General features: G+C 40.7%; 1 protein-coding gene across 1 annotated transcript; it reads left to right on the top strand.

Annotated features, from left to right (window-relative positions):
- Positions 1-165,815: 165,815 nt before the first annotated feature.
- On the top strand, positions 165,816-286,224 carry ALCAM (activated leukocyte cell adhesion molecule; the record flags this gene model as incomplete). The annotated part of the gene is made up of 17 exons (XM_082305157.1): positions 165,816-165,921; positions 251,554-251,654; positions 254,400-254,619; positions 258,664-258,728; positions 259,159-259,246; positions 260,115-260,297; positions 265,295-265,422; positions 267,185-267,314; positions 272,955-273,067; positions 273,976-274,111; positions 274,187-274,324; positions 275,796-275,924; positions 276,720-276,758; positions 277,070-277,187; positions 279,155-279,211; positions 284,171-284,287; positions 285,992-286,224. 16 exons carry the CDS (start codon positions 165,816-165,818, stop codon positions 284,256-284,258), a joined length of 1,839 nt encoding a protein of 612 aa, XP_082161283.1. The 3' UTR covers positions 284,259-284,287; positions 285,992-286,224.
- Positions 286,225-288,358: the final 2,134 nt, after the last annotated feature.

The following is a 288,358-nucleotide window of genomic DNA, read 5'->3' as shown; positions in this document are numbered from 1 at the left end:
CTGATACGGCATTTGCCTTTTCCACAACAGCATGAAATTACTGGCTTTTGTTGAGCTTGTAATTCTTTAAGATCCCCAGATCTGTTCTGTAGAAATGCAATCTACACAGGTATTTTTGAGTCTGAGTTTATTCATGTTGATGATTCCTGTCTATGTGTCTTCCACTTGGTCCTGGTGAATTACAGTCTCTTTTTATTACTCCAGTTCTAGCACCCATCCAGGTCATTCCAGATTTACCCTGTCTTCTGACACACTTGCAGATTCACTTTGTTTGGTTATCATCTCCAAATTTTAATAAGCATCCTCTTTTTTCCGTCATCGAGGTCATTAATGAAAATATTAATTATCACTGGATCGTGGACAAACACTTGTAAAACTCCAGAATCACCACACAACTGCAACAACAAAAGTCGGGTTTTTTTTTTTTATTATCACACACTGCTCAGCTAATAGTTACCATGATTTTATATGCCATTCAGCAAATGGCTTCACAGCTTGAAGACGTTGAAGACATGAACCACTCATGTCTTCCTTCCAAACACAGCTTTCCAACCAGCTTTATAACTCCCCTGTAATTGTTTCATCCATTCTGTACTCCCCTAGCTTGCTCATGTGGTCTTCCTGTGATACACCACAAAAAAACTTTGTTAAAATTAAGGTATGTGATGTATATACCTTTCCCTAACCACAAAGGGAAACTATGCTATATCATCTTCCCAAAATGAATGAGTTGTTTGATATGGTTTGTCTCTAACAAATCCTCACTGGCTGTTGGCTCATCTTCTTGTTTTCTTTCATGTATTTACAGCTAGGTTGTTGGCTTCTTTCTTCCAGTAATTTGCCTTCCTCCCCTTTTTATAATGACAGACGCTTTGTTTGCCCTTCTCCTGTCATTTACATATGTTGTTTTCTGTGAATCATTCCTTCCTACAATCTCTTTTGTGAGTTCCTTTTATGTACTTTTTGTCAGATGTTGTAATTTGTCGCATCTAGACAAGCAGAGACATTGTATGACTTGGAGCACGTTCTCTGTTGAATCAATTTCTGCATGCTTTTGAATAAGTAACCTTCATGGAGAAGGCATCACAAAGCTGATTTGCCAGGATCATTCTGATTTTCCTGATATTTTTATACACTGGCTGAAAGAGAAGCATTTAAAAAGAATGATCTTTTAAGCCACAAGCATAATACTTCCAGATTATGTTCAAGCATAGCTAAGACTCTTCAAGTATTCTGGTAGACCTTGGTTCTTTCAGTGTCTGAAACAAAGAAGGTAAAGATTGTTTCCAGGAAAATGCAGAAACTACATTAAAGAAAACTTCCTGTGATATTTTTCTTCAAATATGTCATTAATTTCTAGGGAGGAAAAAAAAAATCCAGTAAATTGTAATAAAGCACTGCTCTTTTGACAATGGAAGTTGTCATTTCACCCCCAATGTTACTTTTATAGTTTCAAAACTTGTTCTTGGCCACTTTCCAAATATTTATAGCCCTCATATAATGTCTCTTTATAAGTGCTCTCAAGCAAATAGCCAGTCTTGCAAACCCTTGCACGTGTGCTGAACTCTGCTACGTGAGGTAGTTAAGCATGGGAGTGTTAGCAACAGCAGAGTCCCAACATAAGAAGACTACAACTTAAATCACACTGACAGACCAAAGCACCTGCTGGACGTTTCACACAGATATCTGTGCAGGACTGGAATCTTTACAAGGTGAGAAGAAAGGAAGATAATGCAAGGCAGTGTGGAGGAAGTCCAGTGTAAAGCTGAGAGGCTGGACAGAGTGACTTGGCAAATTAGTTCGTGCAGTCCCCAGTTACATTGCTGTTTCTTTTCTTTTTTTAATGGTCTAAAGGAAGCTTGTCCTCTTTTGGCTTCATGAGGCACTCAGAAAACTGTAAACTCCATTTCTCATAAGCCACTGAGGATTTTGAGAGTGATGTTCGGGATAGTCATATCTGTGAAACTGATAAAAAGAATAAGTAAATTAAATGCATTTTTCTTTCTTATACAGTTGTGACATTTCAAAATTGAAATGTTTTCACCAGTCTTGGTAGCCGAAAAATAGGAGAACAAATGGTGATAATTTGCCTCCTGTTGGTCTGGGGAGGTTTCAAGAAAGGGTAGCTAGCTGCCTCAGCTCCATGGGAAAGTGGGTGCCTGGGCGCTCTCTCTTTCAGAGGACTCAGTGGTGAAGCCACTGCATTAAGCACCGAAGCATCAGGTCAGGACGGCCACTGCTGTCCTCTCCTGGGAGGTACCGCAGCTCAGCCTGAGCATTGTGTGAAGAGTGGACATGTTATCCTGTTTTGGCCTGTGGGTGTCTAAGCAATCAGGCGTAATTCAGTGGTTCGCTTCAGGGCTCCTCAGCTCAGCTACAGGTGAGACCAGTGTACCAGCTTTGGACCTCAGTTTTCCATTCCTTTGCACACCCACACGTGCTCCTATATTTAAATCTGTAATTACAAATCACCTACCCACCTCCTCCTCTGCCACAACTTCCTGCTCATCCCCATGCCCCCTACCCTGCACCTTCCTTCACGTCCTCTCCTGCTGCAGTCCTCTCCCCCTGCCTCCTTGCAGCCGCCTCCCAGCCTCCCCTTCACGGGCTGCCTTGTCTGCGAGCATGGGCGTGCCACGCACCCCAGCTGCAGGCTGGGAAGCAGAGCAGGTATCCCCAGCTAGCGAGGCTGAGCGGGAGAGCCTCCCAGTCAGCCCGAGACGTACCTTCTCCTGACTGCCTGTCAGCCCGTGAGACATGCTGCCACTCAGCTGCTAGCACACCATCTCCAGACCAGATGTTGTGCAGGTCTGGTTTAATTTGGTCTGAGTTGTGGTGCAAGCTTTATTTTTATGTCTGTTTTTCAAATGCTTCCTCGTCTTGCTCTGTGATTTTTATACTTCAGTTTCTATTTTAACGCTTAATCTACTGGTGACTATTCTGCATGTACACGGAAGACTGGTGCAAACACTCTTGCCACACCATTTTCCTGTCTATCAGAAGATCTGCATGCTGCTGCTCCTTTCCGTTAGTTTAATGCCAGTGTATAATGAATTTACAACCTTTACTTTCGAACAGATGTGTCAGAGTAAAAGAAATTCCTGCAAATTTTCAAAGGCACCTTGGTTACATAGAAGACTAAGCCTCCCTTAGATAGCCAGGGACTTGAGGGAATTTAGGGGAGAAAAGGCAGTTAGCTGCTTAAGGCCAAAAATCTTCAAAATGTCTAATTAACTTAAGCTCAGGCTGACAAAGGGTTTTTTAGGTATTTAAAACCCATATCTTGCATCATCTGCAGAAGTTCCAGTGGAATTTTTAAATCTCACTAGGCATTCATTTTCAGGTACCAACCTTTATTTTTAAAGACTTCAGCTGTAAATGATCCCAGGATACTTTTGAAAATGTTTTCCTTACACATTTTTTGCCCAGTGTTTGAGGCATGACAATTTTTTCCCCAGTTTGTGGCCTCCACAGATGTTTAGAGTTTCTTGTAGTGGTAGAAGACTGACAAGCCTGATAACAGCAGGTTCTAACCTAATTATTAAATGTTAACCTCTTGAGGTTAAATAATCTCTTCTGATGTCATTAAAAATGCCCCAGGAGTCCTGATGTACCCTCCTCACATTTGCAACATGTGTTTAAGGAGAAAAACAGTGCAGATCATCCCACTCCAGCCACCCTGTGCAGAGCAGTCAGTCAGACAAGAAGTCTCTGTGCCATTAACTCATTTCTTCTTCCCGTCCTGGCCGTACCCCCGTCAGACAAACTCCCCAAACCACCCGCAGTTCATGGGGAACCGAAGGCATAAGAGTGCGGGAGGGCATATTGTGAAACACAGTAAAGCAACCCCCATTTACCAACACTTACCACAGAAAGTCAGGGCCATTTTCTATCCTCCTGCCAACAATCCCATACCAGGTTGTGCTGCATCCCTGAACAGCTGACCCCCTCCGAGATTTTGGAAGTGCTGCTCCCTGTGATATCAAGAGGCATTACAGGTGCTTGGTCTTTATCAGTGTTGAGCCATTTATTTATGTGCCCATGTTCAGATTTGTGTGTCTCACTTAGGTATGAACATTATAGATTATTACTCACCCCCCCAAATGATACGTCTATAGACTGACATTTAATGGTACATTCACCCAGAAGAACAGATGAGATGTCCGAAGCAGTTAAAGGAGGAGATATTTTCATTTCTAATAGCAGTCAGGATATTGGGAACGGATGACGCATCCATCAGCTAAGTCAAACTGCTGGATTTTCCTGATGCAATACAGACTTCTATTATAGCCTCATTGATAGCGTTCAGTAATCTCTCAATGAAGTGCACCGTATACAGTAATTGACGAGTGACCTTTCTTTAGGGAGAAAATGAAGTTCATGAACAAAAGCTGGCTGTGGTGGGCTGCACACCAAGGTTTGTGGTATAGCTCCACTGTCTCTCATTTCCCCGGTGCATGCAAAGAGGCAATGCCTGTGATTGCTAGGTAGGAAGGTCTTGTGGCTAAGCTGTCCTTTTCAGGAAGGTGAGAAGTAACTCAGTTTAAAAAATTAACTTTCTCCCTTTTGTAAACACTCCTTAATGGATTTGTATCCTGCTGTAGCACTTTGGTTTGCTCTGGGCTGCTTTCCCACCGCACAGTGGAATCGCTGCCCTCCTCCTCCCATCACGTCATCAGGACCAAGGCGATGGAGGAAGGCCACATTTCCCCCTGTCACTGGGCATGGCCGAATGCACGACGGTGTCAGACGAGCCTTTGTGAGCATTTTGTGACTGGCTGGTTTATTCTCATTCACCTTGCTTCTGTACTAAGCGCGTAAAGCATGCATCGCCTACTTCTGAATTGGCAGGGCCTATATTAGCCTTGACATGCTGCAAAGATTGGCTTGAATTCCTTCACTGGGATGTTCTCCTTGTTCCTATTTTTATCGGGGATGGCTCTTGCCTGGTTTTCACTCAAAAAGAATGTTGTAAACTTCAGACATCACAGCTGAGATGAGGACTGTAACAGAAACATGCTTTTCGACCAAATGTTCATGAGATTGTAAGTCAGCGCAAAAAGTACTGCAGAAGTGTTGTTTGGCTGTCTGACAGAGAAACTGATCATTTTTTACTGTTGCAGCAAAATTACCATATAAGGTTACTTTAAAGTTGTGTACTACATCTAACTTTCTATTTAAATAACAAAGAGGTAAGGAGAGGAAAGCCAGAGGGTGAGGACACCGCACCAAGGCTGTCTGTAATAATGTGGTTTATGATATTTATTTTTTGCGTTTGAAAGAGGAATCCAGTACCTTTTTTTTTTTAGAGAGGCAAGAGAATACTTCCTTCTAAAGTACCTGGGGCCAGGGTCAACTTCTGTTCACAGGCATAGACGCACCATTTCCCTTGTCTTCAACGGGAGCTGCTCATGCATCTGAAGATAGCCCCTAGGCTCCCAGCCAAGGAGTGAATGTTTCTCTCCTCTCAGTTTTTGTCATTCACTGACGATCCTCCAGACACATCCTTTGTTAATCTGAAAGCCTTGAGAGAAAACACCCTTCTCCCCGAGCCCCTGCTCATGTGTGTAAAAGGGAGACACGTTTATGATTCTTCCATGTAGAAGATTTTTATAAAGACATAAGACATTTGCTGCCTACAGCTTTATTTGCACACATCGCCTAACCTACCTGAGACGTCCAGAACTGGGGAGTGCACAGCTGTGGTTGCGTTCCTGGGTGGGTCTGTGCGTGGGGACACTGCACAGCAGAGTCCATGCTCAGCTCTGTCACACCTCAGTTTCAAAGAAGCGACCTTTTTTCCCCCCTTGACCTTGTAGCTCTCTGTTACCTAATCTCTGAATAATCACTAGGGACAGCCAGACCCTTGAATTTTCAGTAAGGCAGTGCCAATAGGGTATTTATCTCAGTCGGCAGCTTTAAGACTTCTTTGACATCAGGGTTCACTCTGCCAGGACCAGTCGTGTGAAGTGAAGGGTGGGATCGGCTTAGAGACTGGGGGTCTTCTTTGTCACTGTTGAGGCCTTTGATCAAACCATAAAACTTCAAAATTACCTGACATTAACATGGCACTGGAGTTTTGCCTCTGGCCACAGGTAAAAGTACACCTCTTCTGACAGTGCTGCAGAGTTTGTCACCTACCCTACAGCCGAGCCCTGGTAGATTTACACGTGGGCTGTTCCTCTCTCTAACCTTCCTGCCAGGCTGTAATGTGGGAACTGCTCTTTAAACTCTCAGCATGATAAGTCCTTCACTATAGGCTATAGAGGTCTATCCTCCTTGAATATGGGGGAGGAAAAAAGTGATCTTCACAACTAGGAGTTCAAGAGCTGTGAATCATGAATGAAACCACAACTAAATCTTAGAAAGCTGTAAGATTTAAGATGCACCTTAGCTTTCCCCTATCGTCTTTCTTAAAAGGTTTCCTCTCAATCTTCTGCACGTCTCACACCCTATTCTGAGGCGTGGAATTCTTACTGTGCACATACAAGGTCCCTAGTTTGGACATCATATAGCCCATGGGTGCTGGAGGTGGCTGGAGGTGACTAACAAAAAGGGTGCTGCTTTGCTAAGTCTCTCAACGCAAAATGTTCATTGTCTCATTAATACCGTATACCCTTGTGTCTAGTATGAGTCTGTACAAGTCTTTACTACTGTGGGATTGAAGGCTTAGACTAGTGTTTCAATTTTACTGCAATAATGTGTGTTTCAGTAGGCTTTAATACCTCCAAAAGTTTGCCATCATTTCCTCGCTGGAGGATCTTTTCTGCTTCACTTGCTATCCATACAACAGTAAAATAAATAGTCCGTTGGAAGTACACAAAGGAAATTTTAGACTTAAAATATGGAATGCAGGTTTTTTTCTTTAAGTAACATTTGAATTTTGTCTTAAGAGATGTGAGTTTTTGCCAATTTCTTGTTCATATTCATAAGGTATGAAGTCTGAGTAATACATGAAAAATGTAAGTGTTCACGTAGCTAGAAACTGCAAGCAGACAGTTAAAGATGCAAATATGAACAAGGATCCCAGCAGAGTGTTTCCATGTTGTTTAAACTCTGGTGTTAAGTTACTTCTAGTGGAAGATGCTGCAAGCTGAAGTTTCCCGTTTTTCTGAAGAAACAGACACAACACAGTCCGCGACAAAATAAGCCTCCCACAGATTTTTCTTTCAGGCTGTCTTCACCAGCTGTAAAAAACTAAATAGACATGGAGCTGACAATCTCGTTGGCCCAGCAAGGCCCTCTCCTACCATTTCTGACAGTAGTGTCAATTGTGATTCTGGATTCAAAGAGCTGGAGAAAACATTTCTTGCATATTGGCATATTGACACCTACCATAAACACCTACCAATGGCCCATCTACTGCAGACTCCAGAAAGAGAGCCTGGTCATGCCTACATGGGTTCAATAAATATGCATCAAATCAGACACTTTTTTTTTTCCTAGTGAAAATTTTGTCAAGGGGAATTACAGATCTGCCTCAGACATAAAGGTCTATAGAGTAGGCACTGGAAAGACTCCACTCCAGATATTTTTGTATTTGTTGCAAAGCGATCAGCATTCTTTTGTGGTGCCCAATAGCAAGCATTATCAGAGTCTTCCCTGAAAGCTACAACACTTATAAAAATAGATAAATACACAATCTAATGCCTTTAAGGGAAGTTTCTTTCTAACCCAAGCAAGCGGGAAGTTGCTTAAGGCCTAAATCAGGAATAAGGATTTTCTTTAGAAAGTCATCCCATGAGTAATATGACAGTGGATATTTTTGTTGTTATTAGATAGGACTAATTCCTTTCTGTATCCTTCTTTGCCTCAGTTTTGTTGAGGTCAGCAAATATACCAATTTTGCCTTTTGTCAGTCCGACAGTTATTACCTTTTTTATTTCCTCAGGTATCTCCCTGTTCTTCTATTACAAGAGAGAGCAAAGAAAAAGGAGCTCCTGACCTTTGTGGAATCATTCAATATTTTGTAGGCTCCTATCTGTATGGCTGCAAGGACTAACAAATGCCTATTTAAAAATATTTATTTGTCTTTGTTGTAAAGGCAAATATCAGCCATACTTAATGTGGATATTACGTGGAACAGTGATCGTGGTGGAAGGCGGGTGTCAGCTGGAAGTAGCTCAATGAGTTTCTTGCTCAATATTAACTTATTTGAATGCTGCCTAGAAGAGCATTATCAGTGTCATTTATCTGAACAAGGTCTGTTTAGCTTGCACTTCATTTCTAGAGGTGTAGGAAGGAGTTGTCTCTTTAATTGGTTGGTGTCCAGCCGTGCGTTTCATGCATTGTCAGTGTGTCCTGTTCTGCAAGTACTTTTTTGAACGACACACCCTCAGCAGTTCTGTTTGCCCAATCCTCTGAAGTATGATACTCTTAGAAAAAATATAAAATGGCTTCAAAAATATTAGGGGATCTTTAGCTGGAAAAGATGATAAAAAAGATTCTGTAAAGATAATATATCCCTTCATACTGGCATGGATTGATCCTTGTAAAAGCTAACTATTTTCCTTCTGAGTTTGGGTTTTAAATTTCTCTCAGCTTTCTTGAGAACCATTTACTCATCTATCATCTCTCACAAAAAAAAAATAAAAAAATCATACACTCGGTGCTTACCAATGCCAATGACTTTTAGAAGCAGTCATCTTGTGGGTGCCATGAAATATTCACTAGACAGCTCAAACTATTTTCCAAATATAAATATCTGTCTGTGGATCATTACCAGAGGCAGATGGGGCACAAATCAAAATTCATACGAATCTTATTTAAAAAAAATAGTCTCTATACAGGGCTATAACAAAAGAGCTCATTTGGATGACTTACGTAATAGATCAGGGGAGTTACCACCACATAGGAAGTACCCATCAAACTAAATATTTTTACATTATTAAAAGAAACCCATTTTGCTCTGCTAAGGGAAAAGTTATGTGCTTAGGCACCAATGACATTGATTTATGCATAACTGGATATAAAAGAGCAAAATAACATTGAGCTTTCAAATGGGAAAAAGTATCTTAAGAACAAACTGCAGGTTTCTTGGATGTTTGTACAGATTAACAGTAGACAGAGCCCTTATATTTAATCTAGAGCAACATCTTCAAATCATATCACAGCTTCAGAAATCCAGAAGCATGTCACATAGCCTGCTCTCATCAATGCAAAGATGTGGGCACTTCCAGAGGATAATTATTGCATGTATTTGAGACGCCTGTCACAGAGTGGAAGGAGGCAGATGCCTTTTCTTGAACTCAGGGATGCTGAAAGGTTACGCTGGATGCCTAAGTGGCTGCACTTCTGGTTCGTGATGGAGTAATAGAGAGAGACAGTGCATCAACCAAAACATGGGTAGAGGCTGAGGGTTGGGACAGCTCAGTTTCACTGGACAGGAGGGAGGTGTGAGGATTGGAGAAGGGGAGAAAGGGTGGGACTAGGGCCCTGTGCAGTGGGAAATGGGCATGACGTAGTGGTGTTGGTCTGAGAAGCTAGGAGAGCTTGTGTTATCAAGTAGCTGTTCATAAAGATCTGGTGAAAAGAAGTATTTCCCTCTAGGGAAATCTAAGCTCTGTTTATGGGTATATATGTTGTGTTTAGGGGAACGTGGGTGCCCCAGAGCCATCAAGAACTGCTCTGAATGTTGAGCTGAGAGGACTCGATCTAGGCATGCCCAGCTTGAGATCCCCTGGATCCCCTCTGCTCCACTCTACAACAGAAGGAGAACAGGACAGGCAGACGTCGCGCTGTAGGCAGGGTACCGTGTAGCTAGGACTGCAGAGCTTGCAGTCTTCAATCAAATGAGGACAACCACAAGAATGATGCTGTACATCAGCAGGGACAGAACTGATGTCCTGCTCTCAGCTAGGTAAGAACCATTCTATCATGTTTCACAAATCCAGCCCCTTGAAAGGATATGGATACTAGCTGATAGTGTCTTGGGTACTAGGATAAGGGCACAAGGTGATAGTGGATGGTATCCAGTGTGTAAGGTAAAAAAATCTATCACAGGCATCTTCTTCTTGTTTAAATTTTGAGAGAGAATGCTAAGAATACATCCTCACTTAATTATCCTCTTCACCTTCTTCTCAAAGCTTGCATTATCTGACTTCAGAGCCTTTTTCGTTTGCTTTTTAGTCCATACATGTGTCATGCACATCTTTTGAAAGCAAAATCATCTGGATGGTGCTATAAAAGCAGTTCTTGCCAGTGCAACACAAGAAAGCATCCCTGCTTCTGAGCTGTTGCATCACAGTCGATGGATTTTTGCTGCAGTGGTGAGATAACCATTTTTTTCCCTTTGCCATTGAAATTGTTCGTAGCTCATGCCACCAAACTTTGTCCAGCTGTGCAGCATAAGTGAAGAGCTATACAATGAGCTGGCAAAAAAGAAGGATCTTTACTTACATTGAAAGTCTGGGATTAAAAAAAATGTATAAAAGATCAGAAGCAGAGTTAAACTTCTCTATCTTTTGGGGCCTAGTGGTCCAAGCCTGACTTAGTGGGTGTGTCAAAGCTGAGAGACATGAAGATCTCCTCACCTCCTACCTGCACTATGCATCTCGGCCATATCCTGCCTGCAGGTATGTGGGTATCAGTTTGGTGCGTGCCATACATCTCCTAACTTTTGGTTTCCTGTGGAGGGGAGCTTTGGTGTGTGGACAGTCAGAGAGCCGTGATGCTCACGTCTCCCTGTCTGGATGCCCAGAGAAACCAGACTGTCACAGTGCTGCCAAGCTCACCGACCCTGACCGTCAGGCAGTCATGTGTCTTATGGGTGCATGGGCTGCACTTCCAAATGTCAGCTCCCATTCACTGTTGCTCTGCAGATCCACCACAGGAAATGCATCCACTAGCATCAAGTCAGCAATTATTATTAACACATCTGTAACTCAATGATAAGGCCTCAGTCAGGATCAGTGGCCAGCGCTAGGCATTCTCCAGATACATAAGGAAACCTTTCCCACATGGACACTGAGTAGGCAGCAGGACTTTTCATGTGGGACAGGTAGATATCTGGTTAAGGCTTCTGACTCCAGAGACTGGACATCTTTAGCCTCATCTGTAGCCTCAGTCAAAAGGCAGCTTCATCCGGTTGACAGGGCTCTAGGTGGATACCCGATCGGTGAGTCAAAGTGACTGGTTTTGATGACATCTTTGTTATTTCCTAGCTAGCTAGAGAAGTTGGTTCAACCTAACCCAAAGGTTAAACACAGGTTAAACCCAACTTCCACTGAAAAATCCCTAGAAGATGAAGATCTGCTTATTTTCCTCCTAGTCTTTACATTGATTACAGTGGCCTTTGATTAAGCCCCTGAGTGAATTTTATGCTAACACCCAGTGCATGCTGAGTAAACACTTGTACAGCAGAAGGTTAAGGAGCTCATAACTTGAAAATCTGAAGCTCTTGTTTTTGTCTGACTCAAAAGGAATACCAGCTTCCCCAGGCAGCACTGCTGGATTTGAACTCTGGCTCTGGAGAGTCTGGCTACAGACCACACAAGCCCTCCCCAGGCTGAACTGTACATCGCCTGTCCACCTACAATAAGCTGGTGGAGGTTTTTGTGCTGTTTTTCTTAAGCAGGTCAGTGCTGGCTGTGCCTCTGCCTGCCTACAGGAGCTCGCTGCGGTGGCATATGCCAAGTAACTTTCAAAATGGCTATTTTTGATGCCAGTAGTAGTAGCCTTGCTCATGGTTACCTCAGCTGGCATGAACATCCTTAGCATCCTTGCTTGGCTTTTGCAGCTCATGTTAAGCCCATGGTGCAAAACATTCAGCATTGTCAGCCAGCTCAGGTTAAAGCTACACAAAAGCCACTATTACTGCCAGTTGCAGTGTAGGTATATCCCAAGGTTTCCAAACATATGCTACGCATATTCTTTGTGCTTGTTCCTTGGCAGTATTTCACTGTAGAAGTGCAAGGATTCCTCCCTCCCTTTTCATATAATCTTTTCTTCAGTTGTGTTAATCTCCAAAGACTCTGAATCTAAAGAGCAGCCTCATTGATTTACCAGCTAGATCAAGATAGAGGGGAAAAAAAGGCTGGAAAAAAATGTAGATTGGATTGAACAGCTATGCAAAGGTGCATATATAGTTAACATTAAAATGCAAAGAGCAAGTTAATGGCATAATGTCAGCATCACTGGTGGTACAGCTAGAAAGGTTAAAAATAAATAAATCCTCCTTGAGTATAGTCTACTTCATTTGGGTTTTGCATGAACTGTGAAGCTTGCCTTTTTCAGAGCTTGAAAAACCTCAGACATACCCACAACCATCACGAAGCACAACAGTACTATTCAGGCTGCAGGAGGGACTTGGTATCCCCAAAAGCCTTTCCTGCTCCTCTGATTATTTAGTACCTGCCATCCACTTGCTTAAGCGTTGGTGACTTTAGGATGGATAACCAGAGATGGGCTGTTTATCTGGGGAGACAGGGAGAGAGCAGGAGGGATTTGCCTGCATACAGCATTCCTAACTTGTTTTCCACCATCTCAGCATTTGGGTGATATGGTATTTATAGACAGTGCTTCAACCAAAGGGAATGATAAAAGGAAAATAAAAACATAATTCATGAATCAGAGCTAGCCTACAACCAGCCTGCACAAACATACATCAAAAACTGTGGCTGGGGGAGTACAGATCAACTCCTCAAGCAAAATGGCTCCTGCACCTACCATTCATGGTTAGAAAGCAAAGGACAGAGCAGAGTTCCCCTAAATGGAAATGATAAATGGCTTATTATGCCTCAATATAAGGACTGTTCAGGCCCACACTCACCAAGCCATCAGTCTTTTCCAGCACACAAAATATATTTTTTTTTTTTTCTTGGCTTTGAAAGGGACAATTGCACCAGATTTCATCACAGTCCTTCTGTGGCTTTCTTTGAAGCTGAGCAGATAAACACTGTTATCGAGGTCTACAGGGACTCTGTCTAAACTCTTTACACACATTTGTTCGAAATGAAAATGTGAGCTGGCAGCAAACCAGGCTTCCCCCATCTTCTCCCGCTTGCTTTCTGACCCCCGAGAGACACCATGGATGTGTACACGCTGCACGTGGGCTTTTTCTCCCAGAATTTTGATCACCTCAAGAGCTGGGCTACTGCTAGAGAGAGAGCCTAGGCCTTCAGCTAATCTCAGGATGGTTTTACTTTTTATGGCTACTATATTTATTCAAAATTTACCTTTCCTTTTCTAATTGCATGGCAACATAAGCCCACACGTTCTAGGGGGCGTGCGTACATCGTCTTCAGAGGCAATTTGCACAGCTTCTCTTTCCTGTCATTTGTTTTACCTGTACAGCTAGGTATAAATTCCTGCTGCAGGTACGCACAATTAATGTGGAAGGTTCACTGAGCAGGCGGAGGGAGGAAAAGTAGGCCATCAATAAAAATAATAAAAATTCAGAAGAACTTTTGATGCCCTCTGCAAATCAGTGACATTGTTCGTTTGGATGTCAAACGAAAATGTGTTACCATTTACAAGATAAGCTTAGAGAACAGCTAAAAATCAAACAGAAATTTCTTAACTATCATCTCCTTGTCAGCTAAGAGCATCACCAAACCATTGTTACCAGCATATCTAGTATGCTTGCTGCATGCAAATAGCACTTTATTTCACAAGCTTCCAGATAAACCCAGTGATCATTTGAATTGCCGTTAGCCTGAAACATACTACAGAAGCATGGGGAGTACTCGGGAAACAAAAACTCAGGGAAATATGTGTGAAATGTAATCCTGTTACCATTTGCCACATACTGAACGCATGTGTCATCAGTACAGGAAATGAATAAGCGATAGATCAGGAATATCCCTTGGACCTAGGAGACAAGTTGTAGATGATTTTTCATTGAGCTAACCTCATAATCTAGACAAGCTTTCAAAATGTGTAGACACTGCTCTCCCTAATCTGGCAATGCCGCCCACATTTTTTTCCTTGCTTCATGTTTATTATTGTGCTTAATTGGCCAAAATGATTGGCATGTTTCTGCTTCAATACAAATTCTCCTGGGTCGAGGGCTGGGGCTTAGCAAGGGGATTAGAAATAGGCCTTACTTGATGTTAATGGATTCCTGTCTAGTACAAAGCAAACAAGGATGAAAACAATAATACTACATTTTTTCAATGGAGTCATTCATGTTTCTTGTCCTCAGTCCCCCAAATTAAATATGTTCTTTATATTTCCATTTTCTGTGTGGCATTAAATCATGAGCATTAATATTTGCTGTGATGCAGTTTATAATCAGTTGATTCATTATTTAATGGAGGACTTATTCCTTTTTCCTCCACTCATATCTAGGAAACCATTTTTACATTAAATTGTTACTTTCCGAAGATGCAATTGACACAAGCACATGGAGCGCGGAGCGCGGAGCACAAAACACAAAGCAGATGGGGTTGTCACCTGTGAGGAGATTGAGAACAAGTTTTATTTCCCTCAAGGAATCCTCTATCTGTATGCCACTGTCATGAAAATGTCCGTTTTCTGGCTCAAAGCTTAAGCCAAAGGAGTCTGCTGCCAAGTGATTACCTGCCTGTTTTGGCATTCACTGTTTGCTTTCTGTCTCAGAGCCACACATTCCTGGAGATGGGACAGAAAGTTCACAGGTTGGGATTATCTAGGTGTGGCTGACAAAATCAACACTGTGGTCATTCTTCGTATTGCCATTATTTCTCCCTAGCAATTAGAGGTGTGCCAGTCTCTGAATTCTTAGAGGAAAAACTCCAACGGCACTATGTGGTGTAGTTGCAGTACTAAATACGCAGATGGTAAAAGTCATCCTTGAGCTGAGGGCGGATGAACTACCTGACTCCATGGGGCTTGAAGTGTAGAACTTAAAGCAACCAAAGATATCTGTATCTGCTACAATCATCAGTAAAACCACTGTCCTGGTACTGCTTATGTTTCCTGCACCCGCTACAGGTGTATATCGGTGTATGCGTATGGAGATGAAGGTCTGCTGTTTAAAAAGCTGCCACAAATCTTCTGAAATCTCACAAAGGCTGCAAGCTGTCTGTTTTTCCGTCACTTTGTGAATCTTCCTCTTGCACTTGAAATTCGAGTGAAATTCTCCTTGGCTGCCTTGAGTCTTCACACATCATGTGCCAAACAGTAAGGTGCTCAGGAAAGTTTGCATTTATTTTTGTTTAATGACAAACAGCGCTTTCCTAGCACGGAAAGTTCAAAACACTCAGAAAGGAGTTTGAAGCCTTTAGCCCTTTTTTTCTGAGGTCCAGAGTGGCAAAATCACCTAGTGTGGCAGGGCTCTGCCCCCCGCCCCCTCCCCGTGGTCACCCTTCCTCTGGCTGTCAGAGCTCTCAGACAATGATCAGAACCTCCAGCTGCCTCCCCCTGCAGTCCAGGCTCCCAGCTATGGATAAGAGCTTTGACCTTTGTATTCAGAGCCTGAGGTGGCTATATAGTAATAATAGCTCTTTAGGGAAGATGATAAACTATAGGTAGGCTGATCTCTGTCCCTGCTCCATGGGTGAGCTGCAGCCTGAATGCTCCGTGATATGAGCGTCATCCCTCCTAAAGGAGGAAGATTTGGCTGAAGAAATCCAGAGCATCCCCTCCCCTTGCTGTAGTTTTCTTCTCTGCTTTTTTGTCTGTGTTGTCATGAAAATTGCTCACGGACCTTACATTACTGAGACAGAACACAAGGGCAGCCGGATATTTAATCTGACTCAGGATGGCATATATTTGCACTCTCTTCTTGTTTAAACTCTGCTGCATCGTTTGTGATGAATAGCTCTAATGGCCCATTTTCAAATCTGCAGATAAACTATACCACTGGGTTTTGGTGTTCCAGAAAGGTAGGGTAAAGATTATTGAGGCTTTAGAGAGTTAAAGAGGAGATTAAGTGTAAACCATATTGAAGGTATAGTAAAGAAAGCAGAAACAAATAATAATAATAATAATAATAATAATAATAATAGCTTAGAGGAAACTTATTGGAAAAAAAGGTTTGTTCTTTTTTCATTTTTTGATGCAGGAGGGCTTAAAAAGAATACACCTTAAGATTATAAGTTTTACTTCTCATTGGCAGCAAGACTAGAAACTCTTTGGAAAACTCCTGTGGCCTGAACTGTGCAAAATACACCAATAAATGTTACTAAAAGGCCTCACAGTACTTGATCAATTTAAAATTTGTTTCTTGTGACTGAGATTTTGTGTCATTTGATATGTTACACCTGACATGCATTTCCTTTTGCTGTGGTCCGTATATTAAACATTGAAGTTGCAAGCAGGGGGAATAGAGCTAGAGATGAATGCGAACAGTCAGGAGTCCTAGTCTTTGAAATGACCCTCCCAAGGGCTTTAATTGAAAACATATGTAGATTTTAAAAAAATGTAAATAAATCCTTCGCAATTGTTCTAGAATTCTTACCCTTTTTGTTCAGCTTTGCTTCTAGCCAAGAAACTGTCTACATTCTTAGTCTAAACATATCCCCCTTGTCTTTAATTTTTCGTAATTAAACACACTTTCCATAGTGTGTAATCCAACTGGGGCAGGTCTAGATGATTGCCTTTCCGTGTTGTTATAAATCGAGGCCCTCGCTGCAGAAAGAGGGAAGAAATCTCTGAGTCTGCCCAAGTAAAACATGAAACAAAACAAGACCCAAAACAGAGTCAAATGTCTCCACAGTTTGTCTGGGCCTTCTCTGACTCCACAGCACTTGGCTGACACAATAACCAAAAGTGCAGGCACGTCTGGTGCGTTCGCTGCAGTCCTGCACGTGCCTGGAGGAGGTGCATTGCTTCAAGGTTGTGAGCAGCCCCGCTGTCCTCAGTGCACAGCCCTCTGCGTTTTGAGACAGGTGGGAGTGCTTCCAGAACTTCCCAAATCAGAACCGTGGTTTGCAGATTTACCTTCAGTTCTTCCCATGTGATGTCACCAATGATGCGGCTTTCTTCTATGATGTTTTACTGGCAGCCTGCATATGTCAGAATTTCATAATAGTCTGTGACAGAGGCACCCAAATTACCAAGGCATTTCCCGTAACTCAAGAACAGATGAACAATGATCCTCCCAGTCTGAGGTTAAGGGAGAATAGGATGAGAAATGTTCCTTTGTCTGCTGTAAAGAACTGACTTCGTTCATTGACCATGATCTGAATCTGAATGGAGTTCTGGATAAGATTTGGAAAAGTTGTGCAGCAGAGACTCTTAAAAACTTGCCAGTTTCCCATGATAGCTGCTATTTGCGATTAGATAACTTCAGTGTTTGTAATATCCAAGGAATTTCCTGTAGTAAGCACAGAAAGGTACAAATGATACCGAAAACTCTGAGACAGCTGTATCTGCTTATCTCAGGTAAAACTGAGAAGCTTTCAAAGGCTACTGCTCTTTGTGCCTCTTTACTTCTGGTCACTTAAACACAGAAGTACCAAAATAGAGATCGGCACCGAAAATGAAAAGGGAGGTTTGTGGCATTTCAGGTTTGACTGAAAGCAGGATCGGTTCTGTCATAATATTTTTCACAGAAATTTCAGAAGGATTGAGTATCTATATTAATTTCAAAAGTCCCTCTGGTTCAAAGAGGACCCTTATCTTGGATCTATTTATCTTCAAGTGAACAGATTCTCTGTCTTGCTTTTAGCCCCCTTACTAGCTAGCTCGCTCTGTCTTTAAACTTAATTTCTTTGCTGACATAGAAGATAGCCTTGTGAGACAATGCAAGTGAAGAGGTTTGGGACCCATTCCCAAGTAGTTATTCATTTCAGATGCTCCTTCTTCAAAATCACTAGATGTACAATTTGTAGGTTCATAATCCCCGGAGGAAAACAATGTCAGTCGATGCTCAGTAACCAGAGGCTGCTAGGTAAATGGACAGCATGCTTGGAGGGACGTGACACAAGGAACCAGAGACTCTTCTTTGGAGGGACATACAAGGGACAGATTCAAACTTAGCCAAGCTTGCTTCTTCAACTCCTTCACTTACTTGGGACAACCACAACAGCAGGTCTTCATGTATATTTGCTGTGTGCTCTGAAAGTGCCTGCGAACCCCTGCTGCATGACTGAAGAACGCTGTGACCAATGTCACAGTCACTGAAGCATGTAAGTGCAGATCATGTAAACTTAGACCACTGCCCTTTTGAGATTATTCTGTTATTCATTTCTTATATCTCTTTAACAGCTTGCTCTGTCTCATGATATTTTCTTACTTTGATTCCTGGATTTACATCTGCAGTTTTACAGAGATTCATTTTCCTGCTGCCATTTCTCAGCTATTTGTCTTGTTCCACTCCAACTTCACTATGATTTAGCCCTTCGGTTGTTCTGCTTCTGTGAAAGTTACACGCTATATAGTTACACAGCGTATTTCTAGTATTTACCAGGCATGTCTCCAGAGTAAAGGAATTTACCTTCTAAATTTTGGGTTATTTATATTCTTGCTTGCTTCTCATATGTCTTTTATGGTTTCCTTATGAAAAAGAAAAGGAGAAAAAGCATCCACAATGTACAGTTTGGTACACTGTGGATAAACAACCGGTATAACCAGAGATTAAATGGCGCAATGCTTTAAGTTGGGAAAAAAAAAAGAACTTTTTAACCAGAAAATTTACCGCCCATCATGATGTCTATGCACAACTGCAGACGTTATGTTAGTCCTCTTAGCAACACTAACATCCAGCAAGGTAGAGGTCATCTCTCTCTCACACTTTTCAGACTTAAGACCATATTTGAGCTATAGCTTATATTTGATGCCCCTGTTTGCATTGCGCTTTCAAAATTTTCAGCGTAAACACAAGTTACAATAAACGCCTTTCTCTACACGCAGCTCTCCTTTTCACCCGAACATGCTGCTAGGAAACCAAACAGCCACTCCTTGCCCCATGAAAGGGGAAAATGCTGTTCAAGTAGTCTGTGGTCATGTGAGAGCAAACAGGAATGACTCACCAGCTGGTGTGGGTGTGCTGTGGCGGAGGCGATGTAATCCCACTTTGACACCAGGTGATGGATTTGAGGGAGCAGACCTTTGTAGATCCCCAGGTCATTTTACAAACAAGCAGGGTGGTTTCCACCCCCACCCGTGTAAGCTAAGCATGCACGTAAGTGCGCTGAAACCCAGGGCGCTTTTGCGTAGATCCCAGCACTGATCTGGTTTCCTTTCACCCGCCGCTATTAAACCAAGGGCCGCCTCCACTGCAGGAAGGCCCTAAGCTGCTGAATGCCAGCAAAGGGAAGTGAATGCCAGAGGAAGGAACGCTCTGTTGTGCTCTCCTTCTCATGGCTTCTGATCAAGATGGTCTAACATCAATGACATGATGCAGGGCAGGACCCAGTATGCCATTCCTACAATCCACTAATCAAAACTACATGAATCAGGTGAGTTGCTCAGCTAGAATAGTCCTCTTGGCCACTGTAACTCCAGTTCTACCAGTGTAAGAAGAAAGAGAGTGAAAAATCAGGTCCACTGATCGATATTTAACTTGGTTTGCTGATCCAAAAAGACAATAAGGAAAAACACAGGTAATGAAAGGGTGGAGAACAAACAGAAACTTAGAACAAATGGACATGAATAGAATATTTTCCAGTCCATCTTTCTCTCTGCAGGTGTTGGGTGTTCCCAGTTTTCATTCTGATGTGCAAACAGAGAAGTTACCACCTCCAGCTCCACAGTTACCTGGTGCGCTTTGCAGTGTCCTGGTCCTGTGAAGGCTGAGGTGCTTCAGAACACAAGCTCATGGCTGTTTCAGTGCACCATTGGAGGGGATCACAGGTGGCTTCTCAGAGCAAAGCAATATCATGGGACCATTCTTATAGACACAATGTTCAGGCCAGTGCTAAAGAACCCTTAAAGACAGAGTCTGAGGTCAACATTTGAGAAACTGGCTGATGACGTTGATGGGCAGTACTTGCTGTCTAGCCCAGGAGGAAAGGTGGAAAGATGAGTGAAAAATCAGAGAAATACAGCAGAAAGATATAAAGAGGAAAAAATAAAACAAACCAAACAACCCACCCAACAAACAAACAAAAAACCAAAAGGTGGCCTCTGAAATCTGAAAGGCCCCGAATGTGATCTTGTTAGAATGTCAACTATGATTCTATTTTCTTTAGAAGGGAAATTAAGAAAAATTTCAAAAACTTTTGAAAATTTCCTTCCTTTCAAAAAATGACCCATAAATGCCAAAGGAACACAACATGAGTTTTCTCTCCTTTTCGTTCCATTTGCTAGCCGTAGCTTTCTTTGTCCTTTCATTTACCTAAATCTTGTCTTTTCAGGTCCAATTTACTGGATTAACCTTGTTGCTCAGATAGCAAAGTTTAGCTCCAAGATAAGCCCCACAAGGGGATTTGTGTGAAAAATAACTTTTCTACCTCCAGAGCCTCCCCCAGCTCTGACACAGTCATGGAGAGTCCATACCAGCTGACCTGAAGGCCGTACTGGCTTGGTGCCTAGCTATAACTCACATGCTTCTGAGCAGTGGCCAAAGGAGTCTGTCAGAAAGCAAAACATATGGAAGCCTTTTCTCTCTGAACTGTGAGGCCTGAATACTGAAGCAAAAGGTCCAGCAAACACCAATAAGGTGCATCTTCAAAGCATTGAAGAAAATAAAATAGTCTCTTGTCATGCCTGAGAACTGCTGTGGTAGCAATAATGTAGAGAATGAGCATCAGGAACTTTCACCTATGCAAAAATTTGCTGGTATCAGCCAAGCTGCTGAAATAAAGGTGGCTATGAGTGACTGCAAGCTAATTTGGGTCTCGATTATGCTAGAAACAGAGGTTAGTGTTTCACATTGTGAACTGCAATGGTTTTGCCTAGATCTGTTGTGAGTTCTGGGTGAGTGGCAACCCAAAGCCGTAGCAGAAGCCAAAGTAAAATAAGATGGACATCATTGAAGAAATAGCTCTCACAAAGACCAGCAACGGGAATGCACCAATATGATGGTATATTAATTGCATTTTTCAGCATGTGAAATATCCCTGAACATCCTTGGGTACCAGTGTTCTGTTATGTCATGACACAGCAGCCTACAGATGCTGGTCTTGGAGAACCAGTTTTTACTGGCCTATACTCTGGCTGCAGATGGTCTGATTAAGATGATGTCTGTTTAAAATCGCTAAATTTTGGAATAGGGAAGAGGAACAACAACCTGCAGTTCTGCCCAACGCCAGCATTCAGAAACCCTGAATAACACCTTCCCTTCCTCACACCCTCTCCTTTCCCCAATCAATCACAGGACTGACTTAACACCATGAAAGCAGACAATTTCATTTTACAGTCTTTTTATATGTGTTCTGGTGCTGGAGCATTTAGGACTTTCATTTCCAGGCACTGTGGGCGAGAAACATACTCCTTTAAAAATAAAGTGAGATTTTCAGGCAGTAATCTCTATGCGGCAGCTATGGTTTTCAGAAAAAAAATGTTCAGACTAAAAGTGCAAAGCCTGTGACTGCTCATAGACTCCCTGTCTGCACTGGGCCTTATGCAATAGAGCCCCAGTCTGGCTGAGACCCCAAGACATTCCTGAATTTTAAGTGATAATATGATAAAGATATGATACAATGTTTTTCTGTCCTGTTCAAGATAATCCTGCATAACCATAGTTACCTAGCTAAAGAAATCTGTCTTTAAAAACAACAAGAATAGGCAGTGACTCTCCTGTACACTAGCTGCTAACTGGCATCTTTCCAGGCTCTGTAACTTCACCGGTTAACAGCAGAGCAATAAATGGGAGATATTTAAGATTTTAATTTCTGCTAAAACCTGACCATGTGGGAGATAGTCCTATTTTTTCTGTGATATATTCTTTTTATGTGAGAAAGTAAGATCCAGTTAGTGCTGGAATCTTTGCAAGATGAGTGTTCACTGGTGAGCAATTCATATTTGCAATATCTGCATGATATAAAAATACCATTAAAAATATACCTCCTTAAAAAGAGCAATTGCCAAATGCTGTCTTCCACATTGCCTTTGGGTCCAGCCACTTTATTTAGTTTTTGTAAACGTTATTTAGCAATTGGCCTGCACAGCTGCCACAATTCCATTTGGTTGTCACGGTCACTTTAGGTGATGCTAGCCTGAGTCGTCCCATTGCAGCTACTCTATGGAAGGTGTACCACGGCCCAGTTTTCAAGGGAGAACAGAGCAGATAGCATGATGCAAACTAAGGATTATCCCCAGTACAGGAAGCCAAGCGAAAACTCCTAAAATAAACATTTCCTGATGCCATCTGCAAAGCAATGGTAGCACAAAGGTTTCCTTGCCCTATACAGGAGGAAAAAACAAACCCTTGTTACGTAAAGAGGAAGACCTAGAACCCCCCTCTGGTCTAAACAGCACTTGCTTTTTTACTTTGAACAGGTAAAACAGTATTTAAAGCTCAAGAGGCTACTTCTGGTCAGGGTGTTAATAACAGCATCATCTAGCTATGTGAAAGAGAAAGGCAGTGGGTAGAGAAATACTGACTGGCTGATTGTTCTGCTTTTAGGCTATCATCATTTATAAAATGTTCCGATTTGGTCAAAGTTTTTCATCATTCAAATCTTTGCTAATGAGGGCTGGAAACTAGTGGCCAGCTGGCTTGCTTTCACGCACATGTGCTTCTCAGTGCCTCCCAGTGACAATCAGGGAAAGGGTGAGGGGGAAAGGAAAGAATGACAGTCATTTATTTATTTTTCTATTTGAGACAAAATTAGAATTGATGTGCACTACACATGAACATTGTTTCTCTAGAAGACATGCCTGGACTGCAGGGGTAGTGTGTGTGTGCGTGCTTGCATGGGACAGAGGGAACGACAGCGTTATTTGGTAATGGTTGTTGGTTGGGGTTGAGTGAGAGGTGCTGAGCATTAGTGGATTAGTGGGTTATGTTCAGCATCTTTTTGTGAGAAAAGGAGACAATAGGGGGAGGGAAGGAACAGGTTCAGATGGGAAAATCCCTTTGACATCTTCCTTCATGTTTAATTTTTATTTCCTCTTTTTTATTCTGATTGGGACTGAAAGCTGGAGAAAACAGCAAGCTATAGCCAAAACAAAGCTTTTCACAGAATCACTGAACCACAGAATGGTTGAGGTTGGAAGGGACCTCTGGAGGTCATCTGGTCCAACCCCCCTGCTCAAGCAGGGCCACCTACAGCTGGTTGCTCAGGATCATGTCCAGACAGCTTTTGTATATCTCCTGGGAGGGAGACTCCACAACTTCTCTGGGCAACCTGTGCCAGTGCTCAGTCACCCTCACAGGAAAAAAGTGTTTTCTGATGTTCAGAGGGAACCTCCTGTGTTCCAGTTTGTGCCCGTCTTCTCTTGTCCTGTCACTGGGCACCACTGAGAAGAGCCTGCCTCCGTCCCCTTTACACCCTCCCTTCAGGTGTTTATACACATTGATGAGAGCCATCTCTTCTCTGGGCTGAATGGTCCCAGCTCTTTCAGCCTTTTCTCATATGAGATGCTCTTAATCGTCTTTGTGGCCCTTTGCTGGACCCTCTCCAGCGTGTCCATGTCTGTCTTGTACTGGGGAGCACAGAACTGGACACAGGACTGCAGATGTGGCCTCACCAGTGCTGAGCAGAGGGGAAGGATCATCTCCCTTGACCTGATGGCAATACTTTTCCTCATATAGCCCAGGATACCATTAGACTTCTTTGCTGCAAGGGCACATTGCTGTCTCATGTTCAACTTGGTGTCCCCCAGGACCCACTTTCTGCAAAGCTGGAAATAGTTTGCCATTCCAGAAATGTCAGCTACTGCTCAAAAGAGGGATTTGTGTGGGCATGAATCTTTGCAAAATAAAGGCTGAACCACCATTCTTTGCAAAGAGGCCTTTAACTGTTTTTCTTTTGAACCTGACCCTACTTTACTGTCATGCCATGCAAGGCTACTGTTTTTCTCCCTTGCATTATTGCTGGTATGGAGTCACAAATGGTCCTGAGTTCCACTGGCCAGGAATATTAAAACATAGCCCACAGCACGATGAAGTGGGCAGTGGTCTCGGGGGGCTGAAACCTGTCCTCCTGGGCTCAGCTTCCTCTGGAAAAACTGCAGCCTCACAGAACTGCTCCAGGCACCACACTGGGCTGAGAAAACCTTCAGCAGGCCTTGTGTCACATTTGGGGATCACGGTGGGTCTCAGCCCTGCAGCTTGGCATGTCCCCATTTCTCCCTCTAAGGCTGACACTCCCCCCACCACCCCACTTGCCTCCTGGGGGTCAGGAGAAGGACCATGCCCTGAACTCGGCAAGAAGGAGCTATGCTCACCGCCGCATCCAAGCTGTGCTCAGTGCTGTGCCCCAACTGGGCAGCCACGGCACAGTGCTGCTCAAAATCCTCTTGGCAAAACCAAGCCCACCTTAATGGGAAAGGCAAGAATTCACAGTTGGTTTGATGAAAATCTTAACTGTTGAGAATTAGGAGTGGAATTCGTCTAGCATCGTGACTGGTTGGACATCCAGGTAGTGCCTCCAGAAAAGGCCGGGCTGTGGGCATCTGATCCCTGTGCAGACATCGGGAAACACCGGCGGGAGGGCGATGCTGTGAGCATCCCGGCTCTGGGAGTAGTTTCAGTTAGTGCCTGTGCTGCGGTTATCAGCCACACGACTATTTAAGTCATGGGGGGAAGGCAGGAATACAAAGGTCTTGCAGGTACACACAGGCTCACACACGTATACACGTTCATATATGTTCATTGCAGTTCTGCCTTTGTTTTGTTTTCCTAGTATATCCATCCATGTAAAATACACAGTGCAATTGCTACACAAGCTCTCGGAGTTTGGCGTTCAGCTATTGACGTTAAGAGTCTTGCCTGGTTTTCTGTAGAACTACTGAACTGATAAAGACAGGCTGAAAGGTCTAGCTGCTTCTTCCACGAGTGCATGTGTGTGTGTGTATTTTATGGCCAGCAATTTTCTGCAGTGTCTCTTGTTTACTTTTGTGATGGGCACTAGGCCAGGAAGACTGTCTGCCTCCAACCTAAATGAGCTTATAACTTTATGAAACATTTTTCACTGACGTTTTGGGGATGAGGGAAATGGACAGGCTGTCTGTGCAACTCCAGAGACCTCCAGAGAAGTGACAACTTGGGCACCTCTGAGTGCCTGCATATGCTATCGTGTGTGCCATATATATAGGATTGATTATTGGTTTTTTACTGCATTAAAGCAATGTGACAAACTTATCAGCACAATATTAAGAACATTTGTGTGTTCCTTTGAAAGGGGGAAAGATTGAGTACGACTTAGTTTCTCAGTTTTCCTTCTGTTGCCTGAAGAGCCTGAAGCAACCCTGTGGCCTGTTGCACCAATTCCCCAAATGTAGGTTTTAATTTATGATGTTGTCCACAGGTCCTGACAGCAGGGCTAGTGGACTGCATCACTAAATTAAACAATGCCTTGTTCCCCACCAGGCAAATTGATGAATAGAGAAAAGGGCACAGAAGAGTAAAAGTACACAGGAATCTTGCTGTCTACCCTTTGCTATTTCTTCCATCACAGGTAGGTCCCCTGTACAGCAATTTCATTTTAACAAAGCATCCACTTCAGCTTGACTCTACACCTACCTCATTGACAATTATTTAAGCATCTCCAGAATGAATTCCTTTATCTTCTCATGCAATAAATATAGAAAAAGGACATTTAAGTGGATGTTAAAGGCCTGGTTGAAGTAAAAAAGTAGGGAAATTTGAAGATAATGAGACCAGCCTGTCCTTATTTCACCCAGAGCTCCAGAAGATTGTATAGATCATTTATGGTATCAACTATTGCTGGGTAATGTGCTGCAATAAAAGAGAACACAAGATGCATTGGGTAGTGGCAATGGATTGATTTAATCAAAAAGTCTGAGCATTTACTCTGAATTTCATTCCCTTTGGCAATTTATAGAGAGAACACAGGGCCTCCAGCCAGCTTCCCTCTCTATGCGGTGTGTACATAGTTGAGGCTGTCTCTTGTGTACCATATCTTTTAAACATCAGATGTCTGCCTACCTGTCTGCTCAGGACTGCCAAACCCAAGCGCTCCAAAATAATTTGTGGACCCTTTTGGCTCACCCACTTCCCAGAAAGGCAACCGAGACATTAGGTTAAAGATCACAAGGGTTTTTAAATTATATTTTTAATCTGTCTTCTGTCTCCAGCCAAGAGTGGTGCACCTGCGTCATAGTTTTAGGCTGTTCTCTGAGACCTGAATTACTTGTAACTTGCTTCAAGAAGAAAGGAAAGGGAGCTGAATTTCCCACTCAGGTTGCCTGCTTCCCACAGCTGGAGCCTAAGGAGAACTCCAAACATCACGGGAAGTCTGGTAAGTCATGTTGCGTGCTTCCAGATCTGCAGTGCTGAAAGGAGCCCCGAGACAGAGGATTTCACGGAAGAAGCAAGAGGCATAAATCTATACAGACAACATCTTCTCTCCTTGCCCCCTGTGGAGCTTTCAGTTTTGTTCTTTCATCTACAATAAAAATAAAAATAAAAAAATATCAGGCATATAAAAAGTATGTCCTGCTTTTGTATGTTGAAAGCTTAACAGCAGGCAGAATTATTAGTGTCTGCAAAAAACAATTTGACCACACAAAAAACTCTCATGTGCTTGACAAGAAAAAGGCCTTTGTGGATTTGAATGGGGTGTGGGGAGGGAAGTGAGAGGAAAAGGAAGCTTCAGGTGCAAATGACTGTCATGCTGTTACATTTCCAACCTATTAAAAACAAGACATTTTTCTTTCACTTTAGAAACTCAAAAGAGAGAGAGAGAGCACTAATATAACAGCACTTTTTAACTTAGGGAGTGAAAAATAGGGTCATATTTGATGAAAAGTCACATTTTCAAATCCTTAGCATATTTCTACTAAATTGGAAGCAAGAAGGGAAGCTAACATCTGATTTGGGTTGACAGGTTTGCAGCCAATACTATTTCCCTTCCTGCTACTATTTTCTAACGCATTTTTGTCCCTGAGAGTCTTTCTATAGCAGTATGCTGGCAATGGCAGAACCCAGAAGAAGGAACTTGGCTGTTTGCAGAAAAGGATCATTCTCATTAGAAGATGTCAGCTGCCGGCTGGCTGCTGAGATTTACAAGAGCTGGTTCCAAAACTCAAATGCTAAGTGACTCCTCTCTCCTCCGTGCTACTGCAAACTGGAGCAAGGAAAGTTAAGAATTAAAATGGAGGAAGAAAACTCCTCCAGTATTGATTTGTTGAATAGAGTTGAAAGCCTGAGGATAAACAGACAAGTATGTTTTGCCCTGGCTGGTAGCATCACAGACAATGTCCACTAAACAATATCCTCTTTCATAATGGTCATTACAGATGAGTGCAGTGTCTCCAGCCAAGACTGGTGCACCTGTGTCATAGTTTTAGGCTGTTCTCTGAGACCTGAAGTACTTGTAACTTGCTTTGAGAAAAAAGGAAAGTGAGTTCCTGGGGCCACATCCTACAAAAAAATTATGGATGCTTGTGATCTTATGGACTGTACAAGTCCGGTGTTTTGCCCAGGACTACTCCTTCTATGAACTTACATGGCTTTTTAGGTCATGGAAAGAACAGGGTTTAGATCATTACATTGAATGATAATAACAAAGAAATCATTCCAATGGAATATGGAACCAGAGCCTCAATGATACTTAGGATTTATCCCCAAAATGTCTGCCATTTTTGCTCTCCTGAACCCAAATTATTTTTGAGAATCAGATCTGAATGGCTAAGTGCCACTGGTGCTGCTTTTAAGATATATGCATTGCAGTGTGTCTGTCAGGCTTTCAGGGAGACTGCAGCTCTCTGCCTGGGCATGAGCCAGCGACTATATTCCAGACTTATGCCCTTTGGGGTTTTCCTGGCTCAGAGGCACACACAGTGCATCCTGGGGCTATTTTTAAAATTATTACTTATAATTTCCCTTCCCTCTGGGTCCTGTAATTGGACTGATGCTAGTTAGGTGCCTGGCTTTTCAGGAAGGTACTTTAGAAGAAATAGTCTAACAATATTTTTAGAATGTGTTTTAAATTATTTTTTGTTTTATTACCCCACCACCATGACCCCAATGAAGCAGGGGTTGACTGTATGGCAAGAGGATTTTGTCCTGACTTGGGAATGAGTTTATTACTTGTCAGGTAAAACACAAAGACTGAATTTTTATACAGATCTTTCCAAATGTCAGATCCGCCAACATACGCACACACGGATATATAAACAAACAAGTTTATTTTCTGTTCTGCACATACCATAAGCATGTGTGCCTGCATCTTAAGTCAGACTTTCTGCCTAGCTGATCTGCCTCTACTTCTACTTACAAAGCCTGATGCCTCAAATCTAGTTCAGTGGGCAGCCCCAAAGGCACACAGATTCCCTTTCTGTTCCCCTCCCTAAATGATTTCTGCTAACTTTCGGAAATACACAATAAAACCCTGTAACTAGTTATATAGTATAACCAGTCATCTCTGTACTCAAGTAAGAAAAATCTAAATAAGCCCAGAAGCTGGGGGGCCGTCTAGCCTGGGCTCCCAGGCAGTCTGCTATGGCATTATTTTTTTGTGTGACCCTACATCCATGAGCCGCAAGAGGCATTTTCCCCAAAAACCTTTTAACTGTCATGCTTCCCAGCAGCTGCTGATGGTCCTTTTGAGGGCCAGGTCGCTATGGTGGTGAAGATCCTTCTGTTGGAGATCCCCACAGAGGCTCAGTGTAAAGCTACCTAGATCCCAGTGGTACCAAGGGCTGAAGTTAAGCTCTGTGGCAATGTTTTCCCCTGCCATCCTCCCCTCCTCTTCCTAAACATGCTGGGTGTGGAAGGGGAAGTCTCATCTCATGGGCATCAGCAGAGAAGGACTACTTTGTACAAGAAACTAAAGGACAGCCAGAAATGCTCATCTGGGAGCCCCTGGTTCACCACCTTGGTTCCAGATCTCCTGGATGAGGGAAATGACTAATAAGCCATGAGATGCTAGCTCTTACAAGTACACATCCAATTCCTACAGGTAAGAGGCACAAGACACATACAGCACGCCTTGGTGAACCAAGAGAGGAGGAACTCCAGGAGGAGTACACTGATGTCGCTATCTCCTCAGGACCCCACCCTTCCAACTCAGGACGGAAATGGTTCAAACCCATAGCCCTGAGCACCTGGACAAGCTAGCGATGGTGCCCTTGGAAGCCTCTGATAACTCTTTTCCTCTCACTGCCAGGTATATAGATTAAGCAGCATCCATGATTGGGAGTCCTATGGCTGCATAATATAATGAGGTCAGGCCTAGGACTGCAGTTGAACTGTTAAAGCACTTAAAATTGGTAACCTTTTCCTCCTTCCATCTCTCCCTCTCTGCCTCTGACCCAGCATACAAATGCCTTTGTAAATTTTGGCTCTAGTTGCCCAATCTGTGACAGGGGAATAGTCCTTTATCTCACAGGGTTGTTCTGAGGACCCAAAAGATTGTGAGGCATTCAGATAAGAGCATAATGGCAAGATAAATAACTGGGAATAAACACAAGCACTGCCAAACCCTCATGATACGGTGGAAGCACACAGCTCCCAAGGTCCCCATTTCTCTGTGTGCTGGCTTGAGAAGTATCAAACACTAATTCTGCCACTAATCCCATACCCAACATTGTCTTGAAATTTTGCGGGGAGGAGGGAATATCTGTTCTGGGAAAGAAAGGAAACTCCTCTCTGCTGGATTGCTTGAAAAATGACAGCTGTATGACACTACCAAGATGTCTGGGATGTTTGAGTTGATCAGGGAAGATGAATTAGCGGTTAGGGTTTGATGAGCCAGCCGAGAACATGTGACAGATTTCTGAACGATATGATGAAAAATGTCTACTTTACACATTTTTGCAATGTATATCACTGCTTTTTATACAAATATAAATATATGTGTGTATGTGTGGGCGGTGAGCTTTTGAAAACTACTGTAAAAATTCATCTGCAATGATTAACTATCAGTCCAGTCAAGGACACTGTGATGTGAACCATACAACGCTGCTTGTAATTGGGTTGAACTTAATTAGAGGTGTGCAGCAAAATCTTTCATGCTGCTTTTCCACCGTTGGGGAAATTAAGATCTCTGTAACACAGATGTTAATAATAACAATGTTATAAATAAGTTTACAGTTGAGTCTTTCCAAATTTGCAGCAGCGTTTGTCCTTTAAAAGGTGTCACAATGGATATGGCTCCAAACCCTGATCTATTATAGCACAGGGAATCTGTAGTCTTTAGTTTAGCTCCTTTTATAACTGCAGTTTTTAAAGTTATCACCAGATGTGTGTAATTACTTAGAGTTGCTGTAAAATCAGTCTCTGGGAAAGGAATCTATTATTATGACTGTAGGTTTTTTTTTACAAGATATGGAAGCAAAATTATGCTTATAAGGTTCTGCTCTTTGATTAATCTCAATGCTGACCTGTTAAATAAATTTAACTTTTTTTGTTTACATTAATAGTTCGATTCTGTTTGCTTGAGGCTGGGCCTCAAACACTAGATTTGGCCAGTTTATTCACTTGGATGGTGCTAATATGATTGAGGTCATGATTTTGTTTCCTCACACTCAGCTTACCAGCCCTACTCAGTGATTAAGCTGTTGTATTTTGTCTCAAAAAGCTAACAAAATGAATTCCTTTATAGTGAGTTTGGTAAGGAGCTTGCCTATTTTTAGTCCTCCCTAAAAGTTTTGCAATGAAACCAGTGGGTCTTAATTGTAGAAGACTGGGAAGTCCAAGTTTGAACTTCTTTTATTATCTGAAGTTTTTCTTGATAATACCTGAAGTTATTGCGCATAGAGCTCTGCTCCAAAGCACTTTCCTGGAGCACTTGGAGTGTTTTCAAAGATACTTAGAGTGCAAGGGGATAAGATATTACCAAGAGCTATTAAAAATATCCAGACATGATTATCCAAAGAGCTTCACTTGCATTAAAATGAGATTCTCAGTATGCCTATTCTTCAAGAACAGTCATTCACACACAAGATAAACACTACTGTACACATGTTTTCCCACTTTGCCTGGAAAAGCTCAACATAAAGGCATGACAAACTCTAAAATGCTCCACAGTGTTATTGCTGAGGCTGTATGAAACAATAAAATACCAACAGAACACAAATGCTAAAACTTCTGTATTTTGGTTCTACTTCACAACACTGGCCTTGAACCACAAAAGCCCTGCAAATTGTCACAACTTACTAATCACAAATGGTGTTTCCAGTTTCTCTTTAACTTTCTCCTCCTTTGCTGAGAAGTTCTCAGGAATCTGCATTTCATTACAGCATCCCTATGAGCTTGGCATTAAAATACACAAACTTTTGAATTGTTACACTACACATAAACCAGACAGTATCTCTGCTATAGATCTGAAGAACGTAAACAGCATGTTTTACACATTAAAGATCACTTATCGACTCATACACATTTCCCCTTTCTATTTAACACTCCAGAGTTTAATATATGGCATAAAGGCCAAATGCATTGCTTTCCTTTTCAGATCAGAAAAGATAACACAAAACTTATAAAGAATGCATGAAGCTCTAAATATAGAACTGGATTTCAGCTAGTCTTTATGCTACTTCCTCTGCAACAGAAGTGTGTTTTACCCCTGGTATGCAAAAGCAATATGTACCCAGTTTCGAGATACAGCATTTAAGAGCCAACGACGAAATGCCCGGCACTGGGAAAGCATGACAGCACTTCACAAAGGCTTTAGTTTGGTTGCTAATGGCAGCCTTACTGTCGGCTTTGACCAATATAAAAATAAAGTAGATCTCCATGGAATATTGCAGTCAAGCGTTCAGAATCTGGTGCACTTAGGGACTATTTTAATAAAATGACGACAATAATGAACTGTAGTTTGACACAGTGTAGGCAATAAACTCAATGAAGTCTGAAGCAAGCTTCCAGAAATGAGGCAGCCAGAGCAAAATACGTTGACTAACTATTACATGGCCAAAGCAAAGGAAAGTACCCAGGCAGTAGACTCCAGTGCTCTCAGCAATGGGAATAATCCTAGATAGATAGAAGGGATTCTCTCATTCAAATGTCAGTGAACAGACCCAGGTATCCGCTGCCAATCAGAGCAAAACAGAAGCAAATGTAAACCCATAAATGAAAAGTACACAGAAACAATGTAGAGAACGGAAAGCCAAATGGGAAGAGCTGGACAGTCTGCGGGAAGAATCCGAGCCCAGATTTTCAAGGGCTATTTTTCCCTGGCTTCCCCAGGCTGGCCCATAGACTTGTGGTCAGTGGGTGCAGTTTAAATGAAAACCTGAGAGGCAGAGTAACAGCAGAAAGTGAGGGTGTCAAAACTTAAGACCCATCAAGGTGCTGCCCAATTAACTAACACCAGTTTTCACATTACCTGTGGCATAGGAAAATACATCTCCTACAAAAGCGTGAATTTTTCTTTCCAAAACAAGTTAAGTCTCTAGATAGAAAGTCCACAGAACATGAAAGAATGCGGAGCACAAAATTTCAGATGGCCACTTACAGGGAAAAAAAGAGACTGTGTGGTGCATCGCCATCCCAAGCTAATGAGCTCAGTGTTATCACCCTGATAGACCTTGTCACTTTAATGCAATAACTGGAAACAGAGAAATTGGGGGACTGGACTCTGCACATGGTATTCTGGCAGCTAAATGGATCCATTGTGCTTGGGAAGCCTCAGAGCCGGATTCCTTTTCATATAATTTTGTGAGGACAGGGCAGTGGCTGGATCTTTGCAAACAGAAAAGGACAAAGTTGTACTTTTCATTTAAATCTCACTCTTTGCAGGGAATGATGGCATGCAGCAAAAGCCGAAGAGATACCAAAATGAATCTACTAAGCTCTGTTCTTAACAGGGTTTTGGTTTAGTTCTCTTTTCCTCAACAAGGTCCAGCTCAACTCTTTGAGTTACTGCAGTGTTCCTTTCTTGCTTTTTTCTATTCTTTTAAGGAATTGTCTCCCATGTGAGAATGAACTCCCTGTAAATTGTCACAGCCATCTGATGGCAACAGCCTCTTTCTCTGAAAATACTTCTGTATCTGAATAATTTTATATATGTTGATGCTCAATAGCAATACAACCAAAATCAGCTTAGCCAGGCCTGCGAATGGGTTAGCAAATCTAAGCACAAGGGCAAGAACATTAAAAAAATGACCAGCCAATGAAAAATCTTTACGAAAAACTGAATAGAACAAGGGAGGTAACTGAAAGGGGCTTACACATTTCAGACAGCAGATACCTCATGCAGGTTATCTGGGAGGGTTGGGTGTCTACATAGATAGCTATCTACATAGAAATCGATATTTGTCTTTTACAAAGAGCACCTCTGAGACCTGCTGAGCATAATGAAAGAATTATTTCATGCACCTGAGAATGTTTGCATCTTTGTTTCCCTTTGCATGGGGCCTCCTCATCCTGGTGACAGAGTTATTCGGGAGGCCCAGTGAGCAAAAGCTGCTTGGAAGCATTATTCCACTGTGGCTCAAAACAAGGTAGGATGAAGCTTTCCCTCCTCCTAATCCCACTCTCTTTTTTCAGCCAAGGAGGAAATACGGTTTTGAGTTAAGATGTTGGACATTTCCATTTGGAAAGGGAAGTTTGAAAGCAGAAGAGATGCCAGCAGTGGAGTCCAAAGGAGCCAAACTCCAAGACTCAAGAGCCATACATAATGCAGTGTCTTTCTAGAGCAGCCTGCTGCTTCTGACCCATCAGTAAACATCATTCTAGGACAGAGGCGTGAGCTTTGCAGTACAACAGCTCTCTGGTACAGCAGCAGCAGTTAAGCTCTGCTACTTTGTCTGTAACCAAGAAACAAAATAGTGAACAGATTTTTTCATTTCAGGACTGGACTATTTATACCAAATCCTGGCATTTTTAGATACCCTTTGGGAGACTAAAGGTGCTATTCAAGAAAAAACCTTGTCATACAGATCTCACAGTGGCAGGCATGACATAAAGCACAATGGAGCAGGGAAGAAGCATCTCCTGCTGACCCACTCATCCATCAGTTTCCTGCCCCTCCATATCCCCAGAGGCATGTGTGTTCTTCTACCACACATCATGACCTGGCAGAGATGAGGTTAAACACCAGCTCAGGGTAACCACACACACAAAAGTCTCTCAGATTAGTAAAACCCTGTGGATGAGTGATGATGATGAACCTAATTGGCAGCAGGAACCTGATTTCCTGCAAGCAATGGATATAAGTGAGCAACAGGGAAGGTATTCGAGTCCTGGAGCTGTAAGCTGTTCTTCTGGATCAAGCGAAGGCTATTCTTGGTATAGACTTCAGGATAAGGCAGAAATTGTATCCCACTTTCATCCATGTCCCCAGTCTGTAGATTAGATTTGGCTGTTAGCAGCAATTGAAGGTGGCTTGAGATTTGTAGACTGAAATATTACACTGCTTGTTTAAGGAGAAATAATGGAAGCTGATATTTATTGCCCGCATTCTTTTCCAGACCTCAAAACAAGTGGTTTGGTTCTTATCTCTACACAGTGACACTAACTAAGGAGCAGGACACGATTTCAATTTCATGCTTCATATTTTTTTAGCATAAAATATTTTCAAAAGGTCACTCAGGTATTTTGACACCTCTTTTCCCTGAGCTGGGCCATAATAGAGAGATCTTTCCTATTTTTGCATATTTTGTCAATGTTATTTATTATTTTAATGATAAAGATGTATTTTGGCAATGCTGACTACAAGGCTTTGTTTAAAATAGATTTCATTGGCTTGTGGTTCATTTCTGTACTCAATCATGGAGGTGATAGAGAAAATTTTGGCAGCTCTTTACGCTGAGACAACATTAAGTGCAATCAAGAAGTGTTTGCAGTCTTTTCAGTCACATGAAAAAATTCATCTTCTAGTCCCCTTCCTAAAAACATGAAGCTTTTTGACAGAAATCAGCCCTTTTCATGAATATATAAACTAGCTGAAACCTGTTTTCTGTCATTAAATAAAAGTAACAGAAAACTTTCAAGCAGACCTAAGCTTTCCCTTGTTCTAAGGCGTGCCCGAGAGTTTGTCCTTACCCTTCATGCTCGCCTATCAGTTTCCCCTGTTTTCAAGCAAGTACGTGTGTTTGAGCAGCAGTTTCCCTTCCCACGCCAATGTGATTTCTTTTCTCATGAGTTGTGGCTGCAGACATGATGACCCCCCGTGCCAGCACACAAGGTGTCACGCGGGACCACAGATGCAGGGCTGCTGCCCTGGGACCGCATGACCTCAGCAAATGGTAGGACGAAGCTCAGCAGAAAGCGCATTGCCACTGTCGTCTCTTGTGGACAACCTACTTTTGATTTCTTCAGTCCTCCTTCACTGAGTCCTCTCTCCTTAGGTTATATGCAAAACAGCTGAGCCTTTTCACCTCCCTCTGTACTGTTTTTCAGGAATAGATGCAGGCGGCATGCTCAACTCCTTTCGCTCCTGTCACGCCATTGCATTCCTGTCAAGCTGCTCCTTTGAATTCCTGCTCACTAGTCTTTCATCAGCAGTGACCTCTGCACTGCTTAAGTCAGCTAACACCTCATTTGCTTTCATGTGAAGTACCTCCTGGGTGGAGGATATTGCAAGTGGCAGGTGAGTGAACTACTGTTAGTCAACTGGTGTGCTCAGGCTGTCAGTCTGCCATGCATACCCCCTCCCCACACCCCTTACATCTAACTCAGTTGGCCAGGGTCTGGTCTATGCATGTGAGAAAATGCATCGTAGATTTGTGGGCAATATCATCTTGAGTGGAAAGAAAGTGGTTTTCACACACTGACTTTGAAGAGCTCCTTCAGCTCTGTGTGTCTGGATCTTGTCACTGTGTCTTTTGAGATCCTCAGACTAAGCTATTCTTTTTTTGGCCCTCAGGTCTTTTCTCCCTCCCTTTTTTCCTTGTGTTTCCTCTATTTTTAGATGTGTGCTTTAGTATATAAATGTACAGCATACAAAATGCAGTCATTCCAACCTCATTGAACACATCAACATCTGGAGGGTTTGAATTTTTCCTCTCTTACTTCTGACTTCAGTGAGGTCTGAGTTTAATGGCTCTTTTATATTTTTTTGCCAGATGGAATAGCCTGGTGGTTTGTAGCCTTAGGACAGACATTGGGGAATATCTACCGTATTCACATGGTCTCTAACATCTATATTTTTAAATAACCCCCTAGACCTCACTGAGAGCCTAAAGATGCCTTGAGACAAAGATTTCAATAAGGCTGTGTCTCAAACAAGTTAGAACAGTGCTCTTAAGATGATCTGGGGTATTGCATGAATATATCGTTTGTCTGGGATTGCAACTTGCTTTCTGGAGGTGACTGAACTTTCCATTGCAGTAGACTGGGAAAGTGCATGTAGTCAGCTCTGCTGAGGGAAAACTGAATTTCCAGCTGATAGGGGGCAATGTACTAACTTGATTGGTAGCAGCCAGCTCAGAATATGTTGACTTTCTCTCCTACTGCTTCTGTCTTTGTATTTTCTTCTTTCATTTTAATCAGCACTGTCCCTGAAGCTTGTGAGTGGTGTCCTCTGGAGGGGTGCTTCCTGTGGAATTCAGAATATGCAGCATTTATTTGACCTCTGCGTCCCGTTGTACACAGTCATGCCTTACATTTCTAGTCAGGCTTTCTTTATGGCTAATAAGTTCAAATATTACAGAAAATGATTCTTCCTTTCTGCCAGCTGGTCTTGCTTTCTGCAAAGATGTTTGTGATGCCCCAAGGATTGTGCTTGTATAGATAATCCCTCAGGCTTCTTGCTGATGTTATTCTAAGTATTTTCTAAGCTATAAACAACTGGCCTGCAGTTTAACACCAATCTGGCACTTGTTGAGTGTATTACACACACACACAGACACACACACACAGACACACACGTGCGCAAACACACCCCCTAGTTCCATTTGCTGAGCATTACCGCTATCTAAAATAGTTTCAGTTTGTACTGGGTCTAGGTCAGATTGGTGTCCTGTTCGATATCTGTTCCTCTCCCTGTTGCTTATCCGTTAGGCTGTTCTGAGATACCTGGCCTGATCTTTTTGGTCAAAACCACATAGAGTCATGTTTTTTGGTGGCTCATCTCCAACATTACAAACTCACCTGTCATGTACTTGCCATATAATATCGTTCACAGTGGTCTGATGTAGCACCGTATTTGAGGCAAAGAAAATGCTGTGGTTGACGTCAGTAGAAAATGGATCAGGCAATTTCTTCCTTCACTGCCTGGATGCCTATGGAAGTCTGTACCATAGCAGGTTTTCAAATATTTTTAGTAGGAAATAATAATTGTAAAAAGTAATTAGTTTGTTAATGTATGTCCTCTTGTAAACGTGACAGTCTTTTGCATATACTGGCTATTGAATTTAGTAGATTGTGGAAAAATAAAACCACCGCATGAGCAGCCCAAAGAATAAAACCTGCTTTTCTCTGGCTTTGTTTCTCAGCACAAACTGCACCAGTACAGATTCACTGGCGCCTGGTACAGTTTGTGCTCATACTGCAACAAGAAGACATTAGCAGGGGGCTCTCTTCTCTATCAAACTAATATGCACTAATTGTGTAGCAAGTCAGTGTATCTGAGATCCCTGTCCCTTCATCAAAAATCACCAGTTGATTTACAAGTTAAGGCAAGAGACCAAAAAACAGGTGGATGATCCTAGTGCTTAAACAACATTTCTTTGGGAAATGCAGCTTAAAAACAAGACCAAGAAAAAACATCACTGCTAAATGAAATATTTTACCTGGGGTTAAAAATGTACTTGAAAGTAATATCTTTTGCCAGATATTTTCACACAGCTAGGCTAACTTGTTCTTGAACTCCCCTATACTGTTAACTTTTCTTTCGCTTGTTGTCCAACTCATATTTGACAAATTGTGCAGTCTTTTAGGTAATTGACAATCTGTCTATTTTGTGTCCTGCAAGCATCAAAATGATCAGCTTCCATCTGGTCTGCTTTTAAGAAATGTTTCCCACTTCAAAGTCCACTGGCAGCATTTTCCCCATATTGTCAACAAATTGCTATCTCATTTTACTTCTGACCCTTCCTGTTGCCCTCCAGTGACGTTACAAAAAAAATTTTCCTCCCAAAAAAAATCTTCAGAAAGAGCTTTTTCTCTGACTGCCAGCCTAGAAGTACCCCTATGCCTGGTCTTCCACTTGGCTTCCTGACGTTAGTTCGGGGAGCTGTGTCTAAAATGGGCTGATGTATTCAGCGTGCTGGAGGTAGGCTGCATTAACCTGAGGTGCCACACAGCTGACAGGATGTAAAGGAATGCAGCGTTGCCATCTTACTCCCAGCTGGGCTGAAAGAAAAATCTCAGAAACGCAAAGGCAGTAAAAACTTTCCTTCTCACCATATACCTCAGCATAGCATTACTATCAGCACTCATGTGGACTTGTTAAATGCTAACATTATCAGTAAAGCATAGTCACTCTTATTACTTTTTTTAACCCTTTTAAATACAAGGAATTTTTTTTTAATGTATTAGTGCAATGAGTTCAAATCCAGGGTTGTCAGAAAATGGAAATAAAACCCCTTGATCTTCTCCGTTGCATTTTATATTCTGAGTATAGCTAAATATATTTAAGAGTCTGGCTAGGAAAAAAAATAGACTGGGAACCTGAACCCTTCTGCCATTTACATTTATAAAATCAGTGGAAAGTAATGTTGTTGGGTCTTTTCCTTCCTTCCTTCCTTCCTTCCTTCCTTCCTTCCTTCCTTCCTTCCTTCCTTCCTTCCTTCCTTCCTTCCTTCCTTCCTTTCTTTCTTTCTTTCTTTCTTTCTTTCTTTCTTTCTTTCTTTCTTTCTTTCTTTCTTTCTTTCTTTCTTTCTTTCTTTCTTTCTTTCTTTTCTTCCTTCCTTCCTTCCTTCCTTCCTTCCTTCCTTCCTTCCTTCCTTCCTTCCTTCCTTCCTTCCTTTTCTTTCTTTCTTTCTTTCTTTCTTTCTTTCTTTCTTTCTTTCTTTCTTTCTTTCTTTCTTTCTTCCTTCCTTCCTTTCTTTCTTCCTTCCTTCCTTCCTTCCTTCCTTCCTTCCTTCCTTCCTTCCTTCCTTCCTTCCTTCCTTCCTTCCTTCCTTCCTTTCTTTCTTTTCTTTCTTTCTTTCTTTCTTTTCTTTCTTTCTTTCTTTCTGAAAAAAAAAACACCTTAGAAACACTGAATCTTGCATGAATAATACATCTCTGTCTCAGGACAAGGCATGCAGAGGCAGAAGAGTCTCTTAGGTGCCTAACTCCTATCAACTTTCAGTAGGATTTGGGCATCTCTCTGAAATTTTCTCCCTGAAACTCCTCCCTTACTGCAAATGCTCTGCTGCCCACTGCTAGTAAAGTCTGGTCAACCAAAGGCTCTTGGCTTTGCAATAAGAAGCTTGTACAGTTATACTTACAGCATAAATACCTGTTGTCAGAGAGCAGCTTGCACGCTACAGTTCTGGGGACCACAGGCTGAAAGAAGTTGGCTGGCCAAGGAGTGTGCAAGCAAAGGGGTGAGCCCACTTTCTTCTGGGCATCCCAGCTAGCAGCAACTTCTTCAAGCAGGCCCTGGAGGTGAAGGGAAGAGAAGCAACCTTTGAGAAACACAGACAGAAGTGTGGCTGTCCTCATATTGCAAAGGATGTGATGCATTTGGTTGAGCTTCAGAACATATTTTGTTTCTTCTTGACCTAAACCTGGTGGCTTTGCTGATCAATTTAGTTGACTAGAACACCTAGGAATAACCCTTATTTTTGAAATAAAAGAGGAGAAAACCACCTCTTGCAGCTCGAGAATACGAATTCCTCCCCACATGCCTCTGGAGGACAGATGACTCATTCTTGCAGCTCTCCTGAGCCCACTGCTGCTGCATAACTGTCAAAATCCAGAGCACTTTTAACCTTACCTGAAAGCAGAATGGATAGTCAAAAATCTCCGTGATGGTACTAAATGAGAGAACTGAGGGTATAAATCAAAGGCTTTTGACTCTCATTTTGGTGAAACGGAAAACAGAATTGTCCAGCTTGAAAACAGAGAAAAAGAAGAACAGAGCATTGGGGATAAAGGAAATGGACAATAGATTAGCTTAACGATTTAGAGAATCACCCCAGGAGCTCACACATAAGGCTTTTTAGTACACCTGAGTGTGCTTGGAGGTATATCCAGCTACCTGAGTATCCCCTGCCCCAGATTTCAATAGAGCAAGGGTGAAAATAAAGGGTTCAGATTTGAAGACAAAAAGATCATGCTGAGAGAAACAAATAATGTTCTTTCCCAGTACTAATTTCTCCTTCTGCCTTTCTATCAGTCAAGAAACAGGCACCTTGTGCAGCCTTTATCCTCATTAAAAAACAGTATTGTATGAGGAATATCAAACATGCACTTCACATTTTAAAAAGTGTAAGAACAAAATCTTTCTTTTATATTACATCAATACTGATATTAGCTTTTAAAACCTGCTGAAAAAGCTGAGAAGTTTTACAAAAGCTACTTTATTACAGTTATACTGTAATACACTCATTCGTACATATATAGAAGGAACTATGATAGCTTGATACACCATCAAGATTACAGTAAAGAGGTATTTTTCTTTGGTCCAGCAATAGCATTCTGATGGACTTGTTGTAGATTATAATTAATACATAATAAGTCCTGTCTCCACGTACACACATTTATGACAAGGGCTTTTTTGAATCATTATATTTCTGAACCTCTCAAAGAAGAAAAGACAATAAGGCATGAAGTCTGCCTGTGCCTCCTTTGGCTTCTGAGCTCATGCCTTCATACCAGGTATTTTGAATGTTATAAATCTGCCTGCCAACGGTTGTCTTCATTAACCCTTCATTAACCCTTCAAGATAAGTGAGAATATACATTATTAATTGGTTGTATCAGGTGCATGCATATCAATAGAAATAGCCTGTGTTCTGAAATAAAAAAATAAAAGAACAAGGGGTATGGAATAAAACTCCAATGCATATGGACGTGTATGTGTTAGGCTTTGAAATTAAGTTCAGCTGTCCCCAAAGCCTAGGCATTGATTCCTTATAGACGTTGTGGTAATGGTATTAAAGGAAAAAAGATACAAAAGTGTCTGAACAAACTCAGACTGCATTTCCTTCCCTTCAAGATTTATCTTTCTCAAGCATCACTTATCACTAGTGAAATATTACTTATGACTATTAAATCTGCAGAGTACTTTGAATCTCCCTTGTCAGCATGAGTCATGTTTCATCAGGAAAATAGCTCCATTCTTAATAACTGCTCAATTTGTTCCCTCATTTTTCCTTCCATTTAGAAGTTGTAGTAATACTTCTTATGAAGTCCATGCACTGAGGACACAGAAGGTAGAAGGGTTCCAGTATCATGACTTGAAAATTAATTGCAGGGTTCGTGATAACCTGTTGTTGCAGTCAGAGCACTCTGCCTCACTCACTTGATTCACGGCTTTCCTTAAAAACTTGTGGCCGTCATGCTTGTGAAAAAACTTAGAAGAAATTAATTGTCTACTCTAATTTCTCACAAACTTTAAAAAAAGAAATAAAAATTAAAGCAACAGAAAATGAGGACACAAAATTGCCTGCCTTAAGGAACCTTCATTACATTTTGAAAAAATGAACATTACAGACAGGTTAGCGAGAGCAAGTTTTTAGCTCCATCTGGTACAAGGCAAAGGAGACTGATCTGAACCAGCTTTGGATCTGGCCCATAGTGACACATTAGGATATCGCGAAGGATTTTCAACTGGACATACAAGACCATAACAAAAACAGACTATATTTGAGTACATAAGATTGCTTACAGGTATCAGATTTTCCCTTGTTGAGTATCAATGAACCTAATAAGGGACTTCCTCTCTTGTTAAATTAATGTTTGAGGTGTTTATTGTATGATTTTAATTGTTCTTCTGAAATTAGAAGAGATCCTCAGGACTCTCAGACTGATAAGTAAGAATACTGGACATTTCTAAAATATGTTTGTTTAGCTTTAGGCTTAACTATCACTTGGAGGAAAATAATGCTTCCAGCACATAGCATAATTTTTATGCTGCTTAATATCAGTGTAGTTCTAGGATGACTTTTTTTATTCAATCTCTAAGGAACTTAGCTAGAAGGGTTTTTCTGGCTCACTTGTCAGTATAATGGTGCTCAACCATGCTATAATGCATCTAGGGATTAATTTATTGCTATTAGCAGATCCACCAGGGAAACACAGGTGGCTAGGAAAAAATTTACCTATCAGAAAAGGAGGAATATCAAAACCTTTTCAAGTAATGAAAGAAGAAAACAGATTGTAACTGAAAATGACAATACTGCTAGAGAAGACTCTCTGTTACGGGTGACTGCTGACGAGCAGGAGCATAATCCAGCCAGTGATGAAGCAAAACCAGACAGAGCTGTATCTCTGATTTAAGGGATGAAATCATATCACTATAACACAAGAAACCTCTAGGGAGAGTAAATATGTCTATACTGGAGTGACTTCAACTTGTGTAACCATACGTAAGCTAGATTTAAGCTAACTAGGGCAGGTATTTCTAGTAATGTAACCATGGCAGCATAAAACTCAGCTCAGACTAAAAAAAGCCCCACCTGCTCAAGGAGTTGCATAAATACTTACCATTTGGCCCCACAGAGCCCTGTACTACCATAGTTACACCTCTATTAATATCCAAGTTAGATATGCTGCACATAATAACTACAGTATATATGCTTCTTCAGACTAAAACTCTCTTAAAAGGATCCAAAGCCCTTTGGTGTCCCTAGCAGACTTTCCATTGATTTTGGTGAACTTTGGCTCAGGCCTTTTAACGTTAAAGATGAATGTAACAAATTATAGAACAGACTACTTGGTCTTGATAGGAGCAAATTATTTCTTCAGAGTAATAAAACTGATCCAATTGTAGTGAGACAACTGAGAAAACAGACTCAGGGAAAACTAATTGAAGCATCTTGAGTACTAGAACTAAGTTTCACTCTCCCTGACATAAGAAATTATTTTCAGAACTTTTATAAAACATTTATTCTCATATAAAATAGGTAGTAAAAGTGATATACTGTAGCCTTCTCTCTAACCAAGATCAAACTACCTACCTTCTATGAAAGGGAGCGAATTACCCAGGATGTGCCTCTTGAACACAGAAAAAAATTGTTTGCTATTGAAATGTGAAAGTCTGTTAAGTGCTGGGCTGTGATTGCTTTCCAATTAGCTTTTACAAAGTTCTAAGGAAAAAAAAAGAAAAGGTGGTTCCCCAGCTTGCAAGACGGCTATTAGATTTCTACTCAAACAAGGGTCACCAGAAGATTGTACTTTGTTTCATCATGTAGACATTTCTCTATTAAGGACAAAAGGATTTCTAGGAGAAATCGAAGGGCAAAGCTAGAGAAGGTGAGTTGTTCTTTAATTAGTAAAAGCCATGCTGGCTGTACTAAGGGTCACCTCTCCCCAGCAATGGGTACAGGCTTTTGCAGTAAATCTGTGTGGGTACCAAGAAGGTGTTTGATTGGGTTGAGTGGGGCTGTTCAGATGCAAGGTTGAGAGGGAAGAGTTTGGGCTAGAGAAGATTTTGAGCCTGAACCAGAGCATTGTGCAGCAAGCCAAATGCCAGGGAACATTGAAAGGGAAAAGTAAGTTGTTAACGTGATCACCAGAAACATAAAACAAGGCCCTCCCTTACAGTGACTACTGTGGGTACTTCAAGCTTTGATGCAGAGGAGTTAGATCTAAATAATAATTTACGTTGGTATTTAACTGCAGATACATGAGAAGCCCTGTTGACATCGTCAAGCCAATTTCAAAGCGAAGAACAGATTTAAGTGCTTTGCTGGATGAAGGCCAGAGGCAGCTGAAGTGAGCACTAAGACTACTTTGGAGGCTTCTTTTTATCTCTGAATCCTCAGAGCACCCAGACCTCTTCCTGGATAGTCTTGGGAAGGGTTATCAAGGTAAAGCAGATCTAAAATACTCAGTTTTAAAACCACCTGGAACAGAACTTGAGGCACTAGCTGAACCCCTTTCCATGCACAAGAGGGAAATTTCCTTTAGCCCTTACACAGAAATTTTGTATTAGGTTTTCAAAGAGCTTTAGGGGCTCTTTGTTGATTTAGAGGCTACTTGTTGATTGAGACTTTTAAAACAGAACATCCGGGTCAATTTTTATTTCCTTCATTGGAATTGCTTTATAATCTTCCTGATGTTATTTTTCAGGTCAGAAAAAGGACTGTGTCCAAAAGCATTTGCTCAGAAACCGGATTGTAATAATAAATGTCAGCCAGGTATACCAGATCCCCCCTTTTTTTGGATGCCATCCTACAGTGTTTTCAGGTGGTATTTGAAATCAATTATCACACTGGGCAGGACTGCAAAGTATGTCAGAAGGTGGGCTCCAATTCAACAGAATTGGCTTCAGTGCTTTCTGATCTCTGGATGAGACATTTTCTCCTTAGTTTTATAAAATTTTCTATCAAGCTACTGCTATTTGTTTCTAGTTGGTTTAGACAATCAGGGAAATCCCACTTCAGCCATGGTTGACTACAAAAGTCCTACAGAATTCACAGGAGTCAAGATTTTTTTCCAATAGGGTCATTTCCTAACCCCTGGGTCAAACCAATAGAAAATGATGAATTCCCAAACTCTAAAGTGGTTGGAATTGTTATGGATGAACAGTTGAGAATCAAAGGCCCTATTATCCGTACAGATTTGGAACGATGCACATTTCCAGTCTACTAATTTTTGCAATTTGAGAGTATAATGCAGTGCTAGAACATCTTTGTTACATTGATATTTACTTGAAAGTGTGTCAGGTCTTACTGGGAAGTGAGAATTATATGACTTTTGCTCTTTTTTCTTCCACTTCCTAAAAAGGAGGCTATGCTCCTACTGAAAACGAAGCATTCGATACAGACTTCACAAATCAATTTTTGTTCATGACTTAAAGACAAGCACAGGTTTCCAGAAGATTTCTTCAGTGCCATAATGGAGCACCCTCTGTTTACTCCTACTGTTTATGGAGAGTTCAGGACATGGATGGTGCATATGCTCAAAACAAACTCTTGCACAGAAAAATGCAGTACTCCTGTTCTCCGGTACAGATTTAGAATATATTGAAGACTATCCTCTGTCACTTCTTAGCTGGGACTTTGGGAATCCTTAGCTAATTGATAGTGAAGATTAGAAAGAATAACATTCTTTCATGTTTAGGGAAGCTACAGAAATCCAAGCAGTATGCCTCAGCATTCCTGTGACATCTGTGTGAGTAAACAGGGACAACAGATGAAGTGTGGCGCTGGGGACCTGCTCTGAATATTTTTATTCAGGGGAAAGGTTTCGACTTGGGTTTACCTTTGTGTAAAATGGAAAGCTGAATAATTAGGGTGATATTCTTATTGGGGCATTATTTCTCATTGCTTGTTGCTGCAGTAAGTGTTCAGTGCCCCAGCAGTGGCACAAGGGAGACATCTTTCCGCAGGCATAAAGTTGGGGATCTTCCTCCTCAGTGTGCATTAGCCAGCCTCGATGCCAGGGTCTGCATCTAAGCTAGACCTTCTGTGCACAGCAGAGAGAAACAGACACTCTCAGTACACAATTCATTTGATCAGATGTTGACTTCAAGATGAGACAAACCGTACTATAAAGCTGACTATTTCTCCCCATTGACTATGATAAGAGCATGGAAGTTTTTTCTTTTGGTCGGGTGAATTCCCACAGATATTGAAAAAGGCTATTTAGAAGTACTACCCAGTTTGCCCAGAGATTAAATTAAGATAAATCTGATGATCGCCACATTTGTATTAATGTGGTTTTACATTAACAATTAAGCTATAAAAGGAAGACTTTGCTCTGAGGAGGTGTCCCTCTGGCACACAACAGCTTTGCATCCTGCCAAAGATCTTAGCTGCAGATGCACTGAAACCCATGTTCCTTCCTGACTTAACATCTGAAGTTTGGCTGTGAGTTAGCCCTGACAGACTTGACGCCTGCCAGTGTTTCTCATTGCCTTGCAATTTACAAATGTTTCTGACAAACCTTCTTTCCTCCCTCAGAAATATGTAAACTTTATACTAGACAGGCAGGATATCTTAATTAGTATTTTTCGTGCATTATTTTAATTAATTTGTTGTGTTACTTGGTTAATATTTTCAGTGAATTTCCTTTGAAACTGTTCATTTGCAATATTTTGTTCCTCTGGAGCGGGCTCTTCCCTGCACTCCTGTGCCTCCCAGCTCATGTCTATGGGCAACAGCAGTGGCGTACATCTTCTTAACGCCTTGGGAGACAGGCTTACACAATTGGCTTTCATCACTCAGATCAGTGCTCCAACTGGGGTTTCTAAATCAATTCAATCTCCAAGATTTTCCTTCCTCACAGAGCTTCTCTAGGCCTGGGCCACTTCAGTGTTTATGCTCTTTGAAACAATTAAAGGATAATTTTTTAAAAAGATTTTTTAAAAGATGAAGGTTTTGGTTGAAACTGAGTGGTGTGCTTAGTGCAGAATTTGATTGTTGCAACAATTTTTGTGAGGCGTTACCTTTAAAAACATAAAAAATCTGCTTAATTTTCAAAAGTTCAGGGCACTCCTGGACTCCAGCAGTGTTGATGGGAACGTTGGGTGAGCTCTGGCCTCCAGTGCAGTCAGGAGGACTTTTATCAGAGAGTGAGTTTTGGCCTATACATTTAAGCAGTGCAATCAAATCACTTCCTTTTTGCGCCTAGATAAGGATTTCAGTTCCTCAGTTTAATGCACTCCAGTCTCAAATATTTGTTCTTTGCAACTGTGAAAAAAGGAAATGTTCAGGAAAAAGTTGTACTTTATGCTGAAGTTGAACTTGAAGTGATCTCCCGAGATGTCTTTTATTTGTCTGTTAAGCAGAATGCACATTTATGGTGCTGTATAAATAATAATAATAATGCTATCACCATGCTATCACCTCTCTGTATTCTGTTTATTGTAATCTGTTTATTCTGCAAATCTCAGCAATGAAAGTAAAAATAGCCTCGATATGTGTTTTCAGTGAAGATCCATAGCCATTTTTATTTCATACAAACTTGTTCTCTCTTCCCCAGTTATAAGGCACTTTGTATTTAAAGATATCAAAGGAAAAAAAAAAAACCAAAAAATAGCAAGTCTCAAAAAAAAAATGTTCTGACAACATTAAGTAACTCAACTCCATAAAAGTATGAGGCCATATCATCCAATAATTTTTTTAAGTACTCCCCAATCAAATCAGTGAAGAGTTCTACCTAAAAATCAGTGGTGGTCGATGGTCCAAGGAATTTAAAAAATGCAGTGGAACCATACAACTCGAGGAATTAGCCATAAGACAGTGAGTCTTTTACCTATAAATCTCAGTTTGAAACCATCTCAGTTTCAGTAAGTAGTAACACTAGTTAGGGATTGATGGCCTGTAGAGATCAACATTAAAAGGCAATAGCTACCACATTGTGGTATCCAAGATATTAAAGCTATTTCCCGTACCTAAAAGAGGAAATCAAGAACGTATTCAGATATTAATGTTGGCCAGCATTTGTGAAATGAATAGGCTTGACCTCAGTCCCCCCTCTTTTCTAGCAAAAAGGAGACAATGCAAAAAGTGTCTCCTTATTTGTGACCTTGAAATCACCAGCCCTGTGGATGATTACTTTAGCGAGGAGGGAGAAGGAAGACAAGTGCATTGGTAAAGGGAAGAAACATAGAGGAGTTTTGCAAAACCTGCTGCTCATAACTACCCCCTTTCCATGGATAAATAGTTTTTCAAGCTCTTAGGCTGCCAGTCCTGCTCTTTTATCACCTATAAATATACTTATGGCATATAAAAAAAAGTCCTGAAGTAATTAAGGGAGAAAATATGAACTGACATTCTAAGCATTAATCATGGTATTTTATATTAATCTAGTATGAAAGTCACCACCTTTAGAAACTTTCACATATCATACTTCCCTGTTTAAGCACTTCACAAAGGAATTGCAATAGTTTCCTCATTCCAAGGCTAGGGAGTTACTACAAATGCAATAATCAACATTGGAAACCACCAACAGCACAATTTTAAAAGCAACAACTGTATACTGCTGCATGAGATTTCAGTGTGTTTTAATGCTCGCAGAGACCAGTGGCCAGCCTTTCGCTGAGCAACGCGTGCAAGAGGCAGGGGACAGAATTTTACCCTGGGAAGAGAAGGGGATCACACAAGTGTTTTTAAACCTGGCCATATTGATAATTGTTTTCTTCCAAAATAAAATACGGAAAACAGTGCTACACTGCTTTAACACCTCATTTACACAGGGCTCCTACAGACTGAATGCAAAGAGGATTAGCTGAAGGCATGGCTTTCCCAGCTACAAGCAGAGTTGCTCAATGTAGCAAGAATCCTAACGTCTCCAGGAAAATTAACGTGGTGCCCATCCTTGCAAAGCAAAGACTCTGAGGCACCTCTTGGGGTACTTCAGCTGTGGGCAGAGGACATGGGGCATGGACTGGCCTGGATGTGCATTACCTGGGATGGTGATGGTGGGATGAGACGCTGGCCCATGCTGGGCTACAAGGTTAGCAGCCCCCCTGGGTAGCCTGGCCTCAGTATGGCCCCTCCCAGCTCCAAGAGCTTCATTATTGGTCAGAAATGCTCCTGTGGACACTGCTCAAACGCTGAAACAGAGTTTGTCTGGCATGGAGGCTGTCTGGGTGTCAGAGAGCAGTACATGTGGTGACTTATCTCTCTCAAGCCAATTCCAAGCCCTCATGCCTAACTGGTGCCTAATGAATGGACTTAAAAATAAATTGCATTTCCCTGGGACTGAGGGAGGTGCTGTTCCTCTCCTGCTGTTGCACTTTCCATCCAGCTGCAGCCTCTCCAGGCTGATGGAAGAGGCCAGGTGCCCTGTCCAGGTGGTGGCTCACCAAGGATCAGTCTCATGAGGCACTGGCCCTGCTTAGATGCCACCCATTTTGGGGAGATGATGGGGTGTTGCATGAAGGCTTGCATCTTGCAAGCCCTGCTTGCATGTAATGCAGTTGCTCACCTGCAGCGTCTGTCTTTCCTTCCTTATTTTTCCTCTGTAAGCTAAACATAGCAAGACCACATCCTCCCACGTGACCCGGCTGGTTGCTGCATCTTCTAGCATCTATCCAAATCCAATACCTGCATCACTTCTGGCAGCTTTTGCCACAAAGCCCTCTGATGCCTTTTTGTCCCGTGTAAGACCTGTCAGTTCTTTGCTCCTGTCTAACCCTTCCTGGCCCTGGGTTGAAGTAGCTTATTAAAAATTCCTTGCAGACCTACATTAGTATAAATTAAGAGGTAGAGGACATTATCCTGCATAAAGTGTGAATTTTTATTCAAATAATTCTATTAGCATAATTATCTTTTTGAGAAATTAAATGTACATTATTACACTTGATGTGCTACAAATTATAAAAGCAAAATTTCACTCATAAGGTTGCACAGTTCTCAAGCAATTAGCCATATTGCACCCAGCAAACCAAAATTAAACACATAAATTAAAACAGCAGGGGGGATAACAATGTTAGAAAGGGGGTGTAGACTTTATGCAGTTTGTTGCTTCCGAAGCTCCAACTAAAGATAGTTCTGACAGGAACAGGTCAGACAAGTGGGGTTAACAGGTTTCCCCACATTTTTCTAACTTGCGATGTAAAAAATTTACTTGACAGAACAATTATGTGAACTACTTTCATCAGGGATAATAACATAATCTAAGTAGTCATTTACTTGTGTGCTCTGTATATAATCTTTCAATATGCCCCTGATTTTTACAATACATAGCTGTTATTGGCATCTTATATCAATAGGCACATTTGGTCTGAATTCAGCATTCATACTCTTTTTATGATTATTGAATGCCTGTGGTTGCATCTATATGCAGCTACCTACACAAAAACATATAGCACTTTATAGCACTTTATAGACACACCTTTTATCCAGCAGGCATTAATTATTACAACCACCAAAATTTATCAACACACAAAAATATTTCCAGGATGACTAAAACATTTAGATAACAGCAATAAATTAAATATCATGGAGAAACACAAGAATGCTGCTGAATGGGCTCCAAAGGTGTCTTGCACTCACCAAGCTTGCTGAAATTCTTCTAGACAAGCTTTACTATAGGAAATGTCCCGTGTTTGATAAAATACGCATTTGCCTTGCCATGCAAAGTTGAATTAAGACTGAGGAAATACTGGAAACCAGGAAAGAAATAGCAATGGTTGTCCCAGACCCCTCAGCTGAGGGACCCAGCCTGTCTTGCTGTGCAAGTGCACACCGTAATGATGTGAAGGACCGCTACTCCTTTGCTAGCCAGTATGTCACAGCCAGCAGGGCCCAAGAGCATTTACAGCATGTTCTTCTGTCTGTGTCAGAGAAAATTTTCTTTCAGGCCAAGTCTGTGAGTTGACTATCATCTTCTGCATTTTATACAGCTCTTCCCTGAAAAATGGTAAAAATTCCCTCTTTTTCCTGCTTGTTCCATAGTGCTTCTAAGAGGAAGCGGATGACGTGCTTACCATGAAATGTTCTGGGGTTTGGGTAGTTTTCTAGCATAATTCAGGTTATTTGCTTTGGCCTGAAATATACTGAGTTGTTTGGATGCTGACTGCTTTAGGGAGCATCTGTCTCCTCGTGGTGCTGCAGTACCATGGTGATACAGAAGAGATTTGCCAATTAGGGGAGATTTCAAGAGAGAGGTCTTTGACTTGCTTTTTCCTCACTCCTCCGTCTTTTAGCATGCCAGAGATTTTGTTTGTTCCATTCCTTACGTCACACACTTTCCTTATTTTCTTTTCTCTTTATTGGAGAGCCTGTTCTAATAATGCCCAAGAATGATCGGATTTATAGGGAATCTTTTACACAGGAACATTATGTTGTAAGTATTTGTCTAGTCCATACTAACTGCATGTAATTGTATATGCATCCAGAGAGCAGAAGAGGAGCTTCTGATAAAATGCAAGAAATGCATTTAAAATAACGTAAGTTTTTTTGCTAAGGGAGAAAGGGGGAAAATTAAGGCTTTCCAGTGTCTGTTATGACAAAACTGAGCATAGAAAGAAAGAAAAAAGAAAGGTAATTCAGAATCTCTCTCTAAATTCTTATCAATGAGATTAAATCCAAGATTACACAAAGTAATTGAATCAGATTGATCCAATAACATTTACATTGCTTCTGTTTTCCAGCATAAGAAGGTATGCCTTTCCAGGAAAAGAAACAAATCATTCATTCAGTCATATAGGTATGAAGTTTTCAAGAACTGGGCAAAGAACAGTAAGATTAGTGAGTAGGACCAGCCTGTACCGGGTCGCAGTGCCTATGCAAGAGAAATGTTCAAGGAGCTCAGAATATGCTGTCTTTTCAAATCCCACTGAATCACTATCACCAGTCTGAGCATTTCCTCACTAAAATGCTCTCTTTATTCCCCTCCTCACCCTTTGGCCCTCCATCAGTACTGGCAATCCCCTCTCGCGGTGTATTTCCCTCAGACTCTCCTTTAGGCCAAGGCAGGACATGTTTTTCCAGCACAGACTTCAACTCTCAGAGACTGTAAGATTCAACATCTTTGACCTTTGTAGGTGTTGATAGGCAACAGCTGATTACCCCTTCCAGTCCTGGGGAAACTGGATGTCTTCTACAAGCAATGATGCCCAAATGAGAGGTTTCAAAGTTTATTGAGTTGGTTTCTTAAAACACCTGCGGGGTCCTGTTGTCCTGCAGAGCGTCAATAGGTCCCCGCCAGCACTCTGCACTGGTAAACAGGCTACATCCACACTTCCCAGGGCTGCAGGGATGTGAAGGCATGCCCAAGACACACTACTTCCTCTTCAGGTTTCCCTAGAAAACCCATGTGCCTTTTCAGCAGATGATGTTTGGCCTCTGAGGAAGGGTCTTGGGGTGCCCCAGGTGTCTGATGTCCATCCTGCGGCGCTGTGGGAAGGGCAAGTGAGGCAGGTGGAGGTACTTGGTCGTGCAAAGGCACACAGCCTGGTCACATGGCTAGCAAATGCAGCAAGTGCACTGAGCATTGAGTTTACTCAAAGGTGATTTACTCCTACCTCAGGGGTGTGCCAGCAGGAAGGAGTGTGAGGAGATGGTAAATTTGGCCTGAAAAGGTGCTTTTGTGAAGCCACAAAGAAGCTGTTGAGTCTCATCATTGTAGGTCCAGCAAGGACCTCTTTATTCCTGAAGTGCTATATCAAGGGAACGGCAATAGGGGTGTATTTGGTTGTGACTACTCCAATTTGTCCACATCCCTAGTGCATCAGCTTCCAGAAGAATTAATTTAGTCTTCTTCCCTCCTATTTATGTAGCTTTTTCCATAGTTGTTGTGGCTGCCACAGTTTAGCATCTTGTTCTTCGTCCCTCCATCTGCCAAGTACCAGAGATGGTGACCTATCCACTCACAACATCTATCTCAGTCCCTCTCTTCAGCAATGACACCTATTTTACCTTCTCCCTTCAGCAGCAGTAATACCTCCCTGGACTAATACCTCCCATCAGCCTCCTTCCATGCCTGCCGCATGAAATAGACAATTAAAAAAAAACAACAGAGGAAAGAAGGGGAAAAATTTTCACAACAGAGAGAGGAAAAGGCCTGAGGGATGAGTTGGAAGTTGTCTGGATTGAACTAGAAGGAAGAGACAGGGAAGACAGCAGGGATAGGGAAAGGACAAAATAGCAATCAGGTTATCAAGTGAAGTTGCACCAGGGAGAGTGGGATCTTTTTCGATACTGGATGCAAGAAGGAGCTCTGCAGCTGTCTTGCAAAGAAACAATAGCAGTAATGAGAAATCAGAGGTGGTGTGATTTAGCTAGAGAGTGTCACATACGTCCAGATAAAATAATCAGAAATGCTCACATAAATCAGTACTAAAATCTTCATCTTTCTGCAGTGTTACATGCAGATGAAACTTGCAGACCTTTACACATTTTTGCAAAGAAACCAGTGCAATGCCATGGCTTGATCTATGCAGTGAAGAACATTGGTTTGAATGTTCAAGGGCTCTTACTCCTCTCACTATTTGGAGAAGAGCTCTTCAAAATCAGTCTGAAAGCTATATATAAACTATGCTTTTGATGATTAAAGCATTAACGGGACTAGGTACCATAAATTCAGTACAACGGGATTTCTGTGTTCCTCTAACCTTTTTTATTTATCCAGTACAATAAAGAAAGAAAAACAGATAATGAAGGGTGGTTTTGTTTGGAAAGCATGCAAGGGAGCTCACCAAAACTGTGAGTCCAAGTCACGTAACTAGTATTTAGGAGCTATGACAAGGAAATGGAGAGCTGCAAAATAATGCATACCACATATAGATGTCTCACAACGCCTTGTCAGGTATAAATCCTACATCACACGTAAACAAGCTGTGATACAGAGCTTACATGATTTTCTGAGTGAATTTTTGTCAGACACAGATTTTCCTGGCTTCTATTCTATTGCCTTGACCACTAGACTATGCTAAGTTAAAGATGATCATAGTCTACTGAGATCTAACTGGGCTTTCTCAATCTTTTTTTTTTAAATTATTATTATTTTAAATAAATAAATGGGGTGTATTAGTGATATATTAATGCAATTTTTGCCCAGGGCAGCTAGAACTGGAGCAGGAATCAAGAGAGCCTTTCAGAGTAAATATAGAGGTGAAATGAAAATGAAAAAGATTAAAACCAAAAGCCTTAGATAATCATATCATTTTTAAAATATTAGGAGAGCTGGGGAGAAGAGGGAGTCTTCTAAGAGCTTGTCTCTAGCATGTGACAAAAACATTTAGGGCATTCACCAGGTATGGGAATTGGGAAAAGTCTGCGGGTGGCTGCAAAGACGACCCTTCAAGGTCCCTTTTGATTACGAGCTAGAGGTAAGTAGTAGTAGGAGTGCATTACACTGAGATTAGTATCTTATTTGGAGTGGCTAAAGAGTTTTCAGCCGCTCTACCCAGGTAAAATAGCCCGGGCTTATGGTTCAGATGGACAATATGGGCAAGCAAAAGTAGCAGCTCACAGCAGATTAAAGCAATGATCCCATTGCCCCACTCCCCGTGTCCTTGGAGGGCCGTACTCACCCTGTGTGGTTTTGTGGGATTAGGCTTTTGGTGGTTTAGCTGCCTGTGCCAGCTAGCCACAGTCAGGCAAGTATGGCCTGTGGAGATGCGAAAATGTGGAACTGCTCTTTTTAACCACAAGCAGGGACCTCTACTCCTAGCCTTACAGTCACCCTCTTAGCTGTTGGACAACTCCTAGCTTCTTTCAGACTTGTTTTATCCACCCAGGATATCTAGTGGCTTCAGCACCAAATGCTGTATTATTGTCCTTAGCTTGACCCTGTGGGGTGAGCCAGATGCTCTGGGCTGGACTTGCAAACACATCTTGAGGTGTCACAGTGAGTTAGGTCCCTATTGACACATGCAGATCTGGGCCTTTTCTCTTCATTTTTAGAACTTGAGAACGTGACTGAGCTATGAAGGTTTAACAAGTTGGGGCTGAAGGTCCTGGGAAGGAAGTGCAAATATAAGGAACAAACAGGCAGAATCTTGTTTAAACAAAATGCCTGCACCATGCATTCTCACTCAAGTGCTAATGTGAGGGAGGAGAAATATGAAATCCTATGGTCTTGCATCTGTAATTTCAGAGCAAATTGTGTCTTTATAGGAATGAGATATAATGTCTTTGACATGACATACCCATCTTTCTTTGCCAGTGTTTGGCATCAGTTTAGATTTGTCCAGGGGTGAAGTGATTAAAAGCAGCAAGTTGTCTAATCATCTGTGTGACACTCAGCCTTCTCAAGGCAATTCACTACTAAGGCTACAATTGAAGATATATTCATTAATTTTCAACAGAACCCAGGGCTAAGATGGCAGAAGTGTAAGTTTGGCCAAAAGAGCTAGAAGAGAGTAGAGCACTTCCTGCAACTTGATAAAGTTATTTTAAATGTTATCTTGGGTGTTTTCTCAATATATAGATTCAAGGGAATTTTTAAATTATTGTCTCTAAAACAATGAAAATCAGTATTATATGAATGATGGGACTCCCTTATTAGCTAATTATTGTTCCTATAATTAACTGAGAGCAACTAATCACACTGATACATCTTTTGAATAATTGACTGATTGAGGTAATGACTAGCTTTCAAATGTATTTGTCACTAATTTGTAACTCACATAGGTGAAAATATGCAATAAAGTCAATGGCTGCTTAGAATCTGAAGTGAGAGAACAATCCTCTATTCATGTCCATGTCACACGGCTGTGATGAAGCAGCTTTTTAAGCGCTCCTTGAGGGAGTTTGCACATTTGCCATTTTGTCATTAGTATACTCAACTCTCTTCCCCCAGAGATCGGCAGAATGAGATTGAGGAAGGTGGAGTCAGCATCCTAAAAGGGGGAAGATACTCCTCTGTTTATTTGAAATGTTATTCATATGCTCTCTGAATTACACACTGGTGAAAGATGCCAAGTTAACAGCCTGGGAGACTGGAATTTGTGTTTATCCAAAGACTATGGGAAAAACAGAAGCTATCTGCTTTGATCTATAGCTGGCTTTAACCTTGAATGTTTTTCCAGCAGAATGGTTACTTTGCTAGAAAACACTGTTCCAAGGCAACAAAAAGCTCTTCACAAATTTCATCAAGTACAGCAAATAATTTTAGCCAGAAGAATAGAGGGAAGAGGAAAATGCAGAAAGATTGAAATATTGTATATCAGTATTTCTGAACTACCACAGTTTGCTTTTCCTTTTGACCAAAATGGTAGAAAAGGATGAAAAAAAGGTCAAATAACTGGAATAAAAGTCTTAGAAGCATGGTTTTGGTCAGGTGAATTTGGGGTATTCCAGTGCTGATCAGCACTGAGTGTTCATAAGCCTCAACATAGCTAACACAGAAAGACAACTCCTTCAGGAGGTGACCCAAATTTCAGGTACCCCTGCAAAAGCCTCTCTGCCTCCACTGATTTTTCCAGAGGCCTACGTAGACAGGCCAACCAAATTAGATATCTCTCAGCTGCCTGAAATTCAATGGTGTGACCTTTCAAAACGTGTCACTCTGCTTGAATTAAACATTGTAGGCTGATATGAAAAAAAAAGGGGGTTGTCTCACTGAAATTATAAAAGTACTTCTCTTCAACACATTTTTTTTTTTATTTGACACCAAATTAAAACAAAAAGAAAAAAATACTTACAGCATAGTTCTAATATCCAGTTGTAATTTTAGCACTCAAGGGTAGGTTTTGTCTCCTCACACCTAGGCTGAGACCACTGAATGTTTTACCAAAACCAAATCAGATGATGGCTCCAACATTTTGATTACTGCTGGCTTAGCATGGATATCTTCAGGTCATTAAATCGTATGGATGAAAGAAAATTTGCTTCCTCAAATCATGCAACATGGAGCTTCTCCAACTGCTGCCTGGTGGAGAAAGGATCTGGTCACAGATTTCAGATTTGGATTTGCAACCACAAAGTTAGAGGCTACTCTTCTTTGGGGATAGGGAAAGGAAAAAGTGGGATGGATATGGGGTTATTGCTAATCTAGAAAGAAAAGCAAGCATTAACCAGGAATAACTTAAGAGGTGGTTTCCTCATTTTGATATGTCATACCAAAGGCGAACCCGAATTCACAACAGAAACACCACTTGTAGAGATTCCTTCCAAAGATGGATGAACAAGAAAGGCAAAGAAGTTAGATCTGAGGTCCAGCTAACTCTCACCACTATGCTGACTTGAATCATATGCTCGTGAGTAATACCAGCAACTAAGATTTGGTCTTGAAACAATTTCCATATTTGCACAGAGTACTCTGATTTGGGACTGCAGATACACAACTTGGCCAGATGACAGGCTTGACTGTGTCAGTGCTGATTTCCCCCTTTCCTTTCTGCAGCCGCCAGGATGGTTCCTGTGCACAGGCTCTGGGTCGCCGTCAGCACTGTAATCCCACAGGGCTGCAGACCCAGAGGCTCCTGCTGCTGCTGAAGGCAAAAGCCAACAGCCCAAAGGCTGAGGCATAGCCCTGACCACCACCGGCTGGTGGGTCCTGCAGCCCAGAAACAGGCATCTTTAACTACTCAGTCACCCAGACAGGACATTTTCAGCCCATATCTGGTCTAGACTTTGTATGTTATTTCCCATTCCTCATGGCAAGTGCGGTTTAGCCCTCACTGCTCTTCTGCATTTTGCCTGCCTTTGTGATGCTGGAATAGTGCAACCTCTCTCAAGCCTCCAGTTTGAGCAGTCCTACCGGATGTCAAATCGGTTTTCAAAATATAAGATCCAGCTTACAAGGATCACAGAAAAATAATAAAACCCCACCTGTCTAACCAGGCACCAATCACTTGTTATCTGAGCACCTCACAAATAAAGCATGTCATACAGAACATTTATTGCCATTTATCTCAGGGATGTTGTTTGCATATCAGTCTTTATCTTAGGATTTTGCAAAATACCTAAAGGCATTTGAGTAAAGGCACAGAGAACAAGGTGAGCAGTAATTGCAGTTATTCAGACCTCATGACACTTTCCACAACTGTCAAATAACAAAGTTAACTAATGACATAGTCCATACCTGTGAAAAGATTCATAAAGAAAAAGGACTCTGTTTTCTCTTCCTACACTAACCTTTCAGTTAATTGCTGAAAGGCTCCAGCTGACCATCACAGAAAGTTAATTCTGTGCACGTAAGCGTGCCTAAAGAGAAAAAGCCCAACCTGCCATTAAGGCAATGTATAAGCTTGCAAGGGAGGTTAAGTGCGTGTCTGTGTCTAACCCACCACAGCAGGATTCAAGAACACCAGACCATCCTCAGTCCTGTTACAGCCCTGCACCCAGAGGAGTCTAACTCCACATTTTCCTCTGTTTCTCTACCTTGAAAATGGAGATAACGGCACTCATTTGACTCACTTGGACATTGTGAAGGTTTTTTAAAAATCACTTTCAGAAACTTGACAGAAGACATTTCTGAGTTTTAATTGATCAGAAGCATTTTCTTTCAGATAACAGGACAACGATGATGTAAAAGCAGTAGGTGGCAGAAAATGTTTCAAGCTTGGATTAAAAGTGCGTAGGATGTAGACCACTAGGATGAGCCCTCCTGCGGGAGGTGTTGCAGAAATATTTCCACTTCCAGGGAACATGCTGTACTAGTGCAGAAAATTTCATTCCTTACTCAAACACTGACCCTTTTTTGTCTCTCTCTGACTAAGTTGCACCCCAAGGGGCCAGAAGTCTAAGTGTTTTTTCAAGCAATTATACATAATTACATAGTGATGCAAAGTGCCATGAAATGAATGAGAGAAGACATTTGCAAAGAAGTGCTTGTATAATCCTTGTCATGGTGTACCTGGAACTTGTTATCCACACTCGATCTTTGTATTTCCTAAATTTCCATTATACATCATAGTCATATTATAGGCAATATAATCTATTGAAGTATGCATTAATTAGCTTGGCTTTACTTCTAAACAGAGGTCACACAGTTGATTATTAAGCAGCTGAAGGAGTCAGAGAAGTCCTTTCTTATCATGTTCTGCTCCATAATCTTCACAGTGCAATATCTTCCAGGGAAGGTGCAAGGACTAGTCTTAAAGGAAATTGATAGGTGTATCATTATTCTCCAAAAGTTACCATCTAGGTAGGTCGTACAGCTGTGAGACAAAGAAGTCTACATTAAACAAAGCCTGAATCTGCAGAGAGTCTGAAGCTGTCCCATCTATTCGAATGGGGCAAGTTTCTGTGATAGTGATGATACTTTATATGGTAACATTGCTGAGCTCTGCAAAGCAAGGACAAAGGAGTAGAAGTATCATCATGCGAAGGCGCTGCATTACTTATCCTGTAGGCTTGGCTACTCATACAAGTAGGAAAGATAAGAAAGGAGACTAATTTATAGAGCCTGACCTACCTCGCATTTGCTGTACAGCCACATTTTCTTATTCATGGTAAATGCAAGGTAATCTGTCCCTGCTCATAAATTTATAAATTCACACTCCATCATAACTGATGGAGTCCTGCTTGTAACGATTCCCCAACGTCTCTTCCTCAGAGGAATCCTCTCACCCTACATGGTGAATTGCCAGGGGTTGTGACTCTTTCTGAGGGTTCTTCTATATCCCAAAGACATGTACATTTCAATGTTTTAGAAAAAAACACCCCACTTACAGGCAGAAAATATGTGTTTTGTTCAGAAAATAAAGAGAAACAAAAAAGGACAAATCAACAACTGATTCACTATTTATGACTTGCTAAGTGTTTTGCTTCATAACCACAATCTGTTTACATGAATTGCTTTAGTGTAAGAGTCAGAAAGTTAATTGCTCAGTTGCAGGAACCTTAGATAAAAGCTTGTTCAGTAACTATAATTCACTACAGCCTACCAGAAGTCTGGAAGTAAATAACTTTACACCACAGTAATTCTCCTGCCCTCTGATGATTTGTAAGTAACAGAAGGGGTTTGAACCAAAAGGGAGATTGTCTTATGAGAGGGTGATACTGATTGTAATTTATCCCAGTCCAAGCTCCCAAATAGCATCATTTCTGTGCTCTTTCACATCTCTGCACGTCCATTTCAAGAACATCCTATAAGCTTGGGTCAAGGTTTTCTAAAAATGGTGCTTGTGCTGATCGGCTCCCCACCCATATTCAGCAGTGATATACCTTAAATGCCACAGCCATACTTCTAACAGTGTACATTCTTCTATATTTAGTTGGAGTCCAGGAGCCTTCAAGATCATGTCCAGAAGTGATTACATCATGTCCTTCCTTATGCTTCCCATAAACTGAAATGTCATCTCTATAAACTTCCACTCCCTTTAGGCCCTCTGGGCAGCATCTCACTCACTTTCCTTCAGACCAAGTGTCTGCAGAAGCAGTAATCCTCAAAGGCCCTTTGCACTTCATCAGCTGCTGTTGCCAAGCTGGACAAGGACTTTGGGGAAGCTGTGGGTTGCACCCCACAAGGGCTATATTGACACTTTAGGTAGCACGGAGACAGAGCCTAAGCCCAAGCAAGCAGTCTCGATGCTCAGCTTCCTTTCCTCCCTGTTGTATGGTCAGGCACCTTTTTCTTCTCTGCCCAAGAACAGCCTTTCGTGGGGACCAGTGGGATTGCTGGCTGGGCAGAGTGGGTTTCCACCTTCCACAGCAGCCCCCTTGAAGCACACACTTCTCACAAAACCAAGGCCCAGGGGCTTCCCTGTGCACTTGAAGAGCTGGTGGAGGGGCCTTGGATTACCAGGTTACAAAGATGTCACTCATGTCCTCTTTGCCTTTGTAGCATGTATGGGCTTTGAATGGATCTAGACAACTGATTTGTCACCTTGAGCTGCTGCACTTTTGTCCCTTTACAAATCCCAGTCACCTCTGCCCTGGCATCAATGTGAAATGCAACAACTGTATTGCTGACCTTAAAAATAACAGTCTAGGCTTGTTCATGAATGCCTGTTGTGGACATTGAACTCAGAAAATAGGTAACTCTCACTTGTATTTGCCCTTTCTCCCTGGCTCCTTTGCTTTGACAGACACATTCCCAATATCCTATTATCTTGCATGTTTGTACTACAGTAAGTAGGCATAACTGATTTGCCTTTTCTCTAGCATTCATTGCTTTCTATACTTCCATCCTGCCCCTTCTTATTCATCTTTTCTTCTGAACTGAACAAAGGAGTTTGTTACAAAAAGGAGAACAAGATTACCACTGAAAACTACCGTGAACCTTTCTTCCCTTCACTGCACAGCCTCTGCCTAAAACCTTTCCTCAGCTTTCTATCTCCCATTTAAAGAAACAGCAGGTTCCTAAACAGGGCTTTTTCCTTTTTCTTCCCCAACATTGCCTCTTTTGGAGCACAGAGCCAGATGACTTTCCAGCACCTTCATCTTCACAGTGACATCCCACACCAGCCCTGTCCCTGCTGTAACAGCCTTGGGCCAAGTGGAGCAACAGACAGCATAGCAAAGTTGTACCACATTCACTAAATGTTTTCATCTTTTTAGCGCCCTTTAGCAACCGAAAATCAGGAAAAATATGCATACCAAGTCACCAGGAAGGTCTGCCAAACCATAAGCGTGTCGCACCCAAAATCATAAGCCAGCCATGAGGCCACAGCTTTAGGAAGCCACATGTCAGTGAGGGACTCTCACTATGCACATGATGCTTCCTTCTTGTTATAAAAAGAGATATTTTTCTTTGACTTCTCTAAAGAAGCAAAATTACCAAGTGGGAAGCAAAGAGGGTTAAGAGATAGAGAGCGTTATAATCACAAAATTAGTACCAGCACAGAAGTCTCCATGAGCAACTGCACTTAGGAAAAAATTACTCAATAAACATAGGAATCTCTGCTAACCTAAGAATATGATTCGTTAGGTACCAACTGACTGTCAATGACTACCATTTGTTCTCAATTTTTATTTATTTCTTCTAACTCAGATAAATAAATCTTGTTTCAACCCTAATGCATGACTCAGTGTTCTGTAAAAAAAAAGCAGGTTAGTAGCAGTAGTCGCCTCAGCTGGGAAGTACCAGGCGCCTCTCTCTATCTCTCACCTCTTTTGTAGCAATAACTACTTGGTGTAGCAATGATAAGAGAAGCCCTATTCAAGAGTTCAAATGCTCCCAGTGAAACTAAAAATTAGTGCTGAGAACAGCCCCAAATTGAAGAGCAGATGTCAAAAAGTACCCCTCAAACTGTATGAAGGGCTAGGAAAGAAGCAGAGGAAATGAGAGATAGGAGGATGACCTGCTTTTTCTGTGCTTTTTCACTGAATGATTCCAATAAACCTAAAGCTTTCTCTTTTCGATAGTAAATCAAAAGTTACTTCAATGAAGCCCATCCCCTACAGCCACAGGATTCATTCCCTTAAAGAAAAAAAAAAAGTTACCTCTTCCTTTTGCCAGTCTATAAAGGTGAAGGAAATTAAAGTTACAGGGATTAAGCCTGCTGTGCCATCTATGCATTCATTCACCTCCTGATTGAACTTCAGTCGTGCTGCAGAGCATGGCTCAGCATGAAACTGGGAATCAGGCTGAGAAGGGGGCAAAGTGGTTTCCCAGCTTATTACCTGTGGGCAGCATGGGGCTAGAAAAGGTACCAGCACTGCTCATGGTGACCAGAGATGAAAATGTTAAAACCTGAGGCTGATGGAGAAGATTGTATTGCCCACAACTTGATTGCTTTGGTTGTTTGCTGAGCAGCTGGGGTTTAGTAGCCCCATCTAGATCCCAGCAATCTCATTGGACTCACACGCATGTACACTTTGAGATGGTTGCACCCCATTTGCTCATGCAAAGAATTTTTAATGTTAAGGATGTTTCCTGCTAGAAGGGGGATGCAGCGAGGGTGCAGAGAGGGCATCAGCTTTCCAGCGCTGACACTGGTCCTGCAGACACCTCCACTCTGGAAGTGAGGTACTGCCCAATATGTATTTCAGCGTTGGCCTCAATAAGCATGCAACTAAGGGAATAACTTTTATACCACTGCATCTAGTGAAGGATGCAAAGCTTTCCAGAGTTTAAAATTTAGTTAATGATGCAAATCTGTGTGTATTCCTTAGTTTATTCCTATTAGTGTATTCCTTAGTTTAGTTCAAACTGCTTCTTCATGTATGTTTTTGTGCATGTGTTTGTGTGTATATGTATACATAACTGAAGTAAATTGCTCTCATACAGAAATAATATGTCCTCTTCCCTCACAGAGCTGAAAACTATCCTATTGGTTGAAAGAAAATGAACAGCAAATTGAGAGGGTACAACTTTACACGTTTTCGTATTTTGCAACCTTGAAACTACATCTTCATTGGCAATGCACTTTGAAATTTCTGAAATCCATTTGTAGATGGAAAAGCTCTTGAGGACTTTTCTTATTTTCATGTGATCCACAGTATTGCACACAAGGAAGGAATATGCAGAAATTTATTGAGTGACAAAAGGGACGCGCTTCAGGCTGTGCACCCAAGAGAACCACAGGTGAGGCTGGTATAGATTTGTCGTTCTTTTCTGGCAGTTAGTTTCCTACTTGCTGTATCTTTATCATGGGAAGGTAACATGCAGAAGCATTTCTAGAAAGCCCCTTGTTCTAGGTGATTTGGAGATCATGAACTATTTTAAGGTTCTTCTCCACACCAGACCTTATCTGCATTGCTTACAGCTTTGCAAGACTACAACTATTTAGGTGGAAGTATTCATTGTTCATCTTCTGTTGTTGTTGTTGGTTAGTGGTTTTCTTTATTTTGGGGAAATATAATTACTCTTTATCTGAGAATTAAGTTAGGGGAAAACACAACATTTTCCCTTTTTTCCCTTTCTTTTTTTAGCACTTTCTCCCAACCTCATTTTGAAAAGCACCAGCATCCTCGTATTTCAAAGAAACTGTGGTCCTCATGTCAGGAATGTACTTTTTCCTCTCCCCACGAATAAAACTCCCAAATGTCACCTCATTGTAGTCCACTGGAAGAGAAGAAGAGAATCTCTCAGTTCATGTGCGCTGGGAAAATTTAAGTAAATGCCCAAGTTTCAGCACTTGTTTCTCAGACGCCCGCCCTGCAGCGCATGAGCCAGCCCAGGACTGAGGTGGGTTTCTTGCAATTAAATTTCTGAGAAAGCAGCCTAGTTCAAATGTCAAAAAGACCACAGTCAAATCTTAGATGAGTTGTTGTTTGGGGAAAACACGCTTGTAAAAAAGAGGAGAGATGAAACTGCAGGACCAGAGGATAATTCAGTGGGAAAGAGACCTAGGGAGTTCCCTAGTCCAACCTCCTGCTGAGAGCAGGGTCAGTCAAGAAGTCAGACTTGAAAACCGCCAACGATAGAGCCTGCTCAGCCTCTCAGCAACCAGCTCCACTGCCTGACTGTTCTCACTGGGAAACAGTTTTTCCTTATATCCAGGCTGATCTCTGTCTGCTCTCACTGACTCACCTGCCCCATTCAGCAACGGCCCCACATTTTTCTTGTTCAGCCTTTTACTGCTAACATAGCACAGAAGCTCCTCTTGTTTTCCTTGACATCCCTCACAGGTAGCAACTCCAGCTGAGCTTTGGCTTTCCTAACACCATACCTACCTTCCCAGGCCAAGTTTCTAAATCCCTCCTTTGAACCCCTTTCTGCTGTCCACCCTCTGCATACTGCCTTTTTGCATTGCCCAGCCATCCCGTGGCTGTGCCTCACCCTGGTTCCCCTCACCGGGCCTGAGAGGAGGAGACAGGGCAGCAGTCAGAGATGGGAGAGGGGGTCAGGGAGAAAGAAGAGATCAGACAAGAAGTCGGAAAGAGCAATAAGCAAACTTTGTCTAAGCAGAAAGTAATTCTGCATATTTTATTTTCTGGGTATCTGACTTCATACCCTGGGGCCTGATTTGCTGAAATGCTGAGTATTGCAGCTGCAACTGAGCTCAATAGGACCTGAACTCTGCTTTAAACAGATAAAGCTGAGCACACTGGAAAAATCTGGCTGTAGGTGCCTCAGACTGGAAAACCAAAATTTTGTCTGTGAATCTGTAAAATAGGGCTAATAATATCCCTTATTCTCACAAGGGTCTTGTATAAATAAATGCATTCATTTCAAAGTGCTCAGATACCACAGGGATGAGCTCAATAGAAAAGCCCAGGAGGCAATTGAAAATTCTGTCTTTAGAGAGAGATTTGAATAGTGTGCAGTAAATAAGGCTTGAGGCCTCTCATCTTATAATAAGGAGTAAACAAGTGACTGAATAACTGCTGATTAAGTGAGCAGCGTAAGTCCTGCGTGATGAATGAGGTATGGTCCTTTGGAAAAAAATCTATATGTGACTGTGTCATTAACAACTATATCATAATACATAGACATAATGGAGGGGACAGATTTATCTCCTACATGATTTTAATTCTGACGTTTCCTGTTTTTTTAGTAAAGTGACTCTGCAATCATAAAACTGTTCTTTTAACATCATTTCTGCACATACTTGTATGTATGTTTATTTAAAACAGTATGGTTCAATGCAGCTCCAAAACAGGTCTATTTTTGGCATACAGTCTTATTCCCATAATGTTGATAAAGCAAGAAACACTATCACAGTTTACATTTCCTATTTGTTGTACTAGTTCCTCCTAGTGCACATGAATCTTTCTAGCTTTATCAGCGACTGGGAATTAATTTCTTGTATGGTTTTGTAGTTTCCATATTTAATCCATTCCATCAATAATTGTATTACAAATGTATGTGTTAAATGTGTATCTAGCTTAAAAGAGGCAATCCCATTAGTTAAGGAAGCTGTATTCATGTCTCCATACACAGAAAAATCCTGGATGATGTGTTTGTCATAAACACTTGTAATGAGAAAGGAAAATTGCGTTGTGGGTTGCTAGAAGGAGTTTAAATAAATTGTTTTATTGCTATTGAAAACTTCAAAAAGAAGATGCTTTCTAAAGCAAGGTGCAGCACTGCTCTCAGGAAGTAATTTTTTTTTTCCTTTAAGCCAAAAGAATTTTTTTTTTTTTAATTCCATTCTAGTTTGGTCAGGCAGCTGCATTCAAAATGTGTCCTGCTACAGAAATAGAGGAATTTATGGGTTGCTTGCAGTCTGGCTAGGCTTAATATTAGCTTTTGTTCGAAATGTCACTGTACTATCCTCATACAACTTCGTTCTGTAAAAGGCAACCCACTGCTGGTGATTTACCCATCGGCTCTTGGGCCAGCTTCTCTAAGCACGTTAGCCAGTTTTCAGCAAGACTTTTTCTCCCCTTCCTATTCATAGGTGCCAAAATTAAGCCTTGCTTGCTTTGTCTACCACTTGGGAACAAGGCAAACAGACTGCCAAAACTGCAGGAGAGAATACGGCTGCACCTGAGAACTAGGCATCAGGGTCCACCAAAACCCTTCCAGAAAGAATGCAAAAACCCCAGGCCAAGCCCTAACGTCTGCTGACGTGTGTTAATTACAACATCACTAAAGTAAGTGGCTTTCTACAAGGGAAAGGAAAAGCATGTTTGCATGAAGTTAAAATGTTGGAAGACACAAATAAGTGTCACCTACAAGAAGGGCTTTAAAGTTCATATCTGGTCACGTCTAGCATGAAGAAGAGCAGATGGTATGTCAGCACCAGAAACAGCATCAATATTTTGGGATTAACCTGGCTTTTCTGTAGCCAACGAACTGCAGGGATTATCAGCTTTCAAGATTTTTTTTTCCTCCCTGTGCTTTAAAGTCACACAATTTCACAGCAGCTAAATACGACAGACGATGCTGCTATCCCTCCTTCGGATTTCATACTGGAATGTTATTGGAAAATTCAAGAAAGAGCTGAAGATGGCTTAAGCTTTCAACACCACCCTTGTCATCAGACCAAGAACTTGTGCAGGCACAAGGCGGAAAGAAACATTACAATTATGGGGGAACAAGTATACAAATATTTTGCTGTCCTGTAACTTTTGTTCCTTGGGAGGCTTTAAGGATCTTGCCACACATTTACTGTCAGATTAAAATCCTGCTGCTGAAGTGATCTCTACTCCCTCGTTGCCCTCTCTGTCATCTCCTGAAAGCTGCTGCCCCTGTAGCTGAGGTGGCTGGGTGCCTTTTGAGTCACTTCTTAACCATCACATTTTGCAGGATGGTATATTGCCATGAATCAAAACAGATTAAGATTTAGTTTAATAAGCCTGGCTGTGAACTGCACGGGTTTAGGAGAGGCCCCACAGTCCATACTGCGGGGGCAGAAGTTTCCCAGAAAGGGGCAAGGCAGAAGCTAGAGATGAAAATTGCTTTGCCTGTCACAGTTCAATCTGCTGCTGAATGTACGTCAAAGCCTTCAGCGGAATATGATGAAATCATAAAAAAAAGATGAGGAACCTACCCAGAATAATAAGATTCATGTGGTAACTCAAGACTCATATAACTTAACCTACAAGATCCTATCCCTCCCAAGAATTATGTCACTTTTCCCAGTGACACAGATCACATAAGAAATCATTGCTTTTGTGAACAGAGAAATGTCATTTAAATCTAAACGTTTAGCCTGTTGAGGAGAGCTTCCTAGGGACCGGTTGAAATTAAAAGGAGGAGAAAAGGGTTGAATGATTTTGTTTCATTAAAACGACACGTAATCTTGGATAGTCTACATATTAATTTCCAGTTTGAAAAATAAAAATAAAACAACAAACAAAACACAAAACAAGGAAGCGAACCAACCCCAGGTAACATCTTCTTTACTCCCTCCCTTGTCTTAAGGCTGGATCAACGTGCAGAAAAGAGGGAGAAATGTTTAAGCTAATAGGAGACAATTATAGCAGTCAAGCTTTTTCACACCCACCTTTCATTCTCTCCCTAAAGTGTATTTGCCACCCAGACAATAGCAGGCAAGATATGCCATCCATTGTTTCGGTAATGATACAGGTGGGTGGAACAGGGCTGCTCGCATGATCCCACGACAGAGAAAAATTCCCTGTCACTACAGTGCGCTTGAAACGCTATGTCTGACAACCCTGTCTGGTCCCAGCCCTTCCTGCCTCAGCCTCTCCCTCTCAGGGCTGGGGCACAGAGGTAAGCCACCAGCTCTGCTTGGTCTCCCCTGCCCGGCTCCCAGCGTGGGAAGCGGGCTCCGTGCACCCCGCGGTGCGGCACTCCCGGTGCGGCACTCCCGGTGCGACACCATTGCAATCTGGACGGAGGCAAAGGGGTCGCTCTGCGGTTTGTGGATGAGTCTCTAATGCCAAACCTACCCCCCCGCCAGGCCCAAACTGCCCTTTTCTGTGCTCTCTGAAGCTTTCAGGCATACAAGACTGTCCACTTCCAAACATACCCCAGAGGTGTGAAAATGCTTTAAGCTCTGCAGTCCTTTGCATGCTCAGGGATGCCATAAGCTTAGCTGAATGAGAGGGGTGAGAACCTCCCAACTGGAGCCCGCACATGCTCCAAATGCCACATAGAGTTTGCTCTGACTTATAGTCGTTACTAATGCAGCAATGCAATCATTAAGCCCCGACAACCTTTTTGCTAGCTGTATCCCACAGCCTGGGCTGCGGCAAGGAGAACCTGTTGGAGCTGCAACGACAGCTTTGGAGGTCTGGGGATCCCCAATACACAGCCAGATCCTGTGGCACGAGGGTACCCAGCCATTCGGGGAAGCTTTGCGTTGACCAGGCTGCACCATTGCTGCAAGCAGCCCACCTCCCGGGTGGAACAGTCCTGCATGGCTTAGGAGAGACTATTGAGATATATGCCATGGGAAACCTGTTTGTCTTGTAAGGAAAGGCAGTAAAAATCTGCAGAATAATGAGCAGATGGTTTCAGCTCTGTTTTCTCAAGCTATATATTCTGCCGCTCCATGAACTGCAGGCATTGGAAAGTAAATGGTGACTACTAGATAGCGGTTTTTAAAAAATACTAATACATATACTTTAGAGTAGTCTCAGTACTTCAATTGACATCTTATTCTAACAAACAGCACCCTTTTTCCCTTGCATTGTAGGGGATCTGCACAAGCAGTCCTCTTATCAGATATATTAATCCTAAAATAAGGAATATGTAGAGCCATAGAATTACATAGGGTTATTGGAATGGAAAATGACACTTACTTCTAGAAAATACATATCTTTGTTGTTGCCAGTCTGTAATAGAAAACTGCATCTGGAACCCCTATGTTGTGGCAATGTCTAAAAGGAAGCTTTATTTCTTCCGTAATGAGAGGCAAAACTGCGTAGCTTTCAAGCTGCTGCAGATTTTGCGTGCCTTGTGCAGAGGCTGCTTTTAGAAGGCACGTCACCTATACCGAACGCTGCTACAGGGCAACAGCATAATGGAAATTTCAAGTCCTCTGCCCCTTGCAGGACCTTTCTGGCTGCCCAGCACAGGGTTCAGTAAGCAAAGCTACAAGCCAATAACAAAAGAGAAAATGCTTTTATTTATTTTTCCCTGATCTTTAGAGTTTTGGTGACACTCAGAACATACTTCCCAAATAAATGAATAATTTAAGTCTTTATGGCTCATTGAATTTCAGTTTACACCCTGCATTTTATCCTGCGCAGGCTATGTCAGTATAATGCAAGAGACAGCCATTCAAGATACTGAGTTACTGTTTTCCATACATGTAACGTTGGCCAGTATTCAAGCCCAGAGATATAACACAGGCTTTTGTGCAGATATTTTTGGCTGATATTGCGTACTGCTACAATAAAGAGGGATGGAAGCCATCTGCAGAAAACATACATACACACACACACACACACACAAAAGCAGCTTCACTGGTCAAGGAATCCAGGATCAATGCTACACTTGAGCTCTGGATACTATCAGAGCTATGCAGGAGCCAGAATTTCTGTCTGAGAGACAGCCCAGGATTTTGAATCTTTCCATATTAGATCAGAACAGAATATTCATTTTCAGAATTTTCCCTACAAATGTTTTTAATTAAAATGCTACTTTCTATTTTGACATTTATAATTTATAATTTCTCATTTAAAAGCAAAATTTGCAGTGAAAGCCACTCCAAAATGGAGCCAATGGGTTCCAGTATGATCAGCTTCAGTCTTTTCAAAACATGGCATTACTGAAAGTGAGGAGGTTGCTTCATTACTTTCTATTTTGTTCAAAATGAAATATCATTATAATCAATATTTCCTGCAAAATGTCCCAGTTATAACAAGCTGATACTATCTAACACAAAGCTGCTTCCACCAAACATTTTCAACCATCTCTACGAAGAAGTATTTATCTACACAGGGGGAATTCAGACACTTGATATCCCTTCTGTGCAATCCTTCTTGCTTCTGCCTCCCTCAACCTCATTTCTTATTAAAGCCATAAGAGGAAACAAGCTAGAAAAGCTGGAGGGGAGCGGAAAAAGACCTAGCGGGAGAAGCAACAGCTCATCCAGTAGAAGGAAATACCTTATTCAAGGACACCACTACAGCTAGCTAGCAAGCACCCCCCTGCATGCATATTCCCCACTCCCAAAGGGCTGGGGTAGCAAGCGATGGTTTAAGTGGGGGGGTGAGCTGGGCTGAGCTGAGCTGAGCTGACCCTGTCGTCTCACTCATGCAGGCTGTGTTCAGGGGCTCTGGAGCCCGTCTGACTGAGCCCTGAACTTCGTTCAAATGAAATATTTAGTAGAGAGCCAAGAGGATCATCTCGGCACCAGGCACAGACTCCGGCACTTTGCTCATCCCTGCCCTGGCTGTGCGCTGCCAGAAGAGGAAGCAGAAGCGCTGCGCTGATAACGCACCCCGCAGCACACGTCCAGCCAGGCTCCCCGAGATATGGCAGGGACACCCTTCCCTGCCGAGAGGCATCACCTCAGGTCTCAGCATAACAAGGGCTCAGCTCCTCCACAGTAATTCTGCGTGGGATCAGTCCCTGCTTCTCTCTGCCCAGCGTCACCGGTGGCCGTGCTGAAAGGGTCAGATGTCTAGAAGGTGCTGCTTAAAATTAATTAAGATGCAGGCTCAAGTCCTCACAAGAAGCATGGGAATATTAAGTACTACCAAGTGCCCTGCAAAAAAGGCAACATGTGGAAGTGGTCAACCTACATATTTAGAACTGGAAATTTACTATAGGGAAAAAGAGCAAAACATTAACTTTAGAAACAAAGATAAACGCAGTTATTTATGTCCTAGTAAAGCAAAAGACTTAGCCCACGCACTCTGGGAGGATTTAAGCACAGTTTTCCTCCCGCTGCTGTGTCCCCTGGACACTTGATTTCAACGCCTCTTTCCTGCCCCAGTCTACAGCCCTCTGGGAGCTGCAGGACAAAGCCCAGCAGTCCTTTCCCTGCCCGTGGTGCAAGCTCGGCCTGGCCTCTCTGCCCACCCACGCACACCTGGACGGAGGCTTAAGGCATGGCTGGTTGGCAGCGAGTTTGTGGCTGCTTCCATGCTTCTTCCTTTTTTCCCCTTTCCCCTCCCCTCTTTTCCACCCCCTGCGGGAGGATTGCGTAGTTGCCACCGTAGCGTGGTTCACAGATGCAGTAACAGATAGTTTTACATCAGCTGCAGTGAGGTGGGTGCCAACTCAGTGATGCCTCTCACTGCACCAGTGCTTCTGTTTACCGCAGCGTGGCAGTGACAATTTGATTCAGACCCTTATGGTGTAATTGCTGCTTACGTATTGCATCTCTATGAGTTCATCCTGCTCCGTAGTGATCTCTGAGAAATTCAGGGAAGACTTATAATTTTTCCAACTAGAGATACCACAGTCAGGGTTCCAGCTTTGGCATTGCACTGCACAAGGGCAACCTGACCTTAACTCCCAACTCGTGCCACAAGTATGTCATCCTTTCAAGCTAGGACCTCTCCAGTGTTTATTCAGGACATGTTTAGTGCTTTTTGGTAGGACAAGAAGAGTAAGGCAGCAGCATAATGGATCATCCAGTGCAATATTGTCTTTGGCTTTATGTTTAAGTGGAATATTTCTGCTTCCTTTTAGAACAAAACATGAAGACTGTTTCCTCCCTGTCTGAGGTTTGGTTTGCAATGTTTCAGCAGAGATTGGGACTTGTATGGTGTATTATTAATACAAGTTATTAACAGGAGTTAATAATGGAAGCACAGACACTTTAGGGAATGAGATCATTACAATTAAGAATAAGAGGAGCTTACACAAGAAAATGAAAACTTACATTGCTTAAACAGCTTTAATAATAACCAGTGGGTTTCCACTCATTAAGATTACTTCAAGTATCTGCATCAGAGAGATGGTCAAAGAAAATGTATTCAGAGATAAAGTGAAGACTAAAACAGGGCAATGAATGGAGAATGAGATCACACTTCTTTCTAAATATGCAAATAGATAAACATCAGAACAATAGATTTTCTTCTGTTCCGTTCACAAAGGTGCAGTTTGCTTATCTGAGATCATTGTGAGATCGTAAGAACACAAGGCTTAATACAAAATCTCCCACAGGCAGACAGTTCGGCCAGGCTGGCTTTATTGTAGTAGAACTCTTTACTTATACACACACACACGCATAAGTGTATATGTAAAAGAACCCACACTTACTTTTCCCTTTACCTACTGTTCCCTTTATACAGAAATATGATTCCACAGTTAGAACAGTGGAAACAGGAAAACAGTTTTTTCTTTACTTAATGGGATGTACACAGCCATATAAGGTTTTACAGACCTTCACAGTCTTCAAGTACCTTTCATGTGTCATCTTACCTGTGGTGAAGCTAAGCAAGTCCATATTTCTTTGCAAATCCAACAGTACCTAGTACAGTCAGTAGCTAAACCCTAAATAAAGGGAGCATCCACCTGCTACAGGTTTTATCACACTCATTCCCTGCCCTCCCCCCACTGTATTTCCCTCTCTCACCAGTCCCATACAGAAGAAGTCTACTAGTAGAGAAAGAAATTATATCCTTCAACATGCCGACCATCTACTGCAGTTTGACAAGGAGGCCTGAAACCATTCTTCTGCAGGAGAGCTTTGATGGAAGATTGTGTTCCCAGGCTTTTCTTTTGGCTGATAACGCTTCAAAACCTGAACCGTGAGCTGGCTGGTTGGAGCTCTCCCTTTCCATCTACTCTTCATCTCTGTGGTCCTTTTCTTTCATTCAGAAAGATTTCTGGCTCTGATCACTCCTTGCAAGCTTTGCAAGTCCACAGCTCCCTGCAGCCCAGGAGCTTCTTCCTCTTGGTTTGGGGGGGGGGGGGGGGGGGGGCGCGGATTAGCTCACGTATTGAGCCTGTATGGAAAAAAACTCCAGCAGCATCACATAAAAAAGCGATGTCTGAGGGTTGCTGGTGGTGACAGAAGGCCTTACAGCTAAGGTCTTCCCATGGGAGATCCTGGGTGACCCTGCCAAGTAAGCAGCACCTCCTGCCCTGAGTGAAGACCATGGAATTGGCATAAGCTCAGCACTTTGCACAACTGAACTTTAAGGTGCCTCATATTTCTTACATGCCTCTGAAAATTCAAGTCTTGCCTGTTTCTTCCCATTGTACTCTCTGTCTCCGAGTGCCCGAGCAGAATTGGGGCCTGCTCTGTGCAGCGTGCACTTTGTGGTAGCGTCATTTCATTGCCTCTAAGAGTGAGGGGAAAATGCACACTGGGAACGGCCAGGCCACTCAGACATCCTATCTCCTATTTACGGCTGGTTACCGCTTCTCCCCCATGTGTAATCACCTACAGGACCCATGCAGTGAAGACAAGGTGACATGAGCTTTGCTATGAGCTGGACAAATTTTCCAGGACCCATTTGGTGCCGAGGTCTGGGCTACCACATCTCCACGGCTATTTGCTCCTGCACTAGCTAGACTGAAGTTTGTTCAAGTGCACATGCCCATTCTGGGGTCATCCCTTCAACCACAGCATAAAAAGTACACACAGTTGTGATCCCAATTTTACCACTTGGTTTAATAAGATGGGACAAATGGTCCCTTCATTATACTCCTTCCATGCAAAGGAGTATTCTAAAATACTTGAGAAATTTTTCATAGTACATATCAAGTTCATTTAGAGCCTGCAAAAGCATAACACTACCATACAGCAAACCTGTGGTCCCTTTTTAAAACTATGCTCAAATCCATGCTGCCATCCAGACGCTGAAGGCAGGACTATTATCCACCTTCCTGCCCCCCTCATTGCATTAGCCTCCCCAACAAGAACAGGGAATTGGAGGAAGTTACAATACAAACCAGCATGGGAAGCTTTTCAAAACAGAAAAAAATAAGTTGTCAGGGCTTTCAGATTTTCATTATATTTTACCATCATTAACTAAACCTGTTTCTGGGGCAGGTGTGTTTTATAATCCAGTTTCTTTAATGACGAGTTCAAACCCACAGATTGCGCTAGTGTCAGGGACTGCAATGGGAACTGATGACTCTGTGTCTCTCTGACAAAAGCTAATTCATAGGAGTCATCTGTGTGAAAAATAAACTGCAACAGTATTCATAAAACATATTGTCCATGAACAAACTCATGGCAAATGTAGCCTGAATAAGTTTTCACCACTGCTGTTTCCTTAGAAAGATATGTCATTCCTTGAGAGGTACGCATGGTAAGTGGTGCTGAGAGCGGCAGAGCAAATGCACAGTGACTGGGTGCCAACAGTTCTACCAAAAAAAATTCCCCAGATAAAAGAGAAGTTGTCATCCAGAAACCTGCAGTCAGTACAGATGAAAAGATTGTTTTAACAAGGGAATCAGTGTCAGTAGAAAACAATGATAAAAAATGAGCAAAGATACAAATATAAACGTGGAAAATGTGCATTACATCATTCTGTGTTACTGGAACAATGATATACATAGTCACAGGGGGGAAAAAATGGCCAGAATGACCAAGAGGGGAGAACTTTTCAACTTTAAAATGTCAGTAGTGAAAAAGATGCATAAAAACCTGAGCTTGAAGGGACCTACATAAATGAGTGTCTCTGATATTTCATCCATATGCTTTTTTTTTCTTTTTCTGTAGATATCTCTATCCTTTGCACTAATTAAAAACTTCGTTTACATGTACTTTGTCTCCCTCTTTCTCTTCGCTGCTTCGCTCTGTTCTGTCCTTTTTTTCTCTGTCATCTTTTATCTTTCCAGATACCTTTTTAATTAATTTTTCCCTAAGGTAATTTTTTTCTATCCAGTGCAGAAGTGATTGCCCTTTGTTCTTCTTCTTTCTTTTCCTATCTTACCTTTTTAATTTCTTTCTACCCTGTGTTTTTCAGCACTTCTTCCTTTTAGAGAGCTCTTTTCCTGCTTTTATAATTCCCACTTTGTGGCTCCCTGTGCCCGCTCCCTCTCTGCCCCGCTCCATCTTCTCTCCTGCCCTATCTTCTCTATCACCAAAATTCTCACATAATCCCTTTCCATAGCCACAGAAATGCTGATTCCAGCCTCTCATCAGACACACTCTCCTCTGTTGGCAGCCTTTTCTTCTCTAAACCTCTCCTAAATGCATTACTGCCTTGTTCCAGAATCTACTCACAATTGCAAACTCCCTTTCCACCAAATTTACTTATGTATATACATGACCTGTACATACTCAGGCTCATATTCTTTTCCCCTCTGTCTACAAATAGAAATAGGGATGAACTATCCTGTCCTCTGCTATTGCAATTCCAGACCCAAGTTAGATCCTCAGAATTGGAGATTTCCATTCTGACCATCTGAGCCTCTGCTGCCTGGGCTACAAGCTCCAGATCTGTTAGCCAAGACATGAGGCACATAGGCCTCTGTGTCCTGCTCCTCCCCAGAGCTACATACTGAACAGATGCTAAAGGAACATGCAGATAGATAGGTCTCACCTATGTTGCTATCTATATGAGTCTTACCATCAAAGTTGTTTGAAGACCTCATAATCTTGGATGAATATTTCTTGGCTCAAAAACTCCACAAAATAGGGACATCAGAATTGGGAAAGTAATGAGAAGACTAAACAATGTGCCTTGGGCCATGCCAAGAGCCTATAAGACAGCCAGGAACTCAGCTTATCTCTGCTGCTTGCCCGGCTGTCCTTCCTCAGCCTCCCATCCTAGGTCATGCAAACCTTCTCCAGCTCTCTCCATGCAGCCCTGATTTTTGGACACATATGAGCAGTCTCCTGTCTTTCTCAGGAAGACATGTAGCTCTACGCTCCTCAAACACATATAGACTTCTTTGCTCATTCCTGTATACTCTTCTCTTACCTAAACTCTTCCCTACCTCTTGTCCTTTTCTGTATTCATGTTCCTCCATATTTTTGAGTGCCTTCCCAAACTCAATCCCAATTTCTAGACCGCTTTTCTCACTTGTAGCTTTCTTATACTTCCATTGGCATCCAGTAATAGCTCAGTCTAAATGAAAGTTTTGGGCCAAAAAGAAAAGCATAGATTTTCCTGTTCCTGTAAGCACTGGGACCTCACTAAAGCTGGACAGCTTGCTGGCAACAGCCACCAAAAATAAGGAAAGGTGACCCAAGCTGCATTCAAAGGAAGAAGTGGGATAAGCTCCTCAATGTTTTTTTTTTTTTTCCTACTGACTTGGGTAGAGCTGAAGGCAGCAGTATCACCAGGTTCAGGAAAAACACAAGGAAGACAGGAGCATCACTATGTCAATATTAGCAAATGCTATGTGGGCAGAGACCATGTGCTGAGGTCAGGTCAGCACTCCTTGGCATCAGCATGCTTTCAAAGGCACCTGTATACATATTCTTTTAGCATGGCTTTCTAGGCCATTTAAATATGCATTCATATGCAGCATAAGATGATGTAGTCTGTTTTCAGCCAGCTGTTTTTTAATCTAGAAGCAGCCTATTGACTAGTCAGTGTGAAATATTTTTGCGTCTTTTCATGACACACCTCCGCTCACTCGCTTTACCCAGATATTGGCATGTGCTCGGCAGCTGAAAATGTGTCTGAATACCAAAGAACTGGAAATCCAAGGGAGTGATTAAGAGAATCTGTGACAGTTTCTAACATACCTTTATTACCTCTGTAATGAATTTTGATTGATTTGACGCAACCAGGTCATTATGACTGTTTTTAAATCTATTTACAGCTCAGAAATACTCATGGAGTTGGCACGATGACAGAGCACCAGATAGCCACGTGAGGCAGCGCTGCCTGGCAGCACCACATGGTCATGCTGTAGTCTCACACAGGCCGTACTCATCGGGTGGCGGTTGCTCCCCATCAGCCGGCTGCAGAAACAGCTACATGCAATCAGAAAGACCTAGGTCTATTTTAAATGGGAAACTAATCCTATTCCCACTTTTGTAGTACTGTTAGTTTCAAGCTTCGGGTAGGTGTTCAGATAACGCAGGTGTTTTAACTGGCTAGATAATTTGAACGTTTCTTTTCCTTGTTGCTTTTCTCCCCTTGGTGCTTTCACCTGTAGAGGACTAGTTTGTTCCATTTCAAATACCAGCATTGTTGTTTCTGGCTAATAAAGACTACGGTCTACCAACTGACTTAGTATGTTGTTTCACTTGTCTCTCTTGCGCTCCCTCTCTCTCTTTTTAATATTTTTTTTTCCTTTTTCAGTGAAATATTTGCTTAATTCATGGGCACAAGGTTAATTCCAGCTGCTCAGTTCCTCTATAGAAATCTTCTTCATCTGCAGCAACAGATCTGGAAAGATGAGGGGAAGCAAAAAGAGAGCCCTGGTGCAGGACATGAACCAGGACATTAGCAAACCAGCCAGGGTTGGTTTGTTCTCTCTCGTTAGCATTCTTTCACCACTAGTTTAATAGTGAATTTTAGCTGACTGTTCCTTTTGAGATGAGGCCCCCAACGCCTTCTCTCCTGCCAGTGTCACATTACTTTCCTAGCTTTTTTACCTCTACTTATCTAAGTTACTTTTTAAATGTTTTTGAAGGGATCAGCAACCCCTGAAGTCAGACCTCCCCCACGCACTGTCTTCATGTCCATTCACACCTAAAATTCATCCTTAAGGAGAAGATGAAATATTTGTTAGCTTAGGAAAAACATACATATGTATGAAATCAGTCTAAGTGCTAAAACGAACCTGATCACAGAGGAATTGAAAGTTTGGAGGCACGCTGTTGCTACACTAAAGCTCGTTTCTTTTTTTCTTTTTCCACTTAAGATTATTATTTGTTATTATTCTGTATTTACACTGTGGCAGCATCTAAAACCCAAATCAGGATAGGGGCAACTGCTGTGCCAGACCCTTGCAGTCAAACAACTAGAGCTACTAGAAAATACCCTGAGGGAACATGCCCATCCCTAAGCTTGACAGGTTCGGAAGAACAGCTTTGATTTTGGAAAAAAATCATTTTTTTGGCACAGAAAAAGTAGAAGGTTTCAGTTTTCCCAGGAATAAATATTTTGATGTTCGTTTTCAAAATAAGTTTGTATTCCAAAATATATTACATATTACCATATGTTATAAAAGCGGAACACAAGATAAAATAAAAAGGTCCAAATTCATGCACAGGGCTTCAGTTTTAGCAAAAAGAACAGTGCCAAGCCTAACTTAACAATAAACTTTGTGCAAGTGCCCCTTTTCATTGGGGATTTTGAATTTTCAGCATTTTACTGCAGTTTGGAATAGAATTATAAAAATTCAGGCTTTTGGATGTAGGGATGTAAAGTTTCTATGGTTTAGGAAGTAGAAAATACTTTCTGTTTTTGAGTGACATTTATGGGTCAGGAAAAGAATACTGCAGAGTTATAAAGGAGCCAGTTATGAACTGATTGATGTGCTATCTTGTGTCATATTTGCTGAATTAATATTTTGCTCCGATGCATATGTTTGATTTGAAGAGTTTCCTGCTCTGGAGATTTCATAATTACTCAGATATAAAGATCCAGATTGAAAAAAAATGACATTTCTAAGGCTCAGCCGCGTTCAGCCAGAGCTTGTCACCAGCCACAGGGCACAAGCCTCTAGAAAAGATGACACTATTCAGTAGATAAGAATGGCAACTTGCAATTATTATATTTCCTTTCAAGGTTTTAATTTCTATGCTGTGTTTCAGTGACATTGAGAGTAACACGCAGGACAAACCAAACCTAAGCAACAGCTCCTTGCCATTGCTCTCCAATAAAAGGAAATGTATCACTCTCTATTGCTTTGACCTTTTGCAATGAGATGTAATGAAGTGACATAAAGAGAAGGGGCTATGCAGCTACCAAGTTTACACTTGAAAGACTTTATCGCAATGCTCAATTGATATCTGAAACTTCCTTCTAAACAACATGTTTGCTGAGGTCAATGAAGGATGTTTTCTTGACTTCAATAGGTTCTGGGGAGGCTCTTCAAAATTATTACACTGGCTACCTGAGTACCCGCTGTATCTAACGCTGAATAAATACAGAAAATGGATGAATGCAATAGCTATGTGAAAAAAAGAGTGTGACATCTGCAGAGTTTGAAATAAAAAAGACAGAAGGTTAAAAAAAAAAGCCAAAAAACAGAGACCAGCCCTTTGATATGTATTTTCTTAAATAAAGATTCCTATTTAATCCTACAAAATACTATTGTATTTTAGCTGAGTTAAACAAGCAATGCAATCAAAAAAAATGTTAATCCTGTCTTGTTCATTTTCTCTACTCTTAACACCACCCACAGTCTAGGTCTATTTAACAGCAGACAGAATTATTGATTGGTTCTGTTTTGCATTTAAGAATACCAAAACCACCCATTTTGAGTTCTTTAGCAAAATATCCAACTCTTAATGAGTATACAAAAGGTAAGAAAAAGGAGAGAAAGTGAAAAACTAGTCTAGACATCTTAAAGACACTTTTCTGTCTTTAAACAGCTTTCAGCAATAACAGTTGGCAGATAACTCTTCGAGCTGCTTGTTCTTGCCATTTTGATGACAATTTGTAGTGAATCAAGTTCAAAACCAAAAATTTTCACTTAATAAAATGTTTCATTTTACCCAAGCCAGGATTTTTAACTTCCAATCTCAGAACTTTATAAAAGATTGTTATTCCTTCTATGTAAATCAGAAAAATATTTCTAAATGAAAATTTAATGGAAATTAACATTTTTCTACATTTAAAAAAGGGAAATGCTGATTAAAAAATGTCACAAATAAATGTTTAGATTTTTCCAATATGCTTATTTTCATTATTGAAATGAAAAAAAATTTCCAAACATTTTTGATGTCGTAAAATGAACCTCCCTCACTACAAAAAAAAAAAAAAAAAGGATGGAAAATATTACATACCTCAGCAGAATAGTCAAGTCAGCTTGAGTCAGTTACCAACTGAAAAATGCAGGACAGGCTTTTTGACTGATTCCCTTGAACTAAAAGGCATGGTACTGATGGCTGTCACCTACATCTCTATATGCATACAGGTAGCATGTATGTAGAGGTCATTCATAATTACCTTCTAGGCTGGACTTCCAGTGAGATTCAAGGGAGAAAGCTGCCTTTGACTTCATTATTCCCAGTTCCCAGTTATCTGTTAATTTCCTGTAGAAAGGTTCAGGTGCTGTTAGTAGAGATTACTGCTACTCTTCTCTCTTTACAGTTGAGGTGCCTGGAGTGGCCAGATAACTAAGGGAATGTTGGAAAATAAGTGGAAAAATGATCAAGTACAAAAGTGCATCAACATTATGAAGTCCTTACAGAAAAGTCTTTAAAATTACACCGAAATCCTATAGGATCAGAGGACTTCTACACACTCATTTAGTGTATAGATTCATACAGAGAGGTCTAAGCTTTTTTTTTAAAGGACACATAGTCCGTTCTCTTGCGGAACAGCTGTATAATGGTGTGGACAGTACAGTTTTGGGATACACAGACACTGAAGTTAGGGCACTGGAGGTGCTCAGGCCCTCTAATGACAGGCCCTATAGCAACAGTTTCTCAGACAGGGGAGCTGTGTAACCTTCTGGACCTCACTGTCTCTCTACACTGAATACAGAGAGAACCTACATGGTCCAAATGAGCAAAGGTTGCTGGGATGACTCTGGAGTTGAAGGTCATTACTTCCATGGACTAATGCAAATAAACCAAGGTCATCATCATAATCTAATTCCATAAGATTACCCTAAACGAATTTAAGACAAGGCAGAATAACAGAAAAATGGTACATAGGTGCTCATTTATATAAGCTTCCCTATTTCCCTCCTTTGGGAGGGATGTACAGCTGAATACCTATACAGATGTATCTACTGTGCACTTAATATTCAAATTCTAGGAGATTATCTATAGTGGCTAATATGGCTGTAAAAAATATGTAACTTGGTACCATATAAAAGCATTTTTCACCTGGATTGTTTCTGAGCCTCAGAAATTGCAAATAGGTTCCAGGAAGAGTTTAAAATTATCTCCAAGTTGTATATGTACTGTTTTAATAGGTTTTCAAACAGTCCGAAAAGATGGTAATTTTAAAATAGTTCCTCTGTTCTGGTGTGACTTGGGAAGACTGCAGGAGAGAACTGTCTCGTAAAAGATGGGCCTCCACTCTGGGAAAACTTGAAATAAAAAGGCGGGAAACCATATGTATGCAAACAGCAGATTATTTGCCAGCACTTTGTGTTTTTTCCCTACTGAGGTTGCAGTTTTTAGAATGAAATGAGATTTTCCCAGCTTATGCTTGGAGTGGATTTCTGACTGAAGTCACACTCCAGGGTTTCCAACCACAGAGACCAATAACACAGGATGGATGCCATGAGCCAGATCTCTCTTCCTGCAGAAAAAACCTTGGGAGATAGAGAAGATGTAAAATAATAAATTGAAGAAGATTGAAAGCACTGGGAAGAATAAATAGTCAAGGGCTAATTTCTTTTAACAATGCAGAAGTTGCCACAGCCTTCACAATGTCGCATACAGGCAACCAAAGCTTCTTGGGGAAAAAATGCCTGTTTTCTTTCAAAATCTTCAGTGGAAGGCAGTGTGCATTTGTGCACACTTGAGGATGTGCCATAGGCTCCTACCAGCACCACTAGGATAATATGGAGGATTTCTCTTTGAAGAATAGATTTATTTAAAGCATCCTATGTCTATCTCATCAAAAACTTCTATTGTGGATCATTTTATGTTCACCTTGCCTAAAATAATAATCCCCATTCTTCCGTTGTGTCCTTGGAAAAGGTAACCCTGAACTCTCCCTTTTCTTCCTGCATGCCAGATCAAAATTACAGCAAATTCAGACCTCCAGTGTCCTTTTTTCCCAGCTTTGCAGACCCCTCTCCCTCGCAGACGTCCTGCTTACCGTTCCTCACCAGCCAGAACTGAGCTGCAGCTTTCTAGCGGCTATGGCACACATTTCAAATCGGTGGAGGGTGCTTAGGAAAGCAAAGGAATAGCTTTCAACCTGGGGAAAAGCAGATGTGGTGAAAGCTGAGGTGTTTGTCTGGCCTGGCCCAGCAGTTTATGCAGAACCCATGGATCAAATCAGCCACTGGCATGTGGGGAGGGTGTTTAGACCCAAACACAAGACTGCTCCTTCAGGGAAAAAATAGTGTGTTTAGCTTAGATGAAGAGCACTTTCCCTTTTCTAGAATTCTCTTCCTTTTTTATTTTTCTTTTCTCATTTCCCATGTGTTGCTGGTAGCTAAATTCCCCTAAGCCTTTTGGAGATGGATGGCTTCTCACCTCAGCCACTCACCACTTCAGGAAATTTTGCTCAGGGAAGTGCCTCAGCTCACCTCAGCGTAAGCTGAATCAACATCAGATAGATAAGCTTCGCTGCGTCTTACCTAGGGGTTGCCTTTTGAGGCTGGTAGGCTGGGAGAAAAAAATTAAAATGAAACATTTAATGTTCTCTAAAAAGTCACTAGATCATTGTTTCCACCTTAGTGCTTTGTTAAGGGAAGGCTGCTCCCGTCCATCAGCAGCACCAAGCAGTGCACCACTTAGACACTAATGCTCAGAAATCTCAGGGAAGTGGATAAAAATAGAGGGGGAAAATGCCAGGTGAAAGTGGGTAATTCATAACACTGGCTTTCAATATTAGTTGGTTTAATTAATTGAATGTTCAATTACCCAAACACTTTGCCTTCTGTTCTAATGATGTTTCAAATAATAGGCGAAAAAAAAAATGTCCGGCTAAGGTTAAGAAGCAAACAGAGAAGAAAAATACCCTTTGGGGTAGGAGGTGGAAAAAAATCAGACATTTGTTAAGGAAATATTTCCCCAGGTAACATTCAATTTTGCATATGATTATTCACAGAAGACATAGGGTGGCAGTTCAAACGTACACATTGTTTTTCATCACTGGTTTAGATAAACATGGCGCTGTCATGAAACCGTAATGGACTCTACCTGAGGGCTGTCTCTACATTAAATGCTAGCAAACAATTTCTGTATTTGTCTGCTCCAGTGTTAGGAGGAGATTGTTGACTTTGAACCTTAATACGAGACGCTGCTGGTTAGCATTTTAAAATAACACCCTTTTTATTATTTTTTCCTTAATATTTAAGCAGGTTGAATAATTTTGCAAAGAGAATAATCCTCTAATTTCACTTTAATGAGGGTTTTGTAAAGTCAAACTCTGCAGGGGTTTCAAAACTGTGCCATGAAATAGATAGACATTAAAACCAAAGCCTGGGCATTAAACATGGCAATGATGTGGCTGCCAAAGAACTTTGCTTTCAGTTAACTAAATCATGGACAAGTCACAACAAGAGCTTTAGCGAAACACGATTCCAGAGTCTATGGGACCGACGTAAGGTTAGGCCTAAAGAGTGAAACTACTCAGATCCTAAAGCACTCCTGGCAAAACCAAGAGGAGATCCAGCACTCGCTACAGGACAGCTGGATGGAAGTGTTTCGTCCCAGGGCAGTTCACTGAAGCCAGCGTAACTATTCAAGGAGAGCTGTACTGAGGCTTCTGGTGCCGGTACAAACCGTGTTTAACCATATGCATAGCTGTAAGCATGTGAATTGAGGTCAGTAGACTCCAACTTTACGTTAACATTAAGCACACACCAATGAGTGTACACCAAGGTACTGAATGACTACCTCTAAGCTCATATTCTGTCAGCTGATAAAATAACCAAATATACTTTGAATTTTGGGCCTGGTCATACATAACTTTCCTAAGCACAACCCAAACCAAAAAAATCCCCAAAGCCAACCCGCCCCTCCAACCTACTTTCCCAGGCAGTATAATGCCATGCATTCCAGCATAGTTCTGCAAATCTGTTATGCAAGAACTGTGTTCCCAAAAACAGCCTCTGGCTATAGCGGTGCTGAAAATATGTTGTTGTCATCTTTTTTATCAACAAAAACAAGGGGAAAAAACCCTTATTTGTAAAAATAAATGTCCAGGTTTTCATTTATACAGGAATGACTTTGTTGTGTGGTATGCCCTTCAATAAAATTATAGCTTAGGTCCACGAGTGTGTGCATGTTTTGAGGTCTTATATTCAGTCTTATTCTTTCTTCATTTTAAAGGTATTCAATCCTTTCTTCATTTTAAAGGTATTCAATATCGTTAACAACCAGGAATGTAAATTACACACATACATACTCATGTACATTGCCTACCTAATTTTACAACTCCTATTAAATGCTTTAATTACTCACAATGGGTTATAAATAATAAGCCAGAAATGCATCTAAATATTTTTTACAGCAACACCAGAAGCTATGAAACTCCTCAGAATATGAAAGGTCCTCACTGAAAAATAGCTTTCAAAATTTACAAATGAAAAGTCTTTAAGAATTCAGACCCTTAGGTAGGATTGTATTTTTTTTTTTCCAGATTTTAATCCACTTTACACCACATTAACAGAATTTTAAAAGGCCTATGTTTTAAGGCCCTTGCTGTTACGCTAGTCTGCTCACATATTAAAAACTACAGTAGAAAACCATTTCTTTTACCTAATTATGAAGAGAATGAAATTAATATACTTCCTCATAATAACCCAGCACTTCCCCAAATGCATGTATTTTCATTACTTGATTGTACGTTACTTATTTCTATCCCTTTGACCTTATTTCTTATAAATATGTCCTAAACTTCTTCAAGAGTATGGAAAGAATATTTAATACAAAGCAAAGTAATTATAGTCTGAAGATTCTGAAATATAACTGAAGTGTATCCCTGGGGCTATTTCCTGATAATTAGGTATGACATAAATAATCATGATTAATTATGTTTCTGGATAGTCATCTGCCTCCAATGAAATATTGTTATCCCTGATAATGCTTAACATAAAAAACCCCACAACTAAGTGTGTTTAAACAGAATATTTTCTTAAACCTCATGTGCAACTCAGCCACACAGACTATAAATGGCTTTGATGCTGCTCTGATATATTGTGCCACTGGAATACCAAATCTTCATTTCTGAGCACATTAAATAATATTGTCTGGCAACAAATCAAAATCCAGAAGACCACAATTAGAGCAAATAATTTTATTTGATGAGTTTTTGTTAAATGGGTTTTGAACATGATCTTGATTTTTCTTTTGTCCAGTTTATTAAAGATGTGATAAATTGTTTACCTATTTGTTACATCCCTCTGATTACAGATGTATCAAGAAACAGTACAGGCAGGTACATGGATCAGAGCTTGGGCAACGGAAGATGATTTTAAAAAAAACTTTTGTTGATTTTTTTAACAATGATTTTGTGAGTACCAACTGTGTTTCTGGATCAAGAAATGAACTTTTGTTCTTTGAAAGAATGCCAAGGACTTTCCTGTTTATGTCCAGCACCTTCATGTAGTATTAATAATACACTAAGAGTGCCTTGAGGCTCACCTTAGACTGTGCAAGACAGTGCCCTGCCAAAGGAGTTTGGAAATAAAAATGAAAAGTGAAGAGCACAATTAGCAGCACTTTGCACATGAAAAACCAAGGCGCAGGGGGTGCCTCAGAACTTGACCTTCAGGACTGGACTTCCAGGTGAGTACTGACCCTACCAAGAGCTGCTTGGCCAGACTCGAGCGTGCCCAGCAGCACACCTGGGCTCAGCCCTGGCAGAGCACCAGTGAAGCCAGCCCCCACGAGCTCACTCACAGGCATCCCTGGCTGTCCTCGAAAAGGGAGTGTGGGCAGGAGGCAGACTGTGCCATGCTGCTCAGGGCAGATTCAGAGACCTGTCCTTCGGAGAAGAGTGGCCCCCGCCGGAAAGATGAGCGTGTTTGCTCGGGAGAGCTGGTCACCACCTGAGCTGGGCTTACCCTGGGTTTTCCAAGTGGGTTGTGCTCACAGAAACACAGGTAGACCTCAACAAACCCAGAAACCGAAGCAAGTGTCAATTCTAGACATTGTTGGCCAGTCCTTCTTTCCTTCTTTGTATTGGCTGTTTTAGCCACAACTAAGTTAGAGCCCTCTTTGGCAGGGACAATGGAGGCAGAGTCACCTTCAAGCTGTAAGCAGCGCAGTTGCGATGAGCAAACACGAAGATGACTGCTAATGCAGCAGGGTGATCCCTGGAGATCCATGGCTTCAGCAGGCCTGCCGCTGGATGCACAGATCCCAAAAGTTCAGGCAGAGGAGGTGGGGGAGAAATGAGGAACGCTCAGGTTTAAAGCAGCAGTCTTAACAAGCCACAAGGTGGAAGCAGAAAAGCCAGAGGGGACGGCAGCTGTCAAGATGAGAAATAAAATGACTAAACAGGATGCTCAGTTGCAAGAAAACAGCAGGAAAGAAGGGGACATATTCTTAAAATACTGCCATGGACCTAAAGAGGGGAGACAGGGACTAAAAGTAGGTAAAATAATAAAAAGCTAATAAAACCCCCACCTGCCAAGAGTGTCAATAAAAATGATAGGAGCAAAGGCAAAGGACTTCTTCTTGGCAGCAAGAAGCACAGATGGTCAAATATATAAAACATGAGCCTATATGGGTTTTTCATGTGTTACATTTCCCATGAATCAGTGCTCAGAAAAAATGTGTACCTGGATTATGTTAAGTGTGAGCAAACCATGGATTTGTATTCATGAATATTCTCACCATAAAGCCACGCTAAAGATTTTTAAATCCTGTTCAGTTAGGTCTGATAGAAGTATCATAGAGTAGCAATGCATTTGGTGAGGTGTATTCATGCAAGTTGGGAATGGAAATACGAAGAATTCTGAAGAGATTTATTTTAAACATACTTGCGCTTGCCTCATCTTCATGTCAGGAGTTGGGTAAAATAATACCTAAGATAAGTTTATAGCAAATCACAGAATTAGAAGGCATTACCAGTCACTCTGTCATTTTGCTAGAAGGCATTCCTGTATTTAACATACAAATTTATACTATTGTCAGTGATGTAATCCCTGCTTGTGCAAATATTCAATGAATATGGTATAAAGTTTCTGCCAACATTCAGTTGCCAAGCTGCAGCTGCACTCCGTCCACGTTTTCAGTGACTGAGAGCATGTTATTTCTAATGCTGCTTGAAAAATAATTTACATGGCAGATATAACCAAGCTGTATAATTGTACCTGACTTCTGCAATCCTACCCTTAAAGCCTAGTTACATCATTTGAAGCAGTGTATTTCAATGAGACTATATTCTGAGGATAATGAAATCCCAGCAGAATAAAGACTGTGGAAGGGACCATCTCTGCAGCCTCTAAAAGTCAGGAAGAACTGGGAAGTCTCTGCTGTCTTTGGGAAGTGCAGAAGGGAGCTGCAGAGAAGCTCCCCAGCCCCTGGGTCAACTGGTGAGCCTGGACTTGTGCCCTTACCGACTCTTTAGAAGCAGCCTGGCCAAAAGCCCATCGCATATCTTTATACTGACGCTAAAGCAAGATATCTGTTCAGTTTTACTCACAATCCTTCTCAAGAGGAATGAGCTGTTTTGAGGCTGGGAAGACAACCAGGGGAACCACAGCTCAGGACTGAAGCATGGAGTGAATCAAAGTGACACTGTAAATATGCAAATATGAACCCAAACCAAGGAAAAAAAAAAGAAATATCAAAACCTGTCTCTATTCCAACCTTGATGGGGTCATTAGAAATAAGTTATATGCTTTTTTCAGCCATGGGCCATATTCAGCCTTACAATATGTTTAAGAATTGTGCATTAATTAAAAAAAAAAGTTGTGCAAGTGCACCTATGACTTGAAGTTGTCCCTTGAAGGCAGCCTGAGCTCTCTTTTCAGTGCAGAAGTTTCCCTGGTATTATTTTCCTTTGTTGTGGCTCTGTACTAGTTGGCTTGGTCAGCATATACTTGCTTCCTTCTTTGTCATGTTGTTTTGTAATGAACTCCTATTTCAGCATGGGGCCGCTTCTCATTCTGCCTTATAACACAGGCATGTGGTAAGCGGCTCCAGGAAGGAGCCAAAACATATGTTTCCTTATGGCACTAATTAGTCAGTCATATGCACACTCGATACTTAATTGCTATTGTAGACTCTGGCCTGGGTGACTTCCGTGAAAATGGCTGACTTTACACCTATCTCAATGAGAATCATACACAAAAGTGAAAAGTGCCTGTAGTTTCTATAAGCGAGGGAAGCAAAATTTTACTACTCACACCATTAATTCCTAACACAACATTTACTTTTAAAAAAAAAAAATAAAATCTTCTGCACTGTGCTCAATAGATCTTCTTATGTTACCAAGCCTGGAAGCATAAAGCATCTGTGCTCTACTTAAAACTGCTGATATGACAAAGAAAAACCTCTTCCTCAGGACTACTACTCCTCTCCTGTAGCATAACAAGTGCTAGTCAACCACAAGTGCTCCTAAGAATGGCTACTTTTAGAGCTTCTTACCAACAACAGGCAGAGGTTTTGCCCATTAAGGGTTTTATTTTCCATCTTACAATAGTGACAACCATTTGGAGTTTTGCCCATCCCTCTCTGTGCTGAATTTTTAGGTATTTATAACATTTCTATGGTACTTACTGCCATATTACCAAAGCCCCTCACACTCATTAATCTCCCATATAAATTGTTCCTTTGTTCATTTCTTAGATGACTTAGATCAAGACCACAGCCTCTTAAGCAGATCTAGCAGGAAAAAAGAAATTGAGAGTAAATTAGATATTCTTATTTTCTCATTACTTTTCCACTTTAAGTGTTCCTGAAATAGCCAGAATGATTAAAACAAACAAACAAAAAAGCCACAGGGTAAATTTCACCCTTAAAAATGTATGGGTGACTGTGAATTTGGAGCTACTGGAGAAAGTCCAGCAAAGGGCCATGAAGATGATGAAGGGACTGGAGCATCTCTCCTATGAGGAAAGTCTGAGAGAGCTGCGACTTTTCAGCCTGGAGAAGAGAAGACTCAGGGGGGATCTCATCAATGTGTACAAACACCTGAAGGGAGGGTGCAGAGAGGACAGAGCCAGGCTGTTTTCAGTGGTGCCCAGTGACAAGACCAGGCTCGAGGTGGCCCTGCTTGAGCAGGGGGGTTGGACCAGATGACCTCCAGAGGTCCCTTCCAACCTCAACCATTCTGTGATTTTGTGAACTCCATAGGACCCAGGTCTGAGTGTGGAGACACATTCTTTGGAGACAGAGTGCAGACAATTTTATTTTAAAACCAGGGTAAAACATTGCATGTCATTCAGGCCACTGCACAGGCTTATTCTGAGAAGTGCATGGTTAAAGATAATCATTAGAGAAAAGTTCTGAGAGTTCGTAAGTTATCCAGTGTAATAACTTTACTAATAAACTAGGATTAAACCAAAACTTTGAGATGTACTGGATTTGTGAATGGAAGCCTGGATAAATGGGCAGAATAACTTATGAACTCAAAATATACCTACATGTAGGGATCTGATAAGCAAGCAGGATGGTTTACCAGGAGAGTTGTGGTGCTTGCCATCCTTAGCTGTCTATTTTCTTCTCTGAGGTCCCAGTCCTCCCCATGGCTGCATAAACCTCAGCTGCTCTTGAAGCAGTTGCTGGGTGACCTCAGTTTCTAAGCCAGCATAGTAAACAGGCTCCCACTTTTCTTAATATAGCAAGGTGCTATTTCTATAGCTCAGAAACTGGTAGGCAAGCAAATGAATACCCTTGTAATGAGGGCAGAATGGCCAGCTGAAGTGAAAACTTTTTCATACCAACAATACTAACCTATGCCTGGGAACCTACAGAAGACCGAATCGTTTATAAGCAAAAGAATACGCACAGAGTAGCATGAATTGTTTGCAGCAAAACCTGATATCTCAAAGACAATATTGCCCGATCCAGGGGTTATAAACTCACATCTAAATTCAGGTTTGTTCAGAGTTTGCTACAGCACACAAATATGTAGTGACTGTGGATCAAAGCAAGATTTTATGCTATTCCATACCATTGCACCACTGCACAACATGAAAATTGACAGTTCCCGGTGTTTTCTGAACCTCAAATTGCAAGCATAACTCAATGCCTGAGTAGCTTGAGCCAGACCTAATTCCTGACAATCTCATATCTTGTCATTTACACCTGTGCAATGAGAGGAGCAAATGGAGCACTGAAGGGTGCTATTTTTCTCCCCCTCCTTACAGAGATGTAAATGAGTTCAACAAAGTGAAGGGCAGTGAAGACAGTGGTGCAAACTCAGGAAAAATGAGTCAGGAATATAAACCCCTACATTCCTGCAGAAGGAAAATTATCAAAGAGAAGCAAATCAATAGGCAAGTGTACAGAAGTGGCAGTGGCAAAAGAAGGGAAAGAGGAGGACTGCAATTTGAAAACAACCATAGCAAAAGTTCCTTACGAGTCAGAGGACCAAACGAAGACCAACAACCAGTGAGTGGAACAACCCACTTTCTCTCTGACAACACACGTCACAGCTGCAGCTGCTGGGGTACAACATCTGAAACGAATATAGCCTATAGCATTTTTCCATAGAAAGTTGATTGCAACATTTCTGCTGCTTTGGAAAAAGAAATTGGAAACATATTTTGTGAAAAACCATTGAGATTGCTAATGTCTAAAGAAGACACCTCCCAGAGAAATATGCGTAGGAAACCTGAATATCTAAAGTGATGGAAGGGAGAGAGACTTACCGATAACCTTAAGTGATACCGACTTCATATAAAAATCTTTCATCATCGCGTTGGCCACTCTGCCCCTTTATTGAGCCAAGTAGTAAAATCAAAGTTAAATTTGAGAAGGTGATGTGTCCTAAGAAAGTGAATTGACAAGAACTGAAAAGGCTCTGGTTTCAATACACTGAAAAACCACACTGTCTGGAATTTCATTTTACACCTCTGGCACCAGTGGCCCAATGCATGAGACAATCAGGTTGGTGACTGATGCAAGTCTGGCAACATCAGTGGTGGTATGTCAGTTTATATCATACCGTATAGTATGAGGATTTGAACTGGCACAGACTTTTTTTTTTTTTAAAGTTAATTATAGATCAAGTTTGAAGACCCCTCTGTGCATGCTTGTGTTTTGATTTTTCAGCAGATCTTGAAGTCAATGGATCTACGGTGCCTGAGTAGCTGGGCCTCTGTGTACACTTTTATTGTTCTTATATTGAATGAACCATAATAAGGACACTGGGAGAGATCTGTTATTACCCAAAGGAGAAATTCAGTAGCTAGTTTCAGCTGAAATGGGGGTAACCTCCTATGTGTCTTGGAAAACCTCCCTCCAAAAACGCAGACTACTCCCATGTGCCTACTAATTTCTGTGGAATAGTCAGTTCTCATAGTTCGTTCTGAACTCAACCACTTAGCTTATTGCAGATTCGGGGCTTAAACACCATCCATGCTGCAAGACAACAGCAGAACTCCTATTGGCTTCAAAGGGGCCAAAATTTCATGAACGAGAAATGCACTGCTCTTAACTTGATTGAAAGAACTGCCTTCATGTCAATGACTCTCTCTGTAGGACTATGCCTAGGGTCTGACTCTCCTGTGGGCAGTCTACACAGACTGCTCTCAGAGGATGCCAGCAAAGTGAAATGCCCTCTGGGGGACCACCACCATCTTCCCAAATCTAGGAGTGTTGCTAAATTGGTATGTCCTCAAAGTGCTTCTATTGCAACACTTTCCAAGGGACTAAGGATCTGCTCAGCTTGTGAATGTCTCCTTGAGATGCTCCTTATCCCAATGCAAAATAATCATGCTTTGACAGCATTTCAGCACTAACATGAATATTAAAAATATACGCACATTCACAGAGCAAAAGATTACAGCTACTTATGACTTAAAACTATGATGATTCGGTGCAGAATGAAGAGAGCTAGCCGCCATCCTGAGTTCATTTGCCTTGGGAGCTAATTAGGAGTTCTCAGAAGAGTTAATACATAAGGAGGAACTGATACTGAGTTTAGGGTTAAGAAGATAGAAGCCTGTCTTACACCCTTGCTGCATTTCCTTACTCAGGTATCCATATCAGCACCTAAGTGCTTGGAGGCTACAGGTGATGGATGTTTAATACAGGATTCCTTACTCCGCTGTGGAAGGGACCACAAAGGCCAAAAGTCTGCTCTCTTTTACGCTTATAATTCACTTCACAGAAATTTAGTTCCAAATACTGTGAGGGTAACAGAGGACCAGAAAACAACTGCCTGAAGTCCGCAACGTTTACTGTTTTAGTTCCTCAAACTTTCCAGTTTCGTTAAAATAATACAACGCTGCCTGCTGTTCAGGCAGAACTCTCTCTGTCTCTCTCTTTATTGTTCCCTTGTTGAATCAGTCTCACAATAATTATGTGCAGAGATGCAAAGTGAAATTACTGTAGCAAAGGTGCAAATTCAGCCCAGAATGAAAACGGGCATCAATTTCAAAGTCTGTAACTAGGTACGCTTCAATATCAAATGCTCAGCAGGAGGCCAAGAACTTCAATATTTATTGAGCACATTGTGCTTTCTCATTGCATAAATACAGTCCTGTGCTACAATACAAACATATTGTTTTTACAAAAGACTTCAAATGATAGTATTTGAAATGTTGCATTAACATTCAGTTTAGCTTTAGTAGCCAGAACAAATGTATTAACTCATGAACCCTGAGGTCACAAGTTCTCCTAGAAAACACTTACATTTATTATAGCTGTATATATATATATATAATATTTGTAACAAAAAATAAAATAATTTAAAATTGACATTTCAAGGATGGATAAATCAGCAAAATAAATGTTCCCAGATGATCTGCTAACCTCTGCTGATTGTGCCAATTACCCTTTGCAGAAGTAATTAAAATAATTTGCAACAATGAAGAATAAATATGCAATTCACCTGCATTGCATGGTCATTGTGCAGTGGTAAAGTAGTTGCACGTGAAAAGGATATTCTGAACATGACAAAAGGAAGAATTTTCATCATATGGAGTGATTTAGGTTTTCTGGTATGTTAAGTTGATCAATTAATGTTACATTTAGCATTTTTACACTTGCCCAGACTTGACAAGGAATTTATGGTAAGCTGACACATCATTTGCTTTTGGCAGATGTCAATTGCTCTCATCATTATTTTAAAACAGAAAAGAAATTATAACTGCAAGGAACAAAAAGGAAGATTACATCATTTTCAGTCCAAATCAAAATATATTCTTGATTAGCTTTATGACGCTGTTGGCTGTTTTTCTCATATGTTGTTTACATTATTTATTCAAAAAGTTTTTGTTGCTGTTGTGGCACCTCTCTGGAGGCAAAAAATGCAACAGATATAGATAAAATATGTTCATGTTTCTGACTAAAGGATGCAATGTTTTAATGTACATTTCCCTGACTCCCTGAATATCTGATAGCAAATACTAATAAAACATTCACACTGATTCTAGTAAGCCAGGCCATGATAGTCATAGTGCCAAGTTATACCAACTCAGTAAAGAACTTCAGTGATAACTGTCGGGATTTGTCATATCACTGTGGGCAGACAAATTTCAGCCTTCCCATGAATGGGGATACGAGCCAAGATATGAGCCAGCTCTGAATTAGAAGCCATTTAATTAAAGTTAGCACGGTGCTGAACCCAAATTAGCAAGGTTTACCAGGAGGCAGCATATATTAACTTGAGCTCAGCATGGTGACAGGGCTATGCGCTTCCAGCCAAGTCTGCATAGACAATAATCTCCTAAGGAACAACGCCTTCCAGATGACCCAGTCGGCCAAAGCACGGGCAAGGCTGAAGGAGTCAAAAGGAAGGTTCTACTATCTCTTTCCTTATATATCATCCTTACGGGGGGGGAAGGCAAATAAGGGAAATACAGCCCACTGGTTACATACAGTATTTAGTATCCCAGCCCTGTTACAGTTAGAAATATGATTTTAGTTTTACTGGACATATGTGCAAATGGAGATCAAAGGAGCAGCAGACTCAACGACTTTCTTGTCCGTCCCAGTCTTTACTGGGGATACTGACAATCCTCCTAACGGACTGAATTCACTGACCATCAGGATCTATATCCAGTTGTTACAGAAAGAAAGCAATTTTATGTGAGGATATCTTTACACGCAAAACCTCCCATTATGGCTCCAGGTACCAGCTCTTCTAAGTTTATACAGTCCAAGCAGAGGAAAGGAAAAGGTTTATGGGAAAATGAAGGAAACATCCTTTCTTGTCCTAGATGAAGTATGCAAAAACTGTGGTCTTACAGTGCTTTGATATGCAGGTCTGGGTATTGCCATTAAAATACCACGTATGGCTGAAATACTTAGCATGTAGACAATCCTAATTATCTGTTAAGTGCTGTGTAAACATCAGAAACAGCCATGATATTCCCAATTTACAAAGCAGTAAATCAAGGCAACAAAAGGTTATTGCTACTCTAATACAGCAGGGAACTATTTAGCTTTTAATTGCTCTTCTTGATCATTCTCTTTTGGTTTATTTCTTTTCATCTGCTTTGTAACTTGGTTAGGGAAGAACTATATCTAGATGCCACCTCTAAAGTCCTTTACATTCCATTCAAATCAGCAATCCAAATTTGAAACTTGATCCAAAATTTATAATTGGTGTTTTTCTAAGGGTCCAACTATTTCTCAAATCTAGGTAGCTTCAAACATTGGGACTTCTAGTTGAATACTCCTTTTTTGATATGCTATAGATTCTCCTTGTGATGAAATGGAAGACAATATGAAAATACTATCTATCTGAATGAGAAGATAAGCCCAGATCAAGATGAAGCAGTCCAATAAAAATATTTTTATTTGGAACCATTTGTAGTTGCACTTTTTTTTTAAAAAAAAGGAAAATTAAAATTGTCCTTGGAAAGTTTATGTTAAAAAAATTAATTAAAAACCTAAACTTCCTCTAAAAATTGGATAGTAATTTTTACTATGACCCCTGACTATGTGTAAAGCTAAGTACGTACAGAAGTCTTTTGTAGCAGCAGAAAGGAATTGACCAGTAATCCCAGTAAATGTTTTTCATAAATCATTTTCATTAAAAAAATAATAAATGGTTCAAAATAAAACTCATGCAAATGCTACTACACTTGTGAAACAATGAAGGGGAAGTTTGACAATCAGGGTTTGAAGTACCATATTCAAGTTACATTTGCACAGAGAATGGACTAGCTTAGGGAGTGGACTTCCACGTCCTGCAGCGTGGAAGTCAGCAAGAATGCTTTCACTGACTTCAAACAACATAAGATTAAGCTCCTGGGAGAAGGAGTGGAGAAATGCCTATTTTTAAAATACTTCAACTTCTAAGCATACAGATAAAGCGCACATGGATGTGTTATTTGAGAAGTAATACATGATCACCCAGTTAAAGACTGTAAAATGCATAGGACCAGAGTTATAATTACATGATGTACTTCAGCTTCTGAAATGTTTAACTTCTGAGTGAATAATAGTGAAGCCATAACATATGGTTCTATATTTAATGTTATATTAAAGAATGTGTGTGCACATAAATTGTATATATAGGGAGCATATATACATGGATACCTACCTATATATATGGACACACACACACACATAAAAATTTATATGCAAGTCATGCACAACAGTAAAAAGAATAGGTCAGGCTAGAGAAATACTTCCAAAGCATTTAGCAGGAATGAGCATTTTATCTTCAAGTTTGCTGAAGTATGTTGTCATTCAAATTTCTAAAGTGAAATGGAAAATATGCATCAGACTTGGATCTTTAAAAATAAACTTCCTCACCGAGACTTTCAGCTATGGAATCAAATGTTTGCTACTTGCATTTCCAAAGGGAAAAAAAAAAAAAAAAAAAAAAAAAAAAAAAGCAAGGATTGCACACAGAATTAGTTGCATCAAAGGAGTCTTAAAGGTTTTCATAACAATGACACAAAGGATGCAGTTTTCCTGTTGCAAAGACAACAGAAAGGCACTAAATTAGTAGGAAATTCATAATAGCAGCTTCTTAGAAATGTAGAGTACAACTGAGTATCCAAGACTACAATACATTGGGACTTCTACCTGAGCGAGGTCAACTCTTCAACGTGTGAATTCCACCATTCAGTACTGCAAATGTTATTTTTTTTCCTACAGGACCAGTGATGCACATAAAAAAAAAAAAGGTTGCTAATTATCAGTGGTAATAATTATACATTTAACAAGTTACCATTACACTTCAAAAAGTTCACACTAATGCGTGAATAATTATTGGCCTAATTAAGCATCCGATATTGCATCTACACACAAAAATGAAACATTAGTTAAGAGTGTGACAGTGGTTTTTATGTTAGATAAAAGGAAGAGGTAATTTGGATAACTAATGCCTAGACTGAATTTATTGCACACAGCTCACAAAAAGCAGGTAATTTCTATCCTTCAAAACATTTTAGGAGCATATTTTCCCCCGCCCCTCTCTCTTTTCAGTGTAGCTTTCAGCTGCACATCTTTTTTTTTTTTTCCAGAGGTGAAATCAAAGAAGAAACATCATAACTCCAGCAGCCTGAGGGGGTTGGGGTTTTTTTTGGGGGGGTGGGAGGGTAGCAGGGTCTTGTACAATCCCTCTACACTGAGAATCCATCAGCTTTTGCGTGTTAGAGCACAGGGTGCTTTGTGGTGTTTCAAGCTGTAGGAGCTGATGAAATCATACAGTAAACAAGAGCGTTTCTTACATAGACACAGAGATACATGATTGTAAACATCTAGAGAAAATCAGTTTAGGATGCAGCACTTCACAAAGAATGGCTATTGTTAGAAGGGCTTTCATCAGGTTGCTGCTTCTGTATTAATTTTCCTCCTACCATTGCACAAGGCATATAAAGCCAGGTCCTGTGATAATAGCCATTTATCCACATTGTTATTTGGGCCTCAGCAATGAAGGAGGGTAAATTGCAGGAAGGAAGACAAAGCCTCCCTACTATGCTGCAAATGCCATGATTTCACAGTTTTCCATTTTTATTAACATCTGAATGAATTTCCTGGGCCAAGATTACTACATTTGATCAAACACAGCACTAAGTCATCCTTGCTTGAACATCCCCCTATCACTGGTCAATCACAGAAAATTATACAAGCCTAAGGAGCAGCCTATTTCTGCGATATTTTCCCAATGGAGCTTTCTCCCTCTCTCCCCACTCACGACAGATTTCTCTCCACACCAGGCAGCTGCATAGTCGGTTTGCCCATAGAGCCATGGAGCCTACGGGAAACACGCCGTCCCTTTCACCGTAGCTTTTCAGGAATGCCTAAAGCTTTAGGAGAACTTATTTGAACAGAAATGCAAAATAGTATATAAACCCAGTCCTGAGGCTGCCAAACCCTAGCCAGGCTGCATGGCTTTGTATCAGTCCGTGCATCTCGTACCTGTCTCTGTGTGCAAGATCTTGAGAGAAACATGAGGATTTGCAACATTCCAGTGTGCAACTACTTTAAATGTGCCACTGCTGTTTAACTCCTTGTACTCTGGTCCAAAAAATGTCATCTGTGCCATAGACCTGCATCCCTGCATCTCCTGTTGTTCTCCCCATACCCAGCAACAAGGCATGTGCATATTCAAATGTCTGTTTTAAAGCCTCTTTATAAAGCAGACTGGAAGCTTTATAATGTTTCTGTCTTAGAGTTTGCAGGACCAATACTGAGACCACAGGCAGCCTCAGGTACATTTAATGTATAAAGCCCTAAATACACACATTCCCCTCATACCCTGGGACCAGCATCTAGTAGGAATCTTTTCTCACCTGTTTCTAAAATGAAAGGGCATTGGAAAGACTGAGAGCTATACTCTTCCTTGCACTCATGGCAACTCTGTTATGTGCTGGATAACTGAAATAACATCCTTAACAGCTGAAATGGAATCTTTCCATACTTGTATATACAGATTCTATCAATAAGGAAGTAGACATTTTAAACTAAATTGCTCTTCCTACACCCTCCTTCCATCTCCTGGTTACTCAGTACCTTTCATGGTCCCCAAGGATGCTCTTGAAATTGCTCCCTTAACTCTGCATGCAGAGCTTGCTGGTGGCAGTAGTTAGGGGTGCCTGGAGACAGTCTCCTGAGATGCAGAGAACCTGGAGGGAAAGAAGAGTCTCTATACTATAGAATCAAGAAAGGGGGAAAAACGACAGACACTTCTCCTGCTGGAATATACTTCAAAAACCTTTTCCAATCCCTGTGCAAAATCTAAGGTCAGGTAGGGCAGAGACTGCATTCCCTGTGTTTCTTTCACCTGAACACTACCCCATCCGTTTTAGGGGTACATTAGAGCACTGTGGAATGAACAAACGAATGACCCCATTTTAGCAAATGCTCTAAGTAAGGGTCCAACACACCTCCTCGGTTATCAGCGGGCTTTGCATCAGCCCATATTTGGGGATGGACTAGATGACCTTTAAAGATCCCTTCCATCCCAAAGCATTCTATGATATTTGCTTCATGCTGATCAGTTTGGATGCACCTTTTCTATTCCCATCATTACAACTTGACCACAGCTTTCAAGTTAAGCATAAGCTTAAATGCTTTGCATAGGGACGGGCTTTATTAAACACAGTTTAAATTTAAGCACAGATTCTTAAATGCTTTTTGGAATTATGAAATAAGCAACGCTGGAGACAAATTACCCAACCCACTATGTTTTTTTTGTGCCTACATTTTTATCATGTATTCCTCTGTCTTTTGAACATACCATGTTATGTTTCTATATTTTTAAGCTGGGCTAGGGATAACAATGGAAACACAGGCCAATTGCAATTACACTTTTTATGGCATTCAAAACAGTACCAGAATACACTGTTTTTTCAAGTAAAAGCTGCAGATAGGTATGCCACAAATTACCCACCTGTAGAAGCCACTCCTGGTTAAAGAACTTTTCGTTAGTCTTTCAAAGTTAAACAGAATACTGGAAGAAATATCCTCTCTGAATTGCAGAATGAGTCAGCAATACCTGCAGTTTTTTGGAACTGGGCTTTACAGAGGTTGCTTTTATTTAAGCCATTAGCAACTACTAAATTAATTCTCTTCATTTCACATTGTATACAGCTGATGGAAAATGTGGGGAAAAGGCAGTCTTCAAGGCATTAACCCCTTCACTCCTCAGGATGTTTTTTATGCCTGAAAGGAATTTGATGATTTCAGCTCTCTTTTCCTTCTTAACTTTGCCTCCATTAGGATTGCTTGCATGAATAAAGGGTTGCAGAAACTGGCCCTTATATTGTAATGTAATCACAGATTGATTCAGCTCTGCAATCAGCCACTCATCTGTGATGATCATTTCAGGGTCCTGCCAAGAGTTTCTGGAAGGCTCTGTGCTAGCTCTGTACTGATCACATAAACCACTAAAAAAGTTCTTTATATATTACTTTGCACTAATTCATATATCTTGTTCTGAGGGGAGGGAGGGAGGGAGGAAGGAAGGAATCATAAGGAATCATAAAGAATGCTGTTTCTGAACATTAATAAAATATCCATGCATACCATCCCCAACAAAAACAAACACTAAAAAACTGCAGACACAAATAAAATCTGCTGTTCAGTTAAAAAAAAAAAAAAAAAAGACTGAAAAAATAAGATTTAAAGGAGGGAAATGGTGTGTGGTTTGGAATGTGCATTTGGAGAGAAAAGGGATATCCAAAGATCAGCATCTCTGAGAATAGCCCATTTACCAATGTCTAAACAGCTAATAACTGAATGTAAAAGTGTCTACTCAATCTAATAAAAATGTACTATTATATTATTTACTACAGCATAAACCTTATAACATTAACATGAAGAAGGTAAACAGAAAACTGAATATTTACTGTGTCAAAGACTAACCTTACTTTGTGAAGTTTGAGTCAAATATTGCTACTAATAATACTGACAAGAATATTTCCCCTGGCATGAGTGGAATTACTCTGAGTTAAAGAGAGTATACAGAAGTGCTGAATTTGGCCGTTTGTCTCTTGCTTTGTGACATCCATCTCTGCTGACTCTCTCATGCTTTGGACACCTGGAAAGAGCCATGGACTCTGGTATTAGCTACTGGCTAGGACTCTCAGTTCTGTGTCTGGAGTGCCACAAAATCTTTTTATTTCTGGTAGACCTACCCCCCTGGAAGTGCCACTGCTATCTTCTTGTTCAATGGCTTCTATCTGGTACTTTCAACAAATGTTGCCCTAGCTCTCTATACCCTAAAATGACAAATACATCACCTGGAGGCTGTATCCACCAGTTCCTGCCTAGCACTTCTCTCTTAAAAGGTGACATAACACTTCAGAAGTGGGAAATAAACATCCATAAGGAATTCTGAAGAGGGAAGGACATGTGCAAGTGTAACCATGCGGTGAATCTTTAACCACAAAATGTCAGTGTTGTCTTAAAATACAGATCAACTCTACAACAAGGCACTAGCTAAACAACTAAATATAAACCATACAAAGCCACGAGTGGTAGAAGCTCCTTGTATCTGCTCAATTGTTAGTAGTTTTTCTCCAAAGTGGAGTAGTTTTCCATGGTGCTAATTAGAACTTTTGCTAGCTCGCTGTCCAGATGCTTGCAATTTAGCATCAGTGGAAGTGCCAAAGGCTGCATCCACACTGCTGAAGGTACCCACCTCAGACAGTGGTCCATGGATTGCCAGCCAAGTAATGCAGACTGGCCCATGTGCCCCCTGCAGCTGACTTTCCTCTCTAGAGCAGGCTGACTGCACGCCTACTCCAGAGCACTCTGCCTGGAAGTGTTCAGAAAGAGAATGTCATCTACGGCAATTTTGTCTAGGTCTCAAATTCAGGACAGGTGTATTTTGAGTGCACCTGCACTCCTCATTCTATATTCTTCACCTGAGAGGATCCTTTGCAGGACATACTGGTTCTCCCCCAACTCAGATATCCAGATGTTTTTACCCTGGAAGGTAGAGTGTGGTCGAGGGGTGGTGCAGCCCCATGCGATGTCCTGCATTACACTCCCTCTGCAGTCAAGGTACACCACCCCAGAACTCCTCTGCCTGCAGCACAGGCAAGGCAGCGTGGCTGCAACACTGATAACTGACTTTCCTGTGTCAACATCCATGGTCCAGCTACATTTACACCTGACACCTCTCTTTCCTAGGGAATGTCTTCTCTACCACATACGAGTATAATTTGGTCCTTCCATGGTGGAGAAGAAGGCTTGCTGCAGCTGTGTGATGATTTGCTACTCAACCTGTGATATTAACTTCACTGAAAGACTCTCTTGTTAGTGTAAATACTGTCTTGTTAGTGTAAACTAGGAAGGTGACAATACAATTTTCATAGACTATGCTATGGTTTTCTGCCTGTCTTAGGAACAATTTTTGGACCAAAGAATCCAGACTGGGATTCATCCTGGAAGTCCAGAAATTCCCTGCATGACAGGTTGGGTCTTCCATGCCTAGAAAAGGCCACAAAAATCCTTTAGAAGACTTTTATAACTGCACTCACTCCTTGCGCAGCTTACTACACCAGCTGGACGCTGAATTCTGTACTAGTGGTCAGCAGTGTACCTCCTGAAGTGAGAATATCTGTTTTACAGCCAGGGGCACAATATGACCTATAATTATTAAAGATCAGAAGAGGATTCAGCTCCCCTTTGTGAGCAGTATCATTGACTATTCATGTGAATTACTGCTTCTCAGTAAGGGAGGTAAAACACTTAGAATCTCTTTTCACATCCAAAGCAAATAGCAAGTTCTCATATCCAACAAAAGTTCCAATCATATTTTATCATGAATAATTCAACCTGGTTTTCCCCAAAATGGGGAATATCAATAATTCTCAAACTCTGGAAAGCTTTTCAAATTAACCCATTTTATTGCTGTAAGGCCAGACTTTTTGAAAATCTAAGTTGCGTTTTACTGCCCATGTTTTTCCACTGGTCCTATGGGACTGCTCTTAGTGTATGTTATCATTTGGTGTGAGTGAAGCAATATCCAATTGGCCATAAATTGTAGTAATAGATCAGATTTTACAGTGATAGTTCAGAGGTGAACTGCATAGGGAAGTTCATCCAGTTTTGAAAATCGAGGCAAGATATAAAGGTATTAAAATCTAAGACTCCTTCTCATTACCTTAAAAAAGGTCTGAAATTTGGAAAACTTTCAATAATTTCTCATTATTTCTGTAGATTGCTCATAATTGGATCCAAGAATAAAGAGGAAAAAAATCAAGCCAGTACTTAACTTGAAGTATTAACTACACATTGTTCTCCTGTAAGCACTCAACAGATCTCTTCTTGTTAAAATTATGGCAAATTGGAACAGTAGTTCCCCTCTGAATCAACATTCATTTCTCTCCCCTTCCCTTCTGAAGACTGTTACATTTTGAAGTCACAAATGATTATTTATTTATTCCCCTATAAAATGCATGCGTGGTCCCAAAGCCAGAATATAATATTCTGTAGTACTCACAAATGCAGTACTCATTATTACAAATTATTAGATCACTTAATCTTCTTTGCCAGTTCCTTCTTTGAAAAAAAAAAAATTCACAGTCCCTCAATACAAGCCTAAAATACAAAACAATAAAAATAATAGTAATAATAATGATATGTTTGCTTGGTCTTTTATGGCACAGAAAACAAATGCCTGCTGGCTTGTATTGCAGGGATATACACATTGCAAGTTGATACATGGCTGAGTCAGTCAGCTCCTTACCCTGAGGATGCTCACTCTGGGTAGAAAATGTTCACTTGTTTTTTAGGATCTGGAAACAACTACAGGAATCAGAAGTTGAAGCCACGTTGTTCCTGCTTTGAGTTCTTCCCTTTAAGATGAAACAAAAGTCTCTCAGACCTTTGACTCTAAAGGCCTCTATACTGAGAGCAGGATCATTTGTCTGGACTTGTTTCCTTTGTGCAACCAACCATGCGTTGCCTGGAACAGTGAAACAGTGCAGCATCAGCCTCCAGGCTGTCGCCAAATCCCACTTGGGATGCTCACCTTGCCCTGGCTTTGTAGCTTGCTTTATCCTGTTTCTCAAACCCAGCTTTTGCTCCAAAGAGCTATTCATTCACCTGACCTTTCTCATTAGTCCTTTCTTGTGTGTCAAGGGCTGTTTTCCTTCCATTACAGTCAATGAGAGCAAGCGTCTGATTACAAAGGGAATTTCCGAGCAAGAACAGACAAAAGCAAAGGCATGCTCTGCATTCTCAATCACCCAAATCACAATACAAGTAACACAATAAAATACAAATTTTTCTCATTCTCCTGGAAAGAGATTATGATCAGAGGTGATGTAAAAAGAACATGGGCTGTGCATGTCCTCAGAAATCCTTACAGTGGTGATGAAATCAAATTAATCTCCTAAAACCTCCTGGAGTGAAATCACTTTATTTACTTAGGCTACCAGTCAACTGGAGCTGAATCGGGTGAGCTCTGAAGACTTCATATCTCAGCTCTGTACTCTGACTGAAAGTAACAAATTCCTGGCAGATGTAGATCATAGAAATCATAGAATATCTCGAGTTGGAAGGGACCCATAAGGATCATCGAGTCCAACTCCTTGCTCCTCGCAGGACTACCTAAACCTAAACTATATGACTAAAAGAGCATCATCCAGACACTCCTTGAACTCTGAGGCTTGGTGCTGTGACCACTTCTCTGGGGAGCCTGTTTCAGTGACCGACCACCCTCTCAGTGAAGAACCTTTTCCTAATGTCCAGTCTGAACTTCCCCTGATGCAGCTTCATTCCATTTCCTTGTGTCCTGTTGCTGGTCACCAGAGAGAGAGGAGATCAGCACCTCCCCGTCCGCTGCCCCCCTTGAGGAAGCTGTAGACTGCGATGAGGGCACCCCTCAGCCTTCTCTTCTCCAAGCTGAGCAAGCCAAATGACCTTAGCTGCTCCTCTTAAGTCTTGCCCTCGAGACCTTTCACCATCTTGGTCACCTTCCTCTGGACACGCTCTAATAGTTTGATGTCTTTCTTATATTGAAGCGCCCAAACACAGTACTTGAGGTGGGCCACACCAGTGCAGTGTAGAGTGGGACAATCACCTCCTTTGACCGGCTAGCTATGCTGTGCTTGATGCACCCCAGGACAGGGTTGGCCCTTTTGGCTGCCAGGGCACACTGTCAACTCATGTTCAACCTGCCATCAATGCAAACCCCCAGATCTCTTCCCGCAGGGCTGCTCTCCAGCCTCTCATCCCTCAGTTTGTACATATAACCAGGATCACCCCATCCCAGGTGCAGAATCCAGCATTTTCTCTTGTTGAATTTCATACCGTTGGTGATTGCCCAACTCTCTAGTCTACCCAGAATGGTATGCTCCAACTCTTTTGCCCAGTCTGGACATCTGAGAATTCCTTGCATACAAGGAAAGACTGTTCGAATAAGAAAGAATGCATCTTCATATCTCAAGAAACTCTGTTGCAACTGATGTGGTGACGTTGGAACCTAACTCACTTAAAATCCAATTGATTCTTGGGTTGGGTACCTCTAGAAAAAAAATGAGCAGTGGAAATAGCCAACTAGGCCTTCCTTCCCTTGTAAAAAGTCTGTGGGGTCCTGCAGTTTTGCAAGTGTTAACACTGGGTATAACTAGATCAGATGGTCATAGAGTATGTTACGATTTATTTTGGTTGTAGCAACAAGAGTACACCCATACACAACACCCATGGGCAGCAGTAATCATTATTTTATTGTATCATTGTATTATTTATTACCACACCTGAGGGAGTCAAAGTCAAGACCAATGTCTACTACGGCAACACAAACCTGCAGGTTTTTACACTATGGGAAATGCAGGTGGTGTCTCAGAGTCTTTGGACTTAAATTCTGGGAGAAGATCCTGTCGGGAGCAACAGTGACATTTGTGGCATCTTCCAGAAATATTCTTAGAAAGGGCCTCTAATACTCTTAGAAAGGGCCTCTAGTCACCTGGTCTGTCTTTATTTTGCTATGAAATGGAGCAAACTTCAGGATTTCAGCACAATCTATTTTATGCCACCATTGTGCTGCAGAATCACATATGAAAAATAAGTAAATCAATTTTGGAAACCAGAATCTGAAATGTTGGCTCAGTCCAATCAAACCAGAACAAGGTAGGTGGCTTCATTCTTCAGGAAGCAGTTGTGATATAGCTTCTCCTTCTACCTCCTTTGTTGGGCAAAGGCAAAAACAGGTTGTTAAATAGGCTGAAATTCCTAACCCGTTCTTTCACTCCCACTCTTCCAGTACCTGTTAGTGCATCAAACAATTATGCAGAGACTCTAACACAGGCTATGTAACATATCTTGGGAACATACAGTAAAAGAATCTTATTAGCTGGCTCTATTAGCTGAAATGAGCAGGAGCAAAGTAGTTAGGAAGCTGAATTTTAGGTGTGGGGCATTACACATCCCACAGAGATGAACAGAGAAAATTCACGCCTCTCTTAAATGCTGTCAGAGTGTAGGCTGGTTTGGATAATACAGCCCTGGGTTACACAAAGATCAGGTACTGTGCAACCAGGAAAGCTGGAAACTTAAGCAAAACCACAAAAGCTTAATTTCTGAAGCTAAATTTTGCAACAGGGTCAGATTCCCTGGGTAGCTGACGAATCCCAGAAGATAGACAGCCATGCACAGAGCAGTACATTGCAGGTCTTCGCAAACTTCCCACAGAAATCTGCACTAAACAGGGAGACTTTGGCCCTTGCACACCTCTTCATTTCTTGCACCTGTTCCTCATTTCCAGAAACAATAGTAACGGTTGTGAAGGACCAACCACAGAGATGGCATCCCTCCTTGTCCCATTTATCATCTAAGTCAGAGTCACACTGAAATCCACAGGTGCCACAGCTTCCTCTCTGGATTTAAATACAATGGGAGGAAAGAATGCAAAGCAGAGCCAGGGAAGCTCTAGAGTCAGACTTTTCTGAGGAGAGTATGAGAGCTGGAAACAAAATCTTGAAAACTGCAAGATTTCAAGAACAGACTTTTTGGCTCCGGTGTTCAGACTGGGAAATGGGGATGAGCCACACAGCAGAACGCATTGGGCTGACGGTCCTAGAGGCAAAACTTGACACAGGGAGGAGAAGTTCTTTGCAGATTTTGGTCTGTAACTATTGCTTATCTAGCCAGTAATGGGAAAAATCAAGTGCTGCTCCTCACAAATGGGCATCACTTTCCCCATGAGTAAGCAAAAGGAAGGAATTTGGCAACCTGGGCAGTACTGCTACCCCGCCAAACCTACTGAACCGCAAAACAACTTCCTCCAGGGATTCTCAGGTATTTTAAAATTGTCTAAACTGAATTGACAACACCAGCTGCACCATTCAGAACTGCAAAAAGCCTTATAGTGTCTAGCCATCTACCAGCATCTCAGACATGGCTTTTTCAGAAATGAATTTGAGTTGCATGAGGGTGAATTTGAGAATGCATGGATTTTTCCTGCCTGGGAAATCTAAAACTTAACTAGACAATAACCTACCACTGCGTTAGTGTTGCAAGAAAACAAGACGTGGGGGGTCTGTATTCCCTCTTGCATAGAAACATGTATTGATAGGTCTGCAGACACAAGACAAGCATGGATACTTTTTTTTCTTACGGCAACAAGTCCCTGCATACTCGTTAGGTCCTTCATGAAAGGGTTTGACTAAAATTCTACTTGACAAATGTATTCTCAGAAATGTTCTCAGGGGTTTGTCTCATCTTCATTAGCAGTCCAACCATTTTTAATACCAATTTTGGGAACAGGTGAGGAGGGAGGGAATCTCTTGCTGGCAATTACTGTTGACAATGGATTTTTTTTTTTTTTTTGGTGTGGAACCAACTTAACATGGACCAAAGTGTATGTGAAGCAGTTAGGAAGAAATGAAATGTCTCCATAAACGCACCTGTACTTGTGACTCAGAAAAATATCAGTCTTGACTAATCAGTATATGGACAAGTACAACGTGGCAGCTGCTAGTGTCAGGTTCTTGATCTAACAACTCAGGTGGAGAAAAAAACAGGACTTCTTTTTTTTTACTTGGCACAAAAGTGAATGAGCTGTGGTCTTATGTAATTCTGGTTATACAGAATAGAGATATTTTTTTCCTATTCTATTTATGGGACCAGATCCTCCTCCCTAGCACACTTCACACTTGATAGGACATTTTCTGACTGTATAAAGCCACTGTTGATGACCTGACATCGGGTGTTCCTAAATTCTCTTCCCCCTTCCCAAGGTACAGAGAGAGCTCTGACAGTCTGGGACAATCAGGTATCCATCTGTGATCCAGTCATCACTGTCCTAAATAAAGTAGCCCAGGGAGGAGCCAAAATAAAGAAGGAATAGAAAGGTGACAGAAATTCATTCTTGTCCACTTAACCAAAAGGGTAGGTACATTCTCCACATACACATGAAGAAGGAAATGCATATGGCATATATCAATTTATTTTAGACTGCAAAGTCTACTGACACTTTTGTCATGTCTATGGAAGACCTTGATGTGTCTTGATGGAGAGAGTGACTACACAAACACATCAAGGGCAATTTTGCTCTGGAGTAGTTTTTACACAGCTCAGAGGAGCACCATGCAAAGGATGCAGAGCCAAGGGTGACCTAGCTAACTGCAGAGCCAAAATACTCACAACCACCATGGGCCTGAGTGTCTGCTAGTTAACTCTTTTGAGCGGTTAGGCTTGTTTTCTCACACACAGTGCAGTATCTTGCTTTTGGAAGCAGAATTATTGTACCTTCATTTGATTCTTTATCAACCCTTACCAGAAGGACCAGCTTCACTGATACTGTCCCCTACAGGCATGATCTTGCTCTTTCACTTCTTTAAAATGAAGGTATTGCTTGAAGGAATTGAACTTAATTCACTTGTGTAAAAAGAGTACTAGATCAGAATCTGGTACCTATTCTTTGGAAATAACCAGAATTTCTTTTTCTTTGCAGAGAGAGGTAAACACTTAATTTTCCTTAGCTGATAATTCCAATTAAAAATGTCTACAATTCACATCAGATTAATTAAGTTTTATGCAAAAGTACATCTATTTTACTTATTAATGTATTTAGTTTGCACAACTCTGGTTATAAATATTGATCTGTTTGGATCATTAACTGCAGTGCAGTTTTAAAAATAGAATGATTAAATTCAATAAAACCTAAATTTAAGAATAGCAATTTTAGGCTTTTAATACAGCAACCATCAGCTTAACACAAGCCAGCTGGAATGCAGAAGAAACAGCAAGCTATGAGGCTGTTTCCCACAGCAGCTTCTGAAAGAGAGATTACAAGTGTATCACTCAGCTGTTAATAAGAATCATGGTTTCTTCTGCTAGTTTACTAGTGACAAATTGACTTAAAAGAGTCATCTTAAATGGATAATGTAGGGTAGCCTGTGCTAAATGTGTTTGTTAGGTTATATGAAAGCATTAACCTTAAATGTAATATGAGTTATTGCCCTCATACAAAGTCACCAGTGTGAATGGCACTTGGTGTTACAACTGGGCTAGATCTCGGAGACCTCTGCAGTCTGTATCACCTAAGACTCTCAGGCACTGCCCTCTGGCCACGGTGAACCAAACCCTTAAAGATGACAAGGGCACTGAAAGGTTAATGACTATCTATCTGTCATCATCTTGCAAAGAAGGTAGGAAACTCAGGTGGTAAGAGAAGCATGCACAATGAAAGGGGAAGGAATAAATAAATTCTACTTTTCTAGTGAAAAATAAATCCACCTGTGCACGTTGAGGAGCATTGTGGCAGAGGAAAAGGCCTTGGCGTACCACCCCAGGCTGAACCGAGTGAGGTGTGCTCTCCGAGGCAGGGAGCTGGTAGCCCCTCCACTCAGAAAGCGGCAGCTTAAGGAGTCCTGTGCCTCTTTCCACCTCCGTTGTGCAGGTACATGCAGCGCGTGGCCTGGAAGACGTGACCTGGCACACAGCAAATTAGGTGTCCATTGAAAACAAAAATTTAAAGCAGTCTAAAAGAAGCCATCATATCAAGATCTGGATGAATTAGTATTTTTCTTGGGTTGACCAAAATTTACTGACATTGAAGTGAGCACCTTCCAGCTCACATGCGACTCTGGGTAAAGAAATAAGGTAGGACTGAAAGCAACACGCACTTGTTCTCCTGTGTCTGGTGGATAATGGGTGCTGGGGAGCACCCTCTAGGTTATGACTCCCACACCAGACTGGTGCCAAATCTGCTTCTGAAAGAGCTGAACACTCCATTTTACTCTGGATGGAACAAGAAAAGCCAGTCCAGGACTTGTGTGGTCTAGCATTCAGCAGATAGCAAGTGGAGGCTCACAAAATTTCCTACTTGCTGAGCCACTGTCCTCTTAAAACAATCCAATGCAAATAAATGCTATTTAAATCAATAGTGTGCATTCACAGACAAAATTGGTTTAAAATTTATTACATGTTGTGGCTCACCATGTCAAGACAAAACACAGCATACATTTTAAAAAACAAACAGGTTTTCTTAAAATAATCAAACATTCAATAAAAGAGGTTTATTGTTGCCTTCTTTATTTGTTGGCATGAGGGATGGATTTTTTTAATCTTTCTCTTGCAAGCTCAGCAGTGTTGAATAACCATGGGAAGGTTATGGGAATTTGCTTTACTAACTTTAGCAATAATTTTAATTGTCTTTGAATTTATTTTAATCTTGATTTAAATGTGTACTGCAGTGTATTCATCTTTGCACTTCTTGAATTGCCCACTTGCATAAGAAAATACACTCCAGAATATGCTTAATAAAGAACATAATGGCTTTGAGGGATTTTTAAAAGCAAAGAGACATTATAATCTTCTTTCATTGTAGTAGTTGCATACTTCAAATGTAGACAACATTTGCTTTACAATTATTAATTATTATGGCTGCCAGATACAATTAAAGAACAGCTTGTGCTCTTCCTATGGCTTCCTTCAAGCATTCACCACATAAGACGTTATTGAAATAGCTAAATTAAGAAATACTAACAGCTAGTACTTATATGATCTTTACTCCCCAAACCCCTAAAATAGTTTGCAAAAGAGGGGCATTATTAACCTATACTGTTGTGAGGAGGAGAAGTGAAGGACAGAAACATTCAGGCAAAAGCATTCATCCACTTGAGGCGGTTCCACTTGTAGCTGTTGTACGTGGAGAGTACAAGCCTTTTTGAAGACTTTTCACAGCACAGTGAAAGGACTTTCAGAAAGCTTTCTACAAGCTCCCTCTCAAAGGACTTTTAATAAACATATTCAAAAATGTCCCAGAAAAAGGAGGGAAGAGTGAGAGGGTAAATTTGTTAATGCTAAATTATTCAGGAGACTGGAAATGAAAGGATGCTGTAAAGACATACAGAAAGATGGCACAATAGTGGAGGATAAAATGAAAGCTGAAATGCAGGGTTGGTAAATGTCTAGTGGTGCGCCTAGGAGACACAACTTAACTTGATGTGTGCAGGGATGGGCTCTGAACTAGCGTCTCTGGAATGAGAACTCCTAGTTACAGCAGCTGGTTCTGTGAAAATGTCTGTTGGCCCAAGAAAAACAAGTGGGATGCTAGGAATTATCAGGAAGGAAACAGAGAACGAGGATGAAAATGTAATTACGCATTTGTATAAACCCATGGTGTGTCCATAGCTGAACACTACTTGCAGTTCTGGATTTCTGGTCAGAAAGGCTGTAAAAGGATGAGAAAACATACAGATAAAGGTTATCACCCAGTAAAGAACAGTGTCCAAAGTAGAAACAACTAGATTAAGACTCCTTTGCAGAGAAAAGAGACAACCGGGGGTAGATGTGACACAAATGAAAAGAAACATCAATGACATTGAGATCATTATTATTTCAGTTTTTCATAGTGCAAGAAATAGGGGCAACAAATGAAATGATCAGGTGACAGGCTGAAAACAAACAGAAGGCAGCACTTTTTCAAGCAGCACAGTTAAACTGGGAAATTCCTTGCCCAAGGATATTCTAAATACTGTAAATTCTTACCAGTTCAAAAAGCAACAGGGCCAATTCATGGAAGTATGTCCACCAAGACTGTTAAACCCAGAAATAACATTTATAACCAAGGAATGTGCTAAACTGTGGATTGCTGGAAGCTGGGAGAATATGCCAGGGAAGCACCACTGTATGCTTGCTCTGTTATTACGTCTTCCCTAGGCATTTAGTACTTGCCTGCTGTCAAAAACCAGACACAGGCTAGATGGATTTTACCATCCCTCAAAAAATGCCTCAGAGGTCTGAAGATGGCCTCTACAAAGAAAAGTATTTGTGCTGATATAGGTACTTGTGTTGTTTATTGTGGTCAGTGGGCTTGCCCAAAGAAACCCAATGGATCCCTGACAGAGTTTGATGCCACAGACGATGCCATCGTCTATGAATGATTTCATCTTGGATGGAAGGATGAAATCTTGACTGTGTTGAAATCAGCAGGAATTTTGGCACTGCCTGCAACAGAAGTAGAATCTCACCTCTTGCTACCTGAGGCCCAGGGCTCAAGTACCCCTGACACATCAGGGTTCCTCCTGGTGACTGCCTGAATTTTCAGCATGAAATGATACAGAGATTTTCAAAGCACAGAGAGCTTTGTAGCATGCTCTTCAACATAACGTTGAGGGAAGAGTTTAAGAACTACAGGACTTATAATAAAACAGCATACAAAAATGTACTAGCACAGCCTCTGTGGAATTGGTCTGCTACAGTCACTCTTATCAACACATCGGCTCTGTTTTAACATTCAGATAGCCGAGGTTGGAAAGCAAACCCCATTTTGCATCTTAAACAGGGAAATGGAAAATGTTTTATAGGCTTTCATGCTTTATTTGAAGATTATCATAAAGTGAGATTTTTCATATTGCTAAGACTCTAAACCGTAAACCTTTTAAGACTGCTGACAGTCATCGCAATTTTTTCAGAGAATGATCTGGTCTCTATTTTTGTCAGAATTGAAAGTATCACAACTTATGTAAAAAGCCCACCACCATTTTAAAAAAATGAAGAACTGCCCCTAATTGAACAAAGCCTCCCTGAAAAAAATTGTATTTATATGGATTCTGTCAGCACATTTTCTGTGGCCTTTTAAAAAACATTTGATTCAAAAGATTATTTGATTTTTAAAAATGAACATGTTAGTGGATTTCAAAACACTTTGATATAGTACTACTTAGGGGCTGAAACACAGTTATAAACTACAGAACGAGCAATCAACCCTGTGCATCAATATATATTTGCCGTATTAATATTTACTTGATCCATATAAACACAATAAAAGAATGAAAACAGAATCACTGCTCGTTAGGAAAACCTCTCCATAAGGCAGCGTCTTCTGCACACGCCTGACATGGGCCCATTTATTAGCGAGAGACATTTCAATATTTCTTTAGGAACAGTAATTTGCTTAATTGTGGCTAAGCAAGATGGCTGGAAGATGTTGAGCTACAGAGAGATTTTTAGCCATGACAATTCATGGGTTAAGCTAATCTCTCCTTGATGGATGAATCAGATTTTTGGACTTTAAGTCTAAATCCAACAGATGAAGCTAGTCCACTGAGGGTTTTAATAATAAGAAAGGGGAAATGAGAAGAACTATATAGCTAAATCATTGTAACTAGACAGTTGGAAAGGCAGAGACAGTTTGCACTTGTAACAACTTAGATCTCAAGAAACCATGTAATGGAATAAAAACCTTAACAAAGAATTAAAACAAAGATGGAGGACTTTAATTGAAAACTTGATCAATTAGCACAGAGGCCATAAAAAGGAGGCAACAGAGCATGAAATTTGATTAAATAGAACCATACGTCCTACTTCATTTTCAGTGATGTCGCGAAACTGATGACCTTGAAAAGAGAAGACATTAGGAGTGTAAAATAGCAGTTATCTCAATGCTGGTTAAAATAGAGAACTGATAATAAATATTGTACAGTAAGGAAGCCTTAAATTAAAATCACATACATATTCAGAATGGAGAGATGGGTAGTCATAAATTGCAGTAATTGACATGCAATCCAAATTTATTACAATGGATCTAGGCAGAGGGAATGCGAGAAAGTGCCCTAACTTCACAAATTTGACAAAGAGAGCAGATCACACTGTAGCTCACCGACTACTCAGGTTGTTTTTTGACAGTTGGCATGACTCTGCTGAATTAGATGATCCTTCTGTAGTCGGTAAAGTAGATTAAATTCTAAAGATACACTCAGCATCTACAGCAACACAGCACTGGAGTAACGGTATGATTCTTCTCAGTTTTGCCCCAAAATGAATTCACAAAAGGACGCTCCTTCACCCACGTGACTGCCATAAACCTACAAAGACCTCCCTCTCTTGACAGGTGAGGTAATAGGTGAAACTGTGTGGAAAACAATGATACCTTTGTTCCTGCTGCGAAGAGGTTTGGCTCCACGGTTGCTCTTACAGAACACTACAATACCTGCTCACCCAGCTATAAGTCCATATTCTCATAGGACTAAATGCAACTGACCCATGTTTCTACAGCTATCCAGAGCAACCCAACAACATGGGGCTTACGTCTTGAGCTGCATTTCAGCTTTATCCCAGCTATGAACAGACAAACAGTGCCTTTCTGATAAAAAAACTACTGGATCAAAGCATTCCCTTTAATATTTTTGAACAACTTGGACAGGGAGACAACTGTGCAGGTTCAGTGCTTTATGTCATGTAGCCATGGCATTTTGATTCTCTACAGCACGCCTTAAAATTAGATTTACTGTCATGTGGTAATACAGCTTAAGTGATTCTGAGGTGGATTTTTTCTGAAGTGGCTTGTCCTTGCAGCCATGTAATGCCAATAGGATTTGAATGAGGTCAACACAGAGTGCTTTTGAGAGTCCCACTTATTGTGACTTCCAAAATAAAACAACAGTAAATGTATAAGTATAGTGTGATGGTTTTGCCATCAGTGTTCTTCTGATTGGGTAAAGGTTATGGGTGAAAGTTCCCCATAAGAAATTTGAAAAAAATTTTATTAGCTCGAAGAGGATTTACACCTTGCCCAACCTGTTCATACATACTGATGATCTCCTCAATGTAAAACAAACTGATTGCAGCAGGATAATATTAGTATCATGTCATTTTCTGCTAAGATGTCAAAAAGCCAAAGAAAGAATATTTAATTTTATTTATGATGGCAGAAAGCAAAAGGAATTTCTGCATGCCATATAGCAGTAAATGTTGCACCGTACTCTCATGAAAGGAACTAAATCAGTTAAACACAATGAACCAGGTTGCCCACTAACTGTCCACATTGGTGCTTCTTTCTTTACTGAACTACTTACCTCTACAAAAAAGAAAGGGACAAGCTGGTGTAAAACTGATCTGCAGTGGTCAGGGTGCCAGCACATCTTGTCCTGGGATATCAGTGCCAAGCACACTTACAAGTGTGAGGAATGTTTAATTATGTCCAAATCATTCATGAGCAGTTTTACTTTTAATCTAGTCCCTTATTTTTAATTGTCCATTGAAGGAACCACCAATCTGGCAGCAGATTTCTCAGTCCGACCTTTTGAGGTGCTTCCTAACCCACTGTTCTCTAATTCTGTGAGAAATGGAGAAAGCAAGCTTGCAAACACTGTGCATTTGTTCTGATATATTTGCTTACAGTTTCCTTGGGCTGAGAGAGTACTAGCAGAGGCCTTGATATTCTATTAATTAAGGCTGTTTCATTTTTTTATCTTCTGTTCTTCAGCATGTGCACAACCCTCCCTCTCCAAAGAAATGAAAAACACCACCATCCAGTCCCATAAACACTCATCAAAACAATATCAACATGCAAGGAGAAGGAGTATTATTTATGCAAACTGATTTTCTTTCCCTTTTGTTCCAATGAAGCTTACATCGATTTGCATCAATCTGGCTTCTAGGTGTCCATGGCTATTTGTTTCTTCTCTTTTTTTTTTTCCTTTCCTTTCTTTCCTTTCTTTTTAGCATCTGATTCCTTTCTAAATTTCATATCATGCATGAGAGGCATAATGTATTTATTCTGAGTTAGTACTACTTTAATACATTGCACTAAATGAAGTGTACTGCTAAATACTACTTTTTTGACAGTCAAGTGAGATATGAGAATAAACATTAAAATACTAACATTCATGGGCTGCTAGGAGGAGGTGCAGTCTGTTAATGCAACCATCTTACAAAAGAAAAAAACAAGGAAACCAAGACTTAGTGTTCTAAAAGAAATAAAACAAGCAAAAAAAGATCAGTAATTCACATTCCTCAGAATTCTCAGGTACCAGAAAGAGACCACCACCATGTTTTAAATGTGCACTGCTGATGTATGGGCTGTAGGGACAGAAACAGCCCAACAGTCAGTTCCCAGAAGGCACTTCTCATCAAGCACACAACCTTTGCACTGGCCAGCAGCTGCTTGTAGGCAGCAGGTCCCAGAAAGACGCAATAAGAGCATATGAAAAAAAAAACCTCTCCAGAAATCTCTTTGCTAGCAGAAATCACAAAATGAACAGAGCATCTCCAAGGAAGCTCAGCAGATGCACTGAGTCTGCACACAATCACCACAATCATCATCTCCGCTAGCCAGGTACCTACAGAGACCTTGCGCACTCACAACACCAGAGCGTGAACTGTGAAGCTCCTTCTTCCTGGTGACAGGCATGAGAAGTACTTTCCTCTGCCTTCAGACAAAGCCCAGAGAGGAGAAATCACCAGCATTTCCCTCTGTAGGACTATGCAGCCAATTGTATTATTTGTTTGTTTACTGAGGACTTGCTGCATTCTTAAGCCACTGGGCGGATGCTTTCTGTGGATTCCAACATGCTGGTTCTGATACAGGAACACCATATGGATTTTTTAGAACACCGTATGGATATTTTTTAGAACTGGTGAATTTTGCTACAGACATTGAAGTTTTTATGAAAAGAAAATAGAGTGCTCCAGCATTTCTAGGACAACAAAAACCTATGAGTCAATGCAAAACATTCTTTCCAAGAAGATGGAAAAGGAAGAAACTGGGCTTGGGAATGAGAAGAGCAGGAAGAATAACTCCAGGAAGGTCCCTTCCAACCCAAATCATTCTATGATTCATTCCCAAACAGTCCTTCCACCCCAAAGCCTGTGTTGTTGTGCATCCTGTGAAGGACACAGAAGAGGAACAGCTGTGTTATATTTTGCACCTCTTTCGGGATACGCACCAGCCAACCAGCAATCACTCTTATTCTTTTGCTTCACTCCAGTGGACAAGGGGAACACATAGGTCTTAAAAACTTGGTGCAAGTCCATGTGGAGCCAGAACAAAGACTCCCAGTCTTAAGTCTACTGCCTTTTGAACTCCAGCTTGCCTTGTATCCAAAGTGGGCTCAAGGGAAGGCTATTGCAAAACTCACTTTATCCTCTGCAAACCCCACAGAAGCAAACAAGTCTTAGAAGGGTCTTGATGCTGCATGCAGCCAAGCAGCATAGGAATCATAGGCAGCCTGGCTCACAGGCAACCTCCAGCCAGCAATGCAGATGGACAGACAAGCTATGTCTCCATAATCAAGTAATGCAGGCCAATAAGAGAAGATTTGTAGACAGAAACAGCTGGTGCTTAGGGACTGATATCTGCACTAGCTGCACTTCAGAGAGCTTTTACTTCAAACTAGTTCTAGTCTGGCCCCATGCACTGAGCCCATTGCATTTGAAGCATGAGTGGAGCATGTCTACTGGTTTAGTTTCATCCAAAAGAAATCCACTTCGAACACTCTGAGACTAGTCCATGATGTGAAAGCTTGCTAAGTGTGGACAATGAGGAGATTAACTCCAAAACCAGTCCAAAGTAAAACACTAATGTGGATGCATCCATGAAGGTTTTAGAAGAAAAGTCAGGGATCTTTAAGACAGCTCAGTGACATGAACCGATTTGGATGTTGTCCCACTGACTCTGGTGGCTTATGTACTTCTTATTTACAAAGCTTGATTGGAGGAAAGGGGGTTTCCTAGACCTGGAGCTGTTGTTTTACAGCTTGCATGGCCTAGTTTGTGATATGTGATATGACTCTAGCAATACTCTTGATGATATCTGACACCAAATTAAGTACCAATATCAATTTAGAAATGGGGGCTATGTCTCACTATCTGTTTAAACTGTGTTATTGAGTAGAATCAGATATCTTGGCTGTAAAATATGTGATAAGCATGTGGGATCTTGGGTAAGAAACTGTAAGGTGAAATTGGGTAAATGAGGCACTTCAGTTCTTAGTTTTCTGCACTCATTTTTTTTCAGATATTCCCATCCCAATTTAACTACCATCAATGTTCAGCTTTTCTTGCCAAACCCCCAGTAGGTTTATCAAACTTTTAACCAACAAATTTGCTCATTTTGCTGTTTAGTGTGATGCCACACTAGCTGTTGACCTTGCACTGTGGCTTCACTTAGCTGGTAATTTACTAATCTTATTTATTATTTCAAAATTATCAACATTACTTTTAAGATGTTACTTGAAACAATTAGAGTGAGTATCATTCATATGAATTCTCCTTTTCAAGTGGGTACAGCAAGTCTTTTGATTTTTCCCACTTATTTTTATCTACTATAAGGCTTTAATTGTAGTAGTTCTTATGAAAAATTCAAGAACTACAGCTATGATTTCAACTGCAGCTTCTAATTTATGATTCACCACTTTTGGAATACCAGACTTAAGATACCCTGCAGCTAATTTTCAGAGGTGCTGAATGCCCACAGCTGCTGGTGGCAGCTGCTTGATGCTAGTCTGTCTTGAGATTGGCAGAGGGATGGCATGTTAAGCATTAGGGTACATGTAGCCGCAAGATAATATTGCCAGTGGCCCTACGTTAACCCTGAGTTGAGGGAATTGGGTCTAAAGAGTAGGCTGCACAAGTTAGGAAGTTAGTTAGTATGGGTTTGAACACATGCCATTCCACAATCGCTTGCTGTGAGAAGTTTATTAATGTCACAAATATGAATGAAGTACCTCAACCCATCTTCAAAGACATTAAGCTTTCAAAATAGCTTTGAGAGCCGAACAGCTTAGAAAGTGCATTTCTAAGTAAGCTACCGCTCTTCTTATTGCTCATAAAAATGTCTACACAAGGAGATAGTCTGGAGTACCTAGCTTAAGGCTGGATTTACTGGTAAGAAAATGCATCTGTACTCTTACTTGTTATTCTGTACTCTCATTCTACTAATATCATTCAGTGTGGTACTTGCATTTCCAAAACATACGACCAGACAAGGCCACACAACCATTTCCTTCTTCTTCCTTAGTGTAGCTAGAGTTGCGTACACAACCACATTGTAATTTCATACTCTAGGTTTGCATAGCACTAACTTTGTATGAAGAAAAGACCTAAGGATGAGAAAGAGCTTGGTTGTTACATCCCTTTAGACCTGCATCTAAGCCAAGCAGAGTTTCTGATACTAGCACATAGCCTGCAGGAATTTGATTGAGAGGAGTCTCCTCTACTGTAAGGAAGACCTGCCAACAGTAATGCTTTGCAGTTACTGCCAGGCAGAATCAAACATTCACTGTTACTTAGAGTGAAGGAACCAAGCAAAGACTTATTCTAATGTACGTGTTTTCTTTAACAAATAATATATGGTCAAAAGCATTTTCAAGAGAACTGTTTTACATTGGGAAATGTTGAATTAAAATAGACACATGCCAATTTTCATCCCAAAATTGAGAGAAAAGTATCAAATTGAATAATGTTCCACCTTTTGTTTTGATTCAGTTATGTTGAAACCTTGTGTTTTGAGAAGTTGGAAGCATTTAATTTCATTTTGTTATTACCTTTAATTTATAAGGTTTCGTATTATTTACACATTATTCTTAAGACTTTTGGTTTAATATCGTATTCTGCTTCAGCATTATTAAAATCAAGCTGTTCAGAGTTTCAGAATAAAATAGATCAGAATTTCTAGTCTAACTGAGATTTTCATTGTAATTGAAGAAAAAAGCACACTTTGAAACTCCAGAATATCTTGTGGGATACTACTTTCTCACTTGCTCTGCTTCTGGGTCCTTATTAATGTTAAATGTAAATAAGAAATACAAGTTAGTACCTCTAGAGGATGACAATGAAATTTTACTAAATCTTGATTCAGACACTGTTTCTTTACCTTCACGCATGAAAAAGAAGCTGTGTTTGTTACCAAAGATCAACACATCACATAACCATGTCAGTTGCTTTTCTTCTTTCATTCTGTTACAATAACACCTAAGTGCTGGATGATAAGCATAACTGCAGTTTACAATTGCTTTTCATCCCTAAAATGTCCTAATATGCTTCAGAAGCCTTTATAGCAATATGGTTTGCGGGGATTATTTAATCTACCACTACAGTTCAGACACCTCTGGCATGAAATTTGGCAACTGTTCAACAGCCTTATCACACAGAAAACTAGAGCTGAATGGGCAATTTGCAGGTTGAAATATAATCATCCACCAGAGATGAGACCAGAATTTCAAGATTAATAATAATAATAACATAACGAGAACACAGCAAGTTAACGTACATGTCTGAGGCAATGGTCTCTATGGAGAATGATGTGGAGCTACCCAGGGTCTGGGAAGTATATGACTTTCTTTGAAATGGGTCTTTCTCTTTCTCCATACCCTGCCAGTGCTACTGGAAAAAGTGGAAAATTGACAGGGCCATGGGATGCCTCTTCTCTATGATATGAAAGCACTACTCTTCAAGAAGGACTTGTAAGGACCTGTCTCACTTCGCTCTTGTGATGGCAGGCAAAGTCACCTCTACATGGTCCATAAGTTAGAGGCTTCCCCACACAGTCTGACCTTTAATGAACAACAGTTATCAAGACAGTGGCTTTTTAATATCACTCCATTTCATTAATGCTTTGTGCTCCACTCATCTGACCACCATACGCTGTCCTTACAAAGGAATCCTAAAAGGCCCCCTTGAAACACTGATTCTTAACATTTCCAGGCGGTGATTCCTGAAACTGGTCCTACATGTATAGAAATGGAAGTTGGTCATTCCAGGACTTAAGAACATGTATCCACATGCAGCACTTTGGGACCATAACCTTGCTGCAATCTTTCTCCTCCCACCCCCTTGCATTCTGCCTTTGCTGGAAGAGAATTGAAGGTATTTAGCACAAAGGAAAATGGCAAAAGCCTGTGCATTGCATCCTCCCCTGCAAGCACAGCATGAAGACTCTTAATAAAGAACATGGCAGGGTTTATAATGATGCTACATTTGCTACTGTGAGTCAACAGACTGAGTCGCACCTGTCACATACAAAATGCAGGTGGGACCTTTCCTTTCCTCTTGCCAATATTAGGTTCTGGCAATTTGTATACATGTGGCCAAATCATCATTGGATATTCCAGTCGCACCTGCATTACTCAGGATCTTGGCTCCGGACCACATCTCTTCAAAAGACACAGAGTTCGATGTTGCTCTCATTGCATGTATGGACATACCGTGTGCACTGAGAATAGACTGAGCTGTACTTATCTGACTGCTCACTGACATACTCATGCGGTATAAAAGAAATGATTTTTTTTTAAATATAGGCCAAAATCACATCCACCTTAGTTTCTTCATTTTGTGATTTAATTATTTAAAGTGCCAAGGCTTAAATGAAATACTGAAAAATGAGGTTTAATTCTAGCTAGAATACCATTACCATACTGAAAGTTAATAGCTCACATGTATTGTCATTCTGACACCTTGTTTTGATCCGCTCATAAATTTCTAAGGAAACATATTTTGAATCGAAATTTTCCAGATTTGGTGACCTTCCGCATGCCCATTTTGGTTTTGCATTTTATTTTTTGACATTATGAACAGGAATGTTTCAAACATTGCTTTAGTACAGGGAGAGTGGACACAAAGAGAAAACGAACTCTTCTTGCTTCTAAGAAAAAAAAAAATTTGTACCATTTTTAGGAGTTCTGGCACCAGAAAGACATAAAGCTAAAAAAAAGACACGTTTTCATTGCATGTCCTTGTGAATGAAGGTCTTGATGTAGGTAGGACCTGCCTGTAAACAGTGCTCTGTGGACATACATAGAATACATACAGTTTTACATAGGAATAAAGTCTTCGACACATTTACTTCAAAGTCCTGACAAATCAGTAGGGGGTTTTTCAGTCATGATAATAGGCTATAGGTTGAGCAGAAATATATATTAAGCCAGAAATGGTATCTGACTTCTGCAGGAGAAAAAGGTTTCTTTTCTGCAGAGACTCAAGGGAGTTCTCCCTCAGTACAATTTACCCTTCAACAGACCTTATCTCTGGATCTGCTCTGTGCCTGTGAAAATGCAGCACGAGCCTTGAATGTGTTTCCTGCACTACTGTCCACCACACCTGCACAGTGCAAAAGGAAAACTCCAGCTTGATCACCAGAAGAGACTGGAAGTCTTTGGTTTAACCTCTAATGTATCTGCCTTCTACACTTCTTGTTTGAAGAAAAACAAGATTTAGTAGTTGCTGGCTTGAATGGAAACAAGTCTCCAGCTGGTGACTCACTGGCAGTCTGCAGAGTCTCCCAGACCTCCTCAGCATCCTACCGAGGGCCCAGGGTGCTTTTAGACCTTACGAGGTTCCTCCTTTACAAATTCCCACTGGGGCCTTTCCTTCCTTCTTTCAGAGTCTCCAGCCCACGTGCTGACTAGAGCGGGACTGATCTTGCAGAAAAACTGGCCGAGTACAATACCCAGCACCAGCCATCTGCATCAAGTACAACCACTCCTTTCCTTCTTGCCTCTAGCTAAAGGTCCCAGAGTATTTCCTGGGTCACGGTGCTGTGCTATCACCCCATGGCTGCCCAGGGAAGTGGCGGAGTCCTCATCCCTGGAGGTCTTTAAAAGACGCGTAGATGTGGTGCTTAGGGACATGGTTTAGTGGTGGACTTGGCAGTGCTAGGTTAACAGTCAGACTCGATGATCTTAAAGGTCTTTTCCAACCTAAATAATTCTATGATTCTATGGCAGGCTAAGGAAACATGGGCATGCGGCTCAGCAAGGAGGCAGCTCCCAGCCTGGGCAATACTGTCCGGGAGGCTGTGCTCCGCATTAGTGTTACATACTGAGAAGGTTAACAAAATTAAGGCTGCTCCCATATGTTCTTGTACAGTGTAATACTTAGCACGTTTCTGTCTGAAGTATGAAATTTCTTTTGGTGAGATTAAATGAAGCTATCAAGGGCATATTTTCAATGCAAGAAATACACACTGAAAGACCCGTTACCTTTAATGGAAGCTGCACAATTCAGGCTGCATACTTACTCTCTAATGTTGTTTTAGAAAATCCTTTTTGTCTACTTTTCATCAAGTTTTCAATAGTAGGGTCCCTATGTGCATATTAGAAATTCACAATGGAAACTTTTAAGTCCGTTTCCATGAACCTCGATAATTATTGGATGTCTTTTCCATTTTTAGCCTCAAAAGTTTGATTTTTTTTTTTTTACTTACTTTTCTCAAAGGCTATCTGGTAATCTGTTGTACATTCAGAAATATTATTATTTATTAAACTTAACAGTGCACTTCGCTGTGTCACAGGCTATTGTTGCAATGGGTTATGAAGATTAGCGCCATTCTTACTGTGCCACATGATAAGGCATCTAATTTAATACGTGTTACCTCTCTTCTGTTTGTATGCAACTGCTGGGATATAGATATCTTTCCCTGAAGTGATTGATTTTCTGTTGATGGAAGTTTATTGGAAATCCTAAGACTCCAGAGGCTGTTCAGCTGATGGCTCTGAGTCCTGAAGATGGATTTAAAAACACATTATTTCTTTCTCTCAATTTGCAAAAGAGGCACGGAGAATCATATCTCCTTTTAAAACGACACGATAAAAATGAGATACAAACTTAAGAGTGGTTGATTATGAGAGTAATTCCATTTGAGACTTTGCATATGATTGACATAGTCTATGCTTTGATAAGATTAAAAAAATCTCCAGAGATAATCGCTCATAATGAATCATTTATTATGTATATCTCTTAATTCTAGAGGGGTTAAGGATGAGTGAGCATGAAAGCCAGGGACAGAGCTTTATGCATCCCATAAACACTCCTTGCAGATATTTATATGTGTCCTCAAGCACCTCTGCATGAAATACAGATATCAAGGACACTTACCGCTTTTCCTAAAACATGTTTGCTGTGCAAAAAGTGTTGGCTTTCTTAGGTCTGAATCCTGCCATGACCCCAGAAACCAAGGTGGGCAGAACAGGGGAAGCACCAGCAGCATACTTGCAGAGCAGAGATTCAAGGTAAAGCAAACCTTTCTTTGTGCCACACAACAGAAGGCATAGGACGGGAAGGATGGAGCAGCCAGGCTGTCGCCCATCCACTTAATTACCACAGGGCCAAAAGGGAAGCACGTTGTGCAGGAGACTGGAACCACTACTGGCAATGGTATGCCAGGGGATACATATCTTTGGCTTACTGCACTGCCTCTTCTCCTTACATGCACACTTGGAGGAGTAATTCTGTTCTGTAGGGTTTAGTCTGGGGCTCAAAGCACCAAAAGGTGGTTTACATCCAAATACAGCATGACTTTTTAAGAGTAGCATGGGCCTAAAATTTTCTGTCCTTGAGCCAGTTATGCATTGGGCAAAGGATTTCTTTCTTGCTTATGTTCTTAAAAGGACAGCCTCTTTAACTATTACTTGCAGCGTCACAGACCAAAGTTCAAACTGGTTTCATTAAACATAAAAGGAAGATTTTGAGGCTAAGCTGTTTGCATCCCTTTTTCACAAGCTGGCATATGAACAGTCAGCAGGTGCCTCTCCAGAGCGACAGGCATGATATACAGCTCTTACAGCCATACAACACTTACCGTCATAAGCATGGCATGTTTTACAGGGTGCCTGACGACTTAGACAAAGAGCCATTGTAATGACTTCCCTGGCTCCGTAATAGCTCCATTTACAATTAGTGTTAGGAGGCAGCACAGCTCACTTCCATGTATGGAGCCGATTCAGATTTAGATACGGCAGTCTGGTGAACAAAATGTGCCTGGGTGACTGTCTGCAGAAATTCATGCTCTCATTTTACAATGCCGGCTACTCGCATCATTGAAAATTACCTGCCTGGTTTCTGTCGTACCTATGTATTTTGTCTGTAGAACGCCTCCTAAACTTTCTGACTGTGGCTGTTGACTCGGATTTTAATATTCACCTTTTGTTATCTGAGCTGCATAGCTGACACTTAGAGTGGATTGTCTCACCCTCATCAATGGGAAAAATGCCAGAACTTCCTGAAGGAATTAGGTACAGTTGGGGTGAAAGACTGCGGGGAACTTAGGTAGGCTGGGATACAGGGAGATGTTGCATTCACAGCCCACCCCGGCCATAAGCCCAAAAGTGGATTTCCACTATTTGGGGTGAAAAAAGTGTGTTTGGATAACAGCAGGAACTTCCACTAAAAATGTGTGAAAATACAGATCATAATCAATAGCAATTTTCTGTTAATAGAACCATTTCGCTTGGGTTTGATCACAGGTCCTGGATCACTGAGCACACGCCAAGGAGGTGTTTCCTCGGTAGTTGATGGCACGTTACACAGCAGTGCTTCCTGCTTCAGACCTGGGGGTGCTGCAAATTTCCAAATATAAAACAACTTTCAACAGCAGCAGTACTCCAAAAACATCTTATACAAAAGGTGCATAAGACAGGCAAATGTTTTAACATCCCCGATCTTCAAAAGAGATACCTGTAAGAACTGCAATTATTCATTTTTTCTGCTTTCTAGTATTGCAATGCTTGGTCACTACTATTTGTTCTTTCATATACTATATTTAAGCAACACACACTGTCCCTGTTGTCTTACTTCTTCCATCTCAGGATCAGGAGAAAGTTATTTCCTAAACAAGCAGAAGCTTTCACTGAAATATGCACAAAAGCATAGAATATTTCAGCTTGCCAGAAATTAGTGAAAAGAAAACAGGAAATTGCTCCTGTTTATCTTTTGTTCTATCTGTTTGTTTGTTTCCTTTCTTGCTTTACAAATGGTATAAAATCCTCTTAAAATGTTCCTCTCAACCTGCTCGTTACCTAAAACAAACCATAGATCACTATTAATGTCACTTAAAATAGACTAGAATGTGGAATTATTCTAATTTGGTGGCTAAAAGGTATCATCTACTATGAAAAAAAGAGTGGAAAGATGCATGTTGAATATAATAGAGAGGTCATCAAATTAAGAGAAATCTATTTTTCTTCTAAAAATCAAAATAAATAAACAAAAGAGAAGCATTTACAAAATAAACACACTAAGCACACAACTGCTAGTGCACATACAGATTTTCCCTAATAATGCAACGGAAGCTATTTAAAAATAGATAGAAACAATAATGAAAATGTTTGTGTATGTATTACATGAGATTACTCTGTGTGTGTGTGCGTGTGTGTGTGTGAAGAGTACAACTAGCATATTCAAAATAACTTATAGGAAGAGAGGATACCCATGTACTAAAGAAATGTTTTTGAATCCCTTTTTCTCACACCGGCACAACTGAAGAATGGAAATCATAACACAGAACTGGAGCAACCTGTGTCAAATTGACATCAAAATATGGTATCTGGTTATTGCACAAGTCCGGAAAGCCACAACCTTGTAAGTCTTATTCTCCGTGAGCTTGGGTTATATTTTTTACGTAAACTGCTCTAGTAATTTAAAGGGGTCTTTGAGCAGAGCTCAGGGAAGAGATGACCTTCCTCTGCATTAGCCAAGGGCTCTGTGTCCTACACTCTCTTATCCTACACTCAGTCCTTCTTTCCCTGAGCAAACATTCACCCTGATATTCACCACCTGAAAGGTCCTCTCCTGTAACTTTTAGGCACATTGACTGCTGGTCTACTGTTGATGTGTATGAGTCTGCTTTGATGAAGAGCATCATGTGGGAACAGCCTCTGAATTTTTCAGGGTCTGTGACAAAAAATCTGAGACCCCAGAACTGAGACCACTTATGCAAGACGGAAAATATATTCACACACACACAAGCATTGCCATTGAAGATTTGCATAAAATTATTCAGATGCAGAAACCCTAGATCCTTTCCCTAAAATAGCTCTTGACATACTTATCTTTAGGGACTTTTCACCTTGTGGATGTAATTCCTTAATTAATTACTTCATCTTCTGTCTACAATCCTGCAAACCTCTTGGCAGATCTGTTATAATACAGTTACATATTCATGTGATCCAAGCTTTGTCTCAGACAAATGTGGTTTTTTTAATAACAATATGGATTATAATCACAGTTCTTTATTTTTGAAGTACCAGCTCATCAACACACCTAGGCAACATAGGTAGCTGGTTAATAAAAAAAGATAAGTAACAGTTAGGTTGAAGCTTCAAACAAAGACGCGTTTAAGCGTACATCCCTTTAAAAGTACCTCTGCCCAGATATGCAGCTGCTGCACTTCATTTATAATTAAGGTAAGCATTTACCTCCTTAATGTAGTTTATGGAAGACAAACATTTATAATTTTCTACAGTCATTGAGATAGATGCAGCCCCTATGTCAATGGTGAAGGCTGCACCACATGATTTGAGTTCTGTGTACTGTGCAGGGCACGTGGAAGGACGCCTTGTGTCCGGTCAGTACACCTTTGCTGACTAAATTTATAGCAACTAAGAAGTTGTTCTCCTAAGTCTTCTTCTAGAAGTACAGTTGCAAAACAAGTTTGCGTATGTATCCATTTAGCTGGGAACCTATTTGAAAAAGTAGGCCTCCAAGTGGCCATCAGCCCACATGGGCATGCAGATGCAGACGTGGATGCACACATCAAATATAAACACGATACCAAAAGGTAAACAGGAAGCTTTTCAGGTTCAAGTTTCAAATTGGAGAAGGTAGGATGTAAAAGAGTTTCAAGATGATCAAATGAGACATTCTACAAATAATAAGTAATATTTAACAAAATTTTGTCCCACATGTTCCTTCCTATTAATCTAGTTGTGCATATTACCTTTAGCTTTGTGCTGTCTAGATGCCAGATTATTTTTATGGAAATACCGATTTTCTCCTGCATCTTTTCTTCTTCTTTCTTCTTCTTCTTAGGCTTCAGATTCGGAAAAATGTGTTGGTTGTTGGAAAGCTAAATGAAAGGAACAAGCATGTCTGACAGATCTTCCTGGGCTGATATTCTAATTGCTTGCTAAAATAAATTTTGCAACTGACACAGAAGAGTACCCTGTTTCACGTCCTGAGATTAGAAATTTCACTATTACAGTAGAAGTTCTTATAAAAGATGATGGTTGTAGAGAAAGATGTGCTTACTTGAGTAGCTTTGGCAGCCGGTGTGATTTGGCTGCTATGAAACTAGTGTGAATGTCACAGGATTTGGCTCCGTTCCCGGCTTGTTTTGTGAATTTGCCCAAAAGTCATCACTCAATCTAGTCCTCTTATTTTGTTTCCTCAATGGTGCCAGGGGAGGGACTGTCCAGATATGACTTTGCAAACTACCTAATATAGTAGGTCCCTATTGCAGCTAAGAAAAAAACCGAGCAAATCCTCTGTAGGGTTTTGAACATAAGGCAGAAATCTTTGAGTTCATTCTGTATTCAGAGGGGAACCAATGGAGAACAGAGCACTAGGGAAATAAACTTACGGTTGCTTGTGTTTCTAAATAGACAAGTTGCTGCATTCTATCATCTTGGGCCGTTTTCAGACTGGATAGCTGTATTTCCAGATAATGAGGTGCAATTTCTTCAAAGCAGCTTTAAATCCTGCTGCACATGATGAAATGTTGTAACGCTTTTCATTTTCTTGTTTGTGTTTTGCAAAAAACAGGAGAACAATAACAGGGAGTTGATTGGAAAGATATTGGGGACTATCAGGAGCTTCAGAAAAAAATCTGAAATCCTAAATATGCTAATACCTACAGTTTGCTAAAAGAAGCAATTTTGTGGCATTTACTTTAGTGCATCCTCTTCATTAAAGAAAACTTTATGGGAGTTAAACTTTAATGCACTTTTTTGTCTGTGTTGACAATTTGGATGGGGCTTGGGATTTGTTTGTGTGTTTGTTTATTTATTTCTTGTTAATTGGATTATAAATGGTCACAGAGCCAATTCGGTCTCCAGAGTCTATGATTTAACGATGTTCTGAATCTGTTCCTGAGTTACCCACAGGGGAGCAGTACTGAGAAAGATGCCACCTTCTCTTTGCATAGTGTAATTAAACTTTACCTGACTACCAATAAATTAATTTACAAGGTCTTCCTATAATTTAAATGAAATGTGAAAATTATCACTTCTTTGACTTATTCTCAGCAAGCTGGATCAATGTAGTTTAGGAAATTAAATGTTACCCTGTCGCCTCTAGACAGTTGATCCTAAAAACCACCTCCAATCCCTTGCTTTCTCTCCTTTTCTACCAAAACTGTAATACTTTGCATAGCTGAAAGGCTACCCGTATTTTGCTACTGCCTGATAGCTAATATGCCGTTACAGAATACTGGACGTACCCGCACAGATGCAACAAATGCAGAGCAACACCTCTTTCTTGGCGAGTTCTCAGAGAGGATTCTTTCTTCATCTTTTTATTTAAATTTAGCTTTTTACAATGTGCCAGATTGGCAGCCATTGAAAATAAAACTTAATCTATAATTAAGTGCAGATACCGCACATGCAGAAGCAGCATGGTTGCAGTTCTACCAATATTGCCTAATATGAGTCCAAACAGAGAGAGAGAATTTTGTCATGTGCTGTGTCATGTGGACTAGGAGACAGAAAACAGGCCCTGGATCATTAGTAAGAATGCAGCCTTTGAGGAGAAGTCACCTCTGAAGAAAGGAAAATCCCCCTAACACCAGCATGAGAAGGGATTTCTGGTACAGCAAGTCAGAACAGATGTGATGGTACCCCAAGAAAGTGCTTCCTCCCACAAAGCTCTGCTGGCACAGCCTGCGGGGCAGGACCCAGCCTCCCGGCACATCCCGCCAGTCCTCCCCCTTGATGTTGCAACTGGTGGTTGCCAGCACCTACTCAAATTATACCATGCTTCAGCTCTCCCACATGGGACTTGAGAAGACCATCTCCTCACTGCTGAGGTCAGCCATTAGAGGAAAGGCTTACATCTTTGCTTTATTCGCAAACCATCGCTTTGTTAGTGCATTATATATGTCAAAAGTACTCAGGATAGGCAAAGGTGCTCCATTTGACTGTTTGTATTACTGCCTTCAAGGGGAGCGGAGTTAGCCCACAGCACACCTAGTTTTATTCCCTGAATAATTTCCCTAAATTGCAGACACCATGGTCCAACCTGTGGCCATGTCCGGGACTGTTCCAGTAAGAAAATTTTCAGTGGTGGGTGAACTTCAAAAGCAAACTGCCAAAACCACAAGGCTGTATTACTGCGGTTTAACTGAACTTATTTATTAGGGAGGAGATTTCAAAAGATTGAAGGATTTAGGGCCTAATTACACTGAAAATAGCTGCAACTTTCATGTTCTCCAGTTTCTGAGGAGCTTTGGGAAGTTTTCTCCTCAAACTTGAGGTTTTTATGCAGCATAAGCAAAGCTGAATCAAAGGAGTGAGTGTCTGGATCAAGACAAAGCCGTAATTCCCAAGCTGTTGGAAGGAAAAGAGATGAAGACAGAACTGGGTGAGAGACCCAGTGTCAGAGCTCTGCAGATTTGCTTTTGGTGCTCTTTTTGCTATCTGGGGAAGGGGAGAAGCCTTGTGCTCACCTCCAACAACAGATGCTGCCCCCCAGCCTATCAACCACCCTGTCTTCAGCTTTGTTAAAAGCTGCAGCCAGCCTGATTTTGCAGTGCCCTGGCACAGGCAGAGCTGTTGGGTCATGACTACCTGACTGCTCCAGAGCAATCTGCTATCTCAGGCAACTATTTTTGCCTATACCTACAGACAGTTCTGCATCTAGGTGTTGGTGAGAAACGGTTTGCAGGTACAGAGGTGCTGAACTGGCAGCCACCAAAACCACTGGAATGAACAACTCAATTTTTTCTAAGTAATAACGCACTACTTTGCCATTGTTAACTGCTCTTCTTCTTTTAATTCAATGTTAGGCAGCTTTGAAGCAAAAGAAAAACGAAGACAGAACATAGTAGGAAGATAATGATCAAAATAAAGTAAGCAAAGAGTCAAATCAAATTGCAATCATGTGGTACAAAATAAGAATTTTTCACAAGACCAAGAAAGAGGAGAACAAGGGAATAGAGATTCTTTTTTTACTGGTTATTAAGGGTGCTAGAAACCATGACACAGCAAGAGGACAGAAAGATTAGTATCTACAGCAGATAACTTACATTTCAAACTGAAAAGAAAACCCTAAAGAAATTTTAAAAAAAGAGGAACAAGTTGTTTATTACAAAAATAATGCAGATGATGCTGATTACTTACAGGACTACAAAAGACGGGCATCAGAAGCTGTCTGCAGAGTTCAAAACCTTGCCGGGTCTGTCAGCTGCATGTAACAACTGTTTAGGAGTTTAAAAAGTAAACAAATGCAAAACCCCACAGAATATTACTGATTCTGTGGATTTAGTGTTTCAGAACTTCTAGGTTAAACTATGACTTGGCTCACAACCACTCCTGTTTTTAATGACCCTTTTGGTCTCATAGGTGAGATCAAGCTCAGTGGAATTATAGAGGTATTTATAGAGGTACAGTCACTGTGAACCAGACTTTAGGCTATTGGGAGAGTGACAGAAGTTAAGCCATAAACAGTCACTCATTTATATTCAGGATATGTATTTAGTGCATCATCATCTATGCCTTATTTCTAAGTCACTAAACAGAGCCACATGCTTTATGTTACTTTGCACATCACGCAGCACCACGACAAGCCTTGCTCAATTCCCCTGCATCCATCTCTCACCTGCTATAGTAACTTGTGGTGATTCTTTCTCTGCTCTGTCAACCCTGCGTATTGCATCTGCCCGAGAGTGAAGCTTCCTCGGTCCCTTAGGAATAGCAGATGTGTCTGCGGTGTTAATATGTCACATCTAGATGTAAGTGAAATACCAGCCCAACATGTTCCTACAGTCTCCAGATCTCCTTGTAAAAAGTTATTATATCACCTTGTGAGGCCATTTCAAAGCACGGTTGAAAATTAAAGGATGTTGGCAACCGAGCTGAAAGTAACCATCCCCAGAAATACGCTGACTTTAGAAGTAAGCCAACTTGAGAATGAGAACCAACCTGAGAACATTATGCTTAATTCAATGAGGGCATTTTTGCCAATTCACTTTTATAGGTGATTTGTCCTGTACCATTTAAGTTAGCAACAGTCCAGTGGGATAAAGACCCAAATATAGAACCTGATCCATTCCTATTCTGAACCTATGGAAAGGCTAAACCGAATTTTGCAAAGGTTATCTGTTTACACAAGGTCAAACTAATGTAAAAGCTACGCACCATAATGAAGAAAACTCAGAAGGATGGATGGGTAAACTGAACAAAGGCAACAGGAATGTTTGGCTACACTGAAATGTCTAGCAGCCAACAGCAATACTTGAGACAAATTTTTCAAACTAGGTGGCCTGAAGTTAAACACCCACATTCATATGTAGGCAATGACATGACTGATTTGAGCTACAAAGGATTCAGGCAACCACTGCTTCCAGTGTAATCACTCATCAAAAATCAGGCCATACACTTCTCAGCCTGCGTAGAGATTTAATGTCTAAATTAGGCAGGAAATTTTGAAAGTCCTGACTTTAGAGTTCTCTGTCTTAAAAATACTAGAAAACTTTTACATAAACATAGTGACAAGTCCTCATATGCATTAAATCAGCATAGCCCTACTGGCATCATGAAAAAGCATTGATTTTTAATGAGCTGAAGATCTGGCTTTGCGGTCCACTGTGGCAGCTGTGTATCCATGTATGGATGATAGCTCTGCACTGGCAGGAAGACCTGGAGAGAAACAAGGGAACAGCCCCAAAAAGCAGGAGTTATGGGTTCACGCCAAGATCTGCAACCAATCTCCCGTGAGATCTTGCACACATCACTTTGGTATTCTGTGACTTTTCCCAAACAAACAATCCCCTGTACCTACCTGTTTAGACTGTAAAACTCTTCTTACTGTGTACTCATACAATGCTGAGCAGAACCGGGTTCTTATTTCAGTTTGTGCCCTCACCTATTATTTTAAACACTAATAAGATTAAATATATCTTAATTTATAAAACCCGCCCAGACTCTCTGGTTTGGCTGGGTAAAATCTGCCCCTGACTCAGCAAAGGAAAAAATACACCTGCGCCTTGAATCCGCATCTGCCTAGGTTTGCACAGACTCCCTGTATTGGATGTAACTGCACATGAAATGTTACAATGACAATAAATACACATAAATCTACTAAACTGATGAGCATTCAGTCAGACCTGATTAATGATGCCCTCAAGAGCAGCAATAAGCTGCATTTTCATCCTTAAAAGTGAAAAGCAACAGTTTTAAAGGACATGAAGCAACAGAGATAGCCATTTCTCTTCCAAGCCCTTAAGAATTATTTCCAGTGTGATTCTGCCCATCGTTACAAGAGTACTGAATGGCAGCTAGGACTCCAGGAGGTGCAAAGCCCCATCATCTACTCCACCACAGGAGGGAGAAGAACATAATCTCTGCTCCATAGTAGTAAAGGTCCTATCCCGTACCTGAACAGAGACTTACAGGAGAACCTCCCATCCAGCACAACCCTAGAACAACCCTAGAGCATCCCTGCAATAAAGTGGGTAGCTCTCCTTAGCCAGAGGTGCAGCCTTCTGCCCTTCAGACTAACATACCCAGGCAGGACATCTCCGCAAAGTCTGAACCAGAGCTGGTTTTCATCCCGACAACGCAGAGGATCACAAGCTCTGATCTACCTGTGCCCATTCATGCAGGTATGTCTAAAGCGAGGTGCTGAGACCTGCAGTTAGCAGGGCAATCAGACTTTAAGGATTGCTGTAAACCTGTCCTGTGCTCATACCAGCAGCTCTCTCTGCTAATCACATACAATTTTATGCTACCAGTGTAATTTAAATGGGCTGAAATTGTTTTTCAGAGTATTTAATAAATATTGCCTGCTGGCATAAATGGGATAGAAGAGCTAGAGATCTGAAAGAGCCAAACATCCCTTTTGGCGCCTTTGCTCTAATGATGCAACTGTGTCTCTGCCAGTCTCTGCCAGTCTCAGCAGACTGGCATTAAAGTGACGCCTTGCGCAGGAAAAAGTAAATAAACAGATTATGCTCCATCTGATCCATAAACAGTGGGATCTTATTAAAAGCCACTAAATGCAACTTCAAACAGCAAAGCATTGTATCCTACTATTCACTTGCAAACCATTGGCCAAGCCAATAAAATCTGTCTTTGTGCAGTATTTTTATTTTAAATAATATGTGGAAATGGATTTCTAATTGCTTTCTCCTGGGAGGCCAAAATAGCTCTGATAATTAGGCTACCTAGTTAATTACTAATACTCTACAAAAACGGCCAATAGTCTGGTTTGTCAACATAGCTTAATAGAGATGGAAATGAAATGTATCTAATTTTCCTAGCAACGGTACTTTCAGAAATGGCAGAGGTGTTTATCCTCCCTTTTCCTTCTGAGGAGGAGATGTACCATAGGTCATGGCAAGATCCTGGGCACAAGCACAACTGTTTTGATCCCGAGCACCGTTAGCCTTCCTGGCTTCTCCCTGCCCTGGCCTTTGCCCCTGTGAGGTGACTTCAATACTACTTCCAGGAATCAATATCAATGACTTCCAGTTTGTGAGTTCCTCATTGTTACACAATCGCATAAAATAAAAACAAGCGGAACTAACCACTAAATTTTGGAAGCTATTTGCCATAGAAATGACTTTATAACAAGGCAAATGTTTAGCCTTTGTTCTAAATAGCCAGCTTTGGAAATTTTCAGCATGGCAAATAACTCATTTTTTTCAAAGCAACGCACTGTGTTTTAGACATAAGACCCTCAAGTCACATCTCTTTTCTGATCTAAAGGACAGTACAGTGGGCTGGGACCCAGCTGATTTATAGAATCATAGAATCATTTCGGTTGGAAAAGACCATCAAGTCCAACTGTAAACCTAACACTGCCAAGTCCACCACTAAACCAGGTCCCTAAGTGCCACATCTACACGTCTTTTAAATACCTCCTGGGATGCTCTATTTTCACCAATCTAATGTAATCCTTAAGGTGTATCACTTCCCTTCTGCATGCTGTAGTCACCAGCTGCAAAATTAAGGTAAAGCTAACAAACTCCTTTGTGAAAGACTGAGATTTCTGCCTCCCCAAATTGCTACAGAAACTTCAGGCACTATTATCCACATTAACAAATGCAGTCAACATTTTTGTTCGAACAATATCATGGAAAGACCAATTGCTCTCCAGCTCATATATATGCACTCATGTTTAATCTGGCCTTCGCAGAGACTACCACTTCGCTTTTGAGTATCTTTTAATTTAAAATGAGTAGTGAGGGAGCTAAGCTGGCACTCCCAACAACAGACCCTGACTAGCAGATTTATGTCTCTGCTTAGCCCAACAAACGTTGCTTTTACCAACTCTACAAGACACAGTGCAGCATACGGGACTCGATTTTCCGACAGCTCAGCTCTCGCTCCTCTGCCCCTGCTCCGCATGCTCAGAGCCCAAGAAAATCCAGCTTTAGCTGGGAAGCAGTAACCTGAAGAAGACAGGCCTGCAGACTTCACTGCAGAAGGATGCCATTGACGTTGAGTTGGGATGGCAATTATGGACTGTCCTAGAAAGCAGGAAGACAGCACCTGGAGATGAGGTGGTGTTGCTGAGATTTGTTTTTTTCTGAATGTGTAATTTTTATACTTAGTAATGTGACTATTTTTATTTGCATTGTAGAAGTATTCAAGAAACAAGAGCTGCAGTTACCAAGCACATAACCCAGCTGTTCTTGTTGCAAGCCAGCAGAAGAGCCTGCTCTGAAGAGCTTACAGTCAAAATAGACAAACCAGCCAAAGCCTGAGCTCAGCACAGGTATAAAGATGTGATGTGTCACCAAGCTGGCAACTGGCAAGGTCAAGACAAAAGGTAGGCCCCAGTTTCACTCTAGCAGCATATCTGGAGAACTCTTCTCACCTTTCCACATTGTATTTTAGCAAAAACTCGGGCACAGTATAAAGGCCAGCTAAGCACCTTTAATGAATCAGAAGGAAGATAAAATAAAAATACAGTCTAATGAATAGCCTTCTTCTATCATCATTAGATTCTCAGAAATATCATCCTAACTTTCTCCTCTTTTTTACATTCTCCTAACTCTGCACCTTTAATAGGTTTCAAGGATAACATTTCACAGTCCTAACTTTCAGCCTGCAATGGATGAGGCTGAGTACTTTTATTACAGTTTAATAAATTGTTAATATTGAATATGAATAATGAAATAACTACTGTCATGTAACCCCTAATAATCATTACAACAATATGCTTTCTGACATAATTTAAACATATTACTAAAATATATATACTTGCCTCTATGCAGGCAAAGGTAATATTTCTGACATAATTATTTCTAATAATAATTTTGTTTAAAATAAAACCTTATTTTTTCTAAGAAATATCAGCTTTCATTCAAATAAAACACTTTTACACTCAAAATGGTAGCATTCTGATTCAAATGCAGCTCTGAAACTGCGTCCATCTGTTTTGCACTGCTTTAGATTTGGTACTGAAGATGGTAGAGAGCTATTCCACGCTTACACTGAGGCAACTGAGGAGAAATCTTGGCCACTGTTCTACATGGGGCCATACATGCCCATTGGACCACTGCCAGAACTGTAGCTAGACATGCAATTTCTTGTGCATGCTGACTGGATACACATGCATATATTTGGAGTACAAATTCAGAAGATTTGAAGAATTTGGCCTAGGTATCCGGGAAGTGTGTCATTCACAGCTGGAATTTTAGGAGGAGGGTTGTTAGGTTTTTGGGTTTTTTTATTGTTTTTTCTTTTTTAAGTTAGCTAACTAGTAGCTTCTAACCTGACCTAAAATTGTATCAAGCCAAAAATGCATTTAAATAGACAAGATATTCAAATTACTGTAAAACGTATTTAAAAGAATATGCCAGAAACCAGTCTGTTACAGCTATCAGCGCCCAGCCATTCTCAGACCTAAAATAAGTGAATGAAACTATATCGGTACAGAGCTATGTTTATAGCTTGACATAGCCATGTGTATGTCAACGTCACAGAGACAGCTGACAGAAGTCGACAAACACCCATAAGCAAAGTTATGGGCATCCTGGACTCAGGCTGGCCTTCAGCTGTCTCCATCAAACTTATGGCTTTCATACTAAAGACTCACACTGCAGTGACTACCCAGCGGCAGATGGGTAATTCCATGCTGTGTGCAGCGCATGAGTTTTCTTTGATATTACAAGCTCATTTGAACTTACACAGCTAACTTCCCTCCAAATTAACACTTGAAACGTCCATCAAAACACGTTACAATTTTATGAAACTCTAGTGTGGTCCCATTGCTCACTGGCACCTTTCGTCTCACTCTCCATCTCCTATTTTAATCCTGAATTTCAGAAAACAAATGCATGTGTTTACACATTGAGCAGTCCTATGGCTGCAGCATAGCTATTGATTTCTTATGAGACAATCCATACACATATACTCAGCAGAATCTGGGCTGATGTAATAATTTTTGAAAAATTCCACTTATCACTTGAAGGATGTTTGGGAAAATAGCCTGGTAGTTTTACGCAGGGATACATTAAAACTGGAAAATAAAGTCCACTCAGCTACAACGCTGTTTCTATTGCTAAGCTGTCTTTTCTTCAGCCAGAACCTGGTTTGGAATTGCTTCGCGGGGCTGCAAGAGCCCAGCTGGAACCTGGGGAACATCCTCACTTCTCAAATTTATCACTTTCTGTAGAGCTAAACAGAATCTACTGAAGTGCCATACGCAAAAAAATACTAGGAATATCATCTGCTTTGTTTCCTCCTGCCACTGCCCCACCATTTTTTTCATATACCAGGCTGATCCTTTTTTTTTCTTGAGGGCAGTTATCATTTGATTATAATCTTGCTCCTCTTCTAGCAAGCTGATTAATATAAGCACATCTTTACTTTAGGTTCTATATGTTCAAGATTAAGCAAACTGTTATAGATGCCCTGAAAATGGTTAAATAAATCATCTTTATGGTATTTTCCTGATTTGTCCAGAGGCATTGTAACATCTCAGGCTGCCAAAACACGAGCCAAGTCTCGAGGTTCCATTCATGTCAATGGGAAATAAAATGTCATTTAACAAAGACAAAAAATGAGCTTGAAACCTTTCTAGTAGAAGAATCATTTGGATGATAAAGAGATGTGAACTGGGAATTCCTACAAGAGATAATTAAAGAAAGGAATGCTTTATCAAAGACAATTTTTCATCTTTATCAGAGGCTGGCAAAAACAAACCGAAGTATACTTTAAAGTGAACACCCTATGATCTGTGATGTGAATTTTACTGTGTTCTCACTCAAACGAGAAGTCTTTCAGAATAGGCAAGATCTGGATTTTTTAACTGTAAAACAAGCAAGCAAATAAACAAAGCAACCAACCCAGAGGTTGTCTTTATAGAAGAGGAAGGTGTTCTTCATCTTTAAAAGAAGAACAAAGCACAAAGGGATTGGAAGCAAATATTCAGCCGTATTCCAATGAACGTGGAACATGACACATATCACATCGAAGGGCTGTAGATTTTTAAAGGAACTGCAGAGTTCACTGAGAACCTTTAATTGCATATGCTGAGAACATTACACAGTCCTAGAGAACACTAGAATTGCATGTATATGTAAATGTTCTGAAGTGCAATGCCATGAAGGCATACCCTCTCTATTTCCAGCCAGAAGGCAAGAAATACTAAAAGAAATACTGGCCAGGGCACACTTTAGGAGAGTGGTTTGGAAACTACACGGTGCACCTGGTGATCAGTAAAGCTCAGGGCCTGAATAGAAATACATTGCTCCACTTTTAAGAGCTTCCAGTATCTTGGGACATAACACAGTACACACTAAGTAAAAAGCAAACTGAGCTCTCATGACTTTTTCATAGCTTCCAGGTGGAGAAAGGCCAAAGCCTCTTTCCTAGGGCTTTCCTTGGAACAAACACAGATGTCTGGCACAAAACATACATTTGTGTTTTTACTGGATGCCAAGCTGAAGCTGGGCTTTTCTTGATTTCTCTTCAGCCATTCATCATACGGATGGTCAAGTAATTTCTCTCTCAAGAGCTCCTTTATCAGTTTAAGAACACCTGACCTCCGTTCAGCCCACGAAACCAAGATGGGAAGCAAAGCACAGAAAGAGATGCCTGCAATTTACAGGCTGAGCCCTGCAAGCCCTCGCACACGACGAGCAGTTCGACTGGACGGACACTGCTGCCCCGCTCCCGAAGAGCTGGCGTGGAGCAGCTGTAAGCACCAGCTCCTCAGCACCCAAGTTTTAGTCGCACCAACTGCAGTGGCAATGAAACCAGCCAAGTGGCCTCCTGCTGCCTTCAAAAGTGGTCATGGCCTTAGTCATTGTCTTCTGTGCGCAAAACGCTTTAATTCAATTTAATTCCTCCAAACAATGTGAAGAGAACTAAGAATTCATGAAGGATTTCTAAATTCCCAAGTGAAAACTGCTATATTTAATTTATTATGATAAAATACACAATGGTTACAAACAATTATCAGATCCTGAAATCTTAGTCAAAATGTCTAAAAAAAATTGCAGTCTCATTTTCCAAAGGATTCAAAGGCCACATGCTGCATTTTAATATAGCGCACACCCAGAAAAAAATTGAATGCACATGTGTATCAGACTTAACTAGAAGTCCTTGCTAAGCACTAAGGATTGAAATAAAAGCTACAGAGCATTTACTTGCAACAAAATGTAAGCAATCAATATAATAATACTATCTTTTCCTTATCTCTGTCTTATTATTCACAGAATAAGAGCTGTGTTAACAATGTCAAAAAAGTAATTTGAAATCTTTAATTAAAAACTCCTAAACATGACAAAATAATAAAATAACATTTCTAAGATTTCATTAAAAGCTCCAAGTAAATTAATACATTGCAATCCAGTTAAACATCTAAGTAGAGTTTAGAAGCCACTGCACATTTTAATAAAGGTCTTGCCAGAACAGTATAATACTGCCTGCAGTATTTCAACATAATATTTTGATTGCAAGATGTTTAAATTCTTCCTACAATTCTGTGGAGAGTCAAAACATCACACTTCCATCTCTCCCCATTCAAAAATCCACCCGGATAATATGATTTTGAATTAAATCCCTGAAATTCCTCTGAACAGGATTGAATCATTATGTGGAATTGCAGACAAAATTGGAGATAATTGATTTTTATGCATGGAAATTTAAGCTGAGGCAGTTCATGTTTAGAGTGACAGAGGAGTAATCATGAAGAGAAGTATGCCTGTTGAGTTAACGTGTTGCAAAAGTTCAGCTCTGATTGATTAAACTCATCCAGATTTGTATATGGGGCTAGCCTAAGATGGCCCTTTGGGGGATAAAGCAAAACTGAAGTTTGCCACAACATTTCACTTTCCCTCGCATACTGAAAGGTGTGCTGCCGATTACAAAAACAATTTTGCTGGAAGATTTTTTCCTGCTTCCTATTCCTCCTGATTTTTGGATGAGTTTTAATATTATATATACAAGAGTGAAAAATAAGGAAATATTTTCCCCAGAAAAGCCCAGGCTGAGTTTCATCATTTTAAAATCCCTTCTCCAGCCTTTACCAAGTGAAAATAAAGAGTTTCAGGTAAAAATATGAATCTGTGGTCTACAACAGAGTATGACTGAAGCCCTGAAACACCTCTCAGTTTGGACTATGGGGAACAAAAATGTAAATTATTGGAGCTTAAATGTCATAGAGCATTGGAGAGCTAGACTAGTGATAGCCAAGTTACATCAGTCTATCCCCAAGCCACTTTATTATTAAATAAAATACCTTCACATTTTTATATTGCTATACCTTTCTAGAACACTGTGGTGTTTCAAAATTGTAAAGTCTTGATTAATGGAAAAAAGAGCCGGAATTTTCTAGGGATTTCAATGGAATGAGGTAAATCAAAAATACTCTTCAAGAGCTGTGTGCCAGGACACTCTGGTGCACTATGGCTTCCAGACCATGAGAAACAGCACCATGGTGCCTTCTCTTGCTATACCTTCAGACTGAAGAATGACAATTTGGGGTTTTTTCCCCACCCAAAATAATGTAAAAAATGAAAAATACATTCATGGAACAGTAGCACAAGCTTATTAAAGCACTTAGTTTGTTCAATTTTTCATCAAATACATGCACACAATAATCTATAAAATGTGCATACAACAATACTGAATCAAAATGTTAACATTAAGAGAAAATACAGCAAAGATGTTCCCAAAACAAAAACCCAAAATGTTTTTTCCATTCAGAACATTGATTAAACTGGGGTTTTTTTGTACAAAATGTTTCTATTCAATCACATAAACATTTGAAATAGTCCATCCCAAACTATTTTAACTACTGCTTACAGTAAACGTACATGCAAAAGCTAAAGCAACATGCTGGCTTGCTACACTTACTTTATATAAAAGATACACATCTTTGCCAGCGACTTATTTCTTACTTTAACTCTTCCTGGAATGTGACTTGTCCAACAAAGCATAACTGCAGAGCTTTGAGGCAGAAGGAAAGAGAGGAGCAAAAATACTAAAATAGCTTGAAGGCCCAGAAAATATGGTACTAAAGCCAATGGAACAATATCTGCACAATCCAGAAGATCAACAAGGCGCAGAAATATTTTCTTGCTGTGCAGGGGTGAGCTGGAAGCAATTAGGAAAAAAAAAAAACCTCAGCACAGTGCTACTTACAAGTGTGAAGCAACAGTCACGACTAAAGCACAGTGAATTGGCGCCAGCCACGGCCAGCTGCCATTTCGAAAGCGGTCCTTGAATAGTGGTTTGTGGAAGGAACCCTAAGACGGATAAATGCCTCCAGGAGCCTCAGGGAAATACAACTGCTCTACAGGCATTAAAAATAGCGGCATGAATTCCTGCCCTGACAGTGCGGCTAGGGGAAAGGTCTTTGGACCCAAGTAAGTTACAAACGGATACTAAAAACCTATGAAGGCCCTTAAAGTCTCACCCTGGGCCAGCCAGGCAGATCGCACAGGCACCCTGGCTAGAAACTGAATGCTGATGAGCAAAGGCAAGAAGAGGGATACAGTTTGGGAAGAAAGTGGAAAATTAATTTGCTGAATAGAAAGCTCGGCTTGGCCTCCTTAATCCTTTGCAGGTTGGAAATAATTGGAGGGATACTGTAAAGCACTGTCGCAGAGGGTGCAGTGGTTAGCTGGTCATGTCTTTGGCAGGTAGTGGTTCATATTAGTAATGTTCCAGGCTTTCAAAACCAGCCTGTATGTCTAAATCAATCCATTCCTGCAGCCTTTGTGTGCGGTAAGCAAGCAATGCTATCTCTTTTCCGAGATAAGGAAACCAGAAGGAACTGAAATCGTTACAACAGGAATGTGAAGCGGACAGGATGAGGACCCCATATTTCTTTTGTTTAGAGCTGTGCTTTGAAGAATCTCTCCAGCCTGTTTCTCTCTCTCCTTTTATGTTACTCAGTGTTATCTGTTCAGATCTCAAAAGTGAGTTAAGCACCAAAAAATGTACAGAGCTGCTCAAACCCCACTAAAAGGGGCTCTGGGAGCCTTAAAACCCTACAAGGGCTTCCCTACAAGGGAAATTTCTCGTGCTTTGGCCTTGCCATTTAAAAAACGCCATCAGGTGATGTTTGCAAAGAAAAACATGCAAAATGCAAACTTTCATTTAAAATGAAAGCTGATACTCAAGCATGTAGCTAGAGTAGCTGGAACACCGAATAAAGCATTCGACTTTGACAGTAATTTGATACTCGATATAATTTTATCTGAGAAAAAAAATTAAACTTATTTGAAAAGCTTGTTCTATTAATCCTCAAAAGGGAGGGATTTTAATAATGAGGAGGATTTGTGGCTTGCCCGGGGTAAGACTTCAAGGGGCTTCCCAGGTTTTTAGTATCCATTTGTAACTTGGGGCCAAAGACCTTTCCACTAGCCTTCTGAAAGCAAGGCGAGATGTGTATTGCCTAAGGGGACTAAGAAGATTTATCCTGGTCCTTCTGAGCAGCATGATTTGATCAGCACTCCCACTGGACGTGCCCGTGCTTGCCCTTGCAGTTTATCCAGGGGTATCTTTACTAAAAAGCACAGCGGATGGAATCCCAGCTCTACTGACGCTAATGGCAAAAACTCCCAAGTATTTTGATGAAACTTGTCTGGTATTAATTTCCTGACTCACGCTACAATTTCGGTCACTATTTGGGGGAAAAATATAAAAATCTACACAATAATCTTTGCAACCAGATGGGAAAACTACTACAATATAGGAAATACATCTGGTATGGGGTGTCCATGCACGCAGTCTATAACTCAGGGGCATTATAGAATGATTCTATATACCATACAGATATGTGAATTAGTACAGAAGCAATCCAACTAGGGTAGTACAGGTGTCTACCCTGACAAGAGAGTTTAAAACTAGCTCAGATCTGTCTGTGCTTTGTGCCACATGCAGTGAAGCCATTTCCTCACTGACAAAAGAAATTTATATTCAACCCCTTTTAGCAGGATGATATGTAAGCTAAATTATAATGTAAGCATAATTTGATGCTATGAGAAAGACTTCTAATTGGATGTTATAAGAAAGACTTCTTATACTTGTTTACTACAAATCCTCTCCACCTTTTTTTAATATCTGTTCTGTGCTGGCAGCAGATAACTAGGTTTCTTTGAATAGTAATAGGATTTACCAAAAAAGTCTCTCAGCCCATCATGCATTATTTCTATTTTAAATCAGAGACCTACAGAAAGAAGTGAAAGATGAGAATCTATTCCATACTTTGACAAAAAAAAAACATGCTAAAAGTATTGATAAAATAATAGGAGAAAAAATAAATCAAGAAATATCTCCGAAGTCTATCACGTAGGGTGTTTCACTGTTGCACTACAATATAAAAGAACAAGTTGGTACAGAGCCCAATTATTGCCTTGAGTGCAGCATCAATATCGCTCATGTCTTCAAATAACTTTCTGAATTTTCCAGTAAGTTCATAAAGCTAGAGCAGGCTGCCTATGAACTGATAAAGAACTTCACTTTCTGAGGCAAAATATGATGTCCGCATCAGAAACAGCTGTGTTAGGAGGTTCTGACAGATTCCTGTTGTCCCAAGCGTCATTTCTTGGTGAGGTACATTTGTTCCTATCACTGAAATGCTGCAGGCAGAATCCTCAGCTTGCACAGATGCTTTGCGCAGCATTGTCAATGAGCAGCCTGGGCTTCCTAACCAGAATTAATGTCCTAATTTCAGGGGAACTATGCCATAAGCAGCCACTTCCCCATAATGTGGCTCTGGAATCTTCTAGTCCAGAGGAGAGCTCAGGCTGCTGAAGGCGTAGGTGGATCCAAGCAACCAAAACACGTCCGTGTGTCAGCTAGGAAAACTCCAGAGGGACCCATTCTTGGTGTCCTGATTTCCTACCTAATCTTCTGATCTTTGATGTCACTAACTGCTGGAATTAGGAAGGACTGCCTCTCCGAGCTGCTGCTGACAAAGGATGAAATGTGACAGTTGCACAGCACAGTAACAGAGCGGCCAGCGCTGGCAGGAATTACATACTCTATTGACTCTGGAGATAGCATTTGAACCACAAATACAAAAGCTTAGCATTAAATGGAACAAGGTACAGAGGTAAGGGTTTCAGCCAGGAGCAGGCAAGGTGCATAGGATGAGACCCAAAGATATTATCTTCATTTCTCTGTCTGAATTGGCTTATGTGAGACCTCTGGAAGGGCAAAATAAACATACCACATCAATACTTCTGAAACTATCACCCGGAACATCTGAGTTCCCATTTTGGCTCTGACATTGATTCCCTTTGTGCCCTTGGCAAGGCAATAAGCAGTACCAAGTTACACCACCTGGATTCACGCTGCATAGCTCCCTATTCTGCAAACAGCCCTCTATCGATTCCAACAGGAAAAGATATGAAGTGACATGTTATACTGCTTGAGCAAGAAGGGTTGCAATCTGCTTTAATATTTTCACTCATAAAAGCAAGACTTTATAAGAATAATATATACCCTTCCTGCTCCCAGTTGGGTTATGAGATTTAATGTTTTTCCAGTTCTTTGAAGATGTGAAGATTGACACCGAAAGCATTCTTGGTAAGTTGTTTATATGCCATAAAGGCAGCAGGATCTGCACAGATACTCTGCAAGATGCCCTATTACCTTATCTTAATGTAGTTTTTCTTAAACAAGGTGTAAATGTCTTGTCTAACGGAGTGTTGGAGAAGGAAAAATGGTGGGATTATTTTGGATACTTCTCTGCCTGGTAGATCATAAGCCAGGACACCAGGTAGGCAGTGTCTTCCCTCTTGTACTGGTCCCATCGCTTTGGTACCTCTCATTCAAACAACCATGCACTTGGACCACTGCCTCTAGCTTTAACTCACTTAATGTACTACTATATCCCAAGCAATAAGAAAAAGACACAGACTTTAGGGAACTCTGAATAACATTGAGTTTACACTGCAGTGATTCTCTTGAATAGAAGAGGAAGGGTAGCCTTTCCAGAGTGACACTCTCTGCTGGGTGAGATGCGTACATGCTAGCACGACAGCACACAATTTTTCTTCTTTCCTAGGGCCTGAAAGCCTATGATGTACATTTGGACAGCCTGCTTCCACCTAGCTTGTGTGCTTCTGAAATCTTATTTTCAGATATCCACATGTGGGGATGAGCCCCAAAAGCATTAGCTCAGATGGTTAAGAACAAGACCCTGTGATCCCTCACAAAAACTCCATAATACTAGCACTGGGAGATGCTCAGAGGGCACCTAAATCTGAGCTTTGAGAAGATGAGCAGATATAATAGTTTCAACAACCAGCTAGAGAAAGTTGACTGCCAGATGCCCCTGCAAGGACAGGAGCCATCCCCAACCGATCCCATTCCTCCACTTCCTCTGTCAGAGGCCTCCCCACACATCCCCAGCACACTCAGGGATCCTTTTCATGTGCATTTTGCATATAAATGCACTTTCATATGTGTTTTGGTTTCTTTCCAAAATACTCTGAACACCTTTCGAGTCACAGGGCTGTGCCAAATTCAGCATGTCCAAAGCCTATAAACATGAGCATAACATAGGAAACTGGAGAAACTGATATAGAAGGGTTTCAGTATTTACTCCTAATGCTGTGCAAGAAGTTAATTTAGCCGAAATAAGAAAGGGAAGAGCACACAATGGTGAACTTAGAGGATCCTAAGTTCTAGGGTGGAAAACCTGACTCTGAACAGTTTTCCTCTGAAACTCTTACAATTTTATGCTATATGTCCTCTACTCTCCATTCCACATCTTCCCTTTTCCCACCTCAAATAATGAATTTATCACATTTCTTGACTACAGCCTGGAATAGCCCCCACAGTACAACTTGCAACAAGGTTTTGTTTACTGTTGCTATTTGCCTGAGATGCTCCATATGTAGAAAAAGAGCTTGGAAGAGGCTCTGTCAAGCTAAATTCAGTACTACTGAAACTCTTTTAATATCATGTTTTAAAACTTTTTATTATTTTTCTAAGAAGAGCCTTGCTTCCGTTATGCAATTGGTATGAGACTCTAAGACAGAGTTGCTGCTACAACAGGTATCAGGTTTAAAGAGCTGAACATAAATGATACAATGGAAAGCCTTATCATTTCTATGCACAAATGTATGTGCACATAAGCATATGCGTAGAGTGTGAGTGCGTGTACCTTTATTTATCTGTATATATGCATGTGCTTGTATACATGCCTCCCTCATCCTGCCATCACAGTGGCAGAAGGCAATGTTGAAGCCTATTTCAAAACAAAACAAATTGCCTGCTGGCATTTCCATTTTCAAAATGTTTCAGTAAATTGTTTTGTTAAGAGTAACATCATTTCCATCTCACTTAATCATTATTCTTCTAAACAGTGTTTCCCTTTTAAAAATGCACTGCTTTTTACTACTAAGTTTTGCTGATTTACAAACTTCACTGTCCCTAAAGTAGTAATATTGCAGAGCATACTGATTACATGACTTGATTTAACGTCGCTATGCCTGAACTTCTTTCTGAAAATGAGGTCTGAGCTAGAAGGCTGTATTGTCCTCACTGTGAGTGAAAACAAGGACACAAATAACACAGAGATTACCTTCTATGTAAATGAAAAAGATCTTGCTCACCTAAAAGTATGTCTAAAATGCATGCATTGCTTAGATGACGTCTCCAATAAGACTTATTAATTTCATTTTTCATTGATTGACATTTTTCTCTAAGACATCAAGAAAGCAAGACTTTCAGGGGGGAAAAGTGAACACTGCTCTTAACTTCAAATACTTGTACATTTTCTGCATGCATTTGTTAACTAATAGTTCATTGACTACGGCATATTGCTGTCAGTTGTGCAAAGGCAAACACGGTTACTATTGCTTCCCTGAGCCTGATTCAAACATCCACTGAAGTCACCGGGACTCTACCCACTCACTTCCACAGACCATGAACCAGGTCCAGACATGTGTATTATGTTAATTGTGCAGGATGGGGCACTAATCCTGATTCCAAAGCCCTTTCTTTAATACTGCAGCTACATCAAAAGTAGAACTGCAAAAGAGCATAGAAATGCACAATTCAGAAGCACATGGGCTCTCCTCTCAAATTCATAGACAGATGCAAATTACAAGCTAGGAAAAATAGGAAGTGCTGGATTCAGCTTTCTGCCCTGGAACACCACGTAGCAAACTCCCAACCACAGCAAGTACTACATGTAGGACTGCGGTGTCATGAAAGACTTGATCCAGCCTTCTGAGACAGTTTGAATTGAACTCTCAGTCAGACGTGACATCTGCAGCCTCTGGAAATTCGATGGATGACGTAACCTGGGCCAAACTATGAAGAAAAAAAATCCATATTCATTTCACTTTTCCCCAGCTGCTTTTTCATCTGCTTTACAAGCTTTATTCCCCCCCATAAAACTGTGCAGTAGTTAAATTCTTAACAAACAGGATGTCTTGGTAAATATATCTAGAGTAATACATCTATCAGTAACCTTAACAATTATTATAATGAATGTACTAAGTATAATAGTTACAAAAATAATATTAATAATGACAATGCACATGCATTTATTTAACCCAAACTCTCCTCTCTGGATTCAGTCAGGCACAGAGCAGAGTCCTCACCAGTTCTCCCACCTACATTTGCAAAGACCATTTCTTTGTACTTCATCACGGGATTTTTGGAAGCACATTTGTTTTCCTGCTCAGGCTAAAATAAAATCTTAACAGAACATCTGAGTGATTCATCCAAATCCTTGACTACATGTTCCTAAAAAGCCAGATATTTCACCTAAGTCAAAGATTATGTAATGCCTCAGTCAAATCACACTCCCTGTCATCAGGGGTTTACAGAGTAAGCAATATGGACTACAACATTTTGAAGTAAAGGTTTTCCACATGCTATCACATTCTGCCATCTCATTGTTATCTTGTGGTATATCTCTCAACTGAACAGCAGGTGTGAGGTGCCTTTCACTTCAACTGCATGCATACCCAGGATGTTGTAAGTGTTTCTGACACGGTGTGTATGCATTTCCTATTTCATTATATTTTTTTTTTTCTGTTCTGAAGGGATAGCTGGAACCATCAGTGCCATTCATAGCATCTAGCAGCTTCCAATCTGACATGAAATCATTTTTTGCCAATATGAAATATCTGCTGGTCATGATGCATGCTGTTCCTCATCTCTGAAGATGTGAACATGTGTTTCAGATGTATACAACCATACCCTGCTATCTGTTGAGGGTGAGTTTCTGAAAAGGGCAATGGATAGTAGGGCAATGGATAGCAAAATGATTTTTTTCCGTAAGAATGGTTGTAGTAAAGAGAAGATGCATTCAGGCACTTAATATATACAAACAGGGACAGTACATTGCATTATAAGATCTTTCCCACTCATGTGCCATTAACATTAACCAGAAAAGTAAGATCTTAAAGGCTCAGATGCAAAAGGAAGACGTTGCTGCAAACCACCCTCTAGACAACCCATACAGTTCTATGAGCATCACTGTGATACACAAACAGTATCGAAACAGAAAAAAATATTGCACTGTACACAAGAGCATCCATTTTCTCAGCACTTTCTATATGTAAATATTTCATTGAAACAAGAAATACATTCACAAAATATATGGAAGAATATATAAATGCATAGTTTACAGTAAAGTGTCATCCGCACGTTAAGGTAGTTCTGTGATGTCCGTGGCTGCTCGTCAGACATGCTTTAATATGACTAGGCACCTTGGGGAAGTTTTTTTACAGAAGATGGGTGGTGGAAGGGTGAAAGAAGGAAAACCAGGGCAATAATGATGGTTAGCAGAGCAGAGTATATTAAATAGTTGCCAATGGAAAACCAAGATAACAGGCAGACAAGTACAAATAACAGATTCTTACTGTCTGTGCATACATTTAATGTCTGTGCATGGGGGAGGTATATCTATACAAGTGAAAGGAATGGTCTCAGTTTTAAGGTATTGAAACCATCAATGTTAAAATATATGTAGTTTATAAAATATAATTTTTTACAAGCCTCCTAAGATGCATATAATTGTTTCTGCCCTGGAATGCTTAAAATGAAATGAATGACAATTACATTTCAGTAATGTATCCTACCACAGAAATTAAAACTAAACATGTCCACCAGGGAAAAAGGCAGGTGCTACATTATTTACATCATGCTTCACGTGGAAATCACCTAAACAATTTCCAAAAGGCAGAAATTTTCTCAGTGGTTTACTCAGCTAATAAGATCTATTTCAGTTGAAATCTATTTTCTTGTTGCTACTACGTGAAATTTTATTCTGCCTTCTTGGGAATATTGCTACTGTAAGAAAGACTTTGAAATAATAGAATGTGCAATAATTGAGCTTTGAGATTATGAGTGTTATTTGGAAGTCTTGAAAAAATTATTGTTAACTTCCCTCAATTAGAATAAAACACAGCAACTTCTATTTCCAGTGATTTCAACTACAGATGCAGAAGTGAGAGAGAGGTATCATCATTTCTATCCTATAATGTTTTTGCTGTCCTTCCTTAAAAGTCTATGTTGATTTAAGGTTCTTTTCCCTCACAAAATCTTTATGGTAGCTAGCTAGCATAGCTTTCAGATTTTATCTTACCATATGTTTCAAGCTGTGTGCTTCAGTCTGCATCTGCTGAGTATCTGCTAGAGTATGGCTACAACATCAACTCAAAACAATTGGGACTACAGCCTTTATAATAATTACACTCTGCAGCTGTTGAAATCAGAGTCTTTAAAAAAATCTAAAAGCTGGAGCTTCTCTCCCTCTCTCTCTGTCTTTATTTTTATCTAAAGCAAAAACAAGCACATTTTGATGGGACTTTTTGAATTGAAAGATAGAAGCAGATTTTTTTCAAGGTATAATATAAACACACTGCTTTATACTATGAAATAAAGGTGTATCTGGCTTTTGCCATGATAGGTGATTTAAAGACAACCCCAGGTGGAAAAAAATGCAGTACAATACATCTTAGGTGTTAGAAGTCTCATTTGGAAAACGATATTGACTAAGTCTGCTTTTCCCCAAAAATTTGCTGGTTGTCAGAAACTGAAGAATTTATTAACAGCTAAAACCCTAGCAATCCTAAGCTTCCCTCTCTTATGGTTTATGAAGGCATTGCCAACCTCTTTATCTCAACATCTAGACAACGAAAACATCAACCTGTCTCTCCAGCAAATATATTCAAGCACCTGCACGCCGTTAGATGTGGCATCACTACAATGATTCAGAACTTACATAGAAACATATTTACAGTATCAAGGAAGGGTCTGATTCTGTAGTTCATACAGAACTGCTTGAATAGACTACTTCATTTGCAATCTGAATGCAATAGCCATTTTTAGCTGATACAGTATGATTATTTTAAAACTGCTGTGATTAAAATGGTAGGGTCATAGGATCATACAAAGATTCAGTTGTAAGGGACCTCAGGAAGTCAAAAGCAGGATCTCTAGTGAGGGCAGACCAGGTTGCTCACAGCTTTGTCCAGCCAGGTCTGGAAATCCTTCAAGGGCAGAGGCAGCACAGCCTTGTTGGGCAATCTGCTCCACTGCCTCACTCTCCTCTTGGGGAAAAAGTTTTTCCTTGTATCCAGTTTGAACCTCCTTTCTCTTGTTTAGACTTCTGTCCACTGTCTCTTGCCTTCCCACCATGCATCACCATTAGGAACTTGGCTTCACCTTCTTGATCGCCTCGTCTCCATTAGGTCTCCCCAGGCCTTCTCTTCTCCAGACTGAACAAGTCCGGGAGTAAAAACATAAAAAAAAAGGTTTTATATACATATAAAAATAGCAACAGCGAGTGCAGGTGGTGTTATTACTGCGGCTAAAACACAACTGTAAGTAGAAACAATGTTTCTACCCCAAATAATCGAGTATGCAGATTTTCAAAGGTACTTAAGGTAGCTAATTTCCATTAGATTTGGTGGAAAGCAGCTATCTAGATACTTTCAGATATTCAGCCATGGCACTGTAAGAAAACACATTACTGTCATCATAACCTGAGCCCTTAAAGGTCCAGCAAACAGAACAATGTACTGTAAGCATGTCAGCAGCCACATGTGGAATACTTTCAAACCTACAATGACCGCATGCATAAATATTTTCAGACTAGTACCTAAATAAAGACAGTGCAAGAAAAAAAAAAACGGGAAGGCAATAAATACAGGGACAAAGGATGTCTATGTGATCCTCAGGAATATATTTTAATAATAAAACCAGCTATTTTCTTTTTTAGTGTGTTAACAACTCTGCCAAATGAATCCCACTAGTGTGATGGTGAGAAACTTCATTTTTAAATATCAAGACTAAATCAAGAAGCGATGTCAACACTTCTGTGATTGCATTGTGCTAATCAATATACAAGGTGAATTGCTCTGGAAGAGTCTTACTCCAGCCACCAGCTGGAGAACTGAATCTCAGTTCTTCTGGTTGCCTGAATTCTAAGCGTCTGGAGCTGAGGAGATGAACTCTGTCCTTTGGCATTACATTAGCAACAGCTCTCAGGTTCTCTTTTGAATGAGTGCCTCAATACTACGGAAAGCCACCCCTTTGTGCATTAGGACTTGACGCAAGATTCAAATTCTTAGAACAGTTGCTATAGAAGCATTGGGAATCTTTCTGAAAGAGAAAATACGCCTTTTGGTTTATTTTTTTGACCTACCCGATGATTTTCTTTCATTTTACAAAGATGCTACTTTTGGCAGAGATTTATTACATTTTCAGATATATGTCGGAAGAATCTAGAATGATCAGGCAGGTCCCTTCCTGTTACTTTTGTTTTATAAATTTAAGAATTAATAACTAGTAAATAAATGCCAAGCAAATTACTGCCAGGCCATAAAATGTTGTATCATCACTTTATGAACATTAATGACAATTTAAAAAATGTTGAGGTTAAATCCGCTTAGGCAGACTCTAACTTAACAATTCTGTTACCTAATTAAATCTTGATTACCTACAAAATCAGCCAGCCAACACGTCTATATGTGGATGAAGCTACTAATTTTCTGCAGAACTTGCACCATGTAATACAAGGGCAGGAGTTTAGAAACTAATTTGGAGACACTGAAAAAAGAAGATGCACAGGAAACATTTTCTTTCGATTATTCAACTATTACTTGTTTAAAATTTGTGGGAATGAAAGATGTACGAGAGCGAAGCTGATGTACTGCTAACATAAGGTCTACATGGTAGACCATTAAACAATGTATTCTGATAATCAAGTTCACCTAAACTCAGTTTAAAAGAAATCACAGACATTTTCTTTCTCCTCTTTTGAGAAGCACTGTACAATTTTCTCTCTCTCTAAACAGATACATCTATATCAGTATAGGTATAACCAGTGAGAAAAATTTACTAGGACTTAACAAACAAAAGTATATCTATCAAATTAGTGCTACCTTTTTGTTTTTAATCCGATTTTAGAAATGCATGTGGAAGTGCACTAGGTCTGACCTGTGCACTAGATCTAAGGAGCACTATTTATGAAAAATGTATGTAAATGCTTGCAAAAATAGAAATAGTTGATCCCACTAAGCTGGTAGCTGTACTTGAACTCTTTCTGGAGTTCATTGTCGCTTTTCCTAATCTTTCCATGGTGAAGGCACAGGAGCTGGGCAAGAGGGTTGCTGCAGATTTTCTGTTTTAATGAATGGGTCTCCAGTTTTTAAAGCAAGATAGCAATCGAGTATTTAAATAACAATAGGATTCTCTATTTGTTTTCAGGGACAGGGTGAAGATGGTAATTATATGAAGCAGGTCTTACTCTTTCAAGGTTACTCCTCCCTACTCTGTCTGTCTACTTTTTCTCTCCAACTAAATGTAGACTAGAAGCACATGGAGAATAATAAACTATGGATAACAACTTTAATTCATAGATCTCATAACAGAGAACCCTTAGTGATCTGCACTTACTCTCCTATGCACCAGCAAACAAGCTATAAATCTTCTGAATGTTGTTACTAATATCCCTATCTTTTCCAGTAATTACAAGCAATATCTCAAAAAAATAGTTGCCTTATTCACTCCCACAGTATTGTGGAACAGTTTGATAACCATGGATTTAGCATTAGTGGAGAGTTCAAATAAAGTTTCAGTCTCAATGGAAAATTGAGATTTTAGTTGGTTACTAGGACATATATTCATACAAGTTTTCTTTGCTTATATTCTTTAGCTACTTTTTTCCAAAGAGAAGGTGATAGCATAGGAATATTGGGGAAAAAATGAAACTAGAAATGTTATCAAAATGAATACTGGATCAAATTCTTTCCATCTTAATTAAGCCATAATCTTGTTTAACAGGAATTTTACTTGTTTAAAAAACAGCAAAATACAGCCATTACTGTACTACAGTATATATTTATACAGCAATATACATTACAATATTACATAAAGCTATTAAGACAGTTCTCTCACTTTTAAAACAAACAGGATGGACTTAAGTAACTGCATAAATGATTTCTCGGGTCAGCGGTAATTTATGCAAAAATACTGGTGCCTTTTGACAACCCAGGGAAGTTTTGATATGGAGAAATTAATGACAAGTAAAAATCTCAATTTCATATTAAAGTCTACAATAATCTGTTTATTAAGATCAGCTTGCATATGCTGCACAAGAGCGTTAAGACTAGGGTTGCCCCTTACACATGCCACTGGAGTAAATTTGAATAAGCAAAATAAATTAGCCCTGGACAGCAGTTATGCAGAAATTATCTTACTAGGCAAAGCTTTATGTTAAGTGATATTTTTTCTCAAACTTACTTTACTAAAATAAAATAGTTCTAAAGTTAATAATAAAAAAGACCAAAACCAAGAATGTGAGTTGAGGCATACAATGTATCTCTGCAGCTTATTCTCACTGTTGTGGTTTTATATTCAGCCTCCTACCAGCTGTAAATGAATCATTTTTCCAACTTGTTAAAGAGTGGTGTAGTTTGGAAGTTAATGTTTTGCTGATCAGAAGGGGGAGGAATTTCCAAAATGAGTTCCAATCTACTCTTTCCCTTCTATGCACATATATACATTCATGTGTAGCCTCTGCTGCTGTGTTCCATGTGTTCAAACAGTAGGAGTCATCAGTAACAGCAGCTGCTCTGCATGGGGAAGATGGTATTCTGAAAAACCAAGAGCCAATTCCTACAGACCTTCATTCGTGAACAACCTCAACAACCTGAATCGCACCAAGAGTCACACATTTCCATCCACCCTTTCCCACGAATGTTTAATAAGGATGACGGTACTGCTCATCTTTTGATCAGGACTTAGGGCCTCAGGATGAAAAGGTCAGAACAAGTGCGAGTGATTATAATGACTATTACATCAACTCTAATAGTCACCCAACAAGTACCTGAACAAGAAAAGTACCTCTGTCCCCCACGGTTTCCAGACAGCCTTGTCTATGTCCAATTTGTTTACAGGTTAATAGCCTGTCCTAGAGATTGCATATGTAAGATCTCAAAGATGCTTTTATCAAAATAAAAAAACCCAAATCACATAGTTTGTTTCATTACACATATATAAAAGTCACATTTAACCGACACTATCTAAAACCTCATGTTTCAGTAGGACTTATCATCAGTAATGTCTTTGAACAAACACCTTGAGAGGGCAATCTGCTGTCACAGGAGCATAATGCACCCATTACAAAGACCTTGTGCCAATATATTAGCTCTCCTTCTGTCATCTCTGGCTCAGCCTTCCCCCAGCTCTTCATTCTGGTCCTTGTGGTTGGCAGCTATTGAAATAACAAAGACCACAGTATATGACTTGAATGCAAAGGAAATAAATCAGCATGCTGCCTACCTCCTAGTAATACTGTTTTCCAGATTATCCATGGCTTCTGCAAAGGCTCCACATACACTTTGGGAAGGGCATGAAGGATTCAATGCAGGAGAGGCATTGGATTAAAAAATTCTCAAATTCAGACTTCTTAAGGTTTCTCAAAGTCAAGTAGCCCACTTCAAGAATTTCTCTCAAGGACAGCTTATACTCAAGCAACGTTCAGAGGAAGAAACAAGATGGTAAAGATTACAGGGCAGTATTAGCGTTTACAGGACATGGTAGCTGTTTCTGAGTCTTTTACAGACCTACTGGCCGATTTAGGAAATCACACTGCATCCCCTGCCTCAGTTTCCCAATATGCAAAGTGTGGATAATGATACTGACACCCTTTCTGTAAAGTGCTGCTAGAACTGCGTATGATGAGCACTTCACAGAAGGCATGTGTAAGTACTATTATTCTCTTTTTTTTTTTTATTTGAGAGGCACTTAGATTTGAGTGAGATAGATGCCATCTCTAAGAACCTCTTAAGACCTCAGAATTTGGTTCATACAATATAAGAATGACATGGCTGTGCCATCCCCCATGTCATCAAGCAGCATTTGAAAATGCAACATTAATTCAGTATGAGCTCGATTAGAGACTCAAATCCTTCTGGTTGCCTTGTTAGAGGATTTTGCTTTTCAAGAGGTTCATCCCTCTCCTAAGTGATATGATTTGCAAAAAAGAGCCCACAATGTATGCAAAGATTAGTTGCAGTGGTTCAAAAGAAAGTGGAAACCTTTCTGCTTAACAGTAGCATTCACTTCAGTAATCTACTACTGCATTCATGCCTCTCTAAAACCTCACCTCAGTTCTCAGAAAACTGAAATTTTGTACGCTGCTGCCCTGTTTTATTGAAGCAAATTCTAATTTCCTTCCCCATCTAACCCATAAAAGGACTGTTATTAAATGTCTGCATTCTCTTCCCAGTTCCAACTTCTTTTTCTTTTGTTTTGACCTTTTATTCATGTGAGAAAACAATAATGCTCAAAGATTTATACTTGAAGAGCAGGTGAGTGAATGTGTGCAAGGTGCAGAAGAACTGTGATGAATGCATCCATTTTCTGATATGCCTTTGTTTGTTTAAATAGATTTTACAACTGTCTTACAAAGAACAGCAAGCAAAAGTTTAGTTTGAGGATCAAGTGGATCTTCACCATGCATCTTATACTTGCAAACATCCTTATCCTTGTACAAATGCTTCTTCATATCTTGGACTACGTACTGAATATACAATTTTGTTGGTGAATATGCGGCATGACCACTATTCTGTGTATGTCACTATTAATAAAGCTATATAAAGCCATAATAAGCCTGTTTACTTATAATGACTATACAGAACCTTTAGCATAGAGTGAATAAAAAAAGTCCAAAACAGAAAAGAAAATCAAACAATGTGCCAGAAAGTCATTCTGGAAAGAACAAGACTTCTTGTGGGTTAGCCCTGGAAGGCAGCTCAGCCCTCTGCAGCCACTCGCTCACTCCCTGCAGCAGGATGGGAGAGAGAATCGGAAGGGTAAAAGTGCAAAAACTCATGGGTTGAGATAAAGACAGTTTAATAGGTAAAACAAAAGCCATGCGTGCAAGCAAAGCAAAATAAGGAATTCATTCACTCCTTCCCATGGCAGGCAGGTGTTCAGCTACCTCCAGGAAAGCAGGGCTCCATCACGTGTAACAGTGACTTGGGAAGACAAACGCCATCACTCCGAACATCCCCCCTTCCTTCTTCTTCCCCAGCTTTTATTGCTGAGCACAACATCATATGGTGTGGGATATCCCTTTGGACAGTTGGGGTCAGCTGTCCCAGCTGTGTCCCCTCCCAGCTTCTTGGGCACCCCCAGCCTACTCACTGGTGGGGCGGTGTGAGAAGCAGAAAAGGCCTTGACTCTGTGTAAGTACTGCTCAGCAGTAATGAAAACATCCCTCTGTTACCAGCACTGTTTTGGTGACAACTCCAAAACACAGCACCATAGGAGCTGCTATGAAGAAAATTAACTCTATCCCAGCCAAAAGCAGTACAAGACTATAGGTGAACTTCCAAGTAACAGGAGAATCCCACGCTGCTGAGCTCAGCAACCAGTAAGTAGGCAACTTATGGTGGAAAGGAAAACCAGAGTTAAGGGGTTCTTGCTCATGGTGAGAGCCAGAGGAAGGTGCACAGAAAAGAGTGCGGAGAAGAACTGACGGGCAGGTTGAAGGTTGCCTGGCTGTGGACAAGCAGACAGACAGAAACCTGCCTGTGGGCTAAGACAAATGACTTGAAGTGCAGGGGGAACCAAGAAATAGGCACACATATGGACTGAGGGTGGAAGAGAACCGCAACAGAAATAGTGGGATGCAGGAGGAACATCTTGCCAATATGAGACACGGGAGACTGTCTGACAATGGGAGAACAGGGTGAACAATAGGTCTGAAAATAAATCTGAACTCCGGGTAGTAGAATCAAGGGAGTAAGTTGCCCTCTGAAAAATGTCATGGACTAAAAGAATTAGTTCAAATGCAATCCAGAAAAGCAGAGAGATCTTGATAAGTCTGCAATTAGCAAAACAGGCAGGCTCTCCTTCTTGTTATTAACTGCAGTTTTTCAGAACATTAGTGCCAGGAAGGTTTGAACCCTTTTGACTGCCATCCCTAGCAAAGAGTCATTTCACACATGCTGACAGAATGTGAATCTGACCTTGAATCCACTATGTGTCACCTCTTGCAGAGCCTGATCCTGAGACAGCTGATAGCAATTGTCTCTCAGCCTTTGAGTTGCAGAGCACTACTAAATAGAATTGGCAAAATACGTTCATTTGTTATTCATCCTTATCAGAAACTCTCAGCACTCTGTATAAAAAAAAAACAAACTTGCAGCATTGCTTCTACAATTGCACTGATTATTTTAGCCACTGCGAACACATGGGGTGGCTACCCCAGTTAGTCTCTCTCGTAAGCATGCACCAGCCATTGATATTACCTTCTAGGACGTAACTCAACACTAGTCCCTAATCTAACAACCTGCACTTACATCTTCTGCCAATATACTCAGTGTCATAAATCTCCTTCCCAAAGACATCTTCATAGTTTCTTGAAGATAATGAAAAAGTCATTTCTATGAAAATACATCTCCTACTTTAATTTCTGCAAATCAAAAGTTTCTTCAAGTTTGATTTGATTTTTTGTACAATTGTTTTTTGCTTTAACATAAAAATGTAATGTGCAGCATACTGTAACCTATTAAACTGAACAAGGATGATATATTATTGGCCATATTTTAATGTGGATGCACTTTTATTTAATCCTGAAATATTTGCTATAGTGGATTGGTAATGTCTTAAGAAATCTTTCTAGATGGATCTTACCATTTTCTTCTGTTTTAAGGATGAACTGTTCTGCAAATTTTTATAGAATATCTTTCCTGCGATTTTTGACATATGCAAAAATGCAGACTTTAGGGGCATTTAAGTTTAAAAATTTCTTTCTCCAGGGAATCATGTCAATCTCACAATGCCTCATTGCCCCATTTGTAAAATAAGAATAATGTTTTTCTTTTCCCTTAAACCACCCTTTGCTCATCCTGTCTACTTCATCTGTAAACTCCCTGTAGCAGGAGCTCTTCCTTGCTCCGGAATAGCAAAGCTATTTAAAGGGAGTCCAAGCACTTCAGAGCCTTTTGTTCTAATACAACATATATACTATATAATAATCATCATTCCTACATGGCTAATTCTCACACTCCATGTCCTATCCCTCCTCACCTTCAAACATGTTGGCACGTTTCTATTGATTTGACAAAACCCCCTGTTTTCAACATTTTTAATCACTGTACCCTTCTTCTCAAGGGCTAATTTTTCCTTCTGAGGAACCAGCACCGTGTATATAAGGAAGATATTCCAATACTTTTCCCCAAAGTTGTGCTGCAATCCAAACAGTCCGGTCTTAAAAGTCTTTCAAACTTCAAGCATTTAAAAAATAATTTACAAATCGAGCCTTGGCGCAGGTATCCAGTTAAAGGACAGAAGATCAAACACATTTTTCCAAGGATCTGACAACAACATGGCTCTAAGGAACATGTGATCGACCAATGGCTTTTTCGTCCCTTAAGGCAGGCCCATTCCTACCCCGGGTAACCGGCAGGCTGAGAAGAAGTAACTCTCTTCATTTACTTAGGAATCGCTCTTTCTAATCTGCAAGTGCTGATGTAGCAGAATCAGGGGCAGACACACTGCAATAAAGGTTGCAAGGAAGAAATTGCAATGCTGGAACATAGTCAGTGGATTCATTTTAATGGTTCTGCATATGGCTAGATAAAAAAAGCATCATTGATTTCCTGCTGACCCTCTCCTCCAAGTTAATGAATGAAAGCTACTCATGTTAAAAGGCAGGCAGCGTGAGAAGGTCTGGTACTGCCATCAAGACTGTAGGGAAAAACTGATAACCAGGGTTTGAGGTAATACCTGTCACATAAGGAAACTGCCCAGGTTTGAGATGTATAGAATCCAGTGTGCTAGCATTGCAAACCAGTGTGAATCTGGTACTATTTCTATTTTAATTCCTCTTTTTCAATTCTTATTTTTTTGCATCGCTCAGAGAAGCAGTACTTTGAAGGAGCTGAACCCTGCAGTGTGGTGCAGCAGATGATACACCTACGCTACTCAATATTAACTCATCAGTCTTCAATGCTTGATCCAGGTTCTTTGGTTCACCCAAGACAAAAAGGGAAGAAAATTGCTTCTGAAGAAGGGGTAATAAATTTCCTTTGGTTCAAGTAAGTCCTGAGCAGGCATGAAAGGCTCCGAGCTGTCTGCTGTCCTGTCCATCTTCCAGACCTATGGGTTGCTCCAAATTTCACTGTTTTTTTCAGCCACAAGCAGACTGAAAACCACTTGGTTAGGTGGACCAAGTGCAGGCTCAGACCAGCCAAGGATTTGTCTCAAGTCACCTAGTTTTCCATCACTATAAAATTATATTCTGTCAAGAACCTCACTTGTATCAGCTGTACTAATTTGTAATGCAAGAAGCTGAAACACATTGAGAATAAGTGGCAATAAGTAGACCTTAAAAAAATACTTCTTTTTCTAAGTTTACCTTTCCTCTTAGCTTCCCTTTCTCCTGCTTTCCATTTCAGATTTTTACTCTTGGATCTTGCTTCTCTTATCACTAAGTCTTTGTGTACTTTCTTCTTTATTATAGCTAAGAATTAGGTGGAGATGAAGTGGGACTAGAGGACTGTTTTTCTGCTTTCCCCTATGGACATGGCAATAGTCTGCTGGTCAGAATGAGCTATAGGCCAGACACCATTTCACTTCTTTCACTTCTTGCCTTCCAAACTTCCTATTAAATATACCTCATTTCCTTCCATCCTTCCTCTCATTATTGTTTTCATAATGCAAAGGAGAACATCCAGAACATGCCCTGGATGCATGACTGCTCTGAATCTCCACTTTCCTCCCCTTGGCTAGGTTTGAAAATTAAACATGAGCACACTAACTACTACAGCCAGGTGCATTTCACTGACTTGACTACCAGCCTTGCTTCTGATCTTTATATTTGCTTTTATTACCTTTCTCTGTCTAACACAAATACAAACAGAGAGTGTTTTTAGTTTTGGGGTTGAGGATGAAAACTCAGGAACTCTGAATTTTGTCCATAGATCACCATTGCTTTTTTAAATAGATCTGGGTAAATCTGTTCATCTTTCTAGGGTTCAGGATCTTCTCTAATGTCACATGCCGCCAAGCACTTAATGATCTCACAAGTATCTGAATTCCTCAAACGAAAGGCAGGACAAAAGTGAAAGCTATTTGAGTACCTATCTTACAAAGGTGTCATGATTTGAGGCTTAATCAGTGTAAGACCCTCAGATGAAAAACTGCTCAGTATTCTGATGAGATTTGATCAAGCAGATTTTTAAAATTACATAGCTCATACAGAAATCAGTGATCCAAGTAAGAATTTGAAATTTTTCACCAAAACCAGGCATAGCCTCTGTAAAAAGGAAGTTAAAATAAATTTTGAATACAGTGATATTTGAATGGTCTTTCACTGTTGATGCAGGAGGGAGTACCTGTGGCCATGTCCACTGCTGCTCTGTTGGACTGCTCCCCGCTAGCACCCCAGCAAGGGCACTCCCTGAGGAAGGACCCACCTCCTGATGCCTCCAGAGGCCCCATTCACACTATCCCACATTCCAGAAGCTGTTATGACACTCCTAATGCTGCTCCAACACCAGCTCCTACACCAGCTCATCTGTTGTCACATAATCCCAAAATGATTACGGATTGCTTCCTGGCTGACAGCACGGTAGCAGAGATAAAAGGAGGATGTTGGACAGAAAGGGCCTCCGATCTCCTCTGTTGCTCTGCCAGGATGCTGTCTGCATTTGTACTGGCAGCATGGGTAGAACCAGGCAACAGAGGCCCAGATTTGGCAGCTGGCCCAGATTATGCCAGAGCTGACCTTGCAAGAATCAAGTTAGTCCAAGCCTTAGCCACAAGTGACAGCAATGGAACAGATGGGGAGATGCTTCCAGGTCAGGCTGACACCAAGACCAACCCCACTCCACTCTGTCATGAACGGCCCTGTGGAAAGGCTCCTCAGCCCAAGAAGCACCTTCACAAGTCAGGTGTTGGCTGAGTCCTCCTGAGAACCATGCTCCGCACCACTAAAGACACATGGGAGTCCAGCCTGCATGCCGGCAGACCAGACACAGGTAAGTGTCAGGAGTTGGCTGGAGCCACCAAACAGGGCAGAGAAACCCACCAACATCCTTGTAAATCACACGACGCTATGCTCTTTCTTGCTCCTTCACAGCATGTCAGCACTGCAAGCCAGATGTTGAATAAGTGCTTGCACGATGTTTTTTGGCAGAATGTGACATGGCCTGTCAAGGATGGGGGATCCATCAGTTCCTATAATATTAAGATGTTTTCCTGCTACAGCCAAGTACCATCAAGGTAAAAGCACAGGAAGCCAAAGAATTTGGTCTTCTGGATGCTGAGAAGGGGGGAAACACAGTGTAATCATTTTAGCAGTGTTAACAATCTCGTTCTTTGTATTACAGCTATTTTACATCTCCAATATATTATCAGTGCTACTCTTCACACTCTGCCATTGTGTATCCCACTGGATTTTCATACAAAAACAATTCTCTGTCCTCAAAAGCGGCTTTCGTAATGAGAAAAGAGACCTGAAATCTGAAGACTGCTCACTTTCACCTGCCTCAAACCTGTTTTAAAAAAGGCAGAGGAAAAGGCAACTGAGCCTTCGCAAAAGGCAAGCAGGTAGCCAGCAGTTGATATATACTAGTCCAACCTAAAGAACTGGGTGGATTTTGCTCTGTATGCACTTCCCCATTAACATGTTAAGCCACTGTGGCTCTCATACTTTTTGTGCATAAGACCTGCTTCTAGTTTAGTATTTGCTTGCTTTTTTGTAAGGCAGATCACAAACTTTTAAAGATAATAACCACCATCTAATCTTCGAACTCCTTCCTCCCATCTTCCACTCATATTTTATGAAAATTTTGTCTCACTGAAGGCATTCTGGGTATTTTGTATATAATGCAAGTGTAATGTCATTTTAATGAATATTTGTACAGTACTGGTCCTTTAATTAAATTATGTAAAAAACAGGTGCATTGGACATGCGTAATAGGAAAATAAGTTTGTTTCAGGAGCCTAATTACTATGCTGATGACTATAACAACAGCACTGGCAGGCATTTGCTGATTTTTTTGAGTAGGATCATTTTTTCAGTGAAGAAATGCTGGAAACACAGATTCCAGGTATTCTTCCACTGCAATTTGTCGGGTTTTATTTATTTATTCCAAATATGTGGGTCTCATTTACCTGGATCAGAGACAGCCAAATTTGCAGATAGCTGCAGAAACCCCAGTAAGTAGGCTTTCTTCTTTTCTGCTACTGGTCATAGCTCATTTTTAGCCCAAGTCTGTTTTTTGACCATTTTCTATTTGTGTCCTCCATGTACTGTTTGAAATACGTTACAACCTAGAGGCACGCTACCATACACAGTTGATCTAGTTCAGAAAGACTGCTACCAGTTATCCTCATGTACTGATACCGAGCAATGCAAAATAATTCCTGACAAACATGAGTATTCTTCTACCACAGCTTGTACCTTAATCAAGCAAAGTTAGTGAAAGACTCTGCTTGACTTCAACATGCTTTAGCTCAGATTTGCAGAGCCTGGCGTTTACAGGTATTCAGGTGCCTAAGGGAGCAGGAAGCACCTTGTGTGTTTCCCAGTTGTCATAAAAACATGGCCCAAGTCCCAGATGATTCACTAACAACTCCTTCAGCAATGTTGTAACTGGCAGTATAGATTACATTCATGCGTAATCCTTGGTGTTAGATATGTTGCAATAAGTATCAGTACAAATGACAAGAATCTACACCCATGTAGGTATCTTCTGAATTAACACCTTTAACTTAACAGTGTCCAGATAAACTAACAGAACCAGACTTACAGAAATACAAGGCTGGATGCTGCATAGTTGTCTTATACTTCGAGGGCAGTGTCCACAACAGGTGGCTGCCATTTTGCATACTGTACTTCTGAATGCTGAGCCAAAACAGCATGCACAATTTCATTGACATAATATTAGCTATCATTCAAGAATAAAGCTTATTCACTCGCTATTAACAGCGGATTAAATTACAAGTAGTGTTGAGCAGTGCCCTATTCAACAGTATTCTCTACAATTCTTGCTAGAAATTTGCTTCCAAAGTAACTATTTTATGCATCTGTTTTAAATGGGAAATGATAACTCAGTTTAACAAAACCTCTTTGTTATGATGCACAACCATTATTAATGGATTACACTTTTAATCCACTTTGTCACATGAATAGAATATCTATGGTTTGACAGGATTAAGCATTTATCAAAGATTTTTTTTATTATTAGTGCTTTTCAAACACAGAGTTATTTTCTACAGATTTTTTTTGTACTAGTAAGTGTTTTAACTTCTTCAAAATAAATGTTTATTTTGGACTTTAAAGCCAGGCAGTTGCTGCTTTCCCAACAGATCAGTGACTCACTCATACTCCCATTAACTTCAATGGGAAGAGGAGCATGGCCCAAGAAAATAATCTGTAAAAAAACCCAAATCTATATTCTGTCAACCCAACAGATATTAAAGGAATTCATTACAAATCTCAGAATTGAGGACAGTTGAAATGGCATAGCATATAAAGATATCTTTAATAATTATCTTGACAATTTCTAATCACATTTAAATTCCTGTAAAGTTATCAAAACATTTGAGTAATCTGAGCTTGAGATGTTTTCTATTTACTCAGAATTCAAAGAGCTCCTTTCAAGTGAAAGGTAGAAACAGCTTTGAAGAGAAATGACAAAGGAGTGAGGGAAACCCTAAACAAATCATACTTCTGATTTAAGTATTAAGTCCTTAATGTAATCTTCTGCATTTCTCATATTTCTTATAGACTTTAAACAACACATTCAGTATTGATCTGAGGGCAAAATAGTCACAGAATAATTTTTCTGAATACCATCTTAAGCATAAATTGTAAAATGACCATACGTTTTGCCTGTTTGAAATGTATGGCTCTAAAGCTCGCCTTCTAGGTTCTGCACCATGCCATTGGAAATTATTTGCAACATTCACAAAGACTTCCTCATCCCCGCTCCCACTGACAGAAAATATATACTATTCATTATTCTGATGCAAATGAAGGAACAGTTAATCATCTGCCTTAAAACAAGGTGCTTGGGCATTATTTAATTCCCTAAACCAGCAAGCCATGTATTTGTATTTATACAAATTGATCTCGCTATTGTCACATTTAAAACAAAACACATACTAAGAGCACCAGTGAATTCTGGCCTATAAGCTCTTACCTCTTCTATGTTTGCATTCAGGTAATTTTTAGAGTTTGACTTTTCTGTCTTTTCTCCCAGCCACGATCCCACTAGCTTCAACAGGTTTGCCCATATCAATAAAGAAGGCAGGAATAGGCCCTTAACTTATAATGGAGCCCAAGTTGTTGCAAAACCAGCACATGCAATTAAAAGCACTAGAAGTTAAAAAACATAATAGGAATACAGCTTTGAACTGGATTAGGTGGTCATCTCAATGCAATTCTATACAATGCCTCTCTCAAGATTTTTGAGGGGGTCTCCAGGCTCTACAGCAATAAAAATACTAAATATCCCTAATAATGAGTACTCTACTGCTTTTAAACAGGCAAGAAAAAAAAAAACAGTGAATGGAAAACATTAACCGGCCTCAAAATGAAGACAAAAAGAATACTGATCTTAAAAATAGTATTTTTTTGGAATCTGCTCAGTAATATGACCATAAAGAGAAATCTGCTGAGAAAACAAAGGACAACAGAGCTCTGCTGAGCAGTAAGCTTAGAAAGTAAAATATTTTTAAAATTAATTGCATAGCATGGCTTACACAGTAAGATAATAGTAGTAATAATAATAACAACAACAACAACAACAACAACTTGGAAGAACTGAAGGATGCTTTGACTTGAAGACAATGTTTTAGACTTAAAGTTCTAAAACTGAAACATCCATACTCCACTTTACAGAAAACGAGCACAGTACATGAGGAAAAAAACCAAAACCAACAGGCTGTGTTATTCTAAACCTCCTCTGTTTAAGTGTTCTTAGTTGTTAGTCATCATGAAAATTGTTTTGAGAACAGCAAATATATTTGCAGAACCGACTAGTTAAGTTTGTCTTTGATTGCCAGGTGTTTTGGGGAAGTTCCCATCTAAGAATTCATATCATCACATGTTGAAGTAAGATAAAGCACTTGACCCTTTGGATTTCACTACTAGAAAGTCCCTCTGGAGAGAGCACATGATGTGCATTATTCATAGTTTTAGATTTTGGGCATCAGGCTTACTTCATATGACAGCGTGGGCTACATGTTGATCACGCTGTACTGTTAGCCGAGCAACTTGCTGTGTGACTTCAGGGTGCTCATTTACCTCTCCGTGAAACAGCACTGCTTACTCAGACCGAAAGAGGAGGAGAATAAAGCCGTGTGCAGGAAAGCATCGTTTCTGGATTACATTACTTTCACGAGAAATCTTTTTGACCTTTAGGGCAGCCGACTTCCACAAGTGCAAAATGATCCCTCCCTTGCCCTTCAGCGCATTTCTTCATGCAACGAAGAGCGTTGTGAGCTCCTCTCCCTTCCCTTTACCCAATCCTCTGCTAAATTAGTTAGATTAATCTGATTATTTTGATTTTTTTTTTCGTTGTGACTAGGGAGAGGATAACACAGGACTCATCACGTTTCTAAACACACAACGGCATTGCTATTATTAATTTTTTTTTAGCTTTTGATTTCAGTACTGGCATCCAACACGTATCCCGAGCAGAGAACCAGGAAAGAAGCCCAGGCACCGAGCAGACGCACAGGAGGGGTGGGTGAAGGGGGGGTCGGCTCGCCGCGCCCGCCCCCCCCCCGCCGCCCAGGCCCCCTCTCCGCGGCCCCTCGCTTTCCCGGCGCCGCCCGTCGCGCCCCGGGCCCCGGCGCATCCCGCGGCCGGGCGGGGGACCGCGTCCCCGACAGCAGGCAGGGCGGCTGCAGGCGGACAGGGCGGCTGCAGGCGGGCACGGCGGCTGCAGCCCGGCGGGGCGGCGGCTCGGGCTGCCCGCGGGGCTTCCCCCCGCCCCGCTGCCTGCGCGCCGTGTGGCGGGGCGGCGGGGGCGGGGGCACGGGGGGGCCGGGCCAGCGCCGCCGCCGCCGCCGCCGCCCGGCTCCGCCTCTCCCGCCGCAGCTCTCAGTCCTGGAGCGCCGCTCGGCTGCCAGAGGGAAGCCGCCACCTGCTCCGGTGTGGAGTCGCTCCTCGCTGCGCGCCGAGAGGGAGAGCAGCCGCCCCGCCGCCCGCGCCCGGGAAGTTACCGCTGCTCCCGCCGCCGGCGGACAGCTGCCGCCGCCGCCTCCCGGCCTCGGAGGGGGAGAAGTCGCCGCCTCGCTCCGCGGCGAGAGGGAAGAGCCCCCGCGGGCGCGCCGCCCCGCTCCGCCGCTGCCTCCCGGTCCCGCCGCGGGCAGGCGGGATGATGGAGCCCCCCGCCGCCGCCGCCTGCGCCTCCTGCCGCCGCCGCCCGCTGCCGCCGCTGCTGCTGCTCGGCCTCCTGCTCGCAGCCCTCCGCCTGCCGCCAGGTGAGCGCCCGCCCGCGGGAAGGGGCGACCGCGACCGCGCCGTCCCGCCCGCGCGTAACTTGGCGGAGGGGAGGCCGGGGCCGCAGGTGGCGGTGCCCGCCCGCGGCTCGCTGCTGCCGCCGGGGCCGCCCGCCCGTCCGCCCTTCACCCGAGCGCCCCGACACCTACCGCGGGGTCTCTGCCTGACCGTGCGCCGGGGGTCGCTCCCGGGTGCTGGTGCCCTCCGCATCCCGATTTGCCTCAGCGGGGAGCGGGCGGAGGCTGGTCCCCTCCTGCCCCCGCCGCCGGCCCCCGGGGAAGGCGGCCGAGGGCGGCCGGCGGGGCGGGCTGATGCCGCCTCTCCTGAGGGGGAGGCAGGAGCTGCCCCAGCGGTGAGGGCGGCTGAGAGGCGGCGGTCTCGCCTTTCTTCATCGGAGGCGGCGGTGGGGTCCCTCCGGGGCGTTGTCGCCGGGCGCTGCCCCCGCGGGAGGCACTCGCGGCCGCGGGCAGAGCGGCACGTCCCCACGGCGCGCCGCCTCCGACTTGGGCGCTTCGGCCGCCTCTCCCCTCACCGCCTGTGGTGCCGCCCGTGGCGGTGCCCGGCTGCCCGCGGGGCCGACGGCTGCCCGCCGCTTTCGCGCTGCCGGGGGGCAGGGTGGCTAGCGCTGGCCCGGGGCTGGTGGGTGCCCGGGGCGCGCCGTCGGCGTGGTGCCGGGCGGGAAGGAGTGGCGGGGGCGGCCGGCGGGGGCAGCGCGCGTCCCGCGCGGTGGCAGCCCTGCGTGGGGGGACGCTGCTCCGGCGGGTCGGGCTCGCGTGGGGAGCTTCCCTTCCCGCCCCCCTAGAAGCGCTCTGGAGGCCCTGGGGAAGTGGGGAGGCGCAGGGAGCGCTGCACACCCTGATCGCTCTGGGGCTGTTTGGGCCGTGAGGTGTTCGTAGGCTTTCTGTTGTAAATATTGAGCGCGAAAGTGAAGTCTGAGGGAAAAGCTGTGAAGTGCGGAGTTCTGCATTCAACGCCGAGACCGTCTCATTATTCTTGTAGAAAGAGCGTCAGCCTGTGGTAACGTTTTGTATTGCTTTAAGAAATGGCTTTGCCTTTACGTGCCCGCCTTTGCAACGGCGAAGGGTTTGCAGAAGTGTTGGAGTTGGTGGTTTTTCATTCCTGGCCCCTTCCTTGTGCAGACGCGCTCTCCAGTTAACCATTTACCCGCGGTATGTTCTCAGCGGAACGGAAGATAAGAACGGATCTTTTGCACTAGCGATACATGCGTGTTTATTTTGTGCAAGCTTTAGTTAAGTAGAAAACGAGCTACACCAATAAAGTAAGGCTGCCGCAGCTTTAATTTCAATTAGAATAGTAAAAAAGCTCAGAACAGAACCAAAAGCCGTATCGGAACCGTAAGCAGTATGTCAGGCTGTTCTGCTAGGCTTTCACCTTGGCAAATAGAGTGTATAATCACTCTAAGATGTCAAAAATATCAGTCTCAGTGGCAGTTTACAAAGAATACTCTTTTCTGTGATTTAGAGAAAGTCTTCGGGAAAGATTGTTCATTTTATGAAATCTTAAAGGCATGTGGCATATCCAGAGAGATAAGCACCTCGGCTTCTAAGAAGCAAGACTTTGCCCCTGTGGAGAGATTTATCCCAATAAATACGAAATGATCTCGCCGATTGTGTGACTGTCTACTGTTTTCCCATTGAAAGAAACCTGAAATCATAAAATATTTTATCTCAAGTCTTGTGTAGATGGAGGTCTATAAGAAGATGGGAGTTGATCACCTATGATCTAAATAGGTTGGAGGTAAACCCATTTACCTAGTTTTTTCATTTCTTCCTTGCCCCCTCAAGGAGAAGCTCAGGCTAACTGTTCAGAGTGCAGGCAAATACATGCGGGGAGAAACCAGCCCCACCTCAGCTTAGAAACTTTCCCTGCAGTACTGAAAATGCCTGGAACACCTAATATAAGATTTAAGCCTCTAGTTCTCAGTTTATTTTGCAGAGTATAAAAGATACTTAAATATAAAAATATCTATAAAAAGGTCTTGATATTACTGTATACTTCACATTTCTTTCTCCTTGCCATCTCAGCTATTTTGGATGATAGGTAATTTGCTATCATCTACAGCACATTCTGGATATATTACTCTATCATGCTGCTTGGCTTTTGGGAGTTCCATTTCAGGTTTGCATATGGAAAGCAATAGACGAGCTATTAAAACCATATTAAAAGTTGATGTGCATCAGGTGGAGATCTCTCCAGCAATATTCAAGCTGACTGGGGATCCCTATGAGAAATTTTGAGTTTCCTTCTTCACAGAATAAACTGCCTAGGAAGATACCCATTTTTAAAAAAAAAAAAAAAAAAAAGGGGGGGGGTGTCCAAGTCTGCATTTGGTACTAGGAGACTAACTCTAGGTCAGACTAAATGAGAATACCAATTAAAATCTCATACTTTTCTAGAGGAAATGACTGTATGTGGAAAAAAAAGTCAGCTTTTAATCAGCAGCTAATCATGACCTTTGTAAAGCTTCTCCCTCCCCCACTTTCTGGTGATTTATAACTAAGCTCGGAGCCTCTCGTACTTTGTTTTATTACTAAATACTTTTTACATATTGCTATATTGTGTAAGGGCAGTGAGACCGTAAGACACAGTTTTCTCATTCACATGACGCTGTGTTCTCACTCCTGACTACAGTTTTTTCTTGGTATATCTGGTGTGACATTGATCTAGGGAAACTGGTTTTCTGTATTAAGATCTGAAGTTCACGTGGTGTTTCTGAGACTGAAATCAGGAAACATCTATGCTGTGTATATATGTTTTGATATGCTTTGTGTCTGTGGTCCAATACACAGGTAGCAAAGCCACACTCAATTTTAAGTGAGCTATAAGTTATATTATTTGCTTTGGGAAGTGTTTGATATGCTTAAAAAGTCGTCTTTTTTCTTTTTTTTTTTCTTTTGGTGTGAATATGCTAGAAAAGTCTTGCAACATAAATTGTTTTTCTTCTTGTGCTCTCCCCTCCTCTGTTGGGTTTCTAGTGCTTCTTGTAAGGCAGAGGGCAACAACAGAAATCATCCAGGTCTGTAAATCTCTGAAATTTCAGCCCATTGATTTTTTACTGGAGAAAATATATGTTGTTATGCTCATGAAATAAATATCTCTGTCATAAGTCATATTTATTTCCAAGATATCTTATTTCTACTTTCCAACCTGTGTAAGAGTAATACCTTTCCTTACAGTACCATCCATTCTCCTTCCTGATAGTAACCTAGGATGCTGATGTGTAATCCCAGGGTAAATAGTTTCAGCTGTCTCTTTAGTAGAAGTTAAGCTATTTGTTGGCTTATTTTGAGTGGAAAGTTTTGGGGAACAGAATCCATAAATATTTCTGAGATGACACATGAAGAGGAAAATAAAGAAAATAGCATTAAGTGTTTTACATAATGCAAATTAAAACTCTGTGATCAGGATAAACGTATCTTCTCTGTTTTTTTACAAATATCCTACTTCTGTAGCATGGTTTATATTCTTCAGCTGTAAGTGTGCTCACTGCAGATTTCCATAACATCATATCTGATTACATGTGGTGGAGAAGAACCTCATATAAAAACAAGCATTACTGTAGTGGCAATAGCTTTAATGTGTTGGCTGGTCATACCACATCACACCACCATGGGCTTTTCTTAGGTTCCTACCACAGGGACTTTCTGGAGAGTATTTTGTGTCAAAGTGGTTTTGGACGGGTTGAGTGAAACAAAAGCAGATTGCAGAATAGGAAACTGGCCACGGAGGAGCGAGGCCTACCTGTATATACTTTGAGCCTATTAACAGTTGAGGGACTGAATGTGCTAACTTTGTAGGAGCTATGATTTGTTATTGGATCTCCTAACATTAGATGATCAATATTCAGTTTCCCCTTTTTATGACCTGCACTATATGACCATAAGTGTGATGGTCACAGATAAACTGGCTCAAGTTCTGCTCGGCAGTGCTTGTTCCACTGCTGTTTCACACAGGGGAGGTGTTTTTTTTTTTTTAATACTACCATGCTGACTGTGGAAACTGTTGTTTCACATCACTAATGGTATGGTTTTTCAGTATGGTCTTGTTCACTTCTGCCAGCTCCGATACAGAGCTAGACTTGACCTACTGGTTTCTGAGAGATACTACCAAATCTAAAAGCCATAATCTTCAGGGTCTCTGTTCAGTGCTCCTGAAGGTTCCTCTGGGTTCACTAGTGTATAGCTTTTTTTCCTCTGGTAATACAATAATTTTTTTATTAGAAAATGCATGTAAACTGCAAGGCCACGCTTGTGAGAGAGTTGAGGACCTGTTGCAATGCGCTGATTGCTCTTGAGTTCTTCTGCTTTCAAGAAAAATAGTTATGCTTCCACGCACTGATGCTCAAATGAGAGAATCTTCAAGAACTGTAAATGCTGTAGGGTGATAATTAGAATTGACTCAAGCAGAACGTGATTTTTCCAGGAAAAACTGAACATTAACAACTCCCTTGATTTGAAATTGTTGAGCGTTATCTTCCTTGAAGACAAGGCTTTGACCTACACCTTCTTTATCTTGGTATCTTTTCTTTAATAAGAACAGGATGAATATTAAAGGAGGCTGTACATTCCTGTCGTCAATACGCTTGAAAACGAACATCATCTTTTAGAGAGGAGACTGCAGTGCAACTTGTATGCTGACAATCCACTACTGGTAGTGATCGGATCAAATTTTTTCCTTTTTTTTCTTTTCTGGTTTTGTTTTATCTTTCTTCTTCCCCAGTGTGTTTTATTGAGGGTGGCTTGAATCGCAGTCAGTGCTACCCCAGTGGAAGTTAATCTACCCCTCTAAAGTGGCAGCTCTTTTGAGGAATATCTGCCTAGCTTAAGATTAAATTGCTTTTCTTATCATGTGTATAGGTCTCTGGAAAGGCAATAAATATTTACTTATTAAAACAACTGCTTCTTCTACTGAGCTGGCATTTTTGTTGTTGATAAGAAAAATGCCTCTTTTGAGAGGTGAAAAAAGAGGTAAAAGTGATAAAACAGTGGAGAGAGCGCCTGCAGCTTTAGGGTATGATTTTTAGAGGTTATCAGGGGTTAGAACAGTTCTGTAACGTCTGGTTGGAAAGCATTTGAAGTGCTTTCAATAGCAATGGAAATAGTAAGCTGTTCCCTTGATAACAAGCAAAAAGTGCATTTGGTGATTTAATGAGTGTTTCAGCAGTCTATATATCCGTATCATCTGTTTTCAATTAAGTTGTACTCTATAGTTAACCCCTTATTGTGAAGAAAAACGTTAAATGCTTGAACCACATTTGCGCGTTGCGTTTTGTGCTGTGCTAGCCCCGTCTGTAGCACCTCCTGGCATCGTTAAACATGGGCGTTGGTCACAGAAATTTTGCTCCTGAGGGAAAGCGTTCAAACGTCACTTAAATTTTAAACATCTCCTCAGGTCTCATGGACAGCAGAAGTCCCCAGGGCTGGAGCCCTGGCAGGTTGGTGACATTTCGGCCTGTGTCAGAAGCACTGCGTGCTGGTTGTCCCCTGCCCTCGGCTGGCGCTCTCTTACGGTGTACCTGATGGGTGCGTCCCAGCTGCCTGGGATGGAAAGTTCTGTTTTTTTAACAGAACGTTGAATTTGACCATAGTTGGCATCTTTTAAATTTGAAGAGATATTGGCAGCTAATTCAATAGAGGGAGCTCCACTACCTTACTGTTAGAAGCAGTGCATCTCTGCTTTTCCTAGACCTCTGGCTTCAGCTTGAAAGTTATGTTAAAAGTCTTTGCTTCTTAGCAGTGTTCTGTGGTGCCACGATTTGTTTCTGAAAGTGTCTGACTTTCATCACAGGCTTCCTGTTGCATGAAGGAGAAGGAAGGACAAATCTGAATCACGTAATAGGCAAACCCAAAAAGATGACTCAGTTAGAGATACTTCTCTTTTGCAGCAAGGCATTATGTGTGTTTTAGAGGAGTATGTTACAGAATCAGATTTTTGAATAACCTTTCCTTGTCGGGGCAGGGCTGGCTTCATGGAGAAACTCAAAAAGAATTAGAATAAAAAGAGGGTACTTTTCAGGGCTGAAATGGGCCAAGAGTGGTGGTGTATGAAATAGGGTACAAACACGATAAGGGAACGATTGCACTGGATAGACTGTTGTGGCGAGAGAAAGGTAGAATGCTTCCAGTGAGATGTATGAAGTAGGACCTTTATTTACCAAAAGCCGTTATTTCAGTAAGTTCTTCTAGTATCATAAAGGAAAAGTGGAATATGTGTGCCATTCTGTAAATAGAGTCTGGATTCTGGGCTATTGTAAAAGAAAGCCAGCTTAGGTATGTGCTGCTGTGCTTTTATTCCATTCTGTGTCTCTAATACAGAAACAGGTACATAAAGCTGATAACTGTTCTGTAAACGTAGGACTTTATATTTTTCTTGGATCCTCTACTTCTTAAAATATTGTTTCTCATAAGACTATATTAACACTAATTATGAAGCCCCATTAAGGACCAGCCCTTTCTTAAAAAAAATCCTTTAAATCGGGTTGCCTTCCTGTAAACTTGTAATGAACTCAGGATTATTCTTCAATCAGACGAATCCTGCACAAATGCTATTTATCATTTGACTTGCTGCAGAAGTTGCATATGTTTCTCCTAGTTTTTCAACTTAACTAGAGAAAATAACCATAGATACTGGATAACAAATTAGATGTAGCTTGTATACAGCTAGAGTTAAATGTGGCATTTTATGCTGACATATTTCAGGATTTTGTTGGGGTTTTTTATGTGAGTTTTTGGGGTTTTCTTTAGAAAGTGGAACAACTTATTTTTCAAGAAGTCACTGTTGAGTGAGTTTATCGTGCTGGCCAGGAAGAATTGCTAAGGCTCATATTGTAGAAAGACAAGAGGGGGCTGATGCAGTTTATCTGTGGGATGGAATGGTAAATGTTGACATAAGGCTCTGTAACTGGGTAGCTTATAGAGAATACCTGATTTGAACTGGGCTTGAAAAAGGACAGTTGAATGCAAGTGTGAGGTCTTAATGCTATTTGTGAGATGTGGTTCTTTAATTGCAGTTTCTGAATTGTTTTGCTGTTGATAATCTAGAGTATTAGCCTAGGTATTATTCCCTTTTAGCATGGAACTTTGTTTCATGAAATGTAGAAACCAGCATGCATTTAGCAGAGTGAGTTCTGTGACTCATCCAGATAACATCACGTTTGTTTGGCCTATTCAAGTTGTTTTGGAGAGCAGAGATGAACTTAATGGCCTTTACCTACAAAGCCATACATGGAACAGAAAAAGAAGGGTGAAGAACGGAATATTTAGGGAGGATTTGGGGAACTTCAGTGTAGCTGTGTAACTTCAGGAGAGAGAAGGATTCTGAATCGATTCCTTCATTCTTGATACTGCACATCAAGCTGTATAACAAGTGCTTGCATATTGAGAAGATGATAGGGTAAGTATTATCTTAGAAGTCATTCATTGACAGCGTTATGGGATTTGCTTTTTCAAATTGGGGAAGTTGAAAGTTTCTGACACTGCTAACAAAGTGGTGTGCCGACAACTGGTGACGTAAATCAAGAAAACATTTGCATCTTACACTTGACAGCTTGAAAGGTTAGCAAGGGGATAATTTTTCCAACTTAAATTCATGACTGAGATTTTTGTCAAGTTGTTTAACATTACTCCTCAGTTCTCAAACTACTGGACAACTTACTGCTAATCTTGAACCCTGCCTACACACAGAAGCAGTAAGGAAGTCAGTATTATGAATGTCCCACCAGCTTCCAGTTTACATGACTGAATTATGTTTCTTGTTATTGTGTTTCTGCACAGACAAGGACTTCTAGTAATGCAGAGCTTGCTGTGCAGACTGCTCTGTGGTTTGAAACAGTCACCAGTATATAAGGAAATAATGACAGCGACTTCATGTTGCATAAATTTACATTTTGCATCTTTGTTGCCAATATAAGTGCAGGGATTTTTGTTAAATATTTTAAAACTTCCAGAAAATGTTTTGCTCTAGCTCTTTAGCTCTTGACATGGCTTCTGTAACGGGGCTTTGCGTTTTTGAGGGGTAACTGTTTTGCAGTTTAGTTTGACCTTGCTCATCATACTATTGTTGAATGATGCAACAGGTTCTGTCTTAGCTTTGAAGTTTAAGTCCTTAGTATAACCTTTACCCTAAAGGTTTAACCCCAGTTACTGTGTGGTGCCCCACAGCAGCAAATTCTTAAGTGTCTACATGAATCTCTGATGTCGGAGTAGGGCTTCTGAAAGGTCACCTGCAGGTTTGGTAAGGGTCAGGTTCTGGTATTTCATCCAGACACAGTTGTGTCTGCAGGTCATTTCTTGTCCTTGCTTATCACTTTCTTAAGTACCCTGCAGTGTTAAATCCAAAACTTCTGCACAGCTTCTGGGGGTGACAGGGGGAGGAATCTAAAGCTTTTGAGGTAGTGGAAAATAAGTGGCATGTTGCAAAAGTGATAACTATGGATGTAGAAGAAGCAGGTTAACCATTTTTTAGTTTAGATTGACAGAATTTATTTGGCATCTTCTATGGATTTTGACATAGTATATGCCTGCTTTGTTAGAAAGAGAGTTCTTTCCTTATCTCAAAAGAGTTGTAAGCCCTGGCTGTCTGCAGCCACGAGGAAGCTGCTATAGGACCAGGGAAGGCAAACTTTCTGGCCTGTGTATCAAAATGTTGGTATATCAGAGGACCATAAGAGGTGTATCATGTCTGCCTGAGAGCCAAAGGGATAGGCGCAGAGGGAATGAGACTTGTGGTGTTTTCAGAGCTCTTGTGGGAGTGAGGCTGTAGCTGGGCGTTGGGGCGTGCTGGCAGCATTAGGCTCTGCAGAGCGCACTGGCTCTCATCGTCCCACAGCAGGGAACCTGGAGCACCGCTGCAGCCACCGTGGCAGCACAGCTTGGTGAGGGCAGCTTCGGAGTTACTCTTGGACAGCATGCAGCTTAAGAGCCAGAGGTCAGAAACTCTCTGTCATGGTGGTCACCTGGTGTCCATGGTGGCAGCTTCCTTTCCGCTGTACAGGAGGGGAAGGGAAGGGCCTGTATTCCTCCCAAGCATGAGAAATTCCCTCCTTTTGCTGGGGGCATGCTTACCATCTGAACTGCTGCAGAGAGATATCTGCTTACTTTAGGGGCATCAGGTTTTTTTCCTGCTCTGAATGGTGTGCAAAGCACTCTGGGGGGCACTTTTAATCATTATGTCCATCTGCGAGTACAGCAGTGATAAGGAAGGATGGGCTCCAGCATGCTTGGTATGCTCGCGATCTTTGGTGCTCTTGCCATTGCGTCAGCAGCACAGGGCACAGAGGAATGAATAACGCAGTGTGTTTCTTTAATGAATGCTGAATGGGTGAGTGTGAGCTGCCAGAAGCTTTATCCAGAAAGAAGCAGGCTGTTGTGAGGGTGATATCTGCACACGGGGGAGGAGAGGCAGGTGAATCATTTTTAGCTGGAATTCACAGTCCAGTTTTATTCGATGTGGGAGTAGTTTTGAAGACTGAAGCTGATGGTTCAGCCCAAAAGCTTGTTAATTTTTCTGGACAGAAGTAGTGCTTTTAAACTGTTTCTTGAAGTGAATTATTGTTACAGTTTTATGTATGGTTACTCCTGAGGGCCACGTATAAGCTTCACATTTGCAAGTTTTGTGTAAGTATGTATAAAAACCTAGCCCTCTTGGTGTGGTGGGGTGCCTTGTCTTAGGTAGATGTCGATTCTAGTTCACAAAAGCCTTATAAATAGCTTGCTTTTTCTTGCTTTTTGAGTGGTTGCTAGTCTTCCTTCGAGATGTTGGCATCTGTAAACAGCAATGATTGTTCTGAGAAGCTTTTCATGTAAGCGTGAAAGAGCAGAGCGCCGAGCGTGCCGGGGACCGTGACTCCTTGTGAGGAGGCTCTCTTCATGCAGTAGAATAAATGTTACTTTTTTGGACATAACTGTACAGCACAGACTTTTTTCATAAGCACAGAAGGAGGTTGGTGGCTCATAGTCTGCAAGTTCAGTGACAGAGTGTGGTAAACTACATGGAACTTGAGGGATCTTGTTAATTGAAAGTGGTAATAGAAGCTTTAAGATGGGGAGTATTGCAATGAAAATTTCTATTTTCTTGCTAAAACTTCTTGTAAAGTCTGGATGGGGGTTTTTCGTGTGTTTTGTTGTTTTGGATTTTTTCTTTTTTTTTCTTTAAAGGTGGACCATTACTCTATCTTTAGGAAAGGAGGGAAGGATAGGTACTAGAAAAATAAAAGTTTTATCTAGGCTTGCATTAATTCCGGGTGTGAGGTTAAGACCTAAATCTTCCATCTGCTAATAAAATGCTCAGCAGTTTACTATTATCTTCCTCAATAGCAACTTTACAGGGAAAAACCCCACAAAGTTTCTTTGATTCCTTCTGCTCAGAGAAGACTGAGGACTGGATGTGGGTTGAGGGTTGGCCGTTTTTGTTTTTAGTATCATTTAATGAAAGAGGAAAGTGATCAGTGGTCTCTGGAGTAAGTGGCACTGTATGCTAGACTTTTCAAACAGTGGTGTTTGTAGAAGGAAGGAAACTGTTGTGAATTGTGACTGACAGTGGTTTGGGAGAGACACTTTTCCCTTGGACATGTCGGCACTCCTGGCTCTTAAGCCAGGGTGGAAGTACCACAGCATGAGTTTCATTTAAGAGGATTTGAGTGGTCTAACATAAACTCTGGTACTCCACTGGTGAAAAAATTATTTGAGTTTTATGTTTCTTGTGGCATTGTGGCATTTGCTTGAGCTACACTTCCAACATAGTGAAGTGAACATAGTGAACATTTGCAGCCTTTGGCTGCTTGGTAATACTTTAGTTGTAACTGCAAGGCTAGAAAATTTTATATGGGCTACTTCTGCAATGGATGCACATCCTTGGTAATTGCTATTGCCAACACGCTGTTTGTGGATCTGCAGTGCTTAACCTTCTGCAAATTATATTTGCAGATGTACCAGATGAATTGTATGTTAAAGAGCTCTCCCTGTGTCAGGGGTAGCCGAACTTTGCCCTGCAAGGCTCACAGGGTGGGAATTGCCGTGTGATCTGAACCTGAACAGCCTGTGTCCAGGTCAGAAAGCTCAGGGAGGTGCAGCTCCTGCCAGGGTGTGGAGCAGGAGCTGTGATTCCTCTGAGATGCTGTTTCTTCCCTCTGTTGCAGGAAAGGAGTAGGCTGAGCGTTTAGCGACTCGCAAGGCAGCCTGGCAGTGTCAGCCAGCACCAGCAGTGGCTGCATGATTTAGTCCTGGGACTGAGCCCTCGTGTGGGCTTGAACTATGCCTCCTAGGTGCTGTATTTTGTATATCGCCAGGTGTGATCTCTTCTACTGATGACACATGTGAGTGGAGGTTTAAAATTTTGTGAAGAGAGTTGCCATGCAGATTCACACTGAAAGAGCTGCTGCTTTTCTGCCATTTTATTTGGAGGGGAGTCTGAACTTGTCTTTCCAAGATTGTAGGAAAGGGAAAAAGATATGAAACCGGAATACTGAAATTCTTCCTCACTGATTTTTATTCTTTTAGCATCTGATGTTTAAGAAAAAAAACCTGTAAGATCTTTGGTTTAAAGAAAACAAAATAACATAATAGAGTAATTTTTTTATTTATAAACTGCTCGTGAACATCAAAAGATATTTGGGAACATTCCAGGCTGACAAATAGAAAATATTTTTTTCTAGCATATTGTTTGCTAAATTTCACTGTCATTGACCAGTATGTGTCTTTATGATCTGTAGGTTTCAGAGAGCAAAGGCTTTAGAGGGGAGAACAATTAAGGAAGGCTACAGTATTTAGAATTGCAAGAGCAGCAATTTGAATCTTTGACAGGCTGTATTAATGTGAAAAGGAAGATGGATTGGTTTTATACTTAAAAGTTCAGTTTTCTGCCACTGCTCTGTAAGCAAAATGTTTTTGACTGGAGCACATATGAACTAGCTGAAAGAGAAGTTTGCTGTCAGTAACTGATGATCGGGCCAAAGACACAGATCAGCATCTCTGCAGGGAGTGGCATACACAAATAAAAGGCAAATAGCGTACTTCCAGCATGTTAACCCAGATATATCCCTAAAGCCTGTGAAAAGAAGTAATATGGGGAAATCATGGAAAGGGGTCTTTGCAACAGAGACTGGGAAGGATGAAATGTCATTTGGGGAGGCCTGTAGAAGGATGCTGCCTGGACAGGAGGGGCGGCCATTTTGATGACCAGGAAGAGGTGTAGCTGGCATGTGTGGGACTTGCACACAGGTGTGAGTTTCCAGAGAACAGTCAGCTGAGGGGAACCCCAGCTTTCGGATCTGGCTCGTCACATCCACTGCCGCTGAAGAGGTAGTGGGAAGTGGTGTTTGCGGCAGAGAGCCTGGGGGGTTAGAGAGCGGGCGGGCGATGGCAGGAGGAAGGAAGCCGAGGGCCCCGGCCGGAGCTGTGCGGAGCCAGCGTGTGCTAGCTGTTGCCCTTGCGTGGCCGGCAGGCCTGTGGAGGCAGAACGATGGATGGAGCAGGTGAGTCATCTGCACAGAAAGGACAGCTGGATTTTTGCTTGTAAGTGAAACAACTTGCGGAGGGAGAACGGAAAGCTTTCTGGAAAATGGTGGGGTTAAGGAGAACCCTTGAGAAGAGTATTTTGAGGGAGAGGAGCAGAAGCAGGTAGAAAAGACACCAGAGAGTGGGGGACAACCCAATTTCAAGATATGCAGTGCCTGCTTTTCCCTGTCTGTATCACCACATGCTTTCCTGGGTTTGGCAGTTACTCTGCCTCATCCCTTCCCTTTCACCAGACGTAATTAGCGGGCCGTCCCCCTTGGTCAAGACCGTGTGCTGCCACGCCACTGTACTCGGCTCTTTATGTTCCTCTCCTGTCAGCCCTACGGCTCAGTGGTGTTCCCTGCCTTGGGAAGACATCTGCCTCCCCACAGGGATTTCTCAAAGCTCAAGTGCTCCTACCCTGGGCTTACGTGGCCTGTGCTCGTAGGGTGACCGCCTGGACTAACACACCCTTTCTGGACAATCTCCCCTGTCTGTTCTTGGGTCAGCACAGATAACCTGAAAAGCTGTTCATACTAACAGTCTTTTTTTTTGGGGGGGGGGGGGGGGGGGGGGAAGGCGGGGACAGGACGGGGCGGGGAGGAACCCTGAATGTTTTCTTGCAGTCCTTGTAAGAGGCTTGATGTATGAGGTAATGTGTCAGGGAAAGGGTGTTGTATACCAAGCATGATCACTGGGTGACCTAAATGTCCGGTTTTGTCCTGTTGAGCCGTCAGATGTTCTCTGGAGTAATGTGCACCTTATGCTGTGGTCATTCAAGGTGGTCAAGAAACTCATCTCTGGAACGAAGCAGCCCATATTCTTACAATGCGTTTTTACCGGTTCTGAAGAAATGTAACAGTAGTTGTTTAATATGAACACTGTAATAAGTATAGCTGTATGACCCTGAAATTGCTACTGTCAATCATTTTTTAGTCTGAGCCTTTTCTTGCTGCACCTGTGACTGAGGTGGGAAGCATCAGACTGTGGTAGCTGACAGACACTGTAAACCTACAACAGCAATTGTGCTAAGTCACAAAATCCAGAAATTGAGCTGACGCAATAGTTCTGGGCCATGATCCAGCATGTGTTTGAACAACCAGCTTCGAAATTATTCAAGTATTTAAATATATCCATAAGGCCCTAATTTTTAGGCTAGAGGTAGCAGGGTCCCTATGGAGGGGGCCCAGGAGGACACAGTAAGCTGCAAGGGATGGCGTAGAGGCTGTTAGGATGCTGCATACCGTCCTATGAGTCGTAGCATCTTTCTGCTCCTTGCAGAGGATGTCTGGCTAACATGGAGAAATGGTTTAGGTGGCACGGAGTTGATCTAGTTGAGTCTTCCCGAGTATGATGCAATTTCACCTCTTTGGTTGACTTTTTAAGCCTCTGATTTTAAATTGCACACACATGGTTTTTCCATATATATAATATGAGAAAGGAATTTTTTTTGGAGCCTGTCAGCAGGGAATATGCAGCTTACTAAGCTTTCTTGAATATAATTTTAAATGGAGAAAATGCTTCTATATAAACTGAGGTTATCTCATCACAATATTTTTATGATTGTTAATTAAAATGTGAGGAAATCCTTTAGAGCAGATTTGCAGTTTTGAGACTTTTGAGACTTAACATGAGATCTATTTTTATAGTTATGCCTTCTTATTAGTTTTGAGATTAGGATATGTTTAAATGCATGGCTGTCAAATCCTGTGATGATTACTTGTTTATTTTGCAGTGTAGACTAATTCAGTTATGGTCCTATTCATGTGTTGTTTGTATCCCACTTTTCAATGAGATACTGTAGTGGTTTATCATTATGGCTATTTAAAATAAACTCCCAGAATAGTTCTAATTTGAGCTTGTATTTTTTTCAATTTTAACTTTCAGTGAAGCATATTTTGTTAGATTATTGTGAATAATGACCATTTAGGTTGTTCCAACTCCTGGAAATCCATTTTCATCAGACTGGAACACTGTAAAATGTAAATGAAGGAAGGATCACCACGACTAGCTACAGGAGACTTAAATCATGAGAAAAGTGTCTTGACATAAGTGGAAACCTGTAAAATCTTGGCTCACAGTGCATAAAATTGTGATAGGAAGCAAGACCTGTAGAAAGTTTACTGGGAGAAAGCGGGATATATTAAACACCGGTGTGTGCCCTGTTCTCTTTGCAGTGGATGGGCATGCCAGTGGAAGATTGATTTTTAGGCATAGTGCTTTCTACTTGAACTTGTGCTCAGGCCAAAGAAAGAATTGGAGTAAAGATCTGAAATGGGTTAAATATTTTTTTGTCTTGCTCTAACCAAAGCTATAATAGCATGACAACATGAATCTTATAATCACAGGCTCATCTGTCATCTCAGACAACACCTCGGAGCTGTTTGATTGCAGAATTTCCTAGTCTAGGAATAATTAAGGCATGGAGAAAAGTGATCAGCTGTAAATTGTGAAGGGAGTCAGAGTTCAGAAGTGAACGTGATGAGGATTCAAAGTCCTTTGCCTTGACCTATTTGTTTGAGTGACCATGTGGAGAGCCTTGTGCTCTAGGACAGCAGGAGACTATGTAAAGGAGAGAAGGATGCTCTTCTTTTCTCCTTGTGGGTCATTAAACACAAGCTTTGGGTTTTTTGTGAAGATGTAGAGAGGAAACACATCAAATAAAGTATCAGGTAGAATAATTAGGGCTAATTATGTTACAGACATTAACGGGATTATTTTATTAGAGGATCACATTGCTCAAGAATATAATATATGTTTCTCTGATGCGTCTATATGAACCCAGGTGCTAGCATGGATGCGCTTACGTGAGCAGACTGCACTGTCTTGTAAAGCAAAGGAGAGGAGAAGGAGGGAGACTTGTTTGTTATGCTGGCAGGAATACACACGCTGATGCGAGCTGTGTTTATATTAGCAGACTATTCTGATACAGCTAATTAATCAGAATTTGTCTACCAAACTATGCCTCAGAGATTGTAGTCCTTTCGCAGGTGTTGAAGGAGAAAACAGAGACTGGGTGGAGTCTCACTGTTGCTGCTGTTTAATACAGGAAATGTGTTAAAGGAGTTGTGGTTCTTATTTTTCCATAAGCACATGAAGAAAAATGAGAACAGGAGTTGAAACAAGAAATGAGAAGAGAAAGCAGAAAACTTCTAAGAGAATAAGTGGAAGAAATAAAGACCGGAGTGTTTGTTGTGTGTCTTCTGAGAGAAAGTCATTGAAAGGTGATGGGGAGATGGACATCTCTATCTTCAGAGCTGTGGAAGTAGCATGCCCATTCCCTTTTGGTCCTGCTGGAGCTCTGGGTGCTCTCTCCAGTGGCGGTGCCGGGAGGAAGACAGGTTTATGAGATTTGCCAAATTTCTGTGATGCAGATCTGCTTGGGAGACTTGTGGCACAATGACTAATGATTGCTCCTGACTCCTAGATTCCCTTCCAGAAAAGTAGTAAATTCTGATAACCTTGCATCTCATTTTGTCTTGGGTCATTTACCCTGTAATAACACCAAATACACTGAAGTAGTCAATATCTTTTTTTTTTGGTGGCAATTTTAGTTCAGTCTTCATTCATAGAGGGAGGGTAGGCAGTGAAACAGATGAACAGATAAAATATCAGTGTTTCACATACAGGCTTTCATATTAGTGCAATTGGATGCATGCTGAAAGTGAGAATCAATTATAGAGCTGCTGCTTATCAGAAGTTAGCAAATGGTAAATGCAGTTTCATTTTTATAATCAATTACCTAGGCCTGGAACTTCTTAACAAAGGTTAGAAGCTGTAATAATTCTCAGTAAATGCCTACACATTATCTCAGTGTATTTCTACACACTAAGTTTTAGGGAGATGAGGGAGAAATGTTTCTCTTCCCTGAAGTCTTTTAAACTGGCTTGTGAAAGATGAGGATCAAGCCCTTCAATTTCTAAGCACAATTTGCATTCATCCCATGACAAAGATGATGGCGTATACTTTCTCATTAGTCAAACGCTTTTTTTTTTTTCACTTGTGAGCATAGATTTCTTTACTTTCAGCTCTGTTTAAAGGAGTCTTGCCTCCCTGTGTGGTTAGTTTATCCACATCGTCTGTCAGAATTTACAGATAAGGAGGATAGTAACGAAGGATAACTTTCTTCTTTTTTTGTTATTTCTATTTTCCTCTGACTTTCTCAACAAGGATCCAGAATTCTTTGAGTGCAGAAGTCATTTGTTGCTGCTGACAGGCTATGAATGTGTTGTGCCAGAAAATTGCCAGTCTTCCAATCCTACTAGCCCATTCAAGCCAGCATTCGCTGTTCCTACACAAGCTTTCACGTTCCTATTCTTGAAGTGCCTTCTTATCAAACACTCCTTTATTTTTGTTCAGATGTTCTAGCATTGTTGTTTGCTTATTGACTTTCTTCAATGATTGTATTTCTGGAGGCTTCTGCAGGCTTTGTTTCTGTTGCTCTTCTGCTGGATGGCACCATATCCTGTCAGAGTTGCACACCTCTGCCTAGCTTCTTTCACTGAAGTATTTCTAAAAAAAGATCATCTGTGCAATGTAATGCTCAGGTTTTTTTTTAAAGTTCCTAATATCTGAAACTGCAGCTATTTAGAAATGGTTGGATCAAGTTGCTCTGCTAAACAGACCACAAGGGCAGGAATTATTTACCAGGAGGATATTTGATTTGTTTGTATTTCTCAGTTACTTTGCTTAGGGTAAAATTAATTTTTGGTGAAATTGGTGGTCTTGTACCTCTTTTTTAATGTTAATTTTTATTTATTTCTCCATGAGCACAGTAAACTATTGAAACTGCTCACTGTATCTATTGAGTTTTTGCTCATTTTTCATTTTCTTTTAATTAAGAAAAAAACAATTCTTGGTCTATGTTAATTTTATAGTTATTTACCACAACTATTTGTTATTTTTTGTTCAAGGCTAGCTTTTATAGACCAGTTAGTTTCTGAATCACAGTGTATTTTGGTCTCCTGTTTTTCAAAGAGCATTTCATTGGCACTAGTCAGGCTCTCGTTAAATGCATTTTCTGTCTCAGTATGATCTCTTCTTTTTTTTTTTTTTTTTAAGTGACTTAAAGTGGCCTGACTGCTCCTCTGTTTTTAAAAGTGATGGATAACATTCATTTGAATCTCCGTGGCAATGATCAGTGGTTCTAAGCTTGTCGAATTTTCTTGTTGTTTTTTTGCTTCCCAAGTCATCACTGGGAAACTGGATTGCCAACTGCAGATTGCAGCAGCGGTGAAAATGAAAGCATTTTCTAGGTACACTTGACATCTTTATTTACCCAGAAATCTTTATTTAACTGGAAGCAATGCTAAGAATAGCAACCTCTGCTAGCCTGACTGGCTCGATTCTTGTTCGGGTTTCAGTATCTATATTTAGTGGGGCTGTTTTTCTCTCTTCTCCAAAATTGTGCAAGTCTTCTCAAGTTGCCCCAACTTTCTGCACAAATTATGGCAGGGAATTGAAATCATGTAGATGGTTTAACAGACTCTTTGGTGAGCAGAGGATTACAGGGTAGGGCAGGTTTCTTCTGGCAGTGGTTTTCTGGAGTGCTAAGTGCTGCCTAGGGCTGGGCAAGGATCCTTGAATGAGCACAGCACTCTGGTGTGGTAAGATGGTAGTTGCGTGAGTGTAAGGCTGTGCTAGGAGTTTATTAATGGAGGTGCTGCACAGCTGCATTGCCAATGAGGTGATTTTCCTTCTAGTTTTGTTGCTGCCTTGTTGAACGTCAGCTCAGAGGTGTCTGAGCTATACAGAAGTGGTCAGAGACTTACAAGGCTCTTTCTCACAGTCCTCTGTGGACAGGAGGAGGACATAAGAGTTGGCTCTGCCCTTTGTAGAGATGGGAGGAGTCTTTTGGATTTAACTAGAGTTTAGCACCACCACCACCTCCTCCTCATCCTGTCCCACTAGCAAATGCTGCTGCTGCTGCACCTGAAGCAGTGCTGCTACAAGGTGGGCTGGGGGAGCAGTGACTGGCTGACTTGCTTCTGACCAGGTAGAAAACTCAATGGAAGTTGTTCCTGTCATCATCTAAAATGACAGAATGAAAGAAATTAAGGAGCCTGTGAAGGACTCTGTTACTGGATGAAAGAACAAAATTGGATGGAGATGGAAAAGCTAAGTGAAAGGTAAAGGAAAGGAAAAGCGGAGGGAATGAGGGCTGTTGTAGAACTCTTTTTCATAAAAAAAAAAAAAAAATCTCTTCCCAGCACTAGGCAATAAAGCCCAGGAATGGTTTCTTTGCTTTCTAGTTTATATTTTGCACAGCTTATAAAAATGATATAACTGTACTTCATTTATGTCTGTCAATAATTGAGTTTGTAATTAAGGCTTTTATTACCAATAAACCCTTGTGATTCTGTGTGTAGTGAATATTATTAAAGCCCATTTTTCATTATAAGTTTCTCCTGATGATCAGTTATGAAAGTATTTTTTTAATTTAAAAATCAATGACATAAAGCATTTTGTTGGCAATTTATTTTTTTCAGAATACAAAGTAGACGAGAGCAATACAACAGAGATGATCCAAATACTCTGCCATCTCCATTTTTTTTTCTCACTAAGGAAACATGGAATTTTTTTTTAAACCTTTAATGTGGGTTTAGGCATGCTGACTGAATGTGTTTTAAACTCTTTAATGTTACTATGTGCAAATTCTTTGTTTCGCTTTATTCCTCAAAAGCTGCGCAAGTTCAAATGCAAGGAAAGCAAGCTCTACTAGAGAGTTTCATAAACTGATGCCTACAGATTGACATGTATTTCTGCAGATGCCTTCTTTTCTTGTCCTTCCTTTGGGATGCAGGGTAACTTGTATGGGAAGGAGTGATGAAAGATGCTTTACAAACCACTGAATGGCCAAGTAAACTGCTTAGGAAGGCAGTCCTGCACCTTAAAAGGATGATTCAATAAAAAACACTCTGGTTGCTGATTTATATATTTTTCCAAGCTTTCCATTCCTTTTGACACTAATGCTCTAACAGGCATTAAAATACATAGGTTTTTCTTTTGAGTTTTGTTTTTCCTTATACTCTTTAATTTCTCCATAGGTTTATGAAATAGACACAGGTATACCTACCTTTGTCAGAATATTAAAAACAAAGAAGTTAACTAGCTGGTTGATAAGAAGAATGTGGTTATGGTCTAATGTTGACGGTTTGACTCAAAATGATTTCTGGATCATTGCCATTACAATAAATTTGGAATAGATATAAAGAAAGAAGATGCAATTGGAAGAAAAATAGTCTTGGTAGGGGAAGGAAACCTATTTTACACTTAAAAGTCCCAACGTGTTGCAAGTAAGCATAGTGGAAATGCAGATATTTTAATCTTTAAATTTTCGTTCAGTGTGAGGTCACTTTTTGAGTCATGGTGAAGTAGTTTTGATGTCATTGTAGAAAGACAAGTTGGAACGAGGAGGTAAAATATAGTAAGTTATACCATAGAAATTTGTCCTCTAATCTCTGTCTTACTGTTGAACTTTCTGATCCATTTGCCTAATTTGTGCTTAAATGAAGTCAGAATGATAGATGGAAGAACCTACATGCTTAAGTTCAAGAGCTCTACCAGGAAAAGCATTTGGTGTGGATGCAGTTGTGAAAGGGTTTTGCTGGCATTATACCTAATACCATTTCAAACTTATGATAAAACCGTCTCCGGTGGGGAGGATTTGCTACAGCTGGGCTCACAGTCTCTGATCTGGACTGCATGCAGTGTGCCTTGCGACAGGCTCTTCTGTGGTTGGTTTTAGACATTGGAGGGAGTCGGAGAAGAACCGTGCTGCTTCCCTCCTGCTGCAGCTTTCCCCCAGGTGTAGCCGTGCTTCCTCCTTCAGGGATTATTTGTATTACCATGCATCGAAGTTAGGCCAAAAAGTACAATGGCTTGAACATTTTGGGCCACAAACAGCAGTTATGAAAGACTATCGTTCACTCCACGGTCAAAAGAAAGTGGCTGGCCTGATGGGATGACAGCCAGGCTACAGCTAACAGAGCTGTAGGACGGTGTCACAGATGAGAGCTGCTCTCAGCAGTTTCATAGTCTTCCTTGGACAAAACAGCCAGGTCTGTGGTGTTGCATATTGCATCACCATTGACTGAAAATCTCGTCTGTCAATTGCCCTTTTGTCCTGACGTGAGAGGGCATGAAGGGCTCTTAGTCTGCCTCTCTCAAGCGGTGGAGCAGTCTGCTCCTTGGCTGGAGAGCATCTCTGTGAATGAGAGTAGGGGCCTGTTAACTTGGCTTTTGCCTACAGTTACAGATGGCTTCTTGCTAGAATAACCATGTTCCTTCTCCTGTAGCTCTTTGGATATCTTCGTTGATGGTGATCAGTCAAAAAAGTAGTAAGGCACAGTGACAAAATGCTTGGGCAGTTCTCCTCTGTCAGCTCAAAGAGACCCGGGCAATTATTTCTGTGATTGTACTTAAGGGATTGCACAAACCGTGGAAAGACAAGCTGAAATTCTCTTTCAGCCATCAGTAGACCACCTCAAAGGTCTTTGCAAGTGCCATGTTTGGGATAGGCCTCTCAGGAATAACTCCTTAAGGAATTTCTCATTTCTGGGTAAATAGCGAAGAAGTTACTTTATCTTCAGAGTTTTAGGTGTTGCACCTCTACTTTCACTTAAAAGGTATCACAGAGTCAAAAATCTACTTTTGGTCAAATCAAAAGCCAGTTGTGGATTATTTCATTTAGATTTATCTGTATAGGAGTAGTGTCAGCTACCTGTAGATGTGTAATAGGGAACTATTGCAAGAAAATGAATGGAGGAGAAGAAATTTACTTTAATCCAGAGGTTTTTTTCTTTCTAAGACTAATGTACCTAAATGCCTGGGGAGGGAGGCAGGGCCATTACAAAAGTTCATTAATTTCGCTGTTGCCCGCTGTTGTCCTCTGGTAGTTTCATGTGGGATAAGGATATGTTTGAGCTGGGATTTTTGTATGCTAATAGCAAGACATGTGTACAAAGGGACTGTCCTCTTTTATTGTGCTCTTCATCTACTACCTCCACAGCCTTCAATGAAGCGGATGTGTTCTTGCCATATTAATGAAATTATCCTGTGTCTGTTACCATACAGTAGTAACATTTTAAGGAGGAGAAAAATATAGTGGTATGAGTGGACTCCTGATCACTGTATTTTCATACAGTGTGTGACTTATTTCCTGCACACCTGGTACTACTTATAGTTTACTGTTGCTATCTGCATTTTTATGTTGAAAATACAAGTTAGATGACATTTTGAATTGGAACTTGATGAAGGAGAGTATACCACGGTACAGCAGTGGTTTCTGCACTGGCATGGTCTGTCTCTCGACATCCTGAGCCTTTTTTCCTTGTACCGAGTGACTTGTTGCCAAAGTCGGACCTGCTGCTGAAGACACTTGTCCTTAAAAGCATTCCTGTGCTTCAGGCTTTTTGCTGTTTTCCACAGTTCAAGGAAACTGATGCCTGACTGTTTTTTCCTTTTCCGCTTCTCCCTTCCCTTTCTCCTCTCCCAGTCCCTGACAATCTTGCAGTCTTATTCCCCTGTTTCAGTACAGCTCTCTTACAGCCCTCTTAAAGCCTCGCCTCATCAGGCAAAGTAATGAAGAGGCACATCAGCCTGCTTTCAGGATGCACAGTTTCCAGCTAGTTGTGTGCTCTTGAATTGTCCTCTTAAGAGAATTTTTTCTGAGATAGACTATATGTCCCTTCACAGCTGGTTTCAAAAACACCTTTGGGTGTTTTAAGTGCTAAGGAAGCTGTCCAGTACCTTCTCTTGCTTTAATTCATTTACATGCTGTGAAAGTGAGGCATCCTACTTGCACCTCATCACTTGGAAGGTCACTTTAGCAGCTCTTCCAATTAAGTTGTCTACATCAGTAAAACGGAATTTTTTTTTTTTTTACAGATTTTTATTTGACTAAGACTAAAGTCTCTTGTGTCCCTTTGGTAGTCATTGTAGAACTTCAGAAAGTGAAGAAAAATAGTGGTTTCCTCATGTAATGTACTGTTCTTTCAAAACTACTTTGATGTCAAATTGTGGGGCTTGTTTATTGTAGGCACTGGTGTCCTTAGTGGAAGTTAGGTGATGTGTAGCCTCTGTCAACTGAAATCAAATCACCTTGCCTGCTGAGGTTTTGCTTGCTTGCTTTGGTTTTTTTAAGTCCCAGTAAGAGCTTATCTTTGTCCTAATTCCTTTTGCTGAACTTAAAGTATTTGATTTTTGTAGCAGTGGGAAACCTCACAGTGGAATAACTCATGCAAACATGTCAGTTAAGTTTCACCATTGCAAATAGTGGGGGTTTGTTTGTATTTATTATTTATTATTATTATTAAGCATGCTAAATAAACAGGGAAGTCCCTGAGAATTTCTAATGCTCATGAACTAATTGTCCCGTTGTAAGGTGGTAACTCCACCATGGCAATCAGTGTGGCCCGATATCTGTTTCGTGTGTTGCATGTGTAACTTCTCTACTAAAACAAAACATTGAACTAGTGAAGTTCTGTACTGGTATATTGTACATGCAAAATGACTCTAAATTATAAATTAGTACAATTGTTTCTGTCTCTTCCAGTCTGGCATGAAAGTTCTCCTTTAGGTTTTTTAATGCTTAGAGATGAATAGCCTGCTCCAATACATTCAAGAAAATGTCTTGGTGACTGTGAAAGCTTGGTATGTTTGTGTAAGATTGATTGCTATACTTTGCTCTTGCTCTTGTGTTCTTGTGAGCATTTATTTTAGTTTTGCCCTTCAGAAATTTTACTAGGCTAGTTTGTAAGTGACAATATAGTACCTTAAGTGGGTGTGTTAGATATTCATAGGTGCTGTGTTTTTATTGATGTTTGCAAGTTGCACTGAATATTGTTAGGAAAAAAAATAAAGCTAAGCACAAGAGATCTTTATGAATAATTGTATGCTTTCACAGGTGTTACTCTTAGCTTAATGCACACTTTAATTCTCCAGAAAGCACCCAAGTGAAAGATACAATGCAACAGACTTAAGTTATTCGCTTTCTCTCTTCCACTTCGAATTACGTATATCACAGCATCTCAAGTCTTTCTGCTGTTTTCTAATGCCAAAAAGGTGTGAGCAGATCATGGAGCTATGGGGAAAATGCAAATTGTCATACAGGAAGATTTGCGATAAAAGGACAGAAATGAGGTGGTGATGGGGGTTGGTGCAAATACATAAAGTGTGGAGATCAAAAGAAAATATCTCAAAATAAAGTACACTCATGAAACTGCTACTTATATAAATGAAAATTCATAGGACAAAATGTACCTAACTGTTCAACGGGAAATCTGGACCATATAAAACTCTCTTCCATCAAAGTATAATTTGCTAAAAGCTTGTGTTCAGTATGGGGTTGAGTTTGGCTTGTGATGGTGTTTGGCTAAATGGAAGGCTGCATTTACCTGTTTCATCTTTACCCGGGTCTATTGATAGATTTTTAGATGATGTAAAACTAAATTTAGGCTCATGGTGGATGGTCAAATGCCATCCATTCAAATACTGTATTGAATTTCTTCCTTGCTTTTCTATTTTAGGTTTAACCCTTGATCTTTGAAAATCTGCCAAAATGTAACATTAGGCTTCTGTGGCCACAGGTCAGCTGAGACCACTGTATTAGAAGTTCTTTGAATTCAGTCTTTGGATAACACTGTAAGCAGGAGTATGATGAGTATGTGCGTGCAAAGAGAAGACGTACGTATTTTGCTCTTGATTTAGGTGCCCTTTCTGACACAAAATGACATAACATCTGTATGCTTCCAACACAAGATCAGAGCATCTCTTTGGGGACCTGGTGAAACGTACTGACCTGTGAGCACACAACATCGGACAAGATTCACAGATTTCTACAAGAGGGAGCAATAATGGATTATTTAAACTACTGCATTAACTAGGCTTGTTACTGTCAAAGCACACAATACTGTGTTGTGAGAGCTCTGTTGCCTGTCACTGAAGCGGGCTACCAGCGGGTGGGATTGGTAATGCTGATGCACACATCTGTGAAATGCTGGTTTAAGTAGGGCGAGACGTATTCCCCTGGAGAGGGCTGGCTTTCTGTAGACCAGCCACGTAACCTGTGGGAAGGATCTGCTCGCTGTTGAGCTATGTGCACCTGCTAGAAATGGAGGTATGAGTTGCACTTGTATGTGTTTGGGGCCCTTGAGTGTGGTGTTTAACTGCTGGGTCAGCTCAGTGTATCAAACTGCTGCAGAGGCTGCTTGGTTCTGTGCAGGGAACGAGCCTCCCAAAGCCCTTTGACTTGGGTGTTTGCAGGAGTGATCGTTTTGAAGAACTACAGCTCTTTAATTAGTTGAAATTTGAAAGGTGTTTACAGAAGCTAAGAGCATGAAGTAATTTGGAAGTAGAGTAAAAGGTGCAGTAGTTCACATTAAGGATCTCTTCTATCATTTCAGCTACCTGTGGTCATACCCGGAATACCAGTCTGAGATCATTGCTCTGTGCTGACATCTGGGGTTGCAATTCTTTCACTGAGAGGAAAACTCTTCACAAAAAGTGACAAAAATAGTCATGCCCTGTCCCTTAAAAATGTTCTTAAAGCATTTGTGTTTAAAAAAAAAAAAAAAATTAAATCCCAAAGCTCTTATTTGCCTGCTCTTTCTGTTGTGTATTTTAACTTATCATATACATCAAGGACCATGAAGTCTAATTTGCATATGCCTCATCAGGGTTGTTTTTTCTGTCTAGATTAAAATGTAAATATATAAGTATAGAAAAGCGTCCATATTAAGAATTCAGCAACTGCCTTGTTATAATTGAATTTGTGTCTCAGACTGGGCATTTGTGCTTTAGCTAGTTTAATTTGCATTTGAATGCACAAGTAGAAACTTCGAATTGGATACTCAGTTAGAAAATGGTATGCAGGTACATTCTTCCTTACTGTAGCCTCTAGAGACACACTGTTTATCTGTATAAGGCCAAGTTCTGGGTTTCTTGTTCAAAATTTAGGTTTATATTTAAAAAATGGTGTTGGGATTTGTGTTTTGTTGGTTTGTTTTTTTTTTTTTTCCTCTAGGCTTGAATCAAGGCTTTGTTTCACAAGTGTTTTTTTTTTTTTATTTGCATCGATGTGGAGAGTAATAGGTTTGGTATTTTACTTGTTAGTGGTCTTAAACAGTAAAATTTGGTATATGAGATGTGTGAGTTAAGCAGAGACGATGCATTGATGAGGCCCAATCCACAGAATAAAATTAGATTAAATTTACTCGAACTGAGCAAAAGAAAAATTTCTGTATATTTTTAGAACATGTAGGAGAAAATATATACAATTAAGTATGTAATCTGGAAGTTAGTCTAATACCACTTTTTTTGGGAGAAACTTTACAGCTTGGCAGCACCAGCATCGTCGCTAACAAATTGTAGGTGGAAGATGCAGACAAACAAATATTTGCTGTTAAACTGGCTTATTAAATGCTAAAAAAGAAAGAGCATGTCATTTCTAAAACATCACTTCAGAAAACTTTTCTTTCAGAAACGTATTTCGAGATGATGAAGAACGAAGAAGAGGAAAGGGGGAGGAGAAGGCAGAGTGTGAAGCATGACCAAAGATGAATCCGCACCTTCTCAGGCTGGTGGTGCACCCCGGTGCTGCATGGAGAAGTGCTGGGGTACCAGGCATGTGACATGCTCCTGGCAGCCTCTAAAGCTTCCTCCTGAAGCACTAGGCTAGAGTATATTGTTATAGGTCCAATAAATTCAGAGAGGACAAACAGATATTTTAAGCAAGAAAACAGTGAAGACTTGGGAGAGCAGGGAGATACAGAAGCAAATTTTTGGTATATCTATATTGAACATATACGGGGCCAGGCAGCGAGAAGTTCCTTTATAAGGGAATTTGTTTAAAAATTCAGCAGCCTGGAAAATGAAAGTAGGCTCAGAGGAGTCTTACGTTTCCAGTTCAAGCATTTGCTGCTAATTTCAGGCCAGAGGGTGCAGCATGTTGGGGTGAAGCAAGTGGTTTATACCCACATTGGAATTTCCTTTGGGAAGATTTATAGTGATATTAGGAAGAAAGAGGTGGAAGGGGCATTTTGTATCACTAAATACATGCCCACATAGTCATAGAATCATAGAATCGTTAAGGGTGGAAAAGACCCTTAAGATCATCGAGTCCAACCATTAACCTACTGCTGCCAAGTCCACTGCTAAACCATGTCCTCAAGCACCACATCTACCTGTCTTTTAAATACCTCCAGGGATGAAGACTTAACCCCTTCCCTGGGCAGCCTGTTCCAATGCCTGACTGCCCTTTTGGTGAAGAAGTTTTTCCTAACATCCAACCTAAACCTCCCCTGGTGCAGCTTGAGGCCGTTTCCTCTCGTCCTAGTCACAGATGATAATATAAATTCCATTTATGAATTGGCAGACTCCTTTTAAAAATGATCAAGTTTTGTGCCGTTGCTTCTTCCCTTCAGAAGGCTAGAAAACCTCGGTTTGTCAGAATGCCGTGATAATACATTAAAGTTTTGTGGCAGTATTTGAACTGTAGCTTAAACAGGTCTGTTCCCAATACATTTAGAGAACAGACAAAGTCTTTTCTCTTAGGCTTCTCTCATATGATAGACTCTCCCTTCCTGCAAGTAAACAATCTTTTTTTACTTATTCAAGTTAAATCAGAGCTTCTTGAAAATACATGAACAGAAATGTGCTGTTGAGATGAGGCTTCACCGTGGTCATTGTACAGTGACATTAATACTTTATGTACCCAGGTATAATTTAGGTTCCTATTTCTGTTTCCATTGAGCTGTCAGCCCATCGTTGCTGTGTCATTATCTGTCATGCCTAGGTTTGCCTGCCTGTACAGCGCTTCTGAGTGAGATGCCCTGGAGACCTTGCATTTGTGTAACTTTCATCCTGTTTCTATTACTCCACTCCTAAGGCAATCCCAGATCTTTCCATGTGGCATTCTCCTTTTTTCTGATGACAATGTCGCTCCACTCTGCTCAGCCTGCGTGTCTCTTTAGCACACTGCAAAGAACATTGGTGAGAACTGAAATAAAGCATTTTGATGTCAAGACAAGTGTTTTGAGAAGTCCACTGATTAGCCTCCCATTTGTGGTTAGGCTTCACTTCCTGTGTGGTTAACTTAGTATTCATCCTTGTCAAAGCTTGCTTTGAGAATGAACGTAGTGACGGGAGTAGTAGAGCTGTTGACTTGGTTATGAGCTGTATAGTGCCTTTGTCTTGACTAAAGCTGCGGTAGTCGATAGAGCGTTTTCTTCATGTCTTAACTCCTGAAGCATGCTTAACTTCAGAAGGTCAGTTCACTCTTCTAGTATCAGACGCTCCCTAGTGTAGGTACAAATATGGTGGTTTGGGGGGACAAATAATTTCATTAGAGGAGAAGAATGGGTAGTCAGGCACTGGAACAGGCTGCCCAGGGAAGGGGTTGAGTCTCCATCCCTGGAGGTATTTAAAAGACGGGTAGATGTGGTGCTTAGGGACATCGTTTAGTGGTGGACTTGGCAGTGATAGGTTACCGGTTGGACTCGATGATCTTAAGGGTCTTTTCCAACCTTAACGATTCTATGATTCTATGAAAAATGGCTGATCTGTGAAAATGTCATGAATATAGCAAGATGGATGTGGATGGGAAACTTGATGGGTATTCATTAAGGCACATGAAAGTGCTGGACTTAGGTTCTAAAGACTTAGTCATATCTGCTTAGACATGATTTTTCTTACAGTTCTGCAGAACTGAACCTAGTTCAGATGTTACTGGGTATTTTCTTTCCCTTCTGTTCGTCATCAGTAAATTTTTTCTGTTACTTTGCATGTGTGCAACAATACATGCTTACTATAGCTGATTGAAAGGAACCTATAAATGTACAGCTGCCTTCGGGTAGGAGGAGAGGGTGTCTTTCTTCCTACCTAAAGACACCCTGAGATCTAGGATGTGTTAGATCTCAGAATCAACACCTGACACCTTAAGACACAGTTCAGCTCACTGTCCTTGATGTTACAATGTCCAAGATGACCCTTTCCCCCTGCCCCCTTCTGTGCATTAAAAATAGGAGAATTCACATAGTCGGAAGTAGAAAGTTTGGGGAAGTTTTTTCACACAAAGAATATACAGGAGTTTTGAAGGTAAACGTGTAATTGCTTTTTACAGTATTTCAGAAGTAGGAAACAATTTCATTGCTCTGACTATATGATTAAAACTATTTTTTTACATTTTAAAATATCAGTTACATTAAGGGATAAAATTAATGCATGAATGTTTTATGCAGTATAAACTCAGTACAAAAAGTAATGTAGTGAGAGAGATAGGAGGTAAGTGAGAAAGGAAGGTATACGAGTATGGTGAAAAATACCACACGAAAAGTCAGTATGATGTGGTTTCGTATATTCTCTTATCAATATCAGATCCGCTGATTTCAAAGTCATACATACAGCATTTTTGTAGGACAGGAGAAGGGATCTAAGCAGTCTGGAGGCTCTGATTTATTGTGAACTTCTGACTTGAGTGAAGAAACCAAAATTGATCTTTTCAGTGTCTCAGTAACACTTCTGTGAGAAGACATGCTTTTTTTTTTTCTTTTGTACACATCCAGCTTTCCCCACCCACACATTTTAAAAAATAAATAAATTGTTTCTTTTGCTGCTGAGTAACAAGACCTTGAGGGAGCAGAGCAATGAAGTACTGATGTGAGATAGGGTGGCTGCATGATTTACTGCAAGGAGACTGGACTGAAGGATGCCCGGTTTCCTGATGGTCTGCCTACTCCTCCTTTTCACAAATGTCAGGATACAAGTATCTGTAATAGCTGCTTATCTTTTAAGGAGGGAGAATATTTGAGAAAGTAACAACACTAAAAGGCTGTGGAAGAATATTGATTCCCAACCAGCATCTTGTGAGCAGAATGATCCTGAATTTATTTCCTCTGATACTCTGTATATTCACCGATTATTTTGTCCTTGGTATTACTGAAAATAAGCAGTCATTTTTTCTGAGTGCCAGTAAAGCAATGCCCTGCTATTTCTCACTTAGCTGGAAGAAAGATTGCTCATTTTGTGCAATTGTGAACCAACATGAAGAGCTGATTCTAAACAGCCAGGGTCTACTCCCTTGTAATTAAGAAATTAGGACTAACAGCTTTCGTTTTCTTAACATGCATCATTTCTTGCCACTACCTACACAGTTAATGTAAATGCAGTGATAAAATGAAAAAGAAGGGGGAAAAAAAAAATCCTATCTGCTAATTGCTTAAAATATGCTTAATTCTTTGGAATGACACACAGCTGGACTTAACTTTCAAAAATGGCATTGTAATGAGACTCATGCTAGCTTTAGGTTTGCCTGTCTATAGTTTATTGCAAAGTATTTTGCAATCATATATTATTTCTACTAAACATTAGCTAACCCTGGCTGTTTTAGTGACATAAGAAATAGCAGAAAAAGTAATTTCTTCTTCTGGATTTCTTAAAAAAAACCCCAAAGAAAACCACCCCCCATCCCCCCCACCAAAAAAAAAAAAAAAAAAAAAAACCAAAAAAAAAAAACCAACCAAAAAAAAAACCCAAAACCAACCAACCAAACAAAAAAACCCCAAAAAACAAACAAACAAACAAAAACCACCACAAAAAACCCCCAACCAATCAAATAAAAAAACCCCAACCAAACAAACAAAAAACCAAACAAACCAAAAAACCAACCCAACCCCAAACAATCCTGTAATGGTGTTGTAAGGCTTACTGCTTTGGAGTTAGATGTTTGACTTTGGAGTTAGCAATCAAAACTCTTGTTTTTTCATAAGGCAAAGCAATACGGGAGATAAAACAAGATAAGGAGAACATCTTGGTTTTATATTCAGTTCTCCCCAGCAGGAGGAGATTGGTGGTGAGATGATAAAATATAAGGCAACCAATGATGGCTGGTCCTGCTGAAATCTCAGCCTCTTTCCTTATGAAAGCCAGTTTCCTGCAGTAGCAGGCAGTGACAACCTAGGCACGTAGTATTTTTCTTGTAAAGCAGAGAATGTGCAGTCGTGAAGTGCTGAACTGGTTTATTTTAACTTGTTTATTCAGTTTAGTTTTGTGTTGGCTTGGTGTGTTTTTCTTTTTTTAAATAATAAAGATGACCCTGAAGAAGTATAGAAATATTTTGAAAATTGCTGCACTGACTTTTCTGGGAAGTGGTAAATATCACTTCTCATGAGTAAAAACTGTACAGTGTGGCGGATGGTTTTGTTTCTCCTATTGACAGTTTAAGAAAAAAGTCAGAGTAGACTATCCAGAAAAAAAAAAAATCCTTAAATATCTATATTTTTACATTCAGACACTGAGCTATAACATGAACTATGTAATACGACTTTTCAGTTTTGAGGGCTAGCTGGTAAATTCGGTTCTGGCATTTTTCCTTATGCTGAAGTAAATCTTCAAGAGAAGATGGAAAGACAGGGTTTCTACTGAAATCACATCTAGCTGTAAAATAAGTGTAACGTTAATATGCCCGGCTTCCAAAATGGTGTTCAAATAGAGCTTAATAACCTGAAGGGCTGAAACTGGACATCTCTTTCATGTTTAACATGATTGCAAGAATTTTTTGAGAAGTCTTATTCAAATACTGAGATTATAAATTGTGTTGTTATGGTTGTGTGGGAAGAGACTGTTACAAGAATAAATAGCATGTCTTGCTGCTTTTTTCCCACTCCCACCTTGTGTGGGAGGGACATGGAAGGAAAGGACAGATAAAGTGATCGCATAGAGCTGGCAGAAAGCATACGTAATGCAAATCAGGTTAGAGATCTGTCTGCTAAAAGGAGTATATCCGTGCAGATGAAGACTTTGGACTTCAGTTGTCTAACCCAGAAACTCAAAAAAAACTAGAGTCTTAATAAATTTTTTAATTTTCATTACTAGAAATGAAGCATTTAAAAAATGTGAGCAAAACCAAAATAAATGACTTTACAAAGCAACTAAAGATGCTCAGTTAGGGTGATTGCTGCTTGACATGGGAGCCAGGATTTAATTTTCTGAGGAACTGGAGAGGCAAGTCTGAGTCCCCTTGGTCAGTACCCGACCTGCGGGCTAGGGATGGGCATCTGAACAGCTCTATCATGTATATACAGAAGCGTTTGCTGCAGCAGAAGTGGAGCCTGCATGCGTCAACTCCTAGGAAAGTATCTCAACCCCCAGAAGTCATTTTCTTACAGAAACTTTCTGGTCTGACAGCTGGACTTGCTACCATGATGTGCTAGCGTTGCTCCAGCCAGCTGAAGAAACTGAACCTGAGCATCTGAAACACCCCCACGAGTTGAAGGAGAAATAAAAGTGCAAGCTTTTACCTATTTTGTGATTGATATTTGTTGTAATGGGCCTGTAAAACATTGGTGGGTAGTGGGAGTTTTTAGGTGATTTTCTTTGTTTGTTTGTTTTTTCTTTCATTTAGCAAAACCAGCAGATTTGTTTGGGGAGGGTGTTTACTTCTAGAATTGGCTTCTGCTTGAAGAATTACCAAAGCATGAAACAGTTACTGCCTGGCCATAGCTCCTCTCTTTCGTACCTTCTGCGGGTGCCAAGACGCATACTGTTCTTGTTTCTAAATTGTGGATTATGGCTGTGGAGTGCAGCACGCTTGCATGAATCTGACATGAGAAAAGAGATTTCTGCTGGAAGGCAAGATCCTTTGAGGCATGAGCCCTATGCCTTGTTTTTTTTTTTTTTTTAAATTTTTTGATTGCTTTTCTGTATGAAGAGAAAAGCCTGATCCCTTGCTCACTACACTGACAGTACAATGTGGAGTTTTTTTTGTCCCTAGGAGAGCCCAAGGACCCTGCACGTTTCCATATGGAAACACGGTCTGACCTGAAAAATGAACAGTTTATTGTAGCCAGTATTAGATTAATGGATTGCTGTGGTTTTCTGATCTATTGGTTCAGTGTCAGTTAATTGTCTAGGCTGTGCTTTAGAAATAAAAAGCTTTTGGAAGTCTAGCCCACAACTGTATCAGAAGAAATCCCTGTTCACTTAATTTTTTCTAATCTCTTCTCAGTGGGTAAGCAAAGACTAATTTTTGGATGATGTTACAAACTGATGAAGGAATAGGAGGATATTTCCTTCTCTGCCATCTGAAAGTTGCAGAAAAAGCTTTTCATAAAATGAAAAAACACCACTAAAGCCTTAGATAATTGACATCCATCTCTATTAGTGAGCAGAGAAGGCAGGAATTAGGTAAAGTTATTTTCTTATTGCTGCGGCTTTTTTTTTTTTTGTGGCAGACTTCAAATTCAGGAGTTGCTTAGATTACTTTTTGAAAGTCCAAAGATGTAATCTTTAGAATATAGGTGGGGTTTTTTTTCCACGCAGTTGAGTAGCAGGAAGAAATCCATTGTATAAAGGTAACGTCAGGATCCGAAGCGTTATACTGTTTTTTATCTGAAGTGTGAAGTTTTAATAGCCATTTTAAAAGCTATTGTGAAGCACAATTCATACCCTACAAAGGTTAAGTTTTATAGCTTTTTAAAAATGGTGTGTGCTTAGGTTACAAATGCATTTGAATTCCCTAGTACCATCTAAAGCGTTAGCATGGTGAAAGATACTGAATTGGAATGGATCTTTTCTGGCCAATGACTAAAACAGTGAAATATACTTTTTTTTCTCAATACCCAGTTTCTTCTTTTTTATTATAAAAGTAAAATATGTATTTTTGAATAGAGGAAATGGACACTGGTATGCAAATATATCAAGTATACTGTGTGCTATGAATGAAAGTACTTGAAGCCTTAAAAGTTAAGTCAATGAAAAATCATGAGGGAGGAGCTTACAGGTGTACACTTGCAGCCTTCTGAAAGACGGGCGGTCTGATCCCTCGACATCTATATTGGACTGAACAGGGATTGCATTGGCCAGTTCTACATGGTGAATGACTTCAGGAATAGCAAGAGATGAAAGAAGGCACACAACATCTGGCTGGCGAGGAAATATTTGTGTATCTCAGCAGTTCCTTGTGCATTTTCCTTCTGAGGATGCATCTTTGTGAGTTCTTGCAGGGGGGTTTCCTTAGGGATGAGCTGTGACCTTGGACAAAGACAAGGAATTCTTATGTTAAGAAATGCACAATTCTGGCTATAGTGAAGGGGTTTGTTTTGGTTTTTTTAACTACCCAGAAAAAAAAATGTTAACTATATACAGGTGAAAAACCATACTGATTCTAGGTATTTTTGCCATTATTGGTGATCCAGTGTTTTTCTTAGCACATACATGCACAAGGTAAACAAAAGAAACAGAGATTGACATATTTAGAGCCTGCTGGCTTTCTTGGGCAGAATGTGTTGAAAGCCACAACAATTCAGTTTGGGCTTTTTTTGTTTGTTTGTTGGTTTGGGCTTTTTTTGTTTGTTTGTTGGTTTGGGCTTTTTTTGTTTGTTTGTTGGTTTGGGCTTTTTTTGTTTGTTTGTTGGTTTGGGCTTTTTTTAAAAAAAAAAAAAAAAAAGAGCAAGAAGGTGAATAGTGACTCTTGACAACCCTGCAGAACATTTGAGAAGCTGTGACTTGACATGTTTTATGTCACTATTCTTCTAGTGTATCCCAGTGACTATAAGTGACTTCACTTCTCTAAGGCTGTACAAAAAATTGGGTTTTAGAATGCAAATGGGTGAAAGAGATTAAAAATAAAATCTCATCTATGTGTGCAATGCCTAATTTCATTAGTGAAAATCTTCTTGGAAATGTTACCCTCAGAATTTCATCAGTCTTCATGTAGTAGTCACTGTTGTTACCTGTCTTGCAGAGTATACGGCAACGTGGCTGATGGGGACTGCAGAAGTGATTACCTCTTTTGGACAGCAGGGTAGCAGCAAAACACGGGGACGTTTTTTGTGGTTTTTTTTTTTTTTTTTTTTTTCTCTCTGAAAACGAGCACATTTAGAATTGAGTGAACTTTGTGGCAGGGACCAACAGAGAAACACTTTCTCTTACTTAGAAGCAGCTCTTCTGGCACAAAAGTATGACAGCTTTTGTATCGTCTATTGGTCCAAGTCAGATGGACTGGAGAAAAATCTTTGCTTACTTAGGGATGTCACTTGTAACACAGAAATAGGGGAGCAAACTCTCAGACACTGCTGCTGGGCTTCCAACATGATAATGGGCTGCTCTTGCTCCCTCTAACTTTTCTGTCCCAAGCATTTTTTTGTTAAATTTACAAGCTGTAAATTTATCTTGGATTCAAACTATCCTGCCACATGTGAAGAACCCTCCACCAAAGAAAAAACAAAACCAAAACCACTATTTAAACTGGGGCTGACTTTCTTAAAAGGAACTGTGATTTTTATAGTGTCACTACAAATGGCTGTGAATAACCATCTATTTGAACAGGTTGTGTGTTTCTAACAACAGATCTGTTCTTTTTGATGGTAACCATAGTGAAATGCATTCAACTTTACTTGACTTCAGAAGAAACCTGGTAGAGAACTTTATACAGCTAAACCGTTTGTTTAACATAATCTTATGATTTGAGCAAAACTAAAATTCATATTTAGCAGTATGTTTTGTGATGCAAAACGTGCTCTGGAATAAATTCTTGTGTGCTTCTTGATGATTGACTTCATGTAAACTAGCATGGTAAAAGTTTAAATATATATTCATGGTGTTGCTCTGAACAGATGCTGAGTGACTTTCTATATAATATCTGAAATTACTGTGTAACAGCATGGGCTAGTCCAAGCACTGGGCGGGAATTTTCCTAGTTTAGCATTTTCAGATGTCTGGGTTTAGTCACTATAATTCTGTGTGTGATAGCAATTGGCTAATTACAAGTATATGAAAGTGCTTGGTTTATTAAGAAAGATAAATTGGTAATAAGCAGACTTGTTTTTTCCCCATATGATTCAAATTAAGGTAGGTCTGAGAGTTCTTACTGTTTGATAAAGCTGTGAATGTGGTTTTTGTGATTCCCTTGTTAAAAAGTGTACAGTAATTAGTAGAGCTACAAAGAGAAGCAGTCAAGCAACATAACATTTAATTGGAATTATTAAACCTTTAAAGGTAATAGTACATGAACTGAGTGTTGGAATGTGCTGGCAATTTTGTATAATTCTAAAAAATGTGGGGTCACAGATTAATTTTTTGGGTTACTTAGCTCCTCTGATACTTCTAAGTTTTTAATCTGAACCCAATAAAGTATTTTGTATTTCCATTTTTTTTAATTGTGTTGTAAAAGCAATGTAAATAAAAATGTCATGTACTAAAAAGTGAAGTACAATTTTTATCAAGTCTGTAAAAATTGGAAAAAAAAAAAATCTCTTAAGCCTGTAAATCTTCTCCATACTAATATATGCCAAGTCTAGAAGTTCGATAAACTCTACTTACGGGAATACACAGAGGATAAAGTTGTCCTGCTAAGAAGTTCTCACTGTTGTACTTACAAAGCAGTAATTTAAATTGCAAAGTAAATATGCAGGTTTAGTTTATGTTTTATTACAAAAAGTATAGTTCAGTGCATCTACATTTCACAGCTTTGTTTTTTCTTGACTAACTCCTCCCATCCCAAGTCTGAACCAACCAGAACCGAAGCCATTTCGTATTCACATGAAAATACGGGGTTGCTGTGGTAGTGTTCTCAAATTGGATAACACCTATTTTTCCATTTTAAAACTCAAAGACCTGGATGCATCATACAATCATGAGTAAAAGCCTATAAGATTATTTTTTTTTCTTCTGAAAACTGTATTAAAGCATTAATGTGCAAAGGTGGGGAAGGGGAGGGGGGAGGCTGTTAATGATCTTTAATCTCAAAGACTAAATGTTTGAGCTCTCTTATCCAGCAGTTCCCCTCCTTTCCCTTTCTTCCTTATTCTCCTCCTTTCCCTAGAGACATGGTGTTCCCTGCCACCTGCCTTTCTGCTTCTTCCCGCTGCCCCCCGTTACGGTTGTTGAAGTCGTCTGTAGTCTCCCTATGCTCCCTCCTGCGGCAACATCCATGCTAGCTAGTGAAAAGGGCGGGCGGTAGAGCATGGTGTACGTCCAACAGCCAAATGTCCTGCTGGGAGCAAGGTCCGGCTGGTGCAGTTTTGCCTGAATTGTGCCTTGGCATGGCCACATTGAGCTGGTGTACATGCAGAACCACCAAACAGCCGTAGGTGTGGGGAGCCTGTGCCCTTGCTTGGCTTAGCTCCCTGCTGTAGACATAGCCTCTGTGATGTTAGCCCACCCCATCCTTACTTATCATTAAGGGGTTACAGCTGGGGAGCAAACAGAGGAGTATGTCTCTCTGTTAAGCTATTCTGAAATAGAAGCTTTTAGTGCTCAAAAGATTTAACTAAAATGAATTTTACCTTTGCAGACCCAGTGTTTTTAGACTATCTAGTTTGGATATCGCTTTGTGACCCCATTCATGTATTTAACCTCACATGCCTGAACAGTAAGCTGCTATTCAGGAAAAACTTTTTGCTAAAAACCTGAGAATTCAGAACCTGTGTGACCACTGGGTAGAAGCATATGAGCTTTCGGGTGTTTACTTGCAATAGTGACATTGTTGTAGAACACTATTTTTGTTCATACAGACCCATCAGCATGCAGTGTTGTTAACATAAAAAAGAAAAGGAAAATCCAAGACAAAATATTTCTGAAGATGTAAATAACACAGTTTTCTCATAAACATACCTCTTAGCTAGGGCATTAAGAGCTTTGCAGAGGTTTCCTCGATGAATAGAAGTTTCTTGCTCATAAATGCGTAGGTTAGAGTTCAAACTGAAGCATATTCTGTTGGGAATAGCAGGATTTTTGTTAGGATTTTTATCCACCATTACAGAAGATGCCATGTTTTTTGGATTTTCCTGCAACTCCTGTTTACAAGTTACTTTGCAAATTGCAAATGCCTTCTAACTTGTAGTGGGAGTCTAGTACCAGCATTAGAAGAAGGGGAGGTGGGGGAAAAAAAGTGTGGGGGGAGAAGCTAGAAAAGCTAGAAGACTTTTCTATTGTCCCTGACAGTAACCTCACTGTTTGGATGGAATAGAGTTGTAGGTAACAACAGGAGCAGCCTACTTAACAAATACGCAAACGCTGTATGGTTTTGACATTGTGTTAAACATTTTTACCCAAGAGTAATTGCCCTAATCATCTTTATGTAGTTCAGATAGTTACTTTCTAAGGCATTCATCCTATAAACCTACAATTAGAGCGCTTAGGCACTTGCACAGGCGCAATTTAGCGATGATACAATAAGGATAACAATGAAGCTAATTTTGTGTTCAAAGGGTATTTTAAAGTAACTAAATTTCATAGCAAGACATGTAATTAGATCTGTTATTGTAGGAGGAAGGTTATGAGGGTAGTGCCAGGTTACAGTACACTGAATTCAATAATTCTAAGTTTCAGGTCATTTTTGGTTAATGAAAAACACAAATCTTGAGCTCACCTGTAGCTTTTTCTTAACAGCTCTCTGCTCTTTATGATACATAATCCATCAAGAAACACCCACAGATATGCTCTTTTGAAATTCCTGCACGGAAATGTCAAAACTTAAATGCTTTAGCATAAACAGCCCTACACAAAATTCTGCCTTTTGATCCATGTGAATGTCATCGTGAATGTTTCTTGGATTTCGTATTTGGGCTTTGCCATTGGAGACTATTAAGAAGGTATGGCTTTCTTGAAGAACAGTGACAGCTTCATTGTTGCCTCTCAAATGAGGATTGTGAAAAGTCTGTGTGTACTGTTAAGATTGTTGAGATTACTCACACTGTGCCTCATGTTGGTTCTTAAATACCAGGCCAGCTTCTTAATACAAACCCCGAAGCTGGGGATTATTTTACCTATGGGTTGTGGTTTTTTTTTTTTTTCTGATCATGCACTACTGGGATAATAACCTCTTCAGTATTTAGTCAAGAAACAGTGTATATCTGCTTAACACTTACTGCACAGCTCTGTCTTCATGCATCATAAAATGCATACACAACTTGTTTCTTGTTACGGGTTTGTCCAGACAGGTTTGCTGGGGAAATTTAAGGCAAGTCAGTTGAACGTGTTAGCTCAAGAGCTCAGAGTCATTCTGTCCCTGGAATGGAAAAATATGTGGAGATTTGCAGTTACCCATATCAAGAGTGCTCATTCAGTTGTTTCACCAGGAGTGCAATGCCCGCTAGGAAACAAGCCCTTAAAAAGTGCTTTGAAACCTCCCAGTGTCACTAAGCATCTGAAATAGAAGCAAACCATTATCTGACACAATTTCCAGGAGTTGTACTGACAGAGAAAAGAGCTCTGCTCTAAACTTAGTCTCCTGACTGCAGGTGTACACATCTGCAGTATCTGGGTATCGCTTGCCGAAGCTGTGAACTCCTACCTGGCTGTTTTGTGATGCTGTTGGTTTGGCACGTATGCTATGAGAACTTTCATCAACTGTAGGGCATATTTTAAAAGCATCTTGGTTGTGCGAAGTTTGAATGATTACCTGAAGCCCATTTACTTATAGTTTTTGGAAATACTCCATGACAAATTAAGTGGAAAGCTACATGGAAGAATTGTGGTGTTGCAACACAGCATCATGGAAAAGATAGGAGAAGATGGTAGAGAGTGTTATTAGCCACAGAAGTCTGGAAGATAAGTAACAATGTTCTCTTTTCCTTAGCATGTTTTAAAGAACTGGAATAAAAGTTGCTGTATGATTAAAGGAAGAAGCAAACGTGTTTGACTATAAAATTAGCTTACCTTTTTGTGTCAAAATTAAGGAAACCAGTTAAACTTGCAGTACAACAATAGCTGCTACACTAACAGTGTAAGAGATTAAATACCTACACTAAATTAATCTGGGAGAAAAAGTAAGAATAAAAAACCCCATATAATCTCTGTATCTGGACTTGAAGGAAATGTACAGTGAGGGTTTTTTTTTTTTTTTAATGGCAGAGGATTTCTGTTGTAACAGTGAAGGCCAGCCAACATCTTTTGCAAGTAGCTGTTGCCTGCGTTTTGGTTAATTAAATATGGAGTTTTTTAGTGAGTGGTAACAGTTGTTGAAGGTAGGCTGCCTGCTTTAGCACGTTGCATGTATGTTAACATGTGTGGAACAGGTGTTCCAGGTTCGACTTCAGTCTGAAGTTTCATGAGAGGGAACATGCTTTCTTGTAACACTTGGAAACCCAGGGTGCCGAAGAGACCTGTGCTCACATGGGTCAAACGGTGGGTTTGAGAGTTTGTGGTTAGAGAAACGTTGTTTGTAGATGAGCATGAGGTCCATCTTTACAGGGTTGGTAAATAGGTGAATGAAGCTCAGTGTTCTTTGGACATTCGCACTGTTCTCTTCTGCGATGTGAAAATTGTTTTCTAAAGGAAACAAGCTATTGCACATGTAAAGATTCTTATGAAAATTAGCCTTCCAAAAGATAGTTCTCCAATGTTATATAATTAACCACTTCTGGAAACAAGGAAAGACAGATTTTTTGAATATATAATTTACACTGATGTCACAGAATCCATAATTCAGGAGATAAGGGATGGGGTTGTTTGTTCTTGATTGATTGTAATTGCAACCAGATTTAAAAATAAAAAGGCAAAGAGAAATGCTAAAGGTAATTTTAACATGGAAAAAAAAATAGACCGTGGCACTAATATGAAATTTGTGACTTTTATCAATGTAAATTGACCAAATCTTAATATTTTATTACAATATTCAGTGGTGACATCAATGAGCCTTTGACCTTCTCTTTTACTTCATGCTGATCCACTCTTCCTGAGGCTGTTGTATTTTCAGCCCCCCTGAGCAGCCTCAAATAGCAGTTATTTGAGGGCGGGGGAAGATGAGCATGCTGGAGCTGTCAGATCTCATGCACACCAGCTCTACAGAAAAAGGGAGATTCATGGCTCGCTGTGGATCTCGTTGCAAGCTGTGGAAGATGTGTAATTTGAGGACATAGGGTTAGCTGCCACAGTGTGCTTGAGCCTCTTGTCTTAAGCCAGTCTTGTGGCAGGGAGTTCTTTAAAACTGGTGTAATAAAGATGGGAAGTGGGTCTGTTTAGATACAGAGGGAAAGTTTGAACTGTCTCGCTTGTAGTTGAGAAGTTTAATGGCAGATTTGATTGTGGTTATATTGGATATACAGTGGCTTATAACAAAAGAGAAGTACAGGACAAGAATGAACATTTGTACTTGGACTGTTGTGCTGACTATATTTAGGGCAGACTGACAAAGGGCTTTGCTCATTGAAATGACTAATAAAACTTTCTATGGCACAGTGGAGATCCTGGGGAAAGTACCAGGGGCTGGGTAAAAGCCACTGGACTTTCTTGGTAATTGTTGCCTTTTGTGAGGCGCAGATTCCGCCCCCCCCTTCAGAGGAGAGAGGCGGATGGTGGACACAAAAGGGGCAGAGTCTTCTCATTGACCTCTTGGTATGAAACAGACGGGGCTGGCAGATGTGGGAGGAGAACTGATGACATTTCTGCAGGAGGCAAACTTCTGTTTTCAGTGACTTGGGGGAAAATAAGAATGATTCTGGAGTTTCCTTCTTTCAGAGCCCTTCCTGAAGCATTTTTTTCGAAACACCTATTTGAAGCATTATAAGTGTAAAGAAACTTACCCCGGTGCTTACAAGGAAAACATTTGTTTTGTGGTGTATATGGGCAACACAGGAACTATGGAGTGAGGGCACATTTTAGTATTCATCTCTTGATATAATCAAATGGAGAAATGAGTTATGTGATGATTTAGAGGAGGCCATGAAAATAGCCTTACCAGATGGAGAAGTGTTGCAGTTTTGGAATTGGAAATTCAAACATTGAAGCGAAGATCCCTGAAATGAGAGATTTGCTGTTAGACAGAAGAGCTTGTGAATTAGAGAAAAAGCTGTTGATCATCTCTGGGTCTGAATGTTGTCCTCTTATAAGGCTGTAGTGTTTAGAGTAGATTGCTTGCTTTCCCTTAATGAAGGCTAGCAGCTGTTTGCAATGCTGAATTTAAGCCCTTGGAGACATGCATTAGCAAGCAGTAGTACGCAAAAATACATGATAAATGACTGGTGTATGGCTGCTCATTCAGCGTATATGCCTGTGTGATGGCCATGCACGAAGTAGGATTTATAATAATATATTTCACTTCAAGGGAAAACAGCCATAATAGCCAGCTGGGAAATACAGTAAATGATCCTGATCACCCTCCCCCTTTGTTTATTCAGGTTGGAAGTGTGCTGTGTGGCAAGCAAGCAGTTAAAAATAAAACTATAATTAATTGTGTTAATCAGTGTATAATTTATCTTCGTATTTGTTTATTTCCTTGAGTACTTGATTAGACAGCTCTAACATACAATTAATCAGTAACCTTCAGTGTTAACTTCTCAGCACTGTTTAATTAATCGGTTGTGTTGCAGAGGCTCTGCTGGCTAGGAAAGCCAGGAACTGTGCCATGTAAACACTTTTGTTAATGTCAAGTGAAGGTTGAGATACGCTTTATTTTTTTTCTTTATTAGCTTAATTCAACTAATCAGCCTTTCAGGGTCTAGGTGAAAGTTCTAGAGGCAGTTGTAAAAAATAGACAAATACATGGAAACAATGTGCTATATAAATGCTGGAAAGGTTTTGTGCCTTAGCTGTTATCATAAGTCTTTTCAAGTGTCCTGATCATCACATGTTTATTAAGTACCAGTACAAGGTAAAGACCAAAGTGAAATCAGTTATGGTATGATAGTTGTTTATTTCATTAACACTGACAATGTGAGGATTGATTTTTACCTTTCCTAGACACACAAAAGCTACCTGCAGATCTAGGAAGCATGGAGGGTTTTCATCTTGGCACTGCAGGTGATTACTCTGTAAACGCAGGTATTGATGCATTTTGGGTATTGGATCTGTGTGAAAGAGGTTTTGAAGTTCTTCCACAGGTATCTAGGAGAGAATGAAGATGCGGGTTCTGGTTCTGGGGTTTTACGAAGAAGCCGTCTGTCAAAATTAAGCCTTGCACGCCTACAATGTTATTCAGACCCTTAAAATACCATGAATTCAACAAATACTGGTTTTGAAAGTGACAAGTCTTGATTACCTCATAACAGTTACGTGAACTCGGAAGGGAAATTTCACATTTCAGTCTTAATACTTTGAATTTGATTGAATTTATGAAGATTGTATGAATGAAGTATAAGTGGAAGTGCCACATGTACATGTGTGTGTTTCGGTGAAAGTGCCAACAGAAAGAGCAGGATGAGGAGTGTAAGAACAGCCTGTCTTGATAACAACAGACAGTTTGGGGGTACTGCTCCCAGGACACCATTTCTAGTAGTAAAATTGAGGAACGTGTGGCTTATATCAAGACCAGAGGGCTTGCACGCTGATAAGACCACAACATAGAGGACTACTCAGAACACAGTGTCTGTTGCTGGCAACAAGACAATGACGATGAGGTTGCAGCATATCACCTCTGTGATTTTTCTTTCCTGTTAGCTCACGAAAGAAAAGCAAATATATATTTCAAACAAACAAAGAGAAATGAACAATAAGAAACAACACCTCCCAAGATCTATGGAGGCTGAAGTAAGCAACATCTTGAAGCAAAGAATGGTACCATAGCAAATGCTGACCCCAGCTGGTCACATAAGGAGGACTTTATAGCCGGCATCCTGTATTATCCATGTTGCATGCAGGAGATCCTGACCGGAGCACTCGGACACACGTGCCTTGGTACTTGCAAGTCTGCAATTGCAAGAGCGTGAGTGAATGAAATCTGTGAGAGAGTGGAGAGGATAAAATCGACTTAGAGATACAGTAAATAAATACCACTTCCTCTTTCCATATGACTTCCCATAGAGTTCTCTTACAGAAATTTTCCAGTTATATTTGTCAAGGATGGTCTCTCCGAGATGCTGCAACTCAGGACATGCTACTGTGCATCTTGATCATGTTGGTTAGAATATACTAGTTAACACATATTCCCAATTCAACATGTTCATCTGCAGACAGAAGAAATAATGAAGTCTGTTTTCCTGCGGCTTCATATTGTTTATCCCACATGTCTCTTCTACCTCTTCAAACTGCTGAAAACCTACGGTCCTCTCCATGATAACCCTGACCCACTTCCAGGGAGAGTCAGCCAAACATGGCTTCATTTCTGTAAAGGGGAGCAAATTAAAATGGATATGGGCTTGATATAGTCCTCTTTCCTGTTAAGTGAGAAAATTGTCAGCACTTAACATCCTTGAGGCTGGTAACTGCGTATCAACTTTGAGATATTTTCAGGGCAAAGTAATTAGGGCTCAGCTGACAGATGGACAGGTACACAGCTCAGTATGATTACATAGACTTTGTTTCCATAGGACACTAGGCTCCATATATGACAGTGTTTATTGTAGGTGAGCAAAACTTACTGGGGCTTTCATCCAGTGGGACGATAGATGGGATTTCTTCACAGAAAGAAAATGAGAAATAAGTGACAGTACTGACAAAAATGCCAGACTGTGAACTGAAACAGTGAAAAGGTGGTATTGCAAAATCAATGCAGCTCCCTCACAGGGTAATACAGAGGGGTCATCTGTCTTCTTCCTAGCAGACAGTTGTCTACAGCAGCTACAGCTGAATATGTTAAATGGAAGCCTCATCCAAAAAAAGTATCAAGGATGGCACTGCTAAAAAAGACCAGTGTTACTCCTTGTACTTGACAGTTAGGTTGAGCTGGATTAGAAAGGTTTCTCTCTTGCACAAAAACCCAATGCTGTCTAGAGGAAGGGGGGAAGCCTTTTGCTAATAGTAAACTAGTTATAGAGTGGTTTACCTGTGAGGGAAATATTCTCCTTTACTGTTCCTCATTCAAAAGTGTGCTATTTAATAAAATGAAGAATCAGGCACTTTTTGTGTTTGTTCTTTTGGGTTTAGTGTGACCTACAAAACCACCATATATTCAAACGCGGGATTCCCTCTGCCAATATTTAACTTGTGTACTCAAGTGTATATTTTTCTAATACTCACTGAGATGCTGCAAAGTAGACATTTTTATTCATTGCACGCGTCTGGTTGCTTTAGATAAACTGAGTAAAAAGAGGTGAAATACTGATGATAGTATTTTTCAGCTTAGTCTTTATTTCCCTGTGCTTTGCCGTAAGCTTCAATACCAAACTATTTCTTAGCCTGGAAGTTCATATTGCATTATTTTTCTAAGATGTGGACTAATCTCAAGACATTGAAAGGCTCATTACTGCCATAAGTCTGGATACAGTGACCACTGCTATCAAGTGCAGCTCTGTATCTGAATTCTTATGGCCCCAAGTATGTGACTGAGCAAAGTAGCTAAAACAAATCACTCAAATACTAAGAGACTTTAGAGTCTAGAGGCAGCTTAAATGCATTTTTCACAAATCCATCATTTACACAAGATTTAATACCTTAGAATTATAAAATTGATATTGAAGTAGATTTAGAATTACTTTTTTTAACGTGGATGCCAGTGGACCAGCTAGGGGTAGTATTTTCCTGATCTGTGGCTCATGAACAAGAAGCTGGTTGGTGATGTAATCAATGACTGTAGCGACCACAAAGTGATGGAGCTCAAGATCTTGAGGGGATCTCAAGTGACCTGGCAAGTCCTGAAGGCTGACATACCCCCCTCCTCCAAGCATGAAAATGTTTCTACCTGTTATTCAGGGAAACAAGTAGATAGATCACAACTGAGCTTCAGTTTGAAAGGGCAGCACTGGGGAGGTGGGAGCAGGGGCAGGCTACAAAGGAGGAATTTAGAAATATTGCACAGGCTCATAGTGGTTGTGTTAGGAAAGCCAAAGCTCAGCTGGAGCTGAAAGTAGAAAGAGACATCAAGGGCAACAAGGCAAGCTTCTGCCACTGCATGAGCAGTGAAAGAATGAACAAGGAAAATGCAGAAAATGTTGCTGAACAGGACCGGTGATTCAGTGCTAATGGACACAGATAAGAAGTCCTCATAGCCTCCTTCCCTCAGTTTTCACCAGGGTCTCTCGGAGGTCTTGATAGACAAGCTGACCAGAAGCTAGCAGTGGGCCCCTGAAGCAGAGGGCAAACAGTATCCTGGGCTGCATTAACAGGAGAATAGCACCAGGTCAAGTGAAGTGGTTATTGCCTTTACTTGGTACTCGCTAGACCACATCTGAAATACTGCCACTGCAAGACAGACAGGGATAAACTGGAGCAATTGTGGTGGGGGGCCTGCCGTATGAGGAGGGGCTGAGGGAGTGGGGCTCGTACAGCCTGGAGGGGAGGTGGCTTTAGGGACACCTGAGAGCAGCATCCTCCCTATGAGGAGGTTACAGAAAAGAGAGCTAGGCTCAGTACAGAGGGGGAGAATAAAAGATGGTGGTCTTAAATTGAAATGGGACAGCAAAGAAAAATACTTTCACTGGGAGGGTAAGGAAGTTTCACTGGGAAGGAGCAAGTTGCCTGGAGAGGTTGTGCGGGCTCCATCCTTGGAGGTTTTAAAGACCTGCCTGAATAAAGCCTTGAGCAGCCTGATGTGATCTCATGGCTGACCCTGCTTTGAGCAGGGAGCTGGATGGAGACCTCCTGGGATCCTGTCCAACCTGAATTACTCTGTGATGGTTCTGTGAAACAGGTTAATCTCTGGATTATTGTCTTTCCTTTGCTTCCCTTCTTTGTTCGTAGTCTTGATATTGGATATACGTGAAGATTACGTGAAATGTATTGTAAGAGGAGAAAAAGAACTTTTTAAGCCCTAGTTTGGGGGTTTGTCCAATAGTAAATTGTGTTTGAAAACCAGGTAATGCTGGTGCAACGTGATATGCTTGGAGTTAGCAGCCTGAATTGTGACTTTTTGTTCCTAATGGCAGCCTGTTAGTAATATACAATTCCAGCAAAATTCAGTGATTTCCTTATGTATTTGGGAAATGTATTGTGTTGCCCTCTGACTTTTCTCTGCTCTTATGCTTTACTACAAAGGCCTGTGTCACAGCATACATTTCTTGTTGACACAAAATAGCAGGAATCTAATACGGCGTACTTGGTAGGCTGTGTATCATAAGTATTAGGTACCAGACACACTGGTGCCAAACTAACTAACAAAATCATTTATCAGATCACTTCAGGGGTTTTCCTGCATTTGCTTTACCACTCTTTGAAGAGTGATGTAATAGGCTCTGACTGACTTCTTGTCAGCAGGGAATATACAATACGATGTCTGGCTTTTGAAATCAAACCTCCAAGGGTACGCTCTATGCAGAGAGCTGTAATGTGACTCTTGAATTCTCAATATAGACAAGTCCACTTTCATAAAAAGGCAGTTTAGTATGAATGACAATGCAAAGCACTAGAACTTAATGTTCAGCGTTTTCCCCCACCTGTTTATCGGGAACAATTTCTCAGCTGTGCGTTTTTCAGAAAAGGAATGACTTAGGCCAGGTCACTTGAATTGCTTAAAGCAAACAAGGTAGAGAACTCATGCATGCTGTATGTACCTATATACTATGTAAGACAGTTGTGTTTTGTCAGGAGAATGCTCTAAATCGTTGCTCTTTTTTCAGTATGGCCTCTGTTTTATATATGAATGTATAATTGTAATGTTGTCTCTCTTAACCCGCCATGACTTCTTTGTACTTCCCTCCAACAACATGGTATGAAAACATCAATATAAGGAAAACCGTATATGCCTTTTGATTAATTTAGTCTGCAGGGGTCTTTAAAAGCCCATACTTTCACTGGCAAATAGATCATCTAAGTAGTTTCATTGAAGTAAGCCATTATGCTGGCAGGTATCATGTGCTTTGTCCTTCTAAGGGAAAAAAAAAAAAAAAAAGAAAAAGTACACTGAATTGCCTATTTCTTTCATGTCTTTTTGTCTGTGAGTTCGTGACTAGAGACTTCTGTTCTTGGGCTTTTCTTCTTTGGGCAAAAATAATTCAGAGGGTAGAGTTTGAAAGTCTCTATGCTAGAAAGCTTGACAGGTCTTACTTGCAAATTTGTAATTTTTCAATTGTTTGATTCCCACTCCTGAAACTTCTGTTATTTCAGGATCTTCCAGAGAAGTTGTTGGAAATTGCAATAAGAAATGTCATCACTAAAGACAATAGAACTCAGTGTTCTCTAAATGTGCCAGTAATTTTTACCTTACTGTTCAGGGGTATTTGAAGAAGTTGTGTATTTCGGTTCCTATATCCCACTTGCATCTGGACTGAACATCAAAATAAGGTACCAAGTGTTGTACTTCATTGCAGAACATCTGCCAAAGCTGAATCACGATGATTTTGAATGACTGGAGCAAGATTTTCCCAAGAGGTCAGCAGTGTAAGTTGGAAAACTAATTTGGCACCGTAAATGGATTTATCGCCACATGGACGTGTGTAGTCCAGAAAGTCTTAACCAGCCTTGCTTTCGGAGATCTGTAGTTTATCATAAATATGTAAGCCTGTGTTCTCATATTCTTGGGCTTTAATCTAGGGATTATGTGTTCTGGACAGGTTAACTAAATATTGTGGGTTATCATTTTGTTTCTTGTTTTTGAAATGAAATTTCACACACTGTGGGCTAACTATTGCGCCTATCTAGAAAGCAACAAACACCTTACTCCATTTGAAACAGAGTGTGAAGTTAAAGGACCTGCTAAGTGCTGGAACTAATGCAGTGAGGTCGTGTCCCATTACCTTCATCTTACGAATTTCAGTCTTAAGTAACATCCTTAACGCTTAGCTTTCGGTAATTACAAACAGAGAGTGTCACCATTTGCATTCCTCTTCCAGCTACTTTGGAAATGGGAATAGCCGGGGCTACCTAGGCGGCCAGGAGGTGCTGCCTCCCTGTGGTGCGTAGCCTGGCACTTCTAAGGTCTTTCAGTCGCACCTCCCTTTCCTGCTTGCTGGTCCCACTGATGTCAGGCCAGTGACCCGAGATGTTTGCAGAAACGTTTGTGTGTCTGTCATGCTGGTGACCCTGTATATGAACACCCTGAACCATGGTCTGATATGACCTTTAACGTTTCGTGTCTAGCTGCAAGCCCATTACCCTGGTGGATATGAAATCCAGACTCTCAAAGCTCAAACCTCTGTCAAACAGTTGATTTTTCTCTTTTATTTTGTTCATCTTCTGTGCCTGAAAAATAGAAATAGTAATACTGCTCATTCTACATAGCTTATATAGATGTAGCAAAAATGCCTGTAAACTTTCATTCAAAAAATCTTTGTTATTTAAAAATAAAATGGTATGAAATATATATCAAATACATGGGGGTCCTTACGTGTGCAGTTTTTATATTGACTTCAGCATTTTTACAGTACACTGGTACATGTTTTGCAATTAATTTCAAATGGAAAAAGGATGAAAAGGCACTTTTTCCCCCTTTGTCAGCTAATTCATTTTCTCCAGCATCACCGAAACCAATGTAGCACATGTGTCATGTTGTCTGCTGGATTTATAAAGCAGGATGTAATTAATTAAGATTAATCTCTCTAGAGCTAGCTTCTAGATCAGGTAAAACTTCTGGCCTTGTCCTCTGCTTTGAATATGTGTATGCGCTTTTGGTGGGTGGAGCAGAGACATCTACAGAAAACTTACTGGCATTCATTTTGTTCAGAGCGTCCAGTTTGTTGCTTGGGGAGAGCAAAGGGCAGGAGGAAGAGGGAATGTGGCCAGATGAGCTGTCTGGTTTTGCGTGCCTTTCTCACGCTGGTTTTGGAAACTTTCTGGTGAGGGAGCATGGCCTGCGCTCCTCTACAGAGAAAACAAGAGGTAGCAGGTAGATCAATATGATATAAAGAGTAGGAAAGCAAGACTGGGAACAAAGGACTCCCTACTGAAGCTCCTTGATGCTTCCGTGACCAGAGCAGCTAATGCGTTTCCTCTGCCGCCTCCCAGATGGAGCCAGGAGGGTAAGTGCTTCCTGACCAGAAACGGAGCCAGGATTAGTTACGCTTCTGAAGTTCGCCAGCAGGAGACCCTTAGGGCTTTTGGACAGCTGTTTCTTGGAGAATTGATCGCTCAGGTAGTCCCATTGCATGAGAAAATTAATTCTGACCAATCACATATTAGTGAGCTGGTGTAAGTATGCAGTGTTTTTTCTTAATTTGCTTTCTGGCATCTCTCAGGGAGCAACCAATGCACTTAAAATTGCCCCAGAACATATTTTGTTAGATTGCCACATAAAGTTAGACTTCTTTTAGACCGACGTTCTTATGATAAGGGAAGACAACCGTGTCCCAGGTCTCCATAGAGTACTATCTCTTCTCTCTGACTTCCTTAAGCGTTTCCCGTGGTACTGGAATTGAAGGGCAGGGGAGCGGCAGAGTTAGCCTCCAGTCTGTTTACTCTCATTTCACGTTCAAGAGCGTGTATCTTGATTTTGAAATAAAATGTTTTATTTTAATGACCATAAAGAATTTACTACAAAACAGTTATCTACCCGGTAAAAAATAAAAGCCTGTGCAAACCCACTGTATCCCAATCTGTCAGCCTTTGTGATTATCTTCTGTTGTGCACTCAAGAGATTTGTCCAAGACACAGAAGAGAGATCCAACTCCTCTCTGTGCATCTAACGCTTCTGGGAGAAACTGCTTTTATGCTGTACCGCAACTACTGAATTTAAAATCTGAATGAGGCTGTGGAAGACAGCCAGGGTAAAGTCACACCCCTAAACCTTTACAGTCTGTTGTCACATACCTTACAGAGACAGCTTTCATACTACAGAAGGGATGTAAAATACAACGGTCATAACGAGGATTTGTTTGCTCTTGGCTCACAGGCAGTTCTCACAAAATGACGGCAAAGGTATAGAGCAGAAGGACATAAAACTCTGGAGAGAGTACATGTCCAGAGAACTTAATACAGTGTGTTGATATAATCTGCACCAACTCTGCTTTTTCCTCACCTTGATTCTTGGATGGCAGCATAGCTTATGCTTGAATAATCTTACTCAGTTGTTACTTCTTTCGTTGTAGGACGAAAATGCAGACATAGGTCAGGGCATGTAAAAAATCCATTTTCATCCCAGCAGAATTATTCTCTACCATCAGGTTAAACAGAGTTTGACAATGGTACCACATAAGTTATCCTTGTTTGTATGGGGGGGAAGACAATAATTTCTATACATTACTTTTGTGATCTCCCCAAAGAAAAAGAATGGCAGCATTTATCCTTCCCTGTGAAGGGTCACATATTGGTTAATAAAGTTCATCAAGTTACTGATATCGGTGACGATAGTCAGTCAGTCAGTGCAGATATGTGAGAAAATGAAATTCCTGTAAGCGTCCCCCAAATTGATAGGTATCAGCTAATTTCCTGGTTCAGTAGAGCGAATAGATATCCATCCAAATATCTAATCTTGGGATTGTGAGGAGGCAAACTAGCTGGGAAGTAAATAATGCAAATCCTTTTTTTTTTCTTTTTTTTTTTTTCTTTTTTCCCCCCAAAGGGCAAAGGATGCTGATTCAAGTAATACTGATTCACCAGCAAAACAAACACGTGCTCAGGTGTTGTGTTAGCGCAGTCTGCAAAAAAAGGATCTGCTACAATCAGACATCAGTCAGAGAGATGATAGCGCATTTAAACATTGAAACTAGAAGTTTCTTGGCTGTGTCTCAAAGCAAGTTGCCTCAGCTCTTCACCACTTCGGCAGGTAGTCTTCAGTCATAATCAGTTAGGGTGATCTTTTCTTGAAGAAATGCTAGGAAATTTGAAAAATCACAGGTATCAGAAAGAGAGCTTAGATCAGGAAGAAATCACAAAGAGCCAACAGCTCTGTAAAAGATAAGGAGCAGCAACTTAGAGTGCTTAAGGGAGAGCATGTACAGGATGACCGTGTTGCTTGGGATGGTAGATAGAAACAGATAAATATTAAACTATTGTGTTGAAATTACTAGTCTCACTAAAATGTTCCTAGATAAACTTTGTCTGAAAGCAAGTGAGAAAAATTTGGGATTCTTCCTTTGAAACAGAAACTGTCCTTTCTGTGAGTTATAGACAAAAAGATACTAGCTTTTTTCCTGTGTTGGAGAGCAGTGAATAGGACAAAGGACTTGTTTCGTTAAGCCTATCTTTCTCACAGGGACAGATTTTCCTGTGAAAAATCAGCTGTTCACAAGCTCTTAATTGTCGCAGTCTTAAAACTATAAACAGATTTTTTTCTCATTTACTTTACAACATTTATTTACTTACTGTAAGGGCCAAATCTGCAGTGTCATAAAAGTTCACTCGGAAATTTCTTTGGTATTTGCTAACAGCAAAATTGTGTTACTAATTCTAGTTAATATTAATTGAAGCTATTAAATTAATTTGAAGAAGTAACATAAACCATTGCACATTTTTTTTAATCTTGGTGACGTATGGTAATAACGATATCTTTCAAGAATTATGCAGGTTTTTAACTGAGATATCTAAAGAACCTTTATGTAGAGATTGCTATATATAGATGTCTCAATGACATAAAGTTTTATACATTGGTGTCATTGTTACATCTTCTAAACACTTTGAATGTTTTAATACTGCTGACTAGATGAAATGCCTGTGTAGTGTTGTCTTCTGTATTCAATGTCTGTGAAATATCTGCTGGTCTTTGGGGAAAGAAATCCATCACTTATGTTATCTGTGAAAAGTAATACTCCCAACACTGATCTATTACATGATTTTGCAAATGCGTATTTTTTTTTTTCCTAGTTGTATAACTTTAAAGATATTGGTAGCACTTGCAGCAAGTTAACGTCAGCATTTTAACTAGAAACCTTTACTTTTTGTCTGCAAAAATTGTAAAATACTAGAACTGCGTATTCAGCGTTTCAGCTTGCAAACAAGTGACTCTACAAAATCAGCGTGAGTATTTGTACCGGTGTGATAGAAATGCGGATGCTTTTTTACAAGCATGTGAACCAAAACTTGATAAATACATGAACAGTCTTTCAGGCTCTATAATACCGTGTTGTTATTTTGTGTATGTGGACCTCCTTGGATACCCAAAGTCGCTTGATGACACAGCTAAGGGAGGAGGGTCTGCTGTGTGAGGAGACCTGGAGCGGTGGCAAGCGTGGATTCGCTGAGTAGCCCTGGTCTGTAGGGAGGACTTTTGGTAGCTTCGGGTGTATAAATGGTACCATCCGAGGCAGGGCTGGGAACAGTTGCAAGCTTATGTGCAGTATATTTGACTGTCAGCTCCTGTTGAGAACTTCTTTATAATGATTGTTGTCTGTTTGGGGTTTTTTGGTTGGGTAGTTTTGTTTTGTTTTGTTTTTTCAAATAGTTTGAATCCAGTAGTCACAGGAATTTATCTGACCGCCTGGGGACGTGTACATCTGAGTCAGCTGTCTAAACGGTGTTTGCTCACAGGAAAGAGGGCATGATTCACTGTAAGGAAGACTATTCAATATTAGTTCTCTAGAAGTGCCTTTTTCTCTCATCTGAGCATAAAGGTGATGCTAGAGTGGTATAAAAGCCCATATTGAAGGTAATTACAGTTAGGTGAGATGAGTCGTACCTGAGATTACTGCTCTGTTAATTTTCTTAGAGGAAGAAAATGGCTGTAGATGGTTCTGTTGGGGGTTACAAAAATACAGTGCGATAAATATCCTGAGTTTGAGTTCATGACTCTCTGTGTTTTAATAACTAATTAGTTGGTAAGCTTTACATCAGCATACAAAAAGTCAGTGAAACTTTTGAAATGCATACTTAGCCCTGATAATACTTACCTTTTAAAGTGAGGAAAGTGGGGATGTAGCTTAAAGCAGTTGTTGAGTAGCTGAAATGGCAGTTTTACAGCATGAATAGAAAAGGCAAGAGTGGTAATGTGTTCAGCTGCATTTTTGTTTTAGATTTTCTGTATGCTTCAGATACTGATAGAAATTACTTATTTGTACAGCTTAAGAAGGACTGTTCATGAATCAGGAATAATTTGTATGCTAAAAAAAAAAAAAGAGTATTTTGACATTGCTAAAACACACAGACAACATTCACAAAGCCCAACTTACTAAACCACAGTTTCGACAGACATACAAAAGATGCTGCTCTCGATGATTTTCTAAAAAAACTTAATAGAGAATTTTGTAATGTCTTATAGTATCCAAAAGTCTTCTTACAGATTAGGAAGCTTAAGATCCTCAAAGTATTTAGCAATTTAATAGAGTCAGGAGAAATTAGGGTTCTTAAGTTTTTTCAATGTTCTTTGAAATTTTGTTTTATAGCATGAAACAGTATTTCATGGGACCTGTTAATTTTGCTAGTGTTTGGTAGTGAATCATATTCGATTCAGTTAAAAATCCATCAGTTAAAATTTTTTGCCGTTTAACCTCTTGTTTTTCAGTTGCTTCTACTTCTTCACCTTTTATACCGATATTTTTCTTGCTGATGCTATGTTTGCATTTGCTTCTTTTGGTGGTATTTGAGAGGAACCTTGAGTAACAACAACAGCAGATTTCAGATTGCTCTGGAGTGACATTACCTAAATAGTAAACCAGCATTTTTTTTCCTCATACTTATTTTGGAGCTGTATTTGGTTGGATTTGTTGCAGATCATGTTACAAGAAATGTTACTTCTTAGCATAACATGTTATGGCTGGTGATAGGTTATGACACCAATGAAGTGAGGCGTTTCTTCGTACACACTTGATGGTATAGATTGTGTCCTGTCTGCATATGTGCTAGAGAATGATTTCTTTCACAATCAAGTGTTAAGTTCTTGACTTCATCTTTTGGCTGCAGGGTCTATTTCTCTTGCTTCCCAGCACCAAGTTCAGAATAGTTAATCACAACCTCAACAGATGAGGTGCCCTCCCAGCTGTTGCTCTGTGTTTGGAGACTGGCGGTCCAGGCATCTCTTACACTACTGGCGTAATTCTTCCTAACAAGTAGACGGTGATCCTGGTTTCCCACTAGAAGTCTTTGATGAAATCTGTAGGGGTGGCTACTTAAAGTGCAAATAGCACCTATTTTAGCAATCAGGTGCAAAGTTCAGGGGAAAAAAAAGCCTTTCACAAGCTGAAGTCATATTTCTTTCTTGTCTCTCCTTTTTTCCTAAAATACTCCTTTTAACAAAACTGACATTCAGAAGATCTTTCTTCCCTGTGGTCTTAATCTGATATTGAGTTTCTTAATGGCACCAGCCTTTGAGCCTGCCAGTCTTGATTGGTTGTAATTCTTCTCTTCCAAGTGCCTTCCCTGTAGTTATTTGTTCTGCTCAGAGAGTTAGCATTTCAGATCTTTCCTTACCCTTCAGGAGACAAATTTTCCTGCTTCTCCCAACTGTTCTGTTTCTAGCGTCCCAGGATTCAGATGAAAAGTTAATTTGCCCTTCAGTTAATCAAGGCTGTGTTCTGCTTCTGTTCTTGTCAATATCTGAAGCGTCTTAGCTGATGAGGAAATTGTTAGAACAGATTAACCTTAACTATATATTAAGGACCTAAAATGTTTGTTCTGGTCCTGGAGGGGGAGCCTTACAAGTTCAAAAGCACAACCTGTCCTCTTCAGTTAGTGGCCAGCTCCTTCTTGAACAAACTTTGAGATTGACAAAGCCTTAATTCAATTGCTTCAGTTCTCAGGTGTGGATCTGATCCAGCACTCATTGAAGTTGATTGATGTCAGGAAGCTTTAGACAGACCCAGGTCTAACATCAAAGAGGTATTCGAGTACCATATCCACTGTCTCACAATAACAATAAAACAGCTCAGCAGCTTCTTCTTGTCTCCAACTGGAAAACAATGTGGTGGCTTGGGTTTTCCACCAAATGGCACCTGGAATACAGGGTCTCTAGGATGCTTTGCTCAAGTCTGTAGACGTTTGTCTGTGTTGGTGGTGTTATCTCCACGTTGTTATAAAACTCTAGAGCAGGAGGATATTGGGTGGTTTGGAAGCAACTTTTTAACCTTGCTTTTACTGTCTGTTTTGAAGTTATGTTAGAAGTTGTCCCTTAAGTGAAAAGACTTAATAAATGAAAATCAGTCAAAATTAAAGGCCTCCATTAAAGTCAACACCTGTCTGGTATTTGAGTGTTCTTCTTATACTTGTTACCTAATTTGAAAAGGAGAATTAGATAAATCAGATTATTTCTCTGTAAATATTTAAGAATTGGCTTGACAGGGCCATGAATAACCTGATCTGGGCCCTCCTTTGAATAGAAGGTTGAGCTAGATGATCTCCAAAGCCCCCTTCAACCCAGACTTTTCTGTGAGTCTGTGATTCTGCAGTATCTTCAGGTGCACGGAGGTTATGTATCCACCCGGAGCTGGCTAATCCTAAAGATGGATCTTTGACTAACTTTCTGCTCATGCTTCTTTGTATTCCCACCTCTTCCAAAAACCTCAGTGTAATACAAAGTTATAAGTGATGCACACCAGAAGAACTGGGAGTACTGCTTCCTTACTTGGCCAGAGCTAGCTTTTCAGAGCACATTACTGTTCGCATTTTAGGCCTCCAAGCAACAAGTGGAAAACCAAAGGAGCACTGGGAGCATTAATGGAGCTCCTGGCAGACGTGACAACAAATAAAACCAAGTGGAATAAAGAAATAATTTATTACTTTGTTCCTTTTAAAAATTGTATGATGGCCCTTGGACTATTAAGACTGTTTAATATGACATGGAGGACTTCAGGCATGTTTAACGGCAAAAAAAAAAAAAAAATTTTTACAGTTTACCTTTGTAACACTGTTCTTAGAGTGCAGTGAGATTATGTGGGGAGGCTGACGTTACTGAAAAAGGACATGGGTTAGGTCTATAATGAGTCCCCTGTGAGTTCCCGCCCCCCAATGTCCTGTCCAGTTTTCCTTCCAGATGGAGATGAGTCCAATTCAGGTTAGTTTTTAGCTGGGGAAATGTGGGCTGAGTTAAATCCTGAACTTTTATGTTATGTACACAAAGAGGGAACACTTGGCACTCTACAATTTTCTGCAACTGGGCAGGAAAAAAAGAGAACAGTGAGGGAAGTGTGGGGATTGTAGCTATCAACAACTTGTCTTGTGGATCCTGCGGTGGACGGGGAGTTGCCTGATGACACCTTTCAAAAGCTGGGGAAAATGCTCTTAATTTACAGCACATGCGTCTGTCTGACATACACCAAAGAGCCTGTGCTCTTCAGCTGGCTCTGTTTGGCTTTTTTTTTTCTGAGATGAGCGCCCTAACTTCCTGGAGCAAGCTGAAGAAATGCACAACTATGGTTAAACTATATTTTAAATGTCTTATTACAAATCCTTGTTCAAAAATTTTGATTCAAAAAATGTAATTTCTAAATGCATAGGAGGGTTTTGTTTTCTGTCCTTCTAGGAACCTGAGATATGTTCAGATAGTAAGAAAAAATTGTTTATTTGTTCATTTTGACAACTTGCAGCTTTGAATTTGCTGAGTTGGGATGGATTTTTTTTTCCCTCTCTCTAAATATATTAATTGCAATTTTAATATAATTAATAGAGCATTCTATGCATTTGCACCGGATTGCGAATTTCACTTACCAATGACAATGGAATTTTGGGGGATGTTATGTTGCATAGAGACATAATAATGATAAGTAGCTGTGCAATGGGTTGTGCTTAACCTTGGGATGCTGAGCTGGATATCTTCTCGGAGTGTGATTGAGGGGCAACTTCAGGAAATCAGATTTCTCCATAATATGTCACTTTGATCACCCAAAAAGCAATAGTGACTCTCTAAATTTATGTTAATGGCTGTGCTGTCATGCTTCTACAGAAATATATCTCTGACTGAATTAACGTTTTTGAAAAGGAGTCTGATTTATAAATGTTCTTTATTAATGATTAACTGAATTAAAATATCTGTGGCTTATTAAGACTTACTGTTCTGTAGTTTCTGCTACTTTTACTTATTCCTCTCTATTAAAAATAATAAAGTTATTGTCTAGGAACAGCCTTACCAACTGTGCTTCCCTTTCTGTAGGCTTTTCAGATTGAAAAGCGTAAAGTTGAGACGCATGTGGCCTAAAAATAGTGTAGATACCTGTGGTAAGCGTTCAGACCTGTAGAGCAGAACAGTACATCCCTGGGTATTCTGTTGAATCACCTGCTTGTGGTTGATCATCCTGCACCAAGGGATGCAGATTGTGCATCCTTCCTAATGCTTCTATTTTTCCGCAGCCCTTGGTGGTAGCCTTCATGGGGGTTTGCTAACAAGAGACCTTACAGGGAGGTGTCATTTGTGTAAGCCAGACCTAGAGAAGCATGAAATAGCTATTGCTTGTAGTGTCCGTTTTCTCTGACTGGCCTCCTCCAGAGCCAGCCTCTGCACTGTCGCAGAGCTTGTGGCTGCCAGCCCTGAGCATAATGAGTTTTAAGATCTCTTGAATCTGTGAGATGTGCTTTCCCTAGGCAGAAAGCTGTCCTTGCCTCTTACCCCTTCCCTTCTCCCTCAAGATGCCTTTTTATCGCTTAAAACAAACCAACCAAGGTACCACAGAAACGGCATATTTAGAATTGAATTCCTGGGTTAATTTTGTTGGAGAAGGTGATTTCAGTCTCTGGCCCCTTGTAATAGGCAGGTCTGCCCCTTTCCACACTTTCATGCCTTGACTTGAGGAAGACCATCTTAAAGAGTGAGGTTTCCAGCTCCCTGCCTGCAGGTGAGACTGCTTGTGAGAAGCAGGTGTGGCCTGTTCTGCAGTGGGGTGTGTGCCAGGTAAGGTCTCTTGGCAAACCAAAGAGCCCGATAGTGGTGGCACATGGCGTGCCGGTCCCAGCTCCGCGGCACAGCGCTGCTCTTTGAAAGCAGGTTGGTGTCTACTCACTGGATCCTATTTTCCATGGCTACTTTAAGGGCGGGGAGGGTGTGGGGAGGAGAAATGGAAGAAGAAATGTTTTACCTTTTGTCTTTTCCTTCTGCTATTTGCTTGTTTTGCAAGGTGTTTGTGGCAGACTGCCTCCAGAGATGTGTAGTGCCTGGTACGGTGGAGGCTGAGCCTTCAGTTTGCTTCGTGCTGCTATAATAGAACTAACAATGCCAACATTTGAAATGCAGAGATAAATTGTACTATCTTTTATCTGAGCAGTATGAAAGATTGCAGATCTGTAAAACTGATAAAAAAAATATGCTGACATCTCTATAAAATGAAGTAGATTATGTGTGTTTTAATGCTTTCTCTGTTGGCTGTTTTTTGCTGTCACACAATTTTTGAATAGAAAATACAAAAGTAACTGAAGACGAGTAATTCTGATATTTGCACACAGTGATTTTATGTATAAGTGGAATTAGCAATAAGTTGTTAGAAGAACTGATCAATGTGCTACAGTGGAAAAGTTACGAAATCTTGCTTTCTGTAGTTTTGTGACAGGCAGCCGAATTAAATTAAATTGTGTTTAGAACATGAGGTTAATACCTAGGAGACCTGGAATTGCATTTGTAATATAATGTTATTACGGGTTTAATTTTCTAAGTAGCCGTGCCTCCAAGTGACACTTACAAGCAGCAGTTTAAAGCTGCTGCTTCCACACCTCGCGTTTCATGAAGGATGAGCTGAAAGCAAAATCTGTTTTGTTTTTCCAAAACAGAAAATGGCTTTTTGTTTTCACAGTTGGGCGCCAAATTATAACGATTTTTCTTTTTACTGATTGCGATTAAAGCTAGAGCTTAGAATCTCAGAAGCAGTTTATAAATTCATGTTTCAACTTACAATACATAGAGAATGACTTAAAGAATCACTTGAAAAATTATTCTTGTGTTTGTTCCGTTTATTTATTCCCCAGATACATAATGCTGACATGTCATAAAACCCCAGAAAAGTCTCACAGAGTTGTCACTATCAGACCAATTTCAGATTTTTCTGTGGAAGTTGGTGAATTTTTATACTAACTGTGCATTGGCAGGAGGTTATTTTGCAATGCCCATTAGAAGCTGGATTAAATAGCATGTTTCGTGGTTACTTCAGAGGCAGCTGCTCCTGTAGTATATATCCCTAGAGTGGAAATACAAATCAGCCAAAGGAGCACGCGTGCTGTCATCGAATGAGAAAGGGTTGGGTAAAACTTGATGTGCCTTGGTGGACCTGGGCCTCTGGCATTGCTTCCTGCGTTGTTCAGTCTTAAACCTGAATGTGTTGGCCTGTTTTGGAAAAAGTCAACAAAATCATTTATATCTCTTTTAGTTTGTTGTGAAACAAGTAATTCATTAATCTGAAAGGGGCTGAACAGAGAGTGTTGTCTGAGTTGCTCAGTGAAGACTGAAGGCAGGAGAAACCTTTGGGCAGAAATGCATTTGTTTGTCAAGATTTCTTTTGTTCCCAAAGCGTGGGGGCATTAGCAAGTTATTTATTGTGTACGTTTAGGTGGACATTGTGTTTTAAAACCAGCCTGTTTTAGGGTTTATTTTGATCTTCAAGGATGTTACAGGACAGGTCCAACCTGTTCCATGATCTATAGGTAAAGCCAACACTCAATAACCAATAAATATATCGAAGTGCACTATATACATCTGAGGAAAACGTCGGACGACAAAACTGCTGTCCAACTTCTGTATTCTAACTTGGGCACCTGGGTTAGATATGAATATACTTCAAAAAAAAACCCAGAAAGCAAATAACCATACGAAGGCAGAGTTATCTTGGTGAATTTCAGCCATATTTTAGAGATACTCTCACTGTAAATAAGAATTGGTTGTGTGTCTTGGTTCACCTAAATTTCTTACTGTAAAATACTTAGGACTTGGGCATTTGGCTTTTCAAAATTCTCCTTATATAGCTTAGTAATCTTTTAACTCCATATGTTGTTTGGGTAAGTAAAACCCCTGTGGGCCGGAAGAACTGTGAGCATAGTAGGCAAGCTGTGAAGGAAGATCTTGAGTCTTAACCATTGAGCTACACTTATACGAGCCTAGAGGGCTATATAAAGAGCTGTTCTAATTGGAAACTTTCCCAGATGACAAGCACAGGATCTGAAGCGTGCGCAGTCAAAAGCAGACAGACCTAAGACACAGGTGACTACATTAGGTAGATGTACTGAGCTGTAGCAAGCTCTTCATGGATAGCAATTAAAAAGTTATTTTCTTAAATTTATCAAAGAGAGTCCCTGTTGAGGAGCTTCACAGTTTTCCTAATCCTATTAAAACATTACTTCTCACATAAGACTTATTTTATTTTTATTTTTTTATTTCTCCTTCATTTTCGTGGCACACTGTGGGTAAAACCATTCTGCTACTACTGCTGAGCTTTTAATTTTGGGATATGTTGTTTTCCGCATGTTAACTTGGGATTACTTTGTGGACGGTTTGTTATCAGTTAATTTTATCATGCCCTTCATACTGAAAATCTAATGATATAGAAAATATGGTAATTGTTTTACATTAATGAAATACAAGTATTTGCCTTTATGCCAGAATAGTTTGTCATCATTTATCAAGTATGCAACCTCAGTATTTAACCTAGCTTAATGAAAACCTGAACTGCCTATCAGTAATCAAGTGTTAGATCATTTTACTGTACTAACAGAATAATGATTTTTTTTAATAGAGTGTATTATTGTTTAATTTAAAAAAAAAAAAAAAAAGTTTGAAAGCATTTTGCCCCTAGTGCTGCTTGCACAATGTTTTATTTCTGGTGGCAGAAAAAGAATATGAGTGTCCTTGTTCTTTGTTCACGTCTTTAGCCAGAAGATCTTCCTTTCTGTAATATTCATAGCTTGGTTGTGGCTTTCTGTTGATACTCTGCTTGTTACTCTAGATACAGAACATATAATTTTCCTAGCAGTAAATCTTTCAAATTATGGTATTCGGCTTACATAAAGTCTTTCTCCCTGCTTTACGTGAAAACTGAGTGGTGTGTTTAAGAGAATTAATTTAGAAGCAGCATGGAAGATAATGCTGCGGCGGGTTTACTGGCTTGAGCAGGGAGGGAGGCAAGGACATATGGATTTGAAATAATTGGCTTTTAATGTTTTGTTTTGGTGGCCGTAACAAAACTTTCCACTATGATTTTAGAAATGTACATGACAACATTAAAAATGTAGAGCTAGTTGCTCTAGTATGGATCTATTAAATTTCAGTGATTTATGCAGCTGCAAGTGTGATCAGAACCCAAGCCACAACTATTGCGTTTCGTCTTCTCTTCATGCATTTAAACAGGGAGAACTTGAAGGCTGAAATCTCAAGAGATTGTAATGAGTTCACTAACCTCTTCTTTTTTTTCTTTACTGTATTTGGAGCTTCACTAATATGTGAGTGTGAGATAGAAAAGGAAATTTTGCAGTGAAATCAGTTCATATTGTGATTGTATAGACAATATGTGATTGCACATATACATAAACAGGTGTGTAGGTACATACATACCCTACATGTAACTCCTTTTCTCTTTCTAGAAACCCTAAATATAAAATCTCTATCTAAAATGTTGTGGGTTTTTTCAGTAGAGTGCATACAGCAGCTTCTTAATATTTTGAGGAGTCCCATATTTATCTGCTGGTTTGAATCTTTCATATTATTTTATTCTGCCTTCCGTGACATCTTACAGGAATTTGTAGCTGAAAGAATAATGAATCCTAATAGATCAAAGATTTGACATCTTTATAGGCCTCTGTTTAGTTATATGTAGGGTTCTGCAGAATTGCATAAGGATCTTCGTAAATCAGAATTTCCACTTGCCAGGCTGGTTGCCCTGAAACAGCTGAATTGGATCCCTTCTCTTGTTTTAAACTGGTGGCAGGGAGGGGAAAAGTCACAACCTGGTCACAAACGTGGTTTTAAAACAGTGGCAGAAGCAAGTTACTACTTGCACTAACTACACAATAAGTGCTGTTAGGTTTCCAGCCTATAAGTACCGAAATATGCCAAAATTTAAATTTTTAAGTCCTTCCAACACTTTTTTTTTTTTTAGGATAGTAAGCTTATAAAATTTTATAACTAGGGAAGGAAGAGTACGCTTAATGGCATGTATATTTAAATCATTCAAAACCTAGGAATATATCATATATATATCCATGAAATGTTGAACTTATTATTTGCAATGTGACTTTATTTTAAAATCACATATGTTGGCTCCAGCTCATACCAGATACAAATTTTAAAGTTATCCCCCCAGAAAGATGATAGGTAGAACTTCAATAACTGGAAAAGATTACACATGCATTTGTTCTAAAAAGTGAATGTGTAAATCTTATAATTTAAAATATTTTTCTTTAGGCAAAAATCAGCTATCAAAGATCTAGTATTTGGCCTAAAATATTCAGTGTAATGCTAATAAGTTCTACTTGAATTTTCTTTTGAGTTTGTTTTTGTTTTTCCTGATAAGAGTAATGAGTGCTTTAATATGATTTCACATTTATACAGCTTCTTTCATGTGGATTTTTTTTTAACCAGTGAAACAAGTTATAAATGGAAATAATTTTATCCGCTTGTTTAGAAGCAACTGTTATCAGGGGAGAATGTAAACTCTGTTTAAGATGGCATATCCTCTGTAAAGAATGAACATAAGAAATTATGCATTCTGTGTTCGGTGAAAGTCAAACCACGCGTTAAGGTGATGGACCATAATTCTGAGGAAAGAATTATTCAGAAGACTTTCTTTTGTTAGATTCAGGTTTTAATGCATAAATAGGTAGACATTTTAAAAAAAATGACCTAGGTTTGAAAAGCCATAGGACTGAAGATAGCTGTTTAAACGTGTTCTTCATTAAAATTACAACATGAAGTTAGGTGGAAAAGAAAATCGTACAAGTGTTATCCTTAGTGTATTGCTCCTTTGAATATGACAGAGCCAAAAGGCGGCTTGTTAACATACACCTCAGTCCCCTCCAGTGGCTGTATCCAGCAGACAAGAGTGGGTTTGTTTCTTTGAGAGATGAATAGAAGAAATAAGGAAGAGGCAGGGAAACAGATGCGTCAGCACATAGCAAGTGTCCTTCCGCAGAGAAAACAGCTAAGTCCGTAGTTTATCTTATCATTAGCTTTTATGCTTTGAATTAATCTGCAAAGTAATATCTGGTGAAAAGTACAGAGTAAGGTATTTTTCAGTAATTATTCCTAAGCATGCGTTTCTGGTATGATAAGTGACTACACATAGTAGTTCTGGCTGTGATGGAAAACGGGCAACGTCTGTCCTCGGTTTGCACTGACTACAGCAGCTAGCATAGGTGTATTCAGCTGGGATAGCTATTCTTTTACTAACTAGATGCTCTTTATCTTTTGGGGTTTTATTGGTTACCAAAAGGTTTGATGTTTTTTCTCTTCAGTAGCTAATTTTAGCAAGCTTAATGATTTTCAAAAAATACACACATGAATTAAAAGATGCATTCGTCAGCTGTAAGATTGTGCAGCTTTCCTACTGTCAGAGGGGCACATACAGGCTGAGGTTCATAAGGGGTGTAGGTGTGCATTCTCATTTTTTTTTCTTGTTTGTATGATGAATTTGTGTGTAATGAAGTGTCTTCAATGCCCTGAGAAATAGCATTTGAACTGGTTTCATTGTCCTGCTCTAATAGTGTGATTTATGGAAGCTCTCTTCGGACAGATAGTATGGTTTTTTCCAAGATTTTTGAATGCATTGAGTATTTACTGTCAGCTGAAGCACATAATTTTAAAAGATGCAGGTGTGAAGACTGAGTGGAGAAAGTGAAGTGCTGAAATTGAGAGAGCTTTTCAGTCCTCTCTCCCCTCTCTGCTGGAAGGGGAAACCAAGGTTGAATCATCCATACCACATTACGTGAACTCGGTTTATAACTTTGGAGGGTGACATAACCAGATCCAGCATTCAAAAACATGTCTGGTCCATGGTATAAATTGCACTATCTAATCCTACTGGGGGAGGGAGATGCAGGGAAGAAGAGTTAGTGTGCAAAAGACACTTACAGACTAACATACTAGCAGGGTTTGTAGTTCATACAGCTTATTTTATCCCTAGTGCCACCACTTTCACTCTTAACTCGGTGGCATCATACCCATGATTTTGGAGAGCGTTTCTTTTGCCACAGTTACGTGCTGTTGTTATGTGAAAGGTTGGAACTATTCAAGTTGTTGCAAAGCTTTTCTGTTGCATGTCTACATAGTCTTCAACCCTCCAAGGCTGTGGTACCCAACAAATCAACCCGCAGCTGTGTTCTTCTATTAACCTCTTGGAGCTGCAAGTAGATAACTTCAATTATCTAGAGTCCCACTAGTGCATAAATTATGTAGCTTGGCCCTTAGAAAAGTATCTCCCAAGCAAATACACAAAACTAAATAGCTGAAGCTCCTAATCGTAAAGCAGAAGAAATTCTGCATTGCCGTTGAAGCTGTACTTAAATTAATCTGACATGTCTACGCCGAAGGCCAACAATCTCGAGTTTTTGTTAAATCTTCATCATTTACCCACCCTGCCTTGTTTTTTTTCTTCTGAATGTTCCTTCTGGATTGACTGTTCTTATCACTTGTGTGCTTTGGCTTCCTGCAGTTTGTAAGGAAGAGTATGGCAAAGTTATCTTAACATTTCAAATTCAAATGTAAATCTTTTCTTATTCAGAAACATTGTCAGTAAAAGGGGAAAAATTACCCTCAGAGATTGCTGAGGTAGAATATGGCTGAGCAAATCAAACATACTTAATCTTTTGCGGGGGATTGTAAGTTTTGTTTAGGTTTGCTTTGGCTCCAAATGATTCGGGATGGGCTCCATCCCCATCGTTCTGTCAAAGCTTTGCAGAGCTCGGGGGAGCAGGGCAAGGCGCTTAAGACGTTGACATGGAAATAAGCCGCTCGGAGTCCGCAGCTTTGAATGCCTACTGAGGGCGGGACTGATGAATAAAGCGTCACCATTTTTTCATTGCTCATTTTTAGCAGAGCCTTAGCACTCTGGTGAAGATTTAAATAGTAGCTCACAAGGATTAAGAGTTGATATTTTTCATCAGGCACCTTTCCCTAACAAAACCAGACTTGTATGTACAATTAAAAGGAGATATTACTCGGCTACAAGCCTTGTGTATTTTTGTCTTGTATTTAGCTCATGTAATTTTGTATTTGGTTTGCAGCGTTTTATATGGAGAAGTATGTCTTGGTGTGCATTGGTACAAAATGAGTGTTTTCTGACTTTTGTCTCTGGCAAGGCTCTAAATAAAGGGAAAAAGGGAAACAATATTGAATGAAACACTAATGCTGTACACCGGTAATGCTTGCGCGTACCACATGTAACGCGTCTGTCAGCCCACTCTCCTGAAACATCCCTTAAATCATTTTAATGTCTCTTTTTTTCATTCTTATTAATACACTTTGTTGTTCCCTACACTGCTGCCACGTTGTATGACAAGTACCTACACATGAAATCCACTCTGCTCTTCTGTCACCTTCGGGTCTTTCCCAGCACCAGTGCTGTCCGTACCTGTCCTCTTCCTTTCTGCTGACGCTTGCTTTGCATTATTTTTCCCCACAATACATTATGAAGCTTTTTGGTTTTCCTGGGTAGCATCTAATCAGGATTTCTATCTCGTACTTGAAGTACTCTGAATAGTTCAGCATTGTGATCACAGCACCAACATTTCCCTCATGTTTTTCTTTTATTAGCAGAGGCCAGAATAGTATCTTGACAGCTTTTTAATTTTTTTTTTTTAAGAGAATGCTGGGTAATATCAGGTTTCATACTATCAATAGGTGTCCCTCAATAATGTAATGCATTACCTTTTACTGGGCTCCAATGTTCTTTGACACAAAAAGATAAAAGTATGATGTTGCAAGTTTGGAGTGTTTCACCTATATAGTTTTAGAAGAAAACTAAGCAGAAATCCCTTATATTTATCAAAGTCTAAATTTATTACACTCCCTAAAATAATTTGCAATGCGTTTCATGTATGAGCTTTCGAATTTGAATTCTTTTAAAAAGTGATGCTGTTTAGCTGTTAAAAAATTAGTTAGCTCAAGCTTTGTAGTCGCAAGTCATCAATGTTGAGTGAGAATAAAAATTTTAATCCATTTTAACATAAAGTGCGTGCTTTTTACAATTCTCCACGTTATCGTAACAAAATGAATGAGCTTTCATTAGGAAAAAAGTAAAAAGTACAAGATTAAAGTTGATGAGCTAAATCAAGGTGTCCTGCTTGGTTGATTTAAATCCATGATTAAAATCAGTGATTTGATTTAAATCAATCCACTGTTCTTTCAGCCAGCCTGAAAGGAACTGTTCTTCATTTCCTGCCTAATTAGAATTGCTTCTGTAAGATTAGTTAGGATTGTGCCTTGACACAGCAAATCTGCTGTGCCCTCTGAATTCTCTGAATGTCGCTTTTGGGATGGAAGGCCTTTTTCCCTGTTGTTTTCCTGCTTTTCAAATAATAGCTTTAATGAAGTGATACTTCTGCTAGAACAGTATACCACTGTTTTGTCCCTTAATAGCTGGGGAGAGAAAAACGGGTCTACAATCGTAGCTCACCTTGTCTGTTAAGGATCATTTCAGCTGGATGACTTCTTCAAATACTGGGGAGGGCGTCGACGCTCCCTTGTATCTCCCTGCTGTCTGTCCGTTAGGCGGGGACTGACGTTCCCCGGTGCCTGCCGCCCCAAGAGCTGCGTCTGTGCAGCCTGACGGCTCATGCCAGGTTACCCTTCTCCGCACAAACGACTGAAAATAGAGGTGCGGAGAGGTTACTAAGTAAATGAGGGGCAGCAGAGCTAATAATGGCTATTTCTTCTGTGGCTTGATGCCCATCGGTGTGTCCTCTGGAGATGAAGCTGGTGGAGGTTCCCGTGGAAACTTATCTCCTCCTGGGAGCCTTGCGAACTGCTCCGCAGGGTGGATGCTCTAGTAGCCTGTCAATTTAAGCTTGTTTTCCAGCCTTTTTCTCAGCTGGCCACTATCTTCCCCCCGCCCACTCCCGACTTCATGACACTTCTGGATATGAAGTATCTCCTGTTTCCCTGTGAAACTTTAATGGAAATTGTCAGGTTCTTAACCCCTTGGCTTCCTGTGGGGGTACCCATGAGCAGCACAATCACGTGAGCTTCATTTTCTTTAGGTGGAAAGAAAAGCCTCTCACACAGCTCCAAAGAAGGTGTATCGTACTAACTGTATTGCAGTTATTTTCAGGAGTACAGAAGCATCCTGTGATGACAAACTACTTTGTTCTCTGAAATGTAACTAAATAGCATTTTCTGTTGTAGCTATTGTATCTGTCCTGGGAAATAAAGAAGTGATTTCAGCCTGGTGCGAAATCCAGGACAAAACCAGAATATTTACTGCATTTCATTTGGGCTCATAAGCTGATTTCTTCAGAAGAGCCTTTAGTTGTTGATTTTCTTTCTTTGGTGTGTGAGACGAGTCCTAGGAAGGATGGTCTTCTGTAGCAGGACTGTACAGAACCCAACCCAAAGTAATTATCTTGCTAAGTGCTGCCTGCCTGGCCTCCGCTGGTCACGAGAGCTTTGTGCTGCAGCTTTCCTGTAGAAGAAAAGGGTTTTCCGTAAGGTTCTTCTCCTCCTTTGCTTTTCTTTCTCACTTAGATTTCATGGCTGTTTAAGCAAGAGATTACCACATACTCCAGATCTTTGGAGTGCCTAATATCGTGAGATTTAAGCAAGAGATTACCACATACTCCAGATCTTTGCAGTGCCTAATATCGTGAGATATAGGGGAGGCATGGAGGCAGCTATGAAATACTACTTTATCAATAATGTGCAAAGATACTGTGTTTGAAAATACTACTACTGCCAGTTCGAAAAGCTGAAGAATTTACCTTCACGGTGAAAATGAAAAATGTGTAAAAGCTTGCTCGTACTTATGACAAGAAAACAATGTTTTGTTAGATAGACTATAATTTAAAAAATGTTATGGGAATTTACATTTTCTAAAGAAGGAGCTGCCAAATCAAATTAGCTTTGAATTCAGGAAACATCTTGTTGAGGGGTTCAGACAAGCCATATGGTACTCTCTTGAAAACATCAAGGCAAGGGGAGTATTGTGTGGGCTTTTATCACATTTTAGTCATTTTGAGAAGAAAATATGTTTTAATATTTTTATATGTACAAAATGGCTCATATTGCAATTTAATGAGAAAGAAATGGCATGTACCTAAGATAAATCTAGGTGATGAAAACCTACTCAGATGCATTCGACTTGATTTAAGGTGCCTTGTTTTGATTGTAGAGTACTTAATATATTGAGGGATTTTTTTTTTAAATAGCTATGATGGATATTAATTTTATGTTGGACTCATTTCAATACTGCAGCAGCCAATTTCAGATTCTTATATGGACTGTCTAGAGAGGAAAAATAATTCTTGGAGCAGCTGTTGGTGCACAGAAGGCAGGTTCAGGTGCGAAGCTACTTTTAGGGACTTGTTGGTATTTCAGCCTCAAAGCAGAGGCCTGATGCTTATTAAACGGTGTCTTAGGATAATGCCAAGGATATAACGTGAATGGTGCTGCAGAAACCCTCTTACAACTCTGCAGCCCGGTGGTCTGTCACCCGATTCAAAGCTTCTTTGTGCCAACTGTCCATGGCTTCTTCCTACCTGTCCCGGCTCTGCTGCAGCTGGCAGCCCTCCTCGCCCGTGGTGGGCAAGGCGTTGCCTGTCTGCAGACCTTTGCTTTGCTGTTTTAGAAGAAGTGTAATAGCTGTTAGGTCCATGGGAAACTGTGTTCAGATCCATTGGTGAAAACAGTAATCTGTAAGTGGGAAGTTTGCTATTTTTAGGCTCTTACTGACTTCTTTTAAAAGGGTACTTTCGAGCGCTGTTTCTGAAGGTCCAGTTTCACAGTCCTTGTGCACAGAAGCTGTGGGTTCCTGTTCAAAGGTCCCCGTCGTGCTCTGGCGGGAAGGAGCGGCTGGGGAGCGGCTGGGGAGCAGGGGCTGTGCTGAAGCCCTGCTCCAGGGGGGCTACACCCAGCGCCTGCACCAGATCTCAAACCCCAGCCTCTTCACTGCTGTCACTTAATTTGGTTTAGGCTGTGAACATCTGTCTTTCAGACTAAATTTGCATATCAAATGCATTTAAAGAAAAAAAAAAAGGCATATTAAAAAGTTAAAGCAGATCAGCCTAAAAAGCTGATTTATACCTGTGAGAAAGTAAAGGCAGCAGCTCTTTGCTGTAGGGTGGCTTGGGTTATTCTGGTTGGTTGGTTGGTTTTGTGTTGCGGAATTTCAGGGTGGGTTTGGGGTTTGGTTTTTTGGGTTTTTTTGTGGGTTTTGGTTTTTTTGTTTGTTTGGTTTTTTTGCGAGACCCAATTAAGACCAACCTAAAATTAGATACATTATCCCAAATACTATTGATTTTCCCCCCATGCACACACAACCCATACTATGCACGTGTCATGAGCACACGCACGTGCCATGGCATCCCTCCGTTCTGTCAGACGAGCCGATACTGACATTTCTGCAAGGACCCTGGTCTCTTAAATAGGCAACTTCTAAAGAATACAACTTTGCAAAGTCACTTTTATCTTCACTGTGCGACATTTGTTTCCCATTAATTTAAAGTAAAAAGGCTTGTTGTCAGTATCAGGGCACTAAAAACATACATCATTCCCTGAGCTGTTCAGGCATGGTCAAAGCTCACATAAATAATTCTCTAGCCTTGGTATTTTAGGGAGGGCACCATCTGGCTCTGAAAAGGAAAAAGGATTCCAGAACTAATAATTAGTTTTCAGGATTTCTTCAGAATAATTAGGTATAGGAGCATTTTTTTTAATATGTGTGCTAATTAGTGCATGTTTTTACAGAAGCTGGAGACTATTAAAATCATTCTGCTTCCTCACAAAAGACAGAATAACAAGTTTTTGGCTTTGTGGGGCAGATCCTTTGCCCCACTGAGCCATCCTAGCACCCCTCCTGACACTAAGAGATGGCTTGAAGTACCTGTGAGGTGGTTTTGGCCTGTCAGAAGTGTTTTCTGCTAAGTATCCAGCACAGTTGCACTCCTCTTGACCCAGAGGAGTGGTTAGAAAGGGCTGTAGGTAGTGGGTGCTCCAGGAGCCCCCTCGGGCATGATGGCTTTGAGAGCTACAGCACAGAAGGACAACTTGCGACTGACTGGCTCCAGGATGCTTTTAACTTACCAAAAGCTGAAGCAGTCCCTCACCAGGCCCTGTGTGAATGCTGTCAGCTGCAGAAAACACAAGATGGCTCTTAGGAAAGAAGTAAGGTACCTCTCATTTACTTTGCAGTACTGCGGTATAAAGATGCGTACGAAGGCTCTGCCCTTCAGTAGGTGATCTGCTTCAGCCTGGTGCTGCAGTAGCTTGTGTGCTTGGCCAACATGTGGGCTATGTAGCAAACACCTGGTCTTTGATGGTTGTTGCAAAATGGTAATGCCCTGAGTACATGGTTAGCATCGAAAAATGGATAACTAGCAGAGTACAGGTAAAAGCTCCTGCCACAAATCAAAATAACAACTCAGGAGACCTCTCTTCTGTGTTCCTGCTCAGGGGGAAGTGGCGATATGGGCAGCAGCAGCAGCGCCTAGGTAAGGAAATTGGTAATTATGGCCCAAACGTGTAGGTCAAAACAGCATGTTGAACTGTACTTAAAAGTGCAATTGGGCATTAATGCAGTTTACAAGGGCATAATGCACTGCAGAAGCTGTCATGCTAACTAAAACATGATTGCCTTCTCTGCGAAGAGTTTCTGACAGGTATTTAGAGAAAGTGGCCGATTTTCACACCAAGATATGTGTTTACAGAGAGTTTCAATGACAGCATAAGTGTGGCCACTTTGCGCTGGAAGCCACGCATCTAGCTGAGGTGGGCTACTCTGAAGGAATTGCTGTTTACTCAACCATTCACATCGAAATCTAAAATTACAAGCATCCAAGTCTGTGCAGCTGCTATCATTCCTGATACTGCTGTTCAGGACTACGTCAAAATGATTGGCATGTAGTGGACGCATTCCCTAAAGCCAGCATAGCGTATTACCCGGGTAGTCAAAGTTTCTCTGTTCCTGCAAACCACGTACCAGGTTTTATTTGTGGCAGAGGCGCGTGCTGCATGCCTGGAGTTGGGGGGCTCACTGAGCAGGGGTTACGCTCTGGAAGTAACAGTGGCTCCCTGGGGTCCCGAAGTGCTTTGCTGAAGGCTGGGCTGGGATCCTTATTATCTTACAAATGGAGTCTTGGACTTTCAGGAAGCTACCACAATATGTATAATAATAGGGAGGGAAGCCTAGTCAGCACAACTGTTTTCTAGTAGTAATGCTGATGTTTTGTGCCCTCATCCTCATGCTGTGGGACTCTTTGTTCTTGAAGATAAATATGTGCATAAATATTTGAAAGATTGAATTTCGATATTGCTTCTGTTTTCATGCGCTTACGGTAACTCTTTGGTACCCTTTTGGGGATTACAGATAGGCCTTGCAACGTATTCTGCTGCTTTTAAACTTCATAGCAACACTGTATTTACAGAAAGCAATGCCTACAGTTTAAAATTCTAGAAAGTAACTCGCATATTAATTTAAAAAATGAATAGGAAGCATACTTAGCATTTTCTAACCTTTCATGGTTTTCTCCAGAGGGCAGCTGAGACTTACAGGAATTTGTCCAATAACTGGACAGTACCTATACGTTCTAATGTTATACTATATTGGAAAATCATTGTAAGCTGTGAGCCCATCCACCAGATCTGAGCTGCAGTTATGTGGTCCTTTCCAGCATTGTTTTATGTATGCTGCATTATTTTAAGCAATGGCAGTTTTTTGTAAAAACAATAAAGAATGCACGCAAAGAAGAAAAGTAATAGCACATCAGATGCTAGCTTATATATGCACATGTATATGTAAATACATATGAGGTGGAAACAGACCCCGATATTTGGCAGCGTTTCATACTATCGCACATGTCAGTAATATCCACAAGTAGAAATGATGGGCACTGAAGTCACACCAGCCTTATATATTTCCATATCTGTGTGTCTGTGTTTCACCACCGAATAAGCGTCTGTGTAACACTAACTCTTTTTATATATAGTTTGCAGTTTGTGCTGCTGACACACTTGTTAATTTTCAGCATACGGGTTAACAAAGGCAGGCAAAGACAAAACTTTCAGAAACGAAGATGATGCTGATTTCTCCCGTTGGTGAAAGTACACATCTGCTTCAGCTCATCCTCCTACAGCAGGAGACAGTTGCCAGTACCAGGGCTGGCTACAAGCATCTGTGAAATTTAAAAAGCCGTGTCTGTGAGGAGCCCATTAAATCTAAAGAGAGCCTCAGAGGAGCTGTCAGTCACTTATTTTAGCATAAATCATAAGGATTTATAGCATTATACTTTCAATGAGCTTTCCCCCCCTCACACCTCACCTATGTTATTGTGCTATCAGTGAAATGATACGTCTTGTCTCCAGGTAACAAAGACCTGTTGATGGTTTCGGGAGGCTATATTCATCTCATCTGTGTTGCTTTGTCCTCTCCCTTATCAGTAGGGAACGCAGTTGGAAAACAGACAGAGCAGCCAAAAGCCTATCATCAGCTGGGGGGGTGTCCATCCAACCAGAGCCACCTGATGGCACAAAAAGCTGATGCTTTCCATTTACCAATCTACTTCCCTAATTGGTAAGGGCTGGACATTTTCTGTTGACAGCATGTACAGCTTTTTCCACCCACTCAACGTTATGGAAGGATAAATCTGTCCTTCATCTGTGCCCTTTAAAGTCGTGACTTCTGTAAGGCTTGTTTTTTCCTTTTTTTTAAGTGATTAGCTCATGGTTTTCACCACAAGTAAATGAAGCTCATTCACTGAAAATAATATTCTGTATGCATTACAGTCGCAGGTTATGGTTTGCTCTGTTGGTGAAATGTAGCTGGTTTCTTCGGGAATAAACACTGCTAAAACCAGCAAGCAGCAGGTCTGGTAAGTGTGCCTGCAGTAGAGAAGTGTGGCGGGACACTACCTGTTAATTAGCTGTGGACCCCACAGCCTTGATGAAGGGCAGGTTGGAAGAATGTGTTTCTGTGATACACGGTATTGGATGCACGATTTTGAGTGCCTGTTTTGGCAAAGTGTCAGTGGAAGCTGCATTGTGCACTTCTGCAAGTTGCCTACCAAACTTGCATTCACCAAATATTTTATTTCTTACTCATTGGGGTGTACGGGATGATTACGGGAGTACGGTTGGAGCTTCTGCAAATGTTTCAAAGCACTGATAAAGAAAGAGAAGCAAAAATGATGCCTTCTCCCCACAGATTCTTCTCTGCTTGCTGGAAACCCTGTTTGCTGCAGAGGGGAATGCCGGTAGCAGACAGCAAGCCTGTGGCAGAAGCTGGGCAGCTGAACCTTGGGATGGTTTAGCTTGAGTAAGCAAATGCCCAGGTGAACGTGCAGGCAATGGAGAGGGTGAGGTTTGCAGACCTGGAACATACTGAATAGTAGAGATGTGGCCTTTTCCTTTGTTTCAGGATTGCTTGACAGAGCAAATCATGATTTGAAGTAAAGGAACAACAAGCATGGTTAAAAAAATTACAGTATTGAAAACTGTCGGGCACTAATTTTCAACGTGGAAGGATCCTAGACAGGCAGAAGGGAAGCGCCCCTTCCCGTAAGGAGGACTGTAGGCAGAATGCAGGCAGCTCACAAGAGGAAAGTGGTTAGAAGAGTGTCTGCTGTTGAGATTCTTTTTCATGGGAGTACTGCGGTGGCATTGATTTTGATTTTTAATTTATTTTTTCTAATTTTTTGTGTTACCTTGTTTTTCCTAGGTCCTATTTTTTTTCCATTGCATTTATTTACTTTTAACTGGAGTGATCAGTGATCTTCCCCCCCCTTTGCAAAATGATTCTCTGATTTGCTTTCTGGTACCTTGATTTTTCTCTTGAGACTCCTTCATGATTAAAGAAATGTAAGAAATACATACATGTTTTGTAGTACATTTTTTGTAAAATATATTGCTACTAAGTTTTCACTTCTAGAGAAATTCAGGGGGGGTTTTTTATTTATCTTTCTAGTGGGTGGTATGGATCTGTTACTGCTCTGCCAAGCCTTAGGTATGTTAACCACGCAATTTTCACTAAGTGAAGGTAGAAAAGGTACAGAAAGCAAGTGAGGAAAATGAAATAGCTTTAATGCTGCTGTTGGCTCTGCCACCGTGGCCACAGAACCCTTCTGTGTATTTGATTGGGAGTAGGTGGATTCAGGGTCAGACTTTCCTATGATGCTGTAGTCTTTGTGCACTTTCTCTCATCTGGCCACTGCCAGGGAGAAGAAAATGCTGTTTACTGGCTGCTTTTCCAAAGCTAGGGGCATGCTTGAACTATTTTTCCTCTGTTTTGATGCAAGAGTTGGAGCATAGATCAATAAGGCATATGTTTCTTAGTGCTTAACTTCAAAACAACTGTATATGGATCCTTACAGACCAAAATCTAAAGGGATGTGCTTACAAAGGGTAGTTGTATATAGAAAAGCTAGCACACACTTTACTAGCATACCTGGATCATAATGTGTGTGAAAGAAAAGGGTTTTTTTCTCCTGTGTTTTCCATAGTTGGAGAGGAGCACCCTGGGTCAGGGACTCAGGTGCAGTACTGTTTTTTGTTAAATGGTGATCACAGTGAAGTCTTAACGTGTTGCTGTGATTGCACCCTTCCAGAAACAGCAGGTGACCAAGTGGGGTGCAGTGACCACCTCCTTGTCAGCTTGTGGTTGCTTCTCGTTGGTTTAATCCTGTGCGGGCTGATGGGAAGAGGTTAATGGCTGTGGTAGGAAGGGAGCCCAAGTGTCTCAGCCTGTGGGAAACGCTCTGTTCGCTTCCCGGTGCCCCTGGAGGGAGCCAGCAGGTTTGGGCCCCCTTTGCCCTCTCTGCTCTGGTGCCACTGCAATCGCAGCCCCATTTGCCAGGCCTCTCGCTGCAGTGGAGCAGCAGCAGGTCCAAGGGGAAGGATACAAGTGGCAAAAGTTCAGCCTCCTTTTTCAGAAGGTTGTTTCCCTTGGTGCACTGCCAACTTGACATTGACTTAAAATCTAGGATGACAGGGCAATAGACGCTTACTTAGAGTACCAAAACAAAATCTCACATAGTTCTGATACGAAAAACATATGCTGTTTAGCCTTTTATTCAGCATTTATGTGTAAATTATGTGTTTTTTCTGCACTATTAGCCTGTGGGGTATATTGATCCTCACTGTCAATACCAAGTTATGAAAAAGCAAGAGAGCCAGCTCTATTTTTAGTATGCTGTCTATTGACTTTTTTAAAAAAAGGAAAAAAGGATTTATAGCAAAATATAATGAGGGATTTTAGCTAATTATTTTTGAGCTACAGGTTTTATTTGACTTAATAGAAACTTTTAAGCCCCTTTAAGCTATTGGATACACAGCAGCATTGCTGACTAGCATGACAAGAAGATAAAAACCAGTTGGAGTAATTTTAGCAAATGGAAAAGTGCTTTGGAAGGGCTACTGAGAAGCGTAACAGAAGTACACTGCAGGGGCAGCCAGAGGCTAACCTCAGACTCTCTCAGAGTGAGAAGTTTCACCAAGCTACAAAGGCTTTGTTGATCCCATTTTGCCTAATTAGGTATACCCTTTAAAGTTGAAACTCATTGCAGTATTGACTCAGAAACTGTTTTCCCACATTTGCTGCTCATCTCTTGGCAGATAGCTTGTATCATCCAACTTTTGTAAGCTACAACTCACTTCCCTGGCAGATGTGCCGGACCATTTGTAAAAAGTCACACCATATGTTGGTAACTATTCTAATAAATTATTTTCAATTTTCCAGTACGCTAAAAAAAAAAATTAATCATAGTTCCTTTAGTCATGGCTACATCTTGAACAGAAGGATTTATAAGAAGATATGTTGGCCATCTTATCTCTTCCTCTGAATTATGAGAACTAGCCTAAGCAATGTTTTGTAAAAATTTGTAAATCACGAACAGTGGCCTTTCAGCTGCAGCATCAACTGTGGGAAAGATAGCTTTTTTCCCCACTGTACGATGCTCATAAAAAACACAGCTGGTTTTTTTGATGCTGACCACAACTTGCCAATGTTGGATGTGTCTTTTGAGTGGTTCCACCCAGATCTTGTGGAAACATTGTCTCTGCTAGCCTTACACTAATTCAAGCATGTTTAAGTAGGTAGATGGTTTTTTTCCTAAGTCCTGTTTGTAAATATTTGCTTGGAATTACGCTACATTTTTTCCTACTTACGGCCACGCCACTATATATGCAACCTTTTAAAACCTGTAAGATTTACTCAAAGGACTTGAAAATTTAAACCCGCAAATCAGCTTGCAAAACAAATCTGGTTTTGGATTAGCACCGAATCCAGAAATAGAGTTAAGTAATTCTGAGCCAAAACCTAGGGTTTACGTAAAATAGTGTGATTGGGCAGCCATTGAAATCACAGGTGATATTTTGGGGTGGTGGTTTGTGGAAAGAAGCTTAGGACTTTCCCTTTGAAAGGAAAATTTTGTTATAACAAAGCTCATGTGGTACAAAGGCACTGGTGGCTTTCATGGGTTTTCCTTCCAGTGCTTTAGTAGATTTTGGAGCCTTCCTGGTTTAAAAGGGATTGGATTAAAAAACAGACATGCGCTTACTGCTGCCAAGCAAACCACAGCTTTACTGGTCCCGTTTCAGAGCTATTGGTCTTAGCAGTTTCCTTTGTCTTCTTGGAGCTGGGCACTGGAACAGAGTCTGAGGTGGGAAGGTAGGAAGGTTGATGTGCTGACACAAGTAATTCATTTTGCAGTACTGTTTTGCATCAGTTACTGAGCTTTGAACTGCTCTTTTGGTCTCAAGCTTTGCAGAAGCTAATGCTAGGAGCAGCTGTTTTTGTGTAGTTTGAAAGCTTCGCTGACTTGGAAAGCAGTATCTGTTAATTTAAGTGACAACAATAATGCATTTAGTGATGGACATTTGAATTTTAAAGGAGTATGACTATGTACAAATTTCTTTTGCATACCTATCAAAAATTCTAAAAGATTTGGTGATTATGATTACTGCCATGATTATTGCTTTATATATAACATTTGAAGTTCCTAAGCTGACAAAAGGTTATTAGTCATCATTATTTAGATGCAATCTAGGTATTTTGGTACTTTCAGACTGAAGAAGCTTTTCTTCTCTATGTTCTCCAGTGTACTCCTTTAGCAGCGATGATGATAGAAGATGTTCAGAGAAAAGATCAGTGTGGACCCCCCTAGGGTAAAGGTTACAGTAATGATAACCCCTGTAAACCATGCGCTGTAGCATCTACCTCAAAACCATCTCCTGTTGGAAGGACGTAACTTTCTAAGACCTCTGCCTTGCAGATTGAAATTTCCCTCGATCTTTTCAAAAACTTGTGCTAGAATTGTTCCAAGTCAAGCTAGAAGCAAAGCTTACAGGAAGGGAGCATACAGATGGGGGATGGACTAGATGACCTTCAAAGGTTCCTTCCATCCCAAAGCATTCTATGATTCTATGATGCGAAAGCTGTATTCTGCTGTGGGAAGCAGGGAAAATAGCCACCGAAATACTGAAACAGCTGGGTGTTTTGAAATCTTAGAGCCCTCAGTGAAATAAAACAGCATTGAGTAGTCTGGTTTGTGAACAGGCACACAGCACCTGGAGTCTTATTTTGGTCATGTTTTAGGACTTTGAAAACTGTGGTTGAAGTGCTCCGTGGGATTTTGGAGCTAAACGGATGGAGGTCCCAGCCTTGAGCTCACACTTAGGGTTACCTAGAAAGCCAAGCTATATATGCACGTGTAGGAAAACTCTGCATCCCGTGCAGTGCACGGCTGGCTGAACTACACAGCAAAATGCCCGTGAGAAGCATGCGTTAACCTCCTCCATCTCTGGTCTGGAGGGGGCTGAGGATTTCTTTATTGATAAGGTGATAGAGCCCATGCAGCCTTGGTCAGATGGGACAGGTTATCTCAGCTAGTTTCTAACCGTAGCTCATTCCTTTGTACTGATAAGGAAAACATTTGATTTATATGGAATTAGAAGGGAGTTAAGAGCATATTAGTTGTTAGTGTTCATAGGAGAGAGGATTTCTGAAGTGCTGACATATTTCCTTCAGGATTTTTTCCTCGTTCATAAGGAAAAACTCTGTGTTTTAAACAAGCATAATGCTTCTTGTAGGGTAACGATAGCTGAATTCTGCTGGCATTTAATGCCTGCTCTCTGGTGTTTTCAGTATCTCTTTAGCTTTAAATACCCTGCCTCTTTCCTGATATGTACTGCCTGATGCCTTGATGTTGCTGGGTGCCAAGCCCCATCTCCCTAATCTGCCTGAGTACTTGCCAAAATCAGTGTTAAGCACGAGTGCTCTTGTTCCTGTGGGTTTGGCTAGCGTTTTTGGAGTTCAGTAGGTGTTTCTTTGACCAGCTTGTTGAAAGGAACTCAGCATCTTCCAGAGTCATAAGCATGTTTTGACTTGGGTCTTACCAGAAAAAAAAGCGAACCCTGAATGTGCATTCCCGTTTAGTTACTTCTCATCTTCAAAGAGCTCCAGTTAGCACTGATGATTCCAAAGGGTAATTGCTGTCCATTGCATCAGTGCTTATAAGATGATAAAGAATTTTTTTTCCTTTGGTGTTAAAATTGCCTGCGCTCTAATATTATTCAGGGTTTAAAGCTCATTGAAGGAATACTGAGATAAAGCATAAGGAACCCTTCAGCACGTTCTGTTAGGTTGTTTTACAAGTGTATATTACATTAAATACTGTTGGATGTATTTATCTGCAGTTAGTTTCCCTCTTGGATAATATTGATGATTCTCTTGTAACTAATAGTCTTTTTGAAGTCCTAGTCACCCACGTGTGGATTCGTTTCACTATTTAAACAAGTAGAGATAAGAAACAATATATGTTTATATAACCTGTATCAGATAACATATCCACAAACACACTCTTTTGTTTTTAATCATATTTGTATGATGAAGATAATCAGTGTTTGAATTTTCTTTGAAGTGTTTGCCCTGCTTCCCTATTTTGATGCCCAGCATATGAAACTAGGAATGATCGTAGCCACCAAACTGAAATGGGGTCTGTCATATGCCTGAATTTTGATAACACAAGCCTTTTTTTTTTTGCTTGCTTTGACCAGTCTTTTGACATCCTGAAGTGTATCTTGTGTTTTCTGTGCTGTGTCAGAAGATTAATGACCAAGGGCATGCCTGTGTGAGCTGTGCATAAGAGCGCCTGTTGTAGCTCATGTGAAGAGGCTTGTTTTCAGTAGAGCAAGCTTGTTGAAAAAATGGCACCTGGGCTTCTGTTGCAGAGGTCTGCAGGCTCAAGGCTGAGTGGCGTTCGGCTCCCAGGCTGTTGTAGCTCAGCAAAAAGGATGATTAAAGTCCCATTATATCCATACAGGACTTGCCCTTTTTTCAGCTGACTTTGTCAGGCCCAGGTAGAGAAACATGAGGTCCATGTCATGTTTGCTGCATTTTCTCTTCTCTGCTCCCATGATCAGTGTTGTGAATGACTTGAAAGTTTACTGAATGTCTTACTGGAAAAGTTACTTTTTGCCAGGCAAGGAAAAGAGAGGGAGAAAAAGTAGTTAAAAGTTGAGTCCCGTCTGAGAAGTCCAACTTCCATGCAGCATAGAAGGTGGCCAACCTGCTGGAAAGCAGGTTTGCAGAAAAGGTCCAGGGGTCCTGGTGGGCACCAAGTCAAACATCAGCCAGCAGTGTGCCCTTGCAGCAAAGGCGGCTAATGGTATCCTGCGCTGCATTAGGGAAAGTATTGCCGTCAGGTCGAGGGAGGTGATCCTTCCCCTTTACGCAGTGCTGGTGAGGACACATCTGGAGCGGTGTGTCCATTTCTGGGCTCCTCAGTACAAGAGGGACATGGACGTACTGGAGAGAGTGCAATGAAGGACCATGAAGATGTTGAAGGGACTGGAGCATCTCTCACATAAGGAAGGCTGAGAGAGCTGGGACTGTTCAGCCTGGAGAAGAGAAGGCTCAGGGGGGATCTCATCAATGTGTACAAACACCTGAAGGGAGGGTGCAAAGAGGGCAGAGCCAGGCTGTTTTCAGTGGTACCCAATGACAGGACAAGATGCGATGGGCACAAACTGAAACACAGGACATGACTCTAAACATTGGGAAACACTTTTTTTACTGTGAGGATGGCCAAGCACTGGCACAGGTTGCCCAGAGAGGTGGTGGAGTCTTCCCCCTTGGAGATACTAAGAAGCCGTCTGGACATGGTCCTGGGCAACTGTCTCTAGGTGGCCTTGCTTGGACAGAGGTGTTGGACCAGATGACCTCCAGAGGTCCTTTCCAACCTCAACCAATCTGTGATTCTGTGAACTCTCTTAATTTTTTCTCTGAATAGTGCTTTTAATTAAATGGAAAAATACTTTTTGGTGTTAAAAGCCACCTTAAGGCATTATCAGTATCAACAGTTGGGACATTAAGTACCTGCTGTCAAGTCTTGTCTCATTCATTCAAAGCTGGACACTTTTTTCCTAACATGTTTTGCATTGGACCAACACCCAGCTGTCATTCATATACTGCTTTGTCCTTTTTTTTAAAAAAAAAAAGTACTGTTAATAAAAGGCGACTTCTTAATCTTAAGAACACACAGTTATTGTTTTTGTGAAATGCTGATGTTTCCTGGCTGGTACCTAAATGGATGCTCAAGAGGACCCATGTGTGTGCCTGTATAGCTGAAATCCCGTTAGGAAGCGGTGGGAAGGGCAGAAAGAAAAATCCGCCTGTTGCTACTTCAGAGCCGATAACAAGCAACTTAATAAAATATTTATTTCATTAGGCAGAGCTTTTTAGCCTCCCAAAACGTATTACGTACAAGCTAATCTGGGCTACCTGAAGATAAGATAGGAGGGGCAAAACCTCAAGTAAAGATTTGGAGTGCCAAACGTAACTTACAGTTTCCGAAGTGGTTAACTACAGTTTCCAAAGTAGGCGCCAAGTAGACATAATACCTCTTGGGTCTGGACACTTCCATTCCAGAAGCTGCTAATTGACCTCCCCTGCCTGCTGCTGCTGATTGCTGCAAAGGACCGTAGTGGCCAACGTGTCCTGCTGTTCTCTGGTAATGAGACCTTGCTCCTTGGGTCCAGAAAGTCTAATAGAAAGCAGCATTGCGGAACCTGCCAGGTGAGAAGCATCAGCAGTAGAAAACTAGGTGCAGAAGGAAAATACAGGACATCTTTATAGATGTAAAATATCGTTTAAATCAGTAGACTCCGGGATATTGAGGGAGGCTCAGCTGCCCAGTTTTCCATTGCTTTAGTAACTGCAAGTAAGCTGTGCTGTGAGGCAGCCGAGCAGGCTGGTGGAGATGCGTTTTGGGCAGTATCTCTGCTAGTTGGTAGTTTTTAGGTTCATAGCCTCCAGTGGATCTTGCATCTAAAGGGTGTTTGAACAGCCCTTGGTCTGTTGGACATTTGTCAGAAAAATGTTGCTCTTAAGCACTTAAAAAAAGGTGTTTGTGGCAAGAAAATATTCTCTGTTTCAAATGGAAGGTAGAGGTGGAAAACATGGCTAACTTCCACACACTTCCTACAGCTTTTGTTATTTCCTTGGAAAAACATCAGCGTCCTGATTTTTAGATACTCCCCTTCTATCCATTCCTCTTATATGACCCTGTTGACTTAAAAATAATAATTACTTTAAATTATGACCTGCATCATATAGTTTTGGTGAAGATTTAGGTAACAGCAGCACTTCCTCTGCCTTTAAGCCAAGTAGTCAGATTTTTTGTTTTGTCACCCAAATATGGGGGTGCTGTTTTGTTCTTCTCCTGTGATACACAGGCAGAGAAGGGGACGAAGAAGGATGCCAGTTAGCGCTGCCCTGGGGACATGGAAAGTACTGTAATTAACACCATCAACAGCAAATGCTGTCTCAATTTAGCAGTGTCCTGCTGGGATCTTTCTCTGAGGCTAGTACCTCCTGATGCTGCTGCTTTCCTTCCGTGTCTGAACCTACATGGAGAGGTTTAATCTGGCTCAGAGTAGAGTTTCTTCAGGACTGGATCAGAGGGGCGAATGAGTTAAACCTCAGCCTGCTCAAACCTGTATGTAAAGACATGGAAGGAAAGTGAGCTGGATTAACCTGGTGTATATGTGTAATTCATAGCTAGTTCAAGTAGAGCTTCTCCCGGCATGCATGGGATGAGATCCTGCGTCTGAATTAGTGTTGTTACTAACAGCACTGGCTCAGTTCTAGAAGGCAACATCTGAAAATCATGCAGGGGAGCTGGCTGAGCTCTTAATTAGCTACAGAAAGGTGCATCAGAAATACAGCAAGGCAGGCCGTGATGTCCGGTGACTTCTTGCAGTGTTATTCCCTGCAGTTGCTTTGGTGCCGTCCTGCAGTTAATGAGATACGAGGGCCTTGACATTGACCCTGTGTTGTGTTAAGGCGTAGAGCAATTTGTTACCTATTTGTAGATCCCGCTTTCATTTTCTTTTTCCTAGAATGAGCTGGAAACTATGTAAAGGGCTCTCAGAAAATGATGGTTGATGGTAAGCACTGTCATATAGTTAAGTGATCATTTTCTTCTTCATCCCACCATTTTACAAATATACCTAATAGCAACAGAGAGAGGAATTTCCAAAGTTGTTGAGGTGGGGTTTTTTGCTTGTTTATTTCTTAAATGTATAGGTTTGCAAAGCTGTTTTGTGGAGATCACTGCAGTTCCTGCGGTGAAAGTTTGTGGTTATTCAACTAGTTTGCACTCCTTAAATGTCCTAGATTTGTTGCTACAGAAGTGGGAGGAGAAAATTTTACAGCAAGACCTCCTGTATTCTTGTAAGGACCATTTCTCTGTATTTAAAGTAAAATCTATGTCTTCCTGGTTCTGTGTTAATAAATTCCTAGAAAACTGTATGATTTTAGTTTAGGCAGAATATATGGCAAGACATGATTTGGGGGGGGGTGGGGGGTGGTGTCCATCTGGAGGAATGCCTTTCAGATGAGAGAGTTCTAAAATCAGAGGCCAGTCTTTCTCTTTGGCAGGCCATTCATCAGTTACCTGCTCCAAATGCTATAAATGTAAATCCTTTCCAGAAACAGTTCCATTCACACTCGTGAGGCTGTTTCTCAAGTCTTTGGTAGCGTATACTTGTTACCTTAGCAACTTGCAGGGGTTAAATGGGCATCTAGGAGAGAACAACACTACGGATCCCACAGGATCATTTCGTTTTCCCCTAATGACAGGGAATATCTCCTTGCAGGAGGAGCAGTTTCTGTTTTTCCATGTGATGCAAAATACCATTACAGAATTTCAAATTACTAAATGACACTTGACTGGAATTTGAAAGGGTACTAACCAGCTTACTAATTGAATATAGATTTGCAAGTCTCTTGTACTTTTGCACCCATGGGAGAGCGGAACCAAAAAGGACTGTTTTTTCTAGCTGTAGCAGAAATGAAATTGGGATTCAACTTGCAAAGCTGAAGTTGCTCCCTCCTGGAGATCAGGATGAGGATGAGTGCAAGAGAGGGCCAAGGGAAAATTTGTTCCAACGTTGAATTTACTTCCATTTATAGTTTGATTTCATAAATCATCCGTCCTATTTCCATAAAATTGAACTTAGCCGATTTCTTAAAAAAAATTTTTCTTTCATTTGTCGAGCTCGCACTTACTCAGCACCATCTAGTGGTCTGACTGCTGTTGTCAGTTAGAAACCAGCTGGTCTTCGTAAACCATACAGCAAATTAGAGCATGCAGTCCTTGTAGTGTAAATGATGTACCTAAAGTATATTTGTGACTAATTACATTACAAAATCAGATTAGCAGTTGTTCAGTTGAAAAGGAGCAGTGTGAAGGAAGGAAAGTTTAAGATACGTGTGGGTAGTGGTGCCTGTTATCTCCTGCGTTCCTTTAGTCTATGGAGCTCCAGCCTGCTTGCCTGCTTCTCTGCCTTACCACGCAATGCTGTCTAGGTTGTAAGCTTCTCTAAGGCAGGATTTTGGAATACTGTTTCTTTGTGCAGTGTACCACACAGCACAAATCACAGCCTGATTGTCACTGTGATACAAATGATAAATACAAGCTGGTGCTAACAGTAAGCTCTGAAGTCCTCACCTGAGGAAAATGCTCTGGAGTCTTTCTAGTTTAAATTGTAGGCAAGGAATCCAGTGTCTGGCTCTTTGAAGATGCATGATTTTGTTTCAAGAAAAACAAATCCCTTGGGAAAGCCTCCCTATAGAGCGCACATGTGCAGAAAGCAAGAGGATTGTCAGGTCATCCCGGTGGCTGCCTTGGGACTCGGGAGAAGATAAGGGGTCTGCGGCTCTGGTCTTTTGGTGGGGGTGCATGGGAACAGGTTTGCTTCTTCCAGTTCTAGCAAGGAGGGCTGAATCCCTGGAAAAATGAATGTCTCTAGAAGCCTGGGTGTTTCTGTGGCCTTGGTTACATTGCCAGAAATAAGGTTTCTTTGGCAGCAAGCCTTTGATTTTGTAGCTCCAGTTGCAAATGAAGGGAAAGCAAAGGGGGAGATCCTGAGTCTCTGGGCAGAAGACCCTGGCAAAAGGCGCAGACGTGTGGGTGCGAGCAGGCAGCCAGTGCACTTGCTCAGTGACACCAGGCCAGCACCAGAGGCAAAACCGCCCTCCAGTGTAAGGAGCAGCCAGCATCACCGAGAGCAGGGGGAACTAGGGAAAATAGGAGCAAAGTAAAACTGCATTATAGCAAACGGACCAAGTTGTAACATCTCCTCTTTAAACTTCCTTGTGTTTTAACATTTCATCAGTTCAGGGTCTGTTGTTTTTGTTCAATTCACGCGTTTTGGACAATGAAAATAAGTGGGTCAGTTTTATTCTGTAAATTTGTATGCACTAGCACAATAACATTGTGCTGAGGTTTCCAAAAAAGCTATTCTTAAATAATTCATAGAAGCATTTCACTTCATTTTTCCAAAATCTAAATGTGCAGACTAGTTTGTTTCCCAGGTTTAAGGGAGCCCAGCACTTACCACTCTTTCTTTCTTTTCAAAGTTTTTATGTAGCACAGCAGTCAGAATATCGCTTGTCTGCTGGCCTCCTCACAATACTGCACTGCAGCATAACCTCTCCAGGCAGAAGTGGCTGGTTTTTCAGATTAAAAAAATAAAGGTTTAGGGATTTTGCTTTTCAAGTTTTAAGTTTGGGACAATAGCTGTGGATACTGATTGTAGTGTATGTGTTCATCCAGTTGAGCGGGTGCAATCCTGTTTGAAAATCCACTTGGCTATCACTGACTGCAGCAGAAAACATGGGTCCGAAAAGGTCAGAATGTTTAAGTAAACGAATTTAGTGCCAGGAATCCTGTTTTGTTAGAGGTTCGGGGATAAATCCTACATGCTGGAAAATACCCATTTACAAAGGATGTGGTTCTGTTTTGTAATAGCTGTGAACCAAACATTAGCTAGCATATGGAAATTCAAGAACACGCTTAAAATTGTTTCCTCTCTTTCTGTTTTTTCTCTAGCTCTGGGATTGTACACGGTAAATGCAGTATATGGAGATACTATTACTATGCCTTGTCGTCTAGAAGTACCAGATGGTCTTATGTTTGGAAAATGGAAATATGTAAGTATAGCTTACCTTTACATTCATTAGAGCTGGTATAAGAAGATGTGTATATTTTGTGTGTGAGATTACAAGACTCCAATCGATAGGATTTCTGCCTTGGATACAAAGACGTTCATTCCTGTGTTTGTAAGACTGCAAGATTCCGATCTGCATAATTTCTGCCAAGCATAGATTAGAGGTTTGAGGAATTAATTTCATTGTTCAAGAGAAATAATTATTTGGGAGTTCTCTGCCAACCTGTATTAGAGATCTGGCATGTTACCCAGTGGTATCTCACTCACTTGACAGAGCCATCGTTGTACGTTGGAATACTTCTGAAGCGGGCTGCCTGAAGCAGGGTGTGCTTCATCCCTGGGAAGGCACTGTCCCCAGCTCTGGTTAATCTGACAGTCACTCAGTACTGTTTCATGCTTCGGTGTGTTTAATGCACAGCAAAGAAGAGGGCAGAGCTGACCTTAGTAGACCTGCTGGTGGTTTCACTCTGTCATTTCTGGCATGTGGAGAATGGGGAAAACTGCCAATGCTCTCCTAGTTGTCTCGGTCAGCCTGTAGTAGGAACACCACAGGATGCACTTCTATATATGATCGGCATCCAGGGCCAAAAGGAGAATAAGCTTGTCAAAGGCAAATGAAACCTGGAAGCATATGTGGAACAAACCCCCAGGATACCAAACCCGTTTTGCTTCTCAGACTGACTTTGGGACAAGTGGTTTTCCTGCTAATCTAAAGTTCATCTAAATCTCCTCTCGTGCTCAAACCAAAATGTTGCCAGCAATAACAGGTGATGTTTACTCTGACGGTGGATTTAAAATTACATAGTTCTCTCTGTTTTTAAATGGCATCCACCTGCCTATTTTACAGCAGGCTAGTCTGCCACTGGGGGTGTTTCATAATTCCCCCGGCTCCTTACCTTGGACCTGGAAGTTTGCAGCTTTTGCAGCCCTCATCCGCTCAAGAGTTCCTACTCCACAAACATGTTTTGGGAAGTGAAGTCAGAAGTCTGTGGAGGACGTTTCCGTAAAGGGACAGTGAAACTGTTTCATATAAGCATTTGGAAGATGCAGGGCCTACATTTTGCAATGTGCTTTGTAGTCTGCTGGTGCCCCTTGGGAAGAAGTCCATCTGCATGAAGGTGCAAGGCTATTTTGAGAAAAAGAAATGCATTATCTCTTTCTAGTGCATTTGGATTGCTCATCTCGGAGAAGTACCAAGCAGCAAATGGAGACATTATAGCTTCTCCTAAGTGGAAAGGGACATGAAACCTAATGTGCAGAAAAGCCCGTCCAGTTGCTATTGTAGGAAATTGTTGACACAGCCTACACAACCAAGTGAAAGTGATACCCATTCTCCCAGGGCAGCTCCCAGCATGGCAACACTTGTTTTCAGCAGGGGGAGGGTTAGGTTTAGGTTTTTTAGGTCGAGTGATTATTTCATTGGAAGAAGGAGGAACTCTGTTTTCTGCTCTGCTGCCTTGGGAGTAGCAATTTAGGTTGCTGGTGGGAGCCCAGGGGCACTGAGAGACTTGCACCATGGCACGAGCAGGCGTTGCTTCCTTCAGCATCTACCTGTGCGTGCTCGCGCGCTGGGTACGTTTATGGAGTTAAGAGCTCGTTTGCACTTGACAGCCAACTTTGCATGTATCCAGTCAAGGCAAAGCTTTCTTTCCTGTGTAGTAATCTGAAAGTTTAAAGTGGGAGAGGGAGAAAGACTATAAGGGAATTTAAACTTCATATTAGCTGTTGCCTCCTGCTCCCTGCCCGGCTCTGACACCACTCATCTCTTGTCACAGCATCGTCATGCTTTTGTGGGCTCTGCAGTCAAGCTGATGTATTGTGCTGGGAACACTACTTGCATCAGTGCCGCAAGGTGCAAGGGATAAAAGGGAATGAAAACCTCTTCCAGCCCCCAGCACAATACTGAACGTAAAGATGGAGTCAGCCTTTCACCTCACTATTTAAAGACAGGCAGTGTCTGTCCCTGCTCAGGGGCGGGGGGTGGGGAGGATGAAATCCTGCAGAACTCAGCCTGTAACTTTGTCTCTCATAAAAATAAATTTTTGGTATGTTAGGTTTGTACAAGGCTGTCAACTTTATATTCCTTCTTAGGATGGCAGCTGCATACTTATTAATATAAGGAGGATGTCTAGAAAATGATATTTTGCAGATTAGACTGAGATGCATAAATAACAATGTTTGATTGTATGTATATTCCCATGCCACAAGCTCTTGGGTCCTTTAAAAACAAAGAAAAAAAAAAAGGTAAAAACTAATTTAGAATAAAATAGGCAGTTGTGCCTGATTAAATCCTGCATTTGGAATGAAGTCTGAATATCCCAGACAAACAATATGAATATGTAAAACAATCATGCAAAAAAAGGAAACTGAAGCTTTTGAGCCTAGCTGACGAATGCTTCTATTTCAAATACTTGTTCATACACACAGAGGCAGGTGGTGCCAGAACCACCAGTGTTCATCAGAGAAAGCCCTACACTATGCTGAGATAGAGCCAAGGGATTGAAATTATTTCTACTGATGATATTCTCAATGTGTACCACAGCAGTCTTAAACTACCTCTCGTACTACACTGAATTTCTTGTTCGTACAGGAGAAATTAATCAGGAAAAAGCCATCTGGTGTAGTTTTCAGGTTTTTTTTAAATTATGGGTTTGTACCAATTGCAGATCTTCAGGAACTTCTAAATGAGTGTTTATGCAAAATAGAGGTGTTTATCCTTTTATTATAGGAAATGCCAAATGGATCTCCAGTATTTATTGCCTTCAGATCATCAACCAAAAAAAATGTACAGTATGATGATGTACCAGACTACAAAGACAGGTTGAGTCTCTCAGAAAACTATACGTTATCCATCAAGAATGCAAGAATCAGTGATGAAAAGAGATTTGTATGTATGCTAGTTACAGAAGATGATGTTTCCGAAGAGCCAACAATAGTCAAAGTCTTCAGTAAGTAAATCTAGTTGTTACTACCGTTAACATTCATCAGCATCTCAATCGTAAATTACGGAAACTTTTGTTTAAGGGAAAGATTAAAGCCAAGAAAGTAAGTTTGGCTGAGTAAATTACTAAGACTAGCAAATTTCTGCAGCTTTCAAAAATGTAATCTACTGGTGGCATTTACGTAACAGGACTGCCTGCACTTGCAGTTTATTCATGATAAGTGCTGGCTCAAAGAGAATTTTAGGCTTTGATAATGACTCACTTATGTGATGTCATTTGGCCTTGGAAATGAAAAATGTAAAATTAGCACTGATTATTTTCCATTTGTTCTCCGGGTGAATTTTTCTGCAGGAGGGAAGCATTAACTGTGTGCGGTCTGCAGGATTAGATCAGTGGAGAGGTTTAAACCAGCTCCGAGCAGCTTGTATGCAACGGTATAAACTGCGAGTGAGCGAGCGAGAGGCTGGGAAACAAGCTGCTAGCCCCAAATGCTTATTTTGTCCCCTACTGAACTTTCAGGAGGAAGACCAGTTCTCTTTTTGAGCACAGCAAAGTTTATTAGCATTTGATAGCTACAAACCGATCGCAAGGCTGATCCGCAGGGCGAACCCCAGTGCTCTGAGGCGCAGTCCTGCTCTGAGCTTGCACAAGAGCGTGGACAAACCTGGCCTGTTCCTAGTGCTGATTCAGGGCAGACGTGTAGTCCCTCAAACCCTGACTCAGCTTGTGGAGGCGTCTGTTGCTCCTTTTAGGGGTGCAGGTCTGCTGAGGCTAAAGTTAGTGTTTGTAAACGCTGCCCTGTGACCGCAGTGGGTACCTCCCTCAGCTTCATGGTTTTATATGGCTTTTTTTTTTTTTTTTTTTTTTTTACACAGTCGAATTAAGTCTCTGTTGTGGGGAACGTGTTGCTTGCAGGGATGGGCAGTTTCAAACAGATCACACTTCTGCTTGAAAAACAGGAATTCCTGTTTTGGAAGGGCACCCATACTCTTCTCTCAGGGAGAAGGTGCCAGGGAGTCGACCGTGGTGTCCGGGCAGAAGTTTGTCAGTGGCATAAATGAGTTTGAAGCTGGATTAGGAGTCAACAATAATTCCTTTCCCTGGTTTCACTTTCAATTTGACTGCAAGAACAATCGAATTAATGACAACAGGGAGGAGCGTGCTCAGAGCACACATAGTAAGCACAGCGCTTCAGAGGAAATGATAAAGAATTATCATGTTTACTTATTGCACAGCAGTAAATATGTAGATGAGACAGTGCTATATGTGAAACAAAATGCTAACTGCTTGAATTACTGTGTACTGTACTAAATATTAACACAATGCTAACTCAGCCATGGAGCACAGCTTGTATGTTTTATTGTATGCATTAATACTAATAGAGAAAGCTTCTATTTACTAAGGAAGATAAGAATAGAGCATGCCACACATGTCATATGGCTGACTTAGCAGTGCAACAAAAAATTACCTTTGCAGTTTTTCATTTTGAATTCACAACTTTATGTAGGGTTCTCTTGACATTTCTTTGCATGTAACTTCCTTGAGTCTGGTTTTGGGGGTTTCATTTTTTGTTATTGCTTGCTTGCTTGTTCTAATTACGAAAGAGTTAGGAGTAGCCTGCAAGCTTCATTTATTTAACCAGTGGAGTTTCTAACTCGTTGAATCACAGATACAGAGCTAGGCTGCAGAAGTGCGAACCCTCATAAACCAAAAGTCTCGCATACCTGAAACCCAGCTGTATCCCAGAAGTCGTGACTGAAGCTGGGTTTCACTGGAGCTTGTCACGTCCTCAGCTGTGCTACCTGATTAACTCAGAACTAACGAGCTGCAATGGCTCATTGCACAGGTACCACCTGCTAGTCTTGCTCGCTGGACTACTCAAACAAGCTCTACCAGCTTTCCAGATGGATCCTGTCAGCATCTTTTTTCTGGAACTAAATGGCCAGTTTCCAAAGCAGAGCAGCCCGGCGGACCTGAGCTGCTACACTGATGCTCGGCTTTTGCAGGCAGTGAGCTCTTTTTCCCCCTATCATAGGGCCCATATAGAGTTGCAAAGTGCTCTGGCAAGCTCTTAAGCCGAGAGATAAGCAGTGTGCTGAAGTTGCAAACCCACCAAAGTGAGCCGTGCTCTTGCCAAGTTTAAAATTTCTTCTCGCTTCAGACGCTGAGCTAGTAAATGCCAAATAAGTCTTTTATAGTGAATTACCTTGGTGCACATGCTGCGGCTGTGGGGATCTGGCAGCAGGCGTTTCCTTTCGGAGGCTGCTTGGAGAGAGCAGGTGGCGGCCTCTCAACTGGAGCATCTGCTCCGTCGCCAGAGCACTCAAAATAGGGAGAGCCGTCCAGGGGCCACGGAGCAGGGGTCCTCCCCTTCCCTCGGTAGGAGCATTGCTGGGGGGGCCCGGAGCACAGAGCAGGTCCTCCCGAACCGCTCCTGGGAGAGAGGAGAGGAAGCAAAGCTGAGGTAGGGGAAGGTGGTGTGGTGACTGTGGCAGGCAGCCGCCTATGCCTGTTCATGGGACCTGAAAATCTGAACCAGAAGGCCTGTTAATGGTCTTGTAAAACCTAATTTGCTTGAACTGACATAAAAAAGCCTTGTCCTTGACAGGTTCTTACAGAAAATAGGTTAACCTTTTTCCTTTAAAACTAACAAAAGAGAAAAAACCATGCACATATTTAAAAAAAAAAAGAAAAATCTTTGTTAGCCCTTTGAAGAAATTGTGATGGTCTTGGTGTATAGCTTTGATTGTTTTGTTTGGTTTTTGATTTTTTGCCACAAGCAAAGTTGTTTGAAAATGTCAAATGAATAGCTTCTTTTATTGCCTTTCATTTCCCTTTTGTGCTGTTGTTCCATCCTGGCGTAGTCTTCCAAGCGCCGAATATCTGTGCATTTGTGTGCACACAAGCACGTGCACACACATGCGTGCAGACACACACAGAGCAAATGGATTACTGGAGAAACATTTAGGCTTGCTGTCTTTGCGACAGCAGGAGCAGTACACCTGCACGTTAGTAACTTCATCAGTGTGCTGAGATTTTGGCAAGATGGTGTGAAGTTCACCGTGGGCTGGGATTACCAACATACGTATATTATTTCCTAGGGAGCTTGATTTGGGGAAAAGGTTCTGTAAGCTGGCATGGTTAAGGATGTTTCAGTCTGTAAAAGTATATAATGTGTAGGCTTATTTAAGCAGTATAGCTAGGGTGCAGAGACTTTCTTCGACTGTATAAACATTGATTTATTTTTTTTCCCCTCACGCTTCCCCTCTTCTTTTAAAATTGTGGGGAAAACTGTCTCTTTTGGAGATAAAAATTTGCATTCCGGGCTTCAGGCCAAACTATTTTAACAGACAAGTTATATAGTCTCTAGAAAGTAGTTTTTTATGATGGAAATGCTGATAGATCCTCCATTTTGGCAAGCTAAGAGGTCCATCTACCATAATAAAAGTAAATAAGAAGACATACTGGCACTGAAGAAAAAGGTTATTTTTTTAAGAGAGTCATAACTAACTCAGAATCAGTTAAAGTAATTACAGTTATCTCTATCATTTAAATTTCTTAAATGTAACAATCCCAGTTAGGAAAAATAAACATTAGAAGAATGATTAGGTTGAATTTTTTCCTTTATAACATGACAGCTCAGCTACGGTAGTATCCACAGTAAAGCTGCTTTTCTCTTGCTATAGTTTCTGTACCACTGGTTCGTTCTCCAGCCTGTGTATCTTATAAATCAGACAGATCAGATCAGGTTCTCTCCCCCCGGGTGCTGAACTAGTCTGCCTGGCTAAAATATATATTGTCAGAATGCATGGAATTCATTATGGAAAGTATGACACGTTCTAAGGTGATGGTTTTTCCTTTTCAATCTATTTGCTAATATTGAGGTAGAAGTACCTCACTTTTTCTTCTTTTAATGCCAAAGTGTAGGTAAGGCTATACCAGGGCAGATTGTGCTATTTAGTCTCAAAGTCCATGTATCTTTTAGTAACTGTTTTTCAAACAGCTGTTTGTGCTCCCTTCACTAGTACTTTCATCCTATTTATGTTTTAGAACAACCCTCTCAACCAGAAATCCTACATCAAGCAGACTTCTTAGAAACAGAGAAGCTACAAATGGTAAGAGCAGCATTCTCCCTCGCAGTTATGGGCCTGCCGGTTGCCTGAAGTCCCTTTACAGTCAGGACGGGAGAGAGGTGATGGGCTGAGGCTCAGAGAGCGCGCGTGTGCATGCGTTTTGTGCGTGCACACCTGCCTGCGAGAGATCGTTGTCTATAGCCAGGCTGAGCACAGAGTAGTTCCCTCACCACCACTGTACTAGCCCTGCCTGATTCTGCAAGCGGTGGCCATCCTGATCTTAGACCCACCACCGAACCCTCTTCCAAATTGTACCTAAGCCTAATCCTGGTGGGATTTGTCCCATTTAAGAAAAACGGTGGGGGTTAAGCATTTGAACTTTCTAGAAATTTTTACTCAAAGCAGCATAAGCAAAAATAGAATTGTATTAAAACATAGTGGAGAAAAACAGCGAATAATTCCTGTTTTGCAGCTCGGGAAGTGCGTCGCACGAGATAGTTATCCCGAAGGCAATGTTACGTGGTACAAAAACGGGAGAGTTTTGCAGCCCGTGGAAGAAGGTACGTTTCAATAATGGCCAGTGTCCCTGAATCCACAGAGAGGTGCATGTATGAAGAACTGTGCTTATAAGAGTTGCTCTGCTTTAGTCTAACGTATTGTTCCTTTGAGGAAGACTACACATATGGAAAGATGAAACTGGAAAGAAACTTCTAGACCATTCAGAGCACCTGAGCTATGCCATGTAATCTCTCTTTCAGTTCCAGCTTTAAAACCACATCATGGGGCACAGGGTTGCCTTTGTTAATGCTATTGCAAAGTTATATTTGAGCCTATGTAGCTAGTAGAAACCTGTATCTAATATCCAACTTCTTGTAAGGTATTAACTGTCTCAATTTCACACCTGCCCAATATTGTGTTTTAGACCATGTAGGACATTGTCTCCTCATACAGGTATTTACTCTCCAGGATATTTAGGAAGAACATTTTTTTTCCCCCCTCCCTCTCAACTTTGATTTTGACAGGTTGATCAGACCACAGTATTTTACCTTTCATAAAATAGAGAATGCTTACAAAATTAAGTTATAAATGTGATCCTAAAAATGTTTTTTGCCAGCATTTTTGAGGCCTTCTTTCTGGCTTACAAAATAAGCTGAGATTTATAGTAAAAAAGCCCAACCAATTTGCAATTAGTTTTTGTTTTGATTTGATTTAAAGTGTACAGTATGTTAGGAGTATGTTGTTGATAAAACGTTCCTGGTATACGTCAGTGGCAATACTGGAGGAAAATTATTTGTACAGTCTGTTGGGTAATTTGTCATGTTGCTTGCATGTTTGCAGCCTGATAACAAATACAGAGGAGGCAACAAAATGTAGGAAAAAGGTTGCAAATTCTGTGTGTGTGACACTGAAACAGTATTTCCTTTTCAGTTGTGGTCATAAATTTGCAAAAGGCTGTGAACAAATCAACAGGCCTCTTCACCATGACATCATCTCTTCAGTACAAGCCAACAAAGGAAGATGCAAATGCCAAGTTTTCTTGCATGGTGACATATTATGGACCATCTGGCCAGAAAACAATACAGTCTGAACCAGTTGTCTTCGATGTTCACTGTAAGTTATTAAAAAGCATCTATTGCTGTACAAAGTCCACCTTGTGGGAAAAAGCAAAATCAGAGACAGTTTACAAAATTAGAGAGACATTGCTGCTTGGCTGGCGAGAGGGTTTCTTCAAAGCTGATTTGCAGCAAGAAGGTCTGAGTACATTGAGTAATTTTTATTTATCTTCAGATTTACCTGAGAATTCTTTCTTTCTAACAATAGAATACTGAATATCAAGATCGCATTGACAAGAGACAAGTGGTAACCACAAAAAGTTACAGTGAACTGGACTTTTCAGAACTTTTACAGAAGTTAGAGTGGTTGATTAGAGTGACTGTCTGTGCCCCTGCAATATGCAATAAATACACAATATAGTTTTTAGTATACCTAAATGTTTTTCGTTTTTGCAGAGTCAGCACCAAAGAGCTAATGCTGGCAGACTACCTTGCACAAAATGCAGTAGCTTCACTGCAGCTGTAAGATGCTGATTTTTACATTTAAAATGTATCATTTGAATATTGGTAGACTTTTAAGTAGAGAATTTTTGCAAGTAATTACTTCTAGCTGGCCTAAGTCCTAAAGCATCTCCCTTACTGTGTTACTGACTGATGTGGAAATCGTAATTTTCCTTTGAATAAACAAAACAGGCAGTTGGCAAGGAAAGGTCAGAGAGGGGGGAAGAGGCATTTCGAAGTCTTCTAAAATGACACTTCCAAAGGCCTGTAGAAGGCAGCAGGTCATAGCAGAATGAAGAGGAACAGAAGATACGCAAGATGTCCAGTCAGGTGTTATCTTTCTGTACACTTCAGGTAATACCTCAGCTTATAAAAGAGAACACCCTGATTTGGGGAATGATAGGGTCCGGGTATACAGTCCAGACATCTAGTTGGGTCGTAGCGTACATTGTGTGATGACTCTCTGATCCAGTTGAATACAAAGAAAATGAGTAAGGCACTGGATGTCTCCAGCTAGCAAGTGTGCTCCGTTGCCTTGAAAACGAAAGCTACAGGCTTGAAGTGGCAGGGTATGTTCTACCTAGGTGATTAGTTGCTTCTCCTTCACAGGTAAAGTTTGTTGAGCAGCAGGGGAGGGGATCAGTTTTGACCTCGGTCAAATCGAGTCAAACCTTGGAGCAGTTGCTCCTTGTTTTCACCTGGAGAAGCTGGGGTAACTTAAGGCCTTATTTTCACCTGCTGTTTCTCCAGGATGACAACTGGCAGAACTAATGGAGAAGAAAACCTCTGGGACAGTAACCATTATCTTTGGAAATAACATGGAGATTTCAAGCCTGCAGACACCTATCCCATCACTTTAAAGCTAGAGGTTTTTAGGTTTTGGTTTTGCTTTTAAGCTGGGTACCAAATTTCACTGGTGTTTTGTTTTGTTTTGTTGTTGTTTTTTTTGTTTTTTTGTTTTTTTGGTTTTTTTTTTTGTTTGTTTTGTTTTGTTTTTTTCTGTTGTCTGTGGAGCCCGTGAATAACACCAGTTGTGAATGGCAGACGGTCACAGTAGCGTCACAGAAGTGTAATGACCAGAAAGCACTTGTTGCTCTTACTTGCCAGGAGGCGCTCTGCTGTCCCCATTTCCCCACCACGTTTGTGCATTAGGCTACTTCACCTGTTGAGGATGAGGCTTTTGCAGATTTCTGTGGTGTGTGTACTACGTGCACTTGAGATTAAGAACTACCCAATGTGAAGAAAAAAGAAGGCTGCACAGCACTGCAGATTAGTCCCTGCACCAGATATCACATGCATTCTGTATTAAAGATTCAATGTTTGCTAGACTAGCTCTTTTAATCCTGGTCTGGTAACACACCATTTAATTAAGGTAGTTCTTCCTCCAGAGATGGGCAGTATCAGCGTACTGCTAATTAGCCAGCAGTGGGAGGCAGGCACACCCTTCGGTCCCCCTTCGGCACTGAAGAGGCCTCAAGTATCATCTTTGGCTTTGGAGTATGGGGTTAGCCCGTTTTCTTTCTGAGTATTTTCATTTGCTGCAACTTCAGTTCCTTACTCTGCTGAAATACATCGCCAAATGAATTTTTTAAACTCTTTATTAATACACGTCCAAAGCTTCAACAGATGGATTTCTTGACTGATGTTAGTTGATGATAATGGCATGTCTCAGTACTTTTTGTTTTTTAATTTGGTTCAGTGATCCTAATGAGTTTCTTTCTCAATAAATGTGATTTTTTTTTAATGAGTCAAATGTAATGCAGATGAAAAAAAATGGCAGACTCCAACTCTTAAGAAATGGAAGTCTTTCAGCCTTTTTTTTTTTCAGATTGGCTGTCAAAATTATAATGTTTTGCATCTCTGAAGCAAGTAGAAAAAAAAATCATAAAGACGACCTGCTGTTCATTCTGGTATCTAGTGAGAGTCCTTGCAAGTTACCCATTTAGCGTGAAGAAATGGGGAGAGCATGCTTAGAACTATGCCTGCACAAGATTTTTTTTTTTAAAGACCTGTTCAGTCAGGATTTAAGAAATGTTTTTCTGGTTTTCTTAGCTCTGAGTTAGTGCAGTCTGTAGTACTCAAGCGTTTAATAGCTAGTTGATGTCCTGGAAGCAGCCAGCCACTGTAACACAGTATAAGCAGAAGAGTGAATTAGTTCCTGCCGAGCTGGGTGCTAGCTGGCAATGGGTAACTGGGCTCGGCTAGCAGCTGTTATCAGTATGAACTGCGGGCTCTGGTTTGCAGCTGTAGGAAGCAAGCTACCGAAAGTAACATGAGTAATGCAAGACAACTCCTGGAGCTGGACGGTGGTCCAGCTCAGATATCTAAATTATCTATTATGGTCTAAATTATCTCAGTGGTTGGGCTCTGCTCAGCATTAATCAGTGTAAAAAGGTAATGTTCATCAGGCAGACTTTCCAATCATACCCTATTGTTAAGCCTCTGTCTTGTTAAGGATAAACGCCTTCACATAACACATTACACTCAAAGCCAGTTTATACTCATGCTGCTTCCAGCATTGGTATTTTTCTTGAAATGAGGCAGAATGATGTCAGTTGTGGCCATGGTGGGTCTGGGATAGCAGCATTCATTTACTAGATAAATGCCTTTTGGTGCTGGCTCCCAGAATTTTGCTCTTGCAGAAAGTGGATACAAAGTCTCAGGTTTACAAAAGCACAAGGTGAGATGGGCCAAGCCAGGGACATGTGCCACTGAGAGGCAAGATACCCCTTCACGGGGCTGCGCCTGTTTATCAGCGAAAGCAGGGGAGCACATTACTCATGCTAAGCAGCACCCAGCATTGCATTGAACACTGTGTCTTCCAGTCATCAGGTTGTGTCTCCCTCAGAAGGGTGACCTGTTCTGCTTAGAGAACAGTTTCATTAGTGGTTTGCTATTTATTTCTGTAGATTAATTTTTCTTTTCCAGTTTAGAGAATGAAATTAAAAATTTTCTCCTGGTTGATTGCAGTAGATAGAAGAGTAAGATAGTCCTACAGGAAAGTCTGGTGGTTTGCAAGAGTGTCATTCTTGTTTAATTGCATCCATTTTTAATCCAGTTCTGTTCATCTCTGTGGGAAAACTTGTTCCAAATTAGAGTCCTAAAGTCTTTCCCATTATAATTCATCCCTTTTCAGTCTTGGGACAAAGCCTGAACAATTCCAGGGTATAGCTAGACATCCTTTATGATAACTTTTTCACATTTTGTCACCTTCACACAAACTTGACAGAGAGAGACGAGCTGCTACAGCAGGCTAGCTCACCAGACAGCCCCTGAATCTGGGGTTTTGGCCCAGCAGCCACCAAGAGGCATGCATTTGATTCCTGGCCGGCTACTTCACCGCATCTGTTGTATTCCATGCCAGCAGCAATGCCGGACTTCCCTTTCTGAAGCAGGCAAAGTTGTGCGTCAGCTCTGAAGGTATTGAGCTGGGAGCTGTTTGGACGTGGAAGGGGGCCGAGGCTATTGCAGCTGCAGGAGGGAGGATGTGGCTCGTTGAAGCCCGGTACCACCACTCCTATGAGGAGGCGCGAGCAGCCGTGTTAGGGCTCTCGGTCATCGAGAGGCCACAGCAAAATGCAGCTCCTGTTATTGAGAAATGCCATAGCAGAAGACAGACATGATGAACGCCTTAAGGGTCGGAAGGGCTGTAGAGCACACGCTTCACTAAACACCCAAAATCAACTGTCAGGCAAGGCTTTCTCCGTTGTGTAGATTTTTTTAGTGTCTAATAAGGTGCACTGTACTGTGTCTTAATGCAAGACTGGCAGCTTTGTTAGAATTTTATTTATTCATTGAAATTAAAATAGTGGGAGTTATCTGCCCATATTATTTCCTTTAATTTTGTTCATTTTACTTTGTTTTGAAAAATTATATTTAGGCTTCTACTTAGAAAGAATAGCATCTATTAAAGTATACTCTGTCTTTGCCTTAAAAAAATTACCAAAGTAAAATGTAAGTTATAGTTCAACTTCACTGAACATGACAGAAGTATGTTACATTTACAGTTCTGTTGACTATGTTAAGGGTCCTATTATGTTCACCAAATTCATCTTTCTGAAAGCCTGTAGTGATCAGCATATAGAATAGGCTGAACATAGTCGCTTAGTTCATATTTCTTTCTTTTTAATGCAAGAAGGCTATTATCTAGTACTAACGCAAGGCGTTGAGAGCTTCAGTTGTTTTTCTGATTGCTGCAGTCCTCCAAACAGCGAGCTTCACAGAGGACAAGTTAATCCCTCATAATGAAATCACAACATGAAACTGTTCATACTGATCAGGGGTTTTTCTTCTAAGCGCATGACATGGGTGTAATCATTGCTGTTTCAGTTACAGGTATTTCGGCGAAGAAAAATGAATTGTGTATTATATGGCTTCTTTGCACTTACACTTGTGTGATTAACTTCAGTTCTTTTATAAAAAGATCTACACGTGCAAATACCTTCACCGGCTTGATGATAAAATCGCGTACTCTTTGGCCATGAATATTGTATGCATAGCGTTACTGTGTGGTTTTTTTGCAGAAGCTATTAAATGTGTGCATTATTTTTACAGATCCAACAGAGAAGGTGACTATTCAAGTGCTGCCACAAAGTAGTACCATTAAAGAAGGCGATAACATCACTCTGAAGTGCTCAGGAAACGGCAACCCTCCTCCACAGGAGTTCCTGTTTTACATTCCAGTAAGTCCTGCCTCGCTGTCACTGCGTAGTGAAATATTCCGTATCATCCCTTCCTACAGACATTGCTATATGTCACTGTATACGTGATTTTATAACAAATGAAGGAAGGAATTTGATGTGACTAAAACTGAAGATAGACATCAGCCATTACATCAGACTCCCTGAGAATGCCTCACCTGAGTTGGCAAAATATTTTTAAAGAACCTCTCCTTCCCCCCACCCCACCTGAAGTTTTTTGGGGTTTGGACCTACTGGAAATTGTTAGGCTTCATTTCCTGACACCAGGTATTTTGATAAGAAGCAGTTTTTACAAAAGGGGTTTAGCACCTTGAATAAAATCACCTTATCTGTTGTCATAACAGCCAAAGATCCAGCAGTGAAACTACAGGAAATTAATTCAGCTTTTTTTTGGACTTTCACAGATGAATCTTCATGCAATGTCTTTTAATTAATTAATTGTTTGGTGGCATAACCACAAAAAAAGCAGCAGTGCGACAGCCCAGGAGAAAGTGTAGGACAAATCTGTCAAATGCATAAGATGCGAATTGAGAAAAATAAAGGCTTTGGTTCCATTAATCTTCCTAGTATTGGTGAAATCCACAGACGGATGTAGCTTTATATTCTGAGATTCCTAGTTCTGCTTCCCGTGTCCTGCTTCTCTCTCTCCTATTTTATATCCCTTTTTTTGGTTCCTACTGCAGTAGTGAGCAGAGCTGATCTTGAGAGAGGCCAGAAGCAGTGGCATGCTTTCAGGTATTTCAAAAAACTGCATGTCACCCTTTGAACATAATCCTCACCTACTTCGGGCTTCTGGCCTGTTCGAATTGCTGCAGAGCAGCAAGGGACCCTAGGAGCTGAAGTCCTCTTCTCCCAGAACAGCCATGTAGGTTCAGTGGGTCACCCTAGGACCTCACTATATGCCAGGGAAAAAGTGGATGGTCTCTCTCCTTGCTCCAGGATCACAGTGAGTGAGCTAAACACCCCCGTTTGTCTTATCTTCAGTTTCCCTGCTACCTGATACTAGTCCTTTCTCTCAAGGAGAGCTGGAATTGGTGTTTTTTTTCCAAGACTTACAGGTATTGTGACAAACGTGGTAAATCTTTCTCTGGATGCAGAGATACGAATTAGGGTTTCATTCTGTGCTTGTTTCAAAGCTGATCTAAGTCAGTCAGTTGTAATCAGGTGGAAGCTAGGGAACTGGACAGCCAGAAAGCAACACTTTCTGGCTAATTCAAAACACCAGTTCCTGTAGGTAACTGCATGTAAGCCAGTGTATGTCCTTACATGTCAGTGTATGTCCGTACCGTGATACGAATAGAGCAAGGTTTGCTTGTGCTGTTTAAAAATGTGTGATGCAGCACACTTTGTTTCATGATTTTTCCTAAACTGAATATATCATTTCAGACACAGATTTAAAAACACAATTTGTTTTGCTGTTGTGGTTTCTCTAACACTATTATTTGTAAACTGTTTTGGTCTTCCCCCCCCATTTTCTTTCTGCTAAGCTTTCAGATTTTGTATTTTAATGTCCTCTTAAAAATAAGATAGTCGTTCAATTAAAGAGTAAGCTTTTAGTTGTAGGTGTTTTCCGTCATGCAGGAAATAAACCCTAACATTATTAGTAGGCAGCTACACTTCGATGATGCTGTGTCTATACATATTTTGGAATATTTAAGGATCCTTATAATAATAAAAAACCTCAACAAAAATGAATGTTTTTAGCAGGCCCATATACGATAAATGTTTTGTTTTCCATCCACAGGGAGAAGCAGAAGGTATAAGAAGCTCAGATACTTACATAATGACAGATGTGAGGCGAAATGCAACAGGAGAATACAAGTGCTCTCTGACTGACAAAAGCATGATGGACTCGACCACCATCACTGTGCACTGTAAGTCATTGCATTTTGCACTCCTAGTTAGGATACAAACCTATCTTGCACCTTCTGGGATGGTGTCTCTGGGCTTTACTTAGGTAGATGAGTCCAGTTAACGTACAGGAGAACTGAATGATGTGGTTGGTTTAAAGTAGTGTCAGGTTTGGGTTGGGTTTTTTTCTTTCTTTTTCTAATATATTTCTGTTTGAAAACCTGAACTTTCTCAATTCATTGGCTTAGATACAGATTCACTTTATGTAACCTTTGTATAGTATATGACATTCTTGCACTGTCACATACAGTGAAAGTTCTGGTATTCTCTGTTTCACTCATGCGAACACATATATATGGCAAATTATTCTGCTCCAGCTGTGCCTTAGAATGTACTCAAACACACAAGCTGGCCCACAGTGGTATCACTGAAGGTCATTCTTCATAGTCAGATTTACATTAGCGTAGTATCCTTTCATCTTATCTCAGTGAGGTTAACATGTAAGGAGTCTAGAGAAGAGACATAGGAATTCATTATGTTCACATAGGACAAGTTGCTTTTTTCACTTTTCCCAGAATCACGAGAGCTACAGAGCTCAGTAAAGTTTCTTTAGCTGGATTCTAGAGTATTTACTCACACTTTATCTGCACCACTTTAAAAGCAGCCATTGAACTGGCTGAACCATTGAAGCAATGGTTGCTTTTCAGTGGTTGCTTTTAATCTCTTTCTGTGAGAAAACAAGAGCAGGCACTCTTTCAAACTTTGCTGTACTATCACAGGCTGTGCAATGAGACTCAGTCCCATGGTACTAGGTTTCCCCTAGAAACATTGATGGTCTGTAGGCTTCCCAGTAGCATAAATACCTTTAATAGTTTACAGGTTCAGAGGGACATGACGGATAATAAAGTTGAAAGGCCTCCAGAGTAGTTACACTTTACATAAAAAGAAACTTCATGTTCGTATACTTGGGTTTGATTTTTTTTTTTTCCTTGGAAGAGGTACAATGCATGCAGAATATATCTGTACATGAATAATTACACTTTTCCATTTAATGAATATTTTGTATTTAATAAGGTCATCTGCTGTTTTCCTACCCACCCCTTCTCTTTGCCAAGAGTCAGGGTATGTAAGACCTCCAGAGAGCTCTGTACTACTGCCACTAGCTGCCCAATATCAAAGGTAGCTTGCTGGTAGTTCGCTGTGGTGTAACTGACCCTTTTATTTTACCCCAAGTGGATTGCACGTCTACTTGTACTTCCATAAATAGTTACTCTAAGGAATGTCTTCCTCAGCTCCAAGTTATTTATAACAAGTCAGTTTTCCTTTCTCTGCTATTTTGTCTGCGTGTCAGAAGAGCTTTACTACACGAGACAAGCATGTATTTTCTTGACAGAAGTCTTTCCAGTGTTGGCAGCTAGTGCAGCTCCTCAGAACTCATAGGTACAATCTAGTACCCTACTGCTTTGCTTCACTTAGGGTTCGTTTTCTTTTGTTTTTCTTAAACACCTCTATCTGCAATAAAGCCTTTGCTCGGTGAGGCGCAGCGGCCTGGAGCAGTTCTGTAATGTCCCGAATGCCCAGAGTGCTGCAGCTGTGGGACAGTCTGTCTTAGAGCTGCTTCGGTGTCTTGTCTTAGGCTGGTCTAAGGCATTTCTGCAGCACGTTTTCTTGTGAGGGGAACTCCTCTGAAAAAGTCATAAAATCCATAGATGCTTTATAATATCCTCCTCCATCTTTCAGTTGCTTACTTTATATTAATCTGCCAGCATATCTACCTCATTTTTAGTACTTTCTGATTCTAATGTACTTACATATTTTTGGTGTTGGATCTTCAGATTTTTTTTTATGCTTCCATGATGTTTTTTCTCCTTCAAATAATACTTATTAACACCTATCAAATCCTAAGAACCAGGCAATATAATAATTTCAGTTTAAATCTGTGAATCTATTTATAGTCATTTGTTACATTTCAACTGTAGTGCTTTTTCCCAAACAGATTTTATTGAGCATTATAATGACACTGGTTCCTTTCAGTGTCTAGGTGGGGAAAGCTTCTTGGTGGTATGCAAATACGTTAGCACATTATAGCCCTTTAATATTTCTGTAGCAAAATATTCTGGCTCAATACCAAGCTCTTTTTTTCCAAGATGAATGTAAATTATGGGATTCACTGAAAGCTGATAATTGACATTAAAGCATCTGAGTTACCCATAATGTTTAGGGAAATACTTTATTTATATAGCAAATTGAGGGGGGAAGAAAGAGTCTCTTCCTTACCCGCAGAACATAAGGGACAAACTGGACAACCTGGGCTCTTGCCGCTCAGAGCGGGTGCAGGATCTGTGTAGCACGGTCCCCGTTTGAAGTCCGGCAGAACTGAGCGCTTGTGGTTGGCATGGTTTGTACCTCAACAGGGGGAGCAACAGAACAGGAGTTACGTGGTGGGTTTGGGTTTTTTTACACTAGGTTGTTAATTTTCTGCCAGCTCTGTGCCTTGGGTGAGTTTGCCCAGGATCAGGTGAGGAAAACTGGCAGAGCCCAGGAAGGACAAGGGAGGGGACAGGGGCAAAACCTGTTTACAACCACTTCAACTGCTATAGAAGCACACCCTGTGCGAGGCAAGGAAGGCACCTAGCAGTAGAGGATGGGGGTACCTTCCCTCAGCCATGAAGAAGCAGGTGACTGTTTCAACCCACAGTCCCTTTTCTTTAGCTCTTGCTATAATTGTTTGTGCACATACAACCTGGTATGGAGTGGAGCTGTGGAACTTGTTAGTAATGCTTTCCTTTCTGCTAAAATGTGTTTTCTGGGGAAATAGGTTTGCAAACCTTCCAGTAAATGAAAGGTTTTAGAAATTTAGCATTTGTGTTTCTCCATAGGTATTTTTTATGGTCTTTTCTTGTGCTACAGACTCGTTGAAAATACAGGGGAAATCACCTGAATGTTGCAAGGAAAAAAAATCTATTCTCAGTATACTGGTAGTCTGCTAGTCTGTTTGGGGAGTTGAGACTACAGGCATATGCTGTGCGTAGTTTCCCCAGTCGTAGCACGGTATTCCATCGGAGGCCTCCTTTAAATGCCGGGAGCCTGTCCTATATGTGCAATAGAGTTTCAAAACTGAAATGTTTGCTCCAGTCGTCCCTGCATTAATTCCATACCTCTCTCACATGATGTGGTAATACATGCAGAATGCATTCTTTGCCTCTTCCCTGTGCTACTTGGTATGCAGAGACAGCACTGAAATCAATGCAAGACTTCAAGTGAGACCACATTAAGAGCTAGTATATATTGAAAATGATGCCTGATGAGAGGTTTGTTTATGAAGAACATTTCAAAGCCAAACAGGAAATATATGGAAAATTCTTGCAACAAAGTTTTCCTTTCAACGGCAAGGAAGATGAATTTTGCCAGTCTTCTGTATGCAAGAAATATTTTCTCCTCATACTTCTGTACGAAGAAGAGATTATTTACTAATCAACCATATAAGTTGAGAGGTAAAAGTATCTACATCACATTTCTTTGTGGACCCTAGAGATAAAGTGGCAGAATATTAATCCAAATCAAATTGCTCTATATAGAGTTCCTAGAGGGGATCCCATGTTAAACAGTAGCTTAATTCTGTACTTGCCTCATAAATCACCTTACAAATACTGCTCTGAGCTATGCAGTTCATCTCGCACACTGTAAATTTTCCTGACCTTCTATAGCAACCAAGACCACTGTGTCAGAGGGATTGTAGTCTCAGTCATACCACAAAAAGGGGAGGGGCGGGGGGTGCAGGCCTGCTACCCTGGAGGAAGACCGGGTTGAAGGATTGCTCTGGGCTCAGTGTCACTCTTGCTTGAGGTGAAGGCCAAAAATGTAATGAGTTTCTGCCTCCTGTGGCGTACGTGAGAGGAATCCCTCCTGTATGGTCTTCGGTGATCTCTTGGGTTTGAGGTGCTGTCTTGCTTCAAAGAACAAAAGGTTTAAGTAGATGTTGAAGGAAAGTCACCCTGAGGGGAAAAAAAAAAAACAAAAACCACCTTAGTTTTTTCTTCAACCACCCCTCTGCCTTGGTAGTATGTGCTCAAGAGTAACAGAGCAAGAAGAAACGCATCCCCTGCACCACCTGAATCTATATACATATATATATACTCTTTGCTGAGTCTTGTCTTTTTCTTCTTTTTTTTCTTTTTCCTTTTGTTTTTTCCCTGTGGAAGCAATGGTAAGATCTGGAGTATCTTGTTTGTTGGGTTGCATTTACTCATTTGGGGAGGCAGGGGGAGAAATCCCCATAGGAATACAGAAACAAAATGGCATTTTATCTCTTCATAAAGATCTTTGCTTCACTCATGCACAGATCAAAGTACAGTTCCCGTGACCTCTCGGACCAGGCATTAGACTTGTAACACAGATAATAATGCAGACTAATAGTACAGGATGGACCCTAGTTGTTCCCTGAAGTTCTGCCTTTAATTATAATGGTGTTCCCAGGGCAACCACTGAATGAAGCCAGTAGCTAAGTTCACTGTTTTGTTAAGGAAAACTCACTATTTTCGCTTTCCCCTACCAACTGTGATTTTTGCCTTAAGCTGTTTTTAAACTCTGCTTAAAAGCCAAAAGGATCTTTTGCAGTCCTTTTCCAGCACGTAGTGTATTCGTGATGAAATCGTGCAGGCTCGCCATGTGAGTCTGTGTGTGTGTGCATGTCTGATAGTCATTCAACCAGGCAACTTGGCTTACAAGCAAGGCACTGTGAGAGGGGAAGCAAAATAGAGGTTTAGCTTGGCAAACTCTGGTTTTCTTTCAGTGTAGGATTTTTTTTTTGAAGAAGAAGAAATTGCTAGCCTGCCAAATCCATATACTAGGAAAAATCTAGAGCAGTGTTTCCTGTCCTTTCTGTTACTGGCTCTCCCACTGCCTTGTGTCAAACACAGCTATCACTGACTCCGCAATTTCCCTGGAGCCAAAACAGGTCAGGCAAAGCTTGGACGCTGAGTTATACAAAAATGGCTTTTTAAGTTGCAAATGAAAACAAATAAATCAAAGGGCCTCGCGTGTAGCTCCCCAACCCTATAATTCAGACCCCTCGCCCCTTCACTCAGTATCATGTCTCACACACCCTGTATTGACCATCCTCATCCTCTCCAGATGCTGAGGATAAAAATCAACTTGTTTTATCAGATCTGAGAGAGTTACCCCTCATTCTCCTATCCTCTTCTCCACACTTACTGTTGAGGTTAATCTGTCCCCACCTGCACGAGTCCTCCCCTGAAGACACGCGCCCGCCTGGCCCATAGCAAGCTACCCTCACAGCAGTCTGTGCTTCCCCTTTCAAGATGCACATCCTGCTATGTGAAGTACTCCTTCAGCTTCTTGTACCTCCTCTGTCATTCTTTCAGCAGTACAAGGTAAAAAAATGTATCCATTTGTCTAGCGATTAGTGAGTTTTTGCTTTCCTTTTAGCCTGTAATTACAGTAAAAACGTGAATATTCTGCAGTGCCTATTTTAGAACAATTCTGTCTTCTCCCTTACTTGTAAAATTGATTTAGATTTTATTGAAGAACTGAAATCTTGAATTTAATGAGTGCAATTAGTCACATTTTCTTTCCTTAGTAAGCCTTTGAAATGGGCCAGGCATTCTGAGATGAACTTTTGATGAATGTTCTTTCTATCCCAGATTTGGATTTGCAGCTTACTCCTAGTGGAGAAGTCACAAAACAGATTGGAGAGGCCCTGCCTGTGTCATGCACGATTTCTTCTAGTAGAAACGCAACGGTGTTTTGGATAAAGGTCAGTAATTCATCTACTTCACACTTCATCTGAGTGTTCACCTCTTCATACTACTGCTGCTACTTCAGTGTTTTGGAAGGAAGGAAGGAAGTCATTCATTGGGCTTTTTAAAGAATATTGTTAAAATGAGTCTTACACACATTGCTAAAATGAGAGCTACTGGCTCAAGTTGATGACTGAAAATCAGTTGCTGTCATTATCAGCTCAGTTTTCAAATGGAGAGAAGTAATGCCTGCTGTAAAACCAACATAACTTCTTTGAAATGGTCTATACAAGGCCTTTTGAGAATCAGATCCCTCTAGAAGGAAAGCCCATTTGGAGGAATTGGGATTCATTAATCGTTTTCTCTGAGGCAAGCTTGGTCTTGGTTCCAATAAACACAATAAAAGGGTAGTGCAGGTTGAGAGATCAGATGTTAGCAACTGGTGTTCAGTGGCTGGTGAAAAAGGTCGCTATCATAGATGGTGGGTTTAAATTAAGCCTATACTGCTGGAAACTAAAAATAATGATACCTGATGGCTTTTTAGTCGCGTATGTTGATCTTATAAGCCTGGTTCCTACAGGAGCGTTGTCTGTGTCTCAAACAGCTTTTACCACTCGTGTTCTTGTCTAGCCCACTAGAAAAGCTCAGAACTACCAACTGATGGCACCTGTGCCCTTGCTTTGAAAGTGAAGTTGTTCAAGAAGAAGGGAGGTGGCTTTTATAAACTTCCAGTAGTTTCCACTTTTCATGCTGTTACCTTGCGGTCAGCTATTCAAATGTAGTTATTAATGGGGGAGCGCTTTAAGAGTGAGGCTCTAATCTACCAAAGCATGTGAAAAATTCTGTTGATAGTAGTCGCATTTGTAATTCAGAGGTTAATGTATTCTGAGTTAGAATTCAGAGATTAACTCCTTACTTTTATCAGGACAACACCAGAATGCAAACAAGTCCATCATTTTCAAGTCTCCAGTATCAAGATGCTGGAAACTACATCTGTGAAACTACTCTACAGGAGGTCGAAGGGTTAAAGAAAAGAAAGACACTTAAACTTATTGTGGAAGGTAAGGGAGCAGATAGGTATGATTATTAATTGCCCTTTTCAAACAAAATGGTTAACTGTAATATTGTTCTTCTAGGAAAACCTCAAATCAAAATGACAAAGAAAACCAACACAAACAAAATGTCTAAAACAATTGTCTGCCATGTGGAAGGTTTCCCCAAACCAGCAGTGCAATGGACAGTTACTGGTAGTGGAAGCATCATAAATAAAGCAAGTATCTTTCTTATTACTTTATTCATCAAAAGATAGCGCACAGGAGATGCGATTTAAAATCAAGGAACATTTCCCAGGCAGTGAGACTGAAGAAACTAAGTCTATTTCATTTATCTAAGAGAAGGTTAAGTGGTAGCTGTAGCTACATGGTACTTACATGGATGATTTCTGATGATAAAGGTCTTTTGAATAGAGCAGGTGAAGGCACAGAAGATCCACTGGCTGCAAGCCGAAGCTGGAAGGAAAAAGAAAAGATGGCAAATGAAATATGCATTTTTAAGTGAGGGTACTTAGTAATTTTATTTGGGTAATGTGGTGATTTTGCCATTGCATAAAGAATTTACAAATAATGATGGAACTATAGAACTTGCATTAGAAAGCAAATGGGTACTTGATGTAGGCATTAACTGTGTGAAATGTAATGAAATGTGGCAAGTACAAGTCAGAAAATACAGTCAGTGTAGTTCCTTATGGGCTTCGCCATTTTCATCCTAATTTTTACAGTTGTTTTTGTACGGTTATACTTGTTTCTCACTGGAAACAGAACCATAATGTCGTCATCCTGGGGGAGAAATAAGGAGTACCCATATGCAGCAGGAAGAATACCTGGCAAATAAGCAAACTGACGTATTTTCATGTTGATTACCAAATCACATGCAAAGCATTGCCACATTTTGCCTTAGCAGGAAAAATAAATGCGACATCTATACGAGCAGTCAGAGACTGGAAGTACAATGCCCAGTGCTCCTGGAGATTTCATTACTCCATTAGGTCTTACTTTAATCCTATACATATTATGTATAGCTGTCAAATTTGTCCATTCACTTGAAGTTATAGGGCAGGAATTGTCTTGAAGCTATATAAATGACTGAAAATAATTTTCTCTGGGCATTGTATTAATCTAAGAATGATGTACAGCAAATGTAGGGAACAACTTCACTATTACAGCACAGATACTGCAGGTACTACTAAACACATGTAGCGTGGCAAAATAATGCTTAGTGTGGAAACAAGTGTGGAATGCCAGAAAGTGGAAAACTTACAGTGATTATTTTCCTTATAAAGACATAAGTGAAAAACAGCAAGATGGAAAGAAATGAGAACTTTGAAGTTTGGGTTTGGGTTTTCTTTAAGAATTTTGTTACTTGGAATATTTTTTAAATAGTTGAAAGAAACCAAAGCAAATACGGAATGTGGTGAACTTTCTCAAAAATGCCTCTTTATCAGTGATCTTACAGTGCACACTATACAAAATGTAGCTATAACTGGATATCTTGGCCAAAGTGTTTTCTTGCAAATAGTCACGTTACCATTCAATAAAATAATGCATTATTTTTATCGTTAGGAAAGCTGAAATATTAGTTGAAAGTTACTTCCCTCTGAACTTTTGCAGTGTGTAATATAGGTAATGCATGCATTGCTCTTTGCATTTTTCAAGGATACTAATCTTCGTTTTTTACCTTTTCAGACAGAGGAGACCAAATACGTTAATGGAAAATTTTCCAGTAAAATTGTAATTGCTCCCGAGGAAAATGTGACTTTAACTTGCATTGCAGAAAATGAGCTAGAAAGGACTGTGACCTCCCTGAACGTCTCTGCCAGTGAGTGTCTTCTAAAGACCATTTCCTTACAGTTGTAGTTTCACACAAAGTACCCCCACTTCACGCTCATATGAAGAGTAGGTCTGCATAGTAATGTTGATACTAAGGTATTTAATCTTTTTGTCTTAAGGCAAGCAATTGTAAATCCAGTCTGGATCAGTGGTACATAAAATTTATTGATAGCTTTCTGGATGAAGTCACCTAGCGTTCATGACTTTCTTGGCTAGCTGTCTCATGTATGCAGTATATTATTTACTTTTGTAGAATAGAATATTAGAATAATAAATATTATTTACTTTTGTAAATAATATTACAAAATAATATTACAATGTAATAGTACAATAATATTGCAAAATAATACATTATTTACGAAGACGAAAGTCTTTATTTATTACTACATTACCATCGTCTTTTAGTCCCCAGACTCCAGTTTGTTATTACTGGCATGACTTGATTCAGAACAGAAATCAGCTATACTGGGCTTTAATCAAATGTCACTTTTCAATGATTAAAGGTGGTGAGAAGCTACAGTTTGTTGAAGGGTAGCACAGAAATACTCAGTCAGAAATATTTCTAAGATTAATATTACAGGTTTGGAATAAGATTCTTCATTTGGATATATTATAGTTACAAAGGAAAGACTTCTGCTTAAAGATAAGATTAATTACCTTGCTGTTTGGCAAACACTGCATTAAGTTTCAGTGTTTCTGTCATTGCTGTAAAGAGGCAATTAAAGGTGACGTTCACGTATAACACATTTTGTCTTTAATTTAATTTTAACATTTTTCATTTCAGTAAGTATTCCAGAATACGATGAGCCAGAGGATAGAAATGGTATGTATGGTTTTCTATCTGCATAACCCTTTCTGTTGATTGTCTCATTTCAAGACCTGTGCAGTGTCACTGAACAATTTCCACAGTCCCTCAAAGCTGGACTTGATTTGAAATAGCTAGTGCCCTGATTGACTAAGAACGTGACTTTCTGGAAGCTTTAAATGTGTTTTTAAGAACAATGCCTACTTTTTTTTTTTTTTTAATTTTTACTTTCTGACCCCTTTCTTGTTTCTGATGGAAATGTTTTAGAAGTGGTATAATGCTTTACTTTATCATAGGTCACCTCATTAACTTTTTCTTCTTTGCTTCAGATGACAATAGCGAAAAGGTTAATGACCAGGCAAAGCTAATAGTGGGGATTGTAGTTGGTCTTCTGCTGGCTGCTCTGGTTGCAGGTGTTGTCTACTGGCTCTATGTGAAGAAATCAAAGTAAGAATTTATAGAAAACTTGTTACTAAATTGAAAAAAAAAAATCATAAGTGGAAATGTATGCTTACCTGTTTTCCTTCCTGCAGCATTCCAGTAGTCTGAGTGGGGAAAAGTTGTGCATTTAATAGAGAAAGTGCAGTAGGTGCATTTAATAGAGAAAGGAAACCTGTTACCTCTGATCAGCTTGTGCTAATGCTTAACAGACCACAGCTCCTGGAGGTGGGACTCTGAGACTTTTCATAGATCATCACCTGTAAGGAGGTTCTGTTTCCTGACAGCCAAGTCTGTGCTGATTCTTGCATTTAAACATAGTCCCTGCTACTTAACTGCGGGATGTTGCCTCTGTGTGGCTTTACTGGTACTAGAAACTGTCTTCATATAGAAGTTGGGTAGCTAGTTTGCTTTAAAAATGGAATAAATTACAGAATAAGTCTAAACCATCTCAGGGAGAGGAGAGATCCTTAATTCATTTGTTCATATATACTTTGAGATCTCTGAAGTAAAATTGGTAAAGATAGACCTTGTGTTACTGAAAAACTAGAAGCTATCCTCCAAATCAATACGTTTTAGCCATCCTAGGCATAAAACAGGATTTGCCAGTGAGTCCTGCTTGCTTTCAAGTTTATTATCACACGGGCTCACTTTAGGAAATAAACTAGATGATCTCAAAAAGTAACCATGTTTCTCCATCCTTTTAAAGATGGCCATGACTGTATGCCATTTGGCCTTATCCCCGTACCTTTGTCTCCAGGGGGAACTGAGGGCAGGCTTGCTCTCTGCAGGTTTCCTTACAGCTGCTTCTTAGCGGGGAAGATGAAGGTAGTTACGCATAACATGCACAAATCAGTACAGAAGCAATCTTAAAGTTCAGTTGTTCTTTCTATGACCTTTTATTAAAATTAGATCAAATGAGATCTAAAATGTACCAGTGGGATTTTACTATGAACAAATGTGTTTTCATTGATGTGAAAGTACAACAAGGAATTCTCCATCTGCTTGCAAATACTCTTTTTTGGATAATACATAAGGATTTTATTCCAGCCATAACTGAGCAGGTTTTGGAAGTTTTTCAAATAAGGGATTGCTATAAATTACCCAAGCACAGAGCCACATTCAGATACTATACAGGGAAAAAAAAGTATTTTTTGCAAAGCTTATGCTTCTTGTGGTAGAGATGAAAAAGTACTAATAACATTGAGCTCCTCCTCCCACAGTTTGCTACTAGTGTAGTAATGTCTAGAATAATTTTCTTTTGTCTTTCCTTTTGAATGTGAAAACGTGGAATCATGAAACTGATTCACTGGTTTGGGTTTTTCTGGAAGAGGTGGTTTGAGTATAGGGAGGGCAGAGAAGGTGACATATCTTTTTTGTACCATTATGTAGCGTGGGGAGAGCTAACACAAATCTTGGAATATAGCATGTCCTTTGCTGAGATGAGTTTACGAGTTAAGATAACTTTTTCAGCCTCAAAGATAGGATACAGCATATTCTAAATGGACAACACTTCTTTTCCTCATGCTCAACTTCTCTTCTGCAAGCTTAGAGTAAAAATTAGAGCTAGAATTGATTAGACAGGTTCACTGGGAACAAAGTAAAAATCCCTTTATAGTTAAGTAATAGTCTTCATATTTGATACATGGTTGCTGGCCTCTGAAACCCTTAACTGATGCATCATCACTGACAATCTCCTGTTCTCAGCATATATTTAAGTTGATCTGTAGTTATCCTCCCTGCTTTCTGCGCGCCGTACTTGCAAGCGCAAGCAGAGTGTCAGTACCTATTCTGACAAAGTTTTCAGCACAAATTGTAGCCTAGAAATCAAAGTAGACCTTGCAAAAAGCATCTTACACCTTTAGACACAACGTGTCTAATCACAACCCCTCCATCTCCATACAGGCCAACAGTGTTAGTAGTTATTTTTTGAACCCACCCTTGAACAGTAACTCACCTAATCTCTATCCCCAAAGTGACGCCAAAGGAAAGTCTGAGAAGGCAGCAGCACAGAACTTTCCAAGTCTGCCGAGGCAAGAAAAACATTACTTTTTTTCATTATTGGTGTTGTGGTTTGTATAATCTTCTATTGTCTTGTCATCCACACTAAGTAGGAATTATACTTGTAGCCTTGGAATATATTCACAGTAAATCACTTGTATAGTTATTCACTGCCTCAGCTCCACTTGATGCAAAAGCTGATTATTGCCACATATTCTTTTCACTGTGACTATTATCCCATAAATCAGGGACTCATCTGTATTCCGCATCCTGCAAGCAGCCCCCTCTCGAATAAAGAGCTGAGGCTACCTACCCCAGCATGCTATGTTTCTCCTTCATCTGAGCAGAAGGCCAAAGACTTGTTTTCTACAGATTCCTCCTTTTTCCAAAAAAGATATTTTAAACTAAGTTGCACCGAACAGAATATAACTTACCACTTCAGAATCTTTCCAAAATTTGTGTGTCACACCTCAGTCAAGTGATTCTAGGACACCCGCCTTCAGTAAATCCTTCATACATGAAATTTTCACCTAGCCAGAAACAGCGGAGAGTACAGCACAAGTTAAAGGTTTAGAAAGAAAATAATGCACGCAGCACCCTGTACCCCTGTTGTTTAGGCATGGAAATTTTGCATGTGGATTGGACTATTGTCCCATTTTTGCTGCTTGGGTTTGGAGGTGCACAAACCTGAAGTCACATGAGGCTAGATCAAGGTTAAAGTGGTTTAAAATGCAGTGAGGGAAAATTCAGCTGGGCAAATTGAAGCACAGCAGCAGTCTCAAGATTGTTCATCCTCAGAGAACATCAAACTCTTGAAATTCTTCTTAGGTCAGATTAATCAAGAATGTTGCTAGTGTCTCTGAAACGGAACACTTGAAGCATAACAGTTCTGCTTTTCTGATACTTCATAGGAAACTAGCATATGAATCCAAACGCGGCAGGCCAAAAATGTAGGAAACTTGCTGTATGTTTGGAACAAGACTCAGCATTTGTATTGGTTTTCGTGCAATTCCCTTCCAGAGAAAAGACAAAGTTACAGACACCTCTGAAGTGTCAGTTCATGTCACAAAACTTCTATAAAAGTGGCACAGATAAAACAATGGTCACTCATTTCTTGATGACTGGAATATTTTTTTAATATCTCTGCCTTTTCTCCTACTGATGGACATTTGAAAATAATTAGTGGAAGGCAAGATTGGGGTAAATAGGAAGAGGTTGCAATTGATCCAGATTTGGATGTATAAGACCATTAGCTCCTAGCAAGTCTTACGCAACAGTGCAGTTGAGTGTCTAACATGCCTTTCAAAAGTAATGCAGGTTTTAATGACATTCATGGCTCTTGCTTCAGCACCCAGAGCTACACCTACAAGTATTCTCTTACCTGTCATTATCGCAGGCTTGGGTACCGAGGACAAAAAGCACTGCAGATTTCCTTCCTTATGCAGTATTGAGGGTGAGGCCTAGACTTGGGAGATTAAAAAAGAAATCAGGAATTAAAACCCAGCAACAATTTTTGAGTCATCTTTATGCAGTCTGTATTTACTCTATAGCAGGCAAAACAAGTGAGATGGAAAATGGTCTTTATATTAAAAACAATGCTATGAACAGTATCTAAACAAAATCCATGAAAACAACGGCCCCTCAGCACACACACACTCTGCAAAGAAAACTAAAAACCTCACTTTGGTACTGCTTACAGAGAGATTTTGATTAGGATTCCCTGAGGATAATTATTTTGCTGAAGAGCAAGCATAGATAAATGTAAAATATGAGTCATAATTTTAGCAAGAGCTCAGAATGATCCATGTTTTACAAATGGATTTAAAAAAAACAGTTGAGAGACATAAGTAAACTCGTATTCGTGCAACCCACTTCTTGCTCTTCAGAACAATGTGGCCAGAGCATGCTAAGGCGTGGGCTTTGTTGGTGGAGCTGGAGATAATGTTCCAGTGTGTGAGATGGCCCGGGCAAAGCGGGCCGTCTTGCCCTTTCCAGCAAATCCTCTGGAATATTTCCGTCCATCCGGACCACGTTGCCCCGCTGCTCAGAGGTCATCAGGAAGTGGCTCTTGAGCTGCAAGCGGAGCAAGCTGACAGTAGTTAATGCACCAAAAAAGTAAGGAACAACTGGTGTTGAACGTTAAGCTGGCCAAGGACCATTTGTCCTGTGCCTGAGGTCGCCTCAGGAAGCGCTGGAAGCCATGCTTTGAGCCATTTCTCTGGTACAAACCCAGGCCGCATCTCTCGAGCCCTGAAGATTGGTGCTGTGCCAGGGTCACCTATTCCTCTGCTGTTGGCAGAGCACTGCCAATGGATCGCACTGCTGCAACCCAGTGCAAAATTACTCTTCTGTCTTTTAACAACACGATTTAGATAGCACTAAAAAAGGCAGCAGTATTGCTTATGCTGAGGTGGTGAATCTGCCTAGGTATCAGTATTTGGGGGAAAAAACAAACAAACAAACAAACAGCAAGATCACCAGACCACCAGAACTAACCTGCTCTGTTTCCGTCTCAGGCACCGAGAATCTAAATCCATCTGGTTGTCAGACATGAGAAACTGCTGCTGCTCTCATTTCAAGCAAGTGGTATATACTGTCCTCCAAAAGAGTTCTGGATTGCCTGCCTTTTAAATCTCCCTTTTTCACCCATTTTGGCTTTAGGAAAATAGAGGTGACGTTTAGTGAGGGGAACAGTTTTCATTGAATGCTGAACTAAAATTGGACACTTTAAAAATCAAAACCGGTTCACGTTGCAGAACCTCCCAGCTTTAGTCATTGAACAATTTTAACCTACTCAAAGACCGTAATGCCAGTTACAGCCCCTCTGCTGTTAAGTGCCAGCTCATGTGAAATCCAGTCTGCTTTGGGCACTGTAAAACTCTTGATAAGAGGCCAAAAAAAAAAAATAAAGGATCACACTGAGCCATGCCAATAGCCCATCCAGTCCACTCTCGTCTCCAAGAGCAGACGCAAGCGGTTACGCGAGGGCAGACGTGCGTGATGCTGCTTTCTCGCCTCCAACTTGTTTCAGCTCAGGTAATTGCCCGAGTCCAGATTGTTTCAGCTTTCCATCTCTTTTCCTACTGTCTCCAATTTTGTAAGACTTATTTATGGAAAAGACTCATCAGCCATATGACAAACCAAATCCTGTGCTCTACCTAAAACAAACATTTTTTTAATTTAAAGAAAAAATTTTTTTCTCATTTTTAAGGGATTTGTTTGTTTCTTTTTTACTAGGATTAGAGAGATTTGTGAAAGGTTATTACGGTCACAGAAGGTCAATCTCTACCAAAGCACTGAATTTTCTTCTTCATTGCATCTTAGATCCTTTCCTTCTGTGCACATCACGTGTTTCAGGTTTTGAATACCAGAAGAAAGTAGAAAGTTACTGCACAACAGAAATTTACCACTGTAGAATGAGTTACTTTTTTGTGACATAATCTCAGCATTTTAAAAATAAAATTGGCCTGTGGTAAGCAGAAGTTTGGATCTTTGCCATAAGTGGGTTGTCAGCACAGACACCTTGCTGTCAGCCACGCAAACGTAACAGAGGCACTCTAAAACCAGTAGGAAAAGGTAAATGCAGCTTTGAAACATTAAAACTTATAGCCACTCGGAAAATAACCTACTCTGAAACCCAGAAGATTTTAGAATGGTCCCGTTCAGTGTAATCCCAGGCCCCCGGCACTCCACCTCGCACGCTGCTCCCCAGCCCGGGGAGCGGCATTTCGGCAGCGCTCCCAGAGGCGCCGAGGGCTGGGTGCGTTTGCACCCCATCAGCAGCTCTTCCGAGACAAGAACTAAACTGTACTCTCTTAACTGCACCGGTCAAGGCTGCTCCACCTCAGGGCAGACGTAGCTCAGGCACCGCTAGCGGCCTTTGCTCAGATGGAGGACGTGCACAGAAACGCTCCACTAGCAAATATTCAGATCAGCGGTTTTGGGAGGTACATACCTGCATGGTGTCGGCGTGACATGTCACACTATCTTGCTAACCTGTGTCTTCATTGTATTTTGCAAGTCGGTGTCACTACGGGTCTTTACCCTAAAGCAAGGGTGAGCATATGCACAAATCTGTCGCAACAGACGTTACTCTTCTGTAGGGGAAACAAATTATCCGTAGAGAAAATGCATATACAATAATCTGCTTTGACACAAGGGATTTACTCTGTCCCACTCAAACACATTTGCCCATTTACATTTTAAAAATCGCAGCCTTCAAAATGTTATCGCAGCACTGCAGGAATCTTTCACCTTGGCAGACAGTGAGGCTTCTCACACGTTAAATGAATGGCTTAGTGGTTTTATTGTGCTAAGCTAAACTAAGCACTTAACTCATTAATGCATCTCCACTACTTGCATTAAGGAAGACCTGCTATTTTCAACACGGCATACCTCTTTTTTTTCCGCCTCAAACATTTACGCAACCTCTTCTTTACCCAAAGCTTGTCAGTCATAGCCAGCACAGGTCTGGAAGCCAGAGAGGGTTTTTTCAGTGTTGCCAGAATTTTCATTAATTTCTTCACAGTTAAAGAGCTCCTCTTTGGCACGGGCTCTGAAAGTCAATTACTACAAGTACACAAAAGATTGCTATGTTGATCAAGATATCTTAGCCACACTTGTAACGTTTTAGTACGCCTTAAAGCAAACTCTTGTTTATTGAAACAACCTACACAATTAATTTGTCAAGAAACATGGATCTGCACAACTGGTTTAACCTTACTAAATGTCTGCTGGCTCAGAACGATTCCGAATTCCTCAAGACGTAAACCACACACGCAGAGCCCCACTGCGATACGTCCTGCGGTACTGCCTCCAGTGGGGGAACTGGTGCTGTTGGTCTCTTTACAGACATATGCGAGCCTGTTGCTCTGCTCAGACCAGAACTGTAAGAACGTGTATTTCCAAGAGGGGTGGAGACAGTGGTGTTAACGTGAGGGTGGAACAAAATGCTGTAGACATGTAAAAATGACCTTAATTTTTCATTATAGGACAGCATCAAAACATGTAGACAAAGATCTTGGAAATATAGAAGAAAACAAAAAACTAGAAGAAAACAATCATAAATCTGAAACTTAAGAAACAAAATGTGTCAGTCATCATTCCAGGTAAGCGTTCCGTATTGCAGCGTTTGACATCTCTCTGTCCACCATTCCTCTCCAGTGACCTGCGCCTAGCGATCGCAGCGGCAGCCGGGAGTCGTGCTCCCCTTCCAGAGGTTAGGCACTGGAGCGATGTCAAGTGGCGTGGTATTAGGACAGACAGACTCAAGCCCCCGGCCAGTTAAGAATTCATACCTGCATACGCACATGTTAAAGAAGCCTGACATTTAGACAGAACGTAGTACTTGGCTTTATTTTAATCCGTATACTTGGGGAAATGAAGATATAAATTTGTGTAATACGTGACTGTGGTATATGGGGAGGGGTGTGTATGTGTGTATGTATGTATATGAAGAGTATGTTTAGGTATGGTTTAGAAGGTTTTGAGTTATGAGGAACCTTCTTCCCTTACTGGAAGCAAGTTTCTAAGTCCTCGGTCAGCTTAATGCATCATCACTGCAAGAGGCATGAAACTTTCCTTAGAACATCATCGTTCTTTTACTCAAGATTTCACATACTCATACTATTATCAGTTTTATCCTGGAAGGAGACACTGTATGTTAAGTTGGTGACAATGCAGCAGGTATGAAGGTTTCCCCAACTGGGAATCTATATAAAATAAACTGTATACAAATAATTGGGTAGACGCAGAAGTCCTGGTAGGAATTAGAGGAGCATTACCGAGCACCAAGAGCACCACCCGGTGTTCACATGTATATACACGCTGCTGCGCCTCTGGGTGCCACCGCTGCATCTCTCGCCCTAGTCCCCAAAGCAGGGGCGTAGGCCGTTTTTCTGACCAGCCAAGGCCATTTTAAATTCACACCTTGGTAGCACAACAGTGTGGAAACCAGCCACCCATATCGCGGTTTCTTGAGTTAGTTATCAGCTGTTCTTAAAGACGAAAGTAGTAGGTGTTCAGTGGTGGTGCGTTGTGAGTGGAATTACATTTCCTATTTAGATAAAAGAAGTTTCTTATTTAAATAAAGACAGGTCTCTTAATAATTTCCATGTTAGTATTGTCTGAAATTCTAAAGCACAAGGCACTATTTTTGCACTAAATATTCAGAATTCACTAGGTAGAATGATTATATATTATATAAAGAGATGGAGCATTGCTGTATGCGCTTCGGTAGCCATATCACTGTTTTACCAGTTTGAAAGAGGGAATTGGGAATACCAATATTACGCCCTAAGAAGGATTTTAAAAGTGGAAAATAAATTTGGATCTTGAAAAAGTTGCATGGTAAATACGCAGCATTTCTCCGGCCGATTCTATGGGGAAATTCTGTAGTCGTTTTGGTGAGGGCTTGTTTTGTATTTTTTTCCTGGACCTGGTACCTCCTGCAATACTGAGGTGATGAGATGGAGCTGAAGGTAGCTGAGGGTATTTACTGACATCAGAGTCCAAATAACACCGCGTGCCTTCAGTGCAATCTTTTACTCTAATCGTTTTAGTTCTCCAGATCAGTAGATCTACATAAAGGAAAGCTTATCCATAAATCCATTACTTACCAGATAAACTTAGTGGATTTACCAGGAACGATACTGCAACAGCTATTCTTATCGTGAAAGAAAGTATTCTCATCATTGAACGGCAGAAGAAAGTGCTGTTTGTGTAGCTGTTGTATTGGAAGGTTAGATATTAAGTAGTTATTCTGCTTAACATATTTATAAATGTTTAACTGGCTTTATCTTTCCTGTTTTCAGAGAATACATATAGACCAATTGAAGCATGAACGTGGATTGTATTTAAACATATACAAAGAAGTGACAGCTATTCATGGTTCAAGTATTAAACAGATCATACTACCAAGTTTTCAAAGGGATTTTAGACACAATTATCTCAAGCTAAAAAAACCCCACAAACTAATTTGGGCCACAGCCATGATGATAGGTCACCATGTTGTGTTCTGTTTGAAATATTTTTTTGTAAATGTCTGCACTGAAGATTTCTTTTTGTTTGCCTTTATGTAAATTTTTTACGTAGCTATTTTTATACACTGTAAGGCTTTGTTCTGGGAGTTGCTGTTAATCTGATGTATAGTGTAATGGTTTTATTTCAGTTGTTTTTACGACACCCTTTGAGCAGGTACATGTCTAATTCCGATTGTTATCCGTGAAGCCTCTGCTTTGTAGCGAGTACCTAGAGTGTAAGATTGTCTTAAAGGAAAATGTCAAGCTCCTTTTTCATTCTTTGAAATCACAGTAAAGAGGAAGGGTGACAGCTGTGACAAGAATAAACCGCATTGTTAATAAAAGTGAACATTTAAAAACCCATGCAAAGCTAAACAGCCAGAAAGGGAATTATGAGTTTCCACGGAGAAGGCTGGGTATTGAGCAAGGAACACAATGAAAAATTCCTGGCCTACGGACAGACGGTGGCTAATAATCCTTTTCTTCTAGAGCAAGACACACGTGTTATTGATACGTTATCAGTCATCTTTCATGTTAGAATTAGGATAAGGAACTGGAATTCGGGATTAATTTTGATTCCTTTATGTTATCCGCTGCCTTAAAGTACTGTACTTTTTCTTCATTTCAGAAAGATACAAGTCAGAATTGGAAACTTTTTTTAAAGAGTGGTCATATCAAAGCTGCATTTTTTTCCCACAAGAATAGAATATATATATATTTTTTGTGTGTTTTTGTTAACTATGCTACAGATATTGAATGCACCTTGAGATAATTTTAGTGTTTTTAACTGGTACCTAATTTATCAAACAGTACATATAATTGTAACAATGAAATGTCTATGTATCTTTAGTTACATTCAAGTTTGTAACTTTATAAACATGTTTTATGCTGGAGGGAATTTTTAGAATGGTACTGATAAGAAAACGTTTTCGGGTAAATGGCCAATAGAAGGTTGTACTTACGGGGGAGAAGCTTCATCTTGCGCGGAAGGTTAGCTCCTGGAAGAGCGCGCCAGGCAGCTTGGCTGGAAGGGAACGGCAGAGCAAGCAGAACATCGGGGCTCCATTTACAGGTATCCAGGGAAAAAGTAAGTTTTTATAGACTGGTAGGCAAAAATAAATAAATAAATAAATAAAAAGAAAAAGATGGACGTTAGGAAATGTATTTTGCCACTTTTGCATTATTTAGGGGGAAGAAAACACTGTTACTTGTAAATTTGTAAAATGTTAAATGTCTGGGCAGTAGTGACTGATGTCTTAATAAAAGCTTCCTGTAGTGCATTGGCATGGATTAAATACATAAGATGTCCTATAAACTCTACGCTGTATAAACTGTTAGAGGGAAATCCTGTTACATGCCTCTAAACTTTGATTTGTTACTGTTTTATTTGGCGAAAAGAAAAAAAATTATAATCTTGGTCAATATTTAAACCAAAGTAAAATGGGGGAAAAAACCAAAGTAATTTGTTTTGCATGGCTAAGCCATTCTGTTATCTCTGTAAATATTGTGATTTTTTTCTTTTTAGAATTTTGTTAAAAAAATTCTAAAATTTTTAAACACCTGTTTTTCCAAAATAAAATGTGAACACACAAAAAAGTTACTTTATATACAAATATATCTTTTTCTTTTGGTGTGAGAACACTGCCAAGTGATACACATTTTTTAAAAAAACCTGCAGCGGGCGTGACTCTGAACAGGAGAAGTTGTAACCGAGTCCTGTGAAGGAGCGTGCAAACGCCGCCTGTCTTTGTTTATAGCACTACAAATAGTTCTGAAATACAGAGAAGGAACCTCCAGAGATCAGGAGGGAAGCATAGGGAAGGGCTGAACACGTTCATAGCGCTGTCTGGGGAATACAGGGGAGAGGAGAAGAAAAAAAGGCCTTCAACTTCCACAGCTACGAAAAAGGAATAAAACCACCTCCTCACCTTTTGGGATTCTGCTAGATCTCCTATGCACCTTAAAGCGTCGATCCTAGGAGCCGGGTTTTTCGCTGCTCCGAGTTCACTATAGGCACGTTTCAAGAACCAAGAGTGCAAAAGAATTAATGTTTCTATCCATGCCTAAACAACAATAAAACCGAAGTATGTCTTCACTCGCTTGTCTGAAATCTCAGTTTACGAGAACACGTACGAACACGAGGGAGGGCACTTGCGTACC

This window comes from Platalea leucorodia (genome assembly GCF_965183815.1).
Source record: "Platalea leucorodia genome assembly, chromosome: 2".
Taxonomy (NCBI): Eukaryota; Metazoa; Chordata; class Aves; order Pelecaniformes; family Threskiornithidae; genus Platalea; species Platalea leucorodia.
Note: the sequence above shows the minus strand (reverse complement) of the source record. Positions and strands in the feature narration are given on the sequence as shown.